The sequence below is a fragment of the Dendropsophus ebraccatus genome, chromosome 12, assembly GCF_027789765.1.
Source record: "Dendropsophus ebraccatus isolate aDenEbr1 chromosome 12, aDenEbr1.pat, whole genome shotgun sequence".
NCBI classification, from domain to species: Eukaryota; Metazoa; Chordata; class Amphibia; order Anura; family Hylidae; genus Dendropsophus; species Dendropsophus ebraccatus.
This window is the reverse complement of record NC_091465.1, coordinates 67,058,982-67,347,339: the sequence shown is the minus strand read 5'-3', so window position 1 is coordinate 67,347,339 and position 288,358 is coordinate 67,058,982. Positions and strand designations below refer to the sequence as shown.

The 288,358-nt window shown below is 43.9% G+C and overlaps 3 protein-coding genes across 11 annotated transcripts; 2 read left to right on the top strand and 1 right to left on the bottom strand.

Annotated features, from left to right (window-relative positions):
- Window positions 1-62,318: 62,318 nt before the first annotated feature.
- Window positions 62,319-135,697, bottom strand: FUZ (fuzzy planar cell polarity protein). The gene is made up of 11 exons (XM_069949070.1): window positions 135,389-135,697; window positions 129,576-129,697; window positions 113,332-113,416; window positions 111,056-111,124; window positions 105,593-105,697; window positions 101,739-101,936; window positions 100,673-100,768; window positions 97,030-97,136; window positions 89,376-89,455; window positions 80,414-80,515; window positions 62,319-63,351 (listed from the first exon to the last, which is right to left on the bottom strand). The coding sequence occupies exons 1-11, from the start codon at window positions 135,473-135,475 to the stop codon at window positions 63,149-63,151; spliced, it is 1,254 nt and encodes a 417-aa protein (XP_069805171.1). The 5' UTR covers window positions 135,476-135,697; the 3' UTR covers window positions 62,319-63,148.
- Window positions 135,604-190,848, top strand: LOC138770136 (cathepsin D-like). 3 transcript variants are annotated; one of them, XM_069949073.1, is made up of 9 exons: window positions 135,604-135,709; window positions 157,656-157,803; window positions 159,999-160,122; window positions 171,871-171,989; window positions 180,644-180,843; window positions 184,356-184,478; window positions 186,579-186,723; window positions 188,856-188,954; window positions 189,918-190,848. In XM_069949073.1, the coding sequence occupies exons 1-9, from the start codon at window positions 135,654-135,656 to the stop codon at window positions 190,077-190,079; spliced, it is 1,176 nt and encodes a 391-aa protein (XP_069805174.1). In that variant the 5' UTR covers window positions 135,604-135,653; the 3' UTR covers window positions 190,080-190,848. The 3 variants fall into 3 exon arrangements, with proteins under 3 accessions (XP_069805174.1, XP_069805175.1, XP_069805173.1); XM_069949074.1 differs by having other exon boundaries at window positions 135,623-135,716; XM_069949072.1 differs by lacking the exon at window positions 135,604-135,709 and adding an exon at window positions 142,290-142,590.
- A 26,806-nt stretch (window positions 190,849-217,654) lies between these two features.
- On the top strand, window positions 217,655-285,383 carry LOC138769231 (voltage-gated potassium channel KCNC1-like). 7 transcript variants are annotated; one of them, XM_069947563.1, is made up of 6 exons: window positions 217,655-218,254; window positions 247,384-248,317; window positions 270,880-271,074; window positions 274,310-274,440; window positions 275,579-275,704; window positions 285,171-285,248. In XM_069947563.1, exons 1-4 carry the CDS (start codon window positions 217,655-217,657, stop codon window positions 274,312-274,314), a joined length of 1,734 nt encoding a protein of 577 aa, XP_069803664.1. In that variant the 3' UTR covers window positions 274,315-274,440; window positions 275,579-275,704; window positions 285,171-285,248. The 7 variants fall into 7 exon arrangements, with proteins under 7 accessions (XP_069803664.1, XP_069803660.1, XP_069803661.1 ...); XM_069947559.1 differs by lacking the exons at window positions 274,310-274,440; window positions 275,579-275,704 and adding an exon at window positions 279,451-279,456 and having other exon boundaries at window positions 285,171-285,383; XM_069947560.1 differs by lacking the exons at window positions 274,310-274,440; window positions 275,579-275,704 and adding an exon at window positions 277,685-277,690 and having other exon boundaries at window positions 285,171-285,383.
- Window positions 285,384-288,358: the final 2,975 nt, after the last annotated feature.

The window sequence follows — 288,358 nt, the reverse complement described above, 5'->3', positions numbered from 1 at the left end:
CATATGAACAGAAACAAATGGTTCATGTGTGATAGAATTGAATCCATAAAAAATTATATTGCATAGATGAAATTTCTAGAAGTGTAGGATATAGGTAAGGATTTTAATGGTTTTGTAAAGGAAAACAAACTGTAAAAAAACAGCCTTAGATAACTAAGCAAAAGGATGGATCCTAAGGCCACAATCACACATCCGTGTTCAGTTCGTGATATACAGTCCGTAAGCTGACTGTGAGTTATGGACTGAATCCTTCAACTCTTACGGGACTCACTGCATCATAATGCAATGAGCTCCGAAACAGTGGCAGTGAGTGCCACAGAGAGGGAAAGGTGCCAGAAGACACACTAGCTACAAGGGGATTAACCTGCATGTGTGGCGAATGTGGTACCAGGGAAAGTCAGAAGTCAAAGTTCTCACTCCCACATCAATGCCGGTATTAGGCAGCCCCAGACCCCACTGTGCAGTGCTTCTGGATTCAGTGATATGACATCACTGGCCTGCTCAGCCAATGAGTGATTGAGGCGGGACACAGCTGCAGCTGCTGATTGGACATCATATCCCTGAACCTGGGAGGGCTGCACAGTGGGGGCCAGAGTTTGGCCTGTTACAGAGACAAGGCTGTACCACTGCTTTTTTCATTATTTTCTGTACTTCTCAGGAGCTGCACATTTACATATATACTTACCAAAATTCTGTATGAATGTAGCCCTACAGCACATAGACCCAAAGTATAGGTCGGCTATACATTATGGGACCTACAATGGTCTATTACTGAGATCTCGCAATGGACCGCTATGAATCTCTAGTTTTGCTGTCTTGGTTTAGGTCCCCAGCATGGTATCTCTACCCCCTGTATCATAGCGCTGTAGTGACCAACAGAAAGAGCAATGTAGATGGAATCCGCACTTTAAGAACTCTGGGAACGTGATATCACTAAATAGTTATTAATATGGCAGCTGTATCGGTTGCAATACCCAGGTTGCGACATTATCTCCATTCACGTTGCATCTAGTGGTTGTAAGGTATTCACAGAATGTTCCCTGTAAGCTTGGTTATCCAGAAGGTGGCTACAATGCATTACTTACCCACTAATTTATAGCTTTATAGATCACAGCACCCAGGATGTGCCAATACCTGTTCCAGTGTGTAGTTAGTGGTTTGTGTTATTTGCAGGAGGTTATCGATAACCTTTCTATTTGGCTGTTTTTCCTTGTTGCCATGCCTAGGTTACACAACTGGAGATGGTATTTGTGGTTTATAGTTTGTGATATTTTACAGGTTTAAAAAAAGAACAAAAAAAACCCATAGTATTACACTTGTTTTCCTAAATGTAAAATGTAATATCCTTGGGCCACCGCAGATAATTGTAGTATTTGCAGCATACTACCAATAATATATAATATTATCAATAATAATACATAGCCCTATTTAGGTAATACAATCAGATTCCACCTTTCATTCCTCAAAGACTCTTTGGAAAATGAAAAGTGAAATCTGATTGGTTGTTAGAGGCAACTGAGCCAGTTTCACTGTACACAATGTTTAATAAATCTCCCCCTATATGTTTAGGAAAGGGGCTATAGTATGGGTCTCCAAACTGCAGCCCTCCAGCTGTTGCAATACTACATTTCCCATCATGCCCGGACAGCCAAATGCAAAGCTTTAGCTGATGGGAATTGTGGTTTTGCAACAGCTGTAGGGCCACAGTTTGGAGACCCTGTGATGTTATATGGTACTTTACTGTACAGAACAGCTTTTATTCTGGCGATGTAGGGTCAAAGAGGTGGGGCCTAGAGCATCCATACCCTAGGCCTGCAATGCCTCTCTCTTCTTTCTACCCACCCTACCTGCTAGGGTACAGATTCATTTTAACAAACCCTAAAGCAGGCTCCTAGGGAATAATCAGCATAGTGAGATGTTTAAACACTGGTAGTGTGTGTAATAGATGGTTAGGCTGGGTTCCCACTTCATTTTTGCAATACGTTTTTTTTCATCCATTTTGTAAAAAACTGATTGGAAAATGGTTGAAATTGTGTGCATCCATGTTGATCCATTGTTCCATTGACTTCCATTATAACAAAAACAGAGCAAAACGCAGCAGTTTTTTTAAGATGGATAAAAACGTACTTGACCGTATTTTTGTGGACGTTTAAAAAAGCGGATCCGTTTTGAAGCATTTTTTTTTTTTTATGAAGGAAGTCAATTTGCAAAACTGGATGAAAAAAACAGATTGCACAAAGGTAGTGTGAACCCAGCCAAAAGGCCCTATTACACAAAGCAATTATCGGCTGTATTTTGAGGAATGGTGGCCATTACAGCCAATAAGATCATTGGGGGAATTGGCTCATTGGCTCAGTTGCCCCTAGCAACCAATCAGATTCCACCTTTCATTTTCCAAAGAGTCTGTGAGGAATAAAATATGGGATCTGATTGGTTGCCGGGGGCGACTGAGCCAGTTTCACTGTACACCATGTTTGATAAATCTCCCCCATTGTCTTTTAATGTCTTGCAACATGTTGAAAGACAAACGAGGAGCAAAGCAGCGATCTGCTGCCGTCGCTCTATGCAATAGGCCTGCCGTTATCTCCTATGGGCTCCCCGCGGCCCCCTCCCCCCACTTACCTGCTCACTGTCGGCGTATGTGATAGCTAGCAGGGAACAAGCAGCAAGCAAAGTTAAATTCCTAGTAAGGGAAAGGTGGGGGAAGAAAACATTTTGAATGTAAATCTAACCTGGATTCCTCTAACAGCTAGACACGTCTATTCAACAGGATAAAAGCTTAATAATTAAACCTGCTGATGGGGGGGGGGGGTCTCCCTGTAGTCAATAGGTCAGATTACAGATATGAATGGCTACGACAGCTCAACCACCAGACGTTGTTCTATGCTTCTATGCTGCTCTACTCCTGTTTCCATCCCCAACCGGTCAGTTCCCCCGCTCACAGTTTGACAGGATAAATAGAATCATTATGGACAAAGAGACTAGACGCACAAGGACAGAAAAAATGACAAACAAATTTGTTGCTAGGGGCTACCCACTGCCACTTCTACAGAACTGCTGGACTCCCCGTGATCACACCAGAAACTAGAGACTACGAACCATGTCCTTCTCAACCTTTTCCACCTCGGGGCCCCTTAGAAAAAAAGCTTGGGGCACCCCTACTAAATACTGTCCCCCATGCTTTTCCCTCAGTATAAATGCCCCCCTCCCTGCTCTGCCTCTAGTAGTAATGTCCCCCATGCTGTCCCCCTTAGTATAAATGCCCCCCTGCCTGCTCTGACCCTAGTAATAATGTCCCCCATGCTGTCCCCCACAGTATAAATGCCCCCCTGCCTGTTCTGCCGCTAGCAATAATGCCCCCCATGCTGTGCCCCCACCTGCTGTGCACAAAAAAAAAACACACACATCATACTCACCTAATCAGAACTGTGTGGCTGCAGGGTGCAGCTCTCCTTCCTCTTCGGGGTCCATCTTGCAAGACGCGGGGACGGAACCCCTGGCAGGCGTGATGACGTCACATCATCACGCCTGCCAGACAGGTCACGTCCCGGCGTCCAATAGGCTGCAGACATAAAGTGTCGGCGGTCTATGGGATTGAATGTAGAAGCAGAACGCTGACAGGTCCCACTCCTCCATTCTGCTCAATTGAATGTTCCGCCCGCTTACTGTGGAACATTAAACTGATCGGTATATTCCTAGAAGCTGGGCGGCCGCAGATTCTAGGGATATTAAAGTGACAGTGTCACATTTCCCACAGCACCCCTGGCAGCTTCTATTGGCACCCCTGGTGGGAAACGCTGGTATACACACATACACCTATATGAGAAAGGTTTTTAATATTATATGCGCACATTGGCCCTTTCTGCGGAGGGCCTATCCCCATATCTCTGAGTTCCGAACTCCCTTTCTTCCCTGACAAAGGGACCCTGTAATCCTCGAGAAATGAAATGACGGACCCTCCTAACCTACACACCAACCTTTCTCCAAACGTTGATATTCACATGAATAGAGTGGTGTCGGCACAGGGGAAGCCCTTGATTCTAATGGAGCCACGTCATAGAGGGGAGGGGAGAGGTTTCCCTCCCACTGGGGGTGGGTCGGCCCGCTTCCAGTGCTTCGCCCCCAGCTGGTGCGTGGAAAAAGAGATCTGCCGTAACCCGCTTATTGCTCTTATTGAGTAACCCTAATAATACTGACTTTTAGCTCAAGCCCCAGTTTATGTGAATTAGCTTACACCATTCTGAGAGAGGGGCTGAGAATACGCCTATATCCTGTTGTCATTGGGAATCCCAGAAAGATGTCTGGCCATGTCCTCAGATTACGCATGTCCTCACATGCCAAAACCTATATACCGCATCCCACAGTGTATATACGAGGCACAAACATCAAGCAAGTCAATAAAAGTTTAAATCAACCTCTCAAAGAAAAAAAGCATATGCACAAAAAATGGTAGCACATGACAAAAATCTTTATTATAACACTGACATAGATACAAAATACCACATAAATATATGAATGTACAGGAGTACAGGTAGTTTAACCCTTTGAGGACCAGGCCAAAAATGTCCCAGTGGACCGCGCAAATTTTGATCTTTGCACTTTCGTTTTTCCCTCCTCCCCTTCTAAGAGCTCTAGCACTTTCAGTTTTCTATCTACAAGAAACCACACGGACCGCACGGAGGCAGGTGAGAGACCTCCGGCAGTCCGTTTTAATGATCAGGACCCCCGCAGGCACACTGCAGGGGTCCCGATCGGTAAGTGACAGGGGTACCGGTACGTCCAGGGTCGTCTGGGCGCAGACTTCCAGGACGTTCCAGTACGTCCTAGGTCGTCTAGGGGTTAACCTGGTTAGATGCATCCATACGTGTCGCCTTATGCGTCTGTCCCTACTACCCTTGTATACGAATCACGGGAGGATACCTCTGTGAAGATGTGTGAAAATCAAAGTCAAGCCAGAAGGGAAAGGAGAAAGAGAAATTGGATAACCTTAACAGATAAAATAACATCTAACCAGATGTCCCTTTGGTCAGAGAAGATACAGACTAGATTTTAACAAATGTTTGCACAATATTTGGATTGTGCTTGGACTGTATGGGATCATCCCATCTTGGTCACGGTACATTCGCACCTTATTGACCACTATTGTGTGGCCAATCGACCTACATATTGGTTCCTAATTATTACTATTATTTTTTTATTTTTTTTGATTCACTATTGTTCATATATGTGCAGGAGAATATATTATTATTTTTATAGCTCTTAACCTTGCGTTGCACTTAATGCTTTGATCACGTATTATGCTTGATTTACTCTTTTCTGACATTTATGTACCGATCACAATTGTCACATATGGTTTCCAGGATAGGAGCCAAGTTCACACTTATTTTGTTTTCATGAGGGCACATCTTTATGGGCATTTAGGTTTAGCACTTTTATACTCTTTTTACATGGCATGAAGGAGTGGTTGTCCTTAGACATATGCATACTCAGAGCGCTTTCGCTCTGTTTTTGCATATTCAGTCCTCCATCTCTTGGTTCACTTTTACTACATTTGTAACTACTTGATCTTACATGTTGGAATAGTAATAGGTCCCCATTGTCCAGGACATTTGTCCGTGATGATTCTTGCCATTTTTCATTGTGTTATACGTATACTAGGCTCCATGTCTAAGATCCGACTCTGGGCCTTTAGTATGATGTGGGCATGGAGGTTCCATAACATAGTAATGGATCACATCTAATTATGTTGATGCGGTATCGGTGCTCTATCAGCTCTTGGTGAGTAGGGCTAACCCTGATAGAGCTCCTTTTTTTGACAAATGGGAACGCGACTTGGGTGTTCCTTGGCACGGTCAGTCTCTCCAGAAAACCTGTGAATTTTCTCATGGCATCTCCATGGCCGCTAAGGCTAAGGAGAAGAACTACAAAATCCTTTCGCGGTGGTACTACTGCCCAGTCTCCTTACATACAATGTTCCCTGAGGTTTCTGACAGGTGTTGGCGATGCCTTACTGAGGCTGGTGACATGATGCATATCTGGTGGGCCTGTCCGGGCATCCGAGAATTTTGGGACAAGATCGTTGTCATTTATAATGCGTATTCTGGAAAGACTGTCGTCAACTCCCCACAACTGACCCTCCTCTCGCAGATCCCGGGTTCTCTCGCTACAGTTAAAAAAGGGATTTTGCGACATTTTCTCACTGCGGCGAGGATGGTTATTCCCCGACATTGGAAAACACCCGTCGTACCTTCAATAGCGGAATGGCTTAGTGAACTTCGGGAATTGGGCAGAATGGAAGAGTTGATAGCAGAGGCGCATGAGCAGTCTGACAAATTTGATAACGTGTGGTACCCATGGCGTCTGTTCATGGACTCAGAGGACTTCCTTGCTCTCGCTTGTTAGTGGTGGGAAGTTCTGGATTCTGCAGACCCGTACTAGTGGCTATGTATGGCTTTGGTGACTGTCCCCCGTCTGTCTCCTCACCTTTCTCCTGGTCTTTTCTCTTTTTCTCGTTTCTTTCCTCTCCTTTTCTTTCCTGAATCTTACATCACTATTAGTGTGATTAGCATTGGGTTTAAGCGGCGCTACTGTGTTGGTGGTGCTTATGTTTAGATATGTTAGCATTATGCTGCTTTTCTTCTGTTCTTTTTAGATATATGGAAAATGAGTGACACCATGCGACTTGCAGGTCGCTCTGTACCAATACTTGATGGCTTTGTATTTACTGTATGCTGTGTGGTTGTCAATAAAAATCAGATTACACCTAATTATGTTGATGCGATATTACAGCTGCACAACGCACTCAATCACATTATATGTGACACTGTAGTGATGGGTTACACGCATTTCAGTATGTGTGACACCATGACACCATGACAATATGTTCTAACTAGCTATATAGCTATATTATGTGTGACATTAGGACAACATGTCGCACTTAGTTGTCCTACTTGGAATATTACAGCGATATGCCACATGTCATGTTATAGCTATATATTGCACTTGTTGACATCAGATGTGACATAATTACATTATGCGGCATCGATTGACACTATATGTGATATTGTAGTATTTTGGCTACGCTTTATGTGATCCGCCACATCTTATTACGTTATGTGTGACACATTGACTCAGTAATTCGCCGCATCTAATCATGCTATGTGTCGATATAGTGATTGAGTAATTTGTCGCATCTAATTATGTTGTGTGTGTGTGTGTGTGATATAGCGAATCAGCAATCCGCCGCATCTCATTATGCCAAGGGACTACATTGAATCACGATTGGTACTATAGCAACATAGTAATATGACGTACCTAATCATTCTGGACAAGAGATGATCCATAATCTTGTCTCCGCCCTATATATGTTTCTATTGAATATGAACGGTGTCACGATCTTACTTGTTTCCTATTTAGATATACTTTACTACTACGCCGCTGCGCATGCGCCAGATTGTTTACTAATATTGCCGACAATACTTTATATACAGTGTGACACAGTCAGGGGTTTGTTGCTGGATGGGAGGTATTTTCCTCTCAGCTTGTCTTGCTCTGAGGAAGGCAGAGAGCTAGGTTCAAGGACTGGACTGGAGTTATTAAGCCATTCCAGGTTTTTAGGCATTTTCCCAACATACAAAGCTGAGCTGGGAGTGAGGGCAGAGAGATGTGGTGTGTGCTCAAGTCTGGAGTACACCTATGCGATCTGTCTAGGAGGACTGGTTGGACTGTGTTCAGACACATGGACTGTGTACAAGGCAGCTGCTGCTGTAAGGTCTGAACCAACACTTAGAACTTCTGTTACTGCTTTAAAGGCCAAGCTGGAACTGCACTTATGTGTGATGGCAGCATGAAGGTAATGCTGGATTTTTGTTCCATTTGTTTTTGTAGTGTGAATAAACACTAAGATTTGAACTGTGAATTGCCTGTTTTCCTCTGTCTGCTACCGCTACCTAGCTATACCTGAGCAACTCCCCTACAACAGATATACAGATGTTCATCATTGTTATTGCGCATGTATTAGATCGTTTACATATACTGACGACGCTAGTTAGCAACTGTTTATCTATTCACTCTTTGAATATACTATTTGTACTATCCGCATTATTTGAATGATACTGATGGCCATTTCATGTTGGCCTGTACAAGTATATTACATCTAGCGGCATTGATGCCATAACGTCTCTTGGTCTGTATGGAGAGGTCTGCTTCACATACATATGGACAGTCATCAGTTTACAGCTCACATAGTTAGGCATACGATCCAGGGTCCCTATACAGTGTCACACTGAATGAGCTTGGTAGTCATTGTACTGCTGTCTGGGTGAGATTCCTCTATATAAGGAGTCTCAAACTCGCGGCCCGCGGGCCAACTGCGGCCCTCGGGACACTAGTTTGCGGCCCCCACCTCAATGGTAGCTTTTCTGTAAGTATGGCCCTCATCAGCTGCTCAGCCGCAATTGGCTGAGCTTAACTTTATGCTCAGCCAATCGCGGCTGAGCAGCTGATGACGCGGCAGAGGGGGGCCGGCATCAGGGACGGTTGCAGCTGTTCGGCCGCACTTAACCCCCTTCCTTGCTGGTGCAGGTGCAGTGCCAACTGCGGCCCTCGGGACACTAGTTTGCGGCCCCCACCTCAATGGTAGCTTTTCTGTAAGTATGGCCCTCATCAGCTGCTCAGCCGCGATTGGCTGAGCTTAACTTTATGCTCAGCCAATCGCGGCTGAGCAGCTGATGACGCGGCAGAGGGGGGCCAGCATCAGGGACGGCTGCAGCTGCACCGCACTTAACCCCCTTCCTTGCTGGTGCAGGTGCCGTGCCACAACAGTCTGGTCCCCATGGGGTTAAGTCCCTGGGAGCCAGACTGTAACTCCTATGCTGAAGTTCACCCAGCTTTCCCAGGATCCTGTAAGGGTTAACCTTACAGGATGCTGGGAAAGCTGAATGACCTTCAGCATGGGAATTACAGTCTGGCTCCCAGGGACTTAACCCCTTACTTGTTGTTTGTTTTTTGCTTGTGTTTTTTTTTTCTTTTCTTTTCCAGATCCTGGCACGAAGAGGATTACGTCAGATTCGTTTGGAATACGTCGATGACCGGCGCAACTGTACAATAAAATGGTCAATGAGGGGTGTGGGGGTGTTTTTATTTGAATAAAAAAAAATTCCTAGGTGTGGTGTTTTCTTTCATTACTTTAAAGACTTAGTAGTGGAAGCCGTCTAATAGACGGAATCCATTACTAAGTCGGGGCCTAGTGTTAGCCGGTATAAAATGGCTAACACTAACCCCCTATTATTACCCCAGTACCCAATGCCACCAGGGGTACTGGGAAGATCCGGGTGCCAGTGGTCCCAGAGCATCAAAATTGGCGCTCCTGGACCGGGCGGCAGCAGGCTGGTAAGATTTAGGCTGGGGAGGGCCTAAACCAATGGCTCTTCCCACCCTGGTGTTACCAGGTTACCAGGCTGCTGTTGCTTGGTTTTTAACCCGGCTGGTTATGGAAAGGGGGGGGACCCTATGCGTTTTTTTTTTATTTAAAAAAAAAAAAAAAAAACACCAGGTAACACCAGGGTGGGAAGAGCCAGTGGTTTAGGCCCTCCCCAGCCTAAATATTACCAGCCTGCTGCCGCCCCAGTCCAGGAGCGCCAATTTTGACGCTCCGGGACTACTGGTACCCGGCTCTTCCCAGTACCCCTGGTGGCATTGGGTACTGGGGTAATAATGGGGGGTTAGTGTTAGCCATTTTATACCGGCTAACACTAAGCCATCACTTAGTAATGGATTCCGTCTATTAGACGGCTTCCACTACTAAGTCTGTAAATTAATGAAAGAAAACAGAATACACCCCAAAAAAATTTTATTCAAATAAAAACACCCCCACACCCCTCGTCGACCATTTTATTGCACATTGAAGTCCGCTGGTCATCGACGTAGTCCAAACGAATCCGACGTAATCCTCTGCATGCCGGTATCTGGAAAAGAAAGGGAGAAGAAAATGCTCATTACCTAGGAGGCAAACCAGGGCCAATGAGACTATTTAGAGACAATTCTGAGACTATTTAGAGACAATTCTGAGCCAAACAAATCAGCACCACAGAAAATAGACCAGGCTTATCCCTGATAGTAAATTGCACTTGTAATAGACCAGTCTATTAGACCAGTATGAGCTTATGGCCGGATCGTATGCGGCGCCGTGAAAAATGAACAAGACCATTGTTTGAGGATGGAAATGTTCCAACTCACGGCCGTGGATTTCTATGCGGTACGAAGTACTTAATTCAGCCAAATTGAACTTGATTTTTAGATCCAAAAGGTTCTGTGTGTTTTATTGGGCTGGGCGAAGATTTCCAAGTAAATGACCTGTTTCAGATCGCTTCGAAAAAAGCTAGGAAGCATAACTGTACTACGGGCATATGTTCGCGGTTCGCCCGTATGTTAGCTAACCGCCCGCATGCCGATTTTTCCCATGCCCGTAGTTTCAGCCGCACATGTATGGCGGCGTACGAAATGCGGCCGGACTCATACGCAGTGTGAACATAGCCTAAAGGTTATCCAATTGTGAAATAAGTTGGTCGCCCACAGTAATGTCCACCTGGTTGAAAAGCGTTGCTATGGAGTAATTAATAAAACCTACATGGCCACCGTCATCTTTCGCTGTGTTGTCCTGTTTTACAATACGGCAATTTATGTACAAGAGGGTGTTATTCTGGTCGTAATATTCTCCGCTGCCTGAAATGAAGAACTCCAGCAGCGCATTGTCAGCCAGAGCCGCAATAGGTTGAACTTCTACAAATAGAAATTTTTCTATACTCGTTTAAGTGGGTGGTATATCAAAAAAGTCCAGTTCCAATTTGGCGCCCTCTACGGATCCATTGTGTATGAAGGCCATGATAGTCCGCTAGAAGATGTCGTCTAACTGATTTCTGATGTCGTCGCCTTTTGCGGACTACAGTTTTGAGGTTCCCTATAATGATTGCAATGCAATGTAACTACGGCTGTTGAATTCACACTACGTATCAGATAACGGCCGTTGTTTATACGGCCCTGTGAAAAATGAACATGTCAATAATTTCCGGTCGGTAATACTGCAACAACAGCTGTGGATTTCAATGCGGCCACGAACGTAAAACTTATATCTGCCGAATTAAACTTGATTTTGATGTAAAAAAATTTCTGAGTGGTTTTCCGGGCTGGGCGCAGTATTTAAAGTAAATGACCTGTTTCATCCCATTTATAAACATGCTAGGAATCAAAATTAAACAACGGCCGTAGTTTCAGGACTAGCCCGTACGATCGTAATTCTACGGCCGTAGTTTTGGTCGCAGAAGTCTGGCCGGTGAAAACAACGGCCGTTATTTTACGTAGTGTGAACATAGCCTTACTCATAATTATGTTTTCTTTTATGCTACTTTTTTGTTAGATAAATGAGGCCATCGCCGGATTGCTTCTCTTTCGGGGGTTGATTTATCTTATTCACGATAGCCACTGATACACTTGTGATGGCGTCTTTAGCAATGTTTCTGGCCACTGTTTTTACATGCGGTTTTACAAGTTCTATACCCTCTCTGAAAAGAGGCACAGCATGATAAAAAAAAGTCCTGTAAACAGACCTGCAAGACCAGCGCCATACATGTATTCATCACCACGGAGGCCTTCTAATTAGTGACCCGCTTGAAGGGCATAATAGGGGGCATAAAGATTGGGATCGCCGTAAACTCTCTGGGACAACATTTTAGTGTAGCAGCTCCCTGCTATCTCCCAATACTTTTCCCATAACTAAATTTAACAGGATCGACAAAATTGAAACGGTTATAGAATCAAAGTGCTGTTTGCACAACAATTTTGTTGCATTGTCCGCTGATCTCGATGGTTCTTAAAATCTGTACGTATCACCTACCAGCTGATGCTGTATTATATCTGTGTACACAAATAATGTGTAAAATTCTGCCTTTATATCAGTGTAAAAAGTCTTCCTATCAGAGTAATTAGGTTCTGAAGCGTTTTCAGCTCTAAAATATGTGACAACTTTTCGCAAGGTGTAAACCACAGGTCTTGCAATTCAGTTGCGAATAGGGTTCTTTTTATCTGATCAAATCACAATTTAAACGGTTTGATCGAATTGCAATTTAAAGGGTTTTTTCGGTTAATCTCATGTTATCGATCTTTTCGTTGATGGCTTTTACCACTTCACCAACAGTAGAGTAAAAACCAGATTTGATATAATATTCCTTTAGTTCTCTAACTCATTTTTTCTAATAATAAATGCTCCTTCTTGATTTCCAAGGGTATACCAGGTGTGAGGGTATTGTATGTCAGTCAGCCCAACTTCAAAGGGACCGGAAAGGTGAACGGGTTTTGCCAACTTAGTTTTGTAGGTCGAAATTGTGTTTTCGGGGTAAAATCTGGATGATGAGTTACTAGGCTACGTAATATAAAATGAACCGGCTTCCATGACCTATACACAAGTCAGCTGGTTTTCCTCTATCCAACTGTTAAACTTTGCAGGATATCCCTGCCACAAAAAAATATGCTTTACCCCTGTTACGCTTTTTCTTCAGTATTTTTTTCTATTCTGTAGACACGGTATTCGTTCGCAGGAACCTTCTGAATTTCCTTTGATGTACCTTTAATGGGTTCTCTCTACAAATCAACAAGTTTATAAAGAGGTTTTTGGAATTTTCTGTTGACATTGTAACTTTGCTCAAAGCCTTAACTGAAAGTCCCCTTATATTGAGCGATTCGTACATGGTCAACTGTTTTTAACCTGTTTAACAGATTTAGCGTTCAGACTCGCGCTGTAGGGCCATGTTCACACAACGTATGTGTGGTATAAATCATCATAAAATCTATTCTGCGCAATGCGAGCACTGATTTACTAGCCACCATAGCTGAAATTGCTTTAAATATTTTAAAAGGGAAGATACCTCTAACACAGAAAAAGAAAAGTATGCTAAAAAAGTGGTGTAAAGATAAGGAAGCTGAGCAATAAAACACTCGCCATAAATAAAAAGAAGTGCTTGGTGAATCACTCTGGAGGGTTGATGGCCTAGTCTTTAAAGAGGACCTGTCATCCCCCGTGCCAGGATGACAGGCTCCCGACCCCCCGCTAGAGCACCTTATACTTACCTGATCGCGACGCTTCTTGAGACGGTCCGGTGACGGAGATTTCAGCGCCCAAAGCCCGGCGCGTGCGCTCCTGAGATGAGTCCAACTCTCATAGAGAATGACTGGTGAGTCCGATGCTCTGTCATTCTCTATGAGCGTTGGACTCATCTCAGGAGCGCGTATAAGGTACGTATAAGGTGCTCTAGCGGGGGGTCGGTTCCCTTTAACAAAAAAAAAGTATCATGCAGGGAAAAAGTACTTGGTACCCAAACACAAGCTCAACAAGATAAGGCCCCTACATCGACAAGCAACATACGCCAGAGTGTAATAACACGTTTCAGTGGCGAAATTGCTGACATTTTACATTGAAATGACATGCCTGATGATGTGAAAATGAAAAGATACATAGATATTCTGCAGAGATACTTGGTACTTGCTAAAAAAGATGCCAATGAAGTAACAGCCTCAAATCTTGTTACGACTCCTAATTCTGGTCATCAACAATTGCCAAATACAAACCCTGATAAAAGTGATGCTATCTGTGAAATTGTAACTCATGTTAACCTGTGTTTTAAGAAAAATGCAGAAATTCTGCTGCCCAGACTCCAACAGAACCAAGAGATTGCTGCATGGAATGATAAAGGCAAATGACTTTTTATAATGTAGATGTTCTTCTGGGCTCTAACATGCTGGGTGGTTCGTAACACCACCCAAATCCACTTTCTGCTATAACTTTATGCATGCCATGGCTGAAATAAATATACCCTCTACTGTTGTGGGGAATTCCTCTACTAGAGATATTTTAGACGGCTTAAAGATGGCCCTCCGCAACACTTCTGGAACTGTCACCCCTAAACGTAACCCTTTGTCTATTCATCCTACTATACCGCTGGGGATAACACAGGGCACTTTGCTACCTGAAAAAAAGGACTTTACCATTGTTACAAACTGCATGATTAACTTTGTAAATACTGAACACATCTGGCTATCATCTGTTGATCTTTCTACCACGGTGTTAATTTTTAATGACCTACTGTAACCCATGCCCATGAAAATGTGCATGAAGCCCACACCCCCCAGGAACCCCCTCCCAAGGGCACAATGCTAATGTGTGTCATCTGTTTTTTGTGTCTCACCTGGTGTTGTAATACCTCCATCCTTTTTAGGCTATGTTCACACTACGTAAAACTACGGCCGTAGCTCTCGCCGCAGAACTACGGCCGTAGTTTTGCGGTGTGTGACATAGCTTTATGTTGAATGGGATCCCAGCCGGAGCATACACACATCGTATACGCTCCGGCTGAGAGCCCATGCGGCGCTGGAACAAAACTGACATGTCAGTTTTCTGCGGCCGGAATTCAGTGAATTCCGGCCGCAGAAAGTCCTGTCAGTTCACACAGTGATGCAAGCGGCTCCGGCCGCTTGCTTCACTGTGGGCTATGGGAAGCTCTGATGCGGGTGCGCGCTGTACTTAAGTCCTGGCCGCGATGATCCGGGCACAGACCGGATGTTCCGTGACCCGGCCGGTCTGATACAGTGTGTGAACATAGCCTAAAACTGCATGGTTAACTCTGTAAATACTAATGTCTTGCTTTATGAATTAAAACATTGTGCAACTTACTATATGATTACTGTATACACCTTTTTTATTCAATAAAGCTTTTAACCCTTTGAGGACCAAGCTCAAAATGACCATCCTCCCCTTCTAAGAGCTCTAGCACTTTCAGTTTTCTATCTACAGGGCCATATGGGGGCTTGTTTTTTTCAGGAGTAGTTGTACTTTGTCATGGCATCTTTCATTCTACCATAACATGTATGATGGGACCCCAAAAATATTATTTCTGAAGATATAAATTGGTGAAAGAGTAAATAAAAGAATGCAATATGGTGACTTTTTTGGGGGGTTCCTCTTGCACATTACGGTAAAAGTGACACAATACCATTATTTTTTAGGTCAGCCCGAACACAACCACATGCAGGTTTACACAGATTCTCTAATGTTATATATATTTTTTTATGAAATCCTTTTTTTTGCAATTTTTTATTATTTAAATGTTCCTATTGTGACTTATAACGGTTTTAGTTTTTCATCTACGGGGCTGTATGGGGTGTCATTTTTGCGCCATGATCTCTACTTTTTATTAATATCATATTTGTGTAGATCAGATGTTTTGATCACTTTGTAATAATTTTTTTTTATATATAATGTAACAAAAAACGGCAATCCTGGAACTTTTTCCCTCTTTTTTCGTTTACGCCGTTTGCGATGATGATTGTTTTATTTTAATAGGTCGGACAATTATGCATGCTACGGTATATAATATCGTGACCCCACTCTGAACTTCCGATCGCCGTGCCCGCTTATTAGCCTTTTAAATGCAGCTGACAAAGTTGACAGCTGCGTTTAAAATGCTTCTTTTCCCCTTCCCTGGTGTCTAGTGGGGGGGGATCCCCCCCTGTGACATGATCCCCGCATCTTTACCGGGCCGGGGTCTGCGCCGTAAAGGCAATGACCCCGGATCGGCATTCTATTGCTCTCGGCTGCAGCAATAAGGGCTCATGTGGGTTTCTAGGTGAAAAAATGCAAGTGCTATGGCCTTTTAAGCACAAGGAGGAAAAAACGGAAGTGCAAAAATGGAAATTGGCCCGGTCCTTAAGGGGTTAATGACAGGCTGCAGCGCGATTGCTGCAGCCTGTCATTAACGGTGAGGGCCCACCTGCTATGAAGTGTGCTCTGTTCTGGAGCGCTCTTCATAGCTCCTTAGAGACCCAGGACGTACAATTACAAACATCCATGACGTAACATCCAGCCCCTCTCTCAGAATGGTGTAAGCTAATTCACACACGTCGCTTCAAGACAGGGACTTGTATGGATCTCTCTATTGCTACTATATTATCTTCAACTACACACACAGAACTATGGTTGGGGCTTGAGCTAAAGGTCAGAGCTTTGTTAGGGTTACTCAAGAGAGATAAGCGGGGGGCATAATTAATACAATCTGGGGGCTGTTTAATAGGTTTGATATGGGAGGGTGTAGAGACATATCTGTCATAGCAGATACGTCACATGTCTGTGGTTAACAGCATGGGACAGGGGGTGGGGGACCTGTCACTAGGGATAGAGGGGGCGGACTGATGAGATGAAATGGTGTGGCTTATCGGGTAAGAGGCTGTGGCACATGTCACTTTTTAATTTTTTTAAATTAAGGCTGTGGCACATGTCACTTTTTAATTTTAATATCAGAAAAGTGATGTACCAGTGGTACGTTCGCTTTAATACACTGCACTAATCCCTACCGCATAGAGGCGGCAACAGAACCAAAAGGTTTATTCCAGAGAATATGTAAGTGCATAGCTTTCTATGATTATCCTCTCTGATATATCACTAATATGTTATCTTTCTCTACTCTTTGCAACCTAGATAGACCCACAGTCCATCATGTCCTGGTTGTATACCTCATTTCTCTTCTAACCCTGGGGTCTATTTGTTTCTCCTGTATTACAGCACCCGCCTCCTGGGATGCTACAATATACTTGACCTACTAACTTGGGTCAACTTAGGGCCCTATTCCACAGTAACGATAATCGGCCGGATCGGCCCCATTTGGCCCGATTCGGCCGATTATCGTTTGGTGAAATAGAGAGAACAATCAGCCAATGATCGTGTCATCGGCTGATCATTCATTTAGGGCCAGACCTAAAATCATCGTTCCCCCACCGCGCATCGCTACGGTTGAATAGCGGTGCACGGCGGGCGACCGGCGATTTGACAGCAGCAGCATACACTACCTGCAGGTCTTCTCCGCGCTGTCTTCATCCCCGGGTCCCGCACGCTCTATCTTCTGAATGGCCGGTCAGCTGATGGAGCGCTCAGCCTATCACAGGCCGGGACCGCCGCGGCCTTAGTGTGGCCTGTCAGCTGACCGGCCATTCAGAAGATAGAGCGCGCGGGACCCGGGGATGAAGACAGCGCAGAGAAGAAGCCTGGACAGGTAATGTATGCTGCTGCTGCAAGGGCTGCAAGGACATCGGTAACGATGTCCTTGCAGCCCTCGCTCAACGATCATCAGGCCATGGAATAGGCCCAGTAAACGAGCGCCGATCTAGCAGATCGCCGCTCGTTTACATCGTTGATCGGGCCCTCATCGGCCTGTGGAATAGGACCCTTACAGTGACCTCAGGATTTAAGACTTATCCCCTTCCATGTAATGCTTTCACTGGCAATGGACTGAAATAGAAACTGAGATAAGATGCGGGTTACGAGTTGACACTGGCTGTTTGATATTTTGTTATCTTTATAACAATTTGTGGCGCCATTCTTTTATGCAAGGTCATAATATAAAAAAATCCTACAAAAGAAGGCACCACTGAAAAAATATTCAAATCACAAAACCTTTATTATACGTATTCAAAATGACATGATTAAAAACATATATCAATGTTTAAACAGAGATGCAGAAATGGTATGGGTCCACACAGATCCCACCTGAACACAGCAAATTTCAAGGGAAGCATATAGATATCACTAGGGGAGCGTGAGAATAAATATAAAGTGCAAGTGCTACAAATAGATCACCTCTAAACTCCCTGACATGAAGATATCTCTCCTGAGTATATCCCAGTGGGGCAATCAGCTTCCAACAAGTATAGAGCAGCCAAAAGTAAAGTGCAAGTGCAGTTCAATATACCTCAGTGTTCGATGGTCTGTGGGCGCATACATTTTCAGCAATACTGGGTATAAATACATGTGCAAACAACTAAGAGAATACAGAATTGGTGCCAAACATGCCCCTTTTGGATAAGGCTATAGCAGCAGGTAATAACATCATATGTAGACCACTTGGGTAGTAATAATATCATGTAAACAGAGGCACATTATAGTAATAGTAAACATGGACTCGATAGTAAGAAGAGGGATTTGGTCTAACATCATAAAATACATATATTGACACAAATCATTATAAATGGACCACGTCAAGAGTCATGCCAATCTAGCGTGGAATCGATAGTGATGTTTGTGATGTTCAAAGCGGTCACGTGATCAAGTAGAGCCAATCAGAAGCGGGTGTGTTTCCAGATACCTCCATCTGGGGTTCACTGATGGAGAGGAGCTCTATGTAATGGAACTGAATGGAAGGGGGATACGGCTGATACCTCAGAACAATAGTCGATTCAGGAGGGTCTACAGAAAAGGATGAAAACAGGTGAGTATATTGGCATGAGAATAACATTTACTGGTTGCGGCTTGTTGACAGGACTTCTTCTTAAGACTTACATTACCGCTAGTCAATGGATTAGGGATCAGTATAAGGGATTAGTGTTGAGCTGATCTGTCAAAATGTTTGGCAACTGGATGACCTTTTAGAGTTCTACAGAGTAGAATTTCTATTTTTGTCGAGTACATTATCCCCTTAAGGACAGAGCCAATTTCGATTTTTGCGTTTTATTTTTTTCCTCCTTGTGCTTAAAAGGCCATAGCACTTGCATTTTTCCACCTAGAAACCCACATGAGCCCTTATTTTTTGCGTCACTAATTGTACTTTGCAATGACAGGCTGAATTTTTGCATAAAGTACATTGCGAAACCAGAAAAAAATTCAAAGTGTGGTGAAATTGAAAAAAAAAAAGCATTTTGTTTATTTGGGGGAAATGTGTTTTTACGCCATTCGCCCTGGGGTAAAACTGACTTGTTATATATGTTCCTCAAGTCGTTACAATTAAAACGATATGTAACATGTATAACTTATATTGTATCTGATGGCCTGTAAAAAAATTAAACCATTGTCAACAAATATACGTCACTTAAAATAGGGGACTTCTATTATAAGTGCTTTGATCTCTCATAGAGATCTCTGCAGCATAGATATGCTGCAGAGATCCATGAGATAGGCACTCGTTTACTTCGGGCTGCTGCAGCTGGAAGTAAACGAGTGCCGAGCCGGGGACGGCGCCATCTTGGAGCGGTCCCCGGCCGGCTTCAGAAACGGAGATCGCTCCTCCGGGATAACATCCCGGGGGAGCGATCTCCGCCACTAGACACCAGGGAACAGCTGAATCCGGTAATCGGATGCAGCTGTCATGCTTGACAGCTGCATCTGATTACTGTATTAGCGGGCACGTTGATCGGACCGTGCCCGCTAATACCTACGGTCCCGGGCTACAAGCGGCACCCGGGACCGCCGCGGTTCAGAGCGGGGCCGCCGCGCGGCCCCGCTCTGAACGTCCTTACCGGCATCAGGGCGTAAATATACGCCCGATGTCGTTAAGGGGTTAAACTAGGTAATATAATCACCACAGAGAAGGATAATATAATGCTACAGAGGGATTTGGAGAAGCTAAAGGCTTGGGCAAAGAAATTGCAAATTAAGTTTAATATGGATAAATGTAAGATTATGCACTTGGGCCACAGAAATAATATGTACTATTATGTTCAAAGTGGTAAAACACTGGGTGAAAACTGCTTCTAAAAAGGATCTGGGGGTATTGGTGGACAATAAACTCAACCTTAGTGATCAGTGCCAGGCAGCCGCTGCCAAGGCTAATAAAATAGTTGGACGCATCAAAAGAGGCCTATATGCTAAAGATGAGAACATAGTTTTGTCTCTTTATAAATCACTGATAAGACCACACATGGAATACTAAAAGCAGCGAGACTACAGAACTCTCTGCCACATGATGTTGTCATGGCTAATTCAAGAGACTCTGTCAGTAAGTTTAGGCTGTCCTATCTAAGAGTAGCATAAACTAGTGACAGAGAAGCTGAACAGAATGATGTATCACTTACAGTGTAGCTGATTCAGAGATATCCTCCTGAATAAAATGAACAATAAATAGTCCTCTCTATTATGTGCGTGAGCCCAATAGTCCTTGATATTAATGAAAAGCAGAAAATTCCGCCCACCATCTGCTGATTGGCAGTTATCTACCCATGCTGTATGGCAGTCAGCTGTCAATCAGCAGCTGGAGGGCGGGTGGAGGCTGTGGATCCCTACCCTGTACACTTATGGGCAGACAAACTCGCAGCGGGAGTATGTCGGCAGCCCGCCCCATTAACTCCTCGCCGCCAGAGCGTTTACATCATCTTCTCCACGCTCCGGCTTGCTTTGGGGGAGCCCCAAAGCAAGCCGGAGTGTGGAGAAGGTGATGCATACGCTCCGGTGGTGGGGGGTTAATGGGGCAGGCTGCTGACATACTCACAGCAGGATGTCCATCTCATGCGAGTTTGTCTGCCCATAACTGTACAGGGCAGGGATCGCATTGTACCTCGCTGCAAATACGCTGCGAGAAATCCGCTGCGGATCCATTACGTGTGAACGCACCCTAAATATTTCAAGGGAGGCCTGGATGCTTTTCTTGAAAAATATAATATTACAAGTTATGGCCATTAGATTACATGTAATAGGATGTTGATCCAGGGATTTATTCCGATTGCCATTTTTGATTTGGGAAGGATTTTTTGTCGCTTTGATGGGGCAATTGTGCATCTGGATCAACACAGTAGGGTTATACTGTAAACTTGATGAACTTTTGTCTATTTTTAACCTGATTTTTTTATTTGTTTATTTATACATTTTTCAATAAAAGACAAATTTGTTTTAACAATACAAAAAGTCATGTGATACCTTCGCTATTTTTAATCACAACAATCCTGAAAAGCATATTTAGGAATCAGGAATGCTACTGTTGCTATGAGTAAATAGGTACAGTAATAACCAAATTCACAAATGGGGTTGGATAGAACATCTACCAACATAGGGCCCTATTACACGGGACGATTATTGTGCGAAAAATTGTTATATCGTTCGAATTTAAACGATAATCGTTCTGTGTAATTGCAGGCAACAATTGAAAAATCGTTCGTATGTCGTTGAACATTGATTTAGATCTAAACCTAAAATTATCGTTAATCGTTCACTAATAGTTTGCTGTAATTCCACATTCGTTCGCTCAAGTTCTGCATTTTTTCACTAATCGTTCAGTGTATTAGCACATTGCCCATTGTTTTCCTGAGATCAGAAGGAATAAATGATCACAATAATAATCGTCATAACGATCGTAATAACGATCGTATCTAACGACCATCGTTCTGTGTAATATGGTGAACGATTTCAGGTTAACGATAAACACTTTCTTTTGTGGTCTTTTATCGTTAGTCGTTAATCGATAAAAATCGCTACGTGTAATAGGACCCATAGGGCTGTGTCCCAACACCTAGTTAACAGTAGGCTACTTGTGACAGACCGGGGGAAGACACAACAAAGACAAGACCAGGTTCACACAGGTATAAAGGAAATCACAGATGCACCACCTCGTGTGGGCGTGCAGTAACCACGGTCCAATTACGTGTAAATTATATTTAATTTCCCAGAATCACGTATAAAATCTAACTTTTATTAGATATGCATTAAAAGTAAAAAATGTATTAAAACAAGTGTTCTACACATATGAAATCGGCACTTCACAACAGATCTAGGGTGTTGACCCTCTGATAGACTGGTATATTTAGGGATAGATTAGCCCAGATATATAGGGATAAAACCAGACTTCAGAAAAAATTGCGATAAACAAGTATCTCTGTCTCAATCCAAGTCTTGAGACTTATGCTTAGTTGGTTCTTCTTTACACATCCAGCCTACCATGTCCCTGGAATACTTGGAACAATAGATTTGGCTACATGACAGTCGCCTGTCCCATCTCCTGCCCTTTTCCTCATTCCTTCTTGTAAGTCTGTAATAAAAAATACATGTTAATTATAAAATAACAAAAAGCCAGCCAACAAGATTCTTTAGACCAATTAAATCGAGATTAAGGTCTATTAGAATAATGGGTCATGATACAAAGCATATCACATTAATAGGGATGAGCGAACTTTTGAAAAGTTCCTAAAACGAACCTTGCAATAACGGCTGAATAATTGCAGCTACAATAGTGGGAGTCTGATAGGGTATAGTTTTGTTTAGTTGCAGTTGCTATTACAAAGAAAAAAGTGGAAAAATCAAAGTGCAAAAATAGTGAAAAAAAATTAGCCAAGGTGTAAGTGATTACACGGGACATAGGACACAAAGTTCCTTGGACCCAGTAGGTGGAAAACAGACATTTGACAGTGAAACCAGCAGCAGTAATAGTACTGTATTGGACCCAGTGTGGAGGAGGGGGAGGAGGAGGCAGTAGCACTTGATTGCAAACAGCCCAGTATGGTTGAAAAGAGACTATTGTTGGAGGCGGCACCACTTGATTGCACCCAGGCCAGTATGATTTGGGAACAGACTATTTGAGGAGGAGGAGGAGGCAGTACCTGATTGCACCCAGGCCAGTATGATTGCGAATAGACTATTCATGGCGGAGGATGGTCAGCCTTGGAGTGGTGGCCTGGGATTCCTTGCTGATGATGTTGGTTACCGCACTTCCCAGAATACGGACGAGTGGGATAATGTCCTTGATGCCTGCTCACAGAGTCACATCCTCAAAAGGGATCAACAATTGCCACGACATGTTCGAAGAAACCTGTGTATGATGCAGCCTTTCCTGCTGATCTGCAGAGAAAAGGTTCCTCCCTTTGTGGGCTACAACACTTCACACCGTTATATGAATGGCTGAGCCAAGGTCAACTATCTCCTACCTGATGGTCCGGAGGAGCTCCTGCTCACTGTGGCTTCGTTCACCTAGGCTCACAAAATGGAGGACAGCCTGAGAGCGCCGGGCCTGACATCGCTGGTAAGACACTGGGGCAGGTTGGACTGCCGTCAAAGTGGTGGATGGTTGCAAGCTGGTGGAGGCAGAACTGGCCCCCTAAAGCACCGGGGAGGTGACAGTGGCAAGAATTGGTTAACTTTCTGGTGGTCTTCTGGGGGAATGTTGACCCAATGGGCAGTAACAGACATGTACTGCCCTTGCCCATAATTAAAGGACCAGACATCAGCACTGGGGTGCACGGTCTTAGACATCAAGAATCCCAATGAGTCGCCAACATTTTTCTACACAACTATGCAGTGATGGGACAAGCGATGGGACAGCTGATGGGACTTTTTTTTTTTTTTTTACTTTTTTTTATTTCTGGGACAGTGATGGGACTTTTTTTGGGCTTTAAAAAAAAAAAAAAAACTTTTTGTTGTTGCAGCTAAACAGGGTTCTTCTAATTTTTGAACATGATTTTAAAGATATGAACTGATTTTACCTTAATAAATTCGATAAGCTTGAACACTGAAGTTGCTTTCATGTGTCTTGGTTAATACTCGCAGACAGCTGTCATATTGCATTTTTGATTAGGCAGCACCCAGGTATATCTGAGGAGACTAATTTAAGGTCTCACCCTAACAGGGGTGATGTCACACATCTTGATATTCACAGAAAACCAGGATACAAGGGATTATAGGAGTAATAATTCCTTGTATCCTGGTCTATTCTGTGACAAAAGTACAATTTTGCGTCGCCGTTGTTATTTTTACCAGATTCGTAATGAACTTTCTCTTCGGTTCGCTCATCCCTACACATTACCTGTCATACAGTATGGAGGCAGTGTTATAGCATGGGCATGTATGGCTGTTGTAAGCTGTAAGGCACTGGAAAGCCAGTTCATGGGGTAGTAACAGTGTAACAAACATTTTATTTTGTGTGATCATGCTCCCTTGTCTCCAGCCCAATGGGATGTCCTTCCTGGGGAGTGGGAGTGGTGGTGAGATTGAAGGAGTGCTGGACAATGAGTGCAGTCATTAGAGCAGAGAGAGAGAGAATAGCAATGCTTCTCCCTCTCCCCTACCATAGAGAGCTCACACTATCACGCTTATCTGATAGATGCAGATCATTCATAGCATTGTAGATATGGGTCAGGAGAGTGGGGTCAGTGGGGACCCGTGACATGGTAACAAGGCCTGTGAGTGCTCAACATACTATGCTGAAACACCCCCTGGAGGCTAATAGTGCCGCTATGTGCACAGATTTAGTCGTAAACCTGGGTAAACTAGAAGTGATCTAGTATCCTACCATGGGTGTACTGTTATATACACCCTTTAGAAAAGTCTGTACTTATTGTACTTGTGTGGTGATCAAAGTAGTACTAAAGTTTCGCCACTAGATGTCGCTGTATTAGATATGTGTATCCAGATGTTGCACGGCTGAACTGTGTAAGGGGTTATTGTTTGTTTGTAAGTCACATGGATCTGCGAACCAATGGGAATCTGTTCTTCTTGCACTCTTTACCCACACACAGCGCACCTTAGAAGCACTGAGGGAGGAAGTCACATGGGTGTAGGAAGTGTGTAGGTCTTTCATGTTGGACATTGTGGAAGGATGTAAGCTAGATAGCTCTCTACAGTGGTCCACTCTGGGCCCTGGCCCTCTGCCATGTCTCCTACTTTAGTCAGTCTTAGCTAGAACCCCGTATGGGTAGGACGTAAGACAGCACAAGCTTTCTTCTCAGCTTTCTTAGGACGCAAGACAGCACAAGCTTTCTTCTCAGTAACGCTACACAACACTATGCAGTGTTAGATCCTCACAAGAGAGGACAAGTCAGAGACAACCTTAACCCACTGCAATGGGGAAAATTGCAATTTATGTAAGACTGCATTTTGACCACATTTTCAGGTCTGTATCAGGATTTCCATAGGCAAATTGGCAAAAAGAGTTGACAGATAGCAGACTACCTGACCACAAGCGCTGACCTTCAAAATACCTTCAAAAATTAAACATTAATCAGCTGGGACCTGCTGGGTAATGTGTAAAATTGAAAGAATTCATGTAAATACTTTCTTGGTAAAACCTGATTTTACCGGAGCAGATAGTTCTACTTCCCCTTTTGGATTATTGGAATATTGATGATTTAACTGATAAAAAGAGAGAAAAAAAACTGAAATAATAGTCCGATGTTTCCTCTTCCATTCTGTTCAGCTATTTTGAGTTATTACGAATCTCCAACATGGATGACAGACACAGGATGAGGAGCACTTATGATGGCCATTAAAGGGGTACTCTGGGCATTTAAAACTAAATATGTTGCTGCCCTTGCAGACCACATAACAAACATGCTATTCTTACCCTTCTATGTTTCCCTGGTGTCCTCCTATGGCATCTTAGGGTCCTGGTTGAACAATCACACCTCCATTTCCTAGATGGACTCTGCAGTGACAGCCTGCTCAGCCAATCACTGACAGCTGCGCTGTTCCGTCTTGGTCAGAGATAGGCTCAGCAGGCTGTGGCTGCCAAGACTAGCTGGTCTCAGAAGTAAAGGCAGGATTGTTCAGCGTTCACTCACTGTCAGGATCCGAGCCGCGCGCTCGGCTCCTTGCCCTGCCAGAGTGCGCAGCCGACGGCGTCCCTGGTGACGTGGGGGGCCGGGTGCTAGGGGCGCGCCGCTAGCGTCCCTAGCGGCCGGCCCGCTGTTATGATGCTACGGGCTCAGAAGACGCCGACGGCATCCTTAGTGCAGGGCTGGTTGCTAGGGGCGCGTCGACGGAGTCCCTGGCAGCCAGTCTGCTGGAGGAGGCCCACACTGTGACTTAGCCGCGGCTGGGCTCCTTCTCCCCCAGCTGAGCGGCATTAGGGTCATGTGACTGACGGCTAAATGCCCCAGTCAAAACACCTCTCTATACTGAGCCTGGAGTCTCAGCTCCAATTGTATTCAGGGGGCTGGGACTCCAGGCTGTATAAGTACCCTCCCTGTCCTCATTTGGTTGCCTGCGATAGAGCCTAGTACTCCTAGTGTTTTCTTGACCTCGCATTCTTTCCTGACTTAGCTATTCCTGTTACCCAACCTTCTGGCTTGTATTTTTTGACTATCCCTTGGACTCGTTGTTGTACCTCGCCGCTAGACTGTTGCTGACCCGGAATTCTGACCTCGCTCTTATTGTGTGTGTCTGTCTTGTTTTGTTTCGTGTTGCACCTTAGCAGTACAGGGACTGCCGTCCAGTTGTCCGTTTGCCATCTAGGGCATCTGGGGCAAGTAGGTAGGGCCAGTGGGGCGGGTGCCAGCTTCAGGGCTCACCTGTCCTTGTGTCTTCCTGTCCTTTTCCTGACACTCACAACTTCTTCGCTAAATCTGCAAGCTATATGAACTACTAAGCCACAAAAATTTGTTGCTGCATATCTTGTACAGAACCCAAGGGCCATGCCTCGGATGAAATCTAAGGTAATGAAAAACTTTAATGAATCTTATTCTAAAAGCCATAGGCTAGGAGAAAGTCAGGTCTGTGTTCACCATTGTTTTCAGACCCTTTGCACAGAGCAGCGGTGTAACTACCACCATAGCAGCCTTAGCGGCTGCTACAGGGCCTTCCGCATCAGGGGGCCCATTCCTGCAATATACTGGGCCTTCTGAGTTGTCATCATATCACCAAGGAAGATGCCTATCATGGGGAGCACTATGAACTGGGGGGTAGGATACTAGGGGAGATGCCTGTTTAGGAGGACACTGTCCATGGTGGTGGTGGTGGTGGGGGATACCAGGGGAGATGTTTACCATTGGGGACACTGGGGTGATGTCTACTGTAGGGGCACTATCTACTAGGGGAATACCAGGGTAGATGCCAAACATATGCTATCTATGGGGCACAGCCATTTATAGTTATGCCCCTGGCACAGACAGCTAGTTGGTCTCCATGTGGTAATGAACCTCAAGTGGTAACCACACATGTAAGTTTGTTTGGCTTGAGCTCAGCACTACTCACAGTACTTTTGCACCAGTGTCTATCTTACTACTTGTAGTCATGGAATTAGATTAATGGATGTAGATACTGTACATTCTTAGCAATAGGAATTGTGTCCGAGTTCAAGACCTCTGCTCTACGTAGGTTAACTGAGGTCTATAAGTTTTGGAAATAGGCAATCTCTGTTTTGAGGATAACTTACAGTTTTAGGCAGTTGTAGCAGCGTGACTACTTAGTTGAAAGAGGTACTCCACACAAAAAGCTTAAAGTAGAAGTCCGGTGAAAATAATAACTTTTAAGCAAGCAGGGGCAGGAAGTAAGATAATAAACAAGCGCGACTTACTTCTCCCTGTGCCCCTGAAGTGCTGCGTCACAGGCTCCAAGACCCCGCCAGAACTAATTTTTCCCAAAGTTGCAATGATGTCAAGACTCATACCAGACCCTGCTAATGGATTGCCCACTTGTTGTAACATCTCTGGTGAATGAGATCCAGGAACCTGCACTTTCATTCAAGAGTCCATCTTGTGTTGATCCATAACACAGGGTGAATACTTAGAGGGGCACTGTCCATTAGGTATTGGACTGCTGGCAAGGGTCTTGACAACTTTGGCTCAGTTGCAATAAAGAAGCAGAAAGAGAGAGAGACCAGTACTCACGGAGAATCCAACCTTGCTGTGATACAACATTGGTGAGGCACATCTAAAAGTACTTGGCCCCAATGTGATAGCTGTCAGAGGAATACCTTGGCGCTAGCTAGAACATGACTTGGCAAGACTGTGGATTTAGTGAGAATTCTGATTTCCCCATCAAAGTCAAAAAGCAAAATCTGTAATATATCTGCAGTGTTTCAGACACAAAAATTGACCGGATGCAATTGTGATAATCTGCAGCAAATCCTGCGTCTGTCGCCCTACTCTAAAGAAATATTTATTTGAAGTAAAGAAAGTAAAGAATATTTTTAGTTTGCCACGTTCAAGTTACCTTCATATCTGTACCTGAGCCTCAACTGCCCCGGAACTACACCAGCCAGTGCCTCAAGGAATACTACTACTACCACCATCTTCCCATACGCAATCCTTTCATCATAATAATAGCACAATAAGTGTGCAAGGTCTGCTAGAAAGAACCCAGCCAACATGACCACCATAAAACAAACCACGATCAGACCGTGAAAACCTGAGGGACTACAACCCCCCAACATCCATATGAATCCTACTGGGCATCCAACCCACATCCTCACCCTGGGTTGCCACATGTCTACTGGTTGTATATTGGCAAATCCTAAATATAACTATAAAAAACAAATTTGCCTTAAGGTGCTGTGAGCTGAATTCTAAGAACTACTGCCAAACATCTATAAATATGTTGAAAGAACTAATTGTGAAAGCTTGGAGGTAGAGCGTGTTTCTAGTGATCATTTGCATGTCAATGAATTTGTTCACCAGACAATTGGCTCTCTGAGATGATCACACAGTTAAAACTGTAAGCTAGAAAAGACATCCCAAGCTACTTCCATGGCTACATAGCTAAAGTGATAAAAATAAGTATTTGATATACTGTAAATTTTGCAAGCTTTCCCAACTACAAAAAAATCTACAACTATAAAAAGGTCTGTATTTTTTATTGTAGGTATTGCATGAAATACTAATATTTGATACAGGAGAACAGAACTTCATATTTGGTCCAGAAACCATTGTTTGCAGTTACAGAGGTCAGACGTTTCTTGTAGTTTTTGACCAAGTTTTCAGACACTGCAGCAGGGATTGTATCCCCCTCCTCCATACACGTCTTCTCCAGATCTTTCAGGTTTCAGGCTGTCGCTGGAAAACATTGAGTTTAAGCTCTCTCCAAAGATTTTCTATTAGGTTCAGATCTGGAGACTGATTAGGCCACTCCAGGACTTTAAAATGCATCTTACACAGGGCCGGCTCCAGGTTTTTGCACACCCTTCGGCAACAGAGCCTCAGCGGGCCCCTCATTCATCCATCCACTATGCACCCATCATCCACACACTATGCACAATCACATAGACAGACACCACTAAAATACACCAACACATATTACTGACCAGGGCCGGCCTTTGGGGTGTGCGACCTGTGTGCTTGCATGGGGCGCCTCACTCCCGGCCAGCTAGGGGGCGCTCTGCCAGACAGAGAGCTGCACTGCACATCTAACTTAGAAATGGAAGTTAGATGTGCTGCCTGTCTGCCGGGGCGCCCCCCCAGCTGGCCGCCTGCCTCTTCCATGCAGCAGGGGTGAAGAAAGCTGAGGGAGAAGTGCGCAGAGAGGGAGAACTGGGACCGAGGAGGAGGCACAGACAGAAGGTGGGAGAGACAGCAGCTGCACGGGGGAGGGCAGACACACAGGAAGTGCTGCAGGAGACACGGCCCTCCGGGAACAGGCGGGTGAGAGCTGTGGTGCCGCTGGTACAGAACACAATCACCAGCACTGAGGAGAGGAGAAGGGCCGTCACCCGGGAATGCTGCTCTTAGCTGGGGGCAAAGGTGAGCGCTGTGCTTCCTGTACATAAAGAATGACTGCACCGGTACACACCACACACAGGCATGTCTGTCATGTACCACTCTCCACAGGCTGCAGGGGATGGCCTGGAATGACCTGCTATCTGTGTTATTAACAGACTGATAACCCCATGGCGGGAATACACTCTCCTCTTAGCTTCTTCCCATCTGCCTGCTGCAGGGCAGCATCATAACAGTGACAGGCACTATACACTGGAGGCTGCCATGGTGTGTGATGAGGAGCCCTGTATACACTGAGGAGGCTGCCATAGTGTGTGATGAGGAGCCCTGTATACACTGAAGGCTGCCATAGTGCATACCTCCCAACTTTTGCAAAGAGCAAAGAGGGACATGTGCACCGCGGTCCCCATAGCGACCCTCCATAGCCGCGCCCCCATAGCGACCCTCCATAGCCACTCCCCCATAGTAACCCTCCATAGCCACACCCCATAGCAACCCTCCATAGCCACTCCCCTACAGTCACCACATGCTGCTGACTGAATAGTGCCCTATACAGTATCCAATCCCCCCAAAGATGCTCTATATAGTATCCAATCCCCCATTATAGTGCCCCACATAGTACCCAATGCCCCCATATAGTGACCAACATAATGTCCAATCCCCCACATAGTGCCCCACATAGAATCCAATCCCCCACATAGAATCCAATCCCCCCAATAGTGCCACACATAGAATCCAATCCCCCACATAGTGCCCCACATAGTATCCAATGCCCCCATATAGTGCCCCACATAGTAGCCAATGCCCCCATATAGAGCCCCACATAGTAGCCAATGCCCCCATATATGCCCCACATAGTAGCCTATGCCCCCATATAGTGCCCCACATAGTAGCCAATCCCCATATAGTGCCCCACATAGTAGCCAATCCCCCCCATATAGTGCCCCACATAGTAGCCAATCCCCATATAGTACCCCACATAGTAGCCAATGCCCCATATAGTGCCCCACATAGTAGCCAATGCCCCATATAGTGCCCCACATAGTAGCCAATCCCCATATAGTACCCCACATAGTAGCCAATCCCCCCATATAGTGCCCCACATAGTAGCCAATCCCCCCATATAGTGCCCACATAGTAGCCAATCCCCATATAGTGCCCCACATAGTAGCCAATCCCCCATAGAGTGCCCCACATAGTAGCCAAACCCCCATAGAGTGCCCACATAGTAGCCAATGCCCCCATATATGCCCCACATAGTAGCCAATCCCTTATATATGCCCCACATAGTAAGCAATGCCCTCAAATATGCCCCACATAGTAGCCAATGCCCCCAAATATGCCCCACATAGTAGCCAATGCCCCCATATAGTGCCCCACATAGTAGCCAATCCCCCATATATGCCCCACATAGTAGCCAATGCCCCCAAATATGCCCCACATAGTAGCCAATCCCCCATATATGCCCCACATAGTAGCCAATGCCCCCAAATATGCCCCTCATAGTAGCCAATGCCCCCATATAGTAGCCAATCCCCCATATAGTGCCCCACATAGTAGCCAATCCCCCATATATGCCCCACATAGTAGCCAATGCCCCCAAATATGCCCCACATAGTAGCCAATCCCCCCATATAGTAACCAATCCCCCCATTAGTGTAGCCCCAGCGGAAAAAACAATAAACCAGTAACTCACCTGTCCTCCGGTCCCAGCAGCTCCTCTCCCGGCAGAGCGTGCACTCCCGTCATCCTCCGGGGCGGGCAGCGGGGTATACAGACGCTGACTGAACCGGAAGTGATTCATGATGGAGGCTGCAGGTTACTTCCGGCACAGTCAGTGTCTCTGTACCCCGCTGCCCACCCCGGAGGATGACGGGAGAGCGCGCTCTGCCGGGAGAGGAGCTGCTGGGACCGGCGGACAGGTGAGTTACTGGTTTATTGTTTTTTTTCCGCTGGGGCCACATTTAAAACGGGACTATCCCGCGAAATCCGGAATGGTTGGGAGGTATGATAGTGTGTGATGAGGAGCCCTGTATACACTGAGGAGGCTGCCATAGTGTGTGATGAGGAGCCCTGTATACACTGAGGAGGCTGCCATAGTGTGTGATGAGGAGCCCTGTATACACTGAGGAGGCTGCCATAGTGTGTGATGAGGAGCCCTGTATACACTGGAGGCTGCCATAGTGTGTGATGAGGAGCCCTGTATACACTGAGGAGGCTGCCATAGTGTTTGAGGAGCCCTGTATACACTGAGGAGGCTGCCATAGTGTGTGATGAGGAGCCCTGTATACACTGAGGAGGCTGCCATAGTGTGTGATGAGGAGCCTTGTATACACTGGAGGCTGCCATAGTGTGTGATGAGGAGCCCTGTATACACTGAGGAGGCTGCCATAGTGTGTGATGAGGAGCCCTGTATACACTGAGGAGGCTGCCATAGTGTGTGATGAGGAGCCCTGTATACACTGGAGGCTGCCATAGTGTGTGATGAGGAGCCCTGTATACACTGAGGAGGCTGCCATAGTGTGTGATGAGGAGCCCTGTATACACTGAGGAGGCTGCCATAGTGTGTGATGAGGAGCCCTGTATACACTGAGGAGGCTGCCATAGTGTGTGATGAGGAGCCTTGTATACACTGGAGGCTGCCATAGTGTGTGATGAGGAGCCCTGTATACACTGAGGAGGCTGCCATAGTGTGTGATGAGGAGCCCTGTATACACTGAGGAGGCTGCTATAGTGTGTGATGAGGAGCCCTGTATACACTGGAGGCTGCCATAGTGTGTGATGAGGAGCCCTGTATACACTGGAGGCTGCCATAGTGTGTGATGAGGAACCCTGTATACACTGGAGGCTGCCATAGTGTGTGATGAGGAGCCCTGTATACACTGAGGAGGCTGCTATAGTGTGTGATGAGGAGCCCTGTATACACTGGAGGCAGCCATAGTGTGTGATGAGGAGCCCTGTATACACTGAGGGGGCTGCCATGGTGTGTGATGATGAGCCCTAGTGTGTACATAGCTCTGTCATGTCTGTCTGAGTGTGTGTACATTGCTCTGTCATGTGTGTGTGTGTGTACCTAGCTCTGTCGTGTGTCTGTGTGTGTGTGTGTGTGTGTGTGTGTGTGTACATAGCTCTGTCATGTGTGTGTGTACATAGCTCTGTCATGTGTGTGTGTACATAGCTCTGTCATGTGTGTGTACATAGCTCTGTCGTGTGTGTGTACATAGCTCTGTCATGTGTCTGTGTAAATAGCTCTGATGAGGGGCAAAAACCCCGAAACGGCTGTCTGTGGATGGATACCTTGCTGAGGTGGTTTCCTTGACTGGAGAACGCTTTGGCTTGGTTGTTCCTTCCCGGAGGGAAGGTCTGGCTAGTTCACTGACGTCGAGACATGTGATGGTGTCTCTGCAGTGTTCTTTTGCATATTTGATTTCCCAGGGGGCAATGTTCTAGAATACACTGACGTTGAGACACGTGATGGTGTCTCTGCGGTGTTTTGGTTGATCTCCCTGAGGTCAACCAGCGTCCTTTTGCATGCACTTACTAGTCATTGCTCCCACTAGCCAGAAACCTACTCCACACTGATGAGGGGCAAAAACCCCGAAACGGCTGTCTGTGGATGGATACCTTGCTGAGGTGGTTTCCTTGACTGGAGAACGCTTTGGCTTGGTTGTTCCTTCCCGGAGGGAAGGTCTGGCTAGTTCACTGACGTCGAGACATGTGATGGTGTCTCTGCAGTGTTCTTTTGCATATTTGATTTCCCAGGGGGCAATGTTCTAGAATACACTGACGTTGAGACACGTGATGGTGTCTCTGCGGTGTTTTGGTTGATCTCCCTGAGGTCAACCAGCGTCCTTTTGCATGCACTTACTAGTCATTGCTCCCACTAGCCAGAAACCTACTCCACACTGATGAGGGGCAAAAACCCCGAAACGGCTGTCTGTGGATGGATACCTTGCTGAGGTGGTTTCCTTGACTGGAGAACGCTTTGGCTTGGTTGTTCCTTCCCGGAGGGAAGGTCTGGCTAGTTCACTGACGTCGAGACATGTGATGGTGTCTCTGCAGTGTTCTTTTGCATATTTGATTTCCCAGGGGGCAATGTTCTAGAATACACTGACGTTGAGACACGTGATGGTGTCTCTGCGGTGTTTTGGTTGATCTCCCTGAGGTCAACCAGCGTCCTTTTGCATGCACTTACTAGTCATTGCTCCCACTAGCCAGAAACCTACTCCACACTGATGAGGGGCAAAAACCCCGAAACGGCTGTCTGTGGATGGATACCTTGCTGAGGTGGTTTCCTTGACTGGAGAACGCTTTGGCTTGGTTGTTCCTTCCCGGAGGGAAGGTCTGGCTAGTTCACTGACGTCGAGACATGTGATGGTGTCTCTGCAGTGTTCTTTTGCATATTTGTGTAAATAGCTCTGTCATGTGTCTGTGTGTACATAGCTCTGTCATGTGTCTGTGTACATAGCTCTGTCATGTGTCTGTGTGTACATAGCTCTGTCATGTGTCTGTGTGTACATAGCTCTGTCATGTGTCTGTGCACATAACTCTGTGTTATGTGTATGGCTGAGGGGTAAGGTAGTTGTGTGTTTGGTGGGGGTAGTTGTGTGTATGGTCGGGTCATGGGTGTTGTCTGGTGGGCTTGGAGCCTGAAGGAGCTTTATGTTACCTTAAAAGTGTGTGTGCTGACACTGGCCCTGAACTTAGTTGCCCCGGCTTTGTGTTTAAAATCATTGTCATTTTGGAAGACCCAGTCACAACCCATCTTCAATTCACTTACTGTGACAAGTAGGTTGTTGGCTAAAATCTTGCGATACATGGTCCCCACCCTTCAAAACTGTGCAATCGTCCTGACCTTGTGTACCCTGCAGGATTTTTATTCCATGATGGCATAGTGATTTAATAACAGTAATCTTTGAGACTGTGTTTTAAAGCTGTCTTCAGGGCATTGACGAGGTCCTTCTATGTAGTTCTACTCTAATTTTTACTTCACGAGGTGAGATTTTGCATGGAGCCCCAGACCGAGAAAGATTAAGAGCCATCTTTTGTTTTCTTCCATTTTCTAATAATTGAACCAACAGTTGTTGCCTTCTCACCAAGCTTCTTGTCTATTGTCCTGTACCCCATCACAGCCTTGTGCAGGTCTACAGTTTTGTCCCTGGTGTCCTTAGACAGCTCTTTGGTCATGGCCATGGTGAAGAGGTTGAAATGTGCATGGACAAGCCTAACAGGTCTTTGATAGCGAGAATTCTTGCTGGTTGGTGATCAAATACTTATTTTTGGAATGGACTGACTTAGTGGACTGATAGAGTATCTAATATATATGATGGCCTTCAGACTGCACCCTAACAGCAGATGATAAAGAAGACAAGAAGTGGGCATGTTGGATTTCAACTACTCAACAATGCACCACTCCATTATGCTCCTTCATCAGGGCATAACACCCTGGAATGTTCCCTTTTTATAAGTTTGGCTTGAAGAAAAAGGTTTCAGAAACAATAAAATTTATTTCTTTAAATTTTATCAGTGGATCTGGGAAATACTCTGGAGCAGAGCTCGAGACAGAAAATAAGTACCCTGACCAGGGGCGTAGCTAATGTCTCCTGGGCCCTGGTGTGAAAGGCCAACTTGCTTTCTTCTCAGTAACGCTACACAACACTATGCAGTGTTAGATCCTCACAAGAGAGGACAAGTCAGAGACAACCTTAACCCACTGCAATGGGGAAAATTGCAATTTATGTAAGACTGCATTTTGACCACATTTTCAGGTCTGTATCAGGATTTCCATAGGCAAATTGGCAAAAAGAGTTGACAGATAGCAGACTACCTGACCACAAGCGCTGACCTTCAAAATACCTTCAAAAATTAAACATTAATCAGCTGGGACCTGCTGGGTAATGTGTAAAATTGAAAGAATTCATGTAAATACTTTCTTGGTAAAACCTGATTTTACCGGAGCAGATAGTTCTACTTCCCCTTTTGGATTATTGGAATATTGATGATTTAACTGATAAAAAGAGAGAAAAAAAACTGAAATAATAGTCCGATGTTTCCTCTTCCATTCTGTTCAGCTATTTTGAGTTATTACGAATCTCCAACATGGATGACAGACACAGGATGAGGACCACTTATGATGGCCATTAAAGGGGTACTCTGGGCATTTAAAACTAAATATGTTGCTGCCCTTGCAGACCACATAACAAACATGCTATTCTTACCCTTCTATGTTTCCCTGGTGTCCTCCTATGGCATCTTAGGGTCCTGGTTGAACAATCACACCTCCATTTCCTAGATGGACTCTGCAGTGACAGCCTGCTCAGCCAATCACTGACAGCGGCGCTGTTCCGTCTTGGTCAGAGATAGGCTCAGCAGGCTGTGGCTGCCAAGACTAGCTGGTCTCAGAAGTAAAGGCAGGATTGTTCAGCGTTCACTCACTGTCAGGATCCGAGCCGCACGCTCGGCTCCTTGCCCTGCCAGAGTGCGCAGCCGACGGCGTCCCTGGTGACGTGGGGGGCCGGGTGCTAGGGGCGCGCCGCTAGCGTCCCTAGCGGCCGGCCCGCTGTTATGATGCTACGGGCTCAGAAGACGCCGACGGCATCCTTAGTGCAGGGCTGGTTGCTAGGGGCGCGTCGACGGAGTCCCTGGCAGCCAGTCTGCTGGAGGAGGCCCACACTGTGACTTAGCCGCGGCTGGGCTCCTTCTCCCCCAGCTGAGCGGCATTAGGGTCATGTGACTGACGGCTAAATGCCCCAGTCAAAACACCTCTCTATACTGAGCCTGGAGTCTCAGCTCCAATTGTATTCAGGGGGCTGGGACTCCAGGCTGTATAAGTACCCTCCCTGTCCTCATTTGGTTGCCTGCGATAGAGCCTAGTACTCCTAGTGTTTTCTTGACCTCGCATTCTTTCCTGACTTAGCTATTCCTGTTACCCAACCTTCTGGCTTGTATTTTTTGACTATCCCTTGGACTCGTTGTTGTACCTCGCCGCTAGACTGTTGCTGACCCGGAATTCTGACCTCGCTCTTATTGTGTGTGTCTGTCTTGTTTTGTTTCGTGTTGCACCTTAGCAGTACAGGGACTGCCGTCCAGTTGTCCGTTTGCCATCTAGGGCATCTGGGGCAAGTAGGTAGGGCCAGTGGGGCGGGTGCCAGCTTCAGGGCTCACCTGTCCTTGTGTCTTCCTGTCCTTTTCCTGACACTCACAACTTCTTCGCTAAATCTGCAAGCTATATGAACTACTAAGCCACAAAAATTTGTTGCTGCATATCTTGTACAGAACCCAAGGGCCATGCCTCGGATGAAATCTAAGGTAATGAAAAACTTTAATGAATCTTATTCTAAAAGCCATAGGCTAGGAGAAAGTCAGGTCTGTGTTCACCATTGTTTTCAGACCCTTTGCACAGAGCAGCGGTGTAACTACCACCATAGCAGCCTTAGCGGCTGCTACAGGGCCTTCCGCATCAGGGGGCCCATTCCTGCAATATACTGGGCCTTCTGAGTTGTCATCATATCACCAAGGAAGATGCCTATCATGGGGAGCACTATGAACTGGGGGGTAGGATACTAGGGGAGATGCCTGTTTAGGAGGACACTGTCCATGGTGGTGGTGGTGGGGGGGGATACCAGGGGAGATGTTTACCATTGGGGACACTGGGGTGATGTCTACTGTAGGGGCACTATCTACTAGGGGAATACCAGGGTAGATGCCAAACATATGCTATCTATGGGGCACAGCCATTTATAGTTATGCCCCTGGCACAGACAGCTAGTTGGTCTCCATGTGGTAATGAACCTCAAGTGGTAACCACACATGTAAGTTTGCTTGGCTTGAGCTCAGCACTACTCACAGTACTTTTGCACCAGTGTCTATCTTACTACTTGTAGTCATGGAATTAGATTAATGGATGTAGATACTGTACATTCTTAGCAATAGGAATTGTGTCCGAGTTCAAGACCTCTGCTCTACGTAGGTTAACTGAGGTCTATAAGTTTTGGAAATAGGCAATCTCTGTTTTGAGGATAACTTACAGTTTTAGGCAGTTGTAGCAGCGTGACTACTTAGTTGAAAGAGGTACTCCACACAAAAAGCTTAAAGTAGAAGTCCGGTGAAAATAATAACTTTTAAGCAAGCAGGGGCAGGAGGTAAGATAATAAACAAGCGCGACTTACTTCTCCCTGTGCCCCTGAAGTGCTGCGTCACAGGCTCCAAGACCCCCGCCAGAACTAATTTTTCCCAAAGTTGCAATGATGTCAAGACTCATACCAGACCCTGCTAATGGATTGCCCACTTGTTGTAACATCTCTGGTGAATGAGATCCAGGAACCTGCACTTTCATTCAAGAGTCCATCTTGTGTTGATCCATAACACAGGGTGAATACTTAGAGGGGCACTGTCCATTAGGTATTGGACTGCTGGCAAGGGTCTTGACAACTTTGGCTCAGTTGCAATAAAGAAGCAGAAAGAGAGAGAGACCAGTACTCACGGAGAATCCAACCTTGCTGTGATACAACATTGGTGAGGCACATCTAAAAGTACTTGGCCCCAATGTGATAGCTGTCAGAGGAATACCTTGGCGCTAGCTAGAACATGAATTGGCAAGACTGTGGATTTAGTGAGAATTCTGATTTCCCCATCAAAGTCAAAAAGCAAAATCTGTAATATATCTGCAGTGTTTCAGACACAAAAATTGACCGGATGCAATTGTGATAATCTGCAGCAAATCCTGCGTCTGTCGCCCTACTCTAAAGAAATATTTATTTGAAGTAAAGAAAGTAAAGAATATTTTTAGTTTGCCACGTTCAAGTTACCTACATATCTGTACCTGAGCATCAACTGCCCCGGAACTACACCAGCCAGTGCCTCAAGGAATACTACTACTACCACCATCTTCCCATACGCAATCCTTTTATCATAATAATAGCACAATAAGTGTGCAAGGTCTGCTAGAAAGAACCCAGCCAACATGACCACCATAAAACAAACCACGGTCAGACCGTGAAAACCTGAGGGACTACAACCCCCCAACATCCATATGAATCCTACTGGGCATCCAACCCACATCCTCACCCTGGGTTGCCACATGTCTACTGGTTGTATATTGGCAAATCCTAAATATAACTATAAAAAACAAATTTGCCTTAAGGTGCTGTGAGCTGAATTCTAAGAACTACTGCCAAACATCTATAAATATGTTGAAAGAACTAATTGTGAAAGCTTGGAGGTAGAGCGTGTTTCTAGTGATCATTTGCATGTCAATGAATTTGTTCACCAGACAATTGGCTCTCTGAGATGATCACACAGTTAAAACTGTAAGCTAGAAAAGACATCCCAAGCTACTTCCATGGCTACATAGCTAAAGTGATAAAAATAAGTATTTGATATACTGTCAATTTTGCAAGCTTTCCCAACTACAAAAAAATCTACAACTATAAAAGGTCTGTATTTTTTATCGTAGGTATTGCATGAAATACATATTTGATACAGGAGAACAGAACTTCATATTTGGTACAGAAACCATTGTTTGCAGTTACAGAGGTTGACGTATACAGAAGTGCAGTTACAGAGGTCCCCATATAGTACCCCACATAGTAGCCAATGCCCCATATAGTGCCCCACATAGTAGCCAATGCCCCATATAGTGCCCCACATAGTAGCCAATCCCCCCATATAGTGCCCCACCTAGTAGCCAATGCCCCCATATAGTGCCCCACATAGTAGCCAATCCCCCCATATAGTGCCCACATAGTAGCCAATCCCCATATAGTGCCCCACATAGTAGCCAATCCCCCCATATAGTGCCCCACATAGTATCCAATCCCCTCATATAGTGCCCCACATAGTAGCCAATCCCCCATAGAGTGCCCCACATATTAGCCAAACCCCCACAGAGTGCCCACATAGTAGCCAATGCCCCCATATATGCCCCACATAGTAGCCAATCCCCCCATATAGTGCCCCACATAGTATCCAATCCCCTCATATAGTGCCCCACATAGTAGCCAATCCCCCATAGAGTGCCCCACATATTAGCCAAACCCCCACAGAGTGCCCACATAGTAGCCAATACCCCCATATATGCCCCACATAGTAGCCAATCCCTTATATATGCCCCACATAGTAAGCAATGCCCCCAAATATGCCCCACATAGTAGCCAATGCCTTCATATAGTGCCCCACATAGTAGCCAATCCCCCCATATAGTGCCCCACATAGTAGCCAATCCCCATATAGTGCCCCGCATAGTAGCCAATCCCCATATAGTGCTCCACATAGTAGCCAATCCCTCCATATAGTGCCCCACATAGTAGCCAATCCCCCATAGAGTGCCCCACATAGTAGCCAAACCCCCACAGAGTGCCCACATAGTAGCCAATGCCCCCATATATGCCCCACATAGTAGCCAATCCCTTATATATGCCCCACATAGTAAGCAATGCCCCCAAATATGCCCCACATAGTAGCCAATGCCCCCAAATATGCCCCACATAGTAGCCAATGCCCCCATATAGTGCCCCACATAGTAGCCAATCCCCCATATTGTGCCCCACATAGTAGCCAATCCCCCATATATGCCCCACATAGTAGCCAATGCCCCCACATATGCCCCTCATAGTAGCCAATGCCCCCATATAGTGCCCCACATAGTAGCCAATCCCCCATATATGCCCCACATAGTAGCCAATGCCCCCAAATATGCCCCACATAGTAGCCAATGCCCCCATATAGTGCCCCACATAGTAGCCAATCCCCCATATAGTGCCCCACATAGTAGCCAATCCCCCATATATGCCCCACATAGTAGCCAATGCCCCTCATAGTAGCCAATGCCCCCATATAGTGCCCCACATAGTAGCCAATCCCCCATATATGCCCCACATAGTAGCCAATGCCCCCAAATATGCCCCACATAGTAGCCAATCCCCCCCATATAGTAACCAATCCTCCCATTAGTGTGGCCCCAGCGGAAAAAACAATAAACCAGTAACTCACCTGTCCTCCGGTCCCAGCAGCTCCTCTCCCGGCAGAGCGCGCACTCCCGTCATCCTCCGGGGCGGGCAGCGGGGTACAGAGACACTGACTGTACCGGAAGTGATTCATGATGGAGGCTGCAGGTCACTTCCGGCACAGTCAGTGTCTCTGTACCCCGCTGCCCGCCCCGGAGGATGACGGGAGTGCGCGCTCTGCCGGGAGAGGATCTGCTGGGACCAGCGGACAGGTGAGTTACTGGTTTATTGTTTTTTTTCGCTGGGGCCACATTTAATGCGGGACACTGGGTGCCGTTCTGGGACCGCGGGACAGCACCCCGAAAACGGGACTGTCCCGCGAAATCCGGAATGGTTGGGAGGTATGATAGTGTGTGATGAGGAGCCCTGTATACACTGAGGAGGCTGCCATAGTGTGTGATGAGGAGCCCTGTATACACTGAGTAGGCTGCCATAGAGTGTGATGAGGAGCCCTGTATACACTGAGGAGGCTGCCATAGTGTGTGATGAGGAGCCCTGTACCATACCTCCCAACCGTCCCGGATCCAGCGGGACAGTCCCGATTTCGGGGCCATGTCCCGCTGTCCCGGAACGGGCCCCAAGTGTCCCGCTTCCCAAAACGTACCTGGCCCTTTAATTGCGGGTGCTCCTGATCAGCGCTGGTAGATAGGAGCTGTGCACAGATCGCTCTAGTGGCCGGAAGCTGCATTCTGCCTCCGGTCACAAGAGGTCTCTCTCATCCCCTGCGTTCTGGCGCGGAGCGGGAGAGTGACGTCACCAGCAGAGCCGAGAGGAAGGAGAAGCAGGAGGGCTGAAGCACAGAACAGAAGAGAGTGAGTATGTGCGTATTCTTTTTTTAAATCATGGTGGGGGGAGGCTATCTGACAGGGAAGGTGTTCATAATGAGAGTGCTCTCTGCAAGGATGCGGATGGGGCCGGGATCGGGGGTGTAACTGGGGGCATTACCTACTGGAGACACTGTGTGTGTGTGTGTGGGGGTGTGGGGGGTGTGTGTGTGTGTGGGGGGGGGGGGGTGCCGCAGCATTCTGACACCACTGGGGGAGGGGGGGTCTTCATCACTGTGCTGTTATGCATTCTGGCTTGGGTCGGAGGGGGGAGGCGCTGCAGTCAGACAGCAGAGTGATTAGCAGTGTCCTATATCAGGCCGGGGGGGGGGGGGGGGGCAAGGGGGGTGTCTGCATATTTTGATTTAATTAACCAGGACCGCTGTCAGACTGGGGGGGGGGGGGGCTGCCACTGCCACAGCCACAAACTGTGACACTGAAGGCCATCTGACACTCAGCAGCTGTGGCCTTCAGTATCTGTCAGGGGCAGCTGACCCTCTCAAAGCCTTGAGCTCACATACCGCACAGCTGCCAGCCCCGAAGCTCTTATCTACAGCCCCGCGGCACTGGCATTCATCTTCTCCCCTGCTTATCTTCTCCTCGCTGCTGATGACGTCACATGTCAGGGACAGACAGAAGAGAAGAGTGCAGGGGCCGCGGAGCTGGAGATAGGAGCTGCAGGGGCTGGGAGCTGTGTGTGGGGCTGTGCAAGTAGCCACTACTACTGAGAAATCCACTGCTGTGCTGCCATGTCAGTATCCTTTTTTATTTTTCTGGTACACAGGGGGGCTTTACATAGATAGATAGATAGATAGATAGATAGATAAATAGATAGATAGATAGGAGATAGATAGATAGATAGATAGGTAGATAGATAGACAGATAACAAATGTTAGCAGCACAAGCCATGATTTTGGTGCCAGCAAATTAATTCTTGACCATTTTGAAGCGTGAAAATGGCGATCGACTCGCCGAAACATCATGTTTATGACTGATTTAGGGGCGTGTCTTGGGGTTTAGGGCGTGTCTTGGGTGGGGTTAGGGGCGTCTCCATGTCCCTCTTTCCTCTCAGCCAAAGTTGGGAGGTATGCTGTATACACTGGAGGCTGACATAGTGTGTGATGAGGAGCCCTGTATACACTGGAGGCTGCCATAGTGTGTGATGAGGAGCCCTGTATACACTGGAGGCTGACATAGTGTGTGATGAGGAGCCCTGTATACACTGGAGGCTGACATAGTGTGTGATGAGGAGCCCTGTATACACTGAGGAGGCTGCCATAGTGTGTGATGAGGAGCCCTGTATACACTGGAGGCTGCCATAGTGTGTGATGAGGAGCCCTGTATACACTGAGGAGGCTGCCATAGTGTGTGATGAGGAGCCCTGTATACACTGGAGGCTGCCATAGTGTGTGATGAGGAGCCCTGTATACACTGAGGAGGCTGCCATAGTGTGTGATGAGGAGCCCTGTATACACTGAGGAGGCTGCCATAGTGTGTGATGAGGGGCCCTGTATACACTGAGGAGGCTGCCATAGTGTGTGATGAGGAGCCCTGTATACACTGAGGGGGCTGCCATAGTGTGTGATGAGGGGCCCTGTATACACTGAGGAGGCTGCCATAGTGTGTGATGAGGGGCCCTGTATACACTGAGGAGGCTGCCATAGTGTGTGATGAGGGGCCCTGTATACACTGGAGGCTGCTATAGTGTGTGATGAGGAGCCCTGTATACACTGAGGAGGCAGCTATAGTGTGTGATGAGGAGCCCTGAATACACTGAGGAGGCTGCCATAGTGTGTGATGAGGAGCCCTGTATACACTGAGGGGGCAGCTATAGTGTGTGATGAGGGGCCCTGTATACACTGAGGGGGCAGCCATAGTGTGTGATGAGGAGCCCTGAATACACTGGAGGCAGCCATAGTGTGTGATGAGGGGCCCTGTATACACTGAGGAGGCTGCCATAGTGTGTGATGAGGAGCCCTGTATACACTGGAGGCTGCCATAGTGTGTGATGAGGAGCCCTGTATACACTGGAGGCTGCCATAGTGTGTGATGAGGAGCCCTGTATACACTGAGGAGGCTGCCATAGTGTGTGATGAGGAGCCCTGTATACACTGGAGGCTGCCATAGTGTGTGATGAGGAGCCCTGTATACACTGGAGGCTGCCATAGTGTGTGATGAGGGGCCCTGTATACACTAAGGAGGCTGCCATAGTGTGTGATGAGGAGCCCTAGTGTGTACATTACTCTGTCATGTCTGTCTGAGTGTGTGTACATAGCTCTGTCATGTGTCTGTGTGTGTACATAGCTCTGTCCTGTGTGTGTGTGTGTGTGTGTGTGTGTGTACATAGCTCTGTCATGTGTGTGTGTACATAGCTCTGTCATGTGTCTGTGTGTGTGTGTGTGTACATAGCTCTGTCATGTGTTTGTGTACATAGCTCTGTCATGTGTGTGTGTGTGTACATATCTCTGTCGTGTGTGTGTACATAGCTCTGTCATGTGTCTGTGCACATAGCTCTGTCATGTGTCTGTGTGTACATAGCTCTGTCATGTGTGTGTGTGTGTACATAGCTCTGTCATGTGTTTGTGTACATAGCTCTGTCATGTGTATGTGTGTGTGTGTGTGTACATAGCTCTGTCATGTGTCTGTGTGTGTGTACATAGCTCTGTCGTGTGTGTGTGTACATAGCTCTGTCATGTGTCTGTGTGTGTACATAGCTCTGTCATGTGTCTGTGTACATAGCTCTGTCATGTGTCTGTGTACATAGCTCTGTCATGTGTGTGTGTGTGTGTGTGTATACATAGCTCTGTCATGTGTCTGTGCACATAGCTCTGTGTTATGTGTATGGCTGAGGGGTAAGGTAGTTGTGTGTTTGGTGGGGGTAGTTGTGTGAATGGCTGGGGGTAGTTGTGTGTATGGTCGGGTCATGGGTGTTGTCTGGTGGGCTTGGAGGCTGAAGGAGCTTTATGTTACCTTAAAGGTGTGTGTGTTTGGGGGGGGGGGGGCCGAAAAAAAGGTTCGCACAGGGAGCCATTTACCCTAAGGCTGGCCCTGTTACTGACACACACATTACTGTCACAGACACTGACTGACACACACATTACAGACTGACACACACAGCACTTACAGCTCAGTCTTCTCTCTCTTCCTCTCTGATGGGCCAATCTCCACACTGTAAGGTTGTGATCAGGTCTTTCTCTCTCTCTCTCTCTCTCTCTCTCTCTCTCTCTGCAGGCCCCTAGAGGCACTGTCGGCCCTGGCAATTGCCCAGGTAAGTCAGGTGCTGACACTGGCCCTGAACTTATTTGCCCCGGCTTTGTGTTTAAAATCATTGTCATTTTGGAAGACCCAGCCACAACCCATCTTCAATTCACTTACTGTGACAAGTAGGTTGTTGGCTAAAATCTTGCGATACATGGTCCCCACCCTTCAAAACGGTGCAATCGTCCTGACCTTGTGTACCCTGCAGGATTTTTATTCCATGATGGCATAGTGATTTAATAACAGTAATCTTTGAGACTGTGTTTTAAAGCTGTCTTCAGGGCATTGACGAGGTCCTCCTATGTAGTTCTACTCTAATTTTTACTTCACGAGGTGAGATTTTGCATGGAGCCCCAGACCGAGAAAGATTAAGAGCCATCTTTTGTTTTCTTCCATTTTCTAATAATTGAACCAACAGTTGTTGCCTTCTCACCAAGCTTCTTGTCTATTGTCCTGTACCCCATCACAGCCTTGTGCAGGTGTACAGTTTTGTCCCTGGTGTCCTTAGACAGCTCTTTGGTCATGGCCATGGTGAAGAGGTTGAAATGTGCGTGGACATGTGTTTTTTTTATACAGGTTACAAGCCTAACAGGTCTTTGATAGCGAGAATTCTTGCTGGTTGGTGATCAAATACTTATTTTTGGAATGGACTGACTTAGTGGACTGATAGAGTATCTAATATATATGATGGCCTTCAGACTGCACCCTAACAGCAGATGATAAAGAAGACAAGAAGTGGGCATGTTCGATTTCAACTACTCAACAATGCACCACTCCATTATGCTCCTTCATCAGGGCATAACACCCTGGAATGTTCCCTTTTTATAAGTTTGGCTTGAAGAAAAAGGTTTCAGAAACAATAAAATTTATTTCTTTAAATTTTATCAGTGGAACGTCCTATGATGTTTTGCCCCTCTGGTATGTTGCCTTTTTACAGAAAAACTTGGTGTATGGCTAGACTAAAAGGAAATGAGCTACAGTACACCATTAATAGTAAATGCCTATAAAATAATAAAAGTAGAGAGATAACCATGATTGATCTGTAAATAAAACAATCAGCTTAGATAGTGACAATGCTGATATGAGACATCCCTGTATCTAGTTTCCTTTTCAGGCATTTTATTGGCTTTCCTCTTGTAGATAATCTATATGATAGCTAATGGGAGATAAATATGTGGCTAAATTGCTAAAAAAAAGACACGAAGGGTGTGTGGTGGATTGAAGAGGAGTCTGAGTAACATGAATCAGGATAAGGGGGTGTAAATATGAGGCTGAAGGGTGTGAATCAGGCTCGGGGTACAAATAAATAGCTCTATGCATAAAGCCCATATTCGTCTGAATGCTCGGAATTCGACAATCTTAACTCTTCACCTGATATTCCCCATTCCTTGTCTACTCTTTACCAACTTCTGTTGCAAAAGAGTAATGGATATTCCCCATCTTTCTTCAGTAAATGGGAAGAAGATCTGGGAATTACTCTTGAGCAGAGCTCGAGACAGAAAATAAGTACCCTGACCAGGGGCGTAGCTAATGTCTCCTGGGCCCTGGTGCGAGAGGCCAACTTGCCCCCCCCCCCCTTTCACGACCAAGTGATGCTATTGGTGTGTATATATATATATATATATATATATATATATATATACACACACCAAGACAGATATTACCAATAACACCAGCATATTGGAAGAGAAAGTATTATCACCGTACATATTACCGCCATACTGTTACCGACCAAATCCTGTATACTGAGACCAATATGACCAGTAATACCAGTATATAGGAAGGAAACATTACTGCCACATCACAACCACTACCATCACCACCATATTGTTACTGACCAAATCCAGTACACTAAATCACCTCATCCAGTCATATAGAGGTGGCCCCAGCTCTACACAGGTTCTATACACCATATACATTACAGTGCAGATATATCAGGTGACTCACAGGAGACGTCTTCTCTGATCGGAGTTCTTTCCTTTTCATCTTCTCCATCCGTCCTGGGCCATTATGAGAACTTCTCTGAGCCACGAATCCACGGAATCTGCCAGACAGACATATTAGTCTCCTCACTCTGGCACCATCCTCATCTCTCTACAAACTGCACTTCTGTATTGGCCCCTTTACACCCTCATTTAGTGGGTAGCCCTGACTCTATGTGACCCCCTAATAATATATGCCCCCCCTCTGTGTATTCCCTCTCCCCCTATGTTGCCCCCCAAATAGATGGCCCCTCTCCCCCCATGATGCCCTCCTTATAGATGGCCCCCTCTCCCCCCACCCTCCCTTATAGATGGCCTCCTCTCCCCCTCCTTATAGATGGCCCCCTCTACCCCCTCCCTTATAGATGGCCTCCTCTCCCCCTCCTTATAGATGGCCTCCTCTCCCCCCTCCTTATAGATGGCCCCCTCTACCCCCTCCCTTATAGATGGCCTCGTCTCCCCCTCCCTTATAGATGGCCCCCTCTCTCCTCACCCTCCCTTATGGATGGTCCCCTCTCCCCCCAACCTCCCTTATAAATGGTCCCCTTCCCCCCCCCCCCTCCCTTATAGATGGTCCCCTTTCCCCCTCCCTTATAGATGGTCCCTCTTTCCCCCCCCACCCTCATAGATGGCCCCTCTTTTCCCCCCACCCTCATAGATGCCCCCCTCTTCCCCCCCACCCTCATAGATGCCCCCCCTCATAGATGCCCCCCCTCTTTTCCCCCACCCTCATAGATGCCCCCCTCCTTCCCCCCCTCATAGATGCCCCCCCCTCTTTCCCCCCACCCTCATAGATGCCCCCCCTCTTTCCCCCCACCCTCATAGATGCCCCCCTCTTTCCCCCACCCTCATAGATGCCCCCCTCTTTCCCCCCACCCTGCAGGCTGATATAAAAACAAAACATAACTTAACTCACCTGACAACGCGCTCCCACGTTGATCCTCACTCCTCCTGGTCTGTCCCCGGCTGCTGCGCGGCTGCCAGGGGTGTCACGTCTTATCCTCGGCAGCGCGCGCATCCCAGAGCTCCCTGCGCGCCGGAAACGGAAGTCAGGGCCCAAGGCGCGCAGGGAGCTCTGGGATGTGCGCGCTGCCGGGGATAAAACGTGACACCCTCGGCAGCCGCGCAGCAGCCGGGGGAAGACGGAGCCGGACTCTTGTGACCGCAAACAAAACAATGAGTGATTGATTGGGAGGGCCCATGGCGGACCCTGACCCATAGATTGTCCATGGCCTCAAAAGTCAAGAAGAAAAATTATAAGATTTTGACCAGGTGGTATTATTGCCCCACCTGCCTGCATCAAGTGATCCCTTTGGCTTATTTGGTGGAAATGCCAAAACATAAAAAGGTTTTGGTGTAAGATCTTACAGATATTTCAGATTTACTCAGGCAAACATGTGGCCAATACCCCATAGACCACATTATTATCTCTCATCCCAGGTTCCCTTAGAAAAATTAAAAAAGTCATTCTCAGACACATGGTGTCGGCAGTGTGCGCGGTTATACCAAGACACTGGAGATCTCAAGTGGTGCCCTCCCTAGCTGAGTGGGCGTGGGTGAGGGAAATTGGAAAAACTGAGATAGTAGTGGCTGATGTGCATGACAGATCAGCATTGATGATCATTGATGCAATCTAGGAGCCTTGGCGGTCATTTATGGACTACCCGAGGTTCCTGGAATGTAGCAGGTAAAGACAACATGAGGTTGCATCCCCTTCCCTGGTTGTCTTTTTTTTCTATCTTCTCTCTTTCTTTCTTCTTTTCTGGTCTTGTTTTTCTTTCTGAGGGTACACTTCACAGCTTGGGCAATTATGCGCAGTCGTGGTTTTATATTGCATATACGTAATAGTGACAAAATGTTCGGTTCTGAGCATTTTTGGACATTTCTTTCTTGACATATCTGTATATTCTGTTACATTTTTCGACTAGTCCAGTCGACCTGTGTTGATGTGAATTTATGTCTTATTGTACTGCGTGGCATGTGCCACATATTTTGGAACCTTTAATAAAAACAGATTGAACATTAAAAAGTGAAAGATACAGCTCACCCAGGAAATCCCACAGCAACAATTCAACCAAATGAGCAATACACTGAGAGAGCTGAAGTACAAGTCTTGTCATCATGCACCTTAGTTTTTAATGCACAAATAAAAGTTATGTCTAAAGATGAGCGAACCTGGAGCATGCTTGAGTCGATCCGAACCCGAACTTTCGGCATTTGATTAGCGGTGGCTGCTGAAGTTGGATAAAGCCCTAAGGCTATGTGGAAAACATGGATATAGTCATTGGCTGTATCCATGTTTTTCAGACAACCTTAGAGCTTTATCCAAGTTCAGCAGCCACAGCTAATCAAATACCGAACGTTCGGGTTCGGATCGACTCGATTCCGAACCCGGTTCCGCCATCTTATGTCTTATGTCTTAACTGCTGCCGTCCTCGAGTGCCAGCTCCACCATCAGCTACTTCAGCTCTCTCCTGAGTTTTCTGATGTTCATTTTGGGTTTTAATTGTAATGTACAGAAGCAGGACTGCTCTCACAGACAGGATGCCTTATTGCTCACATTCACTGGGCAGAGCAGTACCCAGGCCAGCATAACCAGGGGCTTATGTCAAATGAAAGGAGTCCCTGCTCCTGTCTACAAATAGGTCTTATAGAGAAAACACTGTAATTGGCTTAACATGTTACTTGCCATTTTAATGCTGCTATTGTGAATTAAAGTCTCTGAGTGTATATTTCTAAATGAGTGGAAAAGAAAACAGTCGGCTATCTTAGGTGCATGGATAATTTTATTATATGCGCACACACCCCTGAGCCTGATTCTCACACTACAGCTTCATACTCCAACATGCCAAGCCTGAATCCTAGCCCAATCTACCTCCTCAACACCCCCTGAGCCTGACAATGTAGGGAAAAAGCACACATAGACACCCTCATTTTTTAACCTTCACTGGGCAGACTGGGGTGAATGAAGTAAAAGCTGGATAGATGCATCTGATGCCACATTCTGTATGTTAATATTAAGGATCAAGTAAAATTTTAAGGCCATGTTCACATAATATAAAAATAAGGTCAAAATACGTCCGTATTTGGATAAATACAAACTGAAATAATCATCATGTTCTTTATTTTAGGCCGTATTTATGCAAATACGGCCATATCAAGCCCTTATTTTTACATTGTGTGAACATGGCGTAAGGCTGCATTCCCACGTTCCGTGATCCCACCCCCGCGCCCGGACAGCATCTGTAATTAGATGCTGGGAGCAGGGGAGACTGTATGAATCAGCCGCGCGGTGCTGTTACTACAGCGTGGCGCATATGAATACAGTCTCCCCCGATCCCAGCATCTAATTACAGATGCTGTCCGGGTGCGGGGGGACTCCGGTACATGCATTCCACGTCCGTGATCCGTTAGGATCACAGAACGTGGGAATGCAGCCTAAGGGTCCTATTCCACAGGCCGATGAGGGCCCGATCAACGATGTAAACGAGCTGCAATCTGCTAGATCGACGCTCGTTTACTGGGCCTATTCCACGGCCCGATGATCGTTGAGCGAGGGCTGCAGGGACATCGTTACCGATGTCCTTGCAGCCCTTGCAGCAGCATACATTACCTGTCCAGGCTTCTTCTCTGCGCTGTCTTCATCCCCGGGTCCCGCGCGCTCTATCTTCAGAATGGCCGGTCAGCTGACAGGCCACACTCAGCCAATCACAGCCGGAGCGTTCCCGGCCTGTGAGTGGCTGAGCGCTCCGTCAGCTGACCGGCCATTCTGAAGATAGAGCGTGCGGGACCCGGGGATGAAGACAGCGTGGAGAAGAAGCCTGTACAGGTAATGTATACTGCTGCTACTTGTCAAATCGTCGGTCGCCCGCCGCACACCGCTATTCAACTGTAGCGATGCGCGGTGGGGGAACGATGATTTTAGGTCCGGCCCTAAATGAACGATCAGCCGATGACACGATCATCAGCTGATCGTTCTCTCTATTTCACCAAACGATAATCGGCCGAATCGGGCCAAATGGGGCCGATCCAGCCGATTATCGTTACTGTGGAATAGGGCCCTAAGGGTGTGTTACCTCATGCAGTTTTTAATACCAAAGCCAGGAACAGACCCTAAATGGAGAAGAATGTCGACTCCACAATTTAAATCCTCCCTTTGGATTCAAACGGAATCCAACGGAAAAATTGCAACGGAAAAATTGAACTTATGAACACACCCTTGGTGAAGCACATAAGTGATATAGTCATCAACTATGTATTTTTCATCTTTATAACTTTATGAACTGTTTAACTTTTAGGTCAGCATTGCCCTTGTACAAGGTACAGCTAATTTCCCAGCTTATTTATTGGGCAATTATTTGGGCGTCCTTTGGAATAAATTTGCACAATAAACCATGTATTATTTGGGTGCCATGTAATAAACCATAAATTAGGGAGTGTCAATAGAAGGTACTGCATAGGTCCTCCATCAAGCTAAGGCTGGACTTGTTAAAGCGGCATTCTAATTTTAGCAAAACATGGTTCTTTGTATAATGAAAAGCTATTCAATTTTCCAAATTACTTGCTGTACCTGTTATTTGTGGTTTTCAAGATTCCAGCTTGCTATCATTTATTTGAAACTTTACTGTTTACTTAGTAAAGTTTATTTCTCGATTACAAGCTCTGATATTTGTGAGAAAAGTGCATTGAAGTAAGTGCAAGTGTGTCTCGTACATGCTCTGGACAAGATTGTTATCCACTGGAAGCAACCAATAAAGGTACCCACTGAATGACTTAAAGGGGTTATCCAGTGCTACAAAAACATGGTCTCTTTTCCCCCACTCTTGTCTCCAGATTGGGTGGGGTTTGAAACTCATTTCCATTGAAGTAAATGGAGCTTAATTGCAAACCACGCCTGACCTGAGGACAAGAGTGGGGCTATGTTTTTGGATAACCCCTTTTTATATTTTGTTGGGAGTGCAGTAGAAATAAGTGATACTCACCGGCTCCAGTCCCCTACGTCTCAGCAGGACTGACTTCCTAAGCCAATCACTGACTGAGGTGGTTCACCTCTGCCCTCAGTGAATGAGCAGGTCCTGCTAAGATGTCTCAGAAGTGGCAGCAAGCAGGGACTAGCAGGTTCTAAAATGAGGGCTGCAGGGGCGAGTATCACTTTATTTTTAAGGTACCCCCCACAATACCTGAATACCCCATAAAATGATTCATTTTAGAAAAACTAATAAGAAAATGTAATAGGTTGGGAAGTAATATTTTGAAAGTCGGGGTGGGGGGGGGGAATGAAACCTGAAAATAGATTCTAGGCCAAGTTTTAGGGCCCTATTCCACGGGACGATTATCGTTCGCATAATCGTTAACGATAAACGATCCAAACGACCGCTGTTGCGAAAGACCTGAAATCGTTAACCCATTTACATGGAAAGATAGTCGTTACTTATGATCGTTCTTGTGGTCATCTTGTCGTCGCTATTGCGTTCGTCACTACTGCAAACGACCAAATGACTTCTTATTCAATGCGAACAATTTGCAAAATAGGTCCAGGTCTTATTAAACGATCAACGATTTCTCGTTCGGTCGTTAGTCGTTAACTGCTATTCAATCGAACGATTATGGTTTAGATTTGAACGATTTAATGATAATCTGAACGATAATCGTCCCGTGGAATAGGGCCCTTACTCGTGTGTGCAGGTCATCCACTGGCTAAGATCTTTTCACTAGCATTGTCTGGAAACTCAATATCCCATCTCTGAAAACAACATCTTGGGTGTGTCCATGTAAAAGATAAAGTTAAATTTCTTGTCAACCCAACCACTCCCATCTTGGGTAATATTTGTTATAATCCCTCATAAGACACTCATCATGAATGGAATTTACGCAAGGAAGGAAAGGTAAACTTCTTGTGGGTCTCAACAAGTTGCTATTCATATATCGCAAATATACAACTAATCTTAGACAATAGGTGAGGTCTTGAAAAGTTCCTATGTCCAACAGGGATGAAAGAGGATCGGTGTGGAGGGTGGGGAAACAGAAAAATGATTCTTCTAGTGGTACTTGCCATAATACAACAGTAAATGTCTCTCCCCTATGATTTTAAAAGAGTTATTAAACTGGTTTGTTCATGTTTTGTAGGGGAATTAATTCACAGGATCATTCCGGGGATAGATGGGCAGACACACCAAGACGTTCATTTCAACACAAAGGAATTTGGATTTAAACTCTTATTCTCTTCTCCGCCAGAGTAAATCACATACAGTAGACAGTGTGGATCAGCTGGTCATGACTGCTCAGCTTGCTTAGAATAGATGTTTCAGATCTGTTAATCTCTCTATAAAGATCCCTGGCTTTTGCAGAGTTATGAGGATTATAGTTTATGCATTATGCTCAATGTGCTGTACCTTTTATTTTGGTGTAATTTTGGCACAAAATTTCTGCTCAAAAGTTGATGAAACATTTGCTCCCTTTTGGAAGACAGCACCAATGAGGCTAATAAATTAGCTCCTTGAAAAAGCCTTGAAGTAAAACATGTGTAGGGTAGGAGATTGCGAATGACTTGCGTCCAGCTTGTTAAAGGGGTTATCCGGTTAGATAAAATACATGTTCAATAATCTACCTTCCTGGAGACTAAAGGTGGCCATATACTTTAATAATTGACGGCCAAACGATCGCCTGACCATCAGTTAACCCCTTAAGGACAGAGACCAAAATGGCCTTAAGGACCGCACCAATTCTTTGCGTTTTAGTTTTTTCCTCCTCGCCTTCTAAGAGCCATAACTCTTTTATTTTTCCAGCTACGGGGACATGTGAGGGCTTGTGTTTTTCAGAAACAGGGGTACTTTGTAATGGCGTCTTTCGATCTACAATACCACTTATGATGGAACCCACAAAATATCATTTATGGAGTGAAATTGGGGAAAAAAATACAATTGTGCAAATTTTTTATCTTCAGTCTGAATACTGCGATATGCATTTTATATAGATTTCCTAATATTTTACTAATTTTATTAACAGTAAAACTCTTTTTTTTGCAAATAGGTGTGATTACAATGGACCTTTTTTGACTGTTAAAGCGCTTTTAGTTTTTCATGTATGGGGTTGTATGGGGGTGTCATTTTTTGATCTCTAGTTTTTATTAATACCATATTCGTGTAGGTAACACGTATTGATCAATTTTTATCAATTTTATTTTAAATAAAATGTAATAAAAATAATCAATCCAGGTATTTTTTTACCGCTTTATGTTTATGCCATTTACCGTGCGGGAACAATATTGTTTTATTTTAATAGATCAGATTATTACGCATGGTATGATATTTTATATCTTTATTAATTAATTTATTTTTATATGTTTTATTGATAAAATGGGAAAGAGGGGTGAGTTTATTTTTTATTGGGGAAGGGCTAAGTTGTGTTTTTTAAAAACTTAATTTTTATTTTTTTTTTACATTTTTTATGTCCCCTTAGGGACGTATTTACATTGCTTTTCTAACACTAATCATTGCTATGCCATAGCATAGAAATGATCAGTTTTATCTGCGATCACTGCATGTGGCAGACTCAATGCATAGATCGCCGATCTGACTGCCGGGAGGAAGGTAAGGGACCTCCGACAGTCAGATAGAACGGTCCCGATCTGTCCTCACCGGTCAGTGACAGGAGCACCAGCAGGACTTATGGTGACATTTTAGTGTTTTTAATGTAGAGCAGTATTTGGGGTGTTGTCTCCCTCATTTTACTACTCCTGTACATTCACTTATTTATGTGGTACTTTGTATCTATGTCAGTGTTATAATATAGATTTTTGTGATGTGCTACCATTTTTTGTGCATATGCTTTTTTTTCTTTTGAGAGGATGATGTACTACTTATATGCATTGGTTTAGCACTCCATGATTATTAGTGGTGCCCACTAGCTTCATATATATAAAGGAGCACAGCTCCTGTCACTGATGTTAGTGCCGCAGGACACTGCAGGGGTTAATGGCGAATAAACAATGAGGACCTGGCTGGATATAGCAGCCGATCCACGCGTGCTTTGAAGTGAGCTCAGCTCCTGAGCTCACTTCAAAGCGCTGCTGGACTCCATGATGTATATGTATGTCATGGGTCATTAAGTGACAGGATTCCATTGCATACATGTACATCATGGGTCCTCAAGAGGTTAAATCTCTCTCCCGGCCGCTGCCCATCCCCGGCATGGCTGAGTACTCTTGTGTTGTCTATGGGGAGGGGTAAGCCGCAGCGAGGGTAAGCCGCAGTTTGAGTAAGGGTATATTCATAAAGGGGGATCTGTGCAGAAATTGCCAAGTGTTGTCAAGCCAAGTGCGCGTGTGAATATGAGGGGTTGAGAATGGATAGTTAATAGAGATGATCGAATATCGGGATTTTGCAGGTTCGATCGAACTTGAACGTTCTCGAACCTTCCGCATTTGATTCCCAATGCCTTCCCAGTTCGTGGGGAAAGAGGAGACAGCCCGGGTACGACCCGGAATTACCTAGGCTAAATTCTGGAATTCCAGGCAGTACATGGGCTGTCTCCTCCTTCCCCACGGACCGGGAAGGCATTGGGAATCAAATGCGGAAGGTTCGAGAACATTCGAGTGCGATTGAACCGGCAAAATCCTGATGTTTTATCATCTATTATAGTTAACAGCTTAACAAACTTTACAAACGTAACAAAAATTTGGCTGAAGAGCTTATGTGCCCGGCCAGACAAAATGCTCTCAACTAGAGATGAGCGAATATGATTCGGTCGAGTAGGTATTCGATCGAATATTGCGGTATTCGAAAGATTCTAATACAATCGAGTAGTGTGTCGAATACGCGGCAAACATTCGAAAGCCCTCCCATCGCACTTGGTGTTTTTTTAATCCAATCACCATGCAGGGAGGCCGTGAGGGACCCTGGAAGTACGCATGCAGCGCAAAAACGGCGTCTACCCTCATTGGATGGCTGAACCACATGACCTCGAATATTTAAGACTTGACTTCCGCCTCTCGATGGCAGATGCGCTTTCAACCTAGTCAAAGAAAGAGAGTTCTTCGAGCAGGTAGAGATAGGTTTTGGTTAGGCAGGCTTACTACAGAACCCAAAAGTCCTTTTCAGGGCTAATATCCAGCAAAAAAGTCATCTCTGGAGTCTGCAACCAAAGTACTTCTCAGTGCTAAGACATAGATGATATAACAGCAGCAGCATTAGCATCAGCAGGTGTATTCATTCCAGTACCCTGTGTGTGCAAGTGACTTATAGTGTCCCTGGTTTAGCCCACTAAGGGCACGTTAACCTTATACCTATTGTGCTAGTTGCCCAGTAAAAGGCAAGTGATACCTATTGTGCCAGTAGCCCAGTAAAAGGCACGTGATACATACTGTTCCACTAGCCCACAAAAAGGCGCGTCATACATACTGTTTGAGTAACGTTGGTACAGCATGATGCGTGATACGCACGAATAACATGACGCTCTACAGACGCAGATTGGAATCATGTATGTAACGCTGTGCAAGAAATTCGAACGAAATGTGTGAACATTGCTGTAAAGCGTTTGCAAATATTTTTCCTTTGCAACTGCGGAGAGTGGCATTATTTTGCAATTTTGGGGTGTTGGGTGCACCCAGGCATGCTCCCCCCTATGTCCCAGTGTAATTCCGGAGGTGTTCACATCGTTTAGAAATGTTTCATGGGGGACTTGGTGACCTCCAAGTGGCCGAATTTTGATTTCCAAGTGCCGAGAATTTTTTCCCCATAAACTATAATAGGATCGAATATTCGTTCAAATAGTCGAATCTCGATGCCCATTCGATTCGAATTCTGGAAAGTCGAATATTTCACTACTCGCTCATCTCTACTCTCAACCCTTTTCTTCCATAAGCCCCAAAAAAAAAAAAAAAGTTAAAAGGGTTATCCAGGATTAGAAAAACCACAACTAAAGTCTTCAGTTGTGTGTGGCATTACAATTCAGCTCCATTCACTTCAATGGAACTGAGCTGCAAAACTCACGTCCAGACTGAAGACAAAAGTGACGCTGTTCCTGGAAGCAAGCGACCATGTTTTTCTATGCCTGAATAACCCCTTTAATCCTGAAATGCCCCATCGTGAGTAAATGTCTCGTTATAATACTGTAATTGTTTGCATGCGGCCCATAAATTAGACAGCAATGTGCGATTACTTGAAAACAGGTTCTGCCAGCCGCAATGAATGGTGGTGTGCACTATAGAAATACAAGCAAAAACAATGAAAGCAAGAATATCTTACCTGCAGAAAGCGTGCATATCAGCTTACCCATTATTCAGATGCCAGTGTAATAAGAAAGCTGATAATTCCTAGGTAAACTACGATTCTTTGTTATGTTCCTCTGCCCCCCTGCCTGCACTGTATTCATCATTTTGGCAGGAGTTCGGTCTCAAATTCTTTGTGATTTGTCTGGTGGAAAGTATAGAAGGCTGCTTGGATTGGTGACTAGAGATGATCGAACAGCCGGAAATCTTAGGTTTGAACGAATTTGAACCTTGTTCAACCTTCCGCCTTTGATTCCTGATTCCTTTCCTGTCTGTGGGGAAGGAGGAGACAGCCCGGTACTGCCTGGAATTCCGGGATACAGCCTATTACCTAGGCTAAATCCTGGAATTACAGGCTGTCTCCTCCTTCCTCAAGGATCGGGAAGGCATCGGGAATCAAACGCGGAAGGTCCCGCAAGGTTAGAGTTCGATCGAACCTAAGATTTTTGGCTGTTGGATCATCTCTACTGGTGACATATCCCTACAGCATGGCACCCCCCATCATGTACCGACAGCATGCAACAGGAAAGGAGCAAAGGTCACAGGCTGGGGACCTCTGCTGCAGAATATATTATCAATATGTAATCAATGAGGTTCAGACCCTGATACTTCCACTGATCACAAGACTGAAAAGGACAGAAGAGCTCCCAATCCAACAGGGATTGGCACTGGAGGCTGAGCCTTGTCTTTCAATAATCAAGCCATGGTGGTTGGAAGGGAGGGGTCAGCTGGAGATGTTCCAGAATGGGGGCATTACAGGATCTTAGGTAAGTCCTTAGAATACTAAAAAGACACGTTTTAATAGTGCCTACCCACTCTGTTTGCAATTCAGAATGGTTTTCACTTTAAGATCACACAATGTTCTGGTAGCACACTAAACTTTTTCATGTACTGTCTATTGTTGGTGCAGCTGACCACAATCTGCTGTTATCAGGCTGGGAACAGGCTTACTGTATTGTTCTGTCAATCACAAGAAGAAGCAGCCACTCTCTATATCACTATTACATGCCTAACCTGGGTTGGCAGTGCTAAAGGTGGGCATCAGGGGCATAGTTAGGATTCATGAGGCCCCATGAATCCTGTATGCTTCCCCCCTCAACCAGCATACATACATATATACTCACCCAGCCAAGCCCTCTGCGTTATCTCGTTATCCTGGCTCCCCAACGCACCAATGACGTCACTCGTGTGCCAGCAACCTGGGGGAATGAACTCCAATGGTGGCTGTCCAGGGAAGGGGGTGCGGGGGGTTGGTGTGGGCCAGCAGATCTCTGGGAGGTGCAGGGGGCTGGTGTGGACGTCAGGTGTCCAGGCTGGAGGGATTCTGGTGTGAGCAGATCACGCTTCACCTGGGAGGGCCCCCCCAACCACACGGGCCCTGTAGCAGCTATGTGGTCTGCCTCCATGGTAGCTAAACCAGTGGTGGGCACAAAACTATCTGCTCTTCTATTAAGCACTGTTCACGCTAGGATAGCTACCATTAAGGCGATGTGTATCTTTCTTTTGGTGCAAGCTATTTCTCCAGTGACACAACTGCCCAGGACAATCTCCGCCTAAATAAAAAAAAAAACATTTTCTCTCACCAGATCTTAAAAATTTCCCAGAGGTATATGGTGTGTGGCTGAGATTAGCAGCTCTATCTGTAACTGTTAATAGACATCGTATTCTTTGCCAAAAGATAACATGAACTATTCTGTATTGTTTAGTCATTAGCCATTGTACTCAGGAGCTGAAATAATGTGAAAGCTCTAGTGCAGGGATGGGGAACCTTCGGCCCTCCAACTGTTGCAAAACTACAATACCCATCATGCCGGGACAGACAAAGCTTTATCTTTGGCTGTCCAGGCAGGATGGGAATTGTTGTTTTACAACAGCTGGAGGGCCAAAGGTTCCCCATTGATGCTCTAGTATAACCTGGACCAGTCCTTAGGGTATGGCCACATAAGCAAATTTTGGTAAGTATCTGCGGCTGTGGATTTTCCTTTTGCATATTCCAGATTGATTTAAAAGATGAAATTCAATTTGAAATCTACTGTTGCTCATCGTGCATACTTAAAGGAAACCAAGTGGTGCTTCGGTCAAGAAGCCCCGCCCAGATGGTTAAAAAAAAAATCACTTTTTAGTGGAACAAGCACCATGACATATGATATAAAATAAGGTATGAAAACTGTTAAATTTACCCTTTTCACCTGTTTAGAGACATCATAATGCAAAAAGGGGGACACAGTGTCACTTTAAGGGTACTATCACTTGGGCAGATAAAGGCCCAATAAATATAGTAAACTAGCGTGTCTACTGGGTTTATTACATGGCCCGATAATCGATTAGCAAGGGCTACACGGACATTGTTAGTAACGTCCATGGAGTCCCTACCCAAACAGTTAATATATTACCTGTCCACGTTCCTGGGCTCCTCCTGCAGTCTGCCTGCTTCCCGGTCCTGGGCTGCAGCTTCAGAGCGGCCTATCTGAGCTGACAGGCCACTCAACCAGAACACCGGGGGAGTGGACATGTAATGTATTAACTGTTTGTTCAATCGTCAGCTGTTGGTATTACACGGACGATGGCTGATGATTTTAGGTCCGTTTCATCGGCTGATTGTTGTCTCTATTGCAATGAGAAAATTGGCTATATCTTCTCATCAGAGCAGGTTCCCAGCAGTGATGTAATATCAAAGGTTATTTTAGTGACAGTGCCCATTTAAATTCCATATTATGAAAGCTTCCCCTCCACACTTCACATTTGATGTTTTTGATAAAAACAGAGGGCAGGGCCTTAACGCCAGTTTATGGTTATAAGGGTCCTAGTACACAGAGTGATTTTTTAACGATTAACGACTAACGATAAACGATCGCAAACAAGATTGTTTATCGTTAACCTGAAATCGTTCACCATATTACACAGAACGATGGTCGTTAGTTACGCTCGTTATTGCAATCGCTACTATGATCGTTTATTCCTTCAGACCCCAGCAAAACAGTGAAGAATGTGCAATTGCACTAAACGATTAGTGAACAAATGCAAAACTTGAGCGAACGAATGTGGAATTACAGTGAACGATTAGCGATAATTTTAGGTTCAGATCTAAATCAACGACATACTAACGATTTTTCGATCGTTGTCTGCAATAACACAGAACGATTATCGTTTAAATTTGAACGATATAACAATTTTTCGGACAATAATCGTCCCGTGTAGTCGGGCCCTAATGCTGCATTAACACGGAACTATTATCGTTCCAATTTTCACAATAACGATCGCATTTGAGCGACAATCGTTCCGTCTAAACACAGCAAACGATCAAGCGACGAGCGAAAAATCGTCCATTTTGATCTCAAATCGTCGTTCGCTAAAAATTCGCAGATCGCTTTGTGTAAACAGTCTTTCAAATATTCACCCTATGTGAAAGATGGACTTAAGCCATCTTAAAAATGATCGCAACAACGATTTTTCTAACAATTTTTCTAACAATTTATTCGTCTAAATGCTGATCGTTATAAAAACCAAATCTTTGCTTCAAAATCGTTAAACGATCAATTGGGCGCATTTTCGCTCTGTGTAAAAGCAGCATAAGTTTACATTAGACTAATGATTCAGGCAGCACAATGCTTTGAAGTACATGGCAGATGTTTTTCATCCAATAACCCCATACATATGCATGCTGGATCAGCTAAATAAGCATGTGTTAACAGGAAGCCACTGCCAGACACAAACAGCAGCAGCAGCTTGTGTTCCCGCAGGAAATGTGCCTGATACTCAGCTACCTCAACATCTGCCGTCATGGGAGAGTCAGGAGGCGCTCATAAACATTAGATCAGTGATTTTCAACCAGTGTGCTGTGGCACACTAGTGTGCCGCGACACATGGTTGGGTGTGCCGCGGGGAAAGTTCCCCAAACTATGGTGCTCCTGTGAAACAGGAGAAAACAATGGGGGAGAGAAACCTGGGGATGGGGGAGAAACAGGGGAGAGAAGCAGGGGGGAGAGAAACATGGGGATGGGGGAGAGAAACAGCGGAGAGAAGCAGGGGGGAGAGAAGTTTGGTGGAGAGAAGCAGGAGGGAGAGAAGTATGGTGGAGAGAAGCACAGGAGAGAAGCACAGGGGAAAGCACAGGAGAGAAGCAGGGGGGAGAAGTATGGTGGAGAGAAGCACAGGAGAGAAGCAGGGGGGAGAAGTATGGTGGAGAGAAGGACAGGAGAGAAGCACAGGGGGGAGAAGTATGGTGGAGAGAAGCACAGGGGGGAGAAGTATGGTGGAGAGAAGCACAGGAGAGAAGCAGGGGGGAGAAGTATGGGGGAGAGAAGCACAGGGGGGAGAAGTATGGTGGAGAGAAGCACAGGAGAGAAGCAGGGGGGAGAAGTATGGGGGAGAGAAGCACAGGAGAGAAGTAGGGGGGAAGAAGTATGGTGGAGAGAAGCACAGGAGAGAAGCACAGGGGGGAGAAGAAAACAGGCCCAGGTTTTACACTGAGTGAGTATAAATACATTTAGAATCTATATTATTAACTATATGTGTATGTACTGTTTTAGTGTCATTTTGTGCCATTTTGGTTGGTGGTGTGCCCCGGGATTTTTTAAGTATAAAAAGTGTGCCGCGGCTCAAAAAAGGTTGAAAATCACTGCTTTAGATAGTCGGACAGTCTCTGATGTGCCTAGCCAATTTTACATTTATTTAGCCTATGTCAGATGTTCCCTGACTGGCACTGCACTAGATAGATGCAAGGTTTGGATCAGAATTAATGAGCGGTAGATGTGGAATGTAGAACAAGGAATAATAAGAGAGAAAACACATAAAATAATATTTTATTACAAACTGATCATACAATTGCCACATAAATATATTCCCTTTAATAAAAATATGAAAATGTTGGTGTGTAGAAATCCAAGAAAAAGTAAATGGACATGCTGCCAGACAGCTCAGAGACAACTGTCTAAAGCCGGTGGTTCGGCTAGGTTCACACTGTAACACCGGAGCCTCTGACACACAGTCCATCTGAAATGTATGCAGCTTTGTTTTTGGTCCAATTATAATACTATAAAATGAGAGACATGAGTACAAATCCCAACAGGCTCTACTTAAGTCATTGGGGTCTGACAGACTCTGTTCGTGTCCATTCGTCTGCTTGACAAGTGCCGAATGGCAAATGACAGAGGAGCAGAATGAACGCAGTGTGAACCTAGTCTGGATTACATAGTGCTGATTGCAATAACGGCCGTGATTAATACGAAAATATATGAGCTGCTGCCGCTTATGGAATCCCGGCCAGAGTGTATACACATAGTATACACTCCGGCCGGGATCCCTAGCGGCGCTAAAGTGTTGGCTGTCCAGGCATGATAAGATTTGTTGCTTTGCAACAGCTGGAAGGCTAACATTCCCTAACCCTGCATTACCTAATGGCAATGTTACTGAAGATCCAATACCATTGACTTCAATAGGATCTGGACTACAGTAACCCAACATGGCCACTACACAATGTACAGTGCTTTCTGCATCCAGCTCCATTCACTTGCAGTATTACAGATGCTTACTAGAGAAGGTGTAGGATGTCAGCAATGCGGTGACCAGAAATTGATGACCTATGCTGAACTTGGGACATAAAACGTTTAGTTTGTATATTTAAAGCTCTGTATGAGAAAAAAAAGTCTATTATAAATATATTTTAGTGTCACCATCACTTTAAAAATGTTTTGTCAAATGATTTTCTCTTTAAAAGACAGCAAAATCGATCAAGCCAAATAGGAGTATATGTATTGTTTCTGCATCTTATGTACTGCTTTATAGTAGGAAACTATATATCCCGCACAGGTGCTGAGGAGCTGAGATGGTTAATCGGGACCATCTGCATACTCCTGATGTCAGATTCACATGTTCCGTGCCCCAATGGAGTATGGAGCTCCTGGTATCATCATTATGTTTAAATCTTTGTGCTGCTCTACTGACATGCTGTGTCAGTACAGTAGTACAAAGATTTAAACAGTTTCAGAGCTCTCGGGATCATAATGAATGATAATTCTGCACATTTGATTACCGGTGGCTGAAGAAGATGGATACAGCCCTAAGGCTGCCTGGAGGCTATGTCCATGTTTTCCAGGACTCCCTAGGGCTGTATCCAACTTCTTCTGCCACCGGTATTCAAATGCAGAGTGTTCAGAGTGTGTTAAAGGTTTGCTCATCTCTAATATTAATAATTAGTTTTTCGCTATTGTAAAACAGCAAAATTTACGTACAAGAAAATCTTCCTATGTAAACACATCCTTATCTAAATGGAGCGGAGAACAAAAGTCAAAGTCAAATTTAACTCTTCTAATCGGCTGACGGCGTCATTTGACTTTTGCATAAAAATGAACCTCTGATATAGAATCCATCACTTCCGGGTGTTGCCACATCTGGGGCTTTCAATGTGTGCGTTAAATAAATAGTCCGGAGATCCGTGACAGATATAGAACAGGTGTCTTTGAACAATGAGCTGTGAGGCAAATACTTCCCTCTCGCTAGGACAGAAGTGGCCTTTACGGTGTCAGTAAACCAAGGGGTGAAAGTGTTCGAAGGGTTTCGTAAGCACAAGGATGCAGATCCTGGACTGTTCCCTTTTACTTCTCAGAAGGGAAAGTCCTTCGTAAACACCTGCAAGGTTTTGTTGGCAATAGTCCGCATGCTGAAAGTAGGCACCTCTGGCCTGAACACCAGGAAGAGCAGGTGCAGCTCGGTCTTGACTGCGTAGCACTTGTGAGAGCTGGATACGGTGTAGCACTGGTGGGCCTGGTGACTAAAGCCCGAGGCAAACGTCTCTTCATAAGGAACTGAGAGAAAACAAGATGCAAAAAATAAATTGCAAGAAATTAGAGTGAAATGAGAGTGGGGGAGAATTATCAAGCTATGTATGCCGGTTTTATGGTGAAGAAAAACTAAGGTGCATGGCACTTGTTCGGTGGAGATGTCAGCACTGGGACCATTGTGATATCAAAGTTAGCATAGGAAATAGTCTGTCAGTTTGTATAGTACTAGTAAAAATGTATATAATTAAAGAGACTCTGTCAATAGGTTTATGTCCTATCTAGAGTTAGAATAAACTAGTAACAAAGAAGCTGAACAGAATGATGTATCACTTACATTGCTCTGTGCAGCTGATCTAGAGATCTCCTCCTGAATAACATGGACAATAAGTAGTCCTCTCCATTATGTGTGTGAGCTCAGTAGTTCTGGATATTTATGAGCAGCAGCAAACTCCGCCCACCAGCTGCAGACTGACAGTTATCTATTCATGCTGTTTATAGTCAGTCAACTGTCAATCAACAGCTTGAGGGCAGGAAGAGGGATGAGGCTAGAATCCTATTCTCCTGCATATAAGGAGAGGAGAAAAGCTAAACAGAATGATGTAAGTAATACACTGATCCGTTCAGCATTTCTGTCACTAGTTTATGGTGCCCTCATTTCTCCCAAAACATAAAGCAGGCTTCTCCCCTTTTCTAGCAATTGGCGGAGGATTCAGCAACCAGACCCCAGCCAATCTCTATGACATGTGAACAGATTGTTTTTTCCCTATTAATAACAGCAACACTTTAAAGAGGTATCCACTAGAGATGAGCGCAACACGAGCATGCTCGGGTCTATGCAGGATTTGATTCTCGGTGGATGAAGAAGTTGGATGCTATAGGCTGTATGCATGTTTTTCAGGGCTGCAGCCACCGGTAATCAAATGCTGTTCGCTCAAGTTTGGATGCACCAGAGCATGCTCGAGTTGCACTCATCTCTAGAATTTACATATTCAGGTAATCAACTCCCTGATTCCCCAGATCTTTCCTTACTAGCTATGATATCAGCTGTCATGTGCCGTACTACTGGCATCATGGCTCCCATTGGTCATTGGTGGAGCTAGTAGTACAGTATGTGACCACTAAGACCACTAGGTGGCTGCAGCAGTCATATTCTGTCCTCTAGTAAAGAAAGACCAGAGCGCCCACCAGAGCCTCTGCACTTGATCATTGTGGGACTGGACAGGTTAATGAACAGTTTTTATGGTATTATAATACATGTGAGGCCTTTATCTTTATTCTTTCAAAATGTGAATAACTCTTTATATCTTCTAAGAACATTAAATAAAAAAACATAACCTCTCTATGAATATATGGAACATTGATGGCTTTACCTATTATTTAAGCAAATATTCACAAAAGTACGCTAGTACAGTGGTGCTTTGGATTACGAGCATAATTCGTTCTGGGACCATGCTTGTAATCCAAATCCACTTTTAAACCAAAGCAAATTTTCCTATAAGAAATAATTGAAATGCAGACAATTTGTTCCACACCCCAAAAATAATGGATTTTTTAAATTCTGAATAACATGTAAAACAAATGAAACAAACATTTAGAAACAGCAGAATATGTGATATTATAAGTTACTGTACAGTAATGGAGAGGATGGGAAACACAAGGGCGGACAGAGACTGCAGGGAGCATGAAGGAGTGAGCAGGGCAGATGTGGGCACAGTATAGCAGCACTCTCTGTCTGGGGAGAGAGGGGTTACAGCTATGAAGAGATTACCTCACAGTCCTGTCCCCTAATGCAAGCCCCAGCCTGAAGTGGATCTGCTATGATTTGGAAGGTGAGGGAGACTTCCTGGGTCAGAGTACAGGGCTGTAGACCACACTATGCAGACCATGACCACCCCCCACTCCCCCTCCGACCCAGTACAGGAAGCTCTTAAACCAAAGCAATGCTCTTAAACCAAGTTACAATTTTGAAAAACTGTGAGCTCTTCTTGCAAAACTCTCTTAATCCAAGTTAGAGAGAATGGTGACTATAGGTCTCCCTATAACCTTATCTCCTACTTACCCTGAAATGGTGACCCCATCACTCTGAGCCAGCGTAGAAACTAGAGATGAGCGAACCGGCTTCGGGTTCGAGTCGATCTGCACCCGAACGATCGGCATTTAATTAGCTGGGGCTGCTGAACTTGGATAAAGCTCTAAGGTTGTCTGGAAAACATGGATACAGCCAATGACTATATCCATGTTTTCCACATGGCCTTAGGGCTTTATCAAAGTTCAGCAGCCCCAGCTAATCAAATGCTGAAAGTTCGGGTTCGGATCGACTCGAGCATGCTCCAGGTTCGCTCATCTCTAGTAGAAACCTATACTGCCGAACATTATAGGCCTCCAGTAAGGTTCTTATGCCTTTTAACACAGAATTACACATTTCTTACAATGGCCGTGAAAGTCTGACATATAAGAGGTGTGGTGTGTGGTGCCTACAATGACTTCCTCCTACTAGATCAATGTGTGAAATAAATAACATAAACCCTACCTAGCCCGGGAATAGCTTTAGCGTGCTTAAAAGGAGAATTCCTGCATTTTCTAAAATCTGTCAGCCTGCAGGGGCAGGGGGGAAATTGATTTTAAATAACAACTTACCTCCCCCCTGTGCCCACAGGTAGCGGCGGGACCAGCCTTGGGATCCCCACTGGAAGGCATTTTTCCCTTAGTTGTGACGACATCAAGACTCGTGGGAAAATGCCTGTCCTGGCTGATGGACTGGTTGCCCAGCCAATCAGTGACTGGAGCGGTTTCCTGCCCCAGTCACTGACTGGCTGAGCGGCCAGACCATCAGCCAGGTCGTGACGTGGACATCCCGGAGATCCCGGCGGGATGTTCTGCGTCCGCTCCCGACACTTACCGCACAAGGAGAGGTAAGTTGTTACTTGAAAATCAATTTTCCCCCCTCCCCCTCGGCTTTAGAAAACATCGGACTTTTCCTTTAAGAGACCATGTATTATCTGTTCTGTGAAGTAGCTCCTTGCTCTAAATTTATGGACACATTAGGTTTTAAAGTTTATATGAAGCAAAAGTGTACTTATCATGACTACACACTTCTCTCCCTGCTCTGTGTTCACAAGAATGCCCCTTAGGCTTACGTACCATGTCAGTCATGTGACACAGAACCAGGAGAGAACCCGCTAAATGTTATACTGATCAGCCGATGATGGAATTACGACTGTATTTCTTATTATACAATGTGTGCACTGACAACTTTTCCATAAAATTTAATAGACCACATTATAAATATACTATTTTATGTAGTTTGTCCTTTGGGTTTTCATTTTCCAGTGTGTGAACACAGCCTAATGTATAGTATACACTGGCCAGAATGCAAAGTTACCAGAACTATAGCTCTTTGCATAAACTAAGCCAACAGGGAATGCTGGGAAGGTTTAGCTCTGACGTTAATGTGCACCTGTCATTATAACTTTCAAAATCTAAAAGTAGATGCGATATAAAGCAAGTTTGCAATTTATATTTTTTTTTGTTATCATGGAAAACACGGCACTTCCTATGTTTTGACTATTTTTTTTTTCCCCTCAAAGAATCAGAAAACAGGAAGTCCACTGTTTCCCAGGTCATCTGAGCGCTCACAGAAAGAAGGCAGTCATGTGACTGATGGACACACTGAGCCGTGACTCTCTGTACTGGCTGGAATTCCTGTGTTTAGTCTGTTTTTTTTTTTCACCAGCACAAGTCATAAAATCTGCCATCAGGAGACAGGACCTGTAGTTCTGGTAAGTACAGCTTTGTTTTACAACATGATAACAACAACAAAATAATGACTGTATATTGCTTTATATCACATCAACTATTGATTTACATTTTGAAAGTTATAACGACAGTGACACTTTAACCCCTTAAGGACCGGGCCTGAAATGGCCTTAAGGACCGGAGCAAATTTTATGAATTTGACCAGTGTCACTTTATTCATTAATAACTTCGGGATGCTTTTACCTATCCGGCTGATTCTGAGATTGTTTTCTCGTGACATATTGTACTTCACATTTCTTGTAAATTGGAGTCGATACTTATAACGAATCTTTATGAAAAAACCCAAAATAGCGTGAAAAATTGTGAAAAAATGCATTTTTCCAACTTTAAAACTTTTCTGCTTATACAGAAAATGGTTATACCACATAAATTATATATTAACTAGCATTAGCAACATGGCTACTTTATGTTGGCGGCATTTATTAAACTATATTTCATTTTTTATAGACAATAGAAAGCTTAAAACATTAGCAGCAAATTTCCAAATTTTCAGTAAAATTTCAAAATCAGATATTTTTAGGGAACTGTTCAGGTTTAAAGTGTATTTGAGGGGACTGTGTGTTAGAAAGCCCCACGAAGCACCCCATTTCAGAAACTGCACCCCCTAAACTCTGCAAAAGCACATCCAGAAAGTTTTTTAACCCTTTAGGGGAGTCACAGAAATAAAAGCTAAGTGTGTAAGAAATTTGACAATTTTAATTTTCTGTGCAGAGATTTTATTGTAATCCAATATTTTTCATAATTATAAGCTTATTACCAGAGAAATGCACCCCAATATTGATTGCCCCGTTTCTGCAGTTTATAGAAATACCCCATATGTGACCCTATTGCGCTATTTGACGCAACCACAAGCCTCAGATATAAAGGAGCGCCTAGTGAATTTCAATGGCTCCGTTATTTTTGGTCATTTTTGACTGTACCACTTCAGGTTGGCAGAGGCTCTGGGGTGCCAAAACCTAAAAAACACCCCTAAAGGGACACCATTTAGAAAACTACACCCCTCAAGGAATGTAACAAGGGGTACGGTGAGCATTAGGACCCCACAGGTGCTTCACATATTTTCCGAACAATATGGCTTGAAAAAAGACTAAAGTATTTTTTACACTAAAATGTTGTTCTAGCCTTCAATTTTTCATTTTCACAAAGGGATAAAAGGAAAAAAAAAACACAAAACATGTAGCGCAGTTTCTCCCGAGTACAGAAATACCCCACATGTGGACATAAGGTGCCAAGCGGGCGCAGGACGAGCCTCCAAAGGGAAGGAGCGCCAATTGGCTTTTGGAAGCTGGATTTGGATGGAATGGATTTCAAGGGCCATGTCGCATTTACAGAGCCCTCGTCCTGCCAAGACACTGGAAACCCCCCACAAGTGACCCCATTCTGGAAACTACACCCCTCAAGGAATCTAACAAGGGGTGCAGTGAGCATATGGACCCCACTGGTGACGGGCACAAATGTGGAAAAATGTGACGTGAAAGCGAAAATTTTCATTTTTTCACTTTCATGGCACAAATGTGCCCGTCATCCAGGGGTCCATATCCTCATTGCACCCCTTGTTAGATTCCTTGAGGGGTGTAGTTTCCAGAATGGGCTCACTTGTGGGGGGTTTCCAGTGTTTTGGCAGCACAAGGGCTCTGTAAATGTGACATGGCGTTCATCATCCATTCTAGCCAAATCCAACCTCTAAAATCCAAATGGCGCTCCTTCCCTTGGGAAGCTTGCCCTGCACCCACATGGCGCTTTATGTCCACATGTGGGGTATTTACGGACTCGGGGGAAATTGCTCTACACATTTTGTGTTTTTTTTTCTCTTTTAACCCCTTGTGAAAATTATAAATTCAAGGCTAGACCAACATTATAGTGTAAAAAATTTAATATTTCATTTTCACGCCACATTGTTCCACATTTGTGCCCGTCACCAGTGGGGTCCATATGCTCACTACACCCCTTGTTACATTCCTTGAGGGGTGTAGTTTCCATAATAGGGTCACTTGTGGGGGGGTTTAACTGTCTTGGCAACACAGGGGCCTTTTGAATGCAACATGGCCCCTCGAAATCCATTCCATCCAAATCCAACCTTCAAAAACCAAATGGCGCACCCTCCCTTCGGAGGCTTACCCTGCACCCGCATGGCGCTTTATGTCCACATGTGGGGTATTTCCGTACTCAGGGGAAATTGCTCTACACATTGTGTTTTTTTTTATCTTTTAGCCCCTTGTGAAAATGAAAAAAATCAAGACAAGATCAATGATTTAGAGTAAAAATTAAAAAAAATTACACTAAATGTTGGTCTAGCCTTGATTTTTTTCCATTTCCACAAGGGGTTAAAAAAGAAAATAAAAGCAAAACGTGTAGGGTAAATACCCCTACACGAAAATACCCCACATGTGGACATAATGTGCCATATGGGCACAGGGCAAGTCACCAAAAGGACAGAGCGCCATTTAGAGGCTGGAATGGAGGATGGAGGCCATGTCGTAATTACAAAGCTCCTGTGCTGCCAGGACAGTAGAAACCCCCCACAAGTGACCCCATTCTAGAAACTACACCCCATAAGGAATCTAACAAGGGGTGCAGTGAGCATATGGACCCCACTAGTGATGGGCACATGTGTAGAACATGTGCCGTGAAAATAAAAAATACCATTTTTTTCATTTTCACGTCCCAAATGTGTCCGTCACTTGGGGGCCATATACCCGCTGCCCCACTTGTTAGATTCCTTATGGGGTGTAGTTTCCAGAATGGGGTCACTTGTGGGGGGTTTCTACTGTCCTGGCCACACAGAGGCTTTGTAATTGCATCATGGCATCCTCTAATGGGAATGGCGGCCATACCTACTTAGCTGGGGAAAAGGGACAATTCTAATTTATTTGGGGGTATTAGGCCAATTATTAGTTTATAAGGTTGAAAATGACAGGTGTCCATCAAACTCAACCTGTGTTGATCCAGAGGAAGGCAAAAAACCCTAGTGAGACAGACGACAGTAGCCTCATCACAGGGGAAAAATTCCTTCCCGACTCCATAATGGCGATCAGAATAATCCCTGGATCAGGGTGACCCCTGAAATAGGAATAAGGGACAGAATTTAGAAAATGTAGAACCCCAATGACGTGTAGTACGCCTTGAAGCGATCCAGTATGCAGAGGCCGGGGGGGATCAGGACAGGTGGCACACTGGAAAATGGTGTCCTTCCTGATCCCCCTGTTACGCCACAATCTGCACTTCTTCTGGGGTCTCCCTTTCTCCAGTGTGGGGGACGTCACCTGGAAAATGTTGTCCTGGTGCGATACGGGGTCCTTCATATCCAGAAGCGCTGGGTCCGCTCCATGGCTGCTAAATATTAGGGCGCTATTACTGCTTCTGATATTTACGGATCGTGCCGCAAGCTACAGTAGCTCAGGCAGCAAGGAACCAGAAGAGGGGGCGCTGGTATAAAAGTTATCACCGTACAGGTGGTGACCTTTATCCAGCAGTGGGAAGATCAGTTCCCGAACGATCTTCCCACTAACTCCGAGGATAGGGGGGGGAGTGGGCATCTGGGGGCTGGATTCGGGTGTCCCTTCCTTCATACACTCTAAGGGTAGGTGCACACTGCGGAATCGCGAAGGATAACCCTTTGTGCATTCCACAGCTGGCACCCGCCGGCGGACTGATGCAGGCGCACGTCTTCGTCCGTGTCGTAGACTCCATTCTATGCCCGGGCGGATTCCGCTCTCCGTCCAACGTGTTGATGGAATGACGGATGATGGAATCCGCCCGTGCATAACATGGAGTCTATGACACGGGCGGAGACGCGCGCCTGCATCAGTCCGCCGGCGGGTGCCAGCTGCGGAATGCACGAAGGGTTATCCTTCTCCATTCCGCAGTGTGCACGTACCCTGAGGTACTCTCACAGAGTGTGTAGAATTTCACGCCATACAGTCATCTCTTATTGGGACGGTACTGGCGGAAAAGACGTGTCTGGGGGGCAGCATACGCTACGCTACCCCCAGACACGTCACTGGATGATGAGGAGGATGAGGATGAATGGAGGAAAGAAGGACCCCCCATTCATAATCACTGGCTGTTTCAGTGTCGGAGGCAATAATAACGTATGCGTCCGATACCGAAAACACGCCGGGGGCCACTTTTATATAGGAATTGGTATATGGGGTATGTAGTGGTGTAGTGTAAAACTTTATTCAATGTAGTGTAGTGTGGTGTAATGTAGTGTTTTTTACAGTAAGTATAAAAAAAAAACCTACGCCAAAAATGGTGTTGCTGATAAATGCCGCACTTATGTTCGGCACTTATCAGCAGACCGTGGCAGTAGGATATGAAAAAAAAACCACCCTACGCCAAAAAGGAGGAGTTGCTGATTAGCAGCGCACTTTCGTGCGATGCTGATCAACACTCAGCGGCGATAGGGTGCGGAAAATAGAAAAAAACAAAAAATTGGGAAAAATTTTTTTTTTTTACTACATTCTGAACATCCCTGTAGTGGCTGATACGTGTATTACACTTAACAGCCGCTAGGGGGCAGCAGAGCGCAAGATCCAAAAAAAGACGACGCTGAAGCCGGAAAAATACGAAAAAAGACGACGCTGGAGCCGAAAAAAGCCGATCGGGACTCACGGAAGAAGCCGAAGACCCGACAAGATGAAGAGGACGCCGGGAACCAGGAAGACGCCGATCAGGACCCTGGGACAGGTGAGTAATGTACAAATACCTGAGGGGTCCGGAGCAGGTATTTATTACTTGTGTGTGTATGGGGCCCAGCCAATAGCGGCGATCGTCGGCATGGGGGGGGGGGGTTAACAACCCTCCATGCCGACAGGGAGAGATGGCCTGCTATGTATTATAGCAGGCTATCTCCCCCAATCGGGACCCGGCCGGCCGCGGCGCCCTCTTAAAGGACCCGCGTACCGGTACGTCATGGGTCCTTAAGTGACAGTGATCCATGACGTACCGGTACGACATGGGTCCTTAAGAGGTTAAACACATGTGAGCCTCCTGCGGCAAAGTCCAATCCTCCTAGCAGAGATTAAGGGACAAAAACGGGGATCAAAAAAACTACAATTTGCTCTACTCAAGAGCCTAGACAGGCAAAGACATAAAACACAGATTTCCTCAATGAGACTTAACATGGATCTCAACCTCCCTGCAACTTTAACAAATCTCTTTATCCAGGTGCGATCACAGAAACAGACATCAGGCACTGACAGCCATGACCAGCATGTTAATAAGACTTAGTCTTGTTATTATTTACTTCATGCAGAAAATCTAAGATTATGGGATTAACTGGGTTCTTCTGCATATGAAGAGACTACCAGATTAGAAATCCACTTACTGCCCAAGACCTGGAAGAGGGGACATAGTAAGCTATGCTTTGTGAAAAGATCTGTCTTTCACCGATAGTTTCTAGAGCTAAGTAAGGCCCCCAAAGGGCCCAAAGGGGACTTTTTAAATTACCATTTAATATTCCTATCATTTTTCTTAATTGGATATATTTTTATTGAGCTTTTTAACATTTTTTAGTAACAAACAAACTCCCCATTCCAGTGTGGAAGAAATTATACATGATATATGGAAATCCGTGTGTCATGGGAATGGGGACAAACACATAAGGAAAATCTTTATAGGGCAGAGAGGCGAAGGGGGTGGTATAGCCAGAGTGGCCTATACAAATGATAAGCTGTTCCCAATGTTTTGCTAATTAAGGCCCCGTTCCCACTGAGCAAAACTAGCGGAATTCCGTGGCGTAATTTTCCGCCGCGGAATGCCGCTAGCCTCCCGCACATAATGGGAGTCTATGGGAGGTGCACGCTCCTGCCCTGTCCGCGCTGAAGAATGAACATTCATTCTTCAGGGCGGACAGAGCAGGAGCGCGCACCTCCCATAGACTCCCATTATGTGCGGGAGGCTAACGGCATTCCGTGGCGGACAATTACGCCGTGGAATTCCGCTAGTTTTGCTCAGTGGGAACAGGGCCTAAAGACCCTAATGGTTAACACTTTTTTTATACATACAATTGAAGAGACCCCCACTGCTGCTAATGGCCTCCTAGGGTAGGGTATGGAACAGCACTCTGTATAGAAAAGTGTGGCTTAATCTGAACTGGCATAGGTGACAAGCAGTATGATACCTGTAAATACCTCGCATCCAATTGCATTATAACCTCAATCACTTGCGTTAAACATTTGTACAATTGGTGAAAAAGTTTGTGACCGTAAAATGACCGTAAAGGCCACCTGTCAGCTTCAAATTCCTTCCCATAGACAATAGTAAGGGTGTAACTTACATATCGCAGCCATCTGAGCTGGTGAATAGGTGAGTTAAATAAAAACCCTTTAAATCCAGAGTCCCTTTAAAAGGGCAACATCCACATCCTTAGTATAAGATTCATGTATATATTTGAATATGTTTAATATATATATATATATATATATATATATATATATATATATATATATATATATCCCCTCTTAAGCCTTCCAGTACTTATCAGCCGCTGTATCTCCTTCAGGAATGGTGGGGTTTTTTTTGCATTCTGACACACTGCCCTCTGCTGCCACCTTTGTCCATGTCCAGAGCAGGAGCAAATCCCCATAGAAAACATCTCCTGCTCTCCAGAATGGAAGAAAACATAACTTCCTGCAGGACATACATCAGCTGATAAATACTGGAAGACTGGAGTTTTTTTTTTACTAGAAGCAAATTACAAATCTCTGGTGTCACTGTTGTTATAAAAAAAAAAAAAATGTCAGAGAGATTATGTTTTGATTGGTCCGATCATGAGAACAAGTCAAGAGAAGACCAGGCTCAATGTGGTCCTCTACCGCCTCTGTGTCACTTGGTGAGTCAGACTCATAATGAAAGTCTATGAACCTGACTTTTTTCACTGGCCGAGAGCAGGGAGCAGAGCGTGCGGCAGCTCATTCTAGATAGTCCTAGGGCTAGGCGGCTGTCTGAAGCCACTTCCCTCCCAAAGGCTAAATGGTCATTAGACTGGAGACCTAATCTAAGCTTTCCATACACCTTCAATAAGGACCAAATAATTTTTTAGCCGTCAGTTATCTCTCCCGACCAACCCGTCCTCCCCATACAACAAGAGCGTTTCACCTGGGCAAGTGTTCCTGTAATTTCTATTGAGAGGGAAGGGGTAAGCCGCAACCAGGTCTCGCTGCGGCTTATGTCTCCTGAAACAAAAGGGTTGTGATTCTCCATTACACTCCTCCCCATCTGTCGGTGGACGGCCTTTGGGCTACCTCCATGTAGTTTGGGCACCAAGATAAGATCCTAGCTCTTGTAGACTTTCACTAGAATCCTAACTATTATTCAGGTCACTGCCCCCAGTGCTCCGATCCACCCTTGGCCAGCCCACTCTGCTGATAATCATTAGAAGGGGTGTGGAGGCCGGGGGCGGATCAGTGCACTTGGGTAGTTGTAGTCCCGCCCCTAGGGCACCAAAACACCTCATTAGTATAGGAGAAAAACTGCTAATATCATGGAAATGGCACCGAAGATGAAGGTAAGAAAATAACCTTTATCTTCAGCATCCTGTGCACAATAGGACCATTTTATCAGGTTAGATGATTCCCTTTAATCCTTTTTAAGGTGTTGACAGAACAAGGACAAGATGATTTGTTGCACAACCTGACACACCTTTCAGAAAAGAACTAGGTTTGGGCCAACAATAACCCTACACTTCCATGTAGCTGACCTCACCCGATTCCAGCACCATGTGTCAGAGTGGCATTAAGGGCCTTTCTTTGGTTGTTAAGTAATCATGCTTCTCTTACGGATGGAGCAACTCTGATGGTTCAGCCTTCGGCTCTTTAGAATGCGCAACACAGCGTTGTCTGTTCACCAAGGAACCCACCTCAGAAGACATTGTCAGGCGGTCTTTGTAAAAGGGCTTTGCTTTACAGTACATTGCCTGGTTGCTGAGGTGCATTTCTTGCTCCTATTCCTGTTTGTCTTGACTAACACTTGCTTTTGATCCTGACCTTGCTCCTGTCTCGACCTCTGGATTGTATGACTGGTAGCCGTTGTCTGACTCCAGGCTCTGACCCAAGATAACATCCCTAACTATGCCCCATCTTCTTCAATTGTAAGAGGAAGGAGTATCACTCAGTAATGTATACAGGTGGAAAAGATTAAATCTAGTATAGATAGTAATCCACCGATTCCATAATGTGAAATTAAGGACAAGGTAGTCTCGAGTAATCAATTGCAAGTGCTTTTGTGCATCATTTATTGCGTAACAATGGTAAACACAGACATATCCCGACGTTTCGGTGAAGGCACCTTTCTCAAGGAGTCTGTAAAGTGGATGTCAACAAGAACTGAAGTTGGAGATGTGCTGGCAAGGCTGCGCCTGCCTGGAGGAGCGTATCCGGGTGAGCTGTAGATTTCCACACTCTCAATGTGAGGGATGAGGTGCCGGATGGCAAGACCAGGCGGTGGTCCGGTGTGGTGTTGGCGGTTCTGCGAGGCTGAGTCGCGGGATGATGATGTGTGTTTCTCACACAGACAAGTATCCCATGTCCAATAAAGAAGAAGAGACTCAGAGTGGGCACTGTATGAGGGTTCAGCCATGGGCCACTGGGATTCTCCACAATCTTTAGAATAGGTTTCCAAAAGCTTTTGTAGTGAAGCAATGGTGGCAGTTGGGTATCTGCCCTTCTGCCCCATTCTCTGTCTACAGGACTGCCATAGATCGAGTACAGAGCTTGGCTATGTTTGAAAGTCCCATACTTGGCGAATGGGACAGCAGTTCAAATAATAAACCCCCAACCCATTCCAAAAGGAATTTCGAGAATCCCATCAGTTGAACCCAGCATGTGCAGTGACACAATGCCAACATTACAGCCTTTAGTGTGACTACGTAGGACATGTATGGAGATTCGTCTACTTCCAACTACTTCTCTGACTGTAACCAAGACTCAATCCTGATTTCCATTAGAAGCTCATGATATTAAGGGCAGACTGCAGGGAGTTCTCCGCCAGGAAATATCTAAGCAGTACCAAAGAAAGTAACAATTGCTAACAATGTAGAATTAAGGAAAGTCTCTGGAGGAAGAAGGTAGGGGTGTCTCCTCACATCCCTTCCCCATTGGTGCAGAGGTTTAAGGCCCCATTTCACAAAACAATTATCGGCCATTACATCATGTGTAATAGGAGGCAACGATCAGCCGACATGAACGATTTCATCTGATCTTTGCAGTCGTTTGTCTTTCAACATGTTGAAAGACAAATGACTAATATAGCAACTATCTGCTGCCGTAACTCCGTGAAATTGGATCTAAGAGAATCTAGCCATCTCCCGTGCAGCCCCCCCGCAGCTCCCCGTGCCCTCCCTTACCGTACTCACTCGCTCACTGCTGCTGAGTGTAATAGCGCCAGCAGCGAGTGGGGAACAAGGAGAAAACAAATGCTGACGGCGCTTGTTTGCTCCTCTGTCGCTCCGTGTAATAGGGGCTTTATACTTTGATTTGTGTTGCATAAGGCTAAGAATAAGATATGTGCCCTATGTAAGAAAACACTGTCTGGTCATAGCCATCATATTAGCAGTGTTTAGAGAAGGTCCTTAAAAGGGGCTTTCGAAGATAATAAATAATTTATCCCCTATTCATAGGATAGGGGATAAGTCAGATCGCGGGGGTCCCCTGCAACCTTCAGAATGAAGCCCCAACTCCCAATTGTCACAAATGCTGTGAAGACTCATCCATGTGCTGCCGCACCATTCACTGTCTACTGAGTTGTCAATTCTACTTGAGCGTTGTATTCAGCTTTCTCAGCCCGCTCCATAGACAATGAATTAAGCAGTGGAGCACATGTGCGATTTTCCACTCCACTCACAACACTCTGGGCCCCATTCTAGAAATTTCTGGGGAACTCCGCATTTGCGACCAGCTACAGGTCATAACCCTAGGTGATATGTACATCACCTACGCATCAGCTTTAATTAATATATATTAAGAATTTTTACTTTGTACTGCTTCATTTCAAAGGTAGTAAACTTTTGTATACTGGAATACCCCTTTAAGGATTTCCAATTGGCTGTTAAAGGGAACCAATCATGAGAAAACCATGCCTGCAGCTATAAATACAGTGTTACACAGCCCCCAAACACTGTTTCCAACCATATATTTAATCTCTATCAGCGTCAGTCGTGTGGCCTGAAAATATACTTTGTAAATGTCCCATGCTGTATGCAAATTATACCAATGTAGTCATCGGAGCGCACTGTGGCAAAGTAGTCACGGGTATTTATCAATGCATGCATGATTTTCTCATAATTGGTTCCCTTTAAGCAGATCTGTGGTTCCCAGGTCTCGGATTAAGCAGTGATTACATTGCAGCATTTATGTAAAGTAGCTATAAGGATGAGAGCCATTCATAGGGGCCAACGTAAGCATCTCATCTTAAGCTTGGATAAACAGATATCGGCATGTAAATGCTGTCTCCTCTCCAACTGGCTTTAATATCAGAAACTTTTAATCCCTGGGCTGCCCAGAAATAGTGGCCCATTACAACAGCACCTTGTGTTTCTAAAAGAATACAACCCATGTTCATGCGTCCGTTTCCAGGGTTTTATCACCATGTATTCCGCAGATACACGAATATGACAAAACAATGGTAAAGCTCATGTTACAGAACATGAAAGAGCACAATGGATCATAACTGAAGAATAAAGGGCAGCGTCACATGATACTATGGGGCCCAGACAAGAATCAGATGTCAGGTATCAAAGCATGAAGTTATTACCAGACACCTTTCATCAGGGCCTACTGTGATCCACTTATCCACTTAATCTTGCCCACAGGGTTTTCAAGTAAGAGCAATAGGTCTACACTAGGTTGGGGTTTTATGATGCAAATGTCCAGGACTGAAAGCAATGAAAGGTAAACGTCACATTGCACACAAGCGTCTTGCAAATTGTGGATGTTCTTGGATTACAACTATAATAATAGCAATCGCTTGCTTACAAGCCGTGTAATGCCGGACAACCCAAGCCCCGCAGACATGTGGGATGTCAGAGTAAAAAAAAAAAAGCAGTAAAAACATACTTACCTGGTCCTGACTACCAGTCCTGTCACTACCCGGCCACCACTTTCATAGCCGATAGTGGTAGTCGGGATCCTAGGAAACTGCTATAAACATGACAGCAAGAGAAAGGGACCAAACTTTAAAAGAAAGAAATTTTGCGTGGGGTATTTTAATTCAGCTGTATTCACTTCCTCATGTGGATCCTGTGATCCACATCCAAACTGGGGACAAGAGAGGTGCTGTGTCTAGAAGAAAGCAGCCATGTTTTTATAGGACTGGATAACCTCCTAAAAAAGAGAAGTCTGGGCAAAATCAATTTTAAGATATATTATTGCCCAAGAAAAGTTATGAAAATTACTAATAGACACTTATTAAGGGAAAAGCACCTATAGTGCATTTTCCCTGCACTTGCTACAGCATGGCGTGTTCAGGTCTCTGCAAGGGTGCGTTCACACACACAGGATCCGCAGCAGATTTAATGGTGCAGATTTGATGCGGTGTTCAGTTATTTAGATCAAATCTCCTGCGGATCCGCACCATCAAATGAGCTGTGATATGGTACGTGTGAAGCTATCCTAAAGTTGGTGACGTCACATCACAAAAACTGCCGATTCCTGCTGCTCCAGTCCATCTGTACACTAAAGGGATTACTCCCTGCATGCTCCCCTAGTTCCCTGCACCTCTCTCCATGCTAGTGGCCCTCGGCAGCACTAGTCCGGGAGCAGCCGGCTCCCACTGCTCCATGCTACTTCTGTCTTCTCTCCCCTTAGTGGGGATCACCCCTGCCGGCCTTCCCCAGCTCCCTGCATCCATGCCCCGGTGGCTGCTCCCCACTACCTTTTCTGGCTGGAGAAGGGTGCCAGGAGGTGTTTCAGGCTGGCGGGGGCAATCCCCACAGCAGGGACAGCAGGCAGAGGTAGCAGCAGGAGCCGGCTGTGCTGAGGGCCGCCTGCATGGAGAGAGGTGCAGGGAGCTGGGGGAGGATGGAGGGGGTGATCCCTTTAGCAGACAAATTACAACAGCGGGGGGTGGGGGGGTGGACTGGAGCAGCAGGAGACAACAGTTTATGTGACTTCACCATCTTTGCAGAGACCTGAACACGCCATGTTGTAGAAAGTGCAGAGAAAATGCACTATAGGTACATTTCCCATAATAAGTGTCTGTTAGTCATTTTCATAACTTTTGCTGGGCAATAACATATCTTAAAATTGATTTTGCCCAGAATTCTCCTTTAACTTGATGGAAGTTACACAGGAAAATGTGCGGCAACTACTAATGATTTTGATGGCCACGTAAAAGATGCGATTTCTCATTTATCAGCTGCTTGCTGGCTCTTTTACATGGGCTAATGAGTCTTTGTAGAAACCCTTGGTTCACACATCACCCTGCGTTAACCCCTTTAAGTTCTGTAAATCCCATGGCAATATGGCCTAAACTGAGGATGAGAGTAACTTGAGACTCTTCTTTAGGGGCAATGGGGGAGATTTATCAAACATGGTGTAAAGTGAAACTGGCTCAGTTGCCCCTAGCAACCAATCAGATTCCACCTTTCATTCCTCACAGACTCTTTGGAAAATGAAAGGTGGAATCTGATTGGTTGCTAGGGGTTGCTACACCATGTTTGATAAATCTCCCCCAATATTGCCTAAAACCAACTATACAAAGCTGTGGCTGACAGACACTGTATCCATAGCAATCAGACTCCACACATGTAATATAACTAAGTAGTAGGAAAGCTATGTCAATCACCCACGTATTACATCTATGTCTTCCATGTGAATCCAGTGTACGTTTTTTTTCCCCCCGACCATTACATGTGTCAAATAAGTTCACATAAGCTAGCCTTTCTATAAGGTATGTTAACGTTACAAAAGCCCCTTTCACAGTGCAGCTGTACTAGTAGCGTCATGTACTTGCATATATTTTCAGCGCCATCAAGGAGGCGGGAATGTCGCTTTAAATTACAATGTGTCAAGGATGTCGCTAGTTTTAAAAAGAACTATAATTCATAACACTGCCCACATTAGGACTAATCTACTAATGTGAACAGTCGGCTGAACTAGGGCGGAGGGATTATAGGAAGTGGTAGGCTGCGATCACCGGTGCGGAGGAAGCTCTAATACTGCAGTGGTGGCTGCTCTTGGGTGGTCTGGTATCTTGGTGGTCTCAGCTGTGCCATATAATTAGGTTCTCTTTGTGTTTGTATGGCAGTGAACAATGTATAGTCAGGACTTACTGTTTTTTCCTTCATTGTTGTCGGTATTAAAGTAACGAGAAAGGGCAAGGGTACAAAAAGAGCGAAGGGCTGCTCTGCGCTGCTCCAAAGTAAACTTCAGCTCTGGTAAAACAGAAGCAAATTAGATTAGAGAAGTCTGATGAGCCACTAATAATACTAGAATAAGAACCCACACCCTAAAATAGTAGTATTACAAAGCCTTTATTTACAACATGCCACAGCAGCTCCACACACGGACTCACTGGTCAACAGCCAAAAAGGTTCCGACATGAAAACAGTTGAACTTAACTAATTTTGGGGTGCTGAGATCGAAAATGATGTTCAAATTTTGAAATTGGCTCTAATTTTCAAGATATAGACGTACGTTCTATACTTCTCACAGCTTGTGATACAATACTAGGAAAAGTTAGCATCATCAGTATTGCATCATCAACTGGTATATTGCATCATCTTAGAATGACCAATAGTTATGGTATAAGGCTAGGTTCACACTGCGTTTTTGCTATCCGTTTTTTTCATCTGTTTTTTTGCGAAAAAACGGATGAAAAAAAACAGATGCATTTGTGTGCCTTCCATTATAAAAAAAAAAAAAGGATCCTTTTTTTAACGGACACAAAAGTAGTGTCAACACTACGTTTGTGTCCGTTAAAAAAAACGGATCCGGTACGATCCATCTTTTTTTTTTTTTTTTTTTTTTATAATGGAAGTCAATGGAAAAACGGATCAAATTGCATGCATTGCACACAAATGCATCCATTTTTCATCCATTTTTTGCAAAAGCGGATGAAAAAAACAGATTGCAAAAACGCAGTGTGAACCTAGCCTAAGGTATCAAGGTAAATGGAACCCCTCAATGCTTGCAGATTACTGTTGGACAGTTATCAGTGGCAATCCCATGTATGAATACAAGAGACACCGAGTAGCCATTGAATAAGGACCTACATTCCAGAGGTCAATAAACATTATTAATTTGTAAAAATTCTTGGATATGCCTGTAAATTGTAGTTGATTTCAGATAGAACTAAGTTTCCTATGAATATATTTCAAAGGTTTATGAACAGTAAACTTGCTTCCTTATGATTGCAGAAATAATAAATATGTCGGCTATTATACTGTATTCTATACAATTCACAAAACAGTAACATGAGAACATAGAAACTAGAGCCAATTAACATTTTTACTTGTGATATTTTAATTCAGCTCATAAAAATCATTAAAAAATTGATAATTTTATTTCTGAACCAAACAACTTTTGAAAATTTGTTGACCAGTGAGGAGGGTCTGGAGCAGGGCAGACTCCCAACACCGATGACCTCCATATGCAATGCAGCTCTCTGATGCCACCTATTGGAGGTAGCTTTCCCTTCACTTCAGTGTCTGACTTCAATTAGAAGCTGTAAAACATGACTGGGGATTTAATGGGGTACAACAGAGAAAAGAAATTAACTGGTGTCAGAAAGTTATACAAATTTGTAAACAACTTCTATTTACAGTCTGCTGCCACTTCTGTCCATGTCAGGAACTGTCCTGAGAAGTAGTAAATCTCCTGCTCTAAACAGTTCCTGACATGGACAGAGGTGGCAGAAGAGAGCACTGTGTCAGGCTGGAAAGAATACACCACTTCCTGCAGGACATGCAGCAGCATGGCCCATTACTCTTATCAAATAGATGGTACCAGCAGTCAGGGGAGGGTGGGTTGATGGATACATTATCACTCTAAAAGGGTCCATCATCAGCCCTGACAGAACAACATGACATGCTGTGCTCTCAAACACAGGAGCCAGAAGCAACAAACTCTGCAAGCTAAGTACTTCTATATTGTATTGTGAGCGAGTTTTGGAGCGTGCGAGTTTTTGATCTGAAGTGTGTTTTTGTCTCAAGTGTGGGACTTTAATATTCTGGGACTTTAGATTCGGGGAGTTTTAGAGGAAAACAAATTGTTTATTTGCTTTTGAACACATTGTTTGCTTTTGTTGCTTGTTTGTTTTTTCTTTCTTTATACATAATATCCCCATATAAATGAGCGCCATGTTTGACAATGCGGCCCAATGTACATCTTGTGCGATGTATGCAATCCTTGATCAACCGATCGAGGGTGCATACCATTGTGGGAGATGTGTGCATGTTGCTGGTTTGGAAGCCCAGATCCTGGATCTAAATGAGCAGCTGCAACGATTGAGATGCATTGGCAAACTGGAAAGGGGTCTGCTTCTCACTGAGCAAGCACTCCAAGGGGTAGATGGGGGAGAGTGTGATAGCATGGAGGTACAGGAGGAAGAGGCAGCTAGTTGGGTCACAGTTAGAAAAAGGGGTAGAGGGAAGAGTGTGAGGGAGGCCAGTCCTGATCTGGCACACCCCAACAAGTTTGCCAAATTGGCGGATGAGGGGGATGTTGATTCAGGGGTGGCATTGCTGCAGCAGGACACTGCCTCTGAAAGCCAGGGGGGTGTCTGCTCCAGTAAGGTGGGAAACAGGAGTTCAGGGCAGGCCAGGCAGGTACTGGTAGTGGGGGACTCAATTATTAGGGGGACAGACAGGGCAATCTGTCACAAAGACCGGGATCGTCGAACAGTGTGTTGCCTTCCTGGCGCTCGAGTTCGTCACATCGCGGATCGGGCTGACAGATTACTGGGAGGGGCTGGCGATGACCCAGCAGTCATGGTGCACATTGGCACCAATGATAAAGTTAGAGGTAGGTGGCGGGTCCTTAAAAATGATTTCAGGGACTTAGGCAGGAAGCTTAAAACTAGGACCTCCAAGGTGATTTTTTCCGAAATATTACCTGTACCACGAGCCACACCTGAGAGACAGCGGGAGATTAGGGAGGTAAATAAGTGGCTCAAGAGCTGGTGTAGGATAGAGGGGTTTGGGTTCATGGAGAACTGGGCCGACTTCTCGGTCGGTTACAGGCTCTACGGTAGGGACGGGCTGCATCTCAATGGGGAGGGTGCAGCCGTGCTGGGGGAGAAGATGGCTAAGAGGTTGGAGGAGTGTTTAAACTAGGGACCGGGGGGGAGGGCAACTACAATATAGTAAGTGAAGACAGAGTAGATGGAGAGCTGGGCCTAGATTATGGAACTGGGGGTGGAGCGGCGGGAGGGGTTAGAATAGTCACTAGTGATAAAAGGAAAGGGAATATGGACAAATATATTAAATGTATGTATACTAATGCTCGAAGCCTCACTAATAAAGCTGAGGAATTAGAACTCATAATGGTTGAAGAGAAATATGATATAGTGGGGATAAGCGAGACATGGCTGGACGAGACCTATGACTGGGCCGTTAATATCCAGGGTTATAGTCTATTCAGAAATGACCGTAAAAATAAGAAAGGGGGAGGGGTCTGTCTATATGTTAAATCATGCCTTAAGCCTATTCTGTGGGAGGATATATGTGATGATAATGTGGAGTCTCTTTGGGTAGAAATAAGGGGAGGGACGAAGAATAATAAAATTCTTATAGGAGTGAGTTATAAACCTCCAAGTATAGTGGAAGAATCAGAAAATCTTCTTATAAGACAAATAGATGCGGCAGCGAAGCAGGGGGAAGTCATTATTATGGGGGACTTTAACTACCCAAATATCAACTGGAAAGCAGAAACCTGCAGCTCCAGGAAGGGAAGCGTGTTTTTGGAAATAGTAAAAGATAATTACCTTTCCCAACTAGTAGAGGAACCAACAAGAGGGGGGGCCCTTCTGGACCTGATCTTAACCAATAGGCCCGACAGAATATCAAAAATAGAGGTGGGGGGTCACCTAGGTAATAGTGACCATAACATAGTAAGTTTTCAATTATCCTTCAATAAAATGATTAGCAGAGGGGCTACAAAAACATTAAATTTCAGGAAGGCTAATTTCCAAAAACTAAGAGAGGACCTTGGGAACATAGACTGGGACAATGCCTTCAGAAATAAAAGTACACAAGAGAAATGGGACATATTTAAGAGCATCCTGGGTAAATCGTGTGAACGACACATACCATATGGGAATAAACGTAGTAGAAATAAGAGAAATCCAATGTGGTTAACTACAGCTGTAAGGGGTGCAATAAATGATAAGAAACAAGCATTCAGACTACTAAAACAAGAAGGTAGTGGGGAAGCATTGAGCAACTATAGACAGAAGAATAGAATGTGTAAAACGCAAATAAAAGAAGCAAAAATAGCAACAGAAAGAAGGATAGCCACAGAAAGTAAAACAAATCCCAAAATGTTCTTCACCTATATAAATAACAAAAGACTTAAAACCGAAAATGTTGGTCCCCTCAAAAATAATCTGGGTGTAATGGTGGAGGGGGAAGAGGAAAAGGCCAATCTACTAAATACATTCTTCTCTACTGTATTCACAGAGGAGAATCCCATAACAGACGACATGACTAGGGATAATGTTAATCCTCCCATAAATCTCACCTGCCTAACACAACAAGAAGTGGGGAAACGCCTTAAAAACATTAAAATCCATAAGTCACCGGGCCCAGAAGGTATCCATCCTAGGGTTTTGCAAGAATTAAATACTGTGTTGGACAGACCGTTATTCCTATTATTTAAAGATTCTATTACGACAGGGATTCTTCCACAGGACTGGCGCATAGCTAATGTGGTACCAATATTCAAGAAGGGGTCAAGGAGTGATCCTGGAAACTACAGGCCTGTAAGTCTAACATCTATAGTAGGTAAAGTATTTGAGGGGATTGTAAGAGATGCTATACTGGAGTATCTTAATGAAAATAATCTTATGACGCAGCACCAGCATGGATTTATGAGGGATCGGTCCTGTCAGACTAATCTGATCGGCTTCTATGAAGAGGTAAGTTATAGACTGGACCTGGGGGAGGCTGTGGATGTTGTGTATCTGGACTTTTCAAAGGCATTTGATACTGTGCCGCATGAAAGGTTGGTCTACAAAATGAGGATACTGGGACTCGGGGAAAACGTATGCAAATGGGTAAGTAACTGGTTGTGTGATAGAAAACAGAGGGTGGTCATTGATGGAACATATTCAGATTGGGTTTTAGTTACTAGTGGGGTACCACAGGGGTCAGTGTTGGGTCCACTTCTTTTTAATATTTTTATTAATGATCTTGTAGAGGGGCTACAGAGTAGAATCTCCATTTTTGCAGATGATACTAAACTGGGTAAAGTAATCAGTACAGAGGAGGATAATATCATATTACAGAGGGATTTGGAGAAGCTAGAGGCTTGGGCGGAGAAATGGCAAATGAAGTTTAATGTGGATAAATGTAAGGTTATGCATTTGGGCCATAGAAATAATAAGTACAGTTATGTGCTAAATAATAAAACACTGGGTAAAACTACTTCCGAAAAGGACCTGGGGGTATTGGTGGACAGTAAACTCAACTTTAGTGATCAGTGCCAGGCAGCAGCTGCCAAGGCTAATAAAATAATGGGGTGCATCAAAAGAGGTATAGATGCTAAAGATGAGAACATAGTTTTGCCTCTTTATAAATCACTGGTCAGACCACACATGGAATACTGTGTACAGTTTTGGGCACCGGTATATAAGAAGGACACAGCTGAACTAGAGCGGGTGCAGAGGAGGGCAACAAAGGTCATTAAGGGAATGGGTGGGTTACAGTACCAGGACAGGTTATCACGCTTGGGGTTATTTACGCTAGAAAAAAGACGTCTTAGGGGCGATCTGATCACAATGTACAAATATATGAATGGACAGTACAGAGATCTTTGTAGTGGTCTTTTTACTCCTAGGTCTGTAACAATGACAAGGGGGCATCCTCTACGTCTAGAGGAAAGAAGATTTCATCATCAGCATCGACGCGGGTTCTTTACTGTACGAGCGGTAAGACTGTGGAACTCTCTGCCACATGATGTTGTCATGGCTGATTCATTAAATAAGTTCAAGGGAGGGCTGGATGATTTTCTTGAAAAATATAATATTACAAGTTATGGGCATTAGATTTCTGGTGATACGTTGATCCGGGGATTGTTCTGGTTGCCATTGCAGTCGGGGGAGGGGGGGGAGTTTCTCCCTGTGGTGGGGCGTTTGTCTTCTGCCCCGTGGGGGTTTTTCGCCTTCCTGGATCAACACAGTAGGATTTTCCTAGGTTGAACCTGATGGACTCTTGTCTTCTTTCAACCCTATTTACTATGTTACTATGTTACTATGTTACTATGTTATTTTGTCTGGTATTATGGACAGAGGCTGCAACCATGGCCGTCAGAGGAGCCTCCAGAGACACACAAATCTGGGCTACCCACTAAGCCTCTGCAGTGTATTTTTCTTCTCTGAGAACATTTGCCATGTGTACATACCCTAACACGGAAAGACGCAATACCGCTGCATTGACAAACTAAAGAGACAAAACACAAGTGAAAAGGTAAAAGGCAAAGAGTATTGAGGGTCCCAACCCTTTAAAGACCGGGCTAATTTTCTTTTTTGCGTTTTCGTTTTTTCCTCCTTGTGTATATAAGGCCATAGCAGTTGCATTTTTACACCTACGGACCCACATGAGCCCTTATTTTTTGCGTCACTAATTGTACTTTGCAACGACAGGTTGAATTTTTGCATAAAATATGCTGCGAAACCAGAAAAAAATTATATGCGCAGTGAAATTGAAGAAAAAACGTAATTTTTTTTCTTTGGGGGGGGGGGGGGGGGGGGGGGTGTTATATATGTTCCTCAAGTCGGTACGATTAAAACGATATTTAACATGTATAACTTTTATATTAATTGATGGCTCTAAAAAAATAAAACCTTTTACAGAAAATAAACGTTCCTTAAAATCGCTCTATTACCAGGCTTATAGGGCTTTTATGCTTTGGTCTATGGGGCTGTGCGAGGTGTCATTTTTTTGCGCCATGATCTGTACTTTCTATCGGTACCTTGATTGCGCATATGCGACTTTTTGATCGTTTTTTCTGAATTTGATGTGACCAAAAATGCGCAATTTTGCACTTTGGAATTGTTTTGCGCTTATGCCGTTTACTGTGAGGGATCATGAATTAAATAAATAAATATTTCGGGCGATTATGCACGCGGCCATACCAAACATGTTTGTTTATTTATTTTTATTTATAAAATGGGAAAATTACTAACAGTAATTAGGTATACCCGTCATGCGTCGTTAAGGGGTTAAAGTGACACTGTCACCCCCTTTTTGCATTATGACTTCTCTACACAGGTGTAAAGTGTAAATTTAACCGCTGAGGTGATGTGGCCTATGCGGCGACAATGTCACAGGGGTGGTGCAAACTGTGGCATTGTGGGTGGGGCTAAGTGGCGCGTGAAGCCCCGTCCAGATAGCACAATAAGGTATGAAAACTACTGAATTTACCCTTTACACCTATGTAGAGAAGTCATAATGCAAAAAGGGGACAACAGTGTCACTTTAAGTAAAACCTGAGGTGATAAAGTGCCCTGCCAGGTACACTCACAGAAAGCTCACCGGGCTCTGCCCATATCCCTTTAACTATAGCTGTTATTGTAACATGCCGCAACTGATTTGTAGCTATTGTCTCTTTCCCAATTCATTATAGTTAGTACAATGTAGACAGTGGCAGCAATGATGGGTTATACATGTATGGTTACTAACACGCCTTGTCTAACTAAATGATGGTTCTTGGAAAGTGTTAATTGACAGTAAAGATGCCATAGGACTTGGCACTATGAGCTATTATTGTATATCCTTACACTGTGCTTTACACAAGAAGGAGGTCAACTACTGATGTAGACACATAATCATCTATCTATCCATCTCTATCCCAGCTGGACACACGCAGATTTGAGAACTGTTCCTACCTTACTAGAGTGTGTCCATAGGACATATGATTAGTGTTAAGTAGACGTGCCAAACATTTTGCCTTTGGCAACGTTTTCCAAAGCCAAAAGATTTTTTCCAAGTCAACTGGTACCAGAAAGTTATACAGATTTGTAAATTACTTTTATTTAAAAAATGTCAAGTCTTCCCATACGTATCAGCTGCTCTATGTCCTCCAGAAAGTGGTGTGTTCTTTCCAGTCTTACACAGTGCTCTCTGCTGCTACCTCTGTCCTTGTCAGGAATTGTGCAGAGCAGTAGCAAATCCCCATAGAAAACATCTCCTGCTCTGGACAGTTCCTGACAGGGACAGAGGTGGCAGCAGAGAGCACTGTGTCAGACTGGAAAGAACACACCCCTTCCTGCAAGACATACAGCAGCTACCAATTGATTAAAAAAAAATAATTATATATATATAATAAAAATAATAAAATAATATTATATACATATACACATACACACATACATACATACATACATATTAAGGCTATGTTCACACTACGTATATTTGAGGCTGTATTTGGTCCTCAAGTCAGATCCTCATTGCAACCAAAACCAGGAGTGGATTGAAAACACAGAAAGGCTCTGTTCACATAATGTTGTAATTGAGTGGATGGTCGTCATTTAATGGCATTAATAATATTGAAATAATGGCCGTTATTTACAGTTATATGGCGGCCATCCACTCAGTTTCAACATTGTGTGAACAGAGCCTTTCTGTGTTTTCAATCCACTCCTGGTTTTGGTTGCTATGAGGCCTGAAATATACAGCCTCAAATATACGTAGTGTGAACCCAGCCTAATTATTATAGTCCCCTATTAAGGGTCTAGGTACACAGATGCTACGTTTCGACCCATCCAGCATGCTTGACAAACACCCAGATGGATTGAAGTGTAGAATGTATGTATGTATGTATGTATGTATGTATCTATCCCAACACTAAAGATTTAAAGATCTGCACTACTTTGGATGCTACTTTGGATACTCTTCCACTGTGAATGTTAGGAAAGCCTTCCATTCGCATCATTGGCTACCTGTATCTGTACACCCTCATCAAATACTGAGATAAACCTGCCAAATTTTTAGTCTGTCCAGTCTACGGTCTAGTTTACATAGTCGATGGTTTTAGTAATTTTGCCGCTTTATGTCTATCTTATAGTATACTCACCAGTTCTTTGCATGTCTTCTATGGGATGAACCTGCACGGTGTATATGCTTTTATTCAGATCCCGATTCACTAGTAAGAGTCTATGAGAAGATGAACATAGAGGTAACAGATTAAGATTCTGTCGATAAAGACTTGTTTTAAAAGAAAGCACAAAAGCTAAAAATATTCCCAATAATGGTCCTCTGATGTCTGCACCCTGCAGCCCTAGTAACTTATAAATCCACCGCCATAACCAAGTTAACTACCCCCCCATTACATCTAAAATGAAAAAAACAAAAAACTAAACAAAAAATCATGCTAATCACTCACAAAGCCTTTTCCACTGTTTAATGCATCTTTATTATTTTACGTGCTGTGGGACAATATAGAAATGGTGGTGAAGATGGTCGTATCAGTTAACAATGTGGGAGCTTTTCTAGTTTAAAGCGACTCTGTACCCACAATACCTCCTCCCCCAAACCGATTGTACCTTCGGATAGCTGCTTTTAATCCAAGATCTGTCCTGGGGTCTGTTCGGCAGGTGATGCAGTTATTGTCTTAAAAAACAACTTTTAAACTTGCAGCCCTGTGTCAAATTGGCGTGGCCTAGAGTGTCTATGACTTAGACCTGCAATGCCTCTCTGTCCCTCCTCCCCACCCTCTTTACCATTAGGAATGCTCCAGGTTGGATTTCTGCTATTCATCACCTGTCTGAACACTGTACGTGTGTTGGTTAGTTAAGGCACCTGTGCAGTGTTCAGACAACTGATGAGTAGAAGAAATTCAACTGGGGCGTTCCTAATAAATAAGAGGGTTGGGAGGAGGGACGGAGAGGCAGTGCAGGCCCAAGACATAGACACGCTAGGCAACACCAATTTGACACAGGGCTGCAAGTTTAAAAGTTGTTTTTTAGGACAACAACTGCATCACCTGCTGAACGGACCCCAGGACAGATCTTGGATTAAAAGCAGCTATCTGAAGGTACAAGTGGTTTGGGGAGGGGGGCAGATTGTGAGTACAGAGTCGCTTTAACAATGCTTGGGTGACAAAAAAAAAAAAAAAATCATATAAACCAGCTGAAACAGATCATGGTCAATTCACCCACCTAAAATCCTTGTTGTTCCAGACAGAAACCCCAGGATTTAAAGCCGTAGGAACTTAACAGGAGAGCCAAGAGATTTAATAGGATGTCCTTTAGTATATATGTGGTGGTAGAGAACAGATGTGAAGCACACTCCTAGTAACTGAGCGTATACCTATATCATGGGATACTGGTTTTATTATCTACTAACACAATAAGGATGGCTCATAAAAATAACTGTCTACACAAGGGGATCCGGTACAGTTATATGTTCACACTGTAATGTTTACCATCTATTTTTATAGCTCACCTTTACGACATCCACCTTTTTAGAGTCTTTCAGCAATATCAAGAGTGCCCAACCCTAAAAAATTTGAAAGCCTTCTTTGGACATAGGCAAAAAAAATTTAAGTGTCCCTGTTGTTGCAAAAAAAAAAAAACCCAAACAAACCTGCATGTTGTTCTTTTAGATTAACCCTAAAAAATATGTTAACTGCTGTCATTGTTCCTAAGAGCCACTTCCCATGGTGCATAGCTATTAATCATTCACTCCATTTTATATGGTAGGATCTCTACCTTACATCACTAGTCAATCACAGCACAACACAGAACACGCTTTTCTCTGCTATGCCACAATATAGTGCTGGTGAAAGTGCAATGAACAGGCTTGCACTGTGCTGGGCTGATGTACACAGTACATTACTTTAGAAGACATGTAAGAGGAGAAGAGGTTACTGATGCACTGGGTTTCTACCAGGTGTTATGTAAGCAGATATGAAGGATACTGCAAGACAGCGAGGAAGGGGTTAAACTAAGCACCGATCAGACTGTCACTGTGTGGGGGATGATTTATACAGGATGCTACAATGAGGGGAGAAGGGGTCATAGATGCATTGCAATGTTGTATAAGCAGAATGGAAATAAACGGCTACAAAGCAGGGGAAGGGTTCTTTGAAACACTGCTGCTGCTTTTTAGAAGGAATCCTTGATTTACCTTGCATAGACAGTGCAGATCCTCTAGACACTCACAGATGCAGATACACAGTCTCTTTCTCCATCACAGAGCACATGCTAAGCTCCGCCCACAATACCTATAATTCCTCTTAATGCTGCTGCTCCCAGAGATGGATTTTCCATAACAGGTAGTGGACAGCAGTGGAACACGCCATCCAGCAGGTGTACGTAGGCCTGCATAAATCATGATAAATGAGGTGCTGGAGGAGGCCACGCCTTATCCTTGCTTTGCCACGCTGGGGATATCGCAAGGGGGAGTGTGCAGCTGCCTGCATCTCTACCCGGCGGTCAATCAAATCTGACTCTTTTGCTTTATTACAGTGGATGAAGTGTTGTACCTCGGGATTGCACTGGGTGTAAGAAGAGAGACCTGTTGTGATCAGTAAGTTTTGACATTTATGATGACATGAAAATGGAAAAATCCTACAGCATCAAGTAGTAGAATCAAGTGTGCTTATTCACAAATCAGGGTATATATTTACAGCAGCGATGTTTCGACCTAGCAGTCTTACTGCTGCTGTATATATATACCCTGATGTGTGAATAAGCACACTTCATTCTATGTCTGGATGCTGAAAGGTTTTTGTATTTTCAAGTCTATAGTGCCCTCACCAGGGATTGGAGGCCTACCTGCGTGCATCACATACTTCTACCAGAGGCCACATCCGGACTATTTCCACAAAGGTGCTGTAGGATTATTTGATTTGTTGGCATGTATGATGGCATGTCATAAGTTATTTCAAATGACTAACACTTTAACACTTCACATACCACAGGCCCCAGTGTTTACAAGTATGTGCATGTCCTATAAAACTGGCAGCATTTATGCTCCTACAAACCCTTAAAGTGAATGTACCACTAGTACATTGCTTTTTTGTTTTTTACATGAACAGACTGGCGCCAGAGTGGGGATGCTGGTGGCGCAGTCCTTTTTTCAACTGCCGCCCGGTCACTGCGTACAGTGACAGTCAATTACTGAGCAATGGTCAGGCATGAATCATTAAATGTGGGTCCTCCAGCCCCCTAATGTGACAAAACCCCCTTCCCTCTGTGATGCCGCTTAATTAGAATTAATGGAGCTGTGTCACAGAGGGGAGGGGATATTGTCACACTGGGGACCGGTGGGATCGCCTCCAGTGCTTCATGGACGGCTGGTGTTCAGTAATTGACTGGCACCAGCCAGCAAGGACCGCGGCACCAGCATCCCTAAGCCAGCGCCAGTCTGTTCATGTAAAAAAGCAATATACTAGTGGCACATTCGCTTTCAGGAAGTATTACACGGCACGAAGCAAGGGGAGCTGCCCAGAGATTGGAGATAACACAGAACCTGACCATTTAAATGGGTTTCTCCAGGCTTAAAAAACATGGCCACTTTCCTCCAGAAACAGTGCCACTCCTGTCCTCAGTTTGGGTGTGGGTTTTACAGCTTAGTTTAATTGAAATGAATGTTGTTGAATTGTAATACTGCATACAACCTGAGAACAGGGGTGGTACCTGCTTTTTCTAATCCTGGATAACCCATAAATCCTAAAGACAGGGGGGGGAGATTTATCAAAGGGTGTAAAATTTAGACTGGTGCAAACTGACCACAGCAACCAATCACAGCTCAGCTTCCAGCTCTGGTGAAAGGAAAGAGGAGCTGTGATTGGTTGCTGTGGGAAGTTTGCACCAGTATAAATTTTACACCCTTTGATAAATCTCCCCCAGGGTCTCTTCTTAGTGGATTCTTTTATTATTACACCTCAGAGCCTCTGCAACCGTAGGTCAAGGTTGTGTATACCATCAATTTAAGCCATGAAATAGGTTTGTGCTCTTACACTCCCTATTGTATCCCCTTTCTAAAGCGAGGAAACACAGTACAATAATTGGAGTGCTTTGTTCTCAGGGTGGCACAAGGTCGTATATATTGGGCCCTGAAAAGGCAAATCGTTGGAAAAAAAAACAAAAAAAAAACAAAACAGTTTGTACCTATGTATGCATCGATTTCTGTAAAAAGTGAATGTGTATAGATGAAAACCTCTGGGGACTTAGTTTCTGAAATGAGATCAATGATCAAAGGTTTCCACAGGAGAGTCCATCAATGTACGATCGGTGGGCTGCAGACACCTGGGTCTTCCACGATTAGCAGTTCAGGGGAGCCACTGCTCCAGCACTCAGACACAGCAAACAGTGGCAGAGGCTTTGTGCTGCCTACTATGTATTGGTGATACAGGTTACTGCAGCTAAGCTCCCACTCGAATCCATAGACAAGCTGCACCACCACCACACAGTAGTGTAGGGCTTCTGGCACAGTTTGCAGTGTATAATAAAACAGTTCCCAAAACAGCTAATAGATGGAGGTACCGATATCAATCAGACAATGATGGCCTGTCCTGGAGATCTAAGAAGTTGTTTACCTAATAGATTTCTACGTAAAATACACATGCAGTGGCTTGCAAAATTATTCACCCCCCTTTGGCTTTTCCCCTCTTGTGCTTTGCTACCTTACAACCTGGGGGGAAAAAAATGTTTTGTTTTGTTTTTTTGTTTTTTTTTTGGGGGGGGGGGGGGTGCGCTTGCATCATTTCATGGTAAACATTTTGCTTCTTTTTATTGTGAAGTAAACAACAAATAGGAATAACAGAAAACTGAGACATGGCAGGAGGACACCAGGGAAGTGTGGAGAGGCAAGCACATCTGGAGAGGCAATACCTGGCGAGGCAATCACAACTTTATTATTTTATCCCTTTAACCCCTTAAGGACCACACCAATTTTCAGTTTAGCATTTTTGTTGTTTCCTCCTCGCCTTCTAAGAGCTATAACTCTTTTATTTTTCCAGCTATTGGGCCATATGAGGGCTTGTTTTTTTCAGGAACAGGTGAACTTTGTAATCGCACCTTTCAATCTACCATTAAATTAATGACAAAACTTCCAAAATATCATTTATGGGGTGAAATTGGGGTAAAATTGCAATTCTGCAAATTTAGGGAGGGGGGGGGGGGGTGTCCGTGTTTACGTAATGCATTTTACGGTAAAACTGACATTTTTATTCTATAGGTCAATGCGATATACATTTTACATTTCTACTGTTTTGCTATTGTTATTAACAGTAAAACTTTTCTTTTGCAAATAGGGGTGATTACAATGGTCTTATAGTAACTCCTATAGTGCATTTATTTTATCACCTACGGGTCTGTATGGGGCGTAATGTTTTGCGTCATGATCTCTAGTTTTTATTAGTATCACATCTGTGTAGATGGGATCACTTTTTAATTAATTTTTTTATATGTAAAATGTAAAAAATTTTTACAATCCTCGTTTGTGTGTGTGTGTGTGTGTGGGGGGGGGGGAGGGGGTTACCGCTTTTTGTTCACCCCATTCACTGAGCGAGAATAATATTGGTTTATTTTAATAGATCGGACCACTACGCACGCTACGGTATATAATATGTTATTTGTATTATTTATGTGTTTTATTTATAAAATGGAAAGAGGGGGGTGATTTAGACTTAAACTGGGGGAGGGGCTTTCGGGCATTTTTAAAAACTTTTATTTATTTTTTTCACACATTTTTGGTCCCCCTATGGAACTTTTACAAACATGCTATTCTGTGACAAAAAAAAAAAAAAAAAGGTTAAAATATGTGACACAGTAATTTTTCTCAGACTAAAATAGGCCAACCCATGGCACCATTCATATTATTTTATAACTCTTGTAAAACCATGTTCCTCCACCCCGGGTTCTTGAAGAATATGTATTTTCCTTGTGAGAACTTCCAGAACTGCTTAACATTCCCCACTGCGTAACAAAGCAAAGTAATTAAATGGTTATTCCCATCTCAACTAACATAGTTAAACTTGTAGGGCTCATTAAGTGCTATATTTTTAACCTAGACAATGAGCTGTCAACAATGAAAACAAAAGAGCGGCATACCAGGAGGAGGCGCGGCAACTTTTGTATTTATCTACTTTTATACACTGATGACGTCTCCTAGATATCCCGTCCTATACATAATCTGTACTTACAGTGTGACTACCATAGGAAAATAAAAATAAAAATTTGACAAGTCAGAGAGACATTTGAAATGTTTTGTTCGATCAGGGTGTTAAGAATCCCACCGCCTGCTGGAACGAAGAGGGAGAACTGGTAGGTGGAGTGCTTTCTTCTTCCACTATCTTCTCGAGGCGGGAAGGGGTTTCTACAGAAGATGTATGGAGGCAGTCTAAAGGTATGTGCACACTAAGGAATACAGGGGGATCACCCGCTGCAGATTCCGCAACTCACCCTCGCTCGCATCTGCACCTGTGCCATTGACCCCATTCTATGGTCAGGCAGATTTCGACGTCCGGTTCATTCTTCGGGCAGACGGTGGAATCTGCCTGTGCATAGAATGGAGTCTATGGCACGGGCGGAGATGCACACGGCCGCAAGTGAGGGTTAACTTGCGGAATCCGCTGCAAGTGATCAGCTCGGATTCCTTAGTGTGCACATACCCTTATGCAGCAAGGAAAGAGCTGGGTACTTCTTCCTACTCATTTTAGCAATTGGTGGTGGTCTCAGCACCTAGACCCCCATGGATCATACCTTTGTCTCTATGACACTTTTAGCCATGGCGGCGTGCAGCTGTATAATTTGAATAGTGGTATTTATGTGCTGAATATTTTTTGTTTTTCATTGTGTTGTATGTAGTGGGAGTGACTACTGCTGCGTTTACACAAGACGATAATTGGCCCGATCGTACGATTAACGATGTCGGAGTAACGTTTTTTTTTTTCATAACGATCAGCGTTTAGACGGAACGATGTATCGTACGGAAAATTCTTTTGCGATCGCTTAAGCCTATCTCACACATTGGTTAAATCGTCGAACGACTGTTTACACGGAACGATCTGGAAATTTTTTGCGAACGACGATTTGAGAACATGTTGTAAGATCAAAATGAACAATTTCTCATTTGTCGTTTGATCGTTCGCTGCGTTTACATGTAAGATTATCGTTCGAATTCGATCGTTATCGCGCAAATTCGCACGATAATAGTTACGTGTAAACGCACCTTACCTCCATTTGGTTGGCACTCCACACATCTGTGGATGATTTAAATTGAAATGAGTTGGTTGCTGCAGGCTTTATATTATCCCAAGACAGACCAGTGTCAGTGCAAGACCGTCTCTCCGGGGTTCACCTCTCTCTGGTGAGAAGGAACACTTATTTAATCAAATGGTTTGCTAAGAATATATATATATATATATATATATATATATATATATATATATATATATATATATATTATATATATATTATATATATATATTTTTATTTTTTTATTTTTTTTCCCAACAAAATCTTCAGAGCAGTTTTTCCATTTGAAATATCTATACTGCGTATACGACGGCGGGAGTATATATGGTAAGTCCCATCACTGATGAGTTGCTAGTAGCCTCTATGTCATTTCAAAAGTTTTCCTTAATACAGTAACACCTTAAAAATAAGAAGCTCTGCAACCTCATGGTGGAAACAAAAACACTGAGTTACTGACAGTACCAGCATGAGCCACAGATAACGAAGCACAGAGGGAAATCACATTCACCAAGCGGCACTTACCCCACTATGCCATGATGAAGCGGGACGGAGGCTGGAAAAGACCTCAGCTGGACTCTTAAACAGGATTTCAGTGGATCCACAACCGGTTTCCAAAACCTCTCCACCAGCTGCACAACAAGACAATGGTCATGACCACAATGCTTCATAGTTATGGTACTAAACCTCCCTCAGCCTATTGTACCTTTCTCCATAAAGGGAGAAGAATAATCCCAGAACTGCTAGCGACTATCTTTTATTCTATTCACTGTTGTTGATCCCGAAGGTTCGATTGTTTTGATTGTTTGCACTCTCCTCTATGATGGTGACATATACTGTATACAGCATGAATGGTGGGGATCCTTTACACAAATCTTTTCTTATGAACCTTCTGACGACTCTGACTACATTTCAAGAGTTTGCTTAAATGGACTGTGAAGGATTAGAAAAAAGGTCTGGTCTTTTTTCTCTAAGAAACTGCATCTATGGGTTTCTAGAAAAGAGCAAGACTCTTCTGCTTAAAAGAGTAGTTTACCAAGTTTTTTTTTCTTTAAATCAACTGGTACCAGAAAGTACCAGAGATTTGTAATTAACTTCTATAAAAAAAAAAAAATCTCAAAACTTCCAGTACTTATCATCTGCTGTATGTCCTGCAAGTGGTGTATTTTCACCAGTGTGACAGAGCTCTCTGCTTCCACCTCTGTCCATGTCAGGAACTGTCCAGACCAGAGCAGTAGCAAATCCCCATAGAAAACCTCCCCTGCTCTCAAGACTGGAGAGAATACGCCACTTCATGCAGGACATACAGCAGCTGATAAGTACTGGAAGACTGGAGATTTTTAAATAGAAGTAAATTATAAATCTCTGGCACTTGCTGGCACCAGCTGATTTGAAAGATTTTTTTTTTTTTTGTGAACAACTCCTTTAAAAGGAACACTCCAGCGACAAATGGTTGTTTCCCTCCCAGCATACGGCTGGTGAGGCTAAAAGGCTGCCCTGCCCCCCCCTGCTTACCAGGCACTCAGTTACTTCAATACAGAGCCCCTTCCAGTCCCCACTGCTACCCAGTGTGAGCAGCTGATTCACACTAGATATTTGTGAATGGACCGGAAGCCACTTTTTTAATGTATCTCTATGAGCATCTCATAGACTTAGGCCTCATCCACACATCCTTTTTTTCTGTCCATGAATCAGGATCCTGATTCTCTGAGAGAAAAATCACCCGTTGATTCTAATAGTCATCTACACATCCATCTTTGACCACTGATCTGTTCTGCAGTAGAACCCATATATAACCCATTAAAAAGTAGAATAAGTCAGTTTATCACTGAAACATTACCTATCAAGCCCAAGGCAGGCGCCACCCAGTGAACGCTTATTACCCTCCTATCAGTTTTTGCAGCTCCGCAAAAACTTATGCAGAACTAATGCCACCGTGATGATGTATCATCCTGGAGAAAAACTGATGTGTGGATAAGGCCGTACACTGGGAAGTTACTCCCAGTCCACACAGCAAGCACTATGGGAGAGATTTATCAATCATGGTGTAAAGTGAGACTGGCTCAGTTGCCCCTAGCAACCAATCAGATTCCACTTTTCATTCCTCACAGACTCTTTGGAAAATGAAAGGTGGAATCTGATTGGTTGCTAGGGGCAACTGAGCCAGTTTCACTTTACACCATGTTTGATAAATCTCCCTCTATGTGATATGGCACTGCAAACAGGACTTTAAAGGGAAAACTGAATGCCCGGGGGGAGCGATGCAGCCCCTTGCCTTCACCAGCCTTATGCTTTATTGTTGGAGTGCTTCTTTAATCTTGGACAACCCATTTTAAGGAGTTGTCCATGGATATCAAAATGATTTGGTTGTTACTCAAATATAAGAAAGGGGGTTTGCCACTTAAACCATTTCTCACCTATCCAAATATGTGATCACTGGGTGTTTGACCACTGGGATAATCTGCCACCTCGAGAATGGAGGCCCCTGAATGAAGTGGCAAGGTTCTTGTGTGAATGCAGCTCTATTCACTGCTATAAAACTGACGGAGATTGTAATTGGTAATCTCCATCATTCCTGCAGCAGCGAATGGACCAGCAGTCCTGAAAACATACTCCGGCTTTATCCAGGAGGGGCGCTCTAGGACAGGATTGGGGAAAGAGGATTCAGTCTGCTTTTATTAGAAGTCAGAAAATATAACTTTTATTATATTACAAGACAGTGTAGGAAGGGCTGGGATGGGGTTTATTCACCATACAGCTTTCTGCCAGTCCAGCACCACTGCTACTACACTGCCCCCTGCTGGAAGTGCTGCAGGGACAATGGCTGGTCTCTTCCTGCATGTACTGCCACATGACCAGTGAGGTCACTGACTGGCTGTAGTGTCATGTGCAAGATGGATGTGACGTCCATGCAACGTCCGCAAAACGAGTAAACTTTTTTTTTTTTTTTTGTTAATCCCTGTCCCAACCTGTATGAAAAGGTTTAGATTAATGGAAATTTTATCTACTGTATATTGGTTGAGCTAGACAAACTTTGTATTGTGGAAAGTGTTCTGCATGTGCTATGCCAAGAAAATCGCTGAAACACAATGAACCTTAACGGCAAAGCTTGTGGTTTGATTATACAAAGCAGGGTACATGGTAAATTCAAGCCATATTAGAATGGCACCTATTCTGCTCATCTGTATGTCTCTGCCAGGGAGCCAGGTTTTATCAACACTGGTAAATGTCAAAGTTGACGCAGCGTCACTCTCATTTTCCTTTGAGTAGTGAATGGATACCAGATGTAGCACACAGACAAGTGCAGCACTGCAACTGGTAAAACTCTCTCTGTAGGCTTAGGGACCTATAACACAAGGTGATTATCTGCATAGCACACATGGGTCTGTGTAATAGGAAGTGCGCGTGCAGTGGCTGATAAAACAATATATGGAAAATAATAAAGTTATTACTTACCTGTCCATGCTCCCCGATGTCCTCCTGGCTTCTCTCCACTCACCGCAACTGCTGCTGAAGCTTCTGAGGCCGTATCTGAAGTAACAGGCCACTCAGCCAATCACTGGCCGCAGCGCTGTCCCATCTCGGTCAGTGACTAGCAGAGCAGTCTATATTAGAGAAGTGCCAGCAGCCACTGTGGTGAGCAGGGAAAAGCTAGGAGCACACCAGGGAGCGTGGACAGGTAAGTATTATTTTATTATTTTCTATATATGGAGCAAGGGCTGCATGGAGATTGCTAGTGATACACACACACACATACATTTTTTATTATATATATATATATATATAAATAAATAAACACACACAGCCTTTGCTGCAAGATCATCGAGCCATGTTACAGGCTCAGTAAGCGAGCGCTGATCTAGCAGATTGGTGCTCACTTACAGCTAGTGTCAGGTAAAAACGTTCTTGCAAAGTTAATTGCAGACTGCCCAGATGTGTTTAAAGTCTATGGGTGGTTGATTGGGTTTTTCCACCAAAACACTGATGGAATTTTGATAAGATAAGTCATAAATGTGTGATCAGTTGTGACCTCTGGAAACCTTATCTATCCTGGAGATGATGGTGAGCACGGTAAAGTACAGTGACTTTTTGGCCTATTCCAGATGCCATAGCGTGTAAGTGAATTATATAATAAAAATAAAGCTGTATGTAAAATGTACTCAATTACCTCTGACTCCACCTTCTGTAGGGATGGACTGGGGCCACAAAGCACACACACATCTACCCCAGGAACCAACTGAAAGGTGAGCAGCCTGTGGGGAACCTGAAAATACCAAGTGCACAATAAATACCATTAGAACAAATGGCAAACATGAACATTGAAGAACAATTCAATGGACCCTAATATCTATTCACACTGGGTTGTTTTTCACAGGATCCATGACATATATAGTAGATATGACATATAATGGAAATCAATGGAAAAACGGATCAAAACGGATGCACACAATGGATCAGTTTTCTTTTTTTTCTATGCAAAAAAACGGATTGCAAAAAAAAAAAACACGGATTGCAAAAACGTAGTGTGAACCCAGCCTAAGGGGGAGTGATTCTTAAAATGATAACTGTCATTTAATGTCATGGGGGGGGGAACACTTACCCCAGAAGAAAAAAAAAAAAAAGCTCTAACGTCTTGCCCACTAGGTGTCTCCCTTTCTGGCAATCTGCTGCTCACTGCCTGAAAAGATCTGTCTATAGTAGCATAACGGCCAAGGTGGAAAATTGTAAAGGGGAGCAAGGCTTAGCTACTGCTCTGGGCTGGAGATAGGGAGAGAAAGATTGCAAGCTGTGCCTGTTCTACAGACGATCCACACTATCCCTAAGAGGTAAATCAAGGCTTCTCTCTCATCTCAGCAGCAGAGCTTAGGGAAGCTGTTATTTATACACAGTGCTTCCTTTTTGTGTATAATCCCCCCCCCCCTTAGTCTGCAGCCTTGTCTTCATCAGGTGTAGGTAACCCCTTATCTTTCTGTGCTGCTCCTGTTCCTTTCATTTCTGTTCATATTAAACCCTGCAATGCCAGTGCATCAGTAACTACTTCTCTTGCACTTACATCTATAATATTATCCAGTGTAATTCATCCCTTAAATGTAAAAAATAAAAAGCAGAGTACCACGGAGGGGTCTCTAAAAAGCTTAAACAACGCAGTGACAGCCCAAAAATCATTGCCACCACTCTGAAGGGTTAATGTTTAAAGCCATGCAGGTTTCTAAACTTTTACACAAACAACTTACTGTGGGGCTCCCTTGAGGCAGGTACACAGGGTAATCCCTTGAAGAATGAGGGGACAAGGAGGCTACCAGCCAGCACAGCAGCATCACATCCTGAGACGCCAGCCGCCACCACTTCTCCGTGGCTGCCACCACTTTTCCTCCAGCCATGAGGCAGCCAAATTCACTTTCTGCAGCATGGGTGAAACCATCGAGACATTCCTGTCACAATAAAATAACACAGCCATAAGACATGACTACTGTAAAATTTGTATCAAACCACTGATAAGCTATGATCCCATTTCCAAAAAAAACTTTCCATTCATTGGGGAATCTTGGCAGCCGTCCTCTGATAATACACTGTGGGTGCATACACTTACACACGGCATGTCTCATATTTCCTTAGTACAATAGGGGTGAGGTCAAGCGTAGCATGTACAGTAAAGCCGCTCTGCCACAAAGCTGTACAAACAAAATCAGTGCGCTGTGTCAAGTCTCATTTTTGGCTGCACAGATTTTGCAGGTAACAAGCAAACGCCTGCCCGTCCACAGTACAACACATGCTGTCGTGGCTTTTGGCTGCAATGTCTGGCCTCACCCGAATAGTCATATGTCCAAGATTAGCAGTGATCACTTAACCCCTTCCGACATGGAGAGAGTGGAGCGGCTGCACATCACACCTATGGCTGATACTAATGCTGCTAAGCCTATTTTAAAAAAACAACTTCAGGATGTTGGAATATGAATTGATCAAGCCATATCGTCCCGTGTACCAACGTGCAGGTCTCCTGGTTCACACGGGTCCCTACGCTAACTCCACACCGTGTCGGTCAGAGACCGCCAACCCCGCAAAGCGTGCACACGCAGGGAAGGGAGGCCACGGAATGGCCATGCAACCCCCATGTCACAGGACCAAGCCGAGAGGCATTAGTGTCAGCCACAGGTGTGAGGTGCAGCGCTTCTTTCTCTCCTGGATCGTATTTCTTTCTTTCTTTTCTAAGTGTTTTTGCACTCCTCCTGGCAAGACCCACATGACCGCAATCAGCAGGAGACACCTGAGTGCACAGGTTTTAATCCCTCCTGTTTGTCCCATTCTGTCTGCAGCAGTGAGTGTAATACCTTATCCAGACTTGTGTTGTTTGGGGGCAACCTCCTCCGCCTGTGGTGCCGGCTGGGTGTTTTTGGGGGGCCTTTTTGGGTCTGGTCCTGTGACATGGGGGTTGCAGGGCCATTCCATGGCCTCCCTTCCCTGCCTGTGCATGCCTGGCGGGGTGGTGGTCACTGACCGACACAGTGTGGACTTAGTGTAGGGACCCATGTGTATCAGAGACCTGCACGTTGGTACATGGGGCAGTGTGGCTTGATCAATTTACACACAAACTTCTGATGTTTTTTTATATGCAGCCGAGAGGCATTAGTGTCAGCCATAGGTGTGAGGTGCAGCGCTTCTTTCTCTCTTGGACAGTATTTAACACTTAACCCCTTAACTGTCTGATTTCTATTCTTTTTTTTTAAACTAAAAAACTGCAATATACCACCTGACATCATTCTTTCCAGTCAGTTCCATGTAGTGCGGAGGTCTTGCTATTTAAGGTTCTATCACTGTGGGCTGCTGTAATGTTAAGTCAAATAGTCGGGCCTAGTTGATAAGACCCCCACTGACTGCTATAAGGATGGAGGGGAGAAGAGGTCAACAAAACATTTGTCACCCTGATGAAGGAGGCTGCTCCTTACACTTTGTATAGAATCCATTTCCTGCAGATGAGAGAGACGCTTGATCTAACTTATGATTTTACCGAGGGTAAGGGGCAACCACAAGATACATCTAGGGTCTCCTAATAAGTTAGGAGCAGACTGACATGTAAAACATTGGTCTTTAGTACAGATGAGCGCAACTCAAGCATGCTAGAGTTCAACTGTTTGACATTTTATTACCAGTGACTAAATAAGTTGGATGCAGCCCTAGGGAGTCTGGGAACACTGGGATACAGCCTATGGACCCTATTACACGGAACGATAATCGACCGTATTGGCCGATAACCGCTCCGTGTAATCATCGGCTGATCGTTTCTTTAGGCCCAGCCCTAAAATCATTGGCTGCAGACCACGCATGGCTAGTGTGTAATAGTGATGCACGAGTGATGTGTGATGATATCCCAAACAGTAAATACTTTATCTGCTTATGCTTCCAGACTTCTCCTGCGCTTCGTATGCGTCCCTGATAGGTCAGCTCAGACAGGCCGCTCTGAAGTTGCAGCGCGTGGTGCTGGGACGCATAGAGAGTGCAGAAGAAGGCTGGAAGCATGGACAGATAAAGTATTTACTGTTTGGGAAAGGGCTGTACGGACATCGCTAACTATATCTGTGCAGCCCTTGCTAAATGATTATAGGGCCGTTTGATAGGCCCAGTAAAGGAGCACCGATCAGCGCTCGTTTACAGTATTGTTCGGGCCATGTAATAGGACCCTATGGCTGTCAGTCGGTGCTTGTTCAGGACAGCCCTTTACACGCTATACTGATGCCCGAATGCCCAGCGGCGGGTTCGGCTGACAATAGTTTAAAGTGTATGGGGGCTTTAACTGATGATTTCCAGTAAGCAAGAACAGACACGTTTATACTGATACTAGGAGAAAGGAGGCAATTGTTACCAGAATGTTCCTGTCTCCATCTCTATGGCTCCTCAGGATGACACTGGGCAGATCACAGCATCTCACACGTAATATACTGCAGTGCCTGACACCCATGGAAATCAAATGACTGCCTACCTGGCAAAACCTTGATTTTTTTTTTTTTTTAACCTGGCACAGCTATATGTAAATTTGCATAAGAAGAGAAAGATGACATATCAATGAATATTAATAGGTCTTTTTCTAGCTGTCCCCTGTCATGTAACTAGGTGTCACAGAGTGATAACAAGTCAGTTACAATGCTATGCAATATAATTAGTATTTAATGAGTCTAAATGTTGAAATCTCAATGCACCTCTCTGTTAACCCAGCTATGTGTATGTTCATTGCAAGATCCAAGACAATGGTGCAATTTGAAAAAGAAGAATTAAAGCTGAAATCACACATGAAAGAATTTTTTTTTTTTTGCAGCAACTGTCCCATTTAACTTAGTGCAGAAATCTATATAACTGTCTGTAAAATAACCACATTCAATTGGAACTGATTTTTCCGTCGCAGAAATTTCACAGCTCTTCCACATGAAGTTACCAATAAAATTATAAATATTAAGGTTTATTCTTGTACCATAAAAGTATATGTATACTGGTATATAAATTATGCTGGAGGCACAGTAAAAATAAAAATATTGATACTCTCCTACCCTGGTCCCCCACAGCTCCTATTCCAGTGCTTTCCAGTCCCTATTTGTTCCTGCTTCTGAGACATCTCAGTAGGATCTGCCTGCTCAGTCAATTACTGGCCGTACTGGTGTCCTACCTCAGTGACTGGCTGAGTCTTTTGAGTCTTTTCTTAGAAGCAGGAACAAGCAGTTATGAGTTGGTGGCCAGAAGGTGCTGAAATGGAAGCTGCAGAGAACTGAGGTAGGTGAGTATCATAGTAACATAGTTAATAAGGTTGAAAGAAGACAAGAGTCCATCAGGTTCAACCGAGGGAAACCCTAATGTTTTGATCCAGAGGAAGTCAAAAACCCCTATGAGGCAGATGACAATCACCCCATCGCAGAGAAAATTCCTTCCTGACTTCAATGGTAATCTCTGGATCATTTATTTTTACCATACATCTAGCAGAATACATAAAAAAATGTTATGACATTAAAATACCCTTTAATTTGACCCCTTGCGACCCAGAAATGTACATGTACAGTGCTAGCAGCAATACTTACATACTCAACACTCCTGCCTCAGGACTAACCTGCAAAATGGCCACATCATGAGCAATAATACAGTCTACACATTGTGTTAGGTCTGTCATCTTCTCAGGCTCCGATAAGAAGCTGTCAATCAACTTGTAGCATGCCTGGTAAAAAAAGGGTTAAAATAAGTGCAGATGCTCAAAACCAATAGTCTCCAATTCTTAGCACAACCCATAGGTAAAAGAGGCCCCGTTTCTGGAGAGCTTTTTTTTGTATATTGGATAACCCCTTTAAGGGCTATATAATATAACATTAGTATTACCATAAGGATTTTGCCCATGTGGTCTATAAACTACAGACCTGGGAGGGTCACATCCGTATCTATCAGTCTCCTCCTGATAATGAGATTGAACAGCAAAAAGGAGACTGTTACTTTAGTCCCTGAAAAAAAAAATCATAGAACTTAAAGGGAACCATTCACCCCGTGGCCCCGGGCAGAAACTGACATACAGTGACATAAAGGTCAATATACTTACCACATTGCTCCCGGTCCCGTCCCGGATCCCGTTGTTGACACGGAAAAATCGCTGATTCTTCTTCTCCCGCCCATTATGGTAATGAGCTGAGATGAGTCCAACGTCCATAGGAAACGACGGACGAGTCCAACTTATTCATGAGGTCCTCTTCTCGTCGCCGCCCATCCACGCCTCCTGGAACTTGATTGACGTCTTCAGTCTTCAGTCTTCTGCCGAATTCCCGCGCAGGCGCCGCTGTGATGGTCTCGTCACCTCTTCTGCGCCTGCGCGGTAAACAGGATACGGTGTTCGAGCAAATCGGCGCACGCGCAGTAAACAGTGAAGCTGCGGAGCGGCTTCAATTGTGAACTGCGCATGCGCCGAAAACGACTGTGACGGCGCCTGCGCGGGATCCGGCGAGAAGAAAGAAGACGAGGAGGAAGAGGACCTGGCGTCAATCAAGTGTCGGAGGCGGGGAGAAGGCTGGACTTCGGACCCGGCGGCGCTCATTACCATAATGGGCGCGAGAAGAAGAATCGTCGATTTCTCCGTGTCAACAACGGGCTTCGGGACGGGACCGGGAGCGATGTGGTAAGTATATTGACCTTTATGTCACTGTATGTCAGTTTCTGCCGGGGGCCATGGGGTGAATGGTTCCCTTTAAGAAAGAAGAGGCAAATAATAGTATAAGACCAGTGGTAATTAAATGGGACATGTCACCTATAGTTGGCTGCAGGGAAGAAAATACAGGATGGGAATGGAGGCGCTGGACACCGCAAAGAAGACACAGTTATGAAAAGCATTTTTTTAATTTGTTACAATAAAAAAAAAATTAGACAACAGATTTAAAGAATGACTCCAAGTCAACTGGCCCACTCAACACCACTGTGCCTGCAGTGTCATCTGTTTCATCCCAGCTTTGCTTCATTGATATACTAATGTGAATGATCAGCCACCATCTTAAAGGGGTTATCCAGCGCTGCAAAAACATGGCCATTTCTTCCAGAGCCCATTTTTGTCTCCAGCTTGGGTGGGGTTTTGCTGCTCAGTTCCATTGAAGTGAATGGAATGTAATTGCAAAACGCACCTGACCTGGAGACAAGAGTCGTGTTGTCTCTGAAAAATGACATTAAAGAGGTTATCCAGCTCTACAAAAACATGGCCATTTTCTTTCAAACTGCATCCTCTCTCTTTCAGATCAGCTATCCATCCCATGATGCTTCAGCAGCAGAGAATCACATGGGCAGTTAAAGTCAGTACCATCTCTGCCTAATGGGAGGACACAGTAATAACCTTCTTCTCTAGAAATATGTCTAAATATTTAAGAGACTATTAAAAAAAAATCTGTGGAGTGCTTACTTAGGGGTTAAAAAAGTTGATCAAATTAATACAAAAATATACAATATACAAAAAAAGTGATACTCACCTCTCCCCCAATGCCTTGCAGCTGCTATTTGCTGGTTCTGCATTGCACTGTTCTGGTTCCAGTGATGAGTCATCCCAGAAAAAAACTTCCACTGAACTAGTCACTGGCCAGGGAGGGTCACACCATTGTGGCCAATGCTTAGCTGAGCAGTTCCTGTGGTGGATGAAGCCGCACATGAACAAGAAAGAAGCAGTGATGACTAGGGTCTAGAAGTCATCAGAAGAGCAGCTGCGGGGGACCAGGGGAGGTGAGTAACACTTATACTTTTACATTTACGTTTATTACTTTTAAATTTATAGTCCTAGTCATATAAAAATCCTTTTTTTTACCCCCGGACAACCCCTTAAATGGCTTATCCATAAGGCAGAAAGAATCCCTTCATTAAGTGCTCCCAAAATAAATTCTTCTACTGTTTTTACCACCTATAAACAGGAGTCACAACATGGAATATGCTGCACACAGCCATTGTAGAGTATTTTTTAGACAGAAATTATTCTCTGTGCAAACAAATGATTGACAAACTTAATTAGTCGAAGTACTGAACAACAAGGCATGTTAAGCCAATAATTTATTTGTTTCTAATGCTAAATACGCTGTATTACTGGTTTCAAAATCCTTTAAGAAATTAAATTGCTGTGGAGTCTCCTATAAAGTCTTGTTTAGGCAATCTTATCCACCAAGAGACAACAATAATGTAACGCCTCCCATACCCAGAACACAGAAATGCCAGATATTGGTGCACACGGAGTAAAGCTGGCGGACTTCCACAACAGAACTCTCTGCCGCTGAATCCTGCCAGCCTCCGTGTCATACAGGCTGTCTATGGGAGGGCTCGCGCCTTGTCTCTTTGCGCCTCTCCGCTCGGAAGAATTGACATGTCAATTCTTCCAAGCAGAGAGGCGCGAGCCCTCCCATAGACAGCCTGTATGACACAGAGGCTGGCGGGATTCTGCCAGTTTTACTCCATGTGAACTGGCCCTTAGGGTGAAATTCAACATCCCAAACCTTCCCTCCATTGATCTTATCTGTCAGGAAAGCGTCAGGCAAGCTCCAAGCACACCAGATGGTCAACCAGTCCCCCGAAAAATTAACAGTATTGGCAGGCACATAGACATAGACTAATAAACACCCCCCCACACACACACTTTTTTCCAGCAGGTATGGAAGTTTGCGAACAATCACTGAATCTCAAATGTTTGTCAATACAGACAAACGTTCATGTGCCTCGGTTTTCTATGAATCCCCAAAGAAATCCTCTCCTGTTCTGGACAGTTTCTTTCTCGGCCAGAGATGTCAGCAGAGAGCACTGTGTCAGACATCCCCCCTTCACCCGGCGGCATCAGTGGCGGCGATGTGATAGCGATATCCCAGCTACTACTCCCATCACCTGCTTATGTTATGAGCAGTTGATGGGAGTAGTAGTTCAGTGTAGTCCAGTGCGGCGGGAGCGGCGGTTCGGCAGGCTTACCATGGAGATCGGCCCTGGTGCTACTCCACCATTATCTACTCATACTATGAGCAAATGATGGGGGAGTAGTACAGTGTGTATGTATGTATGGCAGCAGCACCGAGCAGGGAGGGAGGGGGGAGGTAGATGGCACTTCTCACCCTTCCTGCTCGGTGCCCTCCAAATGTACTGATTGATTACATTTATGGAATACCTTAGGGAGCAAGGACAGTTGTTTCCCAAAGTATTCCATAAATGTATTCAATCAAAAAAATACTGTATATTACATTATTATTATTATATTTGCATACACTGTATATTACATTACATACACATCCATTGTAATTCTAATGAAGTGTCCAGCAGGGGCGCACTATATATAGAAGTCAATGGTACTCATTGACTTCTATATATAGTGCACCCCCTGCTGGACACTCCGTTGTAATTACACCCCCCGTTCGTGACGTCACGGAATTTCAGAAAATCTAAAGTCTCCCTGATCTACTAAATCAACCCTTTGAGGACCAGGCCCAAAATGACCCAGTGGACCGCGCAAATTTTGATCGTTGCGCTTTCGTTTTTCCCTCCTCCCCTTCTAAGAGCTCTAGCACTTTCAGTTTTCTATCTACAAGCCATGTAAGGGCTTATTTGTTACAGGAATAGTTGTACTTTGTAATGGCGTCTTTCATTCTACCATAATATGTATGACTCCCAAATATATTATTTATGAAGATATAAATAGGTGAAATCGTAAAAAAGAATGCAATATGGTAACGTTTGGGGGGTTCCTGTGTCTACGCAATGCACTATATGGTAAAAGCGACATGATACCATTATTCAATAGGTCAGTCCGAACACAACAATATGCAGGTTTACACAGATTCTCTAATGCTATATTTTTTTAATGAAATCCTTTTTTTTGGCAATTAAATATTAATAAAATGGGCCTATTGTGACGCTTATAACAGTTTTATTTTTTCACCTATGGGGCTGTATGAGGTGTCATTTTTTCCGCCATGATCTCTAGTTTTTATTAATACCATATTTGTGAAGATCGGACGTTTTGATCACTTTTTATTAATTTTTTTTATATATAATGTAACATAAAATCGGTAATCCACGCACTTTTTTCCCACTTTTCGTGTACGCCGTTCACCGTTCGCAATGACGCTTGCTATATTTTAATAGATCGGACAATTACGCACGCTACGGTATATTATATGTTTATTTATTTATTTTTATATGTTTTATTTATATAATGGGAAATGGGGGTGAGTTAGACTTTTATTGGGGGAGGGGTTTTGGGGTAGTGTGTTGGTGTTTTTAACTTTTTTTTTTTTTACACATTTGAAGTCCCTTTGGGGGACTTGTACATACATAACTTAGATTTTTACACTGATCATTGCTATGCCATAGGCATAGCATTGATCAGTGTTATCGGCGCTCTGCTCATTGAGCCTGCCTGTGCAGGCTCAGAGAACAGAGCGCCGATCGGACCGCACGGAGGCAGGTGAGAGACCTCCGGCACACTGCGGGGGTCCCGATCGGTAATTGACAGGGGACTCCCCCTGTCACACTTAAACGCCGTGGCCGTTTAAGGAGTTAATGTCACGCTGCAGCGCGATCGCTGCAGCGTGTCATTAGCGGTGAGGTACCGGCTGCTGATTGCGCGCTTCATAGCTCAGGACGTACCGGTACGTCCTTGGTCGTCTGGGGACAGACTTCCAGGACGTACCGGTACGTCCTAGGTCGCCTAGGGGTTAAGGGAAATAGCCCTATATGTGTATTTCCCATAATTAATGTACATTTGAAATTTGCCTAACTTTCCGTAATAACATATTAAAAAATGCTTTTGGCCGGAGTTGTCCTTTAATTGAAGTAAATCACAAATCTATATAACTTTCTGACACCAGTTAATTTGAAGGAAAAACGATTTTCGCTGGATAACCCCTTTAAAACCAAGCCCTCAAAAAGGCATTAACCCCTCCACTACCCTAGAGCCCCAGTGAAGTGGTCATTAACCCCTCCACTACTCTAGACCAATAGGGGAGCAGAAATTATCTGGTTTAATACCTTATACCCATACATATCTTATGATGTGTTTTTCATTATATGGCAAACCTATTACACTTACCCTTAGGTCCTTCTTTAGACGCTCTACATTTTTTATATTGACAAGGTCATCCAAGCCAATCACAAGAACCTACAGAGGAAACAGAAAAATATTATAACGGACATACAACAAAGCAAACCTCCATCCCTAGTCTGGTTAAATTCAGGGTGATGTAAAAATGGCACACTGGCAGCGTTTAAGTACACAAATGCCTTCTTTTTTAATATAGATAACATTATTTAATACTATAACCTTCCAAGCCTGCGGTAAAGCAATAATGTTCCCATTTATTGCTTTGGATTTGTGGCCACTCTGGCAGCCAAGAAGAACTGATAAATCAACATATTAGACAGAGTTTGCATAAGTCAACAGCACAAGTCAATAGAGGAAACTTTGTACTGAATCTTATGGAGAAAAATTCATCTTTCTCTTCTTACCAAGCTCATTTCCTGCGGCACCCCACCCCAAAATCACTTATACTTACAAAACTGCTCTGTCCCCTTCTAGGCTATGTTCACACTGCGTACGAATCCGTACGCAGTTCTTACGCCGCCGTACATGTGCGGCTGAAACTTCGGGAGTGTGAAAAATCGACATGCGTCCGGATTCGGACGCACTGCGAACATACGCCCGCAGTACAGTTATGCTTCCCTAGCTTGTTTCAAAGCGATCTGAGGCAGGTCATTTACTTGGAAATCTTCGCCCAGCCCAATAAAACTCACAGAACCTTTTGGATCGAAAAATCAAGTTCAATTTCACTGAAATAAGTACTTCGTACGGGACCGCATGGAAATCCACGGCCGTGAGTTCAAACATTTCCGTCCTCAAACAATGGTCTTGTTCATTTTTACCGGCGGTGTATATAATCTAATCGTAAGTTCATACGTAATGTGAACTGTGCGGACGTATATCGTATACTTTCAAGCAAACGCATCAACCTCAAAACTACGTGCGTATATTCGCGGTTCGCACTACGAGCGGAAATATAGCCTTAGGCTATGTTCACATGCTGTGAACGACCGGCCATTCCATGAGCCGTAATGTTGCTGATCCTGGCTCGGCATTCTATTGCTTTTGGCTGCAGCAGCCAAAGGCAATAGAACACTGATCTCATTGATCTATGCTGTATAACTATACAGCATAGATCTCAATGAGAGATCAGTGTGCATATACTAGAAGTCCCCCAGGGGGAATAACCCTAACCCCAGGGGGGCTTCTAGTATAGGTGTAAAAGTACAAATAAAAGTGTTGTTATTAATAAAAAGCCCCCTCCCCTAATAAAAGTTTGAATCACCCCCCTTTCCCCATGATATAAATAAAAATAATTAAATAAACATATTTGGTATTGCCGTATGCGTAATCGCCCAAAATATTAATTTATCACATTCCTAATCTCATACGGTAAACGGAGTAAGCACAAAAAGATCTCAAAAAGCAAAATTGCACGTTTTTTGGTTGCACCAAACTCAGAAAAATTGTAATAAAAAGCGATCAAAAAGTTGCATTTGCGCAATCAAGGTATCGATAGAAAGAACACATCATGGTGCAAAAAATTACACCTGACACAGCCCCATAGACCAAAGGATAAAAGCGCTATTAGCCTGGGAATGGAGCGGTTTTAAGGAACATATATTTGTTAACAATAGTTTGAATTTTTTAAAAGCCATGAAATAAAATAAAACTTATACATGTTATATATCGTTTTAATCAAACCGACTTGAGGAACATATATAACATGTCAGTTTTTCCATAGGACACTTGGCGTAAAAACGAAGCCCCCCCCCCCCAAAGAAAAATAATTGCACTTTTTTTTTTCAATTTCACCGCGCATATAATTTTTCTCTAGTTTCGCAGCATATTTTATACAAAAATTCAGCCTGTCATTGCAAAGTACAATTAGTGACACAAAAAATAAGGGCTCATGTGGGTCTGTAGGTGTAAAAATGCAACTGCTATGGCCTTTTAAGCTCAAAGAGGAAAAAACGAAAACACAAAAATGAAAATTAGCCCGATCCAGAAGGTGTTAAAGGTGTAAAACTTTATTTTCTTGAAATGGACCACAAACCACAATCTCCTCCAAAGATGAGCCACATATTGGTATAGCTTTCTTCAACCTTTCAACCTGGTTTGGCTAACCTCTTTTCTCTCCATTCAGAATACATGAACGCCTGACCGAGCCAAACGTTCACGTATGGAAGGAGAGGCAGCTGTCGGCTGAATAAACGTGTATGGGTAACTTGAGGAGAAACAAGCAAACTCTCAGGACCTCTTACAATGGCTGATGATGACGTACGTACCATGGCGCTGAAGACATTCTCCAGTAGCTTGTTCAATGAGAAGTCGCTGGCTTTATTTTCACAGGACATTACAATTAGGTTAATGCTGAAAAGAAAAAAATTATATATATTATATACAAAACTAAACAATGCCATCTGAGTTAATCCTGTTATAAGTAGGCAAACATCGAGGCAACTAGGAGGGGAAGGGGGGGCAAATAACTTTTCCTGGCTCTGTACACTGATGACATTACAGCAGGTAAGATAATATATATATATATATATACACACACACACAGATGACTTTACACTAGCAGGCAAGATAAGAGATTATATATATATATATATATATATATATATATATATACACATATACACTGATTACATTACACTAGGTAAGATAAATTGTTGGACTGTGGCGCCTTTCAATGACTGCACAGAAGGTTGCATGGATTTTATCAGTCACATTTTATCACACGTCTGATAAAAGATCAGGTTCTCGGTGTCACTGAAGAGATCAGATCACTATGAACACGAGCAGGATTACGTAGACGCCGTGCGTCATGACTGAGATTGGCTGCTAAAAATGTAATGTTATCACAAGTTACTGACTTGTACGGATTTACCACCAGGCATACACACACACACACACATATATATATATATATATATATATATATATATATATATATATACACACGACTATTTGCCTTTGATGTGTCTGTAAATAATGTCTAACAGCGTGTTCTGATATGGTAACACCACTCCTCTCTCCATTAGATGGAAATGATTCACTTGTGGAATGGAGGTGTTCTGTTTTACTTGGTGAGGGGGGTTATATAGCATATGTGGATATTCTCCGCTGTCATTTATCTCTGTCCAGAGGTCCCGCAGACTTATAATGGAGATGCTGCATGGAGATGGCGGCAAACCATGGAGTGAAATTCACTACTGCACGCTTCTCCTGATGGGTGAGGGTGTCAGCACGCAGACCGTGACCAATCAAAAATTTTCTAAATGACGGTGACCATACAGTGCACATTTAGGGATAAGACTTTATGCATGTGTCTACATAGATGTTAAGCACAGAGCTATCCGTTTACATACGTCTCTATACGTTTTTGCATAAAAAAGGAATATCTTGTCTCTAACATGTAAGAAAAGTTGTGGAAACCAAATTTTTTTTACTGCCTGTGCAGTACGGAAATGTAAGGTTTTAGATTTGCATATGAAAATGCGCACTTGACTGATTCGCTGGAGATTTTTTATGCAGATTCCAGAACAAAGGACACCAAGGAATAGTTAGAAGTATTCACTTTTGCACCACTTTCTGCCACTGGAAGTCAAGGGATAATTTAACCAATAAGTTATGCATTTTTTCAATTGATAACTCATTCTTATGCTGCATTTACACGGAACAATTATTGTTTGAATCTGCGCGATAACGATCGAATTTGAGAACATGTTCTCAAATCGTTGTTAGGCGTTCGCAAAAAATTTGCAGATCGTTCCATGTAAACAGTCATTCACCGATTTAACCTATGTGCGAGATAGGTTTAAGCAATCGCAAAACGATTTTTCCGTGCGATATATCGTTCCGTCTAAACGCTGATCGTTATAGAAAAAAAATTGTTACTTCGAAATCGTTAATCGTACGATCGGGCGAACTATCGCTCCGTGTAAACGCAGCATTAGTATAGGCCATCAGTATCTGATCAGTGGCGCAGGGCGAATAAGTCTCTTGACTTAATAGACGCACAGCTAGAAGTTTGGTAGTGGTTCCATCTAGTGTTACAGTTTGTCCCATTTACCTCAACAAATAAAGAACATCACTGTGCCTGGTAGGAGGTAAAGGGGCTGCAGCACTTGCATAAGCATCACAGCCCCCTTAAAGGGGTTATCCAGCGCTACAAAAACATGGCCACTTTTGCACCACTCTCCAGGTCAGGTGTAGTTTGCAAGAGCGGAGCAAAAGTGGCAATGTTTTTTCAGCGCTGGATAACCCCTTTAAAAGCGTTATCCAGGCCTTAGCAAAACATGCCCACTTTCTTCCAGAAACAGCCCCACTCTTGTCCTTAGTTTGGATGCAGCTGTGCAGCTCAGTTTAATTTAAGTGATGGAGATGAACTGTAATGCCACACACAACCTGAGGACAGGGGTAGCGCTGATTTTACAAGAAAGTAACTGTGTTTGTACTAATCATGGATAACCCCTTTAAATTAGCTGATCGGCACCCCTGATGGAAGTTGGACCTGTAACGAACGGAAACTGATTGCCTGTCTAATGGTCCTTTTAAACGGAACGATTTATCGTTCGAATTTGCACGATAACGATCGAATTCGAACGATAATCGTACGTGTAAACGCAGCGTACAATCAAACGATGAGCAATAAATCGTTCATTTTGATCTTTCAACATGTTCTCAAATCATCGTTGATCGTTCGCAAAAAATTTGCAGATCGTTCAGTGTAAACAGTCTTTCAACAATTTCACCTATGTGTGAGATAGGATTAAACGATCGCAAAACGATCGCAAAGCGAATTTTCCGTACGATGTATCGTTCCGTCTAAACGCTGATCGTTATAAAAAAAAAACATAGTTCATTCAAAATCGTTAATCGTGCGATCGGGCGAATTATCGCTCCGTGTAAAAGTACCATAAAGAAGAGTCCATCAATAACAAAGCCCTGGAAAATACCTTTAATTAAACTTGTTAATGCTACGTTTACACAGAGCGATAATTGGCCCAATCGATCGTTCAACGATTTTGAAGCAATGATTTGGTTTTTATAACGATCAGTGTTTAGACGAAAAAATCGTTAGAATAATTGTTAGAAAAATCGTTATTGCGATTGTTTTTAAGTTCGCTTAACCCTTAGGGAACACAGCCAGTTTTCATTTTTGTGGTTTCGTTTTTCCCTCCTCGTGTATATAAGGCCATAGCGCCTGCATTTTTCCACCTAGAGACCCAAATGAGCCCTTATTTTTTGCGCAACTAATTGTACTTTGCTATGGCAGATGTAATTTTTGCCTAAAATGTGCCAGGAAACCAGAAAAAAATTATATGTGTGGTGAAATTGAAAAAAAAAATGTTGTTTTTTTTTTATTTAGGGGGGGGGGTTGTTTTTACTCCTTTCGCCCTGGGGTAAAACTGACTTGTTATATATGTTCCTTAAGTTGTTACGATTACAACGATATGTAACATGTATAACTTTGATTTGATTTGATGGCTTGTAAAAAATTAAAACCTTTTAAAGAAAATATATGTTCCTTAAAATCGCTCCATTCCCAGGCTTATAGCGCTTTTATCCTTTGGTCTATGGGTCTGTGTGAGGTGTCATTTTTTGCGCCATGATGTGATCTTTCTATCGGTACCTTGATTGCGCATATACGACTTTTTGATCGCTTTTTATTACAATTATTCTGGATTTGATGCGACCAAAAATGCGCAATTTTGCACTTTGGGATTTTTTGGCGCTGACGCCATTTACCGTGTGAGATCAGGAATGTGATTAATTAATAGTTCGTACGCACGCGGCGATAGCAAACATGTTTATTTATTTATTTATAAAATGGGGAAAGGGGGTTGATTCTGACTTTTATTAGGGGAGGGGATTTTGTGTTATTAAAAATACATTTTTCTTTTACTTTATACATATACTAGAAGCCCCCCTGGTGTTAGGGTTATTCCCCCTGGGGGGCTTCTAGTATATGCACTCTGATCTCTCATAGACATCCATGCAGTATAGTTATACTGCATGAATCCATGAGATCGGTGTTCTATTGCTTTTGGCTGCTGCAGCCAAAAGCGATAGAATGCCGAGCCGGGATCAGCGCCATTACGGCGCAGACCCCGGGCCGGGATGGATGCGGGGATCGCCAATTCCCCCCCCCCCCCCCCCGCAATCGCGCCGCGGGGGGGGCGATTCCCCCACTAGACCACCAGGGATATGAGCAAGTATTTAGAAGCAGCTGCTTCTAAGTACTTAATTAGCGGGCACGGCCCGCTAATAGCCGCGATCCCGGGCTACATGCGGCACCCGGGATCGCGCCAGTTCAGAGGGGGGTCACGGCGCGACCCCCATCTGAACTTCCATAGCGGCACGAGGACGTTTAGTAACGTCCTGGTGCAGCTATGGGTTAAGCCCATCTCACACATAGGGTGAATCTTTGAAAGACTGTTTACACGAAGCGATCTGTGAATTCTTAGCGAACGGCCAACGACGATTTGAGAACATGTTGAAAGATCACAATGAATGATTTCTCAAGGTTGCTTGATCGTTCGCTGTGTTTACACGAGCCGATTTTCGCTCTAATGCGATTGTTATTGCAAAGATTTGAACGATAATCGTTCCGTGTAAACAGACCGTAATGAAAACTCATAATTGCAAGTATGCAGTATGATAAAGAGCTGAATGGGAGAATTAACAATGACATATTCCATACTAGGAAGTAAAGTAGAACATTTACATGTAACAGCAGAACGTGTTCTATTCAAGGAAAATCAATTCATTCAGTATACAAGTACAAGTTTTTACTCAACTTACAATGGTCTCAGGTTACAATATTTCCAACAAACAATGGTTCTTTATGGAACACTTAACTTGAGACCAGACTCAACTAGTGATGTCACGATGCCAGAATGTTATGTTAGATACCAATAACCCATACATCTGGGGGTAGGGGCAGCTTACTTAAATTAATCCCAATGCATAAACCCCAAAACCCCAAAGCATAAACAAATAAATACAGAATAAAAGAAAATGTAATGTCCTCTAAGCATTAAGTGCTAATAAAGTGTTTTAATCAAAAACATATAAAATACATAAGTCACAGGGCCCTTGTGGTGCAATAAAATCAAAACAAATGATTGAGAAATAAAATACTAAGCAGTAAAATAACAATGTCAAAGTCCTTAACCCCTTAAGGACAGAGCCTGAAATGGCCTTAAGGACAGAGACAAATTTTATGAATATGACCTGTGTCACTTTATGCATTAATAACTTCGGGATGCTTTCACCTATCCGGCTGATTCTGAGATTGTTTTCTCGTGACATATTGTACTTTACATTTCTGGTAAAATGGAGTCGATACTCATAACGAATCTTTATGAAAAACACCAAAATAACATGAAAAATTGTGAAAAAATGCATTTTTCCAACTTTGAAACCTTTCTGCTTATACAGAAAATGGTTATGCCACATAAATTATATATTAAATAGCATTAGCAACATGTCTACTTTATGTTGGCGGCATTTATTAAACTATATTTCTTTTTTTCAGACAATAGGAAGCTTAAAACATTAGCAGCAATTTTCCAAATTTTCTGTAAAATTTCAAAATCAGATATTTTTAGGGACCTGTTCAGGTTCGAAGTGTATTTGAGGGGCCTGAATGTTAGAAAGCCCCACAAAGCACCCCATTTCAGAAACTGCACCCCCCAAACTCTGCAAAAGCACATCCAGAAAGTTTTTTAACCCTTTAGGGGAGTCACAGAAATAAAAGCGAAGTGTGTAAGAAATTAGAAAATTTTTATTTTCTGTGCAGAGATTTTATTGTAATCCAATATCTTTCATAATGATAAACCTATTAGCAGAGAAATGCACCACAATATTGATTGCCCCGTTTCTGCAGTTTATAGAAATACCCCATATGTGGCCCTATTGCGCTATTTGACGCAACCACAAGCCTCAGATATAAAGGAGCGCCTAGTGAATTTCAACGCCTCCTTTATATTTGGTCATTTTTGACTGTACCACTTCAGGTTGGCAGAGGCTCTGGGGTGCCAAAACCTAAAAAACACCCCTAAAGGGACACCATTTAGAAAACTGCACCCCTCAAGGAATGTAACAAGGGGTGCGGTGAGCATTTGGACCCCACAGGTGCTTCACAGATTTTAACCCCTTCAAGACCAAGCCAATTTGCACCTAAAAGACCAGGCTCATTTTTCAAAATCTGACCTGTCTCACTTTATGCTCTTATAGCTCAGTGATGCTTTAACGTATGCTAGCGATTCTGAGATTGTTTTTTCGTCACATATGGCACTTTATATTAGTGGCAAAATTTGGTCACTACTTTGTGTGTTTTTTGTGAAAAACATCAAAATATCATGAAAAATTGAAAAAATTTGCATTTTATGAACTTTGAAATTCTCTGCTTCTAAAAAAAGAAAGTTGTATTACATAAATTAGTTACTAAGTCACATTACCAATATGTCTTCTTTATTCTGGCTTAATTTCATAAACATATTTTACTTTTTTAGGGTGTTACGGGGGTTAGAAATGTATCAGCAAATTACCACATTTTCGTGAAAGTTTCCAAAACTGATTTTTTTAGGGACCAGTTCTTATTTTAAGTTGATTTAGTAGGCTTGTATACTGGAAACCCCCATAAGTGACCCCATTTTGGAAACTAGACACCTTAAAGAATTAATCTAGGGGTATAATGAGCATTTTAACCCTACAGGGGCTGGAGGAAAGTATTCACCATTAGGCCGTAAAAAAATGAAAAATTAAAATTTTCCAATAATATATACATTTAGATTAAAGTTTCTCATTTTCAAAAGGAACATGAGAGAAAAAGCACCCAAAAATTTGTAACACTGGTTCTCTTGAGTACTACGGTACCCCATATGTGGGTGTAAACCACTGTATGGGCACACAGCGGGGCTCAGAAGGGAAGGAGCGCCAATTAGCTTTTCCATTGCAGATTTTGCTGAAGAAGTTTCCGAGCACCAGGTGCATTTGCAGAGCCCCTGTAGTGTCAGCAGAGAGAAAAAACCCCATAAGTCACCCCATTTTGGAAAGTACACCCCTCAAAGAATTCATCTTGGGGTAGGATGAGCAATTTGACCCCACAGGTGTTAGAGGAAAGTATTCAAAATTAGACAGTAAAAATGAAAAACTCAAATCTTTTCCAATAATATGTTCCTTTAGTTTGAAATTTTTCAATTTCACGAGGAACAAGAGAAAAAAAGTACCCCAAAATTTGTAACGCAGGTTCTCATGAGTATAACGGTACCTCATATGTGAGCATAAACCACTGCATGGGCACACAGCGGGGCTCAGAAGGGAAGGAGCGCCAATTAGCTTTTTCAATGCAGATTTTGCTGAAGAAGTTTCTGAGCGTCAGGTGTGTTTGCAGAGCCCCTGTAGTGCCAGCGGAGTAAAATCTCGCCATAAGTCACCCCATTTTGGAAAGTGCACCCCTCAAAGAATTCATTTTGGGGTGTGGCGAGCATTTTGACCCCACAGGTATTAGAGGAAAGTATTCAAAAGTAGACAGTAAAAATGAAAAACTCGAATTTTTCCAATAATATGTTCCTTTAGTTTGAAATTTCGCAATTTCACGAGGAACAGGAGAGAAAATTCACCCCAAAATCTGTAACGCAGGGTCTCCTGAGTAGAACGGTACCCCATATGTGGGCATAAACCACTGTATGGGCACACAGCCGGGCTCAGAAGGGAAGGAGCGCCAATTAGCATTTTCTCTGCAGATTTTTCTGAAGAAGTTTCTGAGCACCAGGTGCGTTTGCAGAGCCCCTGTAGTGTCTACAGAATAGAATCCCCCCAAAAGTCACCCCATTTCGGAAAGTACACCCCTCAAAGAATTCATCTTGGGGTAGGATGAGCATTTTGGCCCCACAGGTATTAGAGGAAAGTATTCAAAATTGGCCAGTAAAAATGAAAAACTTGAATTTTTCCAATAATATGTTGGTTTAGTTTGAAATTTCTAAATTTCACAAGGAACAGGAGAAAAAATCTACGCCAAAATCTGTAACGCAGGTTCTCCTGAGTACAACGGTACCCCATATGTGGGCATAAACCACTGTATAGGCACACAGCAGGGCTCAGAAGGGAAGGAGCGCCAATTTGCTGGAGCAAAACCGCAGCTAGTAACAGTTATTAGAATAGCGCAGTTACTAAAATACAAGAAAAAAAATTAGATTACAGGTAATGTGGGGTGGTTACGGACAGTCTGGGGTGGTTCCGGGTAATCTAGAGGTGGTTACGGGCAGTCTGAGGTGGTTACGGGCAGTCTGGGGTGGTTACGGGCAGTCTGGGGTGGTTACGGGCAGTCTGGGGTGGTTACGGATAATCTGGGGTGGATACGGTCAACATGGGGTGGTCACAGGCAACCTGCTGTGGTTACGGCAACCTGGGGTGGTTACAGGCAACCTGGTGTGGTTAGAGGCAACCTGGGGTGGTTAGAGGCAACCTGGGGTGGTTATGGGCAACATGGGGTGAATACGGACAACTTGCTCTGGTTACAGACAATCTGGTATGGTTACAGGCAACCTGCTGTGGTTACGGACAATCTGGGGTGGTTGCGGACAATCTGGGGTGGTTACAGGCAACCTGCTGTGGTTACGGATAAACTGAAGTGCTAATAGGTAATCTGAGGTGGGTACCTGTAATCTGGCGTGGTTACGGGCAATCTGGAGGGGGTCACTGGCAATTTGGGGTGGTTAGAGGCAAGGTGCAGTGTTCAGAGGCAAGGTGCGGTGGTCAGATGCAAGGTGCGGTGGTCAGATGCAAGGTGCGGTGGTCATAGGCGACGTGAGGTGGTCATAGGCGACGTGCGGTGGTCAGAGGCGACGTGCGGCGGTCAGAGGCGACGTGCGGCGGTCAGAGGCGACGTGCGGTGGTCAGAGGCGACGTGCGGTGGTCAGAGGCAACCTGCGGTGGTTGCGTGCAATCTGGGGGGTTACATGTAATCTGGCATGATTACGGGCAATCTGGGGTGGTTATGCCCAACCTGCGGTGGTTAGGGGCAACCTGGAGGGGTTACAGACAATCTAGAATTGTTACGGATAGAGTGAAGTGCTTATAGCTAATCTGGGGTGGTTACATGTAATTTGGGGTGGTTACAGGCAATCTGGGGTGATTACAGACAATCTGGAGGGGGTCACTGGCAACGTGTGGTGGTTACGGGCAACGTGCGGTGGTTACGGGCAACGTGCGGTGGTTATGGGCAACGTGCGGTGGTTACGGGTAATCTGGGGGGTTACGTGCAATCTGATGTGATTACGGACAACCTGGGGTGGTTACGGGCAACGTGCGGTGGTTACGGGCAACCTGCGGTGGTTACGGGTAATCTGGGGGGGTTAGGGGTAATTTGGGAGTAAACTGCAATTATTACTATAATAAAAAGTGTGTGTTTTATTTTTTTTGTATGTTTGTCACTTTTTGTACTTTATCCATTCATTTTCACTGTATTACTATGATTACTGTGATATTTTCTATCACAGTAATCATAGTTCAGTGACAGAGAACAAATTGGTCTCTGTCACTTTAAATTTTCAGAGCTTGGCTGGTTGTGGAGCGCAAGCGCACTTCATAACCAGCCAGGACGCCGAGGAGGAAGGAGCTCCGTGGATCCGGTGAGTATATGGGGAAGGGGGGGTGACTGGGGGACGGGGGTGACAGGGGGGGTGGGGGGCGACATGGGGGGTGGGGGGACATCACTTTTTATCCCCTGTCACCAATCATTCATGGTGACAGGGGATAAAAAGTGCCGGCGGCACATGGCACAAGCGATCAGCGGTATATAGTATATACCGCTGATCGCTTGTACCGGGACCCCACAGGGGGGGTCCCGATGACTGCCCCATGCTCTCCGCTACCTCCGGTGGCGGAGAGCATGGGGCTTTCATTCATTTTTCTTTTTTGATCACTGTGAATAGACATTAGTCTGTTCACAGTGATCACGGCGGCCATCTTGGATCCGATGGCCGCCGCGGGAGGGGGGGTTAGTGACTGGGGCACTAGGGGGCTGATCTGGGGTCGGATTTTTACTTATTTCATCTCCCCCCACCGTGGATTCACGGTGGGGGGAGATGAAATACAGCGGCGGCACCGGCCCATTAGTGACCGCCGTTTCGGCGGTCACTAAGGGGTTAATGGGGATCAGCTGCGGAATCGCAGCTGATCCTCATTATCTCCGGTGCTGTACACAGATGAGAGCGGGATCGCTGTCCCTGCAGCGATCCCGTTCTCATCACAAAGCCCCGTCAAAGCCGGAACGTATATATACATTCCTACTGCACGGGGCATGTGCAAAAGGAACGTATATATACAGATGGCTGACGTGAAGGGGTTAAGAACAATGTGGTGTAAAAAAGGAAAAATTCTATTTTTTACACTAAAATGTTGTTCTAGCCTTCACTTTTCATTTTTACAAGGGGATAAAAGAAAAAAAAACACCAAACATGTAGCGCAGTTTCTCCCGAGTAAGGAAATACCCCACATGTGGCGATAGAGTGCCAAGGGGGCGCAGGACGAGCCTCCAAAGGGAAGGAGCGCCAATTGGCCTTTGCAAGCTGGATTTTACTGGAATGGATTTCAAGGGCCACATCGCATTCACAGAGCCCTCGTGCTGCCAAAACACTGGTAACCCCCCACAAGTGACCCCATTCTGGAAACTACACCCCTCAAGGAATCTAACAAGGGGTTCAGTGAGCATACGGACCCCACTGGTGACGGGCACAAATGTGGAACAATGTGACGTGAAAGGGAAAAATTTCATTTTTTCACTTTCACGGCACAAATGTGGCCGTCATCAAGGGGTCCATATCCTCACTGCCCCCCTTGTTAGATTCCTTGAGAGGTGTAGTTTCCAGAATGGGGTCACTTGGGGGGTTTTTTCACTGTCTTGGCAGCACGAGGGCTCTGTAAATGCGACATGGCGTTCATCATCCATTCTGGCCAAATCCAGCCTTCAAAATCCAAATGGCGCTCTTTCCCTTCGGAGGCTTGCCCTGCGCCCACATGGCGCTTTATGTCCACATGTGGGGTATTTACGAACTCAGGGGGAATTGCTCTACACATTTTGTGTGTTTTTTTCTCTTTTAACCCCTTGTGAAAATAAAAAATTTAAGGCTAAACCAACATTATAGTGTAAAAAATGTAATATTTCATGTTCACGCCATATTGTTCCACATTTGTGTCCGTCACCAGTGGGGTCCATATGCTCACTACACCCCTTGTTACATTCCCTAAGGGGTGTAGTTTCCATAATGGGGTCACTTGTGGGGGGGTTCAACTGTCTTGGCAACACAGGGGCCTTTTAAATGCAATATGGCCCCTCGAAATCCATTCCAGCCAAATCCAGCCTCAAAAAGCCAAATAGCGCTCCTTCCCCTTGGAGACTTACCCTGCACCCGCATGGCGCTTTATGTCCACATGTCGGGTATTTCCATACTCAGGGGAAATTGCTCTACACATTTAGTGTTTTTTTATCTTTTAACCCCTTGAGAAAATGAAAAAATCAAGACAAGATCAATGATTTAGTGTAAAAATTAAACATTTTTTACACTAAATGTTGGTCTAGCCTTGATTTTTTCCTTTTCCACAAGGGGTTAAAAAAGAAAATGAACACAAAACGTGTAGGGTAGTTTCCCCTGAGTAAGAAAATACCCCACATGTGGATATAATGTGCCATATGGGCAGAGGGCAAGCCACCAAAGGGACAGAGCGCCATTTAGAGGCTGGAATGGAGGATGGAGGCCATGTCGCAATTACAAAGCTCCTGTGCTGCCAGGACAGTAGAAACCCCCGACAAGTGACCCTATTCTGGAAACTACACCCCATAAGGAATCCAACAAGGGGTGCAGTGAGGATATGGACCCCACTGGTGACAGGCACATAAGTGGAACATGTGCCATGAAAATAAAAAATACAATTTTTTCATTTTCACGGCCCAAATGTGCCCGTCACCAGGGGGCCATATCCCCACTGCCCCCCTCGTTAGATTCCTTATGGTGTGTAGTTTCCAGAATGGGGTCACTTGTGGGGGGTTTCTACTGCCCTGGCATCACAGAGGGTTTATAATTGCATCATGGCATCCTCTAATGGGAATGGCGGCCATACCTATTTAGCTGGGGAAAAGGGACCATTCTAATTTATTTGGGGGTGTTAGGCCAATTATTAGTTTATAAGGTTGAAAATGACAGGTGTCCATCAAATTCAACCTGTGTTGATCCAGAGGAAGGCAAAAAAAAAAACCCTCATAAGGCAGACGACAGTAGCCTCATCACAGAGGAAAAATTCCTTCCCGACTCCATAATGGCGATCAGAATAATCCCTGGACTAACGTGACCCCTGAAATAGGAATAAGGGACAGAATTTAGACAATGTAGAACTCCAGTGACGTGTGGTACGCCTTGGAGCGATCCTGTATGCAGAGGCCGGGGGGATCAGGACAGGTGTCACACTGGAAAATGGTGTCCTTCCTGATCCCCGTTACACCACACTCTGCACTTCTTCTGGGGTCTCCCTTTCTCCAGTGTGGGGGACGTCACCTGGAAAATGTTGTCCCTGTACGATACGGGCTCCCTCATATCCAGAAGCGCTGGGTCCGCTCCATGGCTGCTAAATATTAGGGCTTTATTACTACTTCTGATATTTACGGATCGTGCCGCAAGCTACAGTAGCTCAGGCAGCGAGGGACCGGAAGAGGGGGTGCTGGTATAAAAGTTATCCCCGTACAGGTGGTGACCTTTATCCAGCAATGGAAAGATCAGTTCCCGAACGATCTCCCCACTAACTCGGAGGATTGGGGGGGGGGGGCATCTGGGGGCTGGATTCGGGTGTCCCTTCCTTCATACACTCTAAGGGTACGTGCACACTGCGGAATGGCGAAGGATAACCCTTTGTGCATTCCGCAGCTGGCACCCGCCGGCGGACTGATGGAGGCGAGCGTCTCCGCTCGTGTCACACTCCATTATATGCATGGGCGGATTCTGCCCTCTGTCCAATGTGTTCATTCTTTGGACGGACGACGGAATCCGCCCGTGCATAGAATGGAGTCTATGACACGGGTGGAGACGCTCACCTCCATCAGTCCACCGGCGGGTGCCAGCTGTGGAATGCACAAAGGGTTATCCTTCGCCATTCCGCAGTGTGCACGTACCCTGGATCTGTAAGTGTACCCTGAGGTACTCTCACAGATTGTGTAGAATTTCACTCCATACCGTGATCTCTTATTGGGACGGTACTGGCGGAAAAGACGTGTCTGGGGGGCAGCGTACGCTACGCTACCCCCAGACACGTCACTGGATGATGAGGATGATGAGGATGAATGGAGGAAAGAAGGATCCCCCCATTCATCCTCACTGGCTGTTTCGGTGTCGGAGGCAATAATAGCGTATGCGTCCGACACCGAAAATCACCTTGGGGGCCATCTTTATACGGGGATTGGTATATGGGGTATGTAAATGTGTAGTGGTGTAGTGTAAAACTTTATTTCATGTAGTGTAGTGTAGTGTAGTGTTTTTTACGTGTTTTTTTGACAGTAAGAAAAAATATCCCTTTGCCAAGAAAGGAGCTGCTGCTAAATGCCGCACTTATGTGCGGTACTTATCAGCAGACAGTGGCGGTAGGATATAGGGGGGAAAAACGCCCCTAAGCCAAAAAGGAGGAGTTGCTGATCAGCGGCGCACTTACGGGGAAAAAAAAAATCTTTTTAACCCAAAGCAAATGATCAGTGAATGATATTCACTGATCAGCCGCTAGGGGGCGGTAGAGCGAGGCTGCCGGAGATTACCAAGGCCCGCCAAACACGAGGACCCGAGCGATGACGAAGATTTCCGACGCTGGACGACCGAACCCGGAAGTGACCCGAAGAAGACTCGAGGACGGCGCGGACCGCAGATCGTCGCTCCGGACGCCCAGATCAGGTGAGTATGGTACACCTGCACCACACACACCTGTTCTGCACCCCTCAGCTACCTAGCTGAGGGGTGCAGAACGCGACAAAACTGTTTTTTTACATGGCGATCGTGGGGGTGGCATCGGCGCCATCTTTGGTCGGGACACTAATGGTGATTGGTGCTGTCCGAGACCCGGAAAGCTGTTTTCAGCTGCTATATGCTGATCTGTATAGATCAGCATATAGCAGCGATCGTCGGCACGGGAGGGGTTAATCACCCCCCGTGCCAACGAGCAGAGATGGCCTGCTATACATTATAGCAGGCCATCTTCCCCGACCGCTATGTGTGAACACACAGCAATCGGGGAAACATCGGGCGTAAGTATACGCCCGTTTGCGTTAAAGCCCACCCTGCGGGGGCGTATACTTACGCCCGATGTCGTTAAGGGGTTAAAACATGATACTTCAAGCACACAGAGTTCATATAAGCTTCATGAAATGGGTAATCTGGTCTTTGAATCCAGATCTAGAGAAGTACTCCCATCATCCTCTTAACAGCTTGCAGCAATGCCAGTGATAGTGGACAGATGAGGGTTATACTCCTTACCCCCTGTGCTTGTGCAGCACTGCTGATGAAGCAAAATTCAGTTTGCTTATAATAATAGATGTGATGTCCCCTAGAGATGAGCGAACCTGGAGCATGCTCGAGTCGATCCGAACCCGAACTTTCGGCATGTGATTAGCGGTGGCTGCTGAAGTTGGATAAAGCCCTAAGGCTATGTGGAAAATATGGATATAGTCATTGGCTGTATCCATGTTTTCCAGACAACCTTAAAGCTTTATCCAAGTTCAGCAGCCCCAGCTAATCAAATGCCGAACGATCGGGTTCGGATCGACTCGAACCCAAACCTGGTTCGCTCATCTCTAATGTCCCCCCTAAATGGGGTATATGTAAAAAGTGGCCACTTTTTTTTTTCCAATTTTAAAACATTCTTTTATTTAACAAATACTCCCCTATCTTGAACCTCTACCATAAGCCATGCATATTTCCATGTATTTCGTATCTTTGTAAAAGAATAATATGTACATATTATTTTGTTAGTGAGGTATATCTCCTCGTGGCACTAACAAGAAGATCTTTTTTTTCCCAAAAATGGCCATTTTACTGGTAAACCCTCAATATTAGTGCAGTGATTGGCTGTCTAGTAGTACATTGTGATACTACATGTCCTGTACTGCTGTGTGTGTCTATTATCTCCTCTCTACAGTATAGTGTGATACTACATGTCCTGTACTGCTGTGTGTGTCTAGTATCTCCTATCTACAATACAGTGTGATACTACATGTCCTGTACTGCTGTGTGTGTCTAGTATCTCCTCTATAGTACAGTGTGATACTACATGTCCTGTACTGCTGTGTGTGTCTGGTATCTCCTCTACAGTATGGTGTGATACTACCTGTCCTGTACTGCTGTGTGTGTCTAGTATCTCCTCCCTACAGTATAGTGTGATACTACATGTCCTGTACTGCTGTGTGTGTCTAGTATCTCCTCTACAGTATGGTATGATACTACATGTCATGTGCTGCTCTTTACTTGTGCCAGGATGAGCTGCTCCTTTGCGCACCAGGTGAAGGCGGCTTCACTGTACAGGACTCTGGGCCCTATTACACGGGACGATTATCGTGTGAAAAATCGTTGTATCGTTCGAATTTAAACAATAATCATTCTGTGTAATTGCAGGCAACGATCGAAAAATCACTCCCATGTCGTTGATCGTTGATTTGATCTGAACCTAAAATTATCGTTAATCGTTCGCTGTAATTCCACATTTGTTCGCTCAAGTTCCACATTTTTTCACTAATCGTTCAGTGTAATTGCACATTGCCCATTGTTTTCCTGAGACCAGAAGGAATGAACGATCATAGTAATATGGTGAACGATTTCAGGTTAAAGATCGTTTGCGATCGTTTATCGTTAGTCGTTAAAAATTGTCCGTGTAATAGGACCCTCTGAAAACACGCTGGTCCTCTACATAAGTAATTTACATCTTTCATTTTCTCTTTCAGACTGTTGTATGTAATGACTTGCTTCATCCACATCATATTAGATATCTCCTTATTTTTCTTTAAAACTTCATTTTTTTTTCATTTTGGGGTGACGTGGGGGGCTTCAGAATCAATTCCCAGTTTTCCATAGTTTTGGTCTCAAGATACATTTTAACTTACAATGGTTTTCCAGAAAACAATTAATATTGTAACCTGAGGAACCACTGTAATATATTAGGGAGTAAATTACCATTATTATGAGTTACAACCAAACCTTCCCAAGAAAATTCCCTGAAGCCTGAACTCATCACCACAAAACTCAGGGTATAGCAAACCTGTGTTGAAGAGGCTGAGGTATATGCTCCTATATAGATAGGAGATAGATAGATAGATAGATAGATAGATAGATAGATAGATAGATAGATAGATAATGAGACCGCTGACCATTCATAGACCTCCATGTTATATGGTGATCATTTTCACGGTCATACTTTCCCAGTCAAAATGGAATCAGGATTTTCATGGGAAGAATGCTTCAAATTATATATTTGATGACAATGAATCACTTACCTGTCATGGAAGGTTCTCCACACCACCCTGCTGTTCTCGGTGCGTGTAGAAGTTAATAGAACATCCTGGTTATTGGCAAACATGTGCACACCATTAAGCGATCCAATAACAGAAAACGTCAGCTGGAAAACAAAGAAAGAAAAGTTCTGATCGATTACCAGAGGGTTTCTAGCACAGGTGAAAGAGGGTTTCCTGCACAACATAAGGAGAGATTTGCCTACTCTTCAGAATTATTTTTTTCTGCAGAAAAATCCCTTGCAAAGGCTACCACTAGGGGGAGCTCAATGGATATGTATTCACAGTGTACAATAATTCTATCAACTGAACCACTCAGCCACCACTTTTGATGGATGGAGACCACTCTGCTGCCCCAATCTAGCTGCCAATGCCTGCTTGGGGAGGGGGGGGGGTCACTCTGCTGCTACTGTTTATAGGAGGGACCACTTTACTGCCTCTGTCTGGGGTGGAGGTAGGGGGGACACTTTTTTGTCACTGTCTACCACTTTACTGAAACTGTCTATGGTGGGACCACTTTACTGACACTGTCTATTGGGGGGGACCACTGTACTGACACTGTCTATTGAGGGGACCACTTTACTGACACTGTCTATTGGGGGGACCACTTTACTGACACTGTCTATTGGGGGGACCCACTTTACTGACACTGTCTATTGGGGGGATCCACTTTACTGACACTGTCTATTGGGGGGACCCACTTTACTGACACTGTCTATTGGGGGAAACACTTCACTGACACTGTCTATTGAGGGGACCACTGTACTGACACTGTCTATTGAGGGGACCACTGTACTGACACTGTCTATTGAGGGGACCACTGTACTGACACTGTCTATTGAGGGGACCACTGTACTGACACTGTCTATTGAGGGGACCACTGTACTGACACTGTCTATTGAGGGGACCACTGTACTGACACTGTCTATTGAGGCGACCACTGTACTGACACTGTCTATTGGGGGGACCACTCCTCTATTACTAATGTTTATGGGATGAGCGCTCTGCTGTCACTATTGTTGATGCCACTCTAGGGGGCACTACATGAGGGTATTGCATGAACTAGTTAGTTGGTTTTAAATCTTAGGTTTCTTTAAAAATTAAGTTTAAAGAAATTCTGTCACATTTCCTTTATTGAAGGGGTAACCCATCCGGACAACTATCCACGCAGTCAGCTATTGCACATCTCCCCTCACAAACAAGTGGGGGCGCTATGAGACAAGCCCTAACCCTGCATTCATCTCTGCACAGACAAATGAGAGATACACCTATGTGATATTACAGTCCAGTATAATCCTCACACCGAGACATATAACATACATCGTCTATAAGGAACAAGGAAATGGGGTGTTACTACGACAGCTAAACAAACATGGATTAGGGCCATCAATCTATGTGGGACATCAGGCTCCAAATTTTTCATGGTAAATGTGGCAACTAATCCAAAACTTTTTGGGGTTAAATTCCCCTCAGATGAGGGTGTCTGTACAATGACGCCCCTGTTATGTACCCGCTAAAAGCTTACAGTAACAGGAGGGGGCTCGGGGGTTGTATGGCCCAGTCATAGGGCCTCACTGTACAATCTCATACAAGTGATGATCAGGACTGCATCACACTGTTATATGTATGACAACAGACTCCTCGTATACACATGCTGGATGAGGAGAGCAATGGCCTAATTACATGATATCCTTACACCCATAATTAACATATTAGTATGATCGGCATTAACCTTGTTACTGGCATGACACTAATTAAAATCACTGAAATTTCCACCCGTATGCTCGGTGGACATGAGTGTACTACATGTACACGAAATCACCCTATCACTGAAAAACATGTAGGTTTTAAAATTAAACAACTTTATTAGATATGCATTAAAAACGTGGTCTAGAAAATTCTAAAAAATCTCAATGTAGGTCAATAGAATTTTCTAGACCACGTTTTTAATGTATATCTAATAAAGTTGTTTAATTTTAAAACCTACATGACAAGACACTAACCATTACAGCTTATAATTGGGATCACATAATAATGGGCTCTAAATATAACGCCACAGCATGGCAAATACTGACAGTCAATGGCGCCATCTAGTGGACAATAGGTATCACTGCACTATATGCAGATCAAAGGCATCTCCTGCAAAGGTGTCACATTACCCAGTGGCAACACAATACACCCTGGACACTGCAACTAAAGGGAGAATAAAAGAGACGTTTAGCAGCAATTCTATACTTTACATTTATACACAATGAGCAGCGAGAACATAAAAACTACTGACAGGTGAAGTGATGACAATGGCGCCCATGAACAGGTGAGATATATTAAAGTCTCCCTGTCACTTAAAAAAAAAAAACTATAAACAAAGTTTTGATCTCTTAGGATCCAGGTGTTCAGATCTGCATATCATTGGGAGAAGTGTGCAGCTGAGCGCTTCACTCCCCAGCTCACTGCAATCACCTTGCAGGAGACCATAGAGACCATCTCCTGCAGCAAGAAGGGGAATGAAATGCATAGCCAAGCCCTTAGAAGTCTGCTGTAAAGCAAACTGTGGAAAATCCTGCTGTCTATACTAGAAAGGTGTAATAACACACAGGGCATCTCAGGCTGCTGTGTATAGGGCTGTGTAGCTGTGTATGTCGGCTGATCGCTGCGTCGCTTGTTTTTCAAACATGTTGAAAAACAAGCGACTGTGATAGCTCTGTGGAATAGGAGCGGGGACAGCAGAACGATACTACCCTCTATGGGCTGCCCGGACGATCTAGCAATCACCCGGGCAGCCCCAGCGGTCTGCTGCCGCCGCTCCTATTCCACGGTGCAAAGACAGCAGATCACTGCTATCACAGTCGCTTGTTTTTCAACATATTTAAAACACAAACGACAGTAACGATCAGCCGACATGAACGATGTTGGCTGATCATTGCCTTCTATGCCACAGGGTGATTATCGGCCCTAACGGCCATTAATCGCTCCTGGAAATGTAGGAATAAAGCAACAACTGGTAAATCCCCTGCCCTCTATACAGGAGAACAAGATGGAAGAGTAATATACATACAGGACCAGCAAGTAATAGAATACGAGGACAGGCAAAGCTCTCGCTTTCTGTTTTGGAGCCATGGTTGTGGATGGGGGTGGTTCACATAAGCTCATCCATATGGATAATGTATGTGCACAGATCCCTATGGACATATGACAAGTCTACAGAGGAGCTAGAAGAGAGATGTTAGAAGTGTCCACCCCCCTACCTGCTGCTGTGCCAGAGACTGAATGCTAGCAGGTCTGGATACATTTTCACTTGGATGGGGTGTGACTGTATGAGTGATTCATATTGGCTTATATAGAGCAAGATAGTCATGAGCGACTCCCATTGACTTATATAGAACATGGCTGCCATGACCAATTCTAATTGGCCTGCATACAGTGTGACTGTCATACGCGCTTGCTATTGACCTGTATAGAGTGTGACTGTCACAAGTGATTCCTATTGACTTGTGTAGAGTGCGATTGTAATAAGTGATTCACAATTCAAAATGATTTGTATGGAGGGGGCCTATATTGAGTGATTCTCACTTACAGTGATCACAATGGCACTGTGGGGAATGTCTGTACTGAGTGGGGAGGGGTGATCTGTGGCTCTTTAGGTTGCAAAACTACAACCCCCATCATGCCCATCATAATGGGGGGGGGGGGTTATAGTTTTGCAACATGTGGCTCTTCAGCTGGCAGAACTACAACCACAAGCATGTCATGCTGATTCATATTGGGAGTTGTAGTTTTGCAACAGCTGAAGGCCACAAAATGGGAAACAAAGATTTGTGGACAGTAGCACAGTACATAGGAGGAGGCAGTGGAGAAGATCCTATGGGCACGGTTGCACAGGACATTAGAGGGGCAGTGGTACAGTTTATTTGGGCACGGTGGTACATCATTAGATGACAGTGGAGATGATCCTATGGGCACGGTTGCACAGTACACTCAAGGGGACAAAGGAGAAGATCCTATGGGCACGGTTGCACAGTGCACTGGAGGGAAATTTGAACCAGGGCCCATGAGCCTATAGCTACGTTCCTGCTTACTTATATGTCATGTGATTGTCATGAGTGAATCACGTGATCTTTTCTAGAGTGTGACTGTAGTGAAACGTCCAGGTCCATGGAAGTCTATGGGGATCCCTGCATTTTCACTCCCTCGTAGTCAATGAGAGTCACTCTCAAAGCAGTCACAGGCTATATCAGTGAAAAGTAAACATTCACCAAAGTCATGCTTTATGGCAATTAATGGGAACTGGCAAGAACATTTAGAAGTTCTTGACAGTCATACAACTTAGCTTCCTTGCTCTGACACAGTCCCGATCACGCTGCGCAGCACTTTATGGGGTCATGGTCGGTGACTGGGATGGGACGCTGCTGCAGACACTGACTGGTTGAGCTGGCAATTTCACTTGCTGACCCCAACCCTGGGGGGACTAGGGCTCTGTGAGCGGTGGTGGGGGAGGAAGGTAGGTACCTCACACCCTACCATATATTAAGTGGGTCAGCAAGGGGAAGGAGTAAAAATACTAACTAAGTTAATCCACGTGAGATGATATTGGGAGCCATGTTTGCCCATTGTTACCTATTGGATAGAAATCTTCACACCCACCAAGCAATAAATGTTTGTGGAAGGGAGATATTCACAGGCAATAAGTCTGGGCACATAAGGGTACTATTGGACGGAACAATAATCGGCCCTATCCGGCCGATTATCAGTCCATGCAGTAAACACAATGATCAGCCGATGATCGTTGATATAGGTTCGGACCTATAACTGTCGGCACCGGCCGTGCATCGCTACGTGTAATAGCGGCGCGCGGGTGATGATATGCAAACAGAATACTTTACTTTAGATTTCTCCTCTTTTTTAATCTATTCCTGGCTTTGGCTTCAAAAATCTGTCAGATAAATCTCTCTGTGTAAAGGCACCCTAACAGTATTACCATCTATACCCTCATGATGCCCACTGTCACAATAATCACCCTCCATTCAAGTCAATAGGAATCGACTTTGACAGTCACACACCATACAAGTCAATGGGAATCATTCTTCACATTTGAAATCTGCACAGTCCAAGAAAATGGAACACTACAGTCACACTCCATACAAGTCAATGGAAAAGGCTCTTGACAGTCACATTCCAAACAAATAAATGGCAATTACTCACGACAGTTGCACGTCGTACTAGTTAATGGGAATCAATCGTGACAGTCACACACCATACAAGTCAATGGAAATCATTTGTGACAGTCACACACCATACAAGTCAATGGAAATCATTTGTGACAGTCACACACCATACAAGTCAATGGAAATCATTTGTGACAGTCACACACCATACAAGTCAATGGAAATCATTTGTGACAGTCACACACCATACAAGTCAATGGAAATCATTTGTGACAGTCACACACCATACAAGTCAATGGAAATCATTCGTGACAGTCACACACCATACAAGTCAATGGAAATCATTCGTGACAGTCACACTCCATACAAGTCAATGGGAATCATTCGTGACAGTCACACACCTTACAAGTCAATGGAAATCATTCGTAACAGTCACACACCATACAAGTCAATAGGAATTGCTAGTCACATGACCTCCGCAGTCATGTACAATTCCCAGTTACCTCCTTGAGGACCCCCATGGCCGCAGTCAGGTAGACACACCCTGTACCCCAAAACCAGTGGGGTCCCCAGCCAACCCCTACTATGGAACCTGCATCTCCTCCCAGATCCTGGCTCCCCATCCGCCATTGTTACCTGCCGGCTGCTGCCCTTGCTCCTGCAGTACAGGGGCACACCACTGCTGGCCGTCAGGCACAGCAGAAACACAGAAGTCTCCTCCATCTCGTTCACGATTCATTTTTACATCTCTTCTCCACAGCATCACAGCTGGCAGCCGCCATCTTGCTTTCCAAACGCATGCCGGGAAGAAAAGCCAGCAACAAGAAGCCGTTGCCTGGTTACCGGACGGGGCGGGGAAAAGAGGGTCACGGAATGACGTTGAAGCCGTAGTATAAGGACGATGCGGGGATGGGCCGCTAGAGGCCACTGCGGAGGCGGCTCCCCCTGTGTGGTGCAGTAAGTGGTACGGTCCGGAGAGTCGCGCTGTCAATCATAGCCGGCGTCATTTGTGCTAGAGCTCTGCAATGGGCTGCGTATGGGAGCAGTGGGGGGAATGCAGCAGAACCGCGCGGCCATAGATAGGAAGGGGATCGGGGGGGAGAGAGTGACTACTATTACACTAAATAACCGGGATATAACAGGGGTCCCGCTGGGGGACATTCTGCAAGATAGTAACAATGATGCAGATTACATATACTGTAGTGACCTTCATAGTGAAGACAGGTCAGGTGACCACGGTGATGACAACCTTACCAACACCACCTACCAAAAAACGTAAGGGAGGTGTGAGTAAGGCGAGAGTAAGAGGACGTACATCAGAACACCCCTGTAAAGATATGGCACATGGGCGCCATGAAGGGGGATCCATGCCTAGGAATCGCACATGATGGTCACACTCCATACAAGTCAATGGGAATCAGAATAGTCACACTCCATACAAGTCAATGGGAATCAGAATAGTCACACTCCATACAAGTCAATGGGAATCAGAATGGTCACACTCCATACAAGTCAATGGGAATCAGAATAGTCACACTCCATACAAGTCAATGGGAATAAGAATAGTCACACTCCATACAAGTCAATGGGAATCAGAATGGTCACACTCCATACAAGTCAATGGGAATCAGAATGGTCACACTCCATACAAGTCAATGGGAATAAGAATAGTCACACTCCATACAAGTCAATGGGAATCAGAATAGTCACACTCCATACAAGTCAATGGGAATAACAATAGTCACACTCCATACAAGTCAATGGGAATAAGAATAGTCACACTCCATACAAGTCAATGGGAATAAGAATAGTCACACTCCATACAAGTCAATGGGAATAAGAATAGTCACACTCCATACAAGTCAATAGCCGTCGTTACTCTAGAAAGTCACACTGACTCCAAACAAGTCAATGGGCGTTGCTCCAGACCAGGGATGTCAAACTCAGGCCATCCATCTTTTGCAATAGTTTTAGCTTTGGCTGTCCAGGCATGATGGGGATTGTAGTTTTGTAACAGCTGCAGGGGCCTGAGATTTGACACCCCTGTGCTCAGTCACACTCCATACAAGTTAATGGGAATCACTGACAATGACAGTCACACTACATAGAAGTCAAAGGACGTTGCTCCAGACCAGGGATGGGGAACTTTTGGCCTTTCAGGTGGACATACCTGGAAAGCCAAGGTAGTATTATACAGAGGCATTCACATGAATGAATCATTAATTCCAGAAACTGTTTTTCATAGTAGTTTTCTATTCTGGCTTACGCTGATCTCACACAAGTGTGATGCATTTGTGTGCCCATGTTACGGTTGTGAGTCTGATCATGGTCTGGTGTGTGAGGTGTGAGCATGATACTTACACATTTTTAAAGTTCAGTATATACTCACCTACCCCTACTTACCTACACCTGTCCCTGGTACTCTTGGCTACTTCCTGATTTCTGATGGCTGCCCTACTCAGCCAATCACTAACTAAGGGTGGGTTCACATTGAGGAATTCTCGCTGATAAACTCATCGGAATTCTGCCGGCTCCATAGACACCATTCTATGGGCCGGCTGATTCCGCATTCCGCCGAAAGAAGTGACATGTCAATTCTTTCGGCGGAATGCGGAATCAGCCGGCCCATAGAATAGTGTCTATGGAGCCGTCGGAAGGGCGCGCGTCCATGAGCGCGTAGAGCCGGCGGGATTCCGCAGAGTTTATCCGCAAGAATTCCTCAATGTGAACCCACCCTTAGGTGGGACGCTGCTGTGGTCAATGATTGACTGAAGAATAAGTCCTGCTGAGACCAATGGTGACCAGCTTAGACTGAAAGGTACTGGGAGCTGTGGGGACCAGGGTAGGTGAGTATGCCTTTTTTATTTTATTTTTTTTATTTCACAGTCCCAGCCAAATATCAAAAATCTTGTAAAACTGGAAATACCTCTTTAGAGCAATGTGTATAGCCAGCCTAAGCCTAATAGGAATCTAAAGCTGGCAAACCTAGGTGCCCTCATTATGACCCCTGCTGTCATGGAACTTTATTGGCACCTCACAATGGCATTGGAGGGATACCAAAGGGAGACCCCTCTTTGTAATTGCATTGTTGACTGCAGCATCTGAAAGAATTAAGCTGGGTTCACACTACATTTTTTCCAAAAAAGTGATGAAATAACGTATGTATTTGTGTGCATCCATTTTGATCCGTTTTTCCATTGACTTTTTTTTTTTTCAGTGTACACAAAAATGTGCTCAACCATGTTTTTGTGTACGTTAAAAAAAACTGACGTGTTTCAATCTTTTTTTATAATGGAAGTCAATGGGAAAACGGGTCAAAATGGATGCACACAAATACATCCGTTTTTCCATCTATTTTTTGTAAAAACGGATTTAAAAAAAAACGTAATGTGAATCCAGCCTTATTTGTAATCCTGAGCATTGCAGGAGACTGTCGGCCGTAACACACAGTAGACGGTGCTGGCAAAGAGCTTACAATCTAATCCCTGCATGTAATTCCCATACACATTAGATTCATAGGGAATCATCACACACCTTAGGCTGAGTTCACACTACACTTTTGCAATTCGCTTTTTTTCATCCATTTTTTGCAAAAAAAAAAAACCTGATGCATTTGTGTGCGTCCGTTTTGATCCACCTTTCCATTGACTTCCATTAAAAAAAAACAGAAAAAAACCCAAATCAAAATAGATCCTTTTTTTTTAACTGACACAAAAATTTGGTCGACTACATTTTTGTGTACGTTAAAAAAACTGATCCGAAACTGATTTTTTATTTAATGGAAGTCAATAGAAAAACAGATTAAAACCGATGCACACGAATGCATGTTTTTTTCGTCTGTCTTTTGCAAAGAAAAGGATGAAAAAAACAGATTGCAAAACCCAGCCTTAGTGTCACACTACACCAGTACCAACCGAGGTTTTCCATAACCCCTCCGTGTTCCTGTATCAGTATACGGTATATATTTGTGGCAGCTCCGGGTGTCAAGTCTCCGTCACTTGTAAGAAAAGAGAAATGTGAAAAGGCCCCAGATTAGTAATCTTAATTGCCGCCTGTGCAGTAAGATGACTCCATTAGCTTTTCTGCAGAAACTCTATCAGAACACAATTATTAATTGGTTGTCTGATCAAGTGAATAGAGAGAACAAAAGACTGAGCTAAACAATTCATTTCCAGAACAGGCAGCAAATGTAATGTTATCAAAAATGAAACAGACTGACCTGCGAATCAGAGCTGGCACTGACAAAGTCCCATGTAATTGCCGTTAATAGCTTTTCTCTTCTATTATACTTATTTGGATCTGGGGTGTTGAATCTTATACCGTTACACAGGGTACTGTGTGGGGTTTTGGTGCTGGAGCCATAGCTGGAGAGATATGCTTGTTCCACTAATACTAAGAAAGCAGAGTCCATTTACCTAGAAGACAATCTTAGTGTAGGAGCAGTAAACAATGTGATCGCCTTCGCAACACTTTTTCTTAAGTGACTGTACCACCAGGCCCAGGCTGAAGCACTGGAGGCGGCCGACCCACCCTTAGTGGGAGGAAACCCTAGCCCCTCTATGAAAGGGTTCCATTGATTCTAATGGAGTCACGTCATGGAGGGGCTGGAGTTTCTTCCCACTGGGGGTGAGTTGACCCTCTAGTTTTGGCTGACATACTGACCAGAATAATATGAATGATCCCAGCCCAAAATAAAAAGGGAAGCATCTTTGCAAATAGGCTTGATCTAAAAAGTCCTTTTGTTTTTCCCTACAGCACCTAGGCCGACTTAATCTCCATGGTAACAGACAACAAACATTCTGTAGTCTGAACCTTCAGTCATATAGACTTGGATGCAGGAAAGTTAGCATGTGGTCTGGTGTAGAAAAATCTGTCATTCCGGGTACAGTCAAGGCCGTATTTACCACTAGGCGCTGGGGTCTGGTGCCTAGGGCAGCACCTTGCAGGGGGGCAGCACCAAGAAGCAGAAAACAACTTTTTTTTTTAGTCTCCCACCTCCCGTTCAGACTTACCAGTAAACCTGGTGGTGGGGGCATGGTGGTATTGGTCAGGTCTGGTATGGCGGTGTTATCCAGTCACAGTACGGTGGTATTGGTCAGGTCTGGTATGGCAGTGTTATCCAGTCACAGTACGGGGGTATTGGTCAGGTCTGGTGTGGCAGTGTTATCCAGTCACAGTATGGCGATATTGGTCAGGTCTGGTGTGGCAGTGTTATCGAGTCAGGTCTGGTATGGTGGTGTTATCCAGTCACAGTATGGCGCTATTGGTCAGGTCTGGTATGGCGGTGTTATCCAGTCACAACATGGCGGTATTGGGTAGGCCTGGTATGGCGGCGTTATCCAGTCACAGTATGGCGGTATTGGTCAGGTCTGGTGTGGCAGTGTTATTGAGTCACAGTATGGCGGTATTGGTCAGGTCTGGTATGGCGGTGCTATCCAGTCACAGTATGGCGGTATTGGTCAGGTCTGGTGTGGCAGTGTTATCCAGTCACAGTATGGCAGTATTGGTCAGGTCTGGTGTTGCGGTGTTATCCAGTCACAGTATGGTGGTATTGGTCAGGTCTGGTATGGCAGTGCTATCCAGTCGCAGGTCTGGTCTGGTGTGGCGGTGGTAAATGTGACGCCTGGAGCTATTATTTACCAATCTACCAATCCTGTGGTGAGAATTCCCTCAGACAATATGCAGACGGCTCTAATCATTGATTCAATGTGGAAATTTGTTTATGTTTAAACAGTTAAAAAACATGAAAAACGTGATTCAGACAATGTTTCTCCATGTAGAGAATTGCATGTGGCTGAAACCAGGCTCCCATTTCTTCCTCATTAGTCATGTGCTGTTACCAGGGTTATTGACCATACGCCTATTTGTTACCGCATGAGGGACTAGTTTTTCGGCTGCATGTGGTGATGTGCAATAAATGTGGGAACACGGCCTAAGACTGATCAGAAATCAATATGATGTTCAGAAACTAGAAAATCATGATGCTAATTGGTGAGTGAAGATGGGGCATCTTCAGGATTAGTGCCTAGGGCAGCAGCAGCTGTTAATATGGCCCTGTGTACAGTGAATGTAACTAACTGTGTGCTTCTCTTACCCTGTATGTATATTTATTTTTATATAATAAAAATAATTATTATTATTTTAAAAATTTTTATACACGTGTTTATGATGACTCAGTATTAATAAATTATTTTTAAAAAGTAAAACTTCTATATTAACAGTATAATAGGGATAATAGAGGACTGATGGACTGCAGAGTCAGACTACACAGCGTTTGTAGTCTGTTGCCATGGAGACATTTTGGTCTGCACAGCAGCAGAATGGTAGGACATTTTTCATCAAGACCTATATATTTATTTTTGATTGATTGCAAATACATAGTGGACATAGTGGAAATAAGTAGACATAGCTATCTGCAAACCTGGGATTTGTAGTACTAAGTAGTTATTCTTGCTGGAAATCCTCACCCAGTCTGACATTATCCAAGAAGAGCTGACAGTGTCAGAGACTGCATCAGAAAACTTCATGTGTGATTCCTACCTTGGGGCCAGTTCACACGGAGTAAAAGAAGCGGAATTCCACGATGGAACTTTCCGCCGCGGAATCCCACCTGCCTCAGTGTCATACAGGTTGTCTATGGGAGGGATTGCGCGCCACCGCTCTCCGCGCCTCTCCACTCAAAGAATTGACTTGTCAATTCTTAGAGTAGAGAGGCGCGGAGAGCGGTGGTGCGTGAGCCCTCCAATAGACAACCTGTATGACATAGAGGCTGGCAGGGTTCCGTGGCGGAGAGTTCCATCGTGGAATTCCGATTCTTTTACTCTGTGTCAACTGGCCTGGCATCTTTAAACTTGAGCTGTGGCTGAAAGGAAATGAATTTGTGCAATCCCCCTTATGACAAATGGGGCCGTTGCTGCTGTGTGCATATACCCTTACTGTGATATGCAACAGCCAGTCATCAACTTTAAATGGATTTTTTTTCTTTCAAATCAACCGATCCCAGCAAGTGCAAGAGATTTGTATTTTACTTCTATTAAAAAATCTCCAGTCTTACAGTACTTTTCAGCTGCTGCATGTCCTGCAGGAAGTGGTGTTTTCTTTCCAGTCTGACACAGTGCTCTCTGCTGTCCATGTCAGGAACTGTCCAGAGCTGTAGCAGATCCCTATAGAAAAACTCTCCTGCTCTTCAGACTAGAGAAAATACACCACTTCCCGCAGGACATGCAGTAGCTGATAGGAACTGGAAGATTGAAGATTTTTTAACAGAAGTAAATTACAAATCTCCGGCACTTGCTGGGTCCAGTTGACTTGAAAGAAAGCTTTTTTTGGTCAATTTTTTATGGCCCTAACCCTTTAAGGGATTTCTCTCCCTCATTTTGCCTGTCAATTCTGAAACATTATGCAGATAAAAAAAAGGAAACTAATTCTATGTAGGGTGGTAAACAAGGGTTAATTAGAAGCGATCCACTTCCCTTTCCGCTATTGAGCTTGTTGACCGTCATCAGCCTCATCTCATGATTAGTCATGTGCACTTCTCTAACTATTATCATCCGAGTGACACATGAGAGGACCAATTCTGGGACATCCAGCGGCTTCCACTCCCACTGCCCACTGGTATGCAGCAAAAACTCTACAAACACTTCACAAAGTGTCAAAAGTTATACCAGCAAAGAGGAAGCTAGCTGAGCGGAGGGGACGAGGAAGCTAGCTGAGCGGAGGAGACGAGGAAGCTAGCTGAGCGGAGGAGACGAGGCGAGCTACCACAACCGCCCTGACACAATGAAGACTCACTTACTCCTACTCCTATTATTCCTCTGGAGCACAGAGGCGATGATTCGGTAAGGGATGGTTATATAACCAACTCATTGTTTTATGGGTTTACATGGGACTGCAGGTAAGCCTTCCATGTCTGACCAAAACTATTGGATGAGTTTATATCGGGAAAAGGACTATAAAGGGTGCATTCACACCTACAGGATCCGCAGCAGATTTGATGCTGTGTTCAGTTATTTAAATGAAATCTGCTGCGGATCCGCAGCAGAAAATACGCTGCGGATCCGGTAAGTGTGAACGTACCCTCAGGGTGAATTCACACACAGCAGATTCTGCAAGCTCCACACTGAATAGGGCGGTCGATAAATTTTTAGCTTTAGCTTTGGCTGTCCAGGCATAATGGGAGTTGTAGTTTTGCAACAGCTGGAGAGCCAAGGTTCCCTTCCCCTGCTTTAGAGTCTTGTCATTGTTTTAGTGCTTAGATTGGTGACATAGGTGTTGTTTTAGGGTTCATGCATATAAGCCTGTACTACTCACACCGCGTCCTTATGGTCCTGTACAATACACTATACATACCGCCATATGGTGCCATAATGTCCATATGGTAACTCTATCATTGGTCGATGGCATATGGCATGTTGGCTTTCAGCTACCCAATCTGTGTGTTATCAAGTAGATATCAGAGTAGTTTGGCAGCAGTGTTCTCCTATTTCCTCACTGAGAAGGCATGGATGCTCAGCCGAGCCGAGCATGCATATACATGGACTTATCAAGAGAGATAGATGTTGGCTAAACAAGCCTAGCAGCTATGAATATGGCTGTTACCATTTTCTCCCACAATGCCATGCGCTTATTTCGAACCGTCTTATATCTGGGTGGATTTTATCGAAAAATCGTTCCGTCCCTGCTCGGCTGTACAGATGGCTATCTCTATAGTTAACCCTTTGTTGTCCTATCAGGCAGCACAGGATGGTTCACCGAGGTAAATGTGTTCTGACTAGCTGCCGCTATGTATCATTAAATAATAATGGGCCTGTGTGAAGGTCAGCGTGCAGCAGGTTATGAATATGTGTCTGCAGGCCGCACGCCATTAATAATGAATGGTGTACTGTACAGGTTATTGACAGGCCCGGGGACGCTGTTCTGCACTTTTATAATATGTTTAGGCTCTCAAACAAAGTACTATATTGTTTTATTATAAAAGAAAATACTTTTTTATGTGATTTAATAGGAAGCTATGCTGGTCATGTGACAGACACAAAAAAAAAGCACCTGTGCAAGGTGTCAAAGAGGTGGAGCTTATTATTCCCTGGGCCCTAGGGCTGCTACGCCTCACCATGCTGTACGCCTGCCTCCTGCATAATGTGCCACATACACTCTGCAAACAGTACAGTGAGCTGTAGAAGTGGTAGAGCCCAGGAAATAATAGGCTCCGCCTCTTTGACACCATGCACAGCCCAAATAAACGTTTTTTTATGTTAATTAAAATATAGACACAGGTAAAAAAGGTATGTTCTAAATGCTTTCATTGATATCTATCCATTGGTGCAACCAGTTTGTAAGCAGTCAGGAGGTTACAGATTTACTTTAAGGGTAACTTCACACGTACCGGATCCGCAGCGGATTTCACACCCTGCGAGTTTGTAGCGCAATTTGCTGCAATTACTCGTAGTGTAAAGGTCAATGGGGTTACATACCCGCAGCTAGCAACCCGAAGCTAGCAAAGGCCGATGTTACAATGAAGATTGCATTGTATTCATTGCACAACGGCCGTAATTTCCACCGCTGCAGTAAACAATGGCCGTTGTTCAATACATTGTGTGAAGAATAAGAACAGCCACTTTAATTGAAAACAATGGCCGTTCTTGTCATATAAATTATGTTGTTTGAACATAACCTAAAGCTTGCATCATACTCCAGCGCTGCATTCACAATTCTGCTGGTTGTCCCTGGAAGAAACCAACATTTTTGTCATAACACCTACCTCTAGCAGCTTAGACGAGCCTCTACACAGCCAACAAACAGTTACTTTTTCCTACAGCAGAGATGGCTATGATCAGAAAAACATCTTTTGTTAGTCCTGAAGCCTGCAGCCTTGTGAATGCAGCTCTAGGCTATCATATAAGCAACTTAAGATCTGTGAAAATTCTACATAGTGCGGTGTATATACAAGGTAACTCACAAAGCTCCCGATGTGTCCATGAACATGTTTGCAGACCAGTATTCACATAATTGTATCGCACATACTTGTGATTTTGCAACCGTTCTAATAGTATTGAAGTGTCCGACCACAAGTGCATTAACACTTAAGTATTCTGCGTCAGCACTTATAAGAAATACCACATTGCTGCCCACACTGCCCTCAGGTTGGCATACTTGCCAATCCGTATACATATGAGTATACCTTACATGTAATAGCTCAATAATAATAGGACATAAGTGTCTGAGGGCTATAAAGTACAAGGGCCACTTTCACACGTCACTATTTTTGTGAGTTATTTGCACATTAACCATTGGTAAACGCCATGTATGAAAGCTATATTGCTTCTCCGCAGCTTCCCTTGTCCTGTTATTACCCAGTTCTCTACCCTCTCTATTACATACAGTGCTTACTAAGACAGTGGTCAGAAGAATTCAGAGTATTATTTTGCTAGGGCGAGACATGCCGTAATATATAGTATAGAGACGGCTTTGTTTCTTGTCTTAAGACAATAGAAGCTTCATGTTCTGAGTCCTGGGCCTCTCATCGTGATATCTGTGCAGCTCTATAATATGTATCAATTACCTTTTATTTTTTTTATGTGCAATGTAGAATAAATATATTGTTGTTTGGAAACTGGTAGCCTATCCGTTAAGTACTGTTCATGGATCATAGACTGTATGCTGTAACCTCCCAGGGCCACTAAACTCTATATAATATGGATATGTGCAGCTAATCGCTACATTAAAATAACCATATTGAAGGGGTACCCTGGAGAAGAGTCAACTGATGTCAGAAAATTTAAGATGTGTAAATAACTTCTATTGAAAAAGTCGTCCAGTACTTATCAGCTGCTGTATGTCCTGCAGGAAGTGGTGTGTTCTGTCTTGTCTGACACGGTGCTCTCTGCTTTCAGAGCAGAGACATTTTCAGAGCAGGAAAGGTTTTCTATGGAGATTTGCTGCCGCTCTGGAAAGTTCCTGTCAATGACAGAGATGGCAGCAGAGACCACTACGTCAACCTGGAAAGAATACATCACTTCCTGCAGGACATACAGCAGTTGATGACTACTGAAAGACCTGAGATTTAGAAAAAAATTACAAATCTATATTTCTGACACTAGTTGGTTTTAAGAAAAAGAAAATACTACACTTAGGCTCAGAGGGGGAGATTTATCAAATATGGTGTAAAGTGAAACTGGCTCAGTTGCCCCTAGCAACCAATCAGATTCCACCTCTCATTTTCCAAAGAGTCTGTGAGAAATGAAAGGTGGAATCTGATTGGTTGCTAAGGGAAACTGAGACAGTTTCACTTTACACCATGTCTGATAAATCTCCCCCTCTGAGAGTGTGTAAAAGTGAATGTGAGACTTCATTTTTTTACCTCAAAACTGACACACGTGTTTCATTTAGGCCTCTGTTACCCCTTATGTCCATGACAGGAACTGTCCAGAGCAGGAGAGGTTTTCTATGGGGATTTTGCGGGGACATGGACAGAGATGGCAGCAGAGAGCACTGTGTCAGACTTGAAATTCTAAGTAGAAGTAATTTTCTAATATATTTTTTAAATAAATATATATATATATATATATATATATATATATATATATATATATATCTTCAGAACTCATATAGACTCATGTGGTTACCACCAAAATGAGATTATGGGACAGGAAGTCCGTACAGGAACTCCTTCCCCCCACCAACCATCATAGATCTGATACCATGTGAAACCTTTCCTTGCTATTTGTAAGCTCCGTATCTAGTTTTAGTTTTACAGGGTTAATAAAGTACATTCTATTTCATTACCACAGAATTGTCTCTGACTGGGGGAAATAAAACAAAGTATAAAAGTATAACCTATGAATATACTGTATGGTATACATGACTGCATGTAATATGTGTGAATGCATAACCACATGCGTGGGTTTGTTAACTGCAGGGGAAATAGAGGTGTAAACAGTAACCAAAGCTGTTAGTATTACACATACTATTTGCATCACTACAACTCAACCCACATATTTATGTACTTGATGTGTAAAACAAACACCATATATATCATATAAAATCAACCACAGTGACAGCGTATCAGGACTCCTGTGTCTCGGCACACATCCACTGCATGGTTAAAGGGGTTATCCAGCGAAAATCGCTTTCTTTCAAATCAACTGGTTTCAGAAAGTTGCATAGATTTGTAATTTACTTCTATTTGAAAATCTCAAGTCTTCCCATACTTATAGGCTGCTGTATGTCCTGCAGGAAATGTTGTTTTTTTCCAGTCTGACACAGTGCTCTCTACTGCCACCTCTGTCTGTGACAGGAACTGTCCAGGGCAGTACATGTTTTCTGCTGTGGGCAGTTCCTGACATGGACAGAGGTGGCAGCAGAGAGTACTCTGTCATACTGGAAACATTTTTATTCAGGACATACAGCAGCTGATAAGTACTGGAAGACTGGAGATTTTTAAATAGAAGTAAATTACAAATCTATATAACTTTCTGACACCAGTTAATTTGAAAGAAAAAGATTTTCGCTGGACAACCCCTTTAAAGAGTAACCAATTTTGTAATCTATCTTTTTATAGAAAATCAGGCACCTCTACTCCTTCCTTTGCCCCCTGCACCCTCTATTCTGTAGTAAAATCATCCTCAGGTAGAAATTGGAGATAAGCAATTTTTGGGCACGCTTGGGTTTTTCTAAACCTGAACTTTCTGCATTTCATTACCGGTGGCTGGGGAAGTTGGATGCAGCCCTAAGGAGTCCTGGAAAACATGGATACAGTCTAGGGCCTATGATTATATCCATGTTTTCAGGACTCCCTAGGGCTGCATCCAACTTCTTCAGCCATCGGTAATCAAATGCACAACGCACACTCAAGATTCGATCATCTCTAGTAGAAACTCATACAGATTGTCAGCTAACTGAGGGATCAGGTTACAAATATTTTCCAAAGAAGTCAATGGAAATAGGAGCGGAAGAAGGAGGAGAGAGCAGCTGTGAAGAGACAGAGAGGCTACATTTACAGGTCAGTAATGCAGTCTGACTGTGGACGAATGTGCATAAGTATCATTAGCATAGCATTTCAACAGGTACTTTTTTGTAGGCATGGATCGTGGCCCCGTACACATGAACGGGGCCATTGAACAACATGAGTACTAGCTTCTGTTGGCAATTGCAGACAGAATTATGGACTTATAACAAAGGCCAGAGATGTGCACAGACATGCAGATATACTGATGCTTCTAATAAGTATTCTCTCACAACCTAGTGCTTAAAAGGGGTACTCAGTCAAGAATTTTTTTTTTCCAAATAAACTGTTTTTTTTATATATATATATATATATATATATATATATATATATATATATGTATACTAAATGTACCCTGGGCATCAAGAAAATTTTAGGTAATCTAAAAACATTAGAGTAATTTAAAAAAAACATTTGGTTGATCTACATACACAATCTAAGGAGTAAAGTGCTTAGCTGCAGTCTTCTCCCAATGTCATAGCATTGAGACCACGACTGGTCTTATGAAAGTGAAACAGTTACCGTTGTAGCTGTCCTCCAAAAGGAAGAAAGCTGACTTTCTAGTGTTGCCTCTTAGAGGTAACTAGATATGTGAAACTTGCAGCACTTTAACTTTGGCAAAACTAAAATTCACATCATGCCAGGCATGATGGGAATTGAAGTTTTGCAACAGCTGGAGGGCCGCACGTTTGACACCTGTGCTCCAAATCATTGTCCTGAGAGCTACCTCCAAAAGGTGACAATAGAGACAACTTTCTTCTACAGGAGAGGTAATTTGCATACTTCTTTTTTTTAAATCTGGAAGCATTTAAATGGGAACTCCAGTTATGAATGATTAAACCCTGTTCAGTCCCCATCCAGAATCTACGATTGTTTGTTGTAAGGGTCCATTTACACAGAAAAATTATCTGACAGATTATCTGCCAAAGCCAGGAATGGATTTGAAAAGAGGAGAAATCTCAGGCTTTCCTTTTTGACCAGATATCTCTTTATAGTCTGTTTCTGGCTTTGGCTTCAAATCTTCAGCAGATAATATTACATGAATTGGCCCATTTGTCTGCAGTACATCCTGACTCACACCCTCAATCTGCTGAAAATCCTCACTTTCTGGTCCACTCTGTCTCCACTTCTCTATCATGCCTCTCTGTTCTGAGACCCAGGTCACATGATCTTTGTCTCTTCTGTTGCTATGCAAGCTGTAACACCTCATCTGTAACCCCTCTCACCACTGACATCACACCAATCAGTGAGTAGCTGGCCAAGAGAGGGGAACAGCCGCTCCTGAGTAGTATAGGGGAAAGGAGACACTGTTGTTTCTAATTAATATAGATAGATAGATAGATAGATAGATAGATAGATAGATAGATACTGTGTTTACTGTGTAAAGCAGAAACAGATAGAGCTAGTAGTTGGCAGATACTACAATATAGGGACAGTACCATCCTAGTTGTTTTCGAGATGCAATGCATGCTGAGAGATGTAGTTTCACAGCCAGGTGCCATGATATTATACTGGAATCATTTGTAGAAGTTTATATCTGGGGCTAAAGGCAGTGTGCTAATGATTAGCCATTTGCCCCCACCCTCAAAATCTAGCTTTCTTTACATCTGCTGTTCAACAGTCTTCCTCACCCCTCACATGGTCTCCTCAGCAGCATCACATGTTGGTGGCAGTAAGCCACATGGCAATCTGCGTAAGAAATTATCACAGTCTGGGAGGAGACCACACCTAATTCACCATGGTTCCAGGCATCTCACCCACAGTCCCATATGGCTACTATAGGGCCCTTGGTGAAGGGGAGACTGCTGTTAATAGGGAGCTGGTCCCTGTTTGATGCTGCTCTTGGTTCAAGCAGCATGAAACTAATGGCAGGTTTCCTTTAAAAATACAAATACAATTTTGCTTTAAGACTTTGATGTTTCAAGGCACTCAGGGGTCAGACATCAAGCTCAGCTACTTCTGAATAAGTGTCTTTGATTTTTCTATTGCCCTATAGATATGTGACCCATTGCTTTTAAACAAGAACAAATGGAAGTCTAGTGAGGACACACTCAACATCATTTACCAGATACATTAGATATGCATTTTGTATTATTTATAATGCAGTCATTATAAAAGATGTACTTCTTACATTGGGACATCTGCTTCTCTTGCAAGTTTTTGGCAATAGAGTGTAAGGGTATAAAACATGGTTATATGGTTAAATAGGTGAAAAAGTTTCTCATATAATATCAGATTACCCTACAGAGACAAACATAGGGTTAGGCCGCATGGTTCCTGTAATGGCCTCTGTAGGCAAGGCTGGAGGTCGGTGGTTGGTGCTGAGCAAAAATTGCATCATGGTACCTCTTTAGTTGCGGTATAATATGCATTGTGTCGCAGTTCTGTAGCCCGGAGTTGCTGGGTGTTAACAGCAGTGGGCTGGTTGGTGTTTTACTTGTGCACTTGTCACGGTGGCCTGAAGTGGTGATACTCACCCCCAGACACACTGGCACTTGGCTTTGTAAGGGTACTGCAATGTGTGGGTACAGGTGTGGTGGAGAGAAATGAGTCCAGCACTTAACTAGAATAGCGTTTACTTAAAGGTGAACTCCGGATAAGGAAAACTTTTTTTCTATTAAAAGTACATTAATGGTGCGTTCACACCTACAGGATCTGCAGCTGATTTTCTGCAGCAGATTTCATTTAAATAACTGAACACAGCATCAAATCTGCTGCAGATCTGCTGCAGATCCTGTAGGTGTGAACGCACCCTAAAAATTATATAGATGTGTCTATATAATGTATTACCATCTGTGCGGTTATCTGTGCGGTTCTGCCACACTGTTAGCTGTTTGAAATCCAGGAAGTAAAGAAAAATGGCCTCTGTGCCATTGTCTCCTGCTCCTTCTGCTCTCCCCCCTTAGGAGACAAATCTTCCATGCCTCTGTCTCACATTGTGTGTGTTTGCTGAGATCAGGCTGATGATGCAGACAGTAGGCAGGGTGTGATGTCACAGGAGGCTTGGCTGGCTGTGTGATTCACCATCTCTGACCGGCCAGAAGCAGGTGTTGCAGTGATTTCTCTAATTTTGCAAAAGTGTGCGGTAAAATTAGGGCTATGTTCATACATGTTGGAGTGTCATTGCAGTACTGCAGCGTACTGCAGCGTATGATGCAGTAACACAAGTAAATGATGCTAAACGGCAGAGAGGATCAGAGCCTTATTGTGGGGCTCAACTTTAAAGATAACAGATGCTTGATCATAATATGTGCATGGAAATGAAAAGAAAATTCGAAAAGTTCTTTACTTTATTCCAATATCAGCGTTACAGGTAGAGAATACAGCGTGCTGTGTGGTGTTACAGGTAGAGAATACAGTATGCTGTGTGGTGTTACAGGTAGAGAATACAGTGTGCTGTGCGGTGTTACAGGTAGAGAATACAGTGTGCTGTGTGGTGTTACAGGTAGAGAATACAGCGCTGTGTGGTGTTACAGGTAGAGAATACAGCGTGCTGTGTGGTGTTACAGGTAGAGAATACAGTGCTGTGTGGTCTTACAGGTAGAGAATACAGTGTGCTGTGCGGTGTTACAGGTAGAGAATACAGTGTGCTGTGTGGTGTTACAGGTAGAGAATACAGCGTGCTGTGTGGTGTTACAGGTAGAGAATACAGCGTGCTGTGTGGTGTTACAGGTAGAGAATACAGCGCTGTGTGGTGTTACAGGTAGAGAATACAGTGTGCTGTGTGGTGTTACAGGTAGAGAATACAGCGTGCTGTGTGGTGTTACAGGTAGAGAATACAGCGTGCTGTGTGGTGTTACAGGTAGAGAATACAGCGCTGTGTGGTGTTACAGGTAGAGAATACAGCACTGTGTGGTGTTACAGGTAGAGAATACAGCGTGCCGTGTGGTGTTACAGGTAGAGAATACAGCGTGCTGTGTGGTGTTACAGGTAGAGAATACATTGTGCTGTGTGATGTTACAGGTAGAGAATACAGTGCTGTGTGGTGTTACAGGTAGAGAATACAGCGCGCTGTATGGTGTTACAGGTAGAGAATACAGTGTGCTGTGTGGTGTTACAGGTAGAGAATACAGCGTGCTGTGTGGTGTTACAGGTAGAGAATACAGTGTGCTGTGTGGTGTTACAGGTAGAGAATACAGCGTTCTGTGTGGTGTTACAGGAAGAGAATACAGCGTTCTGTGTGGTGTTACAGGTAGAGAATACAGCGTGCTGTGTGGTGTTACAGGTAGAGAATACAGTGTGCTGTGTGGTGTTACAGGTAGAGAATACACTGTTCTGTGTGGTGTTACAGGTAGAGAATACATTGTGCTGTGTGATGTTACAGGTAGAGAATACAGTGCTGTGTGGTGTTACAGGTAGAGAATACAGCGTGCCGTGTGGTGTTACAGGTAGAGAATACAGCGTGCTGTGTGGTGTTAGAGGTAGAGAATACAGTGTGCTGTGTGGTGTTACTGGTAGAGAATACAGCGTGCTGTGTGGTGTTACAGGTAGAGAATACAGTGTGCTGTGTGGTGTTACAGGTAGAGAATACAGCGTTCTGTGTGGTGTTACAGGAAGAGAATACAGCGTTCTGTGTGGTGTTACAGGTAGAGAATACAGTGTGCTGTGTGGTGTTACAGGTAGAGAATACAGTGTGCTGTGTGGTGTTACAGGTAGAGAATACAGTGTGCTGTGTGCAGGGCCATATTTGCCACTAGGCACCCATGGTCCGGTGCCTAGGGTGGCGCCCTGCGGGGGGCGGCACCCGCAGGAAGCACTTATTTTATTTTATTCTTTTTTTTCTTTTCTTTTTTTTTAAACCTCCTCCGTAGGCACCGGCCCACAGGTGCTTAGTCCGCGCCGGGTGGGGGGGTGTCGTTGATTGCCGGGGTTTGGGGCCGGGGTGAGCTTCCGGCACACACAGCCTGACAGAGGCCTGAAGCTCACAGCTGCAGCCCTGCGATACCTGATCTTCTCTCTTGCTCGGCGGCGCTCACGTGATGTGACGTCATCGACGAGCAGGGGAGAAGATCCGGGACTGCGGGGCTGCAGCTGTGAGCTTCCGGCCTCTGTCAGGCTGTGTGTGCCGGAAGCTCACCCCGGCCCCGGACCCCGGACCTCGGCACTGCATGGGGGGAGGGAACCAGCCTGCCTGCCCATCCTGCCCCTGCTCCCCCTGCCCCCGGCTGCTCCGTCTTCCCCCCAGCCTCTCCCCTGCCCCCCAGCCTCTCCCCTGCCCCCCAGCCTCTCCCCCTAACCCCCAGCCTCTCCCCTGCTTCCCAGCCTCTCCCCCTAACCCCCAGCCTCTCCCCTGCCCTCCAGCCTCTCCCCCCTGCATTCTCAGCTGCTCCCCTGCCCCCCAGCCTCTCCTCTGTCCCCCAGCCTCTCCCACTGACCCCCAGCCTCTCCTCCTACCCCCCCCCCCCCAATGTTCTGTGTGGTGTTACAGGTAAAGAATACAGCCTGCTGTGTGGTGTTACAGGTAGAGAATACAGTGTGCTGTGTGGTGTTACAGGTAGAGAATACAGCGTGCAGTGTGGTGTTACAGGTAGAGAATACAGCGCTGTGTGGTGTTACAGGTAGAGAATACAGTGTGCTGTGTGGTGTTACAGGTAGAGAATACAATATGCGGTGTGGTGTTACAGGTAGAGAATACAGCCTGCTGTGTGGTGTTACAGGTAGAGAATACAGTGTGCTGTGTGGTGTTACAGGTAGAGAATACAGCGTGCAGTGTGGTGTTACAAGTAGAGAATACAGCGCTGTGTGGTGTTACAGGTAGAGAATACAGCGTGCTGTGTGGTGTTACAGGTAGAGAATACAATATGCGGTGTGGTGTTACAGGTAGAGAATACAGCGCTGTGTGGTGTTACAGGTAGAGAATACAGCGTGCTGTGTGGTGTTACAGGTAGAGAATACAGCGCGCTGTATGGTGTTACAGGTAGAGAATACAGTGTGCTGTGTGGTGTTACAGGTAGAGAATACAGTGTGCTGTGTGCAGGGCCATATTTGCCACTAGGCACCCATGGTCCGGTGCCTAGGGTGGCGCCCTGCGGGGGGCGGCACCCGCAGGAAGCACTTATTTTATTTTATTCTTTTTTTTCTTTTCTTTTTTTTTAAACCTCCTCCGTAGGCACCGGCCCACAGGTGCTTAGTCTGCGCCGGGTGGGGGGGTGTCGTTGATTGCCGGGGTTTGGGGCCGGGGTGAGCTTCCGGCACACACAGCCTGACAGAGGCCTGAAGCTCACAGCTGCAGCCCTGCGATACCTGATCTTCTCTCTTGCTCGGCGGCGCTCACGTGATGTGACGTCATCGACGAGCAGGGGAGAAGATCCGGGACTGCGGGGCTGCAGCTGTGAGCTTCCGGCCTCTGTCAGGCTGTGTGTGCCGGAAGCTCACCCCGGCCCCGGACCCCGGACCTCGGCACTGCATGGGGGGAGGGAACCAGCCTGCCTGCCCATCCTGCCCCTGCTCCCCCTGCCCCCGGCTGCTCCGTCTTCCCCCCAGCCTCTCCCCTGCCCCCCAGCCTCTCCCCTGCCCCCCAGCATCTCCCCCTAACCCCCAGCCTCTCCCCTGCCTCCCAGCCTCTCCCCCTAACCCCCAGCCTCTCCCCTGCCCTCCAGCCTCTCCCCCCTGCATTCTCAGCTGCTCCCCTGCCCCCCAGCCTCTCCTCTGTCCCCCAGCCTCTCCCACTGACCCCCAGCCTCTCCTCCTACCCCCCCCCCCAATGTTCTGTGTGGTGTTACAGGTAAAGAATACAGCCTGCTGTGTGGTGTTACAGGTAGAGAATACAGTGTGCTGTGTGGTGTTACAGGTAGAGAATACAGCGTGCAGTGTGGTGTTACAGGTAGAGAATACAGCGCTGTGTGGTGTTACAGGTAGAGAATACAGTGTGCTGTGTGGTGTTACAGGTAGAGAATACAATATGCGGTGTGGTGTTACAGGTAGAGAATACAGCCTGCTGTGTGGTGTTACAGGTAGAGAATACAGTGTGCTGTGTGGTGTTACAGGTAGAGAATACAGCATGCAGTGTGGTGTTACAAGTAGAGAATACAGCGCTGTGTGGTGTTACAGGTAGAGAATACAGCGTGCTGTGTGGTGTTACAGGTAGAGAATACAATATGCGGTGTGGTGTTACAGGTAGAGAATACAGCGCTGTGTGGTGTTACAGGTAGAGAATACAGCGTGCTGTGTGGTGTTACAGGTAGAGAATACAGCGCGCTGTATGGTGTTACAGGTAGAGAATACAGTGTGCTGTGTGGTGTTACAGGTAGAGAATACAGTGTGCTGTGTGGTGTTACAGGTAGAGAATACAGCGTGCTGTGTGGTGTTACAGGTAGAGAATACAGCGTGCTGTGTGGTGTTACAGGTAGAGAATACAGTGTGCTGTGTTGTGTTACAGGTAGAGAATACAGTGTGCTGTGTGATGTTACAGGTAGAGAATACAGCGTGCTGTGTGGTGTTACAGGTAGAGAATACAGTGTGCTGTGTTGTGTTACAGGTAGAGAATACAGCGTGCCGTGTGGTGTTAAAGGTAGAGAATACAGCGCTGTGTGGTGTTACAGGTAGAGAATACAGTGTGCTGTGTGGTGTTACAGGTAGAGAATACAGCGTGCTGTGTGGTGTTACAGGTAGAGAATACAGTGTGCTGTGTGGTGTTACAGGTAGAGAATACAGTGTGCTGTGTGGTGTTACAGGTAGTGAATACAGTGTGCTGTGTGGTGTTACAGGTAGAGAATACAGTGTGCTGTGTGGTGTTACAGGTAGAGAATACAGCGTGCTGTGTGGTGTTACAGGTAGAGAATACAGTGTGCTGTGTGGTGTTACAGGTAGAGAATACAGTGTGCTGTGTGGTGTTACAGGTAGTGAATACAGTGTGCTGTGTGGTGTTACAGGTAGAGAATACAGTGTGCTGTTTGGGTGGGTGGGACAATGAAATGATAAAGTACTGCAAATAATTCAGTAACACAATGAAACTGTAATGTGTGAACACAGCCTAGATGTTCTGCAACAGATTTGGGCAGGGAATGGGCAGGGTGGGGGACTGTGATGAACAGCTGAGGGAAAGCATTGCATTCTGGAACCGGTAGTACTGTGTACAACTGCTCAACTAGGAAGTGCAGAAACACAAAACAGAACAAAAAAACCCCAAACTGGAATAGATAGGTGGTTTATACTTCTGTAGAAGTTTCTTTTTTTTTAACCTCTACCTGGAGTTCCCCTTTAAGATCTTGAGTGCAATACAAAACAGGTGAAATGAGTGCAAAAGATAATCACGGAACGCTACAATGTCCTTTCTCTTGGTGGATAACAGTTAAGAAGTTAAGTTAGGAAGTGTAGCTGAGTTGATTGGGTTGGAGGGCTGTCTTGGTGACTGTGCCTAAGTAGTGCAGTACTCTGCCAGGATGGTTTGTAGTAACTTTGTGTAAAATTCTCGTACTCATGGTTGAGAATAAGTAGATCAAAGAAAGACCGATAGGTTTGATAGTACGAGTCCCAGGCTTGAACAACAGGGCGAAGCTAACCTCTCAAGATTACCTTAGTAAGCCAAGCAAGATCCAATGGAGTACTTCAGCTATGTGCATTTTGCTCCACTGCAGGCTAATCCTGGCTTTGGATAGTCCTGACTGTATAAGAATCCCAGGCATAGGCAAGGTTGAACCCAGGTGACAGTTTCCTCACCTTTGGGTTTAGCACTTTATAATAGTTTTCCTCACAAGCTCTCACAAAAACTTTTGTCTCCTTCACTGAGTGGTTGAGCAGACCTGAGACATCACGTCTCGGGCCCACGTCAGACATCCGGAAGCGGCCGGGAACCGGGCACCGAAGCGCCGCGATGCTGGAGCCGCCGCTGGAACCAGGGAGGTGAGTGAACGTCTTTTCTTTCAGCCACCTCCTCCCCGGCCAGATCTAAAAATAGCCCCCACGCTGGATAACCCCTTTTAGGAAGGTGGGAGATTCTCTATAATGGCACATTCTGCCTGAGACTGCGTCTGATCAGTTCTGTATTATGTACTTTATAATGATACTTTCCAGTGCACCTATGTATTATCCGTTTTATCGTTCTTTGTGTAGTGGTAGTGGACACTTATTTCTGTCATTAGTGTCCGTGGTCCTTTTTTTCGCCTTCTTGTGATGATGATGGAGGTCACCATATGAAATGAGTGGCAAAGGTTTTGACCTAGTAAATCAGAGTTTGCCACAGCTTGCATTGCGCTCTTAAGACCGGTAAGAGCTGATTATTGGCAAGGAGCAATGATAGAAATGCTCCTTTGGCTGATAATCGACTCGTGTAAAAGGGCATTAACACAGAATCATTGGCTGATCTTATCTTTTGTGCGGGCAATAAAATATATTGCTATCGCCTGCACATCTCACTGTCGCTAATAGCAATATAATGATCATTTGTGCGGCCTGGCTGCTTGGTTAATCGTACCTTGTGAGGGCACTGCAAACAAACTCCGGGGGTATTGTATGTGGGCTGGTAGGGTTAGACTGCCAAGGCTGCTTTTTAGTCCCAGTCCGGCCCTGCTCAGTGGCACACCTGTACTGGGACACTGCAATGGCACCTCTGCTGTAATGGTATATTATAATGTATGGTACAAGATCTAACATCAGTCTGTCTGTTTTAGTTCATTGATCATTCGTTAACCTATGAGATAGACAGATACAAAGCCACTTATCTCCATCTTCCAATGGTAATAAAAAAAATGCATCAATAAATAAAATCAATAAAATCTGCATAATAAACTGCATTATTTGCATGGTATTATACATTTAAAGGGGGTTTCCTGTTTTAGGTCCCCAATGTTATAGAGGCCCTCTTGCTTATGTCCTTTCTGTGATAGGGTTGATAGAGGCGTCTCGCAAACCCATGTTTTTTAAGTGCTGGCACCAGAAGTCACATCATATTTCTTTGTTTTTCAGGATACCCCTCAAGAAGTTCCAATCCATTCGACATACACTGCCTGACTTTATGACCAGAGGGGAGCTAAGGAGCCGACTAGAAGTGGTGAACCAAAGGCCAAACTATCATTTGGGGCCAATCCCTGAAAAACTCATCAACTACTTAGATGTGAGTATATAGGACTGAGGTGACCGATGAACATTAGAGATGAGAGAACCTGGAGCATGCTTGAGTCGATCCAAACTCGAACTTTTGGCATTTGATTAGCGGTGGCTGCTGAAGTTGGATAAAGCCCTAAGGCTATGTGGAAAACATGGATATAGTCATTGGCTGTATCTATGTTTTCCAGACAACCTTAGCGCTTTATCCAAGTTCAGCAGCCCCAGCTAATCAAATACCGAACATTCTGGTTCGGATCGACTCGAGCCCGAACCCGGTTCACTCATCTCTAATGAACATCCATCCGTTCTGGACATCTAGACCTTACCTGTGCATACCATCGCTCCCATTGGAGTCCTTTTCTCCCGTCTTTTAGTTACTCTTGGCAAAGCTATTTTATGTCTATAAATGTTAACTTTCACAGCATCTTTTGAAAGTTTTAGGCTATTTTGACAGTCTTCTTTGCAGTGTTCATCCGTCCTATATGTTACACATGGCAGCATGTTAAAGGAGTTATCCAGCGCTACAAAAACATGGCCACTTTCTTCCAGAGACAGACCCACTCTTGTCTCCAGCTTGGGTGGGATTTTGCTGTTCAGTTCTATTGAAGTGAATGGAGCCTAATTGCAAACTGCACCTGAACTGGAGACAAGAGTCGTGTTGTCTCTGAAAGAAAGTGGCCATGTTTTTGTAGCACTGGATAACACATGCTTTTTTTGCATATGACTCTATGGAATAGAGAAACTGGCAACACTATTCCGTACAAGAAACCTCTGCATATGCCACCCAAACACAGGCCTAAAATTTCTTGGTGCATACAAAAAACATTTAACGCCATAAAATAGCATTGCCAAGAGCAACTAAAAAAAACAGGGGAAAAAGGACTCCAATGGATGCGATATAAACTATAAGAAAGTTTCCAACCTGTGGCTTTCCTTAGGAAACCACTGGGCTATACTACAGTACAGAAATGCGTTCACATTTGAGCATTTCTTGCTGGTTCAGGTCCTGGGTAGAGCTTTCACTGGTTGTCACTGGTAATGCTTTTACTAGTTAAGCTTTCATCTTTTTATTTCAAATCAACTGGATTCAGAAAGTTATACAGATTTGTAAATTACTTGTATTTAAAAATCTCAAATCTTCCAGTACTAATAAGCTGCTGTATGCCCTGCAAGAAATGGTGTTTTCTTCCCAGTCTGACACAGTGCTCTCTGCTCCCACCTCTGTCCATGACTGCAACTATCCAAAGTAGTAGCAAATCCCCATAGAAAACCTCTCCTGCTCTGGACAGTTCCTGACATGGACAGAGGTGGCAGCGGAGAGCACTGTGTCACAATGGAAAGAATACACCACTTCCTGTAGGACATACAGCAGCTGATAAGTACTGGAAGACTTGAGATTTTGTTAACCTGATATTTTGAAGTAAATTACAAATCAATATAACTATCTAAAATCAGTTAATCTGAAAAAAAAAAAAAAAAAAAAAGATTTTCACCGGAGTACCCCAGAGTGGGGAAAATTGACAGCATCACTGCTATATAAGCTCAGCCAAGGATTCGTCTGATAAGGAGCTTGTCGACTGGCACCAATAAGAATTAGCAGAAATGAAATGAGAATGCAGCTCTGGAGTCATATATAGGCTGCAGCTCAGGATCAGTGCAAGGTACGTAATGTAATGATGAGACACTGAGTATTGTGGAGATGAAGTACAGTAGGGCTTTTCCACCATTAATGTATCCAATATCCACAGCACAAGTAATAAGTGTATGATTGTGGGGGGTCTGACTGCTGGGAACCCCAGGATCTTCATAGTAATGTCCTGAGTCTCCTGTCAGAATGGAGCAGCCATAGACAATAGATGGGATTGGTGGTGTGCCACTCCAATCCAATAGGAGACACTCGAAAATAGTTTCCAGAGCCTTTTGTCAGAACGGAGTGGTGACTGATCACACAAGTGCGCTGACACTTTATTTGCGTCCATGGGAGCAGTGCTTAGCTATCTCCATCTATGTTCTGAAGGAAACCTCAGGACTCCTTTGTCAAGATGGCTGAGAGTACCAGCGATCAGACTCCCTGTGATCACGCACTTGTCTGTTCTGCGGATAGGGGATAAGTCTTAATAGTCGCCCAACCTATTTAATATTATGTATGAGTGCTATAAAGTCCCCTCCCAATTCTCTGACTGCTTTCCTTGTCTCTCCCAGGCCCAGTACTATGGCGAGATCACCATTGGGACGCCTCCTCAGAAATTTACTGTCATCTTCGACACGGGTTCCTCCAACCTCTGGGTCCCCTCCGTCCATTGCTCCTTCTTTGACCTAGCTTGCTGTGAGTAATAAAACAAATATGACTGCCACCCGCAGCCCCTTCATGTCACATTAAACATCTTAATTCTCTCCAAAGGAAACCACTCGGAGGGCTTTACTTATTAATGAATTATCTATTTACAGAGCTTCATCGGTCCCATCAATTCTGTTTAGAAATAAATATGGCCTCATGGGCCCAATTACGCCCCAGTCTTGGTCCAGAAATACTTTGGAGGTTTTCACCTTCATATTAGTTACTGTTCTGAGACTACGGCAGATTATTATTTATTTTCAGGCCTGAACGGGGAATAGATCATCAGTCAGAGCAACAGGGAACACTTCAGAGAGCGAGCACAGGCTTCAAGCAGGGATGCGGCCTTTGCATCTCTCCTCTTCTGATCTATGCTTGTTTAGATATATGGCCTCAGATGCTATCCGGAGCTTCATTTAAATTCTATTTCAATGGTGCAGGCGCTGCAAAAAAAAGAGAAATGTATTGAAGAAAACACAGGATATCAAAGCACTTAAATGCTTTAGCACTCTGGTCTAAATCCTCCTTAGCAAGCTATACAATAAAAATCTCAGTCAAGAGGCAGAGAAGAGATTGCTTCCTTTAGGAGAAAATGACAGGCGTTACTAACCTTCCGTTCTCTCCTCCCTCGAATGAAAAGTAATGTCCTCAAATATTCATGCCAGCCTAATGTAATGTATTAGAGCAAGAAATGATGAACACAACTCTAAGGACTTCTTGAAGACGCATAGGAGCAGCAACTTTCAAAATGGAGATTTAACTTCATTTATAGAGAGTTTGCGTACAGTAAGGGCCTGTAAGGGGATAGAGCAGATCTTTTGGCTGTAAGTGGAGGCGCCATTATAGGTTGGGTTTAGTCCAGGTTCTGTTTGACCCCCTGGGACTAGAAAAGATTAAGGGTGTATATACCATGGAGGCAGACCATGAGGTCACAGGTGGGACTGGCATTCATTTTAGTGTCAGATGTGATCTGTAGAGGCACTGCAATATTTACTAACAAGAAAGCCATATAGTGTGATGGGGCCCTTTGCCTGCTCTTTGTTTGTGCCCTTGTTTGTGCCCTAAGATGACTTCCTACAGGACTGCAAGGATACCCCTTCCCACGTGAATGGTGCTAGCTAAATAACTGCACGGACAACAGTTCCAAGTTTAGTGGACGGGGTCGGCCACAGCTTTATTAAGTTATAACCAACATTAACAAAACTTCGTCGGGGTTGTGCCAGCCGTCGGAAGGCCGACGGGCACTGCCTCCATTTTCTCCTTTCTATTCACCGCCAGCTGTGACTTACATGAAAACGTTTCAGACTTAAGCACCAAACCAACCTAATACACAGACATACCCACGCAACTGAGTGTAAAAACGTAGGGAGGGAGGGAGGGACAAACTCCTGTGGTGGCCAAGCAGAAAGAGGGTAAGCCCGCCCCTTACCCGGGCTTATATATCCTTGCCTCCACCCATAGCCTGCCTTTTCCTGGCAACTGTTCCTCCCCCAGTTACCACCGGAACTTCCCCATGTGCAGCCATCCCAGCCATGCCCCCTTCCCAGACCATTAACCCCTTACACTCACCACCGCCCCATCAGTCCAAGACACCATGCCTTATACAGGCTGGTGTCCCCTAGACTGCTAGGATACCCCTTCCCACGTGAATGGTGCTAGCTAAATAACTGCACGGACAACAGTTCCAAGTTTAGTGGACGGGGTCGGCCACAGCTTTATTAAGTTATAACCAACATTAACAAAACTTCGTCGGGGTTGTGCCAGCCGTCGGAAGGCCGACGGGCACTGCCTCCATTTTCTCCTTTCTATTCACCGCCACGGAGGGGCTCGGCTAAGCCTAGACCGAGCCCCGACCCCCCCCCAAGATATACAAGGCCTGTTCCACCCCGTCCTGGAGCCCAGACAGGAAAATGTCCAAACCAATATCATTAAGGTGAGTTCCGTCTGCAATCATTAATCTCCGGTTGTCCCCTTCCAATTGCCTATGGCGAACCACCACACCCCCGTTCGCCCGCACGAATCTAGAAGTGCGAGCATTAACTGTCCTACGGGCCCTCTCCATCGCAGCTGCATCCCTAGCGCCTTGCCACTTGACCCGTGAAACTATTTCTGACCAAACCAACACCACTTCATTAAAAAAGCCCGGCAATCTTTCAAGGTCAGAACGAATGATGGTCAGCAACTCATTCAATCGAAGTAAGCACAAATCATTCCCCCCCGCATGGATAACCAAAACCACTGGAGAACGAGCAGAACGTCCTATCTCGATCGCCTGGGACAGGACCTCGGACCAACGGAGCCCCTTAACTCCTTTCCAATGCACCTCCAGATCCCGGAAACCAAGAGCCCGGCCTCCCGGGCGATGCGCCGCTCTCTGTGCCGCCCAATATATGTACGAGTGGCCAATTAGCCACACTACCGGACGTCTAGGACCTGCAAGAAAAACAAATTAGCAAAGAAGTTCCGGCCTAACATAAGAGGCATAGCATGCTGACCTCCAGCGCCCTATCCTCATCACTTGCTCCTCGGACAACCCAGCTCTAGCTGCCTCCGTCACCGCGCCAATTCTAAAGGAATGCGTCCCAAACTCGGCCTGGGGGGCGCCGGCCGCCTCCAAGGCCTTTTTCATTAACGCCTGAAACTGGTACCTAGATAAGGGAACACCATCCGCGTGTACCAGAAACTGAGTGCACTGAGGACGGGCAGCCATGTACCTAGAGACAATGCTGACGGGACAAGCCGGACCTTGCACCGGGGATAGAGGGAGCCATGCACCCAGACCCAAAAGATCCGTCTTGGATCTGCGGACCCTGACCCTAAGCACTCCGTTGGACAATAACAAATCCTCGGTCAAGAGGCCTCCAGCCCGGAGACTAGATGGAGGAACCAGCTCACTGACTCTAAAAGCCCCAAAAAAGGCCAGGACAAAGGCAGCAGAAAAAAGTAGGGCTTCGAACTCGGTCCGACATAACTTGTCTAACTGATCTAACAAACGAACTAACAATGAATAAGATATCGGCCTGCGGCTGTCCTTAGGGGTCTGACTCCTCCTCCAGCCCTTAAGGGCCTGGCGGATAGTAAAATTACCGCTAACGTCCGCCCAACCTCGCAATTTAAAATGGAAATTAATGCCAGCTATCCTACGCTGCGCAACCACACCTGATAGCCCTTTATCCCGTAGAGACAGAAGGTACTCAACCGTAGTAGACACCCGGTCGTCCTCGCTCAGAATGACATTCCTTGAACCGACACAACCCAACCACTCAGCCCACGCCTTACCATACGCAGACCACGTCGATTGAGACACCGAAGCCTGCACTAGTGGGAGCAGCCGCGTGTCACTAAGTCCCAGAGGTGCTCCGGGCATGCCAGTCCATTCTGAGCCGCTTCCGGACTGAGCTGTCGAAAAACCTGCCAATCAAAACGGGATAAAGCGTCAGCAACCACATTGACTTTACCCGGAACATGTTGAGCCCTGAACACAATATTACCCTCCAGGCAACGCAAAACTAAGTGTCGCAACAAAGCTAACACAGGGAGGGAAGAAGAGGTTAACTTATTAATACAGAAAACGACACCGAGGTTATCTGTCCAAAAGCACACTCGCCTGTTAGCCAGGACTCGTCCCCAAAGTTCAACAGCAACCACTATGGGAAAGAGCTCCAGCAGCGTGAGGTTACGACAGAGACCGAGCTCCTGCCAATTCGGAGGCCATGCCTCGGCACACCAATCGTTGCCCAGGATAGCCCCAAAACCGCAGGAACCGGCCGCGTCAGTGAACAATTCCAATTCGTCGCTGGAAACCTCCTGAGAGGGCCAGCAAGTGCGACTATTGTAGGAACCCAAAAATTCCTTCCACACCATCAAATCAGCCTTCAAGGCAGCGGTCAGCCGGATGCGGTGGCTGGGAAACCTGACTCCTCTGGTGGACAGCGATAAGCGCCTGCAGAAAACCCTGCCCATCGGCATGATCCTGCAGGCAAAAACCAACAATCCCAACAGGGATTGCATTTGCTGTAAGGAGACCTTACGCACGGACAGGAAACCATCAATCAGAGAAGTCAAGCGAGCCAGCTTATCCGCCGGAAGGCGGAAAACCATGTCAATGGAATAGAGCTCGATTCCAAGAAAAGACAGCGAAGTCGCCGGGCCCTCAGTCTTTTCACCGGCAATAGGAACACCAAATTTGCGCATATAAAAAAGGAAGGTGTTTAACAAAAAACGACAACAATGGGAATCTGCTGGGGCAACAAACAAAAAATCATCCAAATAATGAATGATCGCATTACTCCCGGTTTCATAGTGCACCACCCACTCGAGGAAGGAACTGAACATCTCGAAGAAGTGACACGAAATGGAACAACCCATAGGGAGACAAGTGTCATAGTAATACAAACCGTTTATCTGAAAACCCAGCAGATGATAACATTCCGGATGAACCGGGAGGAGACGAAAGGCAGACTGTATATCCGACTTCGCAAGGAGGGCACCGCGGCCAGCCGCCACAAGAAGGCGGACAGCACTATCAAAGGAAACATAAGAGACCGCGGCGTCCTCCTTGGGAATACCGTCGTTGACAGAACTGCCCTTAGGATGAGAAAGATGATGTATCAAACGAAACTTACCAACTTCTTTTTTAGGGACAACACCGAGAGGGGACACCCTCAAATTCTCAAAAGGACGGAAAACAAAAGGACCTTCAACCCTGCCCAGGGCTAACTCCTGACTAACCTTATCAACGAGGACCTCATGCGCCTCCCGGGCAGATTTCAGATTGTCCGCCCACAGCGGATAGGGAGAAAAATAGAAAGGTATGAAAAACCCATGGGTAAAACCGTTTAACAATTGACTAGCTGCATCACGCTTAGGATAGCTACTTAACCACTGGCGCATCGCGTCCACGTTCACCGGGGTCTTTCCCGTCAACACCCGCTGCCGACTTACATGGCAACTTAGATCGCTGACATCTAACCACCGCGTGCTGCCCCCTGCAGGAGGAGCATTCGTGGCGGAACTTACAGAGTCCGTAGAACCTGCAATGGCCCTCATTAAAAAGCCAGCAGGTTCCTGGCTGTCGCACGGCCACTGCCCCCGGTACTGCCGGCGCTGAGGCAGTGGCCGCTGAGGGAAAGGGATTGCTCTTCTGAGCCATCATCAAGCGCAGCCACACATCCGTGGCCTTTACCCCCCACCCAATTTCAGGCTGCAAAGCGAGGCGGCGGCGAAATTCTTCATCATACCGCCACCAGGCGCTGCCCCCATGTGACTTAAAAGCGCTATAAATGGAGTCCATATAAATGAAAAGCTCAGAGCAACGCTCCGGGTGCTTTATACCCATAACACAACCCAGTACAGAGAAGGCCTGCAGCCAGTTGTTTATGGTCTTTGCGACCTTTGGTCGTTTATCATAACGGTCAGCAGCAACGCGTCGCTCTTTGTCGACGGTATGCTGATCCGTAGTGATCAAGGACCAAATATCAACATATTGGTTGTCCCAAATTTTACTCTTCGTGTCATCATCCAAATGCGTGCCAAGCGGGCTAATCCCACAGAAAAAGGCGTCCTTGTGAACGCCAGCTTTTGCCGGAGGCTGCTTAGCTCCAGCCTGCGGCAGGGGAGCAGGGTCAATTTTGCTAAGAATCGCCTTAAGGGCAGGTACTAAATCACCAGCCCCCCCACCCCATGCCCGTGCAAAGTCAAACTCACCCCCAACTGCAGATGACAACTGACCAGGCATCTCTTGAGGAATAGACATCAAGCTCGAAGACAGCATCGGTGCCGCCGATAACGTCTGTACCGGCGCCGGCGGGGCTGACGGCAGAGTCTGCGCAGCTGGAGCCGCCGCTTCTGGCCGAACTGAGCAGCATGGACTCCTCTTCCGGCGTGAAGGCTCCCGCCTTTTCTTGCCACGAGCTGACTCCCCATCAGAGCTCGAGGGGGTACAAGACGAGAACCCAGAGGAAGGGGATCGCCATCTAGAACTTCTGGAGCGCCTCGATCGGCTCCGTTGTCTAGACTCCCTATGGTGACGTCTGGAATAGCGAACTCTAGAGTCGCGGGATCTATGGCGCCTATGCCTGGAAGATCCTCTGGAGGACGCATAGGATGGCGAGCGGGAGCGCCTATGCCCGCACACACTGGCACGAGACCCGCCACACACTTGCGAAGTCACAGGCAGCCGCTCCCCACAGGAGGCCTGATCAAAACCACGCTGCGCGGTGAAGCCTAACGCAGCAGGAGGCTGGCTGGGCGGCATAAGGGTGGGGGGGGGGAGGGGGGGTTATCAGGAAGGGAGAGGGGTTGGACCTCATGCTGTGGAACAGGAGGGGGGGGAAGAGCAGTCAGGCTCTGGCAGTTATCAATAGCCTGCTGCAAGGGGCTGGGGGAGCTGCACTCACCGGACTCATGGGAGGCAGGGGAGACACCAGCCTGGTTGCCCATCACTGCTGACAACGGCAAAGGGGGGGGGGGACCGGTTACTGGTGGAGACTGAGGAGCCGCGATACAGCCGGACACTATACCGGCAGCGTGGGCGCAGGGTGGAAGGGGCGGAGCCAACGGCGGCGCAACCGGAAGTGACGCCGGTGCGACCGCTATTGCGGCTCTACCACCTCCCCCTTGCCGGCGCCGGGCAGAGAGCGGGGGACTGGGACTAAGGCGCGCAGGTGGGCGGATGCGCCGAGCGGACCGCCTGCCACCCCTGGACACATCATGCCCCGACTCTTCCCCCAAACCAGCCAGCAGGCGGCCGAGGAAAGACGGGTCCTGCTGCAGCTGCAGCCGCAAAGCATCGGTCAGACTCTGCTCCTGAGACATCACACGACAAACTCCTGTGGTGGCCAAGCAGAAAGAGGGTAAGCCCGCCCCTTACCCGGGCTTATATATCCTTGCCTCCACCCATAGCCTGCCTTTTCCTGGCAACTGTTCCTCCCCCAGTTACCACCGGAACTTCCCCATGTGCAGCCATCCCAGCCATGCCCCCTTCCCAGACCATTAACCCCTTACACTCACCACCGCCCCATCAGTCCAAGACACCATGCCTTATACAGGCTGGTGTCCCCTAAGCCAATATCACCTGTGATGTTCATCCTATTCGCATGTCAACTAGCCCTACTACTCATAGGTATCTGTAACATGGCACATTGGACCCTGTGTCAGACCCCTGTAATATCCTTATCATAGCCAAAGCTGTTTTCAGAAAAACAGAAGAAGTAATTTTGATAATAAAAAACCCATAAACTTTGGCCACAGCACTAATAGAACGTTCCATATAGAAATGTTAATGTATCTGCTGGTTCCTCTGTGTCACAGCCGCGGCGGCGTCCCGCGTTCCGGGCCGCCGCCGCGACCGCTTCCTGCCCCATGCAGCAGCCGGTGTCCATAGTCGGGGACCCGGCGCTGCTATCACCTCGGCCCCGGGGGGCGCCTCACCTCTCCACGCTCCTGTCTCCCGCTGTGCCGGCCGGCGCGCGCGTCCCCGCCTCCTCGGGCGCGCGCGCGCCGGCTGTCTCAGATTTAAAGGGGCAGTGCGCTCCTAATTGGTAGTTGCACCTAATCACTCCCCTATAAATCCCAGCTTGCCTTGTTTCCTGTGTTGGAGCCTCTACATGCTTCCCATAGCGTTTGGCCCAGCTCCCTGTTGTTCCTGTGTCCTGTCCGTTACCTGGTCCCAAGTCCCTGTTCCTGAGTCCTGTCCGTTACCTGGTCCCAAGTCCCTGTTCCTGGTTCCTGTTCCCCTGTCACTCCACCTGTTCCCGTGTCCAGCCTGTCACGTGCTCTCTCATCTGCAGACTATTGCCTGTGCCATCTCCTGCCACGCCTCGCCTGCCGACACCAGCAACCAAGCCAGGGGTAGCGACCTGGGGGTCGCCTGCCGCAGCAAGTCCATCCCGCCTTGCGGCGGGCTCTGGTGAAAACCAGCGGCCCCTTAGACTCCGCTCCCTGGTGAGGTTTGTGCCATCGCTGGTGCCGGTCCAGTGGATCCACTACTCCGGGCGTTACAGTAGGCTCCAACCATGGATCCCGGCGAGGTGCCCGATCTCCGTGACGTCGCCAGAGTGGTCACTCAGCAGGCGCAACAAATCCAGAAACAGTCACAGCAGATCCAGCAACTCACTGCCGCCTTACAGCAGCAGACTACTGCCCAGCGCACACCACCTCCTGACGCTTCTTCTTCACTCCGACTGGCCCTCCCAAGCAAGTACTCTGGGGACTCTAAGTTGTGCAGAGGATTCTTGACTCAGTGCACCATGCACATTGAACTTTTGAGTAGTCAGTTTTCCACCGAGCGCTCTAAAGTGGCTTTCATCATCAACCTATTAGAAGGTAGAGCCCTGGCCTGGGCCACGCCACTGTGGGACCGTGATGATCCAGTTGCTGCCAATCTCCGGGCCTTCCTATTCGAGTTTCGCTCCGTCTTTGAGGAACCTGCCCGTGCTTCTTCAGCCGAGACTGCTCTCCTCAACCTCTCTCAAGGCAGCTCCTCTGTTGGTGACTACGCCATCCAGTTCCGCACCCTGGCAGCCGAATTGGACTGGAACGAGGCCGCCCTATTGGCCACCTTCAAGAAGGGCCTGTCTAGTCGTGTGAGAGACGTGCTCGCTGCCCGAGACCTGCCTACCTCCCTGAACGAACTCATTCTACTGGCCACCCGAGTTGATACTCGTTTTTCGGAGAGGGAGGAGGAGGTTCGGCATGAACATTTACTAACCCGTTCCCGTCGCCATCCCCAGCTGGCGCCGGTTTTCCAGAATCCTGACCTTTCGATGTCCCAACCCTCTCCTGAGATTCCTATGCAGGTGGAACGGGCTCACCTGACGCCTGGTGAAAGAATCCGGCGCCTGGAGCAGAATCTCTGTCTCTATTGCGGTGGTTCCGATCACTTCCGGCTGGGATGTCCCCTACGTCCCCAAACATCCGGAAAATGCTCGCACCTAGGTCCGGTGGGACAGGTGTCCCTAGGTGTGAATGCCACCATTCCAAGTCTGTCTATGCCAGTTTCCATCCGGACTCTCTCAGGACGAAATCATCAGACTACTGCCTTCCTCGATTCTGGGTCAGCAGGCAGTTTTATTGCGGCAACATTGGTCCAAAGATGGCGGCTACCCGTGACCCGACTAGCCAGGCCCCTGACTATCTCCTCGGTCACAGGCGAAATTCTTACCGACCGTGTGTACTACCAGACCGCACCTTTAGTCCTCCAGGTGGGTCCTTTACATCAAGAAGAGATATCCTTCTACGTCCTGCCCCATTCTTCCCCCGCGGTCCTCCTGGGACTCCCGTGGCTGCAAGAACATGCCCCTCAACTGGACTGGAGAACCGGGGAGATTCTCAGTTGGGGTCAGGACTGTTCCAACCAGTGTCTCAGGTCACCTCAGACCAAGTGTACTATGTCGTTTCCTGTCCCAGCCAAGCCTCTATCCGACCTACCGGCAGAAGACCAAGACTCGGCGGATGCCTTCTCTGCCGAGGTGTACCCTCTCTCCGTACCCAAGACTAAGGTCGGGTCCTCTCACCACCGGGAGAACTTACAGAAGGTCCTCGTCCACAGACCCACAGTCCCTTGCCATGTTTTACCGCCTGATCGCCTAGCACCAGTCGTCACTTCCTCGCTTCGGAGAGTACCCCCCGGAAAGACTCATGTTCACCCTGCGCTTCGAAGAGGTATTTTGAAGTGGGGTCATTCCTCGTTGGAGGCCGGGTACCCTGGAGTCCGTAAGACCGGCCAACGGATCTCTCGCCACTACTGGTGGCCCAGTTGGTTTCAAGATGTCAAAGACTTTGTGGCTTCCTGTGCCATCTGCAGGCAAGAAAGAGGGGGAGGCCAAAGGGGGGGGGTACTGTCACAGCCGCGGCGGCGTCCCGCGTTCCGGGCCGCCGCCGCGACCGCTTCCTGCCCCATGCAGCAGCCGGTGTCCATAGTCGGGGACCCGGCGCTGCTATCACCTCGGCCCCGGGGGGCGCCTCACCTCTCCACGCTCCTGTCTCCCGCTGTGCCGGCCGGCGCGCGCGTCCCCGCCTCCTAGGGCGCGCGCGCGCCGGCTGTCTCAGATTTAAAGGGGCAGTGCGCTCCTAATTGGTAGTTGCACCTAATCACTCCCCTATAAATCCCAGCTTGCCTTGTTTCCTGTGTTGGAGCCTCTACATGCTTCCCATAGCGTTTGGCCCAGCTCCCTGTTGTTCCTGTGTCCTGTCCGTTACCTGGTCCCAAGTCCCTGTTCCTGAGTCCTGTCCGTTACCTGGTCCCAAGTCCCTGTTCCTGGTTCCTGTTCCCCTGTCACTCCACCTGTTCCCGTGTCCAGCCTGTCACGTGCTCTCTCATCTGCAGACTATTGCCTGTGCCATCTCCTGCCACGCCTCGCCTGCCGACACCAGCAACCAAGCCAGGGGTAGCGACCTGGGGGTCGCCTGCCGCAGCAAGTCCATCCCGCCTTGCGGCGGGCTCTGGTGAAAACCAGCGGCCCCTTAGACTCCGCTCCCTGGTGAGGTTTGTGCCATCGCTGGTGCCGGTCCAGTGGATCCACTACTCCGGGCGTTACACTCTGGTTGCATAGTCTATATTATAATCATTGTTCACAAGTTTTGACCAAACCCATACACTTTATATATCTCACTTTTATTGAATATTCTTTAAGATTCTTAAAGGGGTTGGCCACTTTATAGTAATATTGTTCAGTGTACAGTATTAGTACTTACTGACAGCTGCTCTCTGTGTACCTCATAGAGCTAAAATCAGACTCCCCTCCTCCAGGCTGTGCTGTCCTGCTCTGTGGTGAGTCTGTCCATAAGATGGCTGACATGGAGGACCATGTGACCATGCCCCACCTCTTGTGTCCACCATAGGATAATACAGACTCACTGTTGGACACTTGGGGGCGGGGAATGGTCACATGCTCCTCCATGTCGGCCATCTTATGAACAGACTCATCACAGAGCAGGGCAGCACAGCCTGGAGGAGGGTAGTCTGATTTTAGCTCTATGAGGTACACAGGGAGCTGCTGTCAGTAAGTGCTGTGTGTACACACACTAATACTGTACACTGAGCTATTTTACTATAAAGTGGCCAACCCCTTTAACTTACAGCTTGCTTTATAATAATATGTTATTAGTCACTATGTAAGAATTGCGGATAGTACAGGACCCATTTTGTTCTATGAGCCATTGCACATGACTGTGGCTTCCACTCCGGGCTCCTATAGTTCTGTTGTCTGTATTGTCTGTTTTAGAGAGAAAAGACTAGAAGAGGAAACCCATTCTAGATGGGACTTGTTCTCAACTAGATAGTAAAGACCTTCACGGGAACATGGGCTTCATAGATTCTATAATATTAGAGATGAAAAATGGATGGGGACACAGGACCTCCTGTCATAGATAGGGTGGCCATGATCTTGAATATATCTGTAACATAAAAAGTTTATACTAAGTGTCTATACACATGGCTGTATTACATGTTTGTTTGGTATGGATCTGTATAGCCATCTATGGACCCATATATGTACAACTTTGCACACACAAAGGTTAATAAACTCATAGGTTTGCCATACAATGCCATACCAAGACCCTATAAATGTGGACCTATAGGAACTCTGTGTGCTGCTGTAAAAGGTCCAGTAACAATATCTACATTTGTATGTGAATACGTACTTTCATATGGTGTTGCATACTGGGGTCTTTGAGCCACTGTACTTTGTGCTATTACAAAGTCAATGTAATAACTTTTCCTATTTTGCTTCATTGTAGGGTTTCACAGAAAGTATAATTCTGGGGCCTCCAGCACCTACCAAAGGAATGATACAAAGTTCTCAATACAGTATGGGAGTGGAAGTCTGTCTGGATTCCTGAGCCAGGATACAGTCACAGTAAGTACTGCAAATTTCTTAAAGGAGAAGTCCAGCAAATTCTTTTTATCAAAGTATTATATTGCCCCCCAAAAGTTATACAAATCACCAATATACACTTATTACAGGAAATGCTTATAAAGTGTTTTTTTTCCCTGCACTTACTACTGCATCAAGGCTTCACTTCCTGGATAAAATGGTGATGTCACGACCCGAATCCCAGAGCTGTGCGGGCTGTGGCTGCTGGAGAGGATGATGGCAGAGGGATGCTCAGTCCCTCCAGTTCCCTGTATCCCTCAGTGTCCCCCTGCCATCATCCTCTCCAGCAGGCAAAGCCCGCACAGCTCTGGGAGTCGGGTCGTGACATCACCATTTTATCCAGGAAGTGAAGCCTTGATGCAGTAGTAAGTGCAGGGAAAAAAGCACTTTATAAGCATTTTCCGTAATAAGTGTATATTGGGAATTTGTATAACTTTTGGGGGGCAATACAATGCTTTAATAAAAATTTTAGCCGGATTTTTTTTTATAGAATAAACCTTCCATCTACCTGCAGCTGTCATTGGCATTAATCAAAACATCAGAAAGTTGCTCATCAGGTGGAAAACATGGATCTAGGAAACCTGTGGGAGTCCCACAGTGGATGCATCTGACCCTCACTGGACCTGGTATGGCAAGTCATAGAGGGGCCAGCTGTTGGGAACCTACCCAATAAGTATCAAAGAATGCCCAAGGGCAGAAGCTTTGCCCCACAATTCTTGCTTGAGGCTCAGGGTCAGAATTATAGGATAATGGCAATAGTGCAACTGCATCATACTTATGGCGCTCATTCCCCAGTGCTGCATCCCATGTACCAGGGCGTGGGCCCGCCTGCAGCTCTGCCCTCGTCACTGCTCGTTACCTGTCTCCACTCCTGGCCTCCTCGCCGGCGCATGCGTCGGCACAGTGGAATTTAAAAGGTCAGTGCACCCTTGAATGGCTTTATGTGTTCTTGTTCTTAACAAATAGCCCTGCATTTTCCTGGGTCCCTTGCCCGATCCTTAGTGCTCTGGGCCTATTAATAAAAGCATTCTCTGCCTGTTTCTGACCATAAGCTCTGTTTCCTGACTACGTTGCCTGCCACCTGCTCAAGACCAAGACCTTCCTGCCTGTTCCTGACTTACGAACTGTTATACATTTCTGATTTATGTTGCACCTTGGTCACCACTGCTAGCAACTCAAGCCAGGGGTAGCAACCAGAGGGCAAGCCCAGGGTCGGATTAAGGTTGGTGGAGGCCCTGGGTAACAATTTTTTGGGGGGGCCCCCCTCCCCCCCCAAAAAAAAAAGAATCTATACAGATGGCTGCTTACTGTAGGCAACTTAGCACAGACCCCTCCTCGCTCCTGGCTGTATTGCTCAGCATCCTCCTCTGTTGTGCACGTGATGGTCACTAGAGGCTGCAGTGCAGAGAAAGATTGGCTTTGGCAAAGATTGGGATTGAACCCGGAAGATTGGCCCTAGAGACAGGAGCGGGGAAGGCTGACTATCAGGGTGTGTTCTCACATTGTGTTTGTGATAATAATGCAATGTGAGAACCCAGCACTTTCTGTGTGTCCTTACCCACTGGGTAAGTAGCGTCGTTCTGCTAGATTGGCGCTTGCTTACAGAGCCTTTTATAAGGCTGGATCAGCCATCGGTCGTACATCACTATTAAACGTAGCGATGCACAGCTGGTGGCAGATTTTTGAACATGTGGGGAGATTTTGCTAGGGAGAAGCAGTGTGGGTATTATGGCTTAGAGCAATATAGTCTAACATTTTTTTTATTTTACCCCAGGGCACCCCTACCCAATAATGTGCTAAAAAATACAAAAAAAACATCATTCAGTGACTCTCAGGTGACGTCTTCTTTGATCTGAGGTGTCACATTCCTTTTCCTCTCCATCTGGCCCGGACCACCATGATGATTTCTTCCAGCTACAATTTGTCTCTTCAGAACCTGCCAGACAAACTAGGCTCCGCACTTTTTCAACAACTTACTTCCTTTTTTCCAACCTATAAGGTCTCAAACAGTAGTAATTCCACTTTTTGGTGTGATTTCCAGTAAAGTGAGTAAGTATGTGAGTTGCCCCTGTATGTAGGATTCCCCTGTTGTGCGCCCAAATAGTTATAAAGTCCCTATGTCCCCATATAGTAGTAATGTCTCCCGCTGTGCCTCCATATAGTAATAATGTCCCTGGCTGTGCCCTCCATATAGTAATAGTATCTTCTGCTCCTGCTGTGTCCGCACTTAATGTTATATTGTGTGCAGATGTGCTGTGTGTGTTGGTTAGCAGCACCTGGGGCAAGGAAAAGTACATGCGCCCCCAATGCCCCTAGCATTGTAAGTAACGCTTTAGTGGTGCTCATGTAGCTGGAGTTAACCCCCCAGTGATGCACCTGGCAGCTGTAGCCCAACTCCCCCAGTGATGCCCCTGATGGCAGTAGTCAGCCCCCAGTGGTGTCCTGGTAGCTGTAGTTCTCTCCCCCCCCCCAATCCCCTGTGGTGTGCTGATAGCTGTAGTTCTTCCCCCCCCCCCCCCAATCCCCTGTGGTGTGCTGATAGCTGTATTTCTCCCCATCCCCTTTGGTGTGCTAATAGCTGAAGTTCTCCCCCCCCCCCCAATCCCCTGTGGTGTGCTGATAGCTGTAGTCCTCCCCCCCCAATCCCCTGTGGTGTGCTGATAGCTGTAGTTCTCCTCCCCCCCCAATCCCCTGTGGTGTGCTGATAGCTGTAGTTCTCCCCCCCCAAAATCCCCTGTGGTGTGCTGATAGCTGAAATTCTCTCCCCCCCCCCATCCACTGTGGTGTGCTGATAGCTGTAGTTCTCCCCCCCCCCCCAATCCTCTGTGGTGTGCTGATAGCTGTAGTTCTCTCCCCCACAATTCCCTGTGGTGTGCTGATAGCTGTAGTTCCCCCCACCCACCCACCCACCCACCCATTTCCCTGTGGTGTGCTGATAGCTGTAGTTCTCCCCCCCAAATCCCCTGTGGTGTGCTGATAGCTGTAGTTGTAGTAAAAAAAAAACAAAAAAAAACACTCCACTCACCTTTCCTCGCCCCAGAGCTGGCCGGGCCCTCTGCCATCTTCTGCAGTGCATGTCCTCTCCGGCAGGCGGCGTGCGATGAAATGACGTCATCGCGTGCAGCCCGCCAGAGAGAAGAGACGTGCGCCGCCTCACAGGAGGTCACAGGAGGTCACAGGCACAGCGCTCTTCTGTGTCTAGCGGCAACCGGACACAGGAGAGCGCTGGAGATGTCGGGAGCCTTATGTGGCTCGCGGGACGGAGTTTCCTCACCCCATCCCTGCCATAGATGCACCAATCTGAACCCGGAACTCTGCTTCTGGGTTCGGGCTGGTGGGGGCCCCGAGGCACGTGCCCCGGGTGCCCTCCCTTTAATCCGGCTCTGGGAAAGCCCAACCTGCTTTGCAGCAGCTCTGGTTGAACCAGCGGCCCCTTAAACACCCTGGTGCAATTGCCATCGCTAGCAGTGGTCCAATGCAATGGTTTTCATTCCTAGTCTCAGGAATGGCAGCACCTAGTAAATATGCATGCAACCTTCCATCACCATACTGGACTAAAGTCCTCTTTCTGTTTATATACTCTGGTCTGGCCACTGGTCAGGCTTCTGTAAGGCTGCCAGGGGCAGGTTAACTTCACCATAGGCCCCGGGCTGTTCACCAAGCCTGGGCCCCCCCACCCCACTGTAACTATGGCAGCACTAGTATAGTATACATAGTATAGGATAGATATTGTCATAATGACCTCATTTGTGCAAAATTGCAGTTGCAAATCATAGCAGAACTGTAGGCAGGAGACAGGGGCGTAGCTAGGATTCATGGGGCCCCATAGCAAAAAACTGTACGGGGCCCCATGAATCCTGTACGCTCCCCCCCCCCCCCCCCCACCACACACACACACACGCACACACTGCCAAACACAGACAATGACGCACATATACACACACAGAGGCACCATTAACATATATACAGATACACCACTGACATACACACATATATATATGCTGTAATGTGATTACACTAGTGCTGATGTATACACCATGAGTAGACTGTACACAGGGAAATCATCTCAGTGTAATAAGAAATACTCAACCAGAAATAAAATAAAATGCAGCAGATATTAGTGGTGGGTTCTTTTATTAGAGCCCAACATTAATAGAAGCTGCTGCAGAACATCTTTGGGAGAAAACCTGTCAATCACTTGAGACACAACTGACATACACAAACACACACATATACCCCAGTGTTACAGACATTGCTGACATACACACACACACACACACACACACACACACATATAGCCACAGATACATACACATACTGACATATAAATATATACACAGATACATATATACACACACTGACATATATATATATATACCCACAGATACATATATACACTCACTGACACAAATACACAGCACTTACAGCTCCCAGGCTTCCCCCCTCCTCCTCCTGTAGTGCGGGCTGATCTTCACATAGAAGTATTCAGGACCTTTGGGTCATGTGACCATAAGGTCCTTCATCCCTCTCCTGTGCCGTGCAGGACCTGGCAGGTCCTGCTCCTCTGTTCAGTCCGCTCACCCGGCACTACAGTGAGGGGGCTGAACAGTGCAGTGGGGGTCCCTCTTCCACTGGACCCCTGGGGGTACAGTGGTCAGATGTCAGTGTCAGTACCAACCATGAAGGCAGGGCAGGCTTCCTTGGGCCCCCTTCCTGCAGGGGCCCCATAGCAGTCGCCTTCCAACAACACACCACTGAAAGTATAAGTCATTTTGGATGGTCATGGGCCCTCCCGGGAGCTCGGGGCTCCAGGCTACCGCCCAAAAAGGACCTATTGTGATCCACTACTGCAGGCTGCCATGGGGATAAGCACCTTTCTGCCCTTGGTTGGCCACTAGCAGGTCCCTGATGCACAGCAAAGTCTCACAGGCTTTCCTAGCACTCCATGTGGTCTCAGCCACACTCTGCCAGAGCTCCTCTTATATTGCAGTTTATACTAGTTAATTGTACAGGCAAGAGAACAAAGCTCAAACCCAATGGGTAACAGAGGCATCATCACCTCAACAAGGAAGGGTAACCTGTAGGCCTCCAACTTTTGCAGAACTACAATTCCCATTAGAGCTTTAGCTGTCTGTGCATGATGGGAATTAAAGTTTTGCAGCAGCAGATTCCCCACCCTGTTCTAGAAGGAGCATTATGACCTCTAGGTGGCGAGATCCTTTGGAAATCTCGTCTTTTGCTGCCCTTATAATCCAGCCCTGAGCTATATTTTTACTGTGTCACACAGTGGAGCTTATTTGCACATTGGTCTGGTATGCAAATGATTCCATTCCGAGAGGAACATGAACTCCTGCCAGCTTTTAACCCCTATGCTGGCTAAATAACAGCTCATGCCATAGTCATCATACAATAGGAATTATTTAGAAAACTTCTATATTTCACTGTTTACTGTATAGAAATGGCTTCTCTGGAGTATAGTTGAAAAATATGGCAGCCCTGCTCTATTGCTGGATGGGTGGTGGGGGCTACAAATATTGTGCACTGGAGGCAGTGGGCCCCAGGAGTGACAGGGTTTACAGATCTGACCACCAGTGAAGATCTCGGGAGTCCTCGCTTCTGTGGTGAACATCGGCTTCCCATAATTAAATAAAGATGGATATTTTTCCAGAGGCTGAGGTGGTGAAAATTACAATGGTCGGCTGCCCGGCATGCATTATTAATTTTAATCATTATGCTACATGATATGGTTTAGTAGCTTCTGACTAAAACCTAGCTTGAAATGTGTTGTTTTCTGGCCAAGGCTGCTGCTTTTGTTGAGAAGTCTTCTAACACGGGGTGAGGAGGGATGTCATTGTCCTGGTACCAGCCTGAGGTGGCCACATTACATTCACTTACAATGGTCACATATGTGTTCCTTATACATCTATGCATTCTTAGGGCTATAGGGTCACCTTCACTCTATATGGGGATGAGGCATAGTTGTATGTTGAATTTGCATAGATTAGTACCTGCATTTTTATAGGCATTGCCAGCTGTAAAGAATGGCACCTGCTTAGGTAGGGATATGTTTAACTACGTTGTACTATCCTCAGAATATAGCATAGCGGTGTAGGGTACATGGGTTAAAGGAATACCTATAATACTGGACTATAGCAAAAGACAGGGACAACACAGCTGCATCAGAGCCTCAAACACTAATCTTAAGGGGTTATCCCGGACTAGAAAAATGCAGTTATATAGGTTGTGTGCGGTATTACCATTAAGCTCCATTCAAGTTAATGAAACTAAGTTGGAAAACCTCACCTAAACCAAAGGACAAGAGTGGTTCTGTTTCTGGAAGAAAGCGGTCATGTTTTTGGAAGCCTGGATTACCTTTAAGTAACTCCCAACCAGTGCCTCTACATAAATCCCTTAAATCTATGCCAGCTCTGTAATCTCCACAGAACGTGCAGAGAGCACACCCGCTCCGTGCATACCCTCCCTATGCCCCCTTGTATAGCGCTTAGAATGAAAAGTCTCCCCCTATGTAGAAATGGAGTGTTAAGGTCCCCATACACCTTATACTTTTGTCAACAAGTTTGACCATTGGTATAAGACGCATGAAGTTCTCCTGAGCATCCACCAAGAGATCACAGCTCAACCCCTTTTGTCCTGGGAGAGATAAGCCACAGAGCAGTCTGCCTGCAGCTTTTTTTTTTTTTTTTTAATGTCAGCTGGCAGGGGCAGGGGGGAACATAATAACCAAGCACTACTTACCTCTCCCTGTGCCCATGAAGCACCGCCTCACCGGCACCCCCACCGGAAGGCATTTTCCCCCGAGTTGTGATGGCGTCACAAAAAATGCCCGACTCAGCTAATGGACAACCTGCTCAGCCAACTAGCGACTGGAGCGGCGTTCTGCCCCAGTCCTGGAGCCTGGTGGTCGTCCCAGAGCGGCGATCCAGCACTGGACAGGCACGGGAACAGGAACAGGTGAGTAGTGGTGGTTATTATGTTCACCCCCGACCCTACTTTTTCAAAAAATCCTTGCAGCATCAGACTTTTATTTTTTATTTTTTGGAGGGAAAAATGTCATCTAGTACATACATTATATTGTCTTTCCCTGGTATAAATGCTGAAGTATTTATTTCTTCATTCCCATTGCTGATGTATCTGGTTGGAATTTAGTTGTTTTGCTCTATGCCGAAGACTTGGGACAAGGTTCTAGTTGTTTTAGAGTCTGACTTATTGCTTTAGACAATGCAATTCCCTGCAAAGTTGATTATATGTTGATTATACATTATTCATGCTTGTTTATTAATATTGGTAAGTAAATTGTAGAGAGACTCCCCCAATGGCAGACAGCCAGAGATTGGCCATAAATGGTCCGAGCATTGGGCAACGAGCCAGGTTTCCTATCTGTCTCATAAGAGAAAACCTCCATGTAAGTTTTTTTTTTTTTAGTTTCTTCTTTCTTCACTTCTATGTAAACCTTCTATTAGCTTTAACCATGATAGAGTCTATGTGATGAAGAATTCCACATTGCCATGGCGGTGCACACATGACATGGGAAAGCTGATCCCTCCGTTTCCCCCCTCTCAGGACCCAAAACCCCCACCCCACCTGTAAATAAAGACAATGACCTCAGTTTTGGAAAAATCTGGCCACAGCAGCCAATTTTTATTAACAAACACACAATTAACATAAAAAGCATTATGCAAGAATAGCAATACAACTACTAACCCCAGCTATCTAAGCCAAGAACGGGAAGGAGGTCCTTGAGGCTAAAAAACTATAACTGGCCACCCATAAATGTACCACAATGTATCTGGCTATTACCATCTCACCTCTGACCCCCAGCCGGTTCCCACAGGCTTAGGAGCCCTACCCCGACTCTAGTGACACTGGCCAATTATCCAAAAAAAACCCGTATTACTCCCCAGGACACCACCCAGTCAGGAGCCCAGAATCCTCCAAGTCCCCCGATGATCCTTAATCAAAATGAGGGGGTATGGGGGTGCACCTCACCTTGTGTACCCCCCTTTGAATTAAATTTTGCCAACCCCAAGGACCTCCTAACCCGCCAACAGCTGCTATGACAAAAACGACGTGCCATCACTCCTCCTCGAGACGAACCTACTACAACCCTACTTTCCTTTCCCGAAAAACCTTCAAACTAAGAGAATGATGGCGGGACTCTTCACTGCTGCTCCGCATGTGCTAAACGGCTACCAGGAAGAGCATGTTTATATATATATATATATATATATATATATATATATATATATATATACACCCTCCCTTAACTCCCCTACCCCTCCCCTTAGCAACTCCCGCTTAGAGCAGTTCTCCCATTAACCCCCTCCGTGCCAGTTCCCCTGTCATGCTGGCCTCCCTTAAACTCTGTTACGTCCGGCCTTCTCTTAATAGTGCCATACAGTGTAAAGATAATAAATCTCCCCCACAGGGTACATATAAGGCTACAAGGCCCACAAGGTTGAGGCCCAGAGTCATCGCCCCTTTTATCTGTGCCCAAGTGTCTATTCAGTTGTTAACTATTAATGCTCTGCACGTTACATTTCATTCTGCCCGAGGTAAGAGCTACACTCATATACCGTTCATATGTTCATGTCACTGTGTGTCGGTCCTTTCTGCAGATTGCTGACGTACAGGTTCTGAACCAGACGTTTGCTGAAGCCATACAGCAGCCCGGGTTTGTCTTTGTCGCTGCTCAGTTTGATGGCATCCTTGGAATGGGGTACCCAAACATCTCTGTGGATGGCGTCCTTCCACTATTCGATAACATGATGCGCCAGAAACTGGTGGATAAGAATATCTTCTCATTTTACTTGAATAGGTGAGATATATTTTTACATGTGATGGCTCCTATACCATGATAAATCGCTGTTCACATTTCTATTTGACGTTACGCTCAGATTCTCCATCCCCAAACACATTTGTCAGATTCCAACTTTCATTTTCCAGAGAGTCTGTGAGGAATGTAAGGTGGAGTCTGATTGGTTGCTAGGGGCAACTGGGCCAGTTTCACTTTGCACCATGTTTGATAAATCTCCCCCATTGGGTTGTACAGGAGGATTAGCACTGCATGCTATTGTTCCTGTCAAAAACATGATTGACCCCTAAAAGAGCCCGCTGTAAGCTTACCTTATTTTAGGCCTTAATGACCAAGCGTTTTTTTTATTGTCACCTTCCAAAAGCCACAGCTAATTTTTCCATTGACATATAAGAGCACATTTTTGCAGAACAAGTTTTCATTGTTAATTACACAATTCTGCAATTTAATTTAACTTACTTTATTAAAGGGGTTCTCTAATTAAAACTTGCTTGTCCCCTATCCAGAGTAGGAGATTGCATGGGTGCGACCTCAGTACCCCCCGGTGATCTCCATATTGGCCCCTGGCTCCTTTGTTTTGAATACAGCCATGCATACAGCAATCTGGAGATCGCCAGGGGGTACAGAGGTGGGACACTCCGAGATCTCTTACTTGTCCCCTATCCTGTGGACAGGATAATCGGAAAACACCTTTTTTTGGGAGAAGGGGAAAAATGTCTTTTTTTTATTTTTGCTGATTTGGCCCAATAGAATCTATTTTTTGGGTTTAAAAAAATTGTGCCCACATATCAAGATTTTTCCTATTTTTCTCTTGATGGAGCTGGGTGGGGTTCTTTTTTGCGGGAAAATGTGAAATTTGTATTAACACAATATTGATTATATATGACATTTAATCACTTCTAGCACAGCTGTATAGAGGCACGCAGATGGTAGGCCTGGGGACTATCAAAAGGCCCTACGGTTGCCATGGAAACCCATTGGCACCCAGCAATTGTGTCACCAGGATGCTGATGGGGAAAGAGAACTAACCAGATTGTTTACGTAGCACAGTCATAATTTGACTGTAACCAGGAATGGGGAAGCTTTGGCTGTCCAGGCATGATGGGTATTGTAGTTTTCTCCATCCCTGCTGTAAAAGGTTAAATTACACAGGGCACCACGTAGTTAGGATATGTTCACACTGAGCAAATCAGGCAAAATTTCACAGCGGAACTTTTTGCGGTGTCATTGCCCGTCTATGGGAGAGCGCACGCTCCTCCGCTGCCATGGCTCTCCGCTCAAAGGCCCTGTTCACACTGAGCAAGAACGTCGGAATTCCATCCCGCCGTGCTCAGTGTGCTGCTTTGACGCCACTCTCCGCTCAAAGAAGTGACGTCATTTCTCTGAGCGGAGAGCGGCGGCAGCGGAGGAGCGCGCGCCCTCTCAATCACTCAAAGCAGCACAATGAGCACGTCGGGATTCCGATGTTCTTGCTCAGTTTAACGGGGCCAAAAAAGTGACATGCCACTTCTTTGAGCGGAGGAGCGCACGCTCTTCCATAGACGGGCAATGACACACTGAGACAGGCGGGATTCCGCCGCAGAAATCCACCTGACTTGCTCAGTGTGAACATACCCTTACAGTGGAAGTCTGGTCCATTTACTGTGAGTTTCCCTATTCCTTTCCTAAGGCTAGGGCTCCTCTATAACTCATGGTCACAACCATTGTGTAACCTCAGTGTTTCATAAAGGGGAGCAAAGACTTTTTGGGGCCTTTTTTTTCCCGCACGGAATGTTTTGTTACTTGCAGCACTGCATTATATACTACAGAGTTCCTCAACCCAAGAGATTTTTTTGCCTTGAAGCATTGTCTTTAGGGGAGAACACAGTGCCTCACAGCGGCCCCATACTGTAGCCCATAGAGTGCCTATGGGTGCGTATTCCAGCTCCTAGGGAGAATAACACCTACGCACTAGGAGTTATTTGCTGTCAATCAGTACAGAAAGGGAATTTAGTCTTCTACCGTAAGACATGAAAATTTCCTCGCTCATCTAATAGACTCTTTCTTTATTTCTACTTGGAGAGGAAGTTGCGGGTGCCAGTTCTTGGTCGTAGTCAATGTACCTGCTGTTCTCTGAGTCTGGGCCATGAAGAATATAATAACGCGTTGGCTGCTACTAATCAGCTTGGCACCTGTTCAGGGTGTTAGGGAGAGAGACACGATGCAATAGAAAAATCCATATACTGCATGTTAAATAAGGATGGATCTATTTAGCGAGATTTCATTATTAGCCCTGTACCATCTGAAGGAATGGTACCAATGAATTTATCATACTGACAGCCGTAGTTAGCAAGTATGGCTATACACACCGACACTTAATAAGTAAGAAACCTTGGCTAATTTAATGGCTTAAGATATAAAGTGCAGTAAGCGTTAGAGGTTCTCAATCTGCATTCACAGTCTAAGCTCTGTGCCCGAGTGATGGCTTCCCTGGCAGACATCTGTCAGTGGCATTTATTTTCTCTTGGCATGCCCAGGTTCCGGCTATTATGAATATAGGTACTGTATATCGCAATGTCAGTATAACTTGTAAGATATGATTACAAAGATGGGATATGATGAAGCAGAAGTATAGCTAGAAGGGGGCTTGAAGAGCATGTACAGGGCTAGGGCAGCAAATCTTTGCTCCTGGTAAGTGAAAGCCTACAGCGCTGAATTACAGGGGTTATATACAATCATTGTCCATATTCTGATGGCTGCTGCTTTACTTCCTAATTTGAAGATCTACTCCATTGACCAGGCTGGAGAGCTGTTACAAAGAGCGTCTCTTACTCTGGAGGACCTCTCAGATTCTTACCTGCTCTGTGGCATACACCAGCCGTACACCTCAGGGCAGAGGGGGGTGCAGCAAGGTGGGGAGGAGGCAAAATTGTACACCATCTCCGACGCAGGCGTAGATTTCTGCCCACTGCTTGCACTGGGCACAGGGCTGTCCGGCTGTACTAATCACACGTATTTTAGTAAATCCAGCCTTAAGGGGGGCTTATCTAACACTGTATGTCACTCTTGATAAATGCTCACCTTTGTGATCAGTTTATTTATAACGGGAACCAATAATGGCCAAAATGGTCATGCAGCTTTACATCCACTGTTATAAAGTCCCTAGCACCGTTACATATAAGTCATCCCTATCAGCTCTCCTCATAGTCCCCAAAAATTAAGTTTGAAAATTTCCTACACGCTATGCTAATTACCGACAAAAAAACAAAACAAAAAGTGCAACAGCAACCTACAGGTGCAAGTGCTTACCGTCATAATTACCGCCATGTAGGCATGTAGGCGGTCCTTGGCAGCGAAGTAGTCATGGCTGGTGGGAGATTACCTCTGTAGTCAAACCTCTCTTGCTGCGTTTCCCAGGACTCCATAAATAGGAATTGTATACAGTGGAAATGCCCTTTAAGGTATAATTGACTGCAAAACTTACTTCCAGTTTCCGGAAAGTTACTGATATGTTATGTTTTATTTATTTGCTGAAGAGATCCTGCTGCTCCTGTTGGAGGTGAAGTTCTCTTTGGAGGAACAGATCCCAAGTACTACACAGGGGACTTCCATTACTTTAATGTAACCCGCATGGCCTACTGGCAGATCAAGACTGATGAGTAAGTTCTTACTATTGTAAATGGTTCCCATGGTTTATATAGTATGCGGTTTATAATGTCTTATTCCTTATGTATGGAAAGTTCTGAAACTGCACATCACTACTGAGGAGAAGGTTTAGTGTCAGGAGGGTCATACCGGCACACTGAGGTTTGGAGTAGGTGTCAGCTGAGGACTCCTCCTGCCATTAATTTGAGTTGAGTAATCCTGGAATGACATAATGAAAGATTTACATGACTTATGACGGTGCGTGCGCCATTTGATAAGGAAACAAAGCTCTAAAGACATAATATAGACCACTTCCTATTAGAACAATTTTAATAAATTCTCCACCAATGGTTATAAAATGGCAGAAATAAATACACCTATACTAATATACACTAAAAACAACTGAAAAAAAGGCTAAAAAGAAAGAAAAAGCTGCTGGCAGTTTTTGTCTTTTTTTAGGCTATGTTCAGACTACGTAACAGATCGGCCGTTCCGTGACCCCGGCCGGGTCACGGAACGGCCAGTCTGTGTCCGAATCATCGCAGCCACATCAGAGCTTCCCATAGCCCACAGTGAAGCAAGCGGCCGGAGCCGCTTGCTTTACTGTGTGCACTGACAGGTCTTTCTGCGGCCGGAATTCACTGAATTCCGGCCGCAGAAAACTGACATGTCAGTTTTTTCCGGCGCGCCATGGGAGCCCGGCCGGAGCGCATACAATGTGTGTACGCTCCGGCCGGGATCCCATTGAACATAAGGCTATGTTCATCTCCTCAAAACTACGGCCATAGTTCTGCGGCGAGAACTATGGCTGTAGTTTTACGTAGTCTGAACATAGCCTTATGGTGTTTTATTAACCCCCAAAAAACGTCATGCAGAATTTGTGTCTGGCAGAAGCCTTGCTGTTCATCCCTCCACATCCGCAGTGAACTGTGCTTCTGGCCACTCGCACAGACCTGCAATAGGCTCCACTGAGTTGTTTGTAGCTGAGCTGCAGTTTCTCTGCACAGTTGGGGTCTGGGGTACTACAGTACAACTTCATTTATGCATAAGAAATAAACAGTGTTGATGGCCTCTCCTGAGGATTTATGAGGCCAGATAACCCCTTTAAAGAAAGCAGCTATGTTTTTCCATTCCCGGACAACCCCCTTATTACGTTAGTGTTTGTAGTAAGTTCCCCCCAATGGTAAGTGCAGGCAGGTATTCTGTTATGTGAAAAAAACAAAGCTACAATAAAGTAATACAGAGGTGCCTTGAATTATGAGCATAATTCGTTCCAGGACTGTGCTTGTAATCCAAATCCACTCTTTAACCAAAGCAAATTTTCCCATAAGAAATCATTGAAATGCAGACAATTAGTTCCACTGAATGTGAGTGCAGGCACATTATAGCAACAGTGTGTATAGCTGAGTGTAAGTGCAGGCACATTATAGCAGCAGTGTGTATAGCTGAGTGTGAGTGCAGGCACATTATAGCAGGAATAGAGAGGATGGGAAACACAAGGGCTGACAGAGACTGCAAGGAGCATGAAGGAATGAGCAGGGCAGATGTGGGCACATAAATGCAGTACTTTCTGTCCTGGGAGAGAGGGGTTACAGCTATGAAGAGATTACCTCCACAGTCCTGTCCCCTGATGCAAGCCCCAGCCTGAGGTGGATCTGCTATGTTTTGGAAGGTTAGGGAGACTTCCTGGGTCAGAGTACAGTCCTGTTGACCCCGCTATGCAGACCATGCCCCTCCCCTACTCCCCTCCAACCAGTAGAGGGAGCTCTTAAACCAAAGCAATGCTCTTTAACCAAGTTACAATTTTGAAAAACTCTGAGCTCTTCTTGCAAAGCGCTCTTAATCCAAGTTACTCTTAAACTGAGGTACCACTGTATATTGAAAATTGACGTAATAGCTACAATAAAGCTACAGTAAAGGCCCATCATTTCTATCTTATTTATACGTTATGTAATTCACTTTAAATCATGATACTACACTAGTAATATAATCTCTAGGAAGCAATAATAAACAAACATATGCTGGAAAAGTCGAATTATCCATTGATGGAGCATGTCCATGTAAAATCAACAATCTGGGGTTCACATTTATTTTTGACTAAATTCTCTCTTTAGAGTCAGAGTTGGAAGCCAGTTGGTTCTCTGCAAAGGCGGCTGCCAGGCCATCGTGGATACCGGGACGTCTTTGATCACTGGTCCGGCCGCCGAAATCACAGCCCTTCACACGGCCATAGGAGCTCTCCCGCTGTTCAATGGGGAGGTAAGAGATTATCATTCAGCACACAGGCCTCATGGCGGTGATACTGACCATTTAGTCATCCTAAAATGCAGCATAGAAATAATGTCAACCCCATTAGCATTGAAATAAAAGACTTCGAGAGCAATCAAATTCAGGCACATAACCTAATGTTAATGCCAGGTAAATCAACAGGGACTTCCCACTTTGTGCTGGTTATTTCATGAGATGTTTTCATGCACTCTCTTCAGTCTAGGGGTATTTGGAGCTGCATTGATAAAGTGGATATAGTCTTCTTACAGCATATTTGTCATGAGACTAGTGCACTTTACATTCATGATGCACTGTTATGGGGCATGTGGCTAGCACTGTTATAGGGCATGTGGCTGGCACTGTTATGGGGTATGTTATTGAACTGTTATAGGGCATGTGGCTGGCCCTGTTATCGAGCATGTGGCTAGCCCTGTTATTGAGCATGTGGCTGCACTGTTATAGGGCATGTGGCTGGCACTGTTATGGGGTATGTTATTGAACTGTTATAGGGCATGTGGCTGGCCCTGTTATCGAGCATGTGGCTAGCCCTGTTATTGAGCATGTGGCTGCACTGTTATAGGGCATGTGGCTGGCACTGTTATAGGGCATGTGGCTGCACTGTTATAGGGCATGTGGCTGGCACTGTTATGTAGCATGTAGCTGCACTGTTATAGGGCATGTGGCTGGCACTGTTATAGGACATGTGGCTGGCACTGTTATGTAGCATGTAGCTGCACTGTTATAGGGCATGTGGCTGGCACTGTTATAGGGCATGTGGCTGGCCCTGTTATCGAGCATGTGGCTGCACTGTTATAGGGCATGTGGCTGGCACTGTTATAGCTTATAGGGCATGTGGCTACACTGTTTAGGGCATGTGGCTGGCACTGTTAGGTAGCATGTAGCTGCACTGTTATAGGGCATGTGGCTGGCACTGTTATGTAGCATGTAGCTGCACTGTTATAGGGCATGTGGCTGGCATTGTTATAGGGCATGTGGCTGGCCCTGTTATCGAGCATGAGGCTGCACTGTTATAGGGCATGTGGCTGACACTGTTATGGGGCATGCGGGTACACTGCAATAGGGCATGTGGTTGGCATTGTTATGGGGCATGTAGCTGGCACTGTTATATGGCATGTGGTTGGCACTGTTATGGGCCATGTGGCTGCACCGTTTTGGAGCATGTGGTTGCACTGTTATGGAGCAGGTGGCTGTGCTGTTATAGGGCATGTGGCTTCACTATTATAGGGTATGTGGCTGACACTGTTATAGGGCATTTGACTGGGACTGTTATGGGGCATGTGGCTGGCAGTGTTATAGGGCATGTGGCTGTACTGTTATAGGGCATGTGGCTGGCACTGTTATGTAGCATGTAGCTGCACTGTTATAGGGCATGTGGCTGGCACTGTTATAGGGCATGTGCCTGGCCCTGTTATCGAGTATGTGGCTGGCACTGTTATGGGGCATGTGGCTGGCACTGTTATCGAGCATGTGGCTGCACTGATATAGGGCATGTGGCTGGCACTGTTATGGGGTATGTTATTGAACTGTTATAGGGCATGTGGCTGCACTGTTATAGGGCATGTGGCTGGCACTGTTAGGTAGCATGTAGCTGCACTGTTATAGGGCATGTGGCTGGCACTGTTATAGGGCATGTGGCTGGCACTGTTATAGGGTATGTGGCTGGCACTGTTATAGGGCATGTGGCTGGCCCTGTTATCGAGCATGTGGCTGCACTGTTATAGGGCATGTGGCTGGCCCTGTTATCGAGCATGTGGCTGCACTGTTATAGGGCATGTGGCTGGCACTGTTATGGGGCATGTGGCTGGCACTGTTATGGGGCATGTGGCTGGCACTGTTATCGAGCATGTGGCTTCAGTGTTATAGGGCATGTGGCTGGCACTGTTATGGGGTATGTTATTGCACTGTTATAGGGCATGTGGCTGTATTATTATGAGCAAGCAGCTGGCAACTTTTATTACATTATTATTACGTTATTACATTTTTTGTATTTTTTGGTATGGTTCCACTTTTATATTTTACTACAGTCCTGTCCATTTCAGCCTAAACTAAAGAACACACACACATACCGCATGTTTTATGATGTTTCTCTCTGTGTTTTATAGTATATGATAGACTGTGACAAGATATCATCTCTGCCCACAATCTCCTTTATCCTGGGAGGCGTGCAGTACAATCTTACTGGAGATGACTATGTGCTGAAGGTAAGAGCCTCAAAAACAAGTATACTGTATGTGTTTTCATGATGTCTTCCAAATCTTTGCTGGGTTTTCATGTCTTACGTGAACAATGGGGTAAAGAAGACAGACACCAGGTGCTAGACCCATAATCCTTAATGTTATCGGGCTGTTGTCTTCTGCGTGCTCCCTTGTCTCTACATTCTGGGAAAGTCTAGTATCTCACCTTCAAGATTTAGGCTATGTTCACACTGCGTATGTTTCCGTCCATAGTGCGAACCGCGAATATACGCACATAGTTTTGAGGTTGATGCGTTCGCTTGGAAGTATACGATATAGGCCCGCACAATGCACGGCCGTGGATTTCCATGCGGTCCCGTACGAAGTACTTATTTCAGCCAAATTGAACTTGATTTTTTGATCCAAAAGGTTCTGTGTATTTACGGGGCTGGGCGAAGATTTCCAAGTAAATGACCTGCCTCAGATCGCTTCAAAACAAGCTAGGGAAGCATAACTGTACTACGGGCGTATGTTCGCGGTTCGTACACATCCGGCCGCATGTCGATTTTTCCCACGCCCGTAGTTTCAGCCGCACATGTACGGCGGCGTACGAACTACGGCCGGACTCATACGCAGTGTGAACATAGCCTTAGGATGGAATTATTAAGAATATAGTAAGAATATAGTAAGATATGGTAAGAATATGGTAAGATAAGTACATGATTCTTGCTGTGGTATGTCCAGGGGACAACTGGGTGACCCCACTATAAAAACCAAACAGACGCCATCTTTCTATCCCATAACTTTGAACCTCTATGTTTGGGTGTTAAACTCATTTCCATCCAGTAGGTGAGAAGAACCACATAACCCATTCTTATTAATATGGACAATAGGGAGGATGGATAAGGATAACTAAGAACAGGAACCACACTCTATACCAGCTAAATAGTAGCTATGTTGCTTTCTTAGTTTTATATCTTTCTCATACAGATATCAAAGATGGGAAAGACTATATGCCTTAGTGGCTTCATGGGATTGGACATACGACCACCTGCTGGACCTTTTTGGATCTTGGGGGATGTCTTCATTGGTCGGTATTACACAGTCTTCGACAGAGACAGTAATCGGGTTGGCTTTGCAACAGCGATATGAATTCCCAGTTACATATTGCTTTATCAAATTGAATGCTATGTCTTACCGCACCTATGGACAATGAGCAAGAACTGGATGTCCATACCGGACAGAAGAACATAAAAAATAATTGTTGCTGGGACGTTCCTGCAAATAGAAGTTGCTACTGCAAGGTTCTCACCCAGTGCTAAGATGCCCCTCCAGTCACACATGAAGCTTTCACATTGCTTCACAATCCACATATGTAAACTCCATAAATCCAACATTCGCCATTTTTTTAGACGTATAAGCTTAGGTTGCGTTCTCACTTCTGTCTTTGTCTATTTTTTACCCTAGTCTTATATGTAATACCCTGACTAAGACATAATGACTTGTTTGTACCCCTCTGGCACTTAGCACCTGGGGTGTAGGTTCTTGTTGCTCCCCCATAGTTGTACCCCTGCTTTGTTTCATCAGATTTGACAAGAGGAATAGCCCACAATGCAGTGCAGTTTTTTTCAATTGAAATGATAGATACCACAATGGGATCAAACCGACCCCATAAATCTGTCGGGCAGTGTTGGAGTTGGATCCATTGGATTCACGTTGTAGTTGCTACAGAAAGTTTAGCTTGTTTTTGTATTTTGTAGCATGTTAATCTTTACAGACTTGGTGGAACCCCATGTCAGAATTCAATAACTTATATGGTACATGACGGTTGTGTTTACAACACAGAAGGTGCATAATATGGCTGCTTAAAATATGGCTGTTCCTAAAAATGCTTGGAATAAAATGCTTATTATATTAACAAGTTGTTCTTTTTTATTTCTTAGTAGTCATTTCTTTATTAGTTGCCACTAGGGTGGAAATGTATCTGACGGCAACTTCCCCAATACAGTTGGCTGTTTATTGGGAGTATTCTTAAAGGGGATATCCAGCATTAGAAAAAGCACAGCCACTTTCTTGCTCAAACAGCACCACTCATGTCTTCATGTTGTGTATGGTATTACAGTTCAGCTCCATTCACTTCAATAGACCACACCTAAATCCAAACTGAGGACAAGAGTAGTGCTGTTTGTGTAGTAAAGTGGCCAAAGCCGAGAATCGGTAATAAAAGGAAGAAGACTAAAGCCCCTATTACACGGCTGACCTGTCAGATCAGCGCTCGCTTGCTTCCCATTCCCCATTCGCTGCCAGCGCTAATACAGCGCCGACAGCAAGTGAGTAAGTGTGGGGTAGCTGTGGGGAGCCTATAGGAGCATCAGCAAGCAGACCGTCGTTATCGTTGTAATTTTTTTCAATTTGTTCAAAGACAAGGATCAGCCGACATTGTGCATGTTGGCTAATGGTTGCCGTTTAACACTTACTATTACACCAAGCGATTATCGGCTGTAACGGCCAATAATTGGCCAAATACAGCTGATAATCGCTTGTTATATTATGGCCTTAAGACTTCTCTATCTAAAACCAGTCTTAGTTTTGGATTTAAAAACTGCATCTAAAAACCTCAATGTGTGAATATGCCCTCAAAGGATGAAGTTCAACTATGCAAAGGTAAATGTAAAGTGGCAGTAAGGATCAGACTCACACAACATCTAAATCCCAAAACATCAAATATTCAATGAATAAATTAATTCTTGTCCTTACATTTCATCATTGAGAGAAGCTTGTGTAGATGATTGCGAGATACATTTAACGTCAGACATATTGATCATGTCTAGAATGTGGTAAGATGCAGGCATGTCAACCTGTTTTCATCAGCATTACCTCAATGGAAACTACTACTGAAGAAGGTACCCTTGCCAACAACTTGCACTTGCATCTGTAAAGATCTGGAGACATTTATGCTAAACACACTGAATATGTATATGAACATGGCGAGCTTACTCAATGACACTCCCTTCTTGGCCAAAACGAAATTCCGCCAGCTGTGGGATTATTATGATAGAATGGTCAACCATTCTTAAATCATTTAGTGTAAAGTGCCCCTGTAGTCTCAGGAGCATTGAACGCTGCCAGATGATGCACCTGCTTGCCACCACCATCCTGTCAAGTCCTCTGCTGTGCTTCATGCTTGTGTTGGAGCTTCTCCTGTCTTCCAGTGTTTTCTTCCTCCTTCTGCTGTGATGACACCTCTGGCCACTAGGAGGTGCATGCAGCCAACTGCTATGAATTTATAGAGGCAGCTTGTCTCCACTTGCTACTGCTGTCTGCCAATCCAGAGCCACCTGCACCTATTTAAACTAGCTCCACCTGCTCCACCTTGCCTGAGCATTGCAATTCTGCATTCCAAACCAAGGTGCCTTGCTGCTATTTTGTGATTTTGTGCTATTTTGATTTTCCATATATCCTGACCCGTGACTCTTTTTCATATTACGCCTCCTGCCTGACTCATCTGTACCATTTGCCTCTCCTGTTGCCCACTTGGATTATCTTACCTGCCACTGAAGCCACCGGCCCTGACCCTTTGCATTCTGACTATGATTTCTGTCTTATCCCTGGTGCTGCACAAACTCTCCTGTTGTCGACTAGGCCTGCTGACTACCATTACTTGGTCTGTTCTTTGATGCTTTGCACAGGACCAGCTGCTGCTCACACTGGGACCACACTTGTGCCCTCTAGCCACAGAAGTCCAGGTTCTACATCCTGGAGTGGTATAAAGGGTTAGGAACTAGAGGGCACTTAGACTCCGCTCCCTGGTGTGGCCCGAAGCCAGACCGGTTGAGTAACACAGCAGGTCCACTCTCGCTGTCTGTTACAAACAGCAAACATACAGTTGGTAGTCCCACTACAGACTTTAGAACACAATGTAAGCAAATATGCAGAATAAACTGAGACCTGATTCACCTATTATGTTCCGCATCCATAGGAACAATAATTTGTTTTACTAAGTGTTCAGTTGAGTTCAAAGGCTCCATATGTGATCACAGACAGAAGTGCTACAGCTTATTAATAATACACCTTGTCTCCTGTGTAATTGGTAAAACTACAAATATTCCTGACATCAAAGGATGGGAGAAGAAGAGTCGCAAATATTTGCTTCTAACAAGAAAAAAAAAACTATGTTTCTTTACAAATAGTAAAAGAAAACGTAAAAATGAATGATGGGGAATATATAAGGATCTTACAGCAAATGTGCACTTTTGATACCCATTTAGCCTTTTTACTGCAGGTTGTAGATTTGTATATATTTTTGACCTGGAAGTCATGCTGCACTAGGCCCGGTCTGAAGCCCTGAAGGATCCTTGTTTATAATTATGGGATCCTTATACACCTTATGCCAAAAGTCCAAGGGGGAGATTTATCGAACATGGTGCAAAGTAGAATTGTCTTAGTTGCCCCTAGCAACCAATCAGATTCCACTTTTCATTCCTCACAGACTCTTTGAAAAATTAAACTGGTTACTAGTGGCAACGAAGACAATTCTACTTGACAACAGTTTGATAAATATCCCCCTTAGTCTTTCCTTTCTTCCTACACTCAGGTGGTGACTAGGGTGGCATGTCGGGATATAGTGAATTCTCCACAGGAGAAGCCAGCCTTGAGCAAATCTGAGTTTAGGCCTTGCTAGGCCTACTCCCTCCTAAGGGAAGGCTACACCAAATGTTAGCTCATCTTCTCACTAGCAGAGCTAACTCCTTGGTGCCTTAGAAAAGACTCAATATTCTACAACAAATGGGCCTCTACAAAGTCCCAGGTACTGTGCAAGAATTAAAGCGAACCAATCAGCACAATTGTGCTGATATGGTTCCAAGCAGCAGAGTATAGATCTACTGTGCAGCTCAAGGAGCATACCAGCCACTGCTGCTGCAGTAGCCTTACAAAGGGGAAAAAGCTGTTTTATTACACCGCATGAGGCCGGGAGAGGGGCAATAACTAGTCATCTGGATGGGGAGCCGCCTATGACTAGTCACAGCTCTCTGCCTGTTAAGGTCCTATTCCACAGAACGATTACTGGCCGTATGCGGCCGATATCGGCCGTTACGGCTGATAATTGTCCTATGGAATAGAAGGCAACTATCAGCCGACATCGTTCATGTCTGCTGATCGTTGCGTCGTTTGTCTATCAAAAGGCCCTATTCCATGGCCCGACTCTGAGGAGCAAACGAGCGCTGACAGTGCTCCCCGCTCGCTGCTGCCGCTATGAGTGAGTGCGGAAGGGGCCGCGGGAGCTGCAGGGGCGCTGCCCGGGTAATCGCTAGATCGTCTGGGCAACCCATAGCAAACAGCAGCGGTCTGCTGCCGCCACTCTTATTCCACGGAGCGACAGCAGCAGATCGTTGCTGTAGGAGTCATTTGTATTTCAACATGTTTAAAAGACAAACGACGCACTGATCAGCCGACATGAACTATGTCGGCTGATCGTTGCCTTTTATTCCACGGGACGATTATCGTCCGTAACAGCCAATATCGGCCGAATACGTACGCTAATCGCTCCGTGGAATAGGGCCTAAACATGTTGAAAGACAAATGACTCATACAGCAACAATCTGCTGCCATCGCTCCATGCAATAGGAGCGGCGGCAACAGACCGCTGCTGTACGCTATGGGCTGCCCGGACCATCTACCGATCACCCGAGAAGCCCCCCCGCGCCACCTCCCCCCCCCCCCCTCGGACTCACCCGCTCGCTGCTGCTGTGTGGAATAGCGAGTGGGGAATGAGGAGCAAACAAGCGCTGACAGCACTCATTTGCTCCTCTATGCCGGCCCATGGAATAGGGCGTTAGTGCGCAGTGCAGGGATGACCGACAGGCAGAGCACTACTGGGCCTGACGGACAGAGAGCTGTGACTACCAGAAAAACAAAAAGAAGTCCAACAGCACCTTGGAGATTCTCCTGATAATGGCCAGTAATAGGATAAAGGATGCACGCAGGTATGCTCACAATCCTAGGTATGAGCACTACGAACTTAAAAAGAAAAAGTTTCCCACAGCATCCAGAATGAAAGTAGTGTGTTTATTCACACATCAGGGTACACAAAAAAAAACGTTCAGGGTTCACACACAGTATTTTTGCTCAGTATTTTGGTCAGTATTTTGCAACCAAAACCAGGAGTGGATTGAAACTGAGTGGATGACCGCCATTTTATGACAATTAATGGTCGTTATTTCATAACAGCTGTTTTAAAATAACGCCAATTATTTGCCATTAAATTGCAGCCATTCACTCAGTTTCAACAATGAGTGAACATAGCCTTTCTGTGTTTTCAATGCATTCCCGTTTTTGGTTGCAAAATACTGACCAATATACTGAGCAAAAATACTGTGTGTGAACATAGCCTAAGAACCTAAAGGAAAGCAATCAGCACGACTGTGCTCATATGTTACCCGGCAGCACAGTAGAGATCTTATGTGCAGCCCGTAGAGCATTCCAGCGGAAGCTGCAGCAGTAGCTTTACGAAGGGAAAAACATTTCTTATTACGCCGTATGAGGCCGGGGGAGGAGCAGCAACTAGTCATCTGGGCGGGGAGTCACAGCTCTCTTCAAAAGAAAAGGTTTCCCATAGCATCCAGAATGAAAGTAGTGTGTTTATTCACACATCAGGGTACACAAAAAATGCAACGTTTCCTTCATCTCCTAAGAATCTCAGGTCTACAAGCATTTACTTGGTGTGCTGTAATGAGGTTTATTTGCAGCGTGTTTCGTTCATATCCTCATTGCACTTAATATTTTACGATATTTAATGACAGGGTTGTGGTAGGGTATAAATCTGTATTATCCCGATCTCTTATATTCGAATCTACCTGATTCCATAGCCCACAATACTCAGATGGAGCCTGGTTTGCCTGTCTGCTGGGTTCATTTGCGTAAATGTGCTCTCGTGTTCTGCATATCTGAGGCTGGTGTAGTTGCTAAGCAGATTCAATTAGATTACGGTGAGTAAGAAAGTGACAAAAACCCTGTGTGACAGAATGAGGTAGCAGGGCTTGCCAGAGGATGAAACAGAGCTGTCCTGCTCACCCCTTCCTCCAGCTCAGTCTTCTAGTCAAATTTTTGCAAATTTCACTGAGCTGCAAATATGGCAGCCTGATACATACGGGGGGGGGGGGGGGATGTTTGTAATCCAATGTGCCTCTCCCGATAAATCTGTTTAAATAATTATATACTGTACAGACCAGATGCTTAATGTATGAAAATATACTAGACTTAGTCCAGTCCAGTGTGCACGTATAATGGGGCTGCCCCAAGGCACAGGAGGTGGATGTGGTCATAGACGCCCTTAGTGCACAAGCAAAAAGACAGAAGGAGGGCCACTTCAGCTGGAATAACTACTGATCTGATAACTCTCAAGATGCCTCCCAGCCGGAAAGGCACTCACATGGGCTTTTTTTGCAACACGCACAAAGTTCATAGTATACAATGCTGATCCGGTTTTTCTTACCCTCCTGGTCACACGCTCAAGATAGAGACAACTCAGCTCAGGTCTTTACTTTCTCTGGTCATTGAACACCATCTCAAGACTCCTCATTGTGGCTCTCCCAGTTCTTCGTATGCACCTCTCTATGTATGGCTGCACCATCTGCTCATCCACTCTCTGCAGGTCTTCTGTGATCCTTGGCTTTACCAATGCCCTCTTGCTCCCACTCCATGCAGGCAGCACACATATCACTTCTGCCTCTCATGTGGTATGAGCTTGACTAACCAAACTGGTCTCTACTCTGGGAAAGGTACAAAACCTGCACTGAAACCAGGCAAAGGACCCAACCAATGAAACTAAACCAAACCAATGTCAGCTAAGCTGTTGCTTTGGTACTATCAGTGTCGGGCTGGCCCACCAGAGGACCGGAGGATCCTCCAGTGGGCCCCCAGATTTAGAACCTGCATTTACACTGACTGACATGTCTTTTCTCCCGGATTCTTCATTGTGGGCCCCAGATACCCCAGTCCAACACTGTGTACAATATGGACTAGTCCACAAAATAGGTGATAAATAAATGTGTGATCACCCGAGAATGATGGTCCCCGGGTGCCCCTTGTACTATAAAATGCAAAAGAAGAGCCCGTGTAGCCTCATTCAAGAGTCTCAAAACACAGGACTAGCCCGATATCCCTCCAGGAAGGACCCAGCCAAGGGGTGACTCCTGTAGGGAAACCACCATATTAAGTGGCCCTATAAGTCAATGGGAAAAGGGAAAAAAAAAACAAGGCCAGGTATCCATCCACAGACAGCTCTTTCAGAATGAGGGTGAGGGTAAACACCCCGAAACAGCTGTCTGTTGATGGATACCTGTCCTTGGTTTTCCCTTGTCATTATATTGACTTATAGGGCCACTTAATATGGTGGTTTTGGTGGTTTCCCTACAGGAGCCACCCCTTGGCTGGGTCCTTCCTGGAGGGATATCTGGCCAGTCCTGTGTTTTGAAACTCTTAAATGAGGCTCCACGGGCTCTTCTTTTGCATATTCATGTTTCCCAGGGAGCAATGCACCTAGGACTTCACTGCATTGAGCGTTTCACTAGCAGCTGGCAGTGTTATCATTCGGCTGGTCTCCCTGAGATCAGTGATCTGTTTCTCTTGTACATAAAATGGTGCTACTCAATTCACTGCTGTGGGAGTCATGGTAATCAAACTTGGCGACATCCATCAGTTCCATAGCAGTGAATAGAACAGTGATCAGTGCACCGCTGCTATACGATGGGTAGGGGCCCTGTAGCTTTGAGTTATACCTGTGTTTGAAATTCCTATCATTTCCTATACAAGGAAACTAATTCTCAATAGACATGGTTGTCTGTGAGGTTTCTTAGATTCATTCTGACTTCAATGGCACCAAACTACAAAGCTAAACCCAACTCATGGACAGCTGTGGCACCATTTTGGAAAGCCAGAAGCTGTGATTTTCTAATGCTGGACAACCCCTATAGGCCAAAACACATTCTTTAGAAATGTTATTGATCCCTGATGCAATATTGATAGCCTTGATATTCTCTGGAATAACATTATATTGTTTTACTACTTATATCAAGGATTTCATTTATACGTGTTCTGTAGTTTATCCAGCCACAGTAATATGGTATGTGTTATTTTTAAAGGGTTTTCACAAACATTTATGGCATATTAACAGTGGATGTCTACATGATGCTTTAATGCTAACTCATCCTGAGGGTAAGGTCCCTTGTCCGCCATATGCAATGAATGTACATGCTTGGACATTTTTCATTTAACTGTATGGAAATGCAGTCCCTCACTTCTTGTCATAAATACCTTAGAGTATAATGGAGATTGTCACCTGGCCAACCCTTTTCTGTAAGTGACAGACATAAGACCCTCATTTTCTTGATCTCTGGGAAGTAGTGTTGAGCGGAGACACCAAACTGTTTGGGGTTCAGCAACATTGTCTGAAGTTGTAGCATTTGACTCCTCGGAGCTGCCGCCCTAAGGAGTCCTTAAAAACATGGATACAGCCTTAGGCCTCTCTGTTCAACACTACTGGGGAGTAGCGAAGTTAGACTCCTTCTATCAAACCTTTTCATTAAACTCAAAATTCCATGAATGATTGTGGTGAGAAAACCTCTTTACAAATACTCCTTATAGACATGTACAATGAGGGCACAGGTTACGAGGCTTGGGTGCGACTTAGGGCCGTATTACAGAGACCTTTATTTCAGATATTTCAGATCTAAAGATCCTCTGGGCAGCCCCTCCCACAGCTCCCCATGGCTGTTCACCCCCGCTCGCTGTTGGTGCGTCTAATAGGGCCGACAGCGAGCAGGGAACGAGGAAGCTCTGAAATATTGTGCCGTGTAATACAGCCCCAAGTTGCACCCAAGCCTTGTAACCTGTGCCCTCTGTGCCACATAGGAAGACAGTATTAGAAATGGCAAACGGTAGGTGGGGCCCTGTTGCTGACTTTTTTACTGGGGGCCAGGAGCCTCTGTACATAGTTCAGTACATACATATACATACATACACGTATATACACATACAAGCATATACACATAAACATACATACATGTATATACACATACATACACGTATATACACATACATACATATATACATACATTAAGGTAACACTTTCTTATCTTTCTTTCTCTATTAAAAAACACAGCAAGTAAAATCTAATTTAAAATACATTTATTAGGAATTTTCATACATGTTTTATTCTTCATATTCTGCATAAAGGAAAATATAAACATTTTAACCTATCAATATCCTGTTCCATAGGAGAAACATGAAGGGGGTGTCTATGGACTTCAAGGGAACCTGTCATCACTTTCATGCTGCGAGAACAACAAGTCATCGGGGTAGTCCCCAGTGGCTTCTGCCTGCCACTTCGGCCCTGGATTGATAGATCTCTCTCTACAACCAGACAGGGGGAGATCTATGAATTAAGGTTAGTGGAGCAGGGAGAAGCCACTACGGACAGCATGAAAGTGATGACAGGTTCCCTTTAAGTAGAGTTATCCTTCAAGAAGCGTTGGCTTCGGCATCACATTATGTGTAGGCCTTTTTAAAAAACTTAAAAGCATAAAAAACATAGAGCCAATAGATATATCTAGTCTATGTGTGCATGAAAGCTATATGGTTGCACCTACTATTAGGTATATTACATTCACACGCTCTCTGAGCTGATGGACTAGCCCAGGGATGGGGAACTTTAGGTCAAGGATTTCCTATCCCTGGAATACCTGATACAGATTTATTAATATGTAGAGATAAGAGAACTTCGAGTATATCCAGGTCCGTCCAAACCAGCTCTCTCTGCATTTGATTACCGGTGGCTGAAGAAGTTGGATGCAGCCCTAAGGTTGCTTGGAAAACATGGACACAGTCATAGGCTTTAATGATTCATCGAGAGGGGAACAGTAGTCATTACAATACACACCTCAGCCGCTGCAGCGCCTCTTTTTGATGAGTGAGGCCAAGCTTCCTGTCCATCATTTTCAAAAATAAGAGATCTACAGCAGGTGAGTATTATGATGTTCTGCAGCAGCTGGGTAAAGTAATATATAATACACAATGTGGCGACTGAAAATGCCTGTATGAAGAGATAGTAATATCACTTTTTAGACGTCATCAGGAAATAGTAACAGAGAGTTAATCATCAGTATAATCATCAGGTTCGGACGTTACAATGTTATTATATATACAAATATTATAGACATGTCAATGGACAATGATTATTTCACTGTTTTACTGAGACTTCAGTAACGCCTTTGTGATACTTGCATCATACAGGCCTCAATAGGGTGCAGGTGGTGCATCATGTAGACTTTGCTATGTCATAATCCTATATGGCTAAACGAATGGAAATCATGTTATTTCACTGTTATACAATGACTTCAGCTATGACATTACATGGCATCACCTATAATATTTATTCCTATACTTATCAGCTGCTGTATGTCCTGCAGGAAGTGGTGTATTCTCTTCAGTCTGACACAGTGCTCTCTGCTGACATCTCTGGCTGAGACAGGAACTGTCCAGAGCAAAAGAGGTTTTCTATGTGAATTTGTCACTGATCTGGACAGTTCCTGACATGGACAAGGGTGGAAGCATAGAACACTGTGTTAGACTGAAAAGAGCACACCACTTCCTGAAGGTCATACAGCAGCCGATAAGTACAGGAAGACTTCAGATTTTTAAATAGAAGTAAATCACAAATCTATATATATTTATGTAACCAGTTGATTTGAGGGGGAAAAAAGGGAGTACCACTTTAAAGGGGTTTCTAGGACTTTTTTGATTGCCTATTTTTAGGATCTATACCATCAACACCATGTATACCTGATCAGTGTTGGTATAACACCCAGTGCCAGTGCTGATCATCAGAGCCAGGGTGCCCACATATACAATCAAAACAGCTCCATTCATTGTGTAGTGGCCATACAGGGTTACTGCAGCTTAACTTCTATTGACATGAGTGGCAAACAGCTGATTGGCAGGGGAGCTGGGTGTCAGACCCCCACTTATATACTATACTGATGGCCTATGCTGAGGAGATTTTAAAAAAAAATACCGGAAAAAAACACTTTAACGGAAAGAACCACATGCATATATGGACTCCGCCTCATGATTTAGGCCGGATAAGGTTACCAAATAACTATCATCTCTTCTGTTGGGTGATGAGGGTCCCACAGGTGAGTAGTGCAAGGAAAATGGCAGTGTATGGAGGGGATTTAAACAACGACTTTTTGGTGGAGGTTTCCTATGCTCCCAAGGTGATGGAGCCGCTCGCGTCCTCCTTAGAATCCAGCCCTGCTACAGTAGTACAGAACCACTACCATAGTATTGGAAATCGATGCTTGAGATATCATAGTCAACCTCTCTGCTGCCTCTCAGCTACGAACCAATCTGTGAATTACCAGTCCGATATAAATTTCTATTGAGGCAGTTTCATTCATAGGTGATCTTATAATACCGCCAACCCTTGGCAGCTAGCGGTGAAGTGTCACGTGGAGGAGTTTCTTCATTTAGTGGTGGAGTGTTATAATAAAGCTGCTGTAGCTGTATTTAGATTATATCACCTCCCACATGAAGTGCTGATGTGCCGATAAATGGGAAACAGTGGCTAATTTCGAGCAGCTATAGTGACTCGGTTCCTTATAAATTCATAAAACCACATACCGAGAATATGTTTCTGTCGAGATGTTGACATTCAAAAGGAGCGACACATAATATACGTCGAACAATGGCCCCAAACACCCACTCAGAAAAAGCCGAGCGCTACAAGATTATTAGATAGTGATCATGTGACCAGTCTGTGTATATGATTATAACCCATTGTGCTCTACGAGAGTACTGGCATCAAAGTCACGCAATAGGGCTGTGTTTGTTAGAGTTTCAAGTAAATTCTGAAACTTCTGTCTTGTATGCAGGATATCTTCAGTGATAAAGAATTGGGGAGAGCAGGTCTAATAGGTTCATAGTAAAGGAGGCCATTTACCGACTGGTCCCAGACTCACACTCACTCTGTACCAAACAACCACTACCTTAAAGTGGTATTCTGGTTTCACCCCAAAATATATAACTTACTTATATAGTATTATCACTATTACTGGCTTCAGTGTGGTTTTGTGTGATTTACCACTGACAGGAAAGGGAAAAACAGAAACATTTTAAAATGTGTATTGTCTTCAGCTCTATGCCCCCCCCTCAAGACAATGTATCAATCTCTAATGTCATGAGAGGTTTGGCTGGATCTTGTCTTTAAAGTGTCACTGTCGTTTAAATTTTATTTGCAGAAATCAATAGTACAGAAACTTTGTGATTGGGTTTAATAGCCGAACAATGCACTTTTATCATGAAAAAGCAGTTTGAAGCACTCCCTCCCCCTTCATTGTTCTCTTATGGAGAGGGGAGGGGTGGAGGGAGATGAGGCACCAAAACAGGACAACAAAGAGTTAATTTACAGCTACATCGCCAGGCCATCTCCTCTGAGGTCAGCACTGACCTCTCTGACCTCTGAATCCCGGCTTTCATACAGCTCCCACTGTGTAATTCTTTGTTCTCTGCTCTCTGCTGCCGACTAATTTCCCTTCACCTTCCTCCCCTCTCCATAGCACAGACAGGATCCATCTGATGTGAAACAGTCGAGATTTCCTGATAATGAGCAGTGGATGAGAGACAGGAGGGTGTGTGTGGGGGGGGGGGGACCTGGGGAAAGGCTTTTTGAATGCAGATAATGGCATATTTGCCTAATAAACCCAATTACAAAGTTTCTTAAAATTGCCTTTACTATTGATTTTTGCAAAAAAATTTAAACAACAGTAACACTTTAAGTCCAAGCTCCTCCCCCCTGAGTGATGTCACAATCTCAAACACAGATACATGTATATCTTTCCTGGGACATTTAGACAGAGTGAGGTGTGATTACAGCATGCTGCCCTCACTGATGTGCAACAGTCTGCAGTTAACTGAGATGTTCTACAGCAGCTTTGAACAGGACAGGAGTGATCTGGGAGGGGAGTAGGCTGGGTGAAAGGATGGCAATGAACATCTGAGGTAAAGTAGTGCATTATGGGAATTATAGTACTGAGCAACTGCTCAACAAGGAAGTACAGCCACAAAATACAGAACTAAGACCCCCGACACAAACAGATATTTGGTGGTTTAAAAATGGGGAACACAGGTAAGCAATGCTATCCATTCCTGCAGCATGTTTATTTATTTATTATTTTTACCAGATGTCGGAGTACCCTTTAAATGGCTGAAATCCAGAGACTGTGCAGTTCCACACTGCTCACAGATCCTGGTATCGGGTACGAAGAGGTAAACCTTCTACCTAATCTTCTACCTACACTAGCGTCCCATGAAAGTAGCTGTTTAGATCATATTAAAATTTTCTTACAACCTGTTATAGTCTTAAAACATTTGATTTTCATGTTGTGTATGAGGTTGGAGAAAATGCTAAGGCATACCTTGGGGCAGTCCTGGGCAGTGTCTGGGATCATATACAGTGGTACCTTGGTTTAAGAGTAACTTGGATTAGGAGCGTTTTGCAAGAAGAGCTCATAATTTTTCAAAATTGACTTGGTTAAAGACCATTACTTTGGTTTAAGAGCGCTCTGTACTGGGTGGGAGGGGAGTGGGGGAGCGGCATGGTATGCATAGCGGGGTCTACAGCCCTGTTCTATGACCCAGAAAGTTACCCCAACCTTCCAAATCATAGCAGATCCACTTCAGGCTGGGGCTTGCATCAGGGGACAGGACTGTGGAGGTAATCTCTCCATAGCTGTAACCCCTTTCTCCCAGGACAGAGAGTGCTGCATGTATGCGCCCCCATCTGCCCTGCTCATTCCTTCATGCTCCCAGCAGTTTCTGTCAGCCCTTGTGTTTCCCTTAATCTCCATTCCTGTTATAATGTGCCTGCACTCACACTCAGCTATACACACTGCTGCTATAATGTGCCTGCACTTATCCTCAGCTATAAACACTGCTGCTATAATTTGCCTGCACATACACTCAGCCATATATACTGTTGTATAGAGATGTTTCTGTCACTGTCCTCCTGCACAGCTCCGTGATTCTCACTTCCTGATTGGTCCATGCTGAACACCCCCCCTTCCCCACTGCTGTCATGTCATCACACAGGCCTCTGGCAGCAGTCCTGCTTCTCTATTCTAGCCTGTTATACTGCGCTACTGCATTATGGGAATCTGCAGCTCCATCCTGTATCTACAAACTGCTGCTGTCTCTTCAGGGTTATGCACTTACTATACATTATACTCCACATGCTGATTGCTATTCTGTACAGTAACTTATAATATCACATACTCAGCTGTTTCTAAATGTTTGTTTCATTAGTTTTACATGTTATTCAGAATAAAAAAAAAATCATTATTTTTGTGGTGTGGAAACAATTGTCTGCATTTCTATGATTTCTTATGGGAAAATTTGCTTTGGTTTAAGAGTGGATTCGGATTACAAGTACGGTCCCGGAACAAATTATGCTCGTAATCCAAGGCACCCTGTTTAAGTGAATGGGGCTAAGCTGCAATACCATTCTCAGCCTATGGACAAGGGTGGTGCTGTTACAGTAAAGGAAGCAGACCCATTTTCTAATCTTATACCACCTAAATAATAAAGAATGACAGTAACCTGAAATATAATTAGACAGCAGGAAGGTTTCTAGTACACTGTCAGTCCGGATTAATGAAATATGGAATAAACTTATTATTCTGTGCAGTATAGAAGAAGTGAAGCCGACATTTTCCAAACAAACAAAAGAAAAACGAAATACATAGAAACCACATAGCAAATGTATTAAATCAGTAGCTATTCTTGCAGCTCTAATCTGTAATACTCTGAAGAGCTCCATTTAATAAATGGTTCTTTATACAGGTCAAAATGTCCTTGTTTCCAGTGTGTGTTCCTGGCAATATGTCCGTGAATACAATAACCTCTCCCTGCAGTATAATGTACCCTTGTCATTCTGAACTTCACAAGACTGAAGCTGCTTCTAAATGAAGGATGGCAAATGTACAAATGGACAATAGTGCACGGGAGTGACCGGCCCTACGATGGCAAGACAGCAATTGTAGTTGGGTTCACAATGGTTGCAGACTCCTTAAAGGGATTATCCACCTAAGAGCAAAAAAATGAAATGCTATCTGGTCTTACTCACCAAGTCCCCCTGAATATTTTGAGCCGTCTCCTGTCTTTCTAGCTGCTGCCATTCCTAAGTTACAAGTTATAAGTCGATCTAAAGAAACTACATTTCCCATCATGCATCTCCCCGATTGGCTATTTGCATACTAGCCCCCTTGGTTTTTTTTCCTGCCCACTGCTGTCATTTCTATTGCTGGACTGTTTTTGTCACTGATTTTCCATCAAATCACCCCAGTATGTATTCTATACTTGCTGATGATGTAGCAGAGCTGACGCACGCATGGTGTAGCTATGTGCTGCATAACAGGCATCTGTTAACTGGGGGGTCGGGGTGTAGTGTAGGTTTAGATCTTTGCTTGCTGACTTTGAATAAAAATATTCTAGTTCCATCCAGACTTTAAGAACATCTTTAACACTTACAATATCCAGAGCTGAGACACAAAGACAGGTTCATATGCCTGAATTCACTGACAGCAAGCAAAGATAGAACTATAACTTTTCATATTACATAAACCTGTGCTTAGGGACACATGTAAGTCTATGGACGCAGCATAAAGGCATGGAGATGATGTAGATAATGTTTTCGGGGGGTCGGGTTACCTAGTCAACAGACAGCTGAGAACAGATCACATGTCTTGAGACTACAAAGGTAGGAGGAAAGAGGGAGCTGAGTGTGGTCAGAGTGGACCCAGAGTACTCAATCTTAGACATCCAGAGAGGATAAGAATAAGAAATAAACAGGGAAAGAGTGAGGGATAGGTTATACATGTATATTAGAAATAGGGTGGTATAGGGAAGGGGGATTGTATGGAATATTGTTTTTGTTACCCCATAACCGCTTTAACTTGCTCTAATGCATTAGGCTGTAATATTGGTGCCATCCTTACCATATAGCTATGATCCTCAACTAACATGTTGGGAGTTGTAGTTTTGTAACTGAGCCACAGCATGCCCTATCGACACCTAGGGTGAGATTTATTAATAGGCTAAAATGCCTTTAGGCGCAGAAGGGGACGGTCGGCGTAAAAATATTCCCAACCTGGTCTATTTGCGAATATTTTATTCGCATTGGGCCCATCTGCGTCTCCTGTTTATTGGGATGCCTGCTCATTCTTTGTTAAGGAGTCCAGTGGGCGGTGTCACTCAATGGACTGGACTCTTTACCATAGAAGTTATACTGAATCTTTTTCCATAAAGATGTATATGTATCTGTTCAACTGCTTCTTTTCTATAACCTAATGCTGATAGCTTAGGTAGCATTTTCATGGTGATGGTCTAAATCTAAAAATTCACCTATGACTGTAGCTATTCCTGTTCTCCCAGCCTCCCACAAGTCATACTCACAAGGCTACAAGAAGAGGGATTAGCAGTGCTGCATAGCAGGGTCCTCATGAAGAGTTCATGTATCTGCGGAACTCACATGACATGAGAAGAGTAAGGAAGCCATTTGCAGACTTAGGGTGGTATTCCACGGGCCGACTAGAGCCCCATCAATCATGTAAACGAGCGACGATCTGCTAGATCAGCGCTCGTTTACTGGGCCTATTCCACGGCCCGACAATCGTTTAGCGAGGGCTGCAGGGACATCATTACTGATGTCCTTGCAGCCCTTGTTTCATACTTCACATCACCAGGCTGCAGGTCTTCTTCTCCCCGGGTCCCGAGCCGCAGCAGCTTAGGAGCGGCCTGTCTGAACTGACAGACTGCTCAGCCAATCACTGGCCGCGGCGGTCCCAGGCAGTGATTGGCTGAGCACTCTGTCAGTTCAGACAGGCCGCTCCGAAGCTGATTCTGCCACGCAGGACCGGGAGAAGCAGAAGACCTGCAGCCTAGTGAGGTAAAGTATAATATTTTCAAATCGTCGTGATTTATGGTTTGAACCTAAATGAACGATCAGCCAATGATAACGATCATCGGCTGATCGTTCTCTCTATTCCATGGAGCGATAATCACTCTGTGGAATAGGCCCCTTAAAGTGTCACATGAACTTTCGAAATCTAAATTAGCTGGGGATGTTTGCAATTGTTTTTTTTGTAATCGTGCTGTAAAACAAAGCTATACTTATCTGAAGTCCAGGTCCAGTCTGCCGAAGTTTTTTAGTCTTGTTCTGGTTGGATTAAAGAGACTAAACACATGAAGTCCCGGACAGGACTCAGATCACGGATCAATGTGTCCATCAATCACATGACTGCCTTCTCTGTAAGCGCAGATGGCTTGAGATACACAGGACTTCTTGTGTTTAGACTCTGAAAAAAAATAAAGAGACTAAACACAGGAAGTCCTGTGCTTTCCATGATAACTAAAAAAATTAAAAAAATAAAAGTGTAAATTGCAAACTTGCTTTATATCACATCTACTGTTGATTTAGATTTAGCAACAGGTACACTTTAAAGAGCATGCACCACCTAGTTTTTTAAGGTTTTTTTTTCCTAATGAATTTCTATTTTCTTATTGTAATTTTTTTTAAAAAGGTTTTGTACATTATTATAGTAGCAGCAATCTTGCCTGAGCTGTTTTTAACAGGATTTACAGATATGCTTTATAGCCCCATGGACATAGACAACAAAAGACATGAACTGTCCCATAGACATGACCTCAAGCATGTATGCTAAATAAAGACCACAGCGGTCGAAACATTGCCTTTTGTTTTTATTTGGAAATGTAATGAAAGCGTGGAACTCAACCTTCTACTGTGGATGCAGTTGGACTTTGTTTTTTTTTGATAAATGGGAAAGGAGTCTGGGCATGGTCTGTGACCTTTGCAGAGGTCATTCCAGGAGACTGAGCTGTGAACATTATCTATTGTCTTCTCTATCCACCGATGTTCCCTTTAGCTGTAATGCTGTACTTCCTCCTTCCTTCAGCTTAGCCTTAGGCTTAGTAGTGGGAATGGAACCCACTTTATGCCATTCATATCCTTTATAAAGACATATGAAAAGTTGTTGTCTTCATAAGACAACCCCTTAAGACATCTATATGAGATGCATTATAACGGTATGTACTGAAAATTGTATGGTAACATATGTGTATAGTATCAACACACAGGTGACAACAAATTCTAACAACCACCAGCTTGCCAGAAATCATCTTGGACTTATATTATAAAACATCCCATTCTTAAAGGGGTTGGACACTTCCAAGTAAAGTTGCTCAGTGTACAGTATTAGTAAGTGTATTCACTGCATTTACTGACAGCAGCACCCTGTATACCCCATAGAGCTAAAATCACTCTTCCAGGCTGTACTGCCCTGCTCTGTGGTGAGTCTGTCCATAAGATGGCTGACATGGACCACGACATGTGACCATGCACCCCCCCACACTTACAGTGTCCACCACTGAGCCTGTATATGTCTATGGTGTACACTGGGGGGCAGGGCAGGGTTACATGCTCCTCCATGTCAGCCATGAGGTACACAGACAGCTGCTGTCAGTATATACAGTGAGTACACTTACTAATACTATACACTGAACTATTTTACTATAAAGTAGCCAACCCCTTTAAGATCCAAATTATTTGGCAATATCACCTTAGAGCAATATCTAAAGTGAATAGAACCATAAGAATACTATTTTGCCAGTGCAAACAATAATGTTTGATCTTGAGGTCCACTCGTGCTTTTGCATTACATAAAACCAATAATGTTTGTCCCCATCAAATTATGGGGCACCTGTCTCATATACAGAGCTTGGTCAGAATGGACAAACCCCCCTCAAAGAAGCCACCATTTTTTTTTAACTTACCTTTGTAATGAGGTCAATGTTGTGACCCAGGTGTCTGAACTACACATATATTTGTTTTATGGTCAGTTGTTTCCACTTCTAATATGTGAATGGGGGAATCAATAGACATTTAGACTAAAAGGGTGTTTTAGTCTAAACCTTGACTGTGTAGTAAAGTCCCATAGCTATTGTATAAAATGCTGTGGACTATATTTCTCCCTCACCCCACATAAAAGAATGGTCTGGAAGGGACATGTACACAGCAATAAGAAGGTAACTTGGTTACGGAGCGGGTCAATATACAGAGGCTGCAGAGCTAAGTCAGTCATTTACCACAATGGGTTATCAATGGTTTTTCACAGATGACGTTTTATCTAAACTTTCATGAGATTCTGACAAAATGACAAATGGGCCTTATAGTTGTATGCTCCATATACTCTACACTCTTTAAACATTTTATGGCTATGTTTACACGTCTTTTTATTCAAAATAATGTCTGTTCTGTTTAAAACATCGTCCGTAATTTTACAATGACGACCGTCAATAATGATTACAAATATTAATTACGGCCTTCATTATCAAGTGTTATTTTACCTAAATAAATTTTTAAATTACCAATTTTTTAACAAATTTTCTCTGCAGTCCTTTGTGGGAGTGACCCTCATTGCCAGCACTGCTCTATGCTGTCCTTCAAGCCCTCACACCCTATGCTACCCTTGACTATGGCCCACACAGCAGCCTATGTGTTAGGCTGGGTTCACATTTGCAATGGAAGTTCTGTTCTGGGCCTTCATTGCAGAATTCAACTAAACAACTGGACAAAAATGCAGAATGCAGCATTTTTTTTGTCCAGTCAAATCCAGTTAATTGAATGGAAACTCAACAAAGACCATTGAAGGGGTTATCCAGCGCTACAAAAACATGGCCACTTTTCCCCCTCTCTTGTCTCCAGTACAGGTGTGGTTTGCAGTTAAGCTCCATTTACTTCAATGGAACTGAGTTTAAATCCCCACCCAATCTGGAGACATGAGAGGGGGAAAGTGGCCAGGCTTCATTGGCATCCCGTATGCAGCAGACCCACCACCACCATTTACTGCTCTTGAACAGATTCTGCAACATGGGCCTTGAACAGGCTTTTCACTTGCTAAAATTGTCTCCCTGTATTCTAGATAGAATGTATTTTTTCTTGACTGCTCTGCCCATGTGGCATTGACATTTGGTCCAAAACAATGGGACCTCTGGAAAAGGAGATGTGGAACTTGCTCTACGCTCCACCTGTATTAGCTTGGAGAAATCTTCCACCTAGGCCAGGATTTATCAATCTGTCTGAAGCCAAAACTGTCTGGTTTGACCCATAGTATCATTGGTTGCCATGGAATTCCGACCGTGTAACATGGGGGATGTAAACTTTGGGGGGGCTTTACTACAAAAGGGGCAGGATGACTGCACCGTATTGAAGGGAGGATGGATGGGGCCATGTATCACAAGGTTGTGTCCAACAGTCACCTTTCCTCAGTAGGAGCATTGAAGATGGGCCGTGGCTGGGTCTTCCAGCATGGCAATGACCGAAACACACAGTCAGGGCGGCTAATAGTCAGTCTCCAGACCTGACCCCAATAGCAAATCTTTAGAGGGAGTTTAAACTCAATGATGCCCAGCGACAGCCCGAAACCTGAAAGATCTGAAGAAGATGTGTATGGAGGAGGGGACACAATCTCTGCTACAGTGTCTGCAAACTTAGTCAAGAACTACAGAAAATGTCTGACCTCTGTAACTGCAAACAATGTTTTTTTCTATTGTATCAAATACTTATTTCATGCAATAAAATGTAAAATAATAAAAAAAAATCAAAAATGTGAGTTTCTGGATTTTTTGTATACAGACGTCTCCATTCCTTGTGTATGGGATATTATGCAATTCTATTCTCCAAACTTCATTGCATTTGTAAAAATGACATATACTACTTTGGGGGGCAATCTTATATAAGTCGAGTCAACTTGTAGCCTTCTCCCCTACCTGAGACATTCCCACAAAGCATATTCTGACATTATACGTTACCATTGTGGGGGCTGTGACCTATTCAAGGGCGATTCTATTCTGACAGTCTGAATCCTCATAAAAATCCAACATTAGCTACAAATCATGAAAAACCTCCCCTTGTTCTTATGTGAATGTGATTTGACCTCATGATACTTCATCATGGTGCCACAACCCAGCTCTCCATTGCCTTTCATATCTGTGTAAGTGATGGGAGGTGACACAACACAATGGGGCAGCAAGCTTGGTTGGCACTTTTTTTACCCCCCTCCTGAATCATGGAGACCCAAGTAGAAACTCTGGCTCTGATAACTATCACCTTCATCATTTATTAGTCATTCCCACCTAGTATTTCTCTTTCGATCTTTTTAGATTGTCAGCTCTTATGGCCAATGCTCCTTTGCCTATTTATCTTGCTATGGAGCCATTTTTTAAGCAGCTTTTAGTATTCGGATAACTTTACTTCTATGGTAATACTTTTGTACCCCCATGTATAGATATTACTTACCCCCAACACCAGGATATAGCTCTATACACATTGTGACCACCATCCCACAAAACCCTGGCCTGCAGACTATTGCAGGTTAACCCTTTACCTTCTGAGATGCTGTAGGGATCCTCCCTGCAGTAACGTCCCCATGCCCACTTCACTCCAGCCGGTTTCCAGTGACACATCACTCTGGGGTCTGAGGATAAAGAAAATTATTCTACACCGTTCATGTTAATAAGCCGTATACAAATGGACAACCCAGGATTGTAGCAGGCTAAGCCCCTGCCCGGAGTCATCACCTGCTTTTCTCATGCAATAGGTAAGTAATTACAAGACATTCAGCATTGACTTACAATCTGGTGAGCATTCTCTGACCCCAGGAGCTTGCACTCTAAATAGTCATTGGTAAACTAGCAGTCCTTAGGTATTCTTCTGGGGACCTAATAATGGTAGGATATCCTTGTAAATAATAGTGAATATAGAAGAGCTCTCACCATGATTAGTAGATGTATATACTCCTTAAAGGAGGTTTCCAGCTCCAAGTAGAGTCCCCGGTAATTGTAGAGCATCCCATACATTGCACCTAGATGATTCTTAATAGGAACCTACCACAACTCTACAGTATTTCTTTGTAATCCCCTTAAGGTGGCTCTTCCAACACATTCACTTTTATACAATGTATTCTAGGCTATCAATACAGTCCTAATAGTATCATTCCCAATGTTACCCAATCTGACAGTAAAGGAGGGGCACCATCAGTTCCCCATCTTGCTTTTCTGCACTACCCAAGAAGCCACGCTTCAAGATCCCTTGCAAAAAACTGCTACAGGTGCAGCAGGCTGGAGTCTATACACTGCTGCTGCTGCTGGCTGCCTGCTTGCCTGCTTACCATCTCCTCGCACTCGCCTGTCTATAATCCTTTAAAAAAAAAAAACAATTCCTACCTCAACCTTGATGTGGTTGAGAATGTAGAATTAAAGAAAAGGTTGAAGATTGATAATCCACCTTAATGAGGCGATGATGTCATAACACAGTCTGCAGTAGACTGGGCACAACCCCATTCTGCATCTTGCAAGCTGGGGAGAGATACACACACAGGCTCAAACCATTCTCCTTTTTTTTTTTTTTTTTTTTTTTTTTTTTTGAAACCTCCCATTCTTTTTGACACGGCGGTACCAGCAGGCCAGGCAAGGCAACAATATTAATCCCTTCTGCAATCAAGATGATGATTCCTTTTCCTCTATAGAATTCCTTTTTTTTTTTTTTTTTTTTTCCCAATTTCCATTCACAAAGCCTGCGCTGGAGGCAACGTTGGCTCTGCTAATCTCGCTACATCTTCCTGTTTTGGGGGGGAAAGCATAAAGACAACACAATATATATTTTACAGGTTGCATAGAAGAATGTTCTATTTTTATAAGGTGCAACTTAAGCAAAGGACCTGTTTGAGAGCCTAAACAGAATTAAGTGCCCATTTGCAAGTAAGTACTGCATGCTGGCTATTTTTTTTACCTTAAGAGGGGGGATGGATATTGGGGGAATGGTGCAGTAAACCATGTGAATGGAGTTCTGCATTTGACACACCGTTCTCTATGTACAAACCCTGTAGGCAGACTGCAGCTGTCATATCTATACATACAGATCCTTTCCCTTCTGCATTAATAGTTGATCACCCCCGAGTTGTTGAGGCTCTAGCTACTTGTGGATAGGGATAAGTATACAGTTATAAGGATGCACCTGCTGCTGCTATGCCTATACTTGCTTACATACAGTGCAGTGATCTTAGCCTCCTCACAGGCTGGAGGGCATTCTACCCTTTTAACTATTAAACCGGTCAATGCAGCACAAGGAGAAGGGGGGTGGGGGGAGAACTCAATGTTAACCTTTTATTCACCATTAGTAATCAGGCCGGTTAAAGCAGAGATACTATGACCCATTGCCCTTGCAGGGAGCCAGTCCTGTGCATGGTAAGAGACTCTGGAAAAAAAAACACTGCATATAGTATAAGCAGACAGAGGAGAAAAAGCAGGGTCCAAGGCTACTTTTGTATTCCAGCAGCGTATTGGACGAAGCATCGGTATTGATTAAACACAGTCTTGTTATGTTAGGTGGCATTGTGCAATATTTAGACCATCTTAAATTATCCTAGGAGGACAGGCGATGGCTGGGTGACTTTCCACAGGCCTAAAGAGCAGCCCAAGCTTTATTATGCAACATAGTGGATGGTGGAATGCTTTAAACTTGCCAAAAGTTTTGCATGGCTAGCATTCCTCTATCATTATCTAGTTCTAAGGGAAAATGAAAAGCTGCAAGTGCCACGATGGTCTATAGAGCAGGGGACGCTGAAGACAGGTCTGGTGGCTTGTGTAGGGGGCATAGTGTCATTGGTAGGGAACATTTTCTAAGTCATGCAGTGCTCTAGCAGCTACGCACACTACATGGAGATTATGTGCCAAGATGGTCCATGGGCAGATGGGAAAAATGTAGACACCATAGGATCTTATTGTTTTGCAGCCAATAATATTCTTTTAAAAAACAAGGCCATTGGTGATTTGCTGGAAAGACCTGGGGGTGTCTGATAATACTACTGCAGAGTAGAAAAATAGGAGCTACTACCAGCGAGCATATGGAGAACTTAGTAATCATGCAACTCATATCAGATAGATAGATAGATAGATAGATAGATAGATAGATAGATAGATAGATAAAGGATTGATTGATTGATTGATTGATTGATTGATAGGTAGATAGATAGATGGATAGATAGATAGATAAATAGATAGATAGATAGATAATGAATGGATTGATAGATAGATAGATAGATAGATAGATAGATAGATAGATAGATAGATAATGGATAGATAGATAGATAGATAGATAGGTGGATAGATAGATAGATAATGGATAGATAGATAGATAATGGATTGATAGATAGATAGATAGATAGATAGATAGATAGATAGATAGATAATGGATAGATAGATAGATAGATAGATAGATAGATAGATGGATAGGTGGATAGATAGATAGATAATGGATATATAGATAGATAGATAGATAGATAGATAGATAGATAATGGATAGATAGATAGATAGATAGATAGATAGATGTATAAATATGAGCTAGGTAGATAAGTGCATAGATGGATACATAGATAGATGGATAGATAGGAGATAGATAGCAAGTAGATAGATATGCATACATAAATAGATATGAGATGAATATTTGCATAGATTGATTCACAGACAGACAGATAGATATTGCAGTGTGCAGGCATTCAAGACTCAAGACTAATGACTAATCGATTTTTGCTCACACCCCCTCTGGGCTTCTTATTCCTTTGTGATCTGTCTTATTTAGATGAGAGAGCTGCACATACATACAGATAACCATGGGAAGAGAGGGAGAAGAGAAGATGCTGCAGGGCAGCTCTGCAGCCTCCACATCTGATCATGCAGCTAGCTACCCCCCTTACCAGGAGCAGGGCTTTCTCTGCATTCCCTATACCATCACTACAATAGCTATTCCTCCTTGGCAGTCAGTCTCCTTACCGCAGTGGCTGCACTTACAGTACAGGACAGCTAACTAGACCTTCTCCATCCCATCCCCCATTCCCCTACAGGAGCTAGTCTTGTGGAAAGGATAGCAGAGATGCAGAGAGGAGGATTCAGGTGGCCAGCAGAAATGAGAAGAGCACACGTCAGTGCTAATCTTAGCAGGCTGCTGTATCACAGGGTATCAGGTGCATGCACAGTAACATCTCCCTGCTAGTATTAATACTATCCATAATAATAATTATAATAAGAAGAAGGAAATATTCTGCAGAGATGGGAGAGGGCGAATCATTCAGTGAGCAGCCGAGCAAGGACAAGTGTGGGGAGATTTCCTCTGCAGGCTCCTCTCTCTCTCTCTCTGTAACCTACAGCTCCCCTTGAGGTCCTGATGCTGCAAAAGCATCAACTTAATCAGAATTACAGTACAGAGGAGATGGTGTGCTGGGAGCAAGAATGGAGGCAGGATGGAAACACTGAGTGCCTGGGATGTACTCATAGCTAGCTCAGATCCATTTCATCTCTCTCTCTCTCTCTCTCTCTCTCTCTCTCTCTCTCTCTCTCTCTCTCTCTCTCTCGCTCTCTCTCTCTCTCTCTCTCTCCTTATCTTCATATCTATCTATCTCCTATCTATCTATCTATCTATCTATCCATCCATCCACATTTACCATGACTTTACATAATTATCACTAAGAAGTTGTCATCTCTTTCATTAAGACTGAACATATATATATATATATATATATATATATATATATATATAGACAACAGACATAGTAAAGGTGATGATAGATGATAGATAGGAGAAAGATAGAAGATGAAGAAAAAGAATAGATAGATGATAGATAGATAGATAGATAGATAGATAGAACATGGATAGATAGATAGATAGATAGATAGATAGATAGATAGATAGATAGATAGGAGACAGATAGATAGATAGATAGATAGATAGGAGATAGATAGAACATGGATAGATAGATAGATGATGAAGAAGAATAGATAGATAATAGATAGATAATAGATAGATGATAGATATACAGGTAGATAGATAGATAGATAGATAGATAGATAGATAGATAGATAGATAGAGATATGAGATAGATAGGAGATAGATAGATAGATAGATAGATAGATAGATAGATAGATAGATAGGAGATAGATAGATAGATAGATAGATAAATAGAATCACTGATATGTGAGATAGATAATATCACTGTATATGACAGATAGATAATAGATAGGAAATAGATAGATAGATAGATAGATAGATAGATAGATAGATAGATAGATAGAAACTAGATAGATAGAATCACTGATGTATGAGATAGATAATATCACTGTATATGACAGATAGATAATAGATAGGAAATAGATAGATAGATAGATAGATAGATAGAAACTAGATAGATAGAATCACTGATGTATGAGATAGATAATATCACTGTATATGACAGATAGATGATAGATAGATAGATAGATAGATAGATAGATAGATAGATAGATAGATAGATAGATAACAGATAGAGATACACATATAGATATTCATTGTATCATCTGAATAAATATGTATGCAGAGTCCAGTACCTACAGAGGCCAGGCAGTTAGCTCCATGACTGGGACAAGCACATGCTATGATAGGTTTCCCTTGCCTCAGCAGAATCCCACTTGCAGGGAGCTGCTTGCAGCAGTCACAGTGCAGCAGCAGATGATATACAGGAGCTCGCCCGTGTCATTATAGTGAAGAGCCCCAGGATCACTTACCTTATTAGTGTTCTGCATATTGATCATACAAGAAAAAGCCCACTCAGCCTTTTACTACCTGCCAGCACAGCACCAGAGCTGCCCCCATTACATGTCCTAATATTGGAGGGGGGGCATATACAGTGTCAATTGTAAAACCTTCCCATTACTATAGACATAAAGGAACCGAGGCTCTTGATAACACTCTGCTTCACCGATAATAATAATTATTATAACATGACACACATACTACAGTATATAGCATATATAGGGCTGCAGCAATCTGAATCAATGCAATGAGCCCTGTATACTTACACATATATGTAGTAGTAATAACATTATTGATCATGCAACAAACTTTGATGGAAAAAATAAAGTACATGACTATTATGAACAGCAAAAAAGTCCATCCAGCCCATACAGTCCCAAAACCCATATTGTGAACAGTAGATGCCATGAAAAGCAGGTGTAGAGCTCCACTCATGAGACAGGCAAGCATGTATATGTTTACATAGGAAAATGCAATAAGGATGATGATGATGAGATATTATGGTTGGAAAATAATAATAATAATAATAATAATAATAATAATAAATGAACCTGTCTGTTTCCTGTTACAGATTTCCAGCAGAAGCAAATCCATCTGTGGATACAGTGCCCATCCAATGTCCTTCCTTAGTCTTCCAACCTCAGTGCTAGCAGTAGACCCTCTGTAGACCCCTATCTAGAGATACATCTATTTTTCTATACAGAGTCTGTATGAAGAACTGACTATAGCTGGACCCTTCTTGCAGCTTTCAGTACAAAGTCTCTTCTTTTTGGGGAGGGGGGTGCAGAGAGTGAGTGAGAGAGAGAGAGAGAGAGGGAGAGAGAGGGGGGTGGTTGTGTTGGTGCTGAAGCTGAGGGTGATGACGCTTCCACATTGAAGCCACACGATTCGATGTCCTAGTGAAACCTGATCTCTACTTGCGGATTTCTCTAGGAAAAAAAAAAAGGAGGAAAAGAAAAAAAAGCAACCAGGGCACTTATGATCAGCTCAGTTTGTGTTTCCTCCTTCCGCGGGCGCAAGTCTGGTAACAAGCCTCCTTCCAAGTCATGTTTGAAAGGAGATATGGGCAAAAACGAGGACAGCGACAAGATTGTCATTAATGTTGGTGGCATCAGGCATGAGACCTACAGGAGTACCCTCAAAACCTTGCCAGGAACAAGACTTTCCTGGCTCACGGAGCCTGATGCCTTCAGCAACTTTGACTATGACCCCAAGACTGATGAGTTCTTCTTCGATAGGCACCCTCAAGTATTTGCCTATGTCTTGAACTACTATAGGACTGGCAAGCTCCATTGCCCTGCAGATGTCTGCGGACCCCTCTATGAGGAAGAATTGGCTTTTTGGGGGATTGATGAGACAGATGTGGAGGCTTGCTGCTGGATGAACTACAGGCAGCATAGAGATGCTGAGGAGGCGCTGGATAGCTTTGAGACGCCTGAGCCCACTGAGGAGGAGGAAGATGGGGATCTGAAAAGACTCTGCCTTCAGGAAGATGGGAGAAAGCTGGGCTGGTGGAAGAGGCTCCAGCCAAAAGTTTGGGCTCTCTTTGAGGACCCTTACTCTTCCAAAGCTGCCAGGGTAATGTATCCCACTCCTTTGTATGTGCATTTTTTTTTACATAGAATTACTGAGCTATTATAGAATGGCTTGTAACATTGTAACGGACGGGGGATTTTAACATTCTGACGGAATTTGTAAACATTCTATTGACCGTTGGTTTGTAAACATTCTACTGACCGCTAATTTCTAAACGTTCTACTGACCGTTAATTGGTGAACATTGTACTGACTGTGATTTGTAAAAAATTCTACTGACCGTTAATTTCTAAACATTCTACTGACCGTTTGTAAACATTCTACTGACCGTTAATTTGTAAACATTCTGACCGATAATTACATTCCGAGGGATCATTTGTAACACTCGGATGATTGGAGCATTCTACTGATAGATGACGGTTACTTTCTAACTGACAGATGATTGTATCATTCTAACTGACGGATGATTGTAACATTCTAATGACAGATGATAGTAGCATTCTAACTGACGGATGATTGGAACATCAGTACCCCCCAAAAAAAAAACGTTCGATAGGCTAAAAGTGCACTTCCACCCATATACAGTAGATGGCGCTGTTCAATTGTAATAAGCAGAATATCAAAGTGTCCTAATTAAACGTATACATTGCTCTTAACTCCTGCAGTTTTTAGTGCATGATCAGTACAATAAGGGATCAGTATTTACTGGTGCATGCATATTGCATCAGATTGGGAGGCAGGCATAGGCATATGTGCATGCACTGCAGCAGCAAATGATGTGTATACTACCAGGGAGCTGGGGGGTAGTGTATGATGGGGAACTGCACTGCAGTGGAGACTAACAAAGATCGTAAAAGGGTCCACATGCAGTAAAGTCTCAATGAAAAAGTGATATCTGATAGCAAGGCTTCAGGCCATAGAGTTGCAATTGGCTTCTATCAGATACACATAGGCTGGCCTATGCAGTAAGGATTATCTTGTCTCTATTAATCTCAGATTTTGTTGAGTTTACTGGGCCATGACAATATTTCCTCCGACAATTAGATTTGTGTCCATCGCTTGAAGCTGAGCCAGACGTTTAAGAACTCCTCTAATGTGATCAAGTAACCACAAGCTTAAGGGACTATATTACAATGTATGTTCCTTATTGAAAGAAACACAGTGACCTATTCTCATCCCATGTCAGCTGGACTGTCCTAAGCCATTTATAATAGGGAAACCGCTTTATAATAACATTTACTAATAATAATCATAGTCTTCAAATCTTGTTTGGCTGCAGGAATGATATAAAAGGTCAACTGTACCTCTCCCAAGTTCATTAGAACTGCCTAGTACTACAAGTAATGCTATAGTGGAAAAGGAGAAAAAGCATGCAGTTCCTAGCTCTCGCCATTAGGGTGCGCACCTCTTTCAAAGAAGTGAGAAACTGCAGCAAGAATTTCAGCTAACTCTGCAGATTCCCCCCAGCCCCCTCCTCCAGCTTTCTCTTCAGATTAATTATCTATTGTCTTGTACTGTAAACCGTGAAATGATTAAAGTCCATAGCACAAGGCATAAATAATCATCCAGCAGAGGAATTAAAAACGCATTTAAGGGCAGGAGATTAAATCACAATTTAAGAAGGGTAAAAAAAAGAAGGGTGATAGAATTGGATTTGAAGACAACATGTCGGTATGTAGCCTATGCACAGAAGCACAAGCTGCTCCATGTACTTTCATCCACCATGGAAGCCTCAAAATCAGGCGGCGTGTCATTTTTTTCAAAAAGAAAAGAAAATATTTATTTATAGGGTTATGTGACCCGAACAGTGCACTGTGTAAATATATGATTATAGAAAATAACATGAATGCATTCCTTTGTTTTCTGTTATCAGCCACTCCGGCTTTAATCTTATCAGATCTCGATTTGCAGGATAAATATATGGCTAAATGGTAGGCAGTCCTAGAGAACTCAATGACTACTACTTTATCTCACGTATCTTCATTTCTGAGACCCTCCCGTACCATTCTCATCCATAGGTGTGAATGATAACAGCAGCTCTTTGGCTGTATGCTCTTTGTAGTTTAGGTGTGGGGCCCCTTTAAGGCCTGATCTGGGATGTGTTAGTAGTTATCTCCCAGCTTGGGGACTGTTCAGCAATGCGTCTGTGAGCTGTCCGCGGTACTGAAGCAAAACTGCAGTGCTACAATTCACAGGCTCTGCAAATACAGCTCCTTTTAAGGTTATCCATGTTAGCCCAAGAGCCCTTCGCCTGGGAAAGGATGACAAATACGCCGTTCTAAGACGAAGCCAGAAACTGCACATCCTCGCTAGATGCCGGAAATTATCTTAGAAATACAATTCGTCTGAAAAAAACACATTTTGAATAACAGATTTAGCAGAGCTGAGTTTGTCAAAGCCTTAGTCATTCTGCACAACACAACGTCTATCTATCTATCTATCTATCTATCTATCTATCTATCTATCTATCTATCTATCTATCTATCTATTATCTATCTATCTATCTATCTATCTATCTATCTATCTATCTCCTATCTATCTATCTATCTATCTATCTATCTATCTATCTATTATCTATCTATCTATCTATCTATTATCTATCTATCTATCTATCTATCTATCTATCTATCTATCTATCTATCTATCTATTATCTATCTATGTGACATGTCCAGCTCTGCTACATCTGTGTATTAAAATGAAACGTCCTATTTATTCTAAATTTAAAGAAAAAATGACAGGAATCAATAGACACAGAGGGTGAAAGTCTCTCTGGAGTGGTAATTTTGCTGTTTGGGGGTCATTACCATGCCATTTGCATTACTATAGCATATTGCAGGCACATGCGGCAGAGTTTAATTACCTTGAGTATTGGGGGTGGGGGGGTCAGGACTCAGTGCAAGGCTATACATCATTTTATAAAGTGTAACCAGGGCTATGTCAAGGTCCCTTCCCTAGAAACAATGGCTTTCCCATTTGCAGGATCCCTAAATATAAGGCATTAAATTGTACATGGTTCATTTGTTAGAAACCTCTGGGAGAAAATTGCCTCTAGGAAGTGGAGCAGCCTCTAGGAATTTATCCGAGGCAGCAGTATTGATTGTGGATAGAGATGGATTTTTATGCGGCCCTGAATGTTTTTTATTCACTTGCACCGCTGTAATAAATTATACATAGGTGCTATTGTACATATCACATTCCCACACCTCACAGTGAGAGCTTAACAAGGAACACTGTTACTTCAGGATACAAAGGGAGCTTCTATTAAGTGAGCCACAGGGGTCCCTATTACTGTATTCATGGACATGGGTCATATGGAGACAGGGCTGTGTAATGTCATCTACCAATCAGATGGATCACAATGCAAGATGCTGCAGATGTGGCTGAGGTGAACTTGTCATTGAATGGTATCCTTTGTGGGCCATGATAGGTTCACTCAGTACATTTATCTGCAGTCCTTTACTATGCTCTTACCATAGCTGTTGCCTAGTGTTCAGTAATTCTCCCGTCCATACACTTGCACACTCACCTTGGCTGAGCGAGCACGTCAAAATGGGGAGAAGCGTCAACTTATCTCCCTTAAAGTAGAAGTCCAGTGAAAATTTTTATTAAAATATTGTATTGCCCCCCAAACGTTATACAAATCACCAATATACACTTACTATGGGAAATGCTTATAAAATGCTTTTTTTCCCTGCACTTACTACTGCATCAAGGCTTCACTTCCTGGATAACTTGGTGATGTCACTTCCTGGATAACATGGTAATGTCACTTCCTAGATAACATGGTGATGTCACTTCCTGGATAACATGGTGATGTCACTTCCTGGATAACATGGTGATGTCACGCACCGACTCACAGAGCTGTGCGGGCTGTGGCTGCTAGAGAGGATGATGGCAGAGGGATGCTCAGTGTCCCTCCAGTGCCCTGTGTCCCTCAGTGTCCCCCTGCCATCATCCTCTCCAGCAGGCAAAGCCCGCACAGCTCTGGGAGTCGGGACGTGACATCACCATTTTATCCAGGAAGTGACATCACCATGTTATCCAGGAAGTGACATCACCATTTTATCCAGGAAGTGACATCACCATGTTATCCAGGAAGTGACATCACCATGTTGTCCAGGAAGTGAAGCCTTGATGCAGTAGTAAGTGCAGGGAAAAAAGCACTTTATAAGCATTTCCTGTAATAAGTGTATATTGGTGATTTGTATAACGTTTGGGGGCAATACAATACTTTAATTTAAAAAAATTTCCGGACTTCTCCTTTAAGAACAAAATAATCAGGCATTAACCTGACCAATTCTTCTCTTACCTGAAGGGAGGGTCGGGAGCCCCCCATACACAGATAGACTGTCAGAAAATGGCTGGTTCAACTGACATTAACCTAACGTGTATGTGCCTCTGTTCACACTAGGGCCCTATCAGCTGTGATAGAACCATTATTAAATGGAACAAGATTTCCTATAAAAGATCAGATTTTTTTAAGGCGTTTATAACATTTAAGTTGGGAGTTCTTGAATTTTTAAAGGGGTTATCCAGTGCTACGGCAATATGACCGCTTTCTTCCAGAGACAGCACTGCTCTTGTCTCCAGTTTGGGTGTAGGTTTTGTAACTCCGTTCTATTGAAGTGAATGGAGCTTAATTGGAAACCACATCGGAACTGGAGACAAGAGTTATGCTGTCTCTGGAAGAAAGTGGCCATGTTTTTGTAGCGTTAAAAAAAACCTCTTTAATGGCAAGAATAATACTGCAGAGTACACTGTTCTTGCCATCACAAATACTGGAGTCTATAATGGAAAGGAAAAGACTGATGAGTGTGAACAGAGACGGAAACTACAAATTATACTTTGCCATATGCAACAAAGTGACAAACTCAGTCCTGTGACATTTCCTATAGGGCAGAACTTTACTGTATACTATACGGTGAAACTTTACAACACGGCCAGCCCTGTTCTAGCTATCCTGGTTTGCATACTGCAGGTCTTACTGGTACACATAGGCCTCAGACCTTTGCTTTTAAGGATTTAAGAAAGGAAATTAATACATTCACTAACCTAACCCAACCTTTTAAGGATCCCCCCCCCCCAAAAAAAGACCTTTAGCACATAAGTTTGGGTTCAGTATCTATAACCTCTGTTCGTTGCCATAGACAGGCTTTATTGGTCAGCTCTAGTGATATAACCATTGTGACATATTAGATGATAATGCTTCGGAGGACCTTGCGTGGCAATGCTAAGGACTGCCATTATCCCCATGTAATGGATCCAGCAATCAGCCGACATATGAGAATCATTTATTGGCAGATTGTCAGGATTATAAACTTACAAGTCATTATTAGTCAGCGGCACTACACCCTATATGAATGGATGATGTGTTGCCAACTATGATAAAAGTCAATGGTCACCTAAATAATCCACCGATTGCCCCAGTGGCTCCTCACCATGAGTTATTGGTTCATATGAAATGTTTTTTTAAACAAATACCAATTGACTTTTACGTTGTTGATGGGCGCTCTTATTGGGCAGTAGAGATGAGCATACTGTAACTAGAACATGCTCGAGTCAGATTCGGCATTTGAATACCGGTGGCTGAAGAAATTGGATGAAGCCCTAGGGCTGCCTGGAAAACATGGATACAGCCATAGGCCATAGACTGTATCCATGTTTTTCCAGACTCCCTAGGGCTGCATCCAACTTCTTCAACCACCGATATTCAAATACCGAATGAACAGAGTTGAACATGCTCGAGTTGCACTCATCTCTACTCTGTAGAGATGGTCATACAATACAGCCCATACACAGGCTGACATTGTTTTAAGGGGCAACATACATTGCTTCATTTCTTCTGTGATGGCACTACAGAGCATTTACTGACAATGTAACCAAGGGAACTTGTCATCAGTTCCATGCTGCCCGGCCCACAGACAGCATAAAACACCTACAGGCTCCCTGCATTGATGAAACCTGTAGGGAACTGAGCTCCAAGTCATCTTAGCCATCCCCAATGGTACCACCACCACCATGATTGATCAGTCTCTTCTTATTTGGGTAAAGAAGGAGATTGATCAATCAGTTCCAGTGGAGCAGGAAGAAGCCAGAAGGGACCACCCCGAAGACTCAGAGTTCCTTTACTATTATTAGAGCTCTTAAATATGTTACCATTGAAATGCTGTAGAGTGAATCATATATGACTGTACAGAGGTAACTTGGAAGTCTTCCATGGTTCAGGCAGCATGAAACAGCTCACAGATTACCCTTTAAGGACTAAGCAGAATAAAGACTACCCCCCCCCCCCCCCCACACACACACACTAAAACAAAGATTTGTTTCTGTGTCACCATATTCTGACAAATAATTTTTAACTAATTCTGATAATAATTTTTTATTCCTTTTATTAAATTTTTGTGGAAGGCAGAATAAACAGCCATTCTGGCATTGTGTTTTTTTTTTTAGTTTTTATTCTTATAGTGTTCACAGTGTGGAATTATTAACAGCAGTTGTATAGTATGGGTCATTGTGGTTGTAGCAATACCAAGCGAGTGTTGAGATCACAGATCAATGTAATACAGTAGCATTGCATTGATTTGTACAAAGAATTAAATAATTGTTGATAAAAGTTCCTAGGAGGACTAAAAAAAGTATATATATATTAGATAGATAGACAGCCTTTTTTTTAGCCTAGAGGATTTGGCTTGATGAGACCTAATGATCTTTATTAGGCCTCAGTTGTCATGGAAACCCATTGGTTTCACCCCTTGCAGTTATGTCACAAGTGGCCCCATCTCTCTGTTCTTCTAACTACTTAGATGCTTTGGTCACTATTGACTGTGGCACCTAAGGGGGTAAATGGTCAGGATCAGAGGCTATTAAGGGGATACACGTACGGCATAATTCACAGGGTGATCATCCATCCCATAGAGAGTGAATAGAACACATGGCCATTTACTCTGTTGCTCCATCTCCATTCACTCAGGACCCCCATTATTGTGATTAATAGGGATGTTCATTATCTCCACTAGTTATCATTTGACTTTTACACTTTTGGATAACCGATATCATATAAAACGTTCTGTGACACACCTATACATGATTTAGTAGGAAGGGGTTAATCCGCAGATTACAGTTGATCACTGGGGACCCCCTATGATCAGCTCATCATCATAACACTCTTCATAGAAAAAAAACACACCCTCCCCCCTTTAAGTCAACATATAGGGTTATGCTTTCATAATCATTTCTATAGGGATCCACTTACATCCATAGGCAAATGAGTCTATTGAGATGAGACTATTTATGCCATGCCATAAAGCAGGATGTATGACTAAATAAACATCTTATACATCAGCCTTTACATTGCCAAATGGAAGCTTTCATCGCTGTAGAATGGCCTTTATTTACTAAGCATGAATAGACTTCATTATTTCTCAGTACATAAGAGCGGTATTGTTATCATAGTAATGCACTCACCTAACATAACTTCCGTATACTTCGTGACTATCTCCTTAAAGTGTTACCATATGCAAAACGTTTACATTAACGTTTGGACATAGTTTCTTCAGCTCTACTTGTAGTAAAGACATGGCGGGGTGACCCTTTTTTTTACGCTGAGTTATCCACTAATTTTAGTAAGTCAGATTGGTATAAAAACGGACAAGAGAATTTACATTCAGGATGCATTAACACATACAGGATCCGCAGCAGATTTGATGGTGCAGATTTGTTGCTGTGTTCAGTTATTTAGATCAAATCTGCTGCAGATACTCTGCATAAAAATCCACTGCGATACGGTGTGTGTGAAGCTACCCTTAGTTTTATTTTAATCTTTTTGTTGCTCTTTAGGTGCTGTGTTATGGATTTATAAAACATGGGAATGTGCAAGGGAGCCTATGCTAGGACTATAGGCTATGCGGGCTGTCATCTTTCTTAGGACTGTAGCAAGCTGCAAAGTATAATTTCACCATAGCCCTTATAAGAGGCTACAAAACAGCTGAGTCCTGTGATATATAGACGACGTCTTTTTTTGCATGGTGTCCTACCCTTTCACTTTTCTGTCCATCACATTGTCTCTTGACCACAACACTTCTCTGCAGAGTTTGCTGCTTACTTTAGTGTGCCACATGGTAATAATGGCTCCTTAGTGCCCCCTTTGTGTCCCTCAAAGTATTGCATAGAAAAAGCCCATCCCTAGTATCGGTGCCTATTCAGGCTATGTTCACATGTATTACTGCAAAACATTTCGGCTGGGTTCACACTACTTATATTTCAGTCAGTATTGTGGTCCTCATATTGCAACCAAAACCAGGAGTGGATTAAAAACACAGAAAGGATCTGTTCACACAATGAAATTGAGTGGATGGCCGCCATATAACAGTAAATAACTGCCATTATTTCAATATAACGGCCGTTGTTCTAAAATAACAGCAAATATTTGCCATTAAATGGCGACCATCCACTCCATTTCAACATTGTGTGAACAGATCCTTTCTGCGTTTTTAATCCACTCCTGGTTTTGGTTGCAATATGAGGACCACAATACTGACTGAAATATACGTAGTGTGAACCCAACCGAAATGTACATATTGAAATACTAGCAAAACAGTTAACTGCCATGTACTGACCACATTACAATATACACTCAGTGGTATTCAATGAATTCAATGGTCCATTGAAATGAATGGGTATGGCTCGGGTGCAGGTTGCTATATGTTGGCAAACCATTATGCTGACATGCCAACATTTACCCCAGCTCACATAAACCTGTACCTAGTTCACATTAACTGCAGCATTTATTCTCTCCACACAGTAACTGTGTCCCGCACTCAGTAATGGTACTACCTTAGTGTTCCTGCTCAGTAGTAGTACTGCACCTTAAGGTAGTGAGACGATCTGTTGGACAGATCAGTGTATAGTGGGGGTTGTGCACAGGACAGCATAGTTCAGCAGGTCTAGCAGTGTATGCAGCTATCTTTTTCCCAATGTGATGGTAGTCTGGTAGAGGAGGAGGGATTTCCGTATAGGCGGATCTGATGCAGTGATATCATCATACCCATCTGTCCTGTGCTCTCGTATACTACAGGCCTGTTGTCAAAGACATTGAAGAGATGGACAGAAAGCAAAAAACTCCCTGCCTCACAATAGTATTCGACTGTATGTGCCTCCTTAAAGGGAATATGTCAATTGGTTTATGCTGCTTTAAATGAGGGCAGCATAAACTACTGACAACTGCTGAACAGATCGGTGTATTACTTACATCCTTATGTTCAGTCGATCTCCCGATATGGGAAGAATGGTCTTTGTGTCACACTGCTCCCTCTGCCCTTTGGCTGCTGATTGACAAGTGTTTGCCTATAGATGGATAACTGCCAATCAGTGGCTGGTGGGCAGATTGTGCTGATGCTCATGAATATCCAGGACTACTAAGTTCATGCACATAATTGGGAGGACTAGTTATTGTCCTTCTTTATTTTTCAGGGGGGTTATTCAGGGGGATATCTCCAAATCAGAGGCACAGAACAATGTAAGTTATACATCATTCTGTTCAGCTCCTCTGTCAATAGTTTATGCTACCAATGTCTCTGTAAATTCTAAAAAAAAAGGGTCTCAATTTACAATCTACAGAAAGACTCTCCTTATAGACCACAACAACCATTCAGATTACAGCTCTGCATTGCGAAAAAAAATTGATATCAGTACTTTTTGGTAATTTAGTGGATAGCCAGTAAATACCGGCATACACTCATGAGACACATGCCCTGTCAGAGGTGCCGTATAGAGCACGACTGCTATACTGTAGTGGTATACTGCATTGTACAGCATTGCAGTATCATGACGTCTCCACAGATCTACACATCATAGAGCAGCAGCGGGGGTTCAGTGCAGGAGAAGCGATTTCAATGTAAATGCCAGATTTACCCAGAATTTACATAGTGCCGACGTACTCTGCAGCACTCTACGTACCATCACTTCTTTTTCGTTAATAGGGTTAATAATCTGATTTTATGTCATATACACAGGCTAGGGCATCTATGCAAAGTGCTGATGTCACATGACGTTCCTGCAGCCTAGAGCAGGGAAAGGGAATCTACGGCATGCCAGCTGTTGCAAAACTACAGTTTCAGGCCTGATGGGAATTGTAGTTTTGCAATAGCTAAAAGAAGGTTTGTAGGCTTCCCATCCCTAGCCTAGAGATACTGGGTGCTGATATCACATGACATTCCTGCATCTTAGCGACATTGGATGTTGACATCACATGACACTTCTGCAGTCTAGAGACATTGATTGCTAGCGTCACATGACATTCCTGTAGCCTAGAGACACTGGATGCGGAACTCACATGGCATTTCCCACAGCCTAAAAACATTGGATACCAGTTCACATGACATTCCTGCAGTGTAAAAACATTGGATACCAGGTCACATGACATTCCTGCAGCCTAAAGACATTGGATACAAGGTCACATGACATTCCTGCAGCCTAAAGACATTGGATACAAGGTCACATGACATTCCTGCAGCCTAGAGACACTGGATATGAGGTCACATGACATTCCTGCAGCCTAGAGACACTGGATATGAGGTCACATGACATTCCTGAAGCCTGGGGACATTGGATATAAGGTCACATAACATCCATGCAGCCTAGAAACATTACATATGCTGCAGTGACCAGCAGATGCTGCAACCTACTTACTCTTCATAAGGGGAAGAGAGACTTTATGGGCCCTCTCTGTTTCCCTTGAAAGCAACGTTTCAGGCCGAAACATGTGAAACAGAAACTTGAGAAAGACCTCACTGGGGTTAAAGCATTGAACATAGACTAAATATGTGAACTTCATTTTCACCTATACAGTATTTTACAGTGCCGTGAGTTCTGTGAATTTTTCCAGCAGCCTAGAGACATCAGTGTCTCAGGTCACATGACATTTCTGCAGCTAGAGACATCGGTGTCTCAGGTCACATGACATTCCTGTAGTTAGAGACATTGGATGCTCAGGTCACATGACATTCCTGCAGCTCGAGACATTGGATGCTCAGGTCACATGACATTCCTGAAGCTAGAGACATTGGATGCTCAGGTCACATGACATTCCTGAAGCTAGAGACATTGGATGCTCAGGTCACATGACGTTCCTGCAGCTAGAGACATTAGATGCTCAGGTCACATGACATTCCTGCAGCTAGAGACATTGGATGCTCAGGTCACATGACATTCCTGAAGCTAGAGACATTGGATGCTCAGGTCACATGACGTTCCTGCAGCTAGAGACATTAGATGCTCAGGTCACATGACATTCCTGCAGGTAGAGACATTGGATGCTCAGGTCACATAACATTTCGGCAGCTAGAGACATTGGCACCTCAGATCACATGACATTCCTGTAACCTAAAGACACTAGATACTGGGGGTCACATGTCATGCCTGCAGCCTAGAGACATTGGATACTCAGGTCACATGGCATGCCTGCGGCCTAGAAACATTGGACTCTGTGGTCACGTGCCATCTCTGCAGTCTAGAGGCATTGGACTGTGATATCACATGATATTCCTGCAGCCTAAAGACATTGGATACTCAGGTCACATGGCATGCCTGCAGCCTAGAGACATTGGACTCTGTGGTCACGTGCCATCTCTCCAGTCTAGAGGCATTGGACTGTGATATCACATGATATTCCTGCAGCCTAGAGACATTGGACTGTGAGGTCACAAGGTATGCCTGCAGCTGCAGCCTATAGACATTGAATTCTGAGTTCACATGGTATGGGTCACATGGTATGCCTGCAGCCTAGAGACATTGGACTCTGTGGTCACGTGCCATCTCAGCAGTCTAGAGGCATTGGACTGTGATATCACATGATATTCCTGCAGCCTAGAGACATTGGACTGTGAGGTCACAAGGTATGCCTGCAACCTATAGACATTGGATTCTGAGGTCACATGGTATGGGTCACATGGTATGCATGCAGCTTAGAGACATTGGACTCTAGTCACGTGCCATCTCTGCAGTCTAGAGGCATTGGACTGTGAGATCACATGATATTCCTGCAGCCTATGGACATTGGACTCTGAGGTCACATGGTATGCCTGCAGCCTATAAACATTGGACTCTGAGGTCACATGGTATGCCTGCAGCCTATAGACATTGGATTCTGAGGTCACATGGCATGGGTCACATGTAGGGATGGTCCGAACCGAGTTCGGTTCAGGTTCGTATGAAACCGAACTCTCAGTAATGATTTTCGCTGTCTGCCTGCTCCGTGCAGCGGGCGGATCCAGCGGGAGGACCACCTGGAAAACTGGGATACAGCCATAGCCATAGGCTGTATCCCAGTTTTCCAGGCGGTCCTCCCTCTGTATCCACCCGCTCCACGGAGCGGGCAGACAGCAGGAATCTGATGCCGAGTTTTCGGGTTCATACGAACCCGAACCTCGGAGGGTTTGGACCATCCCTAGTCACATGGTATGCCTGCAGCCTAGAGACATTGGACTCTGTAGTCACATGCCATCTCTGCAGTCTAGAGGCATTGGACTGTGAGATCACATGATATTCCTGCAGCCTATAGACATTGGACTCTGAGGTCACATGGTATGCCTGCAGCCTAGAGACATTGGACTCTGTAGTCACATGCCATCTCTGCAGTCTAGAGGCATTGGACTGTGAGATCACATGATATTCCTGCAGCCTATAGACATTGGACTCTGAGGTCACATGGTATGCCTGCAGCCTAGAGACATTGGACTCTGAGCAGTGTATTCTGAACCAGATTTCCATAGCATGTGTTTCTGTATGTGTTTTCTGAATTTACATATATGATTTCAGTAGAGTCGGGATCCCTTAAGTATGTGATTTTGTTAATTACTTTATCACCTTCCATCATTTTTATGCTCATTTGTGCTTGGGAGTTTAATTTGCCAAAACTTAGCTAGAGACTGTTATCAGAAAGATGGGGGACTGTGGATGTAAAGCATTAATTATGAATCAGGACACAATTTGGCCTTAAGTAAAACTTGCCTGCCTACTGACGCTGGGTAGAAGGCAGCTTCTGTAGTCTTCATTAATTAGATGGCCCTCGAATATTCAATCCGGTTTTAACAATTTTTAATTAAAAAAAATATATTTTCTTTTTTTTTCGCAAGTTAATATGATCAAACTATTACCTGCAACTATAATGACTTTGGTATGGCACAGATTTCCATAACTCATAAAAATTAAAGCCTCCTATTCGCCCTAATTAAAGATTCCCTTTTTGTCTCTGCTTTTATTTTTAGCATCAGCCTAGAGGTATGTTATGTCATCATGGGAATGATTGTGTCTCCTTATAACTGAGCAGAAATTCTCAGGATTGCACTCATAGCCTTCATATAGATCATATAGACAGGGGAGCTCACATGCAGCAAGGAGTCACTGAGCGGAAGATACAGGAGATATAGAGGAGATTAGATAGATATGAGATAGATAGATAGATAGATAGATAGATAGATAGATAGATAGATAGATAGATAGATGATAGATAGATAGATAGATAATATCTATCTATCTATCTATCTATCTATCTATCTATCTTTTATCTATCTGTCTATCCCTCCATTATCTTTCTTTCTTTCTATCTATCAATCTGTCTGTCTTATCAATCTGTTTCTGGCTGTGCTCACTCGCAGATACAGTTTCATTGGAGTACTGTCACAGCACTGACATGTAATGACTATGTCTGACATCTATTTATTGATCTATATCCTATCTATCTATCTATCTATCTATCTATCTACCTATCTATCTATTTATCTATCTTCTATCTATCTATCTATCTATCTATCTATCTATCTATCATCCATCTCCTATCTATCTATCTATCTATCTATCTATCTATCTATATATCTATCTATCTATCATCTATCTATCTATCTATCTATCTATCTATCTATCTATCTCCTATCTATCTATCTATCTATCTATCTATCTATCTATCTATCATCTATCTCCTATCTATCTATCTATCTATCTATCTATCTATCTATCTATCTATCTATCTATCATCCATCTCCTATCTATCTATCTATCTATCTATCTATCTATCTATCTATCTATCTATCATCTATCTCCTATCTATCTATCTATCTATCTATCTATCTATCTATCTATCTATCTATCTATCTATCTATCATCCATCTCCTATCTATCTATCTATCTATCTATCTATCTATCTATCTATCATCCATCTCCTATCTATCTATCTATCTATCTATCTATCTATCTATCTATCATCTATCTCCTATCTATCTATCTATCTATCTATCTCATAGCCATCCATCACATACATTTTACATTTCCTTCCTTCTATATATCTAGCTCCTAAGCTGCCACAGCTGGATATTTCTAATACAATGCCCTTTCACATATCATGCTATCTACCTAACACATGTACTCATCTTTCTATCTATCCATCTATCACAACTCAAAGCAATATCTTAGCAATCTTTATTAAGGCGGAAGCACTCTACACCACTCCTATTAGAATCCTTCATTAGGGATTTCTATGTTCTCCTAATAAACAGGTGACGCATGCCAGGATCCCCTGAATGTATATGGGTGGCTGTGTAGTATCTGGCCATGAGTGGTGACCACTCCGGATCTCTTCTTCTCCCTTGCCATGCCAATTCTCCAATGTATTATTTATTATAATTGCAAAGACAAGTCTTCACTTTACAGAGATGGAGTCCTGTATATTGTATATCTCTCTGTCCATTATAGACCAGTGGTGTCCACCCAACAACTGTAGCTGTTACAGCACTAACACACCCAGCATGCCCTGATAGTCGATGTACTGATAAAAGTTGTAGTTTTATAGCAGCCAGAATGCCACAGGGTGCGAATGGCTGTATACAGTGTACTAGACCATAGTCTATACTTTCGGCCTCTCGCTGTTGTGTATCAGTGCTACACTGAATGAAACCATGCTTACTGCTCACCGTATAGATTTGCATAAAAGAAAAAGGATACAAGGATGTTTGCAGGAGGATGTTTGTATAATATGGATCTATACAGTGTAACACTAACCTGTTATTACCCTCCTGATTCTATTTCCATAACATCCACATCTTTATAGAGAGACATTAAAGGGAAACTAATAGCAGGTTAGAAGCACCTAATCCCTTAAGTGCACAGGGTGCTGAGGATGAAGGTAAGTTCTTACCTTGGTCCTCAGTGCAATTTTTGGGAAATTCGTGCTTTATTTCCTATGCAAATAAGGTGGCATAGTGCACTGGTGGTGGGATTACCGCCCTCAGTGCACCGATCCGCCCCAGCTGGCTCGCCCTGCTAATGAATATTAGGGCAATGCTCTGCAGTGACATCACTCTAGCACTTATCACTGCAGAGCACCGGATGAATATTCATTAGTAAGAGAGGGATTGGTGCACTGAGGGTGGTAGATATGTAAATGAGTCCATTTACATATCTAATAAACCATAATGTTCCTGAAAGTGGTGCGGAGGATCAAGGTAAGAAAGTAACCTAATCCTCAGCATTCTGTGTGCTATAGAGACATAACAGCAGCTTAGATACTTCTATCACCATCTATCTCCTCTTTATCATTGCCTATCTGTCTGTCTATCTCCTATCTATCTATCTATCTATCTATCATCTATCTATCTATCTATCTATCTATCTATCTCTTATCTATCTATCTATTCATCTATCTATCTATCTCCTATCTATCTCCTATCTATCTATCTCCTATCTATCTATCTATCTCCTATCTATCTATCTATCTATTTATCTATCTCCTATCTATCTATCTATCTATCTATCTAAAAAAAAAAAGACATATGGAATGCGGCACTCGTTGCAAAAAATAGTGCAGTGCATCTCTGTGACCACAGATGCTGAAGTATATATCAAAGTACATGCGCTTTTTTCATTACTTTTTGAGTGTCGTGGTATTTTCTATCTATCTATCTATCTATCTATCTATCTATCTATCTATCTATCTATCTGTCTATCATCTATCTATCTATCTATCTATCTATCTATCTATCTCCTATCTATCTATCTATCTGTCTGTCTGTCTGTCTATCTATCTATACCATATCTACCTGTCTAATCTATCTCATATATCTATCACATATCTCCTCTTTCTCTCTATATAATTTTCTAATGTATTTCTCTATATTTATTTATTTTCTCTCTTTCTCCCATTCACTTACTGTATCACAAATCATTGTCAGCCAAATGACGGTTCAAGAATACCCTCTATTGGACACCTTGCCCCTAACGTCTGCCCTCAAGGGAATGTCAGGAACCCCATACCCATTATGAGTCAGGTTCAGGAGGATGTTTCTCCTGTGGTTATGGGGAAACTTACATCTTTGTATTCAAGAATTACATAAGTGATTATTCCACAATCTATATTATAATCTGACCTGAACAGGATGGAGTGATCCAACAATAAACTAGAGAGACAAGAGGCAGTCACATATGCAGGTGCCCCATGGCATTGCTCCATGTATCTAATTCTCCATAGAATGATGCTGAATGCTGGTGACATATTTGCTGGGTGTTTGAATTATTATTATGGCAGCCTGTACTGGGTCATAGACTGTCATGATATGCTACCATTGGGGCAATATGTTTCAGTATTAAAATAACAGAATACAGACTGCTGCATATGGTGTCTGTGTTCTGCTGATGGCACCTATAGAAATATTAGAGGGGAAATCGACTCTACCTTTAAAGAGGTTAGAAAAACATGGCCATTTTCTCGAGACACCACTCTTGTCTCCGGTTTGGGTGCAGTTTTTGCAACTCAGTTCCATTGAAGTGAATGGAGCGTCATTGTAATATCCCACCCAAACTGGAGTCAAGAGTGGTGCTGTTTCTAGAAAGAAGTGGCCATGTTTTTCTGATCCTGGATAACCCCTTTAAGCATGCGTGGCTATTATGCAATTCATCCCATTTACATTGTATGATTATCTGCTTTATATAAGGGAATAACTGGGTAAAAACAGGAAAATTTTGCTTTCAGACAATAAAATTATTTTAATAAAGGACTCACGGTATGAGGGGTGCCAGGACCTGGAACCTCACCAGTCACTGGCATACTGTACATGAGAGTACAGCTCTTTCCTTCATGTAGTGGTCCTATTCACTTCAATGGGAGCTGAGCTGCAGTAACCCAGCACAGCCACTACACAATGTATGGAGCTGTCTGCTTTTGTTCTCTGTGAATATGGGTGCTACAGTCCTGCAAAATGCTGATCAGTGGTGGTGCTGGGTATTGACCCCTCACCAATCAGGTATTGATTACTTATCCTGAGGATAAATCACCCCTAAATTTAGCCGGGAAACCCCCCTTTAAGACTGAGATTACATTTTGACATGGATGTCAGGCATCAGGCCCACAGGGAGCAGAGAAAGTTGCTGCCCGCTGTTTCTAAAAATAGATGACGCTGTCCCTTTAATAGAACGAAGTCTCTCCCCAAGGAGCTTACAATTTATTCTGTAATATTTAATGCACAACTAACACAGGCTTCCCACTGGGCATCAAATCAGTTTTTGCTGTTATTGCAGCTAATGCCACCGAGCTAATCTTCCCCTTCCTTCTGCTGCAGGAATATAAACTGGGAAATGTGTGTATGAGGAGCGTAGATACGGTTAATGCTGCCTTTTAATGGATTTAGGACGATGCTGATTAGAAGCTTCACCACAACTACCGGCCATTTCTATGCAAAGTGACGCATTTCATCCCAGTCCCATCTCCTTGTAGGAGCTGCCTCCATCCTGGGTCTTACTGCAGTATATATTACCTGCAATGCATATACTGCAGTGCATCATGCAGAGCATAGACACTAAGACTGCCCAAGTGTTCTGGGGTATAGGATGAGTAATTACTATGTCTTCTCTTAGTCAGGATGGGTCTGATTTACACAGTCCAGCCTCAGCCTTGCCAGCATAGGATATGACATTGCCTAGGTCATTGCACTTTAATGCAGCAGAGCTGGATTCTATGCATAGACAACCTGTAGCTACTAAAGTCATTGGAGCCCCTGCATTCCCAGCGCGGCCATGCTTAGACATGTAGTGCATCTCTAGGTTGCACTCCTCAGTATTTGGTGCAGCATACTGCACAGCAGTGGCTCAGGGATCGCAGTCAGTTGCTATCAGGACATGCTGGGCTACGGGGCTTACGTCACTTTCTGCTCTGGTCCTGCAGTACATTCAGCTAGTATGAGAAAGGAAATACTAGATTATGGAAGATTTTTATTTTTATTTTTTTTAGCACAACCTTTTAATAAACTGTCTGTAAATCCTCATGAGACTGCACAATGGTAGCCAGCCTTTTGAGATCATTGTAAGAGATGTAGCAGAGCTGAATGTGTACAGTAACATTGTGATAATGAACATGTTAATGAACATAATACTAGTCCTAAGTAAGAAAGAGGTTTGCCCCAGCCCTGCTACGTCTGACAGGCCCAGCTCTACTGCATCTGTAAGAAGGAACACAATGCCAGCTCTTTCTGACCTTGACAAGGCTGACCAGGGCTGCAACATTCTAGCGTTACCAGAAATACATAAAAAGAGAGATATTTTACATCTGCAACATTTTATTTGTCAGATCGATTGACTTAAGTAATGCCAAAGTCTTATGGGTCTGTGAAAGGCATTACAGTATTGTACTCCAGTGATAAAAACACTGCTGATGGTGCCAGAATGAGAGATTTACATCTGCTCAGGGTCAGACTGGCCGCCCAGGGTAACAGAAGCTCCTCCAGGGGCTCAGAGGTGCAGGAAAACACGAGACCGTATAGAGACATTACCACTTGGGTCTATTACTTTGGGTGTGTTCACACGTTCAGGTTTTTTATTGCAATTATTCAATAGACTTCATTTATGTTCCCTCTATTTATGATGATGTATTCAAGTAACTACTATTAAAAACCTGGATGTGTGACTGTACCCCAATGGGAAGATGACATTTATCCTAGAAGATATTACCGGTAATATGCCCGGTGTGTTGGATAACAATAATCATTACGATGCTATTAGTAATGGATGTATAGATGGATGGGGTTTCCCAAAAGCATCTCCTCTGGTGGGAACAAGGAATCCCTAGTCTGCCCATCATTATTGGGACATATACAGATGTATAGATCTGTGATACAGTGGACAGTCTCCTAAAGGAGTAGTGCTTCAAATTACAAAATTCGGCAGCTAGCACGGGCAGGGGGGAAATTAATTATAAGTACTAACTTACCTCTCCCCGTGCCCGCATTAAGTAGCAGGACCGGCCGTGGGTCCCCCGTCAGGCACTGGGATCTATGGAGCTAATATGTCACGACCCGGCTAATGGACTGGCCGCTCAGCCAGCTAGTGACTCGGGCGGGACGCTGCTCCAGTCACTGACTAGCTGAGCGACTAGTCCATAAGTCCTAATGACTAGTCCGTGACGTCATCACAACTCAAGAAAAATTCTTTCCAGTTGGGACTACTATCTTCTAGAAGCAGCCCCACTCTTGTCTCCAGTTCAGGTGCGGTTTGCAATTAAGCTCCATTCACTTCAATGGAACTGAGTTGCAAAACCTGCACCCAAACTGGAGACAAGAGCGGTGCTGTCTCTGGAAAAAAAAAGGGGCCACACTTTTCTAATTTTGGATGACTCTTTTAATAACATTGTAGAATATTCTATCATGAAGCTATGCTACCTTAGAGGCATTGCTGGCCATTGTCAGCATATGAAGTGCTTAGGATATCCCATACACTGGGCTTCCCATGCATTGTGCTGTTACTATAATGCACTGTTAATTTTCTATCCTCTCAGCATTAACATGCCTATATAGCTATGCTCTCACTTCGGGAACATGTCGGGGGGAAAATGGCCGCCAATAAAGATCATGATCATTACTAGCAATCGTCTATATAATAAGAAGGCCGAAATGGGAACATAGCTTAAGCTGACATTTAAAATAATATAACAGTTGTTATTCTTTAATGGCGGACGCAAATAACAATCATGAACATTGTTAACAGCCGCCATTACCAACAAAACGTTATTTTTTTCACCTAAAAAGGAATGGAACAAAGTCTAAAGGTGTCTTCACATGGGGTGGATAAATTGCACAGAACATCTGAGTTGATTTACAGTAGTAGCATTGCGGGTGAAATTTTAGGAAATCTTACACATGCTTCTGCAAAACTTACTATGGAATTCAAGAGGAAATTGACTTGCAGTGTGGATGGTAAATGTAGCCTTAGGCTATGTTCCCACATGATATTTTTGGTCAGTATTTTGCAACAAAAAACAGAAGTGGATTGAAAACACAGAAAGGCTATGTTTTCACACTGTTGAAACTGCCGGCATTTAATAGCAAATAATTACCGTAATAATGGCTGTTTTATTTAAATAAAGGCCATTATTTGCCATTAATTAACGACCATCCACTCAATTTTAACAGTGTGTGAACATAGCCTTTTTGTGTTTTTAATCCACTCCTGGTTTGGTTGCAAAATACCGAGCAAAAATACTTTGTGGGAACATAGCCTTAGGCTATGTTCACACATAGTAAAACAAAACCAAAATACGGCTGTAATTTTGAGTGAAAAATACAGCCCTGTTCTCAATGCAACATTGTGCCGAAATATGTGGGGAATTACACACAGTATAGAATAAAAGCCGTAATATAATATAAATATAATATACATGCTCATTCTTTGCAATCTTTTTTTCCCCAAATAAACAATTCTTATACTGTGTGTGAACATAGCCTTACAGGGCACATACTGCTACCACCGCCCCCTTGTTTTCTATTGGGCCTTTTATGTATTACAATAGTGCTTTACAGTCATGGACCAGGAGGCGCAGGATGAGCAGTGCTATAGTACAAGCTGTGCGGCAGTAGAAGGAATTCTGGGAGAATGTAGAAAATAAGGCTAATGTACCTTTCTCATCTGTAAGAGACACAGCATCTGGGGTTACAATCTATGGGGCCTCCTAGAGCAGCTCTTTATTAAAGGGATTAATCATTGGATGTAATGTCTGCTCCGGTTTCCTACAATACGCCGTGTCCACTCCAAGAAGCACAATCCTCCTTAACCATAGAAATATGGGGTTGTTGCTGTGTGATAATGACCACTCAGGAGGTAATAACTGGATGGAAGGATTACAGGAGGGTAAAACATGAAAAACATGTTAGAATGAGGCGGGCGTTACACGCGGAGGAGTTAGTGTTTCATGGGTCAATCTAATATTCATGATAATGCGGCCGGACAATTCATTACTAACCTGATTTGGCTTTTTAGAATATTATGAAGTCCGTAAATGATCTGAAATTGAAAAACTAACATTCTGTATTCTCGGAAGACTGCAAAAGTCAATTACACTATGGACTTGATGAGGTATTCATAGGGGGGGCCCTATAGTGGGGATATATATATATGCAGCTGTGACAGCAAATAGGTCCCGGCTCATCACCTGCTGTAGATAGTTATGGCGAATGCACCACTAGGTACATCGCTTTGGTTTATTTACGCGAACAGACCGGCACCTGGATGCTGGGGGCTTGGTCTTTTTTTCAACTGCAGTCTGGTGCCCACGCACAGCGCTGGTCTATTCCCGGTCACCGGCCTGCCATGAATCACTGGGGGCGGTCCCCAGTGTGACGAAAGACAGAACATAATAGGGACATAGGGAGAGATTTATCAAACTGGTGTAAAGTAGAATTAGTTGCCCCAAGGTACTAATCAGATTCCACTTTTCATTCCTCACAGATTCGTTAAAAAATGAAAAGTGGAATCTGATTGGTTGCTAGGGGCAACTGAGCCAATTCTACTTCACACCAGTTTGCTTAATCTCCCCCATAGTGTTTAAGGGCTTTATGGGCAAAACCTGGATTTGGATTTCATGCACCATGATAAATCTGGGCCAATGTACAGTAACTAGAGGGGATTGCTGCTAAAAAAGGATCTGGTGGGTATTAGATTCAAGGGTTCACCTCCTTTTTCTCTCTGCACTGTAGATGTTTGCTCAATGCCCTCAATAAAATACATGGACAGTACAACTTTTTGTATAATATTAATTTATTTACATTGTGTTGTTCTATAATTGCTAAGATATTATTATTATTATTATTATTATTATTATTATGCAGCATATTAGGCAAACATCTGCAGTGCAGGAAGAAAAAGGAGGTGAACCATTGAATTTAATAGCCAGTAGATTCCTCTTTAGCCGCATTCTCCTCCAGTTTAATTCATCTACAACTGGCTGGATAATAATCAGACCTCATTTTTATTAATAAATGCACAAAACCAGATAACTTGCGACAGTGTATGCCATATGTAAGTGCAGGGGACAACTCTTCCTTCATACATTTTAGCGGCACATTCAAAGTCAAGGCTTGTTCTAGATCAGTTTTTAGGGGTAGCTTTGTCCTTTCAAGTAGCACTCCACTTTTTTTTTTAATCCCCCCCCCCCCTTCAGGCTAGTACGTATACTCAACCCTACTATTCCAGATGTAGCAATGCTGAGTTTGTAATCTGGCACACTCACTCTTTGTATATGGTCCATTGTTTTACATAGGACTGCCTACGTCCATTCCCCTGATTATGTGCATATCTTTGTCACTTTAACCGAGGTGCAGGCATCAGAACAGTGATGTCGGGATGAATGTTATATAAGACCCTGGAATAATTATATGAAGCCGCAGAAAGTGCTTATCCGAGCAGAACTGCCACTTGGCATAAAGTGATGGATGCTTGGTTACCAAAATGTAGCAGACTGCATCTCTACAATCCAATCTGCTAACATCAGAAATACAGGGACGGGTAATGAAGCATTTTCCCTCTACATTTGTGCTCTTCAGTGACGTCCATTTTGAGAAATATCTTCCCAATGTCTTTTCTCCACTATAATTTCTCTCATTCGTGTACAGTAATACACGTGATTGTGAAGGAAGGTATTTTCCTGCATCTAGTAGACGTTTTATCTAAGAAACCAAAAGACTCATCTATACATCTGTTCATCCTTTAAATTAAGGGGTAGTCCAGATTAAGGTTCTAAATGAATCTAGTATACTGCCCCCTTCAGGATCTCAGGAGAACAGTACCCCATTATGAAGAGACCAGATCTGCAGAGAGGTGAAGAGATCAGAGATGCAGAGAAGGTGAAGAGATCAGAGCAGCAGAGAGGTGAAGAGATCAGAGCTGCAGAGAAGGTGAAGAGATCAGAGCTGCAGAGCAGTCAAAAGGCCAGAGCTGCAGAGAGGTGAAGAGATCAGAGTTGCAGAGAGGTGAAGAGATCAGAGACACAGAGAGGTGAAGAGATCAGAGCTGCAGAGAGGTGAAGAGATCAGAGCTGTAGAGAGGCGAAGAGATCAGAGCTGCAAAGAAGTGAAGAGATCACAGCTGCAGAGAGGTGAAGAGATCACAGCTGCAGAGAGGTGAAGAGATCAGAGCTGTAGAGAGGCGAAGAGATCAGAGCTGCAAAGAAGTGAAGAGATCACAGCTGCAGAGAGGTGAAGAGATCACAGCTGCAGAGAGGTGAAGAGCTCAGAGCTGCATAGAGGTGAAGAGATCAGAGCTGCACACATGTGTAGTTTTAGAATAGTGGTTGGTATTACCCCAGGGCTTTCTTTTTTCCATTTTGTAGGATAACCCCTTTAAGCCATAATGACCTCTTTCACAAGACAACCCCTTTAATCGAATGGCAGCATGTAATACTGCAGTGGCCAATGCTGAAGAAATGTATAGCTCTCCAATGTACATAGAAAAGAGAGTGCCCCATAGCAAGGATCAATATAAGGCCCCTACTTATGGTGCCACTCAACACAGGAGAGCCTAACCATTGTTTCTCCTGCACGCTCTTTGGGCTCTTTGCCTGACCCTCTTCCATCAGTCTCCATGTTCAGTGGCACCATAGCAGCTGCATGCTCTGTTGCAACAGTAGTATAATAGTATGTAAGCCCTTGGTATGGCTGGCTGATGAGAATCCAACCTGATATTGGTATAAGACAACACTAATCTAGCTTTGAGGTGAACAGGTGGACCTTTTGTGAATTGTTGCATGTTTTTGTAAAGGGCTCCCAGATCTCACCAATTCTATCCATTTATTTATATCTCCATCAAGGAGCCACAGGTTAGAGGACACTTCATTCTGCTTCCACATCATATTCATATCAGTCTATTGGCCTACGTTGGGTTGGCCTATTGACCAGCCAACCTAACATAGCTAGAAAAGTAGCAAAGCGCATGCAAAATTGCTTACAATCTTAGGCTTATGTTCACACAACATATGTATTCTATAAATCATGGCTGTTGTTGCAATTTGCAACAACGGCCGTGATTTCTACAAAGCATACGTTGTATTGAAATGAATGGAATCCCAGCCAGAGCGCATACACATAGTATACACTCCGGCCAGTATTCCATCCGGCCGCATGAAAAACTGACATGTCAGTTTTCTGCGGCAGCTATTCATTGAATAGCCGCTGCAAATAACCTCTCAGTTCATACAATGGAGTGGTGAATTGGGAGGCGGGTGCTCACGGGTGCGCCCGCATCAGAATTTGTCAGAAGTGAAGACCCAATCGGGTCACAGAACGACCGGTGTTATACGTAGTGTGAACCCAGCCTTATTGTATAAACTTTGTCTCCGATATAGGGGTTATGTAGCTGTCAGAGTTCAACTTTCAATTATCTAATGCAGTTAAAAAAAAAAAAACTTTTTGAAAACTTTTTGCATATTTTTGAATGAAACCATTTTATTCCATAGAGCAGTAAAAAAAAACAGCAAACACAAGTACAATTGCAAGAGTTCGGCAAACCCACAAGTGAGGTGGTTGGTGCAGCCAATCACTGCAGTACATAAGGCGCGAACTTGATCTGTACATTTGGGTTTTCTTGGAGGCCCAGGACATTGGTTGTCATTGATCTGTTTTGATTCTTACACTTTTTCTCCTGGCAGAATAGAAGACGAGCCTCTTGGGAAGGCCCAAAAAAGCCTCTTGTGCTTTCTTCTAAACAGCAGAGTTAACTAATTGAAACCAATCCCGTCCAGACGTTCCTATTAACGGCCAAATAAATGAACTGCAAAACATTTGACAATTCAGATGGCAGATTCCCTCATCATTGCATACATGAAACAAATTATCGAGAGGGAATGACTCCAAGACAACGTGTCTACAAATATCTTATGAGAAATGCGAGAGTACTTGATAAGCCAAAGTATATGGATTAGTCATCAGGACATAATAAAAACATCCAATAATGAAGCTTAGAATCTATAGCAGCCAATGCATATACCTAGCATCCATGGTGGTATGTCCGGTTGACCAGCCCACCCATCCACCGTGAGGCACTTATAATACTAGTGTCCTCTAATGTGAGCATTAGATATCAGGATGTGGATCTGACTAAAAAAATTGCAAAGATGCAGTTCATCAAATAGATTGAGGCTTTATGTAAGGGCAAATATATCCTAGAAGCAGTTCAAAGAGTGACTAAGGTTTAGGTGGTAAAGCCTCAAGCGTTTGTTGCTGGTGGAGGATCTTGCCAATTGCATCTTCTGTAAGGGACAAGAATAGATATGCAGGAACTTTAAAAAGTTCAGGTAGGCAGGTTAGGCAAAATTTGAAGAAAAGTTTGGGTTTGCCCAAACCGAATCTTAAATGAACCACACTAAAATAGTCAAATAATTGCAGGCATTTACCTGTTTTAGTGTGGTTCAGTAAGTTTGCTCATCAATACTTACCTGTCCGCACTCCCCCTTTATCCTGAGCTGCCTCCTCTTCTTGACTGACATGAGAATGAAAGCCTGCTTAGTTAATCACTGGCCTCTGCACTGTCCTGTCTCAGGCAGTGATTGGCTGAGTGGGCAGAAGGCGGCTGCAATCAGCCTAGAAAAACAGAAACCTGTAGGATGAGACCAAGGAAGCACAGACAGGTAAGCATCAGCTTTTTTTTTTTGTTTTATATGTTTATTAAAATGTGCTGCCACCATCTTTACAAACTTGTTACGAATTTTGCATTGAATCTTGATTAATAAAGTTCAGTTGGCTTATCAGTTGCCACTTCAAGAAAGTGGAGGGGGGGTAATAGGCAGTTCTGTCTCAGTATGATGAATCAGCTCATTCAACCACTGCAGAAGGGAAAGCCCTGTTACTATGTTACAAATACCACAGTAATGCTAATCCAGCATGGGTAAACCTCTGCTCCCCTTCTTCCAAAGCACTAAGTAGAAGGCTGTCAGGAAACGGACGGCAGGGACAAGACAAGACAGTGAGCCCTGACGCTAAACCCACCAACTGTCCCTACCTACTTGCCTCAAATGGCCCTAGGCAGCCGTGGACAACCACAAAGATGTTCCCTATACTAGTAAAGGTGCACACAGAACAAGACAGACAAACAAACACAATAAAGAATAGTCAACAGTCCGGGTCACAACAATCAGGCAGCAAAAGTACAAAATCAGGATCCAATAGGCAAAGTCAAAGTCCAGGCAATATGGTCAGGTGCAGGCAGCAAGCAAGGGAGGTCAAGGGAGATACAAGCAAAGATCAGGAGATGCAAAGAACAGAAGACACAAGCAGACAGAGACTAAGTTAATAACCAGCAATGAGTGCACAGACTGGGGTTAGTTATGAAGGAGGCCAGGGCTCTGGTCCAGGACATAATTGGACCATCCCCCTGATCTCCAAGCACAGACACCTGAGAACAAACACATCCAATGGCAGGGAAACCTGTCAGTCACAGCAGAACCAAAACAAAGATTAACCCTGACATGGCCAGACAGAATTCAGCAGGTTCAGTTGGGTGTGTCCACCAAACCAAGTGAGCATATAAACCAATGTTCAGACACTGCAAAACAAAACACAGAAACAGAATACAAGAAATTCAGCTCTTTCTCTGCCTCACAGCACGAGCCAAGGGGCGCATAACGCTCCGCAAAGACAAATGCATAAAAATGACTTGCCCTTAAAGGGGTTTTCCAGAAAGAAAAACTATTGTTGGAATTTCAAGGTGCAGTGGAAACATTGTACCATCTGGTGAGTTTCGTGCACAAGCCCTATTACAGTAGGGCTCGTTGAATGGAACTTACCGTGGCGTGGGACATTTCCATGGCAACCTGGACTTCCTGACAGGTACGCTAGGCACTGCAGGAAAAATTAGCACAAAAATCAATGAACTTACTGCTGATTTTCCAAATTAACTTCAGTGGAGAAGTACAAATCTACATAATTTGGTGGGATATACATGATGTGGCCTAAATTTTTTTGTGCATCTAATGCTATACAATAAAGTTAGTTGTTGAAAAAAACACATCTCCCCTACCAATTGGATTATTACAGTTATGGCTCCATTTTTTGTTCCATTGCACAAGCTTTATAAATGCCTTGTAGTTGTAATATGGACTCTAACCATTTCCATGTACATAATTGGTGTCTTTATAATGTGCTCCGAATAACCATGAGAGGCATACAGTATAGCAACATTTAAATATACGCCAAAGAAAATCCACATTTTGGAGCTGAACAGATAGGTTCAGCATTTCTTCCCCTAATCAAACTGGGTATAATGAGACAGAACAGATTACATACTTTATTCATGTAGTCAAAAAGGAAAAATTACTCACCGTACGAGGCCTATAATCAGCGATAAGAACCTCTTTATTTATCCCTGTTTTGACTGTTTTGTCAGGGTGCGAGCGCTGCCTTCATTACATTCAATGAAAATGCATTCAGCCTCCTATTCACGTGCGGTGGCAATTCTGTTTGGGTGTGTGCGGCTAAAATACTTTCCCTGCTCGCCTTCGCTGAGTTCTTTCATACGTTACACTAGCTCAGCATTATATAGATTTATACCTGTGAGATATTCTGATAATATATTCCGAGGTTGTGAAAGATGGATTATTAAAGGGGTACTCCAGCGGGGGGGGCACTTTTTTGCTGGGACGGGTCCCCAGTTCCCGGCCGCTTCCTGGTGTCTGACGTGGGCCCGAGACGATACGTCTCAGGTCCGCTCAGCCAGTCAGTGACAGAGGCGGCATCTGAGCGGACTTGAAACGGATCCCGCCTCCTTCACTGACTGGCTGAGCGGACCTGAGACGTCACGTCTTGGGCAAGCGTCAGACACCAGGAAGCGGCCAAGAACCAGGCACCGGAACGCCCGCGAGGCGGGACTTCCGCTGGAACCGGGCAGGTGAGTGGACGTCTTTTTCCTCAGCCACCTCCTCCCCGGTCCCAGCAAAAAAGTACCCCCACCGCTGGAGTACCCCTTTAAGGGGCTTTCCCACCTTGTTAAGTATGCTCTATCCACGGTACTTATGGGATAGGGCATAACTAAGAGATAGTAGTGAGTCCGACCACTGGGGTCCGCTGCGATCTTGAGAACAAGGACCCAGAAATCCCAGCTGGATGAAGCTTTGTGTCATTCTCTATGGAACCACTGGAGATAGACGAATGCAGCTCGGCTATCTTCAGTGCCTCTGTACAGAAGGAAAGGATCATATTTTAGGGTCCTCATTCTCACAATTGCAGAAGTCCCCAGCAGCCAAACTCCCAAGATCTTAGTTATACCCTATATGTAGTTAGGAAATCCTTTTAAAGGAGTCTAAATAGTTCTACAACTCTGCTTGCTTGTGTTTATATTTAAAAACCTAGTATAGTGCCCCATAATGGGCCGTCTTAAGTTGAATACATTACTCTTGGACTAAGTAGTTCCACTAGATCACTGCTTTATTAAGTGATACTGCTGGTGATCCTGCCACGCACCATTGGGAGTCAGTGATCCTGCCGCACACCAATTGGAGTTAGGGTCCTATTACACGAGCCGATAAATACTGTAAATATTCCTTTTTTTTTTTTTTTTTTGTACCAAATGAGCAGCTGCTCCTCTCACTCTTAATCCCCTATACATAGGTTTTTAACATTTCAGATTATTCTATCCCTGACATCTGATGGGAAAGAGTTAGGAGGTCCCCTATACTAAAGTATTTCTCTATTGAAGCGCCAAGTAAGGTGGGATGACAAAACTTACTGATAGCCATGTAATGAATACATGTCTTTGCAGGAGAATCCCATATAGCGTTGGCTGACCTGTTGCATAGTACGTAGCTGTTCAGACTGTTGTGTTATATATTATGTGTGTGTCTATGTCTTTTGTATAACTGTATTCTCTTGTTTGTTTGGCAGTATATCGCCTTTGCTTCCCTGTTCTTCATTCTCATCTCCATCACAACGTTTTGCCTTGAGACCCATGAGGCATTCAATGAGATCATCAACAAGACTGAGACCACCACACAAAACAACGTCACCAAGACGGAGATTATATTAGAAGTGGAGACTGAACCCTTCCTCACTTATGTAGAAGGCATGTGCGTGATATGGTTCACCTTTGAGTTTTTCATGCGTGTTTTGTTCTGCCCTGATAAAATGGAATTCATTAAGAGCAGCTTAAACATTATCGACTTTGTGGCTATTTTACCCTTCTACCTGGAGGTTGGCTTGAGTGGCCTGTCTTCCAAAGCCGCCAAGGATGTCCTAGGTTTCCTTCGTGTTGTTCGATTTGTTAGGATCCTGAGAATCTTTAAGCTCACTCGTCATTTTGTTGGTCTCAGAGTTCTTGGTCATACTCTACGAGCCAGTACGAATGAGTTTCTTCTTCTTATCATATTTTTGGCACTCGGGGTTTTAATCTTTGCCACTATGATATACTATGCCGAAAGGATCGGGGCTGAGCCTGGTGACATTACTGGCAGCGCACACACCAACTTCAAAAATATCCCCATAGGGTTCTGGTGGGCTGTGGTAACAATGACAACTTTGGGGTATGGTGACATGTACCCAGTGACTTGGTCGGGTATGCTGGTGGGTGCCCTTTGTGCGTTGGCAGGTGTGCTAACAATTGCTATGCCAGTCCCTGTCATTGTCAACAATTTTGGAATGTACTACTCCCTAGCAATGGCTAAGCAGAAGCTACCAAAGAAAAAGAACAAACATATTCCACGGGCTCCTCAACCTGGATCACCTAATTACTGTAAACCAGACATGCAGTCTCCTCATAGAAGTGCGACAGGAGATGCCTGCCCCTTAGCTCAGGAGGAAATCATAGAGATCAACAGAGCAGGTAAGAGGCGAGAGGGATGAATGATAAAGTTTATGTTGCATAATGTTGAAAATCGGTCATGGAACAAGTGATCAGTAAGTATTTGTACTAATCCTTGACATGTGAATGTGACTATCCTTTTCCAGATAAATATCCATCAACAATATCGAAGCAACTTGTTGATGGTTTCCAGATAGCAGTGGTCTATTTGAGTCCTCCTCTTCTCTTGTCAAATGGGCACTTTTAAAAATTTTATTCATGTTATAGAGACATGTCCAATGTTTTGATCAAATAAGGCCTACTGTAGATGTTCAGACCCCAACTGATTGCTACAACGAGTCCTAAGAAGCATATTCTCCTACTAGCTCCATGCACAAGTCCAAGATAAACTCAAAAGGTAAGCCTACAGGACTGTCTTGTATCATACACATAGATCGGGGAGAGAAACGCTTATCCGCACGCTTCTCCCGGCTCGTTCTCCCAGATTGCTTGGGATTTGAACACTGAGAGGCCGACTGGTGATATAGACAGTCTTTAATTGAAAAAAAAAAATACAATTGGGAAGCTTTTATATGGATGTCATAAAAAAAGGGGGACACGATTAGAGAACTTGGCACACAAAAAAAAAGAAAAAAGTGTCAATGATAAAATGGAGTCGCTTAATATTATATACTTTTTGGTGCACCGTTTCTGGGTCCCTGCACACGGTTATCTATGGTAGCACTGGATGTCATCTTTCAGGTTCCTATGGTCATGTCCTTGCTATATATATATATATATATATATATATATATATATATATATAAACTGGTGCTGTATCTATTGCTTTCAGGCTCTGTTCACATCTCAGTTCGAAATCCATTAGATTGGACAATTCAGTGCAATTGTTCCCATGAAAACAATGGGAACCACCAGTGGACCCTGAGGAGCACCATTATCTGTTACAAATAAGAGCTGGAATGTATGCAGAGCCTTCTTCTGATGTTTAAGGGTATGTTCACATGAGGCAGATTAGCTGCAAAAAAATTCCTATGTGGAAAAACAGCACCAGCGAAGTGAATGAGGCATTAACAATCTTTTATAGGAGTCTCTCAGCATTGCTATTTGAACCATGCGTTCCATGTGGTCCCTGGCAGCTTCCCTTGCCCAAATGGCCCTGATCGATAGATCTCTTTGTTATGGGTATAGACAAAGATGTATCAATCAAGGTGGGTGGAGCAGGAAGAAGCCACTGGAGACCACCCCAATGACTTATGGTCCAGGCAGCATGAAAGTAATGACGGGTTCCCTCTAAAGCCTCCGCACTGCAATTTATGTTGATGCGTTGCAGTTTTTTGCACATTTTTCCCAATTGACCAAGTGGTGTCACGGGGGCAGTGTATCCCCCCTTACGTGAACATAACCTAGCTGAAACAACAGCTAAAATGTTTTTGAATCTAAGATAAGAATCTAAGATAATAACATGTTAACTACAGAAATGATGGCATTATGAAAGGTATCACATTTCCTGATTTTTTATTTTTTTTGTGTGGTGTATTTTTCTGAAGCTCATACACTTTATACTAAAGTTTGCTGAACCTGCCGCCATTGGTAGGTTCAGTTGACAGTATAAAGAGTATGGGAGACTCTGGGGAGGGGGTGATGGGTTTTCAACTCCTGACCTTATTGTTCTGGGAGGGGTAAACTAGCACCAAGGCAGTCTGGCTGGGGTTTATCCCTCCTCATAGAGACCACAAAAATATACGGCAGTGCCCAACGTCCACGTTATGGGAAAGCTGGGGATGTACAGTATATCACTTTAGGGTGATCATAGACATCTCACCGTCATAGTGGATGAATTTTCTCAGTGTTTTTGGACCAGTTTTATACTGGAGACTCAGATACTTGTTCTCCATGGACTCAAATGGTCAAAAACTTGCCATATGGTCCATTATATGTTGTACTTTGAGAGTTTCTACCTTTAAACTATTGCTTCTAGAGGGGAATATGGTACCTCATCTTTGCACAATATGGCGGCACATTGATTGTATAACTCCATATGCCGCTGTTCAGAATTCATATTTAAAGCTTTGCCATGTGCATGGACCCTGAGACTCCTCATCCCCATTCATACTGTATAATTCCTTAAATCATTGTCCTTGGTTGATCTCCAAATGAAGAAGACACCCTGAGCAGATGACAGAACAGGGACAGGCCAGGAAGTAGAGCACGTTCTCTTACCACCCCCACCCCCCATTTTTAATTGTTCTATCTTTATTCTGTTCATCTGAAAAATCCACTATTACATAGAAGAGAGATTTATGAAGAAGCCTTTATAGACAAGTCCTGACATAAACACTTCTGCTTGCAGTGCTGACCCCAGCTGTTCTGCCGCCTGCCACATCCTCCACCTTCAACAATCCAAATCCGGTCATACATGGTGCAATGCTTCGACCCAATGCAATGGTTGGAAAGATAGAGAATGCTTCTGTTGATCAGAAGGGCTCAATATCAGATTTTGCAACATTTTTTGAGTTGCATTCCAATAAAGGTAAACATAAATATAGACCTTTATATGAAGGAGGCAATTGGTCAACATTTGCATTGACTTGTACTAGAAAAGGACTGGTGCTTAGTAGTTCCCTTCCCAAATATGATGGTATACGAGCCAATGACTGGTGCATGTCTTAGGTAAATCGAAAGAATAAAATGTATCAATGTAACTCTAAGGGCAGCATCTTTAAAGGGGGTTTCCAGGCAAAAAAATTTCACTTCATAGGGAGCTGAGCTACAGTAACCAATCTTGACCCATACACCGTGGAGGGAGCTATAGCAGCAGAATAGCTCTGGCAAACAGCTAACCAATGTGTGCGCTTGGTGTCAGACCATCACCGATCTGATATTGATGACCTTTCTTGAGGATGGGCCAACAAAGAATTTTGTCTGGAAAACCCCTATAATATTATAAGTTACTGTACAGTATAGCAATCGGCATGTGGAGTATAATGTATAGTAAGTGCATAAACCTGAAAAAAACAGCAGCAGTTTGTAGATACAGGATAAAACTGCAGATCCCCATAATGCAGTAGGGTAGTACAACAGGTTAGAATAGAGAAGCAGAGCTGTGCAGGAACCTCTCTATACAGCAGTGTGTATAGCTGAGTGTAAGTGCAGGCACATTATAACTGCAGTGTGTATAGCTGAGTGTAAGTGCAGGCACATTATAGCAGCATCATGTATAGCTGTGTGTAAGTACAAGCACATTATAGCAGCATAATGTATAGCTGTGTGTAAGTACAGGCACATTATAGCAGTGTATATAGCTGAGTGTAAGTGCAGGCACATTTTAGCAGGAATGGAGAGGATAGGAAACACAAGGACTGACAGAGATTGCAGGGAGCATGAAGAAATGAGCAGGGCAGATGTCGGCACATGCATGCAACACTCTCTGGGGAGAGAGAGAGGTTACAGCTATGAAGAGATTACCTCCACAGTCCTGTCCCCTGATGCAAGCCCCAGCCTGAAATGGATCTGCTATGATTTGGAAGGTGAGGGAGACTTCCTTGGTCAGAGTACAATGCTGTAGGCCACATTATGCAGACCACGCCCCCCCCCATCCAGTACAGGGAGTACGTACCTCCACAGTCCTGTCCCCTGATGCAAGCCCCAGCCTGAAGTGGATCTGCTATGATTTGGAAGGTGAGGGAGACTTCCTTGGTCAGAGAACAGTGCTGTAGGCCACATTATGCAGACCACGCCGAAAAGCCGACCACCAAGCCTAGCGAAGCTTTGCTCTGCTAGTACTGAAAATTCGTTCATCACTGGTTATTTCACCACTACAGCTTCTTTTCTATAATGATTACGTTATACTGCATGCATCTCAATTCTATTGAAGTGAATAGGGGTAATACACATAACCTGTGGACAGAGGTGGCTCTGTTTCTATCCTGGATAACCCCTTTAACTATAATAATATAATTCATGATAACTATATTAATATAATTCATGATAAAAAAAAAAAAGTGAAAAAGAATGAAAGAGTAAAGATTGCATAAAAGCAATTGCCTCCTATACAACACCTCGTAGAAATGATGGAATCCCCACACTTAGATGATAGCCTCTCATCTTTTATATCCTAAAACAAAACCCCTACACAACATTTTGTGGTTAGTAGCTAAACATTCTGGTTTCTTCAACCAATCCTAAAATACATGAAAGGAAATTATTTTCTTAATGGCATATGTTTTACTAGATAAGGCTACGTTCACACAGAGCAAAAGGAGCGGATTACGCAAGGAAATATTTCCGCCTGAAATCAACTGACGCTGAATTCCGAGCAGAATATAAGCAGAATGTAAGCAGAATCCCTGCGTATTCCACTAGGAAAGTGTTCAGCTCGTAATCAGCTCTTGACAAATTCAGCGCGGAATACTCGAGGAATCCGCGCTGAATCCGCATGCATTCAGCGATGAAATTCAGCGAGTATTTGGTGAGTAAACTAGACTATACCAGAACATATACTAGAATCCTCCTCCCCCCCCTTTTCCCCATTTCCGCGCTGATTCAGCGAGTAATTTCCGCTTGTATTACGCTTGTATTCCGCGCTGAATACGCGCGTATTCCGCGCTGAAACAGAAAATCAGAGCCCCATTGATTTGTATAGGCTTCCGCTAGCGGAAGAATGAACATGTTCATTCTTCTGGCGGAAAGCGGATTAGTTCAGTGCGGAAATTCCACTGTGTGAACTGCAGAGCAGAATTTCCATTCAACACAATGGAAATTAGCTCTGCACCTATTTTAACGGCTGAAATTTCAGCGCTGATTCAGCGCAGAAATTAAGCTGCTTTTGCTCAGTGGGAACGAGCCCTAAAGTTAATTTATATTTGTTTGGACTTGGCCTATTCAAAGAAAACATAGCCTTAACTATACAACTCCTTCAATAGGAAATCCAAGAGTGTGGCAAAAGATGTTGGTTGTTCCCAGCCAGCTGTGCATACAATTATAGTTGTACGGTTATAAAAGGTAAAAATATTGGTAGACCAAGAATGTAAGATTAGAAAACCCATGGCAATATGTCTTGGAAATGTTAGATGCACAAGAAAACTAATGAAATAGAAACAGGTGTCTGTGTTTGTAACACAACTGTAACAGAACAGCTGAAAAGAAATATGGTTTACATATAGAAAAAAAACAAAAGTAAACCAGTGCTAACACTTAAAGAGTAGAGATGAGCGAACCGGGTTCGGGTTCGAGTCGATCCAAACCCGAACGATCGGCATTTGATTAGCGGGGGCTGCTGAACTTGGATAAAGCTCTAAGGTTGTCTGGAGAACATGGATACAGCCAATGACTATATCCATGTTTTCTACATAGCCTTAGGGCTTTATCCTTGTTCAGCAGCCACCGCTAATCAAATGCCGAAAGTTCGGGTTCGGATCGACTCGAGCATGCTCCAGGTTCGCTCATCTCTGTTAAAGAGACATGACAGAAAAAAAAAATAACAGGGGCTGTGATCGCCAGGGCTGTGGAGTCGGTAAGCCGCAGCTCCGACTCCAACTCCGACTCCTGAATTTTATCAGGACCGACTCCGGCTCCTGACTCCTGCTCCTTCATAAATGGCCAGTCATACTGTATACCAGGGGAGTTATTTATCACACTGGCTCAGCAGCTTCTCCCTAATGTATTACATGATCCTGGGGCGATTTCTGAAGGAATAAGGAAAGATATAAGGCAGCTTCTCCTGTGTGTGCAGTGGATGCAGCCAGTCTCCAGCCTCCATGTCCTGAACTACTCACAACTAGACTAGATGGAGCAGGTGGTCTTTTCCTGCTGACAATCTTCTATGTTTCTAAGTAAATATTCACCATACACACAGAAATACTGCTAACAATGCCAGATACCTGTAATATAGAGGTCAGCCATAGTGATATAGGGGGGTCACTGTGGGTGTGGGGGCATGCCATAGCACACACAGACAGCATGCTGCAGCCATAGCACACACACACAGCCTGCTGCAGCCATAGCATACACACACAGCCTGCTGCAGCCATAGCACACACACAGCCTGCTGCAGGCATAGTACATACACACACGCACAGCCTGTTGCAGCCATAGCATACACACACAGCCTGCTGCAACCATAGCATACATACACACACACAGCTGCAGCTATAGCATACATACACATACACACACACACACACACACAAACAGCCTGCTGCAGCCATAGCACACACACATACACAGCCTTCTGCAGCCATAGCACACACACACAGCCTGCTACAGCCATAGCATACACACACACAGCCTGCTGCAGCCATAGCACACACACAGCCTGCTACATCCATAGCACACACACAGCCTGCTGCAGCCATATCCCACACAAACACACACACACACAGCCTGATGCAGCCATAGCATACACACACATACATACATACATACATACACACACACACAGCTTCAGCCATAACATACACACACACACACACACACACACACAGCTGCAGCCATAGAACACTGAAGAAAAACACCACATTGAGGACTGAGGTTACTGCTACACTACTTATGTCTTCTCCTCCTCCTCTATATTATAACATGATATCTTCATATAACAGACCAGCACAGATCTCTCCCCACACAATGGACTTTTCCAGCTCAGAAACAAACTGCCAAATAGTGACCGACAACTTTTCCTCGACCACCCTCATCTAATAGGGACAGTGTCGTATTAGAATGTTGCTCATAATATATATTGATGAGCAAAACCTATAAAATTCATATCAAAACTCAATTCTAAATTTTCCCAACTCCAGCCAAAACTAGCTCTGACTCCGACTCTGAGGCAGAGAACATGGAGCGAGCATAAACCACAGTTTGGCCATAATGTATAATGTTAATTTAAACATAGAAAACACACAAAAAATTAAGTGAATATATTCACAACCCAATCACAGCCCCTGTTGATTTCTTTAAAAAAATGTGCGAAAGAAACAGAAGAAAACAAGGTTGCAGGAGTAAAGGGCTAGAGGAAATGGGTAATGGACTCTTTTCATTTTGGACACTTTTCAATCAATTGATAAAAATATATTTTATGAAAAAAGTAATTCTTCAGGATTATAATATATCTTACCATGAGGCAAGGAGTATATTTTATTCATGTAAGATATATCAGCTAAATTACATCACCAGTAAATGGTCCTGGTCTTAATCCGAATAAAAAAGTATCAAATTTCTGGAAATTTATTAACGTTGAATCTGTGACAAGGCGCTGTCCTGCAAAGCTAATCTGTCTGTGTTCAAAGATAAAATCTGCATGGGATGAGATCTATGATACTTTACAGTAAATTTGTCACAAGAATATTCTTTGTACTGTAAACTGGTTGGTAGAATCTGTATCCGTGAATATGTGTGGGCCGACTTCTCTGAGACGGAAGGCAAGTTATCAGCATAAAGTCACTCTGCCTTGATAAGGGTTGGCGTTGAGGTAATTGTCTGGGTTCAACAATATCTCCGAACCTGAACGCTCTGCATTTTATTCCCAGCATCTAGAGAAGTTGGATGCCCCTCTACGGAGTCCTGGAAAACATGAATACAGATATGTTTTCTTGGTAGCCCTAAAGTGGCAACCGACTTCTCCAGACACTGGGAATGAAATGTCGAGCATTTGAATTCGGATAAGTTGTCGAACCAGGACAGTCTTCTCAAGTCTGATCAACTCTAGTAAGGGTATCTAGGCCTAGGGTCAGCAAGCAGAATCTTTGCACCAGCTGAAGGAAATTCATGCTACAAAACGATTGTGATTTAATTGAAAAGAAAGCATATCGAGTGCCCATTGAAAGGACCCAATCGTTTATAGTAAACAGCTTCCATACAGGTCTTTTGCCCCATGTAAAGGGCATAGAAAGCAGCTGACAATCGAGCAAACATTCTCTGGATGATCACTGGGATTGTGCTGCCCAAAAATAACTGTTTGTCAGCAGCAGCAACCCCCCCCCCCCCTTCCCCCGTGTAAATGGGAAATGGGCTGCCAATCGTTTTCATCACAGTCAGCATCATATGTCCTGTGCACATGGGGCGAAGTGTTGCTGCCACCAGGCTGGGTCTTGAGTATACATATCCACTATACACCAATCTCAGTGATCAGCCAATGAATAAGTGTTTACTCGTTAATTGGCTGATCACTGTGTCTTTTATATGTATCTTCTCTGTCTCTAAGTCCAAGGGGACTAACGTATCTATTAAAGGAGAAGTCCCACAAAATTCTAAAAATTCCGTGCCTGCTCCCGGGTTCTGCTGATGGCCGCCAGATTTTTGTCTGGAATTTTGGTATGTCATGTACCCAACTCTACCAGCTGTCCCGACCCAGTCACTGATTGGCTGAGTGAGCAGTCATTCAGCCGGGCATGAAAGAGCTGCAGGACACTGGCAGCTGTCAGTTGGACCAAGGAGTGGTGCTACGGGGCGCTGGGTAAGTTTACTTTGTACATTTTCCCGCACCCTAGTGCCTTCCTCCCTTTTTGAATTTCACTGGACTTTTCCTTTAAGTGAGCCACACATGCAGTCCCTCCAAGCACACCACTAAAACAAAGTGCCAGGAGCAAGCACTCTGGCATGTCAGGACCAAAGCAGAATGGAAGATGTCAAGACCAGAGACTGGTGTTGATACCGAGAGAACAGCTTTTATAATTACACTCTATTAGCTAGTGTTATTTCTTCATATTTGCAAAGCAAGGAAATTGCTTTTTTGTCCATGGACAGCCCCTTTAATTAGTGTAATATAAGCTGCAAGTGGCTTTCCATTCCATTCACTACCTTCTTATGCCAGTCTTAGGAATGAGAGTAGAGTAGTGCCATTATTTCACACTGTTCCGTGCCCTCCGCATATATATGGAACAATAACACTCATGCTGCGAGCGTCTGATTGCCGGTTCCAGTAAGGTGAAACTGAGATGCCAAACCTGATTCATTGAAAGAGAAGTAACTACTTGCTACCTCCATATGCAGGAATCAGGGACTTACACGTCAGGTTTTAAAACAAGTGCTTTAATGGTTGGTATTTCTTTCCTTCTTAAGTGGTTATTTTCCACCAGCCCCTGGATATAGACTCTTTGTTTTGTGCAGTCATGAGTAAAACTCAAAGCAAGGAATAAATTGCCTACCTAGTCCTGTAGTTTTATAGAAGCACCCCTTATCTTCCGAGCCTTACTGATGTACCAAGGTCACAGCCAAGGCAAATTTCTTACATCCATGTTATAAATAATGTATGTTAGATTGAAGATGTTCATTATGATTAGATATGGAAAAAAACACGACCATACATGCCATAGATGCAGGTCAGGTCGTTGGTCCCATCCTTGGTTAGTCCCAGGGCTGGGCAGATATATGTAAGCAGCACCCTATTTGGGGGCATTCTCATGTTGCCACCCATTGGGGAACTCCTTGACTCATACCGGCGGACCATATTATGTGTATTTGAATTCCTGATATCAGATATTGGACGGACATGGACAGGCATGTTAAATTTCAACATGACAGATCCCTTTTTTTCTAGAGGAGATAAGCCGCTGAAGCATTTATGTGGGGAAATCAGAAGAGATAGCTGAACAAACTTTCAGTCAACAGCTATCTAAAATGGATTGTCAGCTTAAAGGGATATTCCAATCTCAACTAAGACTATTATACCTGCAGGATTCATCAAGTTTAATATATTTTTTCCTTCTCTTCATAAGCCGCTCTTTCCCTCCCATTGTTGACAGCTTGTTGTCTAGGTACAGACCACCACTCTGCTCTAAAAGCTGTGGTCTGGTTTTTATACAACTTTAGTGTACACAATTATATGTATTATATGTTATATAAACGCTATAGGGGAAATTTATTGAACAGGGCGGAGATTTATCAAGCATGGTGTAAAGTGAAACTGGCTCAGTTGCCCCTAGCAACCAATCAGATTCCACCTTTCATTTTCCAAAAAGTCTGTGAGGAATGAAAGGTGGAATTTGATTGGTTGCTAGGGGCAACTGAGCCAGTTTCACTTTACACCATGTTTGATAAATCTGCCCCTATATCTTTATACATTATAGCTATATATACACTAGCCAGACCACTGTTTTAGAACATAGCACTGGTCGGTAACCTAGATAGCGAGCTGTCAACAATTGGAGGAAAAAAGCAGCATTTTACAAGAAGGAGTCAAGTTTACTAAATGAATTTATTTGCAAGAATATTATACATGACTATCCCTACAATACCCTTTTAAGTCCATATAATGGCATATGTGGCTTCCATATCAATGTAATCCAATACTTTATTTTATATCATGTGATCTGCATACAGTATATCCCATCCATGATGCATATTACATCACAGATGCTTTGCTGTAGAATCCAAGCTAAGCCCGAACGCACACTGAATTCCTCCAAACAATGAAATCCCTTCCCCCACCTGCGGTGATATTCCGTGCACCATCTCCGTGTCTTAGCAGCTACACACTCCTGCATTCAATAATGTTACACAATCAATATTGTAAGAGTTGGACGCCATTACATCAAAACAAAGACATTCCATTTACAGGGCAGAAATAAATGTATTTGACTGGAAACATTTGCTCGCTTTGACAAGGCAGCTGACCAATTCTGTACAGCAGATCTATCACGGGGGGGGGGGGGGGGGGGGGGGGGGAGTGGACGGGCTCGTCTATTGTCTTTTGTGCTGCACAATTTTTTTATTTTTTTTCCCCAAAAGCTGATTTTTCTGATGAAGCAGCTTAGCATCCACATAATATCTTCTTCCGAAGCGTCTCGGGCCCCGGTGTGCGGCTTTCAGAGGAACCAGGGAGTTAATTAGACAGGAGTGTGAAAATGCCGCAGTAATAACCTGCAGGGAAGATCTGATGCTGTACTACATAGCTGCTGCTGTGAACGGACCTGTCCGACGTAGCAACAGTATCTATGGAGGGCTCGACCTGGGGCTTTAACTGTGACTGACAGCGAAAACCCACAGATCATGAGAGAAGCCGGAGCCAAGAGAGAGAGAGACACGTTGCCTGATGCTGAGAATTTTCCCAAACCAATATTAGAAGACGACGACAAATCATCTGTGTGCTGGCCGTGAAGGATCAAGGATTCCATAAAGCGTTCCGGAGCCATTTCTGCCGGCAGGAATAGTAGCTGCAAAGGGATCATGTGACACGTAACAAATGCTGACTCCAGGAGGCCTTATGCAAGGGTGGAGGCAAGGCCGTATACCCTTACAGACCGCCGGGTGACACACAGACTGTAGAGCTTACATTTTACTCAATAGAATGGTCACAGAGGAACAGTAAGGGCATGTTCACACTAAGTAATTGCCTCAGATTTCACACAGATTTCCACGTGGATTCCACCTCAAAATTAGCCTGGAATAAAAACCCCATTGATGGGAAAATGGGCGTGGATTCAAAGTGTACTTGTCCCAACGGCCCCCCTCCAGATTAGCAGTGGGATCCTCTGTTAATTTCAGAAGTTTGGATCACCATGGATACATGCATGTAATGAGACCATAATGCGTGTGACCCCTATTGGTCCCAAGCATTATGGTCTCATTGCATGTCTGTATCCATGGAGTCTCAAACTTACAGATTAACAGAGGATCTTACCGACGATCCGGAAGCAGGCCATCATGACACTTTAACTTGAATTCTAAATGAGGATTCCATATTGAATTATAGAGTACTGCTTCAAATCTGCTAGGCAATGGTATAGCTACCATAAAGGCAGACCATGTCACTGCTACGGGGCCCGTACACTAAGAGGGACCACAGGCCCCTAGCCTTTTAACAAGAGCCCCCTGCCCATACACATACTCACCTGGCCCAGTGCAATCCCTGGATGTTCGTTCTCCCAGCTCCCCATAGAAATCCCCAGAGAAAACCTCTCCTGCTCTGGACAGTGCCAGTCTCGGCCAGAGATGTCAGCAGAGAGCAGTGTCAGACTGAAAATAAAACATTTCCTGCATGACATACAGCAGCTAATAAGTATGGGAAGACTTAAGATTTTTAATAGAAGTAAATTACAAATCTATATAACTTTCTGACACCAGCTGATTTGAAAGAAAAAGATTTTAGCTGGACAACCCCTTTAAGTATACAGGATTCTTAAAGGGAACCTGTCAGTGCGTGCTGAGAGATGAGTCCAACACCCATAGAGAATGACAGGAGAGTCCAGCGCTCCGTCATTCTCTATGAGCGTTGGACTCATCTCTCAGCGCGCGCGCCGGGCTGCAGCGGCTGAGATCTTTATCACCCGACCACCTCCAGAAGCGGGACCCGGCAGGATTAGGTGAGTATAGGAGGCTCTAAAGGGGGGTCGGGAGCCTGTCACCCCGGCACGGGGGGTGACAGGTTCCCTTTAATAAAAAGGCCACTGGAGGTCAATGGGTAGAATACTTTGACCAAGTGATGGCACCTTTTTTATGCTCTAACCATACTAAGGCCATGTTCAGTATTGCAAATCTTTGTCAGAAATACAGATTTGTGACAATGACTTTTACTTTCAATTATGCCAATTTTGGAATTTTCAAAAAAAAGGCTTTGAAGCTTGGCGGTACTTTCTCACTAGGTGGCGCTGTTTTCTCAAACTTTAGAGAGAATACATTGATAACCAGTGTAGAATAGTACAGCATTCAAGCTATCAGTTGGTGCCCCATAAGCTAGCAGCGATTTTGTAGATTAGTGCCTATTTACTGCACTGCAGGTAGGGCGGCACAAACAATCTAACAATTGTTCAAGCAACCCTATGCCCCCATCATTTATCGGCCACATATTCCCTATTAATAGTCAAAATAACCCCAAAAACCTGTTTCACAAGGTGATATCAGCCTGTTTGGCCCAAAATCGCCCATTGTAATAGGGCCCTTAGTCTAAACATGGAGATTTTTTGCACTGTCCTAGTAAAATTCTCTTTGTTGCTCATACCAACCAATCACAGCTCGGCTTTCATGTCTCTTATTGCTGTGGTAAAATCGAAGATGAGTTGTGATTGGTTGCTATAGGCAACAATGAGAATCTGACTCTTCAGTGCCACTCAGACTGGTGTGTCCCCACATTACCACATTTTATACTGTCGAACAGGCTCACCCACAGTTTTCAGGCCATCCCCAAATTGCCTTTTTAACCACAATCCAACATGGCAGCACCACTGGGTACTGCCACCCACCCCTTTACAGCAAGTGAAAAATCATAGTGCTGGAAGGAGGTGCTTTAGAGAAACAAAAGAGGTAGTTGTAGCTGTGCTTGTAGAGTAGAAAGTAGAGGAAAGGAGTTTGCCAAAGGAGCCCCAACCCAGTGTAGCCATGTACTCTGCCGGAACTTTTAGTAGATATCTCTTCAATAGGGAAGTATTACTTGTACTTGTGTTTAGACTGTGTCTCACCACCTTCTGCCCCCTGGTATCGTAGAACCCGTCCCAGTAGGGTAGTACAAGCCCCAGCCGTGGTTATCTGGGAGTAGCTAGGTGTCCGAGGTTTCCCAGTTACCTGCACTGCGCGATAGGATACGTAGGCCTTGTGTACTGGCTGCTTTGTCCAATACAGGTTAGTTCCTCTCTTGTTCAGGATACTGCCCTGCTCTGTTCAGACATGTTCCTGGTGGGCGTGGGTCAGGATGTTCCTTGGTTACTACTCTCCCTTGGGTGTGCTTAGCACTGCATAATAGGTATAGTAATAGTTGTAGAAAATGTGTTGGTCTCTAACTGCATCTGCTCACTTTAGTGGCTAGACGAGACTGAACTGCTGTCCCTGACAGGGGTCCTGGAATAAGCCAGGCCCTGGCTTAACTTCTGCAGGGACTGTTGCTCTTGTGTCCTTCCTCTCTGAGAATCTGGATAAGACTAAAGTGTACTTCCTCCACCAGTGAAACTCCTCCCACAGAGGCCCTCTGTATGCCTGCCTGTGAGTGGTGGAGATGCGTGTACTATAACTGCATTTCTTTGGTGTTTACTCTATTTTTCTATTGGTTTACTCTTCATAACTAGATTACATGCAAATACCCAGAGTGTTCTCAATATATGGAGTTTAACCAATGGGAAAATACAGACACAATAATATAAATCCCAAATCTAATTATGACTACATTTGTATAAGTATTTTTCTGCAAATATCAGTATACGTTGCAGAGGACTCCTTAAAGAGTCTCTGTTACCTTCAGGCCACCTTCACTTATTTGTGGTTTGTTTTTTTTCTGTATAAAAAGCACTTTGATGCTATGTAAATATACAGTACAGTAATTTGGGCAGTATTTTTAAAAATACTAACCGAAATATTGAACAAAATACTATAGGGGAGATTTATCAAACATGGTGTAAAGTGAAACTGGCTCAGTTGCCCCTAGTAACCAATCAGATTCCACCTTTCATTTTCCAAAGAATCTGTGAGGAATGAAAGGTGGAATCTGATTGGTTGCTAGGGGCAACTGAGCCAGTTTCACTTTACACCATGTTTGATAAATCTGCCCCTATATCTTTATACATTATAGCTATATATACAAACCATGCCCCCATGCAGTCACCAATATCCTCATGATGTTGTCAGGATTGAACATTGCACAGTTGTTAGTGACCTCCATGTGGGCGTGGCTTCAAGCACAATGTGGGAACGCCGCAGCCCACATGGTTTGGACACGCTGCAGATTTCACACATTACTGCACAGAAAATGCACTACATACTACAGTACCAGAATCAATGTGGGAATTGACATGTGGTGTGCAATACAAACTTATCCACTGGATTTATTGTAGATTTAAAAATCTTGAAAAAATAAGCATTGTTGCAGATTCTGCTTTGGAAATGCTGCAAATCTGTTGTGAATTTTGCAGTTGATGATTTTAAATATATATTTTTTTTACATTAAAATTTTCTATGCTAAATCACAATTTGGGGTGGATTTTCTTATGTAGATTTACATGCAAAAATGCAGCAAATTTTCTCAGAATTTATGTTCTGTGTGAAAGCATCTTGAGGCTATGTTCTCACACAGTATTTTTGGTCAGTATTTTGCGACCAAAACCTGGAGTGAATTGAAAACACAGAAAGGCTCTGTTCACACTCAATACACACACAATAATTGCTGTTATTTTAAAACAAAGGATGTTGTTTTAAAATAACGAACTTTATTTGCCATTAAATCCACCACTCAATGTCAACAGAGTGTTAACAGAGCCTTTTTGTGTTTTCAATTCACCCCTGGTTTTGGTTGCAAAATACTGGGCAACAATACTGTGTGGCACTTTTTGAGCCAAAGCCAAAATTTAAAATAAATGGGAACTATAAAAGAAGGACTTAGGGTACTATTACACGGAACGATAATTGGCCCGATTCAGCTGATTATCGCTCTGTGTAATAAATGCAATGATCAGCCGATGACAACGATCATCGGCTGATGGTTGATATAGGTTAGAACCTATTCTTGTCGGGCGCCAACTGCGCACCGCAGCAGTGTGCAGCCGGCGACTGACGATATACTCTACTCATCCACATTCCAGGGCTGCTCCTGCCGTCCGCTTCTCCCGGGGTCCCGCGCGCTCTAGCTTCACAGCGGCCTGTCAGCTGATAGGCTGCTCAGCCAATCACAGGCTGCGGCGGTCCCGGCCTGTGATTGGCTGAGCGGCCTATCAGCTGACAGGCCACTGTGAAGCTAGAGCGTGCGCGGGACTCGGGGAGAAGTGGATGGCAGGAGCAGCCCTGGAACGTGGATGGGTAATGTATGCCAGTTTAGCAAGGGCTGCAAGGACATCGGTAACGATGTCTTTGCAGCTCTTGTTAAACGATTATCGGGCTGTGTAATAGGCCCAGTAAACGAGCAACGATCTAGCAGATCGGCGCTCGTTTACAGGTTTTATCGGGCCCTGCTTGGCCCGTGTAATACCACCCTTAGACTTCTGCTTCCTGCTGGGTCCACTTCTGGCTTTGGCTCAAAAACTGCAGAAGCAGTTAAAACAGCACCCTTAAAACAGCCACATTTACACTTTTCCAATTTTTTTAAATACAAAATGTATAATCAGATCTATAAAATTATGCGGGCAATGCACTAGTAATTTGTGCCGCATTTATGGACCATACATGGCCAAATCACAGATCTGTAAAATTATGGATGTGTGAACGGCCCCTTTAGAAATCAGTTTGTCTGTAATTGCAGATGTGTGAATTTAGCCTTAGGCCGGTTTTACATCAGCGTATGGGAAAACATCTGTAATACGGATTTGTAATAGGGACATTTTTAGATATAAGTAAATGGGCTGTCTTCTAGACCAAATGGCCTTAGTGATAGAGCCTCAACTGCAGATTTCCAGTGAGACATCTAGTGGCTGATTTTTTAGCATTGCATTTTACATAGAAAAAAATTAAATAAGATAAATTGTAAAGATGTAATGTAATATATCACCTGCCTTGCTGATGTAACCTTATTTATTGGTAATGATAGCCCCCATTAAAGTATAATTTAAAGTAAAAATCCCCCCCCACACACACACACACACACACACATGTGTATAGTAAGCAATCCAAAGCAGATATCACATAACCCAAGAAGGTCATAGGTCTCACAGTCCATAACCCAAAATGGCTTAAAAACCACCACTGATGGGAAATTAGAAACTGAGTGCATAATATTCTGAGCTTTGCAAAGGGGAATGCCTAGTTATATCTAAGTGCATAGACGAGTCTTGAGTGCAACAGAGAGTTGCTAATGTTGCAGCATACATTATTTAATAGAGCTATAAGGGGAAACTGTTTAGATATTGTGGGCATTGTTGCAAGGTTACAAAGTGTCATAATCTTCCTTCAGGCATTCTTTTTACCATTTTACATTGTCTTGAGGGCTAGATTGTTCATATGAATCAATACTTCCACTTTGGTGCCATCTCAGTCAACCTTTTTTTTCCGTGACCTTAACAGCCAGGACATTGAGATGCATAGGGTTTACCAATGGTCAACACCCATGCCAGAATAAAGAATAAACATTGGTCAGTGTATCTCTCATTTGTGTAATCAATGGCAAACATAGCATAGAGGCAGACTACATGACTACGAGGCTCCTGGAGAAAGAGGGCCCAGCCATAGTTCATCCAATACCTTTTTCTGTTGGGTGTCAAGAGCCTATGCAGAATTGGCTTTTCCAGTGGCGTTGTATTGCTTGAAAACAAGGTGGTGGGAAATTTGTTCTTGAAAAGGGGCAAGGAGGTGGAATCCAGTTATAAACCCTTCTGTCTTTAGCATGTCAGAACCCAGCACCATTATTGGGACCTTGTTTGACCTTTGCTATTGGACCCTGTCTATTGTCTGCATACTGGTATCAAATAATATGTTAACATTGACTACACAGTTCTCTTTGGAGGCTGAAGTGGTTATTTCCTCATTCACCATAAAGTTATAACTGATTGCAAGATGTTGGATTGCACTGATTGCACAATGTTGGATTGCACAATGTTGGACTGAGACAGTTACAAACTGACTGTTCCCTATTTCCATTAGGCCACCCCCAAACTGCCGCCACACATTGTAGAGGTCCTCGCACCACGTCCGGTTCAAGGTTGGGCATTTCTCCTGGTGAAGAAAAACTATTTTTATTGCCGCGACGCAATGTGGCAGGTAGTCAATCTGGTGTGGCCTAGAGCATCCATGCCGTAGCCATGCAGCACCTCTCTTCACTTTCAACATGGATGGAGGTGGGAAGAGAGGGGCCACAGGCATAGGGCACGGATGCTTTAGGCCACACCATATTGACTCCCCGCCCCACCGCACTTCAGCTAGACAAGTAGTTTTTCTTCAAAATACCAGCAGCGGGAGAAGACCGACGCCCAAACCGGAGCACCTAGGACCTCTACAACACGGTACCGCCGGTTTTAGGGCAGCTACAGAGGAAACAACTATTATACCAACTGGGCACCAGAATAGTAGCTTAATAGTAGCTTAACTCATGCCAGACCCCCAATATTGAGTTATATCCAGAGCTACTTCCTCTCTCCCTAAGGCCACCATTGGTTTACATGTCCAAACTCTTCTTGTTTTTAACGGGATTCAACAAAAAAATAATCTTGTGACTTTAGGTGGAATTTATTAAGGTCTGTGCCTGACGCAGGTGCAGACTGACCAAAATTTTGCCATATTCGACCAATCTGCACCACGCTTACACAGTGCATTGCAGTCCATAACACGATTGACAGCAAATCCATCTAATATGCATTTGGCCTTACTTAGATATATAGTGACTGGCATGCACTTTACCTTGATGTGATGTTCTATCTGCTCCTCTTGTTTGTTGGGCAATATTTTTTTTACATAATTGAGCCCTGGCAACATAAAAGATCCGGAGATGCAATCATCAGAAGACCGTGTCTCTTATCTGTGACCCAGGAGGTAATGATATCTCCTGACATTCACTGGGATTCATTTAGACACATGGTTGACAGTGATCTCAATAAGATCACATTTTCTGATTATTGTATACAAGTGAGCTGGGTGTCTCCTGACAAGAGAACAAGTGCCATATGCCGTGCTATTTAAAGCAATGCTAGCTTGGTATGACAATGCTTACACTGAAAGGCTTTTTGAATGAACAAACTTTAATGCATATACTATATGCATTCATCAATATCCTACAATGTAAAGCTGAGTTGCAGGAAAAGAGCCGAAGGGATCTTTGCCACTTTGTATATAGGTTCCAATAGAGCTTACTTCACAATTACGGCCAGTCCCCCTTCTATAGCAATAAATTGATATGTTCCCACTGTGCATAGAATGCCCGGTGTTACTGAAGATCATCCCGGCGAGTACTGCATCAACTGGGTGATCTTCATTTTTGGTAAATTCGGATGCAGGCGCACCCGTGTGCGCCCACATCCCAATTCACTGGTGCACGCAATGGAGCGTGCAGCCATAGCCATGTCTCTGCGGCCACTATTCAATGAATAGCGGCCGCACAAAACTGACATGTCGGATTCAAATACAACGTATGTTTAGCATAAATCGCGGCCATTGTTGCAAATTGCAACAACGGCCATGATTTATGCTAAGCATATGTTGTGTGAACATGGCCTTAATGTGTTTTTCTTTGTGTGTGTGCAAAAGTAATACAAAGCCCCCTTATAAGTAGGTCAATAGGCCCCCCTGGCTTCTTCTCTTGTTGTACCAATGGGCCATTGCACTAACCAATTCTTATCATTGACAAATCCAACTTGAACTTGTAGTTTCCATTTTTTTTTAAGCATCAGGACCAACGTTCAATTTCTCCAGCAGGACCGCATTGTGAATAGAATGATGGGGGGGGAAATGATGATGCATTTTATAGTCCAAGATACTTGGAAGGAACCAATCTCATTATACATATGATTAAATTGTTGTGTTCCCTAGTCGTTACAATAAATTATAGGCTGTATGGTTGAAAGTCTCTTCAATTATCCTCTTGCCATTTGATAGTTTAACTGCATGCTTTTATCAGAGTAGTATATAATTCAAGGTCAGAATAAAGTTAACGTTTTATGTACAATTTTGCATTCAGTAAAGCCGGAAGAATAAAGACCGGGAGTGCAAGGACTGGCAGCGTCCTGTCAATCGAGGGTTAAAACATATGTTCACTTTACAGATTGTATATATAATTAATCAACATGAAATGTTAATTGAGTTTATAAATGCATTGTATTACGTATATACACAGTCTGTGTTATAGACCAGCTCCATTCACAATTCTTCAAGTTTCAAAGCAGAAATTCCCAGAATTTACAGCTTTTGTGTTGTCTCTTCAGAGATCGATTTCATAATTTACATTCTGGGGAACGTTTTTTATACCCCATGTACCATATAGTTCTCTGATGTAGGGGGGGGGGGAAACTGATACAGCAAGATGAAGGCAAATGTGCCTATTCATCATTAACTGCTTGCTTCACCTGCAGCGGCCACTATGGGACAAGTGTGGTATTACATGTGGCCATTTTAAGTGACAGCTGCTGCTGCTGACTCATAGACTGGATTTCCAAGGGGTTTTAAGATTTTAAGATTAAATAACGGAACACAGAATCAAATCTGCTGCGGATCCTGTAAGTGTGAACGCACCCTGTTCACATGGTGTATAACACCAGCCATTCTGTGACCCAGCCGAGTCTTAGAATGGTCCGTGTTATGGAAGATCATCCGGGCCGGTATTGCAGTAACGGCTGGATGACCATCATTTCTGATTCGGATGCGTGCGCACCCTTGTGGGTCTGCATTCCATTTTACCGCTGCACACAATGGAGCGTGCGGCCGGAGCCTGACATGTTTTGTGCAGCCTCTATTAAATGAATAGCGGCTGCAGAAAACTGACATGTCAGTTTTTCGTGCGTCCGGAAGGAATCCCAGCCGGAGTGTATACTATGTGTATACGCTCCGCCAGTGATTCCATCGATTCCAATACAACAGATGTTTAGCATAAATCACGGCTGTTGTTGCAAATTGCAGGAACGGCCGTGATTTATGCTGAACATACGTTGTGTGAACATGGCCTAAAGGAGTATCTTCATCTCATAAAGTCATAGCATATCCCTAAGATAGTCCATAAATTTAATGATCCTTGTGGTCACCTCTGTAATACAAGGTTTTCCAGCCCCACATAATTCTTGGTGCTTGATGTTCCTCCGCCATTTTTTTCTCACACAATACAGTAAAGACTTGCATGGGTTCTGTGAATACTGCAGTCAAAGGTGTAAGTACCAAGATAGCCGACGTAGCAGAAGACCAAACGCAGAATGTAGAAGAACGAAAAGTGGAAACATATCACCTGCATTGTTGTATAATATGTATAATTTATAAGGCTTCCAACCTCTGCACTCTATGTAGTCAGAAAGATATAGGGGGAGATTCATCAAATGGGTGTATAGTAAAACTGGCTTAGTTGCCCCTAGCAACCAATCAGAATCCACTTTTCATTCTTCACAGATTCCTTGAAAAATGAAAGGTGGAATCTGGTTGCTAGGGGCAACTGAGCCAATTCTACTCTACACCAGTTTGATAACCCCCCCCCCCCCCATAGTCTTTCAAGGACAATACTTTCCATGTCCACCGTTACCTCATACCATCTTATTGATAATACTGCAATAACAGCACAGATTGGGGTTCATATAATCTGTTGTAGCTGCCCCATATGAGAGGTGTGAAGGAACCCTGGGGTACAGAGGATGTCAGGGCTCCATCCTCCAGGTAAGGAGATGGAGCCCGTTTGATCACTGTATGCTAAGTCTATACAGCTAAATATATATGACTATAGACACTGAGATTTGTAGTTGGGATATATCATTATTTCCATTATATCCGGAAACAAGCTTAGTGCACATTGGGTGATATTAACATATAATATTAATGTCTAAGTGAGACAATAAGTATCTTGCTAGTTCTTCCCTTGCATTGGTCAAAATGAAATAAGTGCTGAGAACTGGCACCATCTTCCTTTCACTGCTACAGATAAATGATGGCGTCTAGAGGAACATGGAGATGAGATGGTGTCACCTACTTACAACTCTGTCTGTTGCTAGGCAACAGCCTGAGCATATTCAGTCCCTAGCACAGACGAATAGCTATTCTTTGGGGAGTCTGAGGACTTCGTGATGAATGAATACAATGAGAAATGCTCTATGCAATGGGTGCCTTTAAAGAGGCACTCATTCTAAATGGTTAAAGTAACCACAATGCCTGGTAGGGCCCGAAACTGCAATTACACTCTTTATAACATAACTTTATTGATGTGACATTCACATTATCAGCTGTGAGACCTTAGGCTGGGTTTACACGCTGTAAGACACCAGCCATTCTGTGACCCCACCGTGTCACAAAACGGCCAGTGCCTGTGAAGATCATCCTGGCCGGTATCGGCCGGATGAACTTCGTTTGTGCTAAATTGGGATGCGGGCGCATCCGTGTGTGCCCACATCCTAATTCCCCATAGCACAAAATGGAAAGTGTGGCTGGAGCCACGCTCTCCATTGTGTGAACTGACAGTTCTGTGTGGCTGCTATTCAATGAATAGCGGTCGCATAAAACTGACATGTCAGTTTTCACTGCGGCCGCTAGGGACCCCAGCCAGGGGGGGAACCGGGATTCCATTGACTGTAGTGCAACATAAATTTACTATTAATCACAACCAGTGTTGCAAATCGGCAATAACAGCCGCGATTAATCGAAAAATACACGTCGTGTGAACTTAGCTTTATATAGACAGGGCTATGTCTTTCCAAATCCTGTCCAATCTACTAAACTTACTACAGGTGACTCCAGTCAGACAGGATTGGGAAAAAAACAGGAGTTCCCAGAGCTAAATTGCAAGTTTCATAGGAAAGGATCTGAATTTTTTCCTTGCATAAGTGTGTTTTTACGTTTTTACTATGGGGTATTGAGTGGGAGGCCATAAGATAACAAAATGTGAAAAAATGAAAGGGTCTGAAGCCTTACTGAATGCATTGTATATTGTAAAAATATGATACAGAATTGCATGCTAAATGGACTTTTATGGTTTATCGGTGGATGGGGATGTACATTTCCAGGTCCATTACCTATAGAATTGGTCTAACATCAGTAATGAATCTGTTTGTTTTACTTTGCTCCTCAAGACTCCAAGCAGAACGGGGATGCTGCCAACGCTGCACTGGCCAATGAGGATTGCCCGACAATAGACCAGGCTCTTTCCCCAGAAGAAAAGTCTCCCGTCACCCCTGGTGCAAGAGAGAGATACAATCGCGACCGAGCTTGTTTCCTGTTGTCAACGGGGGATTTTGGTCATTCTCCAGATGGCAACATCCGCAAAGGTATTCACCTCTGATGCATACTTCCCCCACCTTCATCGCTCACTTCCATTTATGCAGCTAACTGCAGCCAGCAATGCAAAAGCTTGAAAAATGATAACCCTGAAAAACTACCATGCAAAGACCAATGTCTCTGATCTGCTTTCTACTTAGATCTTGCTGGTTCTGATCACTCTCAGTCTCCGTTAAGTGGGATTTGTAGATGTGAGCTACACATAGATTTAAAAAAATTAAAAAAAAATAGCCACGTCTTCCCTTGCAATCTTGCTTCTTGTAGGCTGCTTTAGTAGGAATAGTACATTTTAGTCTCTATTTTAATTGAACTGTGTATGTGCCATGGTGGTCAGGAAATATACTGAGGAGAAACAAGAAGCAGCTCAGCTACAAATGCGAAAATGCAATACCACCTTTTTTTGTACCGTAAGAAGATATTAGAAAAAAATGGGTGCACTCCATATATGATTGAAACAAAACATCCATATCAAAGGTTACTCTCCTCCAGCAGTACAAAAAATGACCACATCGCCTCTGGGTCATACACCCTTTGTACCTCAGAACTCTCCAGAATTAAGAACCTGAGGTGATGGGTGAAGGTTGGGGTGGAAACAAAGCCCAATCAGTAAGCATGGTCAATGGAAGGATGTAGGCATTATGGAACACCCCAATGTTATCTCAGCATGCTCATATGTGATATTTTTCAATGTCTATATGTTGGAAATTAGAAATGCCAGGCTAGTCACAACCATGTTCTCATGTTATATGTTATGTCCTTCGACTCTTGTGTCTTTTGTTGCTCTTTTGTTTTTCAGCTCATGTGACAGATCATAATGGCCCGATTTCTGACTGAGGTTTTATTGCTATATAAGTTTATTACTGCCATTTCCCACATACCCCTAATAGATTTTGCTACTTGTACCAAAATCTTATAAAAGCACTACTGCAGCTACATTAGTCAGCATACCCATATCCCTGTCATGCTGTTACTGGCATAGTGGGTTGAGCTGTCATGCAAGAGACCAGTGCATACGTGACCATAACGTATTGTATGCAATTGAGACACTGTGTGTCAAAGGTTGGTTGTAGATTATAGTATGTGTCCATATTGCTGTATGTTTGTATGGGTGTGTGTCCTGTATGTTGATGTCCTTCCATAATAGATCATTTTCACCCCCAGACCAGTGCTGAACAATACTGTGATCTTTTGTACCTTCACAAGTTTTGGATATTACTCTATTAGATTAGATTAGAGTTTTACAGTACCAATACTCACTTTGCACATTTCATCGCTTGTTTGGATAGTTTGGGTGGCGACTGGTTTCATTTTGTTCATCCTGATCATAAAGTTTCAATAGAAGTAGCCAGAATTTATCCCAACAAGTTATATGGGCCAAGTTGTACTGTCTTTTCATTTTCACAACCTGAGTTAAAAATTATTTTTATGCACGTCCATAAGAAATTCCATTCCATTGACATTATTTTTTGTCTTCGAAATTTCTGTAAATGAAGTCGCGCTCCAGATGTAGATTTAAAAAAAAAAAAGAAAAATTTTATATATGACAACCAGTGTATTAGCAAAACTTAGGAAAGTGGCCTGGCACACAGGAAAGGTGAGGACACTGTGGTCCAGTATGCAGGGAAACTGGAGAAGGAGTGGCCTGGCACCCAAAAAAAAAAAAAAAAAACTAAAAAAGTGTAGCTTGGCACAAAGTAATACTGGAGAAGGATTGGCTCAGAACCATAGCTGGAAAAGTATTAGGTCTGGCACACAGAAAAACTAGGGAAGAAAGTGTGTGGCACATATATGAAATAGGAAAAGGGTGGTCTAATACTTTGAGGGTGGGCTGGGGAAGGAGTGACCTAGCACATAGGAGACATTAGAGAGTAGTTGGCTGGTACATTGAAGAACTGAAGAGAAGGTGGTATGGCGCAGAGACATACTGGAATAAAGCATTTTTTTAGATAGACAATATATATTGGGGAAGAAGTGGACTGGCACACAAAAAGCTGGCGAAGGAAGGGTGTGACACAGGTGAACGAGAGAATAGACATGAACGCATGCTCAAGTCCGATCGTTCAGTATGTGACTACCGGTGGCTAAACAAGTTAGGTGCAGCCTTAAGGAGTCCAGGAAAACATGGATACAGCCATAGGCTGTAGGTTTGGCCAATGCTGAACGATCAGACTCGAGCCTGTTATCTCACTTCTATTAGGGAAGAAACAGTCTAGAACTTGGGGAGGAATGGTCTGGCACACAGAAGGTTAAAATACAGATGATCTGTCAAAGAACATCTGTGAAGAGTTGGCAGGTTGATACTTTAAGACTCTTCATGCATAGTTCCTTCATTGGAAAAAAAAATTCTGCATAAAATACTATGAAAAGAGCGTTCATAGATCCAAGACAATGGGAATAAAGTCAATAATTAGTATCCCCTTCCTTACCTACACCTATAGGTATAGGATTGATATACCTATAGGTAAATCCAGCCCAGCACCAGCTGATATTATGGAATTGGCCTAACCCAGTATGTATGACTAAACTACCACTCCCCCTAACAACCTTTGAACCCAATGGATGTTCTTCAGCAAATACTGTTCTAAAGCAGATTAACAGTCTTTATACACAGGTAAATGAGTCCTATAATTCCTTACTCATCATTAGCAGAGTTTAAATGAAGTCAAATACCCATGTCCTCCCAGTACACACCATTTGCACTCTATAGTTTATGGTAGCCTGTATTCTATAAATTGGCTGCTGGAAGGGCTGCTGTATGTAGTACATGTCTGTCAGTGTGCATGTATTTATGTGCCTATGCATACTGTAGCTATTGTTTTGTTAAATTGAAATGGACTTTTGGACTTTTCTGTATTACACAGGCCCCTTATGAAGTAAGGAAGAAGATGGTGCCTGTTTTATGTATTGTGTTATCACATAAGGATTACCCAAAGGGAATTACTGGGAGTTTTCCCATCCCCTGTGGGTACACATCAGCTTAAGCAACACCAATCACTTTATTCATACACCACACCAAAATATTCATATTATTGCCCACGTTGGTGTTAATGTTTCCATAACCTCTAAATAAACTTGGTATTAGCCCCAAAGTAGATACCATTGTCAAAATTCAGACAGATAGAGAGCTAGATAGGATAATACCCCCTTTAGGGGCAGGTTCACACTGCCACACCCTTAACCAGACTTGATTCTTGTTTGCTCCCATCTTTTTTCCATGATCCTTAGGTTGATTCCCCAAACCCTTATTTGCTAACTTCTGGTCAGTGTAGAGGGCATCCTTGAACAACAAGTTCTCACCACCCAATAAAATAATGGATGAGTCCAACATGAGCTGCCTGAATGATACATACAACCCTGTAAGTATATATAAAAAATATATATCTTTAAGATAGTGTTCTCGATTTCCCCCCGTGTTGTATCATCATAATAGACAAGGAGCTTGATGGGACAACCAGAGTTGGCTAGTGACCGTTTACATTATCTCATGAAACATAGTGCACCAATGGGATAATATTACTTGAAACAGCCTTTTCACAAGGAAATCTGGTCATAAGGGAATTCCTTCTTTACTGGAAATGCTAACATTTACTAATATCATAGGACTATTATAACTAGTTATCGATTAATGTAGCTTACATTAAAATTCCCATTTACTTTCAGCCATAATTATAAGCATTATACATTATAGTTTAGCGTGTATTGCACAGCAAATGAGTATTGAAGGACTTTTTCAGTAGAACAGGCTATCAATGTATGATTCATGGGGGACCCACCCCTAAAAGCCCCACCGCTCAGCAGAACCATAGCTGGACCGCCACTGTAGTGCCTGGTCAGAGTTACGTCCATACATGTGGGGCTATGTCTGGTACTGCAGCTTAGCCCCTTAAAGGGAACAAGACTGTGTGTCATACTGTAGCTACATCTTCAGAGTCACAGTCATATAGACAACTCTTTGCTGGGTACAGCAGTGAAGGAACCATGGATGACCAGCTGGAGTACGACACAATGTTCTTCTGATCGGTGTAAGAATCACAGGGGTGGAACCCCAATGATCATACATTGTGATGTTCTCTAAAGATAGGCCACCATTGTCATATACTAGAAACCCTTTTAATGGTCAGTAGAATTTCAGTCATCCCTTTGGAGGTCCTACAAGTTCTACGTTGATCTGAGATTGTTGACTTGACGTAAAGCTTTGGGGCCTTCTGCCACCTATTTGCCATCATGTTTTGGGATATTAGCAGGTCGTTACCAAGTCTAAGACAGCTGCTCTAGTCTGTATATTGTAATGTCATGTTTTTTTTATAAAAGGTGTGATCTCCTGTATCATACAGTGTGTAAGGTCTACTACAGAGGCCGACACACCTGCTGGGAGTATGGGGGCAGTGCATCTCGATAAAACCATCTACATTTAAACATATCTTTTTTTTTTGTTTGTTTATTTTCATTGCCATCCATGTTTCATTGTCATTGCCTGCGCCCTTCGCTCTTCAGCTGTCAACGCCTGCACTCCATCACCTCAGCACGACGACTGGTACAAACAAGACGTTGATCTCCTGCATGACCTCAATGCCAATGCAGCCACATGGATCAAGCAGTAGGATGCATGATGCCTTAGGGGTGAGTAGCATGAAAGGGGAGTCCCTTTTCTCACCCTCATTAACTACAAACCTTGCTCATTTTTGTTTGCAATGCACCAAGTAATCCTACTCATAAGCTCCAGATCCATATTTATGGTGATTTTTGTCTTGGCTAGAAATGCCTAAGCTTTCTAAGATACCATATGTACAATGTGCCACCAGCCAAGTATGGATCCTACTTCATTTTACTCACATTTCATTTACTAAATTCAGGTTATCAAATGATCTGATACCCAAAGGCTACACATCAAAATGCATGTTGAACTGTCTTGGAAGTATCAACCAAGCCTTTGGATGCAATCTGACTCGTTCAGATCATTCCTTAATAACCCTCACTATTGGCAGGTGGTAGGAGGAAGCAGATGCAGTGCTGCACCATCTGTCTTCTTGATTCAAGTTACCATCACACAATGGCCAAGTCACCATTCGATAATATCTAAACAAAGCTCATTTGATGTCATCGACAAGCTGTACCTGGCATCTGCTGGAGATCAGCACTTAAATCTCAGATAAAATAAAATAATTGTAGTGTATATGTCTAATGGGTGGACCTAACAGACAACCATGTTGTCGTCAAGGTAAGGAAAATAAATCTTATGCCAGAATATGAGAGCACTATAAAAAATATTAGAGTTGATCCATTCTCTTGTGCTTACAACAGGAGGGATTGTGTTGCACAGAATTAGTCAGCGTTCTAAAGGTGGCCATATAGCCGAAAGATCATCCGCCAATCAGTTATCTCTTTTGCAAGTGGCATGTCTTTCCATAGACAGGAACATTCAGATGGGCGGTCCTGTGTTCTCTATGGGGAGCGGGTTAACAGCAACCAGACAATAATGACTTATCTTTCCCTGAACAAAGGGGTTGGGCAGTGATTTTCCATCATGCCTGACCCTTATCCCCACCAATATCATCTGTTGGTAGGGATGGTCCGAACCTGCTTCGGGTTGGGTTCGTACGAACCCGAACCCTCGGAAATGATTCCCGCTGTCTGCCCTCTCCGTGTACAGGGTGGATACATAACCATAGGCTGTATCCCAGTTTTCCAGGCGGTCCTCCCTCTGTATCCACCCGCTGCACGGAGCGGGCAGACAGCGGGAATTTGATGCCGAGCGTTCGGGTTCATACGAACTCGAACCTCGGCAGATTCGGACCATCCCTATCTGTCGGTGTTCGTTAGGAACAGTCAGGTATGGGCAAAAGTCTAAAGTGTATGGGGATCTTTACAACCACCCATACACAGTACATCCCTGTTTATGGATTGCACTGTTTTAGACCTGGGAGTTTTCAGACACCCTCAGGTATCTATTCTGGGCAGATTGGTTCGCTTTACCTAAATTTAGGGGTCTGATTACTGGCACCCCAGCTGATCAGCTTATTGAAGAGGCTGAAACCCCTGCAGGAAGATTCATTTCCAATAAAAGGGCCAGTAATCAACTGACAAACAAAAAAACCACTTGTTTGTCTTCTAATTGAAGCTTTTGTACAGGCATTAAAATCACAGTTATCAGTCACAGATCGCCCCATGTACTCGAAGGATGTGCATCCGAAAAATATAATATCAAAGGGTCGCACAAACAATCTAGAGATCATTCAGGTGGCCCTGCCTGCAATGAATGAAGTATATGGGTAGGCATTATAGGGATCTGCTCCGAGCTTGTCTGTAAAACAAGTTTTTAATCCTTTTTGTATGAGAAGGGGTCTTGTATTATAGTAGCCTAATATGTTCTAGTTGGCCACTGGTTAAGAACATTGTGCCTTCTCCATTTGCTTGACTTCATCATCATTTCACAAAAAACTTCAGCTCTGGTTAGATAATACCAAGCGTTTAGAGCTTTTACTAATTTCCCCCCATTATTTAATATAAGCAAAGGAACAAAACATATAAATCAGATTTAGTTAGAACTAAAGTCTTACACAGCGGTACTCCATACCTAGCTATACAAGAGCAATCAGCCAGCTGCTGGTATAAAATCACATAAAACACAACGCCTGCAGTCGCCTGAAATTCTGAAGCAAGGTTTCAACCATCTGACAACAGGAAAATCTGATTTATACCTCTTACCATGTTATCATATTCAATAAAAAGCCAATTCTTATATGATGTATGAAACATTTGATACTATATAATAACAACAATACTATATCATATATTTTAATATAATAAAATATATCAAATATAATGTCATATAATTTTACATAATAATAATATATAAAGATTGTATATCGAGAGTATACCAAAGTAACATCTAGGAACGAAGTAGAGTTGTATTGCAGGGGTTGTATAGGGGTTAGGAAAGCGCCACTCTTGTTCGTGGGATGTCTAAGGTATTACAGCTCAGCTGTTGTCAAGTTAATTCGGAGGTGCAATACTTAAAAGAGCCCACAGACAACACTGGCACCGTTTCTCCAACCACTTTAAAGGTAACTTGTCATATTAAAAATGTAATGTGAGCTGCTTATAGCATGTTATAGAGCAGGAGGCGCTGGCAGATTGATATATAGTTATGTTAAAAATATACAGTCAAACTTGTCATTTATTCATTTAGGCTATGTTCACACTTCGTGAGAGACCGGATGTTCCGTGACTCCGGGAGGATCCGGGCAGAGACCAGCCGTTCCGTGACCCGGCCGGGGTCACGGAACATCCGGTCTCTCACGAAGTGTGAACATAGCCTAAATGAATAACTTAAGTGCGATCTACCCGGCCGCATCAGCGCGCGCCCGCATCAAAGCTTCCCACAGCGCAAAATGAAGCGAGCGTTCGGAGCCGCTCGCTTCATTGAGTGAACTGACAGGGTTTCCTACTGCCGCAATTCATTGAATTACGGCCGCAGAAAACTGACATGTCAGTTATTTGCGGCCCTGCAAGATCCCGGCCGCAGCGCATACGATGTGTGTACTCTCCGACCGGGATCCCATAGAAGCAGAGGCAGTGTTCCACAACGTGAAAAGTACTGCCATTGTTGCCGATGGCAACAACGGCCGTAGTTTTACGTAGTGTGAACATAGCCTTAAAGTAATTCTGAATTTAGGAGTCTAATAAGTGGTGCTAATCAGTAATTAGAAGCCTCCCGCTTTACAGTAAGTGTACATACAGAGATTATCACTAACATACTATTAATCACTAATTAGGACCGCCCCCCTGGACTCTACCACTCAAAATTAGTCAAGATTTAAATGAATAAATTACAAGTTGTGTTGAGGCTTTCCCCACCGAACAATGTATCTATCATCTCAGCTCATTTTGCTCTATAAAATGATGATGTAAGGTGAGACTGCATGGTTAATGTGACCTTAAGTCACCGTGAAGATCTTTCCTGGGTCATTATAATTAAACTGAAATCTAATAATAAATCTAATAATAAAAAGCTTAAAGAAGTAAAAAAACAAACGTAAAGAAAAACGTAAAGAACAAGACTTCTGAAATTTCCCCATGTATGAGCAGATGACTTTCTTTATGGGAACTAACAGAACTAGACAGACGTGCAGTGATGGCCAGCAATGACAGAACTGATCATCCAGGGTAATGGCAGCCCCACCATATTGTCAAAGGACAATGTATACTCCCAGGGTAAGCCTAGTCTCCCACATTTGACTTAAAGGACAATGTAAACTCTAGTTGTGTGTAGCCAACGTGGTCCCTCAGAATCTGCATTCCCGATTCTGATCCACACCAGGGTTAATAATATGCATTGGCACCAAAGCAAAGTATTAAAGACCAAGCTTCTGGTCATTCCAAGTTCATTACAACTGTTAGTTAAAGGATGACTAAGGTCTAGAAGTATTTTTTCTCAACCCATTCTGTTCCAGTATATTCCTTTTGAATATTAAAATGAGCTTCCATGGTAAAAGGTAGAGATGAGCGCAACTTGAGCATGTCCAAGCCTGAACATTCAGAATTTGAATACAGATGGCTGAAGAAGTTGGATGCAGCACTAGGGAGTCCTGAGAAAACATGGATACAGCCTATAGCCTATGACCGTATCCATGTTTTCCCAGACTCCCTAGGGCTGCATACAAGTTTTTCAGTCACCGGTAATCGAACGCCGAATGACTGATCGAGTTGTGCTCATCTCTAGTAACAGGACGTGATTCCAAGAACAGACTGCTATTGAGCCTCTTTAGACCATCCAAGGGAATCTAAAAAAGTAGAGAAAAACATTTTAACTGGTTTTCTGCCTGTGACTTGGCCAATGCAATAAGAGAGTTACTTATATAGCATAAACACCACGTTATTAAATACGTTCCCTAAGTTCCCTTCTGACATGGGCCTGTCTCATGGCCAACAGTATATTTACCTGCATCCTGAGATCTCAGTTTATCCGTATGTCCCCTCCAGCGCATGACAACATTAGCAGCTATGATCTATCCCATTCCCTATGTAAAGAAATACATAATCCCAATTGGCAGGTATATCATGATGCTGGTGCATGCAGGCCCTATGGGTGTTATTAACTAAAAGAGTCAGACAGGGTGAGCCTGTAAAATCTCCCAATTTCAAAATGTGGACTAGAAATTCTGCCTGAACCAGCAGGGGACGGATATTATAATTTGTAAATTTAAAGTTTGCATTCCCTTGAATATTGGTACAGCCCACAAAATGGCTGCTTTCACTAAATTGAAATGTTTCCTCTTAAAGGGGTTTTCCAAGATTAGAAAAAAAACATGGCTCCTTTCTTTCAGGAATGGCACCACACCCACCCATGTTGCAGTTCACGTGAACAGGCGTGATGCAGTTTCTGGAAGAAATTAAAGCTTTTTTAGTCTTATATGACTCCTCCAACACCTTACTTAAGAAGTGAACTAAAACAAACAAAATTAAAAATTTTAGCGATAACCGTAAACTATTTTGCTTTCTCACCTAATTTTTTAAAACTTAAAATTCTGATATTGAGCTCCTTTTTTTTTTCTTTTTGTTTATGTGTGTACGTGTGTGTGTGTTTTATTTTGTTCCCTCTTAGCTCTAGTAAAACCTTGAAGCTGATTTATTCAGTGCCGACTTTTGAGGCAAGTCAGGTCCAATGATTCCAGTACCAATGTTGTAAATAATTCTTGCTTATAGCGGTGTGGTGCCCACTGTTGTTAGTGTATTGTAAGTGTAGTGGGTAAGGTTGGCGGAGATGTCATTACTGTGAGAATTGTGCTTTCTTTCTGTGCTGAACATCCACCTAATATCACGGGTCGTGACCAACAAATAGCAGAATCTAATGCAACCACTGCCGAGCCCTGTTTAGACATATGCTCTGTATGGACACACACAATGCAAAAGACAGCTACATAGGATCAAAATCTAACTATCATATTGGATCACTGAGATTTAACACAAGCAAAAAAGCACTGGAACTCTTGGCAGGAGAAAGTTGCATGTGTCCACAGTAAAGTGATCAAGATCCATCAACCTCGATTACTCCCCCGCTGCTGGGTCCATGTCCTGTTTGACTGTGTGTATGAATTTGTTAGCTGTCTCGGCCAGTTTGCTGCATGCCTGCTTACACTCCATGCTTTATAATGGCTATTGAGGTAGCGCTAAGCAAATGTATCACTGACTCCACTGGCTATCTTCTGCTAACTATGAAGGTGGTCATTTATGTGAGCTGAACCAATATTCATAAGAATATAGTCTACGGGAGGATGTACGTGAACAGAACAAAACATGGATTTTTTTTTTTTTTCTAGTCTGGTCGATTGTATCTAGCCTTGCAGCTCAGCTCCTTCACTTGAGCGTCTGTTCCTAGAAGAAAGCAACCATGTTTTTTCAATCACACACATCTCATTTAAGCAAACCCCTTTGGGAAAACCATCTAGATGCTAATGGAACAATTGAATATCCATCAAGGAGTAATCTTGAGCAATGAAGGTGACTAAATTATATGGAACTGGTTTGCTAAGATAGTTATTATGACTTTTATTATTAAGAAGCTGAAAGCAAGTGTTAAATTCCCCTACAGTGCCTCCACAGGACATAGGAAGCATTACACAGAACCCATTTAAACCACAGAGATTATATATATTTAAATAAGCGCTGCGGAATCTGTTGGCGCTATACAAATAAATAAATATATATATATATATATATATATATATATATATATATATAAAAAATATATATATATATATATAGATATATAGATATAGATAGATGGTCTTTACACCTCCTTTCCTCTTAGCTTTATAGATGGCTCTCAAAGGAGAGGTCCTCCCCCCTATTCCATCAAACTTTATTAAGAAGGGTCCTGAAAGGAGGAGCCTCTAATTTCTGTTTTGAATTGGAGCGCAATTCTTTCAAGCCAAACTTTTTAGGAGATGAAGTTTACATGTGACTGGGTGATGGATGACAATTCTCCAAAGCCCCCATGAACTTTTTTGACTTTAAGGAACTTAAAATCCCTTACAAAGAACAGTCATGCCCGAATGGCACCTCCATAGTAGTGTAGTCAGGGTGAATGATATTCTTTAGCATTGGGTAGTGGCACTAGCAGTGCTCCTTATTCTTATAGTTTTTGATGTCCCTAAAAAGGGTCCAGGATGATTCCTAACCCCAAATAGGACATATATCTCAAAGGAAAAAATAGGACCTCATCACGGTAACGTGGGAATGTCAGAGAGTACCAGGTATATTTTGGGGTCAATAGAATTAGAGTAGGAGCTCAGGTGACTCAAAGCCCATCTGTTAGGCCGCATGATTGGTGTTGAGTGGATGTGTCAAACTATTCAGGTTCAGCAATATTCTCCGAACCAAACGGATGGCAATTAATTCCCTGTGGCTGCAGAAGTTGGAGTTCCTGGACTCCCTAGGGCGGCACCCAACTTCTGAAGCCACAGGGAGTCTGCCACAGGCTTGGGTTCAGAGAACGTTGCCAGACCCGAACAATTTGACAGGTCCACTCAATCCAATCAATCCTGATCATACCCACCCAAAGACACAATGTTAACAACTTAGTAGCCTGCTACTAAGAATACATTGCCTTACAGAACTCCATATATTGTAAGACTGACTTATAGGGACCTCCGTGTTGTTCTCTGCAGGCTCTGTGTGCAAGGTCATGTGCTTAAACCCTTACTAAACTTGGCAAATACAATTATCTTAGCAAATCAACTCCATTTAATCCACCTGATGACAGGGCAGTGGTCTCCAAGCTGTTGTTTCCAGCTGTTGCAAAACTAACGCCAAGTGTAAGTTGAAGTCTCCCAACAGCTAAACAACCACAGGTTGGAGGTCACATCTAAGGGGCAATGTGATTCTAAGAGAAACACCTGAAAACCTGAATTTAAACAAAATACAACCACTAAACTGAAAAATAGTATTATATGTTACATAGTATTACATTTTACATAAAGGTCTTTAAAGAAAAAAATACGTTTTTAGGATTGACATGTTTATTTTTCCTGCGGAGCATGTCTGAAAGCTTATGTAAGAATTTTTGCTGTCCATATCAACCAATTAGATTTAAAAGAAAAATCTCTTGAATTACTTTTTATCTGACTGGCTTCTATAGGCCACAATCTCCTGTATAGCGGTCTGCATCGGCTTTCAGTATGTCACCCAGATGATCTTATTTATGGGAAATGGTCACATTGTAACTTGCTTGTGTCGCTACCTTAAATGTTTGTGCTTGGAGCTGTGTTTGTAATTTGACAATAAGGTGTCTGCCCAGAAGCATTACAGCCTAATACATGTCCCATCATATGTGGAAAAAAGGTTATCATATACTCTGTGTATTAAGACTATTGCTTTAAATTTAATAGAATATGATGGCAGGTAGAAATTCAACGGGTACTAAAATAATCCTAGAATAATCATTATAGAGAATCCAATCATGTCTGTAACAATTTTAAGATAAGGCCACACAATGAAAAGTTACTACATGTTCCGTTAACCAGTGCCCCCACCACCAGCCAATATCCCCACCACCATCAACAGTGGAGCTAAAATCTTAATACATGTAGAATCTGCTGCAATTCCATTCCTGGGATTATTTCTAGGGATTACTAGGTGACTAGGTTACTTTTTTTTTATATTGCCACCCCCACCCCCCATATACTTGCAATAATCCCTTTCTAGACGTCATCTTTCTGGTGCTTAAATGCCATTCAGATCCCGCTAGTGCCTACGTCACATTTCTTTCCTCATGGCTTCCCTCTTCCCCTATTGCTTTTGAAGACAGTGTCTGCAATGCATCTCTTTGAGAGTGTTCTCATAATGATTCATTGAAGACTTTGACTTCCGGCCTCCTTAGATGTGGGACATTCAGAGAGGAGGGCACCAATGGGATTTGAACAGCGCCGTAGCACTGGAATTACACAGAAAGCTTTCTCAATTCACCATCATGTCTGGGACAGACCCATATTATTTTTCCAACTGTTAAAAGCAAAAATTTGTGGATAGATTATTTACTGTCCCGGAATATCAAGGGTGGTTAGAACTAGAGATGATCGAACAGTAGAAAATCTTAGGTTCTATAGAGCTTAGGTTGTATAGAACCAGGGTACTGCCTGGAATTAAGGGATATAGCCTATTACCTAGGCTGAATCCCGGAATTCCAGGCGGTACCCGGGCTGTCTCCTCCTTCCCCACGGATCGGGAAGTCATCGGGAATCAAATGCGGAAGGTTTGACAAGATTCGGGTTCTATAGAACCTAAGATTTTCCACTGTTCGATCATCTCTAGTTAGAACCAGTAGTGTCTAACTAGGTCTAGTCTGCCTTTAAGACTTAGGTTTGTGATACACAAAAAAGAAGACAGTGGCCTATAGGAACTGTGGGGTCCTGAAGAAAATACTGGAGCTTAGGAACCATAGACTGGAAGTGGGTGAACTAGGGGCTAGATCAATGAAAAAGTTCTTCAGTTGAGACATTTGTAAAGGTCTCCATAGGGTGTCCAATGTCCTATTAATGCAACGTGTCTCTATGCTCATATTCTCAGAGCTTGGGGCACCCTAAGTGGTCCCTAATAACAATATTAGTTTCATATTATGTATCTATTAGCTCCTGCTTCTTTTCTCAGTCATGATATGGGATAAACAGGCCATAGAATTGTTTAGTCTAAGTTTCCCGATAGGAGGCATATATGTACCCTACTAACTGGACAGACTGCCAAGAATACAATATCAGTTCTGGAGAAAAATTTAGATTGTACTCTAGGATATTGTAAGAATAAATATGTAGAACACTGATCGGCGGTGGCTTGAATGGCTATGGGGCTTGTGGTACCATGGTCTTCCTAAGATGTTGATTCCCAAGCTAGAGTAATAAATAAACATTAAAAAATGTAATAATGTGATCTGAATATAACAATGGGCATATACAAGGCTTGTTTTATTTCTGGGTAGCCACAATTCTAGCTTTTATTGTATGAAGTTTCCCTGTCCATGATTCTGGGCAAAATAAGTTGTGCTTCATAATCTTTTTTTTTTTTCTTTTTTATTTATCTCATGGATATCAAGGTTATGAAAAATCCCGGAGTCTAAACAGCATAGCTGGCATGAGTGGAAATACGCTCAGACTGTCTCCTATCTCTACCCCATTTGGGTCACCATCGGCAGTGAGACGCCCACGGTCTCCCATTCCCTCCATCTTATAGCATGGACTCAATCAACTCATAAGGGGAACCTTAAATAGTAATAACTACAAAAAAAACAAAAAAACATCAACACTGGCAAAAGAACAAAAAAAAATAAGACAGAGACTTTAACAAATTTTGTTATTTTTTAAGAGGATGATGAAAATATAGATTATATGCAGATATATTTAAATCAAGTTTGGCTTTTAATATAAGAAAAAAAAGAAAAAAAAAACATTTTGCACTTTGCTGAGGAATATATATGTATAAAAAAAAAGACTTTTACATGACTCCCCCTACCGAATCAAATAGCTGTGCTCCAGGAAGACGCTGTTGTGGAGTAAGAAATGCTCTTCCACTACGGAGACACAAGCCAAAGGAAGTTTCTTTAGGGCGGAGAGGGATACAAGGGTATAATTTTTTTAATGATATTATTTATTGTTCTTATGAATTTCCTTCTTAAAATATGAAGGCGAAAATATGAAAAAAGTTTAAAGATTATAAATAATATATATACATAGAAGAGACATTTGTTAATAAACCTACAGAAAACTTTATATATATATATATATATATATATATATATATATATATATATATATGATTCTCCAATACATTATTTTTTTTTACTTTTTAGGTGGGGGAGGGGATCGTCCTTCTTATTCATTTCCCCTTCTTTCTTTTTATTAAACCTTGATCTTATTCCTATGGAGCTGCTTTGTGCTTCCTGATCAATCCTCACCACCATACTCAGGATTTAATGAGCCATATATCATATATACAAGTATATATATATATATATATATATATATATACATATATGTATGTATGTATGTGTGTGTGTGTGTGTGTGTGTGTGTATGTATGTATGTATTTTGCTATCCGCACATCTCCTTACTACTTTCTGTGCATGATCTACTGTTGCAAGCAATAACAAGTCTGCCTGACTGCATGTTCCTAAATTGAAAAAAAAAACTAATAATTGAACTATGTATATATTGTAACGTAACACGGTAACATTCCCATAGCTATCTAATCATTTTTGGTGCATGGCTCTGTTGACTGGTGTTTTTGTTTTTTGTCAGAAAGCTGAGTCCACTTCTCCTTTCTTTCTCTCTTTTCTCTTTTTGTTTTTCCTCCCTTCCTCTATCTTTACCTGTGTCACATTCCTTCCTGTCTCCTTCCTCCTTTTTCCTTTTATTTTTTTTTCTCTTGTCCTCACACAGAAAATTATAAGGAGAGTCCTGTCCTTGTTCGATATATGCAGGCGGAAGCTGTCACTGTGAATTAATTGATTTCCTCCCATGTACACAATCTCCTTCCGACACCTTGATTTCCGAGTAATAATAAATCATTTCAAAAAAATTTGAAAACAAATAACACAAAGCAGCAACTACTGAAAATATAAGGTAATAGAAAAATTTAACAAAAAATAAAAAATGGCAAAATCAATTCAAACAATGAGGGATGGAAATCAATGGTCATTCCCAATGCCTATGGGATTATGGTCAAGGAATAAAAATCAGCTGCATTGAAGATGAAGAAGAGGTGAAAGAAAGAAGGAACTGAAAAATTAAAAAAATAAACTGGATACTTGGATAATTCTATTTTTTAAATTGGGGTTCTATACAAGTGGATTGCACTGGAATGATGAGAAGAATGTTGATCACTGACTATTTGCAAGGCAGTTCTCTGCTAGGGGTGCGATAATGCATCGACAGGAAAATTAACAATACAAATAAGAACTGGAAAGATATAACAAAACAAAAAAAGTCAAAAATACTATTTAAAGGTTGCATTTTCCTAGCCAGCATGTGTTTGCATGTTATACTGTAACAATGATATTTAATGTTATATGCAAAAAAAAAAAGGTATATTTTCCTTCCAGACTTCAAAATCTGAAAATGTACAAACCAGCCATTCGATGATGATGATTATGATGAGTACCTTAAAGACACTACAAAAAATTGGAGGAATCTATGTAAGGAGCTCTTTTCCATGAGAGGAGTATTCCGAAAGGTGCTTTTCTGTGCGAATACTCAGCTCTTTGAAACAAAGTAACACTTCTAAGATGCATTTCTATTTGAGCGCACCAGAGGCCCTGGTGTTTAATGTATGTTTGTTGAGATGATGATGATGATGATGATGAATTACCGGTTCCAATGCGTATTTTAACTCTCGCCCTTTGTTTCTCGTTCACAAAGGATGGCTATGAAAGGGGGTTGGTTCACTGTTGGTTTAATTTTATAAGTCTGACCTGATTTACAGAAGAAGGAGAGAAGAACACTATGATGACTAATCCATGGCTGAAAAGTAGCAGAGTGAGGGATGGATTGTTTTGTAAACCCGGTTGGGTCTCATTGACGATAAGTATCAGTGCAGGCAAAAATTAGAGGGGTTGTTGGTAGCAAGCGATCAGATCACTGGTTCTATTTTCTAAACTGCACTGAAAGAGTGAAAGAGATGGCATCTCTATTATATGCATCGGTTCTAAAAAAAAAAAAAAAAAAAAAAAAAAGAGTCACATGGTTCGTAGCCCTAGAATATGAGAGCCCCCAACCCTTTGTAGGTCATGATCCACTTTCAAATACAATGGATAGTGTTGAGCCACAATGAGTATTAAAAAGGGAAAAAGTCTATTAAAGACATGACCAGTCATATAGTCTTCTTCCTGGTGCCAAGTTCTAGTAATGTAATCATATCCCTGGTGCTACTGGTATCTATAGCGGCCAAAATCTGGGCAAGAGCCCTGTGTGTCACTCATCGTACTGGCAGAAGAACACACTAGACACAAGAAAGATTTCATCCCATACATCACTTGCAAGTGTCCATGTTTACTTTGGTATGGTTTTCTACCAGGTCATTCTTACATCCAAATCCAAGAAGTCCAAGACACCAGAGAAAACTTCATCTTTATTCCAGAACCATAGTAAAATCAAGTAATACAGAGCAATGCAATGCAAAGAAAAAAAAATTGCTAAACCAAAAGGAACACAACTATATAATTTTGGCTGTAATTGTTGCTTTGTATTCCCTGATTTTATTATAAATTTGTAATAAACATGGAATTTT

Excerpts from the sequence above, each read along its gene's own strand:
- FUZ (XM_069949070.1), bottom strand. The coding sequence starts at position 135,475 with ATGGAGGAGACTTCTGTGTTTCTGCTGTGCCTGACGGCCAGCAGTGGT. Across the intron at positions 100,769-101,738 it reads TGCCTCAAGGGAGCCCCACA|GTTCCCCACAGGCTGCTCAC; the intron begins GTAAGTTGTTTG and ends TGGTATTTTCAG. Across the intron at positions 63,352-80,413 it reads CAACAATGAAGGAAAAAACA|TTCCTTATGAAGAGACGTTT; the intron begins GTAAGTCCTGAC and ends GTTTTCTCTCAG.
- LOC138770136 (XM_069949072.1), top strand. The coding sequence starts at position 142,532 with ATGAAGACTCACTTACTCCTACTCCTATTATTCCTCTGGAGCACAGAG. Across the intron at positions 184,479-186,578 it reads TGGCAGATCAAGACTGATGA|AGTCAGAGTTGGAAGCCAGT; the intron begins GTAAGTTCTTAC and ends TTCTCTCTTTAG. Across the intron at positions 188,955-189,917 it reads GAGATGACTATGTGCTGAAG|ATATCAAAGATGGGAAAGAC; the intron begins GTAAGAGCCTCA and ends TTTCTCATACAG.
- LOC138769231 (XM_069947559.1), top strand. The coding sequence starts at position 217,655 with ATGATCAGCTCAGTTTGTGTTTCCTCCTTCCGCGGGCGCAAGTCTGGT. Across the intron at positions 218,255-247,383 it reads ACTCTTCCAAAGCTGCCAGG|TATATCGCCTTTGCTTCCCT; the intron begins GTAATGTATCCC and ends TTTGTTTGGCAG. Across the intron at positions 248,318-270,879 it reads CATAGAGATCAACAGAGCAG|ACTCCAAGCAGAACGGGGAT; the intron begins GTAAGAGGCGAG and ends TTGCTCCTCAAG.